Consider the following 220,681-nt stretch of genomic DNA (forward strand, 5'->3'; position numbering starts at 1 on the left):
TCTCTGTATTTCTTCTTCTTCTTCAGATGACATCAAAATGACTCAACTATTGAACAGATCGACTTTTTATTGAAAATATATTATCGAAATCGTGTAAAAGTGAAGAATGAAACGGAACAATTTCTAAAAAAGGAAGGTCATCTACCCAAGTAGCAAACAATGTTTTTAAATATTTTTAAAACATCTGAAAAACATTTTTAAAAACGTAGAAAATAATGGGTTTAATCCCCTTCATTTCATTCAAAAATACGTTTATTTTAATAAAAGGACAATTTTTAACATTTGTAAAATATTTATTTCAATATTAATGTAATTTGCTGCATGAATGGAAGTATAGTCTCGATTTTGAAATAAATAAATCAGTTCCAAATCTGAGTGTCGACGAGAAGTACAGATCGGTCGAACGGAAATATAACGATAAGGAAAATTCCGACGTGACTAAAGGATTACAGCAGATGAACGAGTAGTATGATTCATCGAAATGAGACTCGAAGTCCCACTTAGCGACCAACAATTCCAACTGCGGGAGAAGTGACACGCGACTTATAAAAGCGAAGTCCTTCGTTTTTTCTTTCTTCCACACGCGAACTTTGACCGGCTTCGAAAAGTATCTCTCCCTCTTTTTTTTTCTTTATTTCTGCGCGAAGGCGAACGCGAAGATTGCCGCAGTACGCGACGCCGTCTCCGCACCGACGTCGGCTGCGGCAATGTGTTGCCCCTAACGATACGTGTGTTTAATCGAACTATTTGTTAATTGCCATCGTGTGCTCGTGCACTATTATTATACTTCCTTTACCGCGATGTTTCGGTTTAACGTAATTTGATTCTTCAAGCGCGCGAGTACCAGCACTTAGGAAGAATCGTACGTGAATTTAGCGATTTATAATATAATAGTGCATTTTACACATAAAGTTCATTTCTTAACTACTAAAAAATATATATATCTTTTATATATATATATATATATAAAAGATGTACAATTTTTATTACATTCTTTTGTTAACTCTAAATAAATTTCAATAGATTTTTAATTAAAATAATACGCAATGACAAGTTACATACAAGCAAAGATAATCATAAAAAGGAGGATACGATAAATAATAATCTTGTTTAACATCTTTAATATTACCTCAAAAAAGTTCTATATTCGACAAAAGATCCAGTATAGTGATTCTGGACTCTTTTTAATAAAAGAAATATTATAATATTTGTTTAAACTTGGATTTAAGAAGAAATTTTTTGGACTTCGATTTTTCTTCTTATCGTTAATATCTTTTTTTATCTTATGTAGAATATAAAGAGATATATTTGCGAGGGAAATTAGAAATATGTGTCGAAATGAGCATTAGAATATTTTATGTTTGCTAACGGTGTTCAAAATGTATTGTAATCATTCATCAGAATAACGTAATGCAACGATTAAAATAGAGAATTTAACGAGCAAATTATTATCTGTAGTTAATTTGCAATTAACGGAACTCTCACTTTTTCTCTCCATTACGTTATCTTCATTGTTACGCAAAAGTGATAATGATACGTATGACTCTCGTTATTTAACCGTCCTAAATTCTCTCATGTTCATTTTTATTTCTATATAGATTAACTTTAATCTCGATTTAACTTACTCTTAACCTTTTTCTAATTTATTTTAATCTTAATAATTAATCTTAAAAATTAATAAATGATTTATTTTAATTTTAATCTCGATTTCACTTACTCTTTACCTCTTTTAAATTTATTTTAAGAATTTAGAAGAACCGAGATTAAAATTAATCCATGTTGAAGTACGTTTAAATTCTTTCTCAAGTGTCTTCCAGGTGTTATTTTATCCTTATTGTTTACTAAATGTTAGACAAGAACAAAATAATACCTATTAGGGGACAGGAAGGGAATTTAAACACACTCTTGGTGGAAATGGACATTAAACTGTTGCGATAATAACTGGCAATCTGGAAAAGCTTATGAACTTGGAATTTGAAACATTAAATCTTCCCCTGCGAACATAAATAGAGAATATAGTAGAATATAACTCATTGTTCTTTTGTTCTTTGTGAAAGGACAAAAAAAACGATATTGATAGCGTTACCGAGAAATTATGACAATGACAAAATTAAAAAAATATTTATGAGCGTTCATTTTCTTCTCAAATGAAAAGGATAATTAAATCCTTTTTTTAAATCTAGAAGTATACAATTTTCATTATTAAAATTTCTTTTCCTTTTATGAATGTCTAAATTTTTTCTTCTTTTGTTTCTTTACAATATTACCGAAAAAAGTCTCTGTAGAAATAATTTTGTTTATATCATTCAAACCTAGCAACAATTGTTTTATATGTCTATAATTATACATAAATAATTATATATAATTACATGTTCATATATATTGAAATATATATAAGTATATGTAATTATATGTATGTAATTATATAACAATTTTTTCCCGGGAAAAATTTTAGAAAACAAATATTCATGCAAGAAGAATGTTAAATATGGAAATTTTCCGTATTACAAGTTATTTGTTATCATTTTTAACAACAAATGAGGAATTGTATATTTTTCGGAAAATGAAATTAAAAAAATGAAGCTATATAGGAGATACGCGTTTAGTATCGTTAAATTCTTGAACTTGTATGTCAGAACTTATCAATCAGATTACTTGCAAGATGGAAAGATATTATCATTATGACGCTCCTTCACTATCTGAAAACGAGAATGTTACTGACTGAATATTGCTGATAGAAAATAGGTCAATTGATGGATCTTTTCGTTTTCCCGGACAAAAAAAATTCTTCGCCATAGAATCTCACTTCTTCATTTTTCCTAAATTCGTTTCCTTTCAATTTGTAGGGCCACTCAAAAACAATTCTTTGATATCGTTCTGTGATGCCAGCACGATTTTTATCTTTCATAAAAATAAATAAATAAAAAAAGAAAAATATACAGGAGATTTTCTTCGTTTTTATATCATTAAATTCTGGCATTTTTAAAATTTAATTAAATTCAAGCAAGCTTGTTTCGAAAAAAAAAGAAAAAACGTAAACAACATCGTTAATCAACTTTCCGTACTTATGTCTTTCCTTCTCTAAAAAAAGATCACAATGGAATGAAAAGAACAATAGAATGAAAAGAACTCTTTTTAGAAGAAGCTAAGGAGTGAAGGCTCTATTCGAGAAATTTTTAATGGATAATAAAACTTGATAAAGTAAGAGAAACAAAGAAAAGAAATATTTCTAAAAATTTAAAGAATTTAGAAATACAATGTGGAAATGTAGAAATACAAAAGAAGTCTTTCGCTCCAGCTCTATTCTCTCTTTGTAATGCGAAAAATCTTTGTTGTAAAGTATTAGAGCGACCAAGATTAATTTACCTGTGATAAACAAGGTTATCCTTCTATGTCGAACAATTACTACGTTTACACGTCATGATTAATAGGGGTTTGATAACATCAGTAGTTATAAAACTGACCAATCACAAGTATTTCTCTGAAGAATAGAATGACTGTAATTGGTGCCAGTTTCATAACTACGGATGTTACTAAACCCGATTAATAGTCACGTGTAAACGTAGCAAGATTGTAAGTGACATTGTTCTTTTGTGAAAAATGACAATTTTGTAAAAATCATTTTAATATTCTAAATTAATGTGTGAATGTTTTATTTAAAAATAATTTTTCTCGATAGAAAATAATTTATTTAAAAAGAAATAAATTTGCAGAGCAAAATTAAGGAGACAAATAGCATTAAGTGCGAGCAAGACAACGAAACTCTTGAAGAAAACATTTTTGCATAAAAATTCTTTTCTTGTGATTCACGATTTTTTTATTTGGCCTTTATTAAAAATTACTTATTTTCAAGTGTCTAAATAATTATATTTTTGAAGAGTTTGGAATTTCTGTATTTTTTTTAAACTTTTCTAAATTAAAAATCCTAGAGAGATATTTTTCTTTACATTACGTTTATTATAAAAAGTTACAATTTTTTACAAGTCAAATAATTCTTTTACTCAATTTGTTATGTGTGATTCAGCTTCGTTAATTAAATTATATTACATTTTATTTATTTATATTTTCAAAATAAATGTACAGATATAGTAATTTTAAAAACTTGACAATATGTTCGGGAGATCTATGATGGTACCAAGAAAGTATCTTTTTTCACATAATACTTTATGAATTAAATTAATTATGCTTTAAGAGTTTGATTAAGTTATTTATAGAGAAAAAGGGTAACTGATATTGTTAATTAGCATTCAATATCCTGTGTATATTGCTCTTTTTCATTGAATAAGAGCGATTTTAATTAAACTGTGACTAAATTAATTCAATCTTTCTCCTTATCAAGCAACAAGAAATTAATTTTATTCGCAATAAAAAAAATGACAATCACCGGTTAATTAAGTTAATAGACAGAATTATGTTTTCAACAAAATATTTAATTATAATTCGTTGTCTCTGATTTAATCTTCTCTTCTGTTAATAAATTTTTCTGTCTTTATATTTTCTAATGTAGCGCAATTACACGATAAGTTAATCAGAGTTCGTCGCCCTAACGTCCATTTCTATCAATATAAATTAACTTTAATCTCGCTTTTATCTAATTTTTTATCTTTTTCCAGTTTTAAGAATTAATTAGCGACTACTACAATCAATAATGCTCTCATTATCACAACTAAATAATATTTAATTATATAATTCATTATTTCTAATCTAGTCTTTTCCTCTATATGTTAAATAAAAAATTAATTTGTTTATCGCAAAGCATTACTCAATAAATTAAGTAATTCGTTTTTATGTCCATTTCTACCAATGTGAGTTAATTTTAATTTCGATTTAAGATAAATATTTCAATAATCGGATGTAATGTTGCAGAGCCAAAATTGCTACTTATATTTTTATAAAGATTTATAATGTAAAGCAATGTAATCAACTAAAATATAAAATATAAAACACAATTATAAACATATAAAAAATATGTCTCAAATACTTATCCAAAATAATTATCTGTAATATATTATTTATAAAATAAAAACAAAAAGTATTATTTTAATAAATACATAATGCTCCTTAAAAAATTTAAGCAAACATTATCAAAATATTTTTTTAAAAATAAATAATAAATTGATGTTTTTAACAATAATTTTTATAATATTTAAAATAATTTATCTTACAAATATCTTTAGTATTTTAAAATATTTATAAAATGCATTGTTTTTAAATATTAAAAAAATTAACGTTAAAAAGTAAATTCGTTATTTATTTTATAATTGAAAATTACTTACGACCATGAATACTGGCCTAAGATTAATAATAATAAGTTTTAGCATAAGTGTCCAGACATAAAAGATCACGTTCAATCATTTGGGACATTTATTTTATCTTTTTCTCTTTTTAATAATAGTTTAATAAAAAAAGATAAAAAAAATAAATGAAACGTATAAAAATCTCCTTCATTAAGATTTTTTAAAAGTGGAAGATTTTTTTGAAAAAGAGATTAGAAGTACCCCATTTTGGTAGAAATCAAAGTTGGGCGTTTATGCACTGAAAAAAAAAATTGCTTGAAAAACTAAAATATTTAGTCCGATACGTACAACTAAATATTGAGTTGATTTAATTAATTCTTCGTTAAAATATTGGAATGGTTAATATAAATAAACTACATCTTTTTTCGTGCAACTAAATAATTGTTAAATCAATCCAATATTTAGTTGTATGTATCGGACTAAATATTTTAGCTTTTCAACCAATTTTTTTTCTCAGTGTGCATAAAATACAAATAAATATCGTTATCATTAAATAATTATCGTACTATTTCATATATAATTATATATATTCATATAATTCATATAACTATATGTATATAATTATATATATTCATACATTTGGTATATAATTATACATAAAAAATTTTTCCCAAGGACCTCCTAGGGACGTCCATACATCTTAAGAATGTCCTTGAGATAAAGCACGTATGTCGTGTAAATCATTTCTCGCTCGCTGAATCATTTAGGAATCAGAATATTCTAGTAAAAATGTTTCTTAGAACTTTTTATATAAATTTTCCAGAATTTTTTCTGTATTATTTTATAACTTTTTCAGATTTTTTTATACGAATTAAAACACTTTTCAGAAATACTCAGAAAATCTAAATCTTGAAAAGGTTTCATGTATGTTAATTATAAAACATTCTGAAGATTTCTAAGATTTTTTATTCCATAATTTCTGACGAAATATGTTATAAAACTTGAAAAAGTAAAGTATTTTTTAGAAATTATAAATTGAGAAATCTCAGAATATTTTAGAATTTACATGTATGAAAAATTCTAAGAGATGTAGACTTTCTGCCCAGCGAGAAATGATAATCGATATCGAATCGACATCAAATCGATTCATATCGATTCTATTATCATTTCTCGCAGAGTGAATAATTCTGAAAAATATTCCAATTCGTATAAAAATTATGAGAAATTTTCAGCAAAGTAGAAAAATTATATTCCGTTTTTTTATTTTAATATTATTTGTTTTTATTTTATCAATACTTGAGTCGAAAAATATACTGGGCAATCTTAGCTGGTAGAGAGATGGATGATCGTAAAAGCGTGCAATCTCCCGTTTTCGCGGAAACCGGACGGGGGATGCGCACGCACGGATCCAAAATGTGTGTGTGTGTATGGCCCCGGTTGATCTCGTCGGAGCGAATGGCCGGCTCGCGCGCGTGCAATTAGCGGGATCGGCGGGTGTAACAGGCCGTGCCAACGGCGCCGCGCGTCCTTCAAACGTTCCCTATCGATTCTCGCGGGCCGTATATTACATCGTGGCTCGCGCCGAGGCATGCTAGTCGACGTTATCACGTCGGCATTGTCATCAGCGATGATGCGGTCGTCGTCGGATCGGATAGCGAGAATCCCGTGCAAAGTAAGACTCGTCGCGTGCAAACTGCTCGCGCGCGCGTTCGCCGTTTTCCTTTTTCCCCTTCATTTCTTCCTCTCCCTCCCCTTACCGAATACCTAACCCGCGCGACACAGGTATTTTTTTCTAATCTAGCCATCTAGCGTCGCACATAGCGCATAATGCATATATGTATATAAGCGCGCGTACGTGTGTGTATTGTATATATGTACGCGTGCGTGTAAGATACCCGGTTTGTTTCCGAGATGCAGAAAGTGCAGAAGGTGAGTGCAACTGGAAGCGTGAGCGGAGCTGGGGTGACAGGGAGCGATCGAGAGAGCAGCGGCGAGCAGTACCTCCCGGAGCGAGCGCACGCGAGCGGTCCTCACTTCGAGATGTCAATGGACGACGACGGCGGGACGTGCTGTAACTCGTGGCAGAACGGCATCGTTCAGCCGCTGCTCACAGGTACGCCGAACGAGGAAATGCGGTCGAACTAACCTCAACCCCTGTCCGCGCTTTCACGTCCTCCGCGAGAACGTCCCCTCGCGAGTGAGGTAGTCTTGAGAGATCTGACTCGCCTCACCTTGTCTCGCGCCAGGAGAACGCTCGTCTTTCGAAAGAGACGTACGGAGACGTTCGCCCACGCAAGAAAACGAAAACGCGTTTTCTCCAACGAGCCGAAGGATATCTGTCTTTTCTCTTTCACATCCGAAGAATCGGATCGATTTTTTTTTTCACGTTGTGTTTTCGGCCCTCGCGACGTTCGACGTAGTCACGCGAGGTCGTGAGGGGCGAGAACGCTGACCCGGCTGACCGTGAAATAAATACATACGGAATATCATTGTCGCTCCGGATCGAGCGCGACTGCGTTTCTGCCGCTCGCGAAGGGTCACTCGTACATGAATGATTTGTACAATAGCAGAGCGTGATTATGTTTGTAAATATTTCGACGATGACGTAAGCCGTGCGTAAACATCTCTCGGCCGGTGGTATCTCGCGGCGAGATACGTTTGTCCGCGCGAATCTTGTCTAGAATGTGGCACAGAGTTGCTTTCACATGTAAAGAGACACTCGCGGCGAATCTCTTGTGGTATGCATACTGCAAAACGCAGCCTTGGAGATAAAACATGACATGCAATTTTCTCGCCGGCAAAAAACGCGGTATTACATAGCTGATACCGACTTGATCGCGATTGAATATGAAATGTACAACTTTGTCCTGTAAACAGCATGATTTGCCTCTTATACGACACTTTCCCTTTTATTGACCATGTACTGACCGTGATCTGCACTCTGTAAGATCCTTTTTTAGATAGTGCTGAATTGTTGAAGGTTTTTCATACTCCCAATTTTAGGGCCTAAGCAAAATGGTTGACTTGTAATCTTAAGACAAGTTTTATGATTTCAATCTTTGTACATAAGATAAGCAAGCTTATCTCAGTTACAGTGGTTCTTAGTGCCAAATAATAATTTTTAATTTTTATAATTTCCAACTTATTCCAACTGCGACATATTAAGTCTTTGTCTTTAGTAACACAATAACTATTTTATGACTATGTCTTAAGTATTAAACTAAACAAAAGATTCTATTTGTAAATTAAGATTCGAGATACAAGACAGTTACTGTGCGTTACTAAAGACAAAAACTTAGTCATATAATATTTTCTTAAGATAATGAGTTAACCATTCTGCTTAGGCCCTTGCTTTGTTACTAAAGAATTGTGCTTGTTTTTTTTTTCAGACTTGTATCAAATTACTATGGCTTATGCCTACTGGAAGAGTGGCAAAATGAACGATCATGCTGTGTTCGATTTGTTCTTCCGCAAGAATCCCTTTCAGGGAGAATTCACGATCTTCGCTGGTCTTGAGGAATGCATAAAGTTTTTAAATAAATTTCATTATTCCTCTAGTGGTATGTATTCACTATAGCCTACTCCATACATATATATTTTACTTTTTTGTGAATTATATTATATATCTTTTTTTGATACTGCAGATATCAAGTACCTGAAGTCGACTATGCCTGCTACAGTAGACCAAAGATTCTTTGATTATCTGCAAAGTCTTACTGCAAATAATGTCACGATATATGCTATTGATGAAGGATCTGTTGTTTTTCCAAGGTACGTTCATAAAAAGTCATTCTTAAAAAAAAGAAAAACGTTTATGTATGTTTATATATATAGTACACTCAAAAAATGTGCTGACGTAGATTCCTAGGTGTTACAATAAAAATTTATCACTATTTTTTTTGTATCTACTAAAATATTGGTTGTCATGTATAGAATTTATAGCAGCAACATTTCAGCAATCTTAGAAAATTTTGGCCTCATTGCCAATTACAGTCCAATTTTATAACAAGTATGATTAACCTTGATATGAACAGATGCAACAAAAAAATTTTCTTTCTAAATTTCACAAACAAGATATAGATTTTGTCTGTTATTTAGATTGATTAAATATCAGATATGTGATATTACAATATTTACTAATCATTTATCTACCTCAGTTAATTTTTTGCAGCCAAAAAATTGTGGCTGTACTTGCAAGATCATTTATAAGATATTTAGTAATTTAAAAAGTATTTACTCTAATTTAAATTACTATATCAATGTAATTTTAATTTTCTGTTCACTTGATTGAATAAATTTAAATTATTTAGGTTTAATTGTTGATCTTAATATGTTGTAGAGTTCCTTTGGTAAGAGTAGAAGGGCCATTGATAATAGTGCAGCTGTTAGAAACAACCCTGTTAACGTTAGTCAACTACGCGAGTCTAATGGCGACTAACGCGGCGAGATATCGTATGGTCGCCGGGAAAAATATAACATTACTTGAATTTGGTCTTCGCAGAGCGCAAGGACCTGATGGAGGATTGAGCGCGTCTAAGTACAGCTATGTTGGTAAATACTTTATATATACTTACTCTAGCTATATCGATTTAACTTGACAAAATCTACGAATTATAATCAACTTATCATGTTTAAAATGAAATGATTAATTATTATAAATTTGTTAAATAGAACGATCTAGCATTGGAAAAAAATTTATTGCATAAGAAATTTATGTCAATTGCCACTGATATCCATTTTTATTGCCATTTTTATTGCCATTTTTATTCGCGTTCCACGCGTCAATTATACTAATTGCTGTGCACAGCAATTGTCTAATGTTGCAATGGCTTACATTGTGACATAAAAATATATAATGCAGAAATTTTTGTTGCATATGCATTACATATATTTGATTGCTGATGAAATATATTATTTTTTTATACATGTACTAGTAATTATTTTGTACACATAATATATCTGGAACATTCATTGTCTTTATCTATTAGTGATATATAAAATTTGAAATATTAAAAGTCTTAATAAATATATATTTATACCAATCTGCAAGGTAATATATAAAGAAAATGGAGGTGTCTGGTACCACTCGAGCACCCTTACACTATACTTAACAATTTCACGAAAAGTAAAATCAATACATTGTTCCACTTGGTGTCAGTTGGTACTGCCTAGGTGATGAGTAACAATTTAGGAGGTCAGATTGAAAGGATATAGTTCCGATCTAATATATATGTATATACATATACATACATACAAATATACATATACATATATATATATATATATATATGTATATGTTGTATGTATGTATATATGTAGGATAAAACATAGATCGAATTGCAGTTTAGTTTTCACATATTTTAATACATATAAAAACACGAGTGGATTTAAATTATAAATAATTTAAATAAAATTTAAATTAATTAACTATGTTACAGGCGGGTTTGATGGAACTAGTAATGTCTTGGCTGGAAAGTTGTTCAATATACCTGTATGTGGTACACATGCACATTCATACATTACATCTTTCACCAGCATCAGCGATCTGCACGAGAAAGTAAGTGCATTTAACAAGAACTTTCTCCAGATGTGGGAAGAACAAATTACAACTAATGCCGTTATCATTACTTTTTTATAATTAATAATGATTTGGTAATAATGTTACAATTTTCCATAATAGTAATAATAAATCCTAGGTTGAAATAACTTTTAACAACTCTTTTATGTAACATATAAAAAATAGTTACTTATAATTTTACTCGTTATATAATGCGTTACTTTTGTTTGTTATGTAACGAGTCAACTAATTGTAACGAGTTACTTTTTTCAATGAGTAACGTATAGTGGTAACGAGTTACTTGTCAAAATATATTATTCCAACTTTGGTGTTACCATTACCATTATGAAAAATTGTAATGTTTTTACCAAATTATTATAAACAAATAAAAGTAATGGTGATTTGTTACTTAAGCGTTCCTATCTCTGACTTTCTGTCATTAATAAATAAATAAATAAATGTTGAATTAAATGCAATTCTGTGGGAAATATAATCGAAAAGAGGAAAAAAAAATTAATTCATTTTTATTGCAGACACTGGAGCATAAGCAAACGGGCGACATTTTAGATGTATTGGAACTTGCTTGTAAGCACCGCGAGGCTATTGCTAACGATTTGGAAGCTATAGCTTCGCAGGCGTCTGATGGAGAATTGGCGGCTTTGATCAGTTATGCCGTCGCTTATCCAGAACGATTCACTGCTCTTATAGACACATATGATGTTAAGAGGTACGATGTTAAGGATCGCATGTTTATTTAATGCTTCTTAATTTAAGTAGATAGAGCTCGATATTGGTTTCTAAAGTTTGCAACTTGTGAGCTTTACTTTCCTTTCGTAGTCGTATCAATTTTATATCAGTCTTTTGCATGCAGCTTGCATAAATTTTATTTTCGTTTATTTTTTTATACATTAGTTATCAGTATACTATATGTCTCGTATATGTTTCGCTAATTAGTTTATTATACTTTTATTGATTATTTTACATTTATTTGAGTTATTTTGATAATTATATATAAATTAAAAGTGCAGTATTTTGAAACTAAAAATTTAAAGATTCGAATTTAAAAATGATTCTTTAAAGTAAAAAAAAAATTATTTCAAATGTGTAAGTATGTATTTTGAGACATTATGTATACTATGCACGTTAATTGTCAATGTGTTAGCTTCTTCTATTTTATGTAGAACGATTGTGACGCGTACATCATTAGAACAGTTTTTTTTACATGCATAAATTTATATCTATATAGGTGTGTAATTTATAGTATCGTAATTATGGCTTCAGAAATCAAATATTGTACATTATGACTGTACAAGGTTTCATTTTTTATCTCGTTACATATTCATCTACTTACACAAATAAAAAGTAAATCCATATTTCAATGAAACAAAAGTGTACTCTTAATTCGATCTCACTAGCAATTATATATTATTTAGTTTTATCAGCGCGTCGCGCGAACAGGCATGACGACATGCGTATACACACTTGTAGCCTAACAAAAGTGTGTTTGTAGCATTGAGACGTCGGCCAAGGGGCAGGCACAAGTGGCCAGCCTAAACGTAAAGAATAAACTTCTAAATAAGGGGTCCAATACACACGCCCAAAACCGTGTGAGAAACAACCCATTTATATCAGAATCGACTTCGCAACTTCGCAAGAATGGCTTTTTAAGACGAGGCGAATTGGGTGAGCTCTATGTGAGGTACGATATCGCTCTGTTTGCCTGTTTTGCGGAATGCAATCCCCCTTCTCCTTCTCGTCAGATCTACGCTTTGCAAACTATATTTTAATTTTTTGCCACACTAAAGCCTATCAATATCCTTTCATAAGTAATATTGTAATGATTGAAATTGCATTTAATGGAATATATAAAAAGTTTATTTTTTGGGGGTGTATTTCTATAATTCTACAATTTAAAGTTTCTTTAAATTATTTAATAGTTGATATGATTAATTTAATTTCTTCCCGTATTCCTCGCTCAGAAAATGTTAGGCGAAGAAATATTCTGTAAAATGGGCAAATTGCAAATTATGTTATCTTATCATGTTATAATGTGCCAATTAGGGATAAAACAACCAGAATCTTATTTTTTTATTAGAACTTAGTTGTTAGTTGTAATGTACCTGTGATCTTATATAGTGCCCCTCCCAATTCTGCCCCTTAATTCTTTCGATAATTGATATGGCACGTTCTACATATAACGCAAATATCTTACGTGAATCTTGCCTCTTATTCAAACATATGCAATTTTGTCGCGAACTTTCTTGCAAGAGTTTATACACAAAACCAAAACACTATTAAGTCATCAAAATTACAAAACAGTATACTGTAAAAAAAATATTTGTAAATAAAAGTATAATAAAACGCTAAATTTACTTTAATACTCTCAATACATTGATATAGCACCGATTGATTATTTTTGTATGTTTGCCAGAATATTATAAAATTCTCTTTACTGAATGTAATTGGTTAAAATAGCTATTGCTCTATTCATATTAACAGTGAATGCACAAGTTGAGATAGCTTTAGTTGTTTTATTGTGTGCTTTATCTTTTGTGTGCAATGTTTCTTATCTTAGATCTTAGATTAAACTTGGCAAATTTAAAAAGTAGATTTGATGTTGTAAAAAATATAAAAGTGATAAAAATTCTAAAAAATTATTTTTTAATTTAAATTGAATGAGAATATATTTTTGATAAAATTAATAATTTAAAAATACATTTTTTTTTTAATTTTTTCATATATTAATTAAACATAAGAAATTATTAACAAAAAAACAAGGACGTATTCTCACAGAATACATTGCCAAGTTTAGATTTGATTTTATGTAATGTTACAGAATTACAGCATAAAAAGTGTGTGACTGAATTGCTTTTTATTATTTAACATTTAGTTGTAGTTAATAGAAATGTAAAGTAGTAATGGTTATCCCAGATCTCTTATAGATAAATATTTTACTAATAGGAGCGGTCTGCTAAACTTCTGTGCGGTAGCATTAGCTTTGAACGACTTAGGATACAGAGCCATTGGTATCAGGATCGATAGTGGCGATTTAGCGTATCTCAGTAACGTGGCAAGGGAGATTTTTGAGAAAATTGCTATCAAGTACGACATACCGTGGTTTGCAAAATTGATGATTTGCGCATCCAACGACATCAACGAGGAGACAATAATAAGCTTGAACGAGCAGGTAAAGATTTACGAATAGTGGCTATAGTATGTAGTAGTTATGATGTAAAGGATATGGATGTAAAGGATATTTTTCAGAGTCACAAAATTGATTGCTTCGGAATCGGAACGCATCTCGTGACGTGTCAAAGGCAACCAGCACTGGGCTGCGTTTACAAAATGGTGGAAATCAATAACGAGCCAAGGATCAAACTCAGTCAAGAGGTTGGAAAAGTCACAATACCAGGCAAGAAGGATGCCTATAGACTATACGGATCTGATGGTTACGCATTGATAGATCTCTTGCTGAAAACAACAGAGGAACCACCCCAAGAGATGCAGAAAGTTCTTTGTAGGCATCCGTTTCAACAAACGAAAAGGGCTAATGTTACACCATCCCGAGTAGAGTCTCTACACAAGGTGTGATTAAAACAATAAATTTTCAGTATATAAATCTGGTCTTTTCAGCTAAATTTCTTGCTTTGTTCATCTTTTTTTCTTTTTTTCTATGTTAGAGAGGAAAAACAAAATTGTGCAAAAAGTTCAGCTGAAAACAAACTATATATTATGTATAATAATATGTGAATGTGTAAAAGATATTGTTTTGTAACACAGTTCGAATTCCTTGATCAATTTAAAATTTACTTTTTTCTTCGCAAAAATTTAATTATTCTGTTGTACTTTTTAATATTGAACATTTTCTATATTTTTCTATTAGTTTTTTTATTTTAGTGGTAGTGACACATTGCATATAAGCAGAAATATATATTTCTTTAATTCTTTGTAAAGTATTTTATATGTATCATTATTATAGTTATGTTAATAATATTTATAATTAGACTATAAATAAAACATAAAATACATCTTACAGATATATTGGAAAGATGGCAAACTGTGTCAGCCATTACCTACATTGCAAGAAATTCGCAACAGAGTACAAGAATCCCTCAATACATTGCGTAACGATCATAAAAGGAATTTAAATCCAACACCATATAAGGTAACAATTAATGTTTAGTACTTCGAGAATTGCTAAGGCCATATATATTAAATATAGATTTCTCAAATAGACCTAGAATTGTTTGAAACAAAGAATCGAATAGTCTTTTTAAGATGTCTAATATTTTTTATTTGTGTATCAATAAAATAGATATTTGCATTGTTCATAAAAATCTCGAAAGCATACAAAACGTTATTTAAATGTTATTTTTTTCTGTTTATTACAGGTAGCTGTTAGTGATACTTTATATAGATTTATTGACGAATTGTGGTCTCAAAATGCACCGATTGGAGAATTACGGTGAAGCATACTACTCTTATACAAGAGTATTGTTAAACTAGTCTCTAGCAGTTATAAATGCAGAGTAATAACAGAATTAGGATTCACAGATACTTATACAAACAGAATGCATAATAAATATTTTCTCTAAGAGCAATGACAACGTACTGTCGTCGTGTGTGCACTGTAAACACGATTGCGCCGTAGAACATACTACGAGAGAGAAAGAGGAGAGCGAAGATTCTAAGAGATATTTTTTACATTTTCATTGTTAAAAATATCGAATTATATTATCGTGGCAACAGTATATTTTGGTAAATTTTGCGCAAATTGTATTATAACATATTTATGTATAGTTTTACACGATTAATATAGGCGAGATATTCCGTTACAGAAGTCTATTTACGAACTGTAGCTTTGTCGCGTGCACACATATACATATTCTTATTCCTACTAAAAAAAAGTACAAAATAGTGTACAAAAAAAGTATATGTGTGTGTGTGCGATTTTAGGCGTGCACAACTCAAATTTCCGAATAATAATTAATTTTCTAGAACTAGTCTAGGTTATATATATATATATGTATACATGGTTGAAAAGTACTTCGAAAAATGGCAATATACGGTAGCGTAATTGTTTCACATTTCTTTATCTCGATCACATTATTGTTGCATTACTGGTCTTTCTCTTCTTTTTCTTCTTTTATTTTTTGAATTTTCTTTCCATCTCTTTAAAGATTTGTTCCATTCTATATACATATATATATTTGTAAATTCCAATTGTATTATTATTATTATTTTTATTATTAATTGCTGAAGACTGCTTTAATAATAGTCTTGCATAAGAGTGATACATTCAATATATTTACCGTTGTTATTTACACAAATGTACAAAGAGCGCATGATAATTATACATATTTATAATTTTACATGCACATGTACAATATGTATAAAAGTCTGTATTGATGTATACATATATATTAAGAGAAAAAGAGAGAAAGAAAGGAGGATGTATCATATCTAAAATTAATATTTGATTAATATTTGACAATTAGTGAGCAAAAGATAAAATCGTTTATTTATAGCTGTTTTCATTTCATTTACGGTATGTGTAGACTGATAATATTAGGTTGAGGAAAAAAAATCCATTATTTATGTATATACATATATACATAAATAATGGATTTCTTTTTCCTCAACCTAATATATGTAAATTATATGTCTCGACCGACTTTGTCCGAATATTTTCAGAAAAAAGTGTATTTTACATCGCTCTTCGAGTAATTTTAGAATATTGTGCTACACTTAAGATATTACACAATTAAGCTTTAGTTCTACACCTTGTTTTTAATCGTGGTTTACCATATATCTTCAACGTAAGATCTGTTATTCTTTTGTAATGTTCGTTTACGGTACGTAAGCATAATTGTAAAATATACTCGTGTTTTTTATAGTGAGAATAAATAGCATATAGCTGTTATATATTTGCTTGAATGTCAGTAATTAAATCCTCATCAATCAATCCTTATAAATCCTTACCAATCTATTCTGCTCTCTGCAAAATGTTTCTTGAAGAATCTAATTTTTTTTCCAATTTGAATATAATCTCTCAATCACTGAACAAATAAAAGATTGAACCAGTACATGAACACATTGAAATAATATAATTACATTTTTAAGTAAAAAAAAAAGTGAATTTTATTGAATGATATTATATAAAATACCATTTATATTTTAATCAAATGTATAAAGATTAGAACTAAAAAATATCAATTTGCAATTTGTAGTTACAAGTAATAATTTACCAAATTGTTTACTGATTGTTCAGTGATGTAATAACTCTACACACAAGTGGAGATGTTCTTATTATTCAAACATAAGAGATTTTTCTGATATAATTATCTTTTACATGAATGCGTATGCTCATATTTTATTACCCTGTATAAATACCGATCGTATTACACAATAAATTAATTTTCGATTCGGTTTGACAGATCACAAAACCCTATTGTAGAATAAACATATGCACCAAAAAAAAAAACTTGGATAAGATAGGTTTTATGAAAAAATCGAAAGAAAGACGAAGCCTGAGAGTGTCTATGTCCACGATTTAGATTTTAGCCGATATGATTTTTCGAGACACCATCTCTTAAACGTGGACATACACTACGATACCTGTATGTGCAGTTTAAATCATGGAAAGCACGTCACCCGCGACTGTTGACACACCTGGCGAAGAAAACCTTAGAACGGACTTCAAATTTTTTCTATCCCAACAGCTTTCGCGCGATTCAAAAGATTCGTCTTGTCGCGATTTACGAGAATGCAATACTGAAACGTGGGGGGCGAATAAACAGTAGATACAAATAAATTGACTCACCGTTCGCTGATCGCTCCATCCAGCTCCGTCTCGGGCGCAGCTCTCGAACATTCGAGATCCAAGATCCTTCTTACGACGATTCGTTTTGATTCACACTTGGCGCGAATGCTCGACACGTCGCTTTCGGCACTCCAAGTACTCACGCGCATCGAAAATTCGAGATACGGAGCAACGAAGAAGATATATGCGATTGAACGCGCGACGCGACGTCCCAATCAACCGACCGTTAATCTGAGGGTCACGGAGGATCATCCTCCTCACGACGATTCGTTTCGATCGATTCACATTTGGCACGAACGCGCGATCCTTCGTTATTGGCACTCTCGAAACACTTTCCCGGCACTCATCACGCGCGTCGGAAACTCGAATCGGGATAATACGAGGCAACGGAGAAGATGCGAAACACGTTTGAACGCGACACGACTTTGCACCGTGCATCGTATCCGACGCGAGGGATGTTGGTACGAACGCCCGACATTTCACTTCACTTTCGACACTCCACGGCACTCTCGAAACGCTCGCTCGCGTCAAAAACTCGTACGGGACGACGAGGATGCGAGTTGAAATGCGCCATGACACGTCGCGACTACGCGCCATCCCGCCTGACCGACCGACTGAGCGACCATTGCTGTACTGGCGTACTGCGTAGCGGCGAGAGGCCGCGCGTGCGCGCCGCTGCGCAGTCTCGCTCAGCCGGCAACGGTCGCTCGATCGGAAGGTCAAGCAGGATGGCGCGTAATCGCGACGTGTCGTGGCGCGTTTCAACTCGCATCCTCGTTGTCCCGTACGAGTCTTTGAACGCAGCGAGTGCTTCGAGAGTGCCGTGGAGTGTCGAAAGTGAAGTGAAATGTCGGGCGTTCGTACCAACATCCCTCGCGTCGGATACGATGCACGGTGCAAAGTCGTGTCGCGTTCAATCGTGTTTCGCATCTTCTCCGTTGCCTCGTATCCCAAGTTTTCGACAGGCGTGGAGTACCGAGAGTGTTTCGAGAGTGCCAAAAACGAAGGGTTGTGCGTTTGTGCCAAGACGAATCGTCATGAGAAGGATCTTGGGTCTCGAACGTATGTTCGTTCGACAGCTACGGTCGAGATGGAGTTCGACGGAACGATCAGTGGCGAACGGTGAGTGAATTTGTACTTGTATTCGCTCCTACAATTCGGTATTCACGCCTCATTACGTCCTCATTACGTTTGCGTAAATTAGTGTCGGTACTTACATTGCGACAAGACGAATGAATCGATCGCATGAAAGCGGTTAGGAACAATTGAAGTTGACATATTTATGTACGCGCGCGCTTGGCGTTCTCTTCGCCAGATATGCCAACAATCGCGGGAGACGTGTTTTCCGACGTTATCCTCCTCATTGGCATCGTAGTATATATCCACGTTGTAGAGATGGCGTCTAATACGCAAAATAAGTTTATTGAAAAGGAAAGTAATTAGAAAATATTTTTAAGGTGATGCTAAAGTCGTCCTTTTTTATCGACCGAACGTTAATTTTCGGGCATGCCGTTCTTCTAATTGCATTTACAGATTTAAATAAAGTATAGACAGTAATGTATAATGGACGCTGTATAAGGATAAGGAAAACAAAAAAAATTGAGAATAATAAAGTTGAAGAACTTTTAAATTTGTACGTAATTTATCATTGCAAATTGTTATTATTAATTATTTTTATAATAAGATGTAAACATTAAGCAATATTTTCTTTACAGAGATGAAGTAAAAGTTCCCTGCGTTTTTTTATATTTTCTTAACGATGCCCCAAGACCAGCAGCACTAACAATAAGATATAGTAAAGATTCTCTGGATTATTATTACATTATTACACAGAAAAATGGTCGTTTTCCAGCGATTGAAGAACCTTGCCCTTTTGCACAGGTTATCTATTTTAAAATCAACAAAATGATAAGAAAAATGTAAAGAAAACATAATTATACAATGTGTGCATAGCGACTATCTTGTTTAATCGCATAATATGTTAAAGTGGCGAACCGGTTTTAATTGAATAAATTGAGATTAATCAGCGTTTGGCTGCCAAGTTCGGCCTTAGTCTTGTGTTTTTTTTATGTACTTTTATTCTATAAAAGGATTTTGTAATTTATCAAACAATTCGAAAATTATTTTATAATACGACCGGTATTTAGGATCCTCTTAATGCCTATAGGATGATTCTTAGTTACACGTATATGGCACACACATTAGAATGTGCTAGTGAAAACACGCGTCATTACGGCGAGAAATAAGAACATTTTCAAAGAAATTATGCCGTGACAACCGTCTATCGGTAGTTACAGACGATCGTATTTATTTTGAAAATATAAAACTTTGACCTGTTGAAATAAACTCGACAAACTCGAGAGTTTGAGGTTATAATCAAGGTCGGTGAACGAACTCCATATGCTAAAAATTGATAACCCAATATTTATCGATTATTTCTGATGATGTTAAATTATGTATCTTTAAATATTAAAAAATATTAGATATTTCCTTTGTATTTCTATATATTTCCTTTTAGAATAAAATCGGAATAAGGATTATAATATTGTCAAGAATATTCTCTGATGAACTTATGTTAATATTGTCAAGAATATTTCTCTGATGAACTTATCATCTTTCAGGAAACATATAAATAGAAGAAATTCTGTAAAATCAAAGAAACTCGTACTGAATATAGATGTCTGAAAATTACATGGATTTTTTTACACGTCGCACGCCTGCGAAAATTGTTTCATACTTGTAAATTTTAAATGTAGAGACCGTTTATTGTGAGGTATGCCTCAGTCTCAGCACATAAGAACTTGCGTGAAGACCGTTAAACAGCTATGTCCGTTGGTGACATTGATGAGCACCATATTCGTCATTGTGATTACGATTTATATCAGCGAGAAGGTCTCGCCGGTCTTCGTTTTCCTTTGCATGCAGGTGTATCTGAACTGGTACTCGGTGTACAGCATCAGCTGCAAGTCGAATCCTATGAAGATGAGGGAGGTGCAGAGTAGCCTGTGCAGTGTGGTCACCCAACAGCGCAAGTACGAGCAGCCCAACAACGTGCAGCCCCCGGCCCACAACACAGCCTACAAGTTCTGGCATTGCGAGCGGTGTCAGAGCTACATGTGCAAGCCAACGCAACACTGCGTCTTCTGCCGGAAATGCTTCCACTTCAGGGACCATCACTGCTTCTTCCTGGGTGCCTGCGTGCTTCGCCAGAACATGGGCAACTTTATACTGTTCTGCTTCTACACGTCTCTGACGTGCCTGTATTCCTTATGCGTGCTAGGCCCGTACATGTACGAGAACATCAATCACATAGTGAAGAACGACGCGGATTATCTCAATATATTTCTGAACTTTTGCTTTCCCATCGCCCTAGCGAAATTGCTGCATTCTCGAGATAGCTCGAGTATACTTCTAGTCACAACGTTCGACACGTTGATGTCGATTCTGTGTATCTGTCTGGTGCTTGGTATATGGAAGCTGCACAGTTGTTTGAGCGGTAAACAACGTTACGTCAACGTGACGGGGAAACAAAGTTTAAAGGAGATCTTTGGCAGCTATGGTCTATCAAACATTATCTTTCCATATAACGGTCTCATAGGCACGCGAGATATTAATGGCAAATATGAACTAAAGGAAGTGTGAGAATAGCCGACTAAACGATGGACGCAGATTAAATCTTTAATACACATTTTTTTATTATGTACTTACGTAGCAATAAATACAGTCATATGTACAACATATTTACGCATTCATACATGATAGAGAAGACAGGGAAACGAGCGCATATTACAATTACCAAATATTCTAGGATATTTATAAAAATTTGACAGATAAATATTCTTGAATATTTTTTCCCAAACTTGCAACTTTTGCAATTATAATGGCCCTAGTATTTTTTGTGAATTTCATGATCATAGAAAGTATTATACTATTGATTCACAGAAGTCTAATTGAGCACAGATTATTTGTCAGACTGTGTAATAAATAACGATTAATTCTTGTATTTCTTAATATAATTCTTAATATAAAATTAAAAAACTAATACTTATTGAGCTTAAGCCAACATGTGTATAGACAGATATTTCATATAAAGTATGTTATGTATTTATTTTGTTCCTATTGATAATTGTCGAATTTATAGTCTATTTCATTTAGGTTTATCTGTTTACATTTATGCCCGACAGAAGGATAGATATATTTTCCTAAATGGTAAACTGATTTTAATTTATTAATTTTTAATTTATTAATTAATAACATAATAATCACAAAATTTTAAATATAATACAAAATGTGATAGCAGAACTGAAAATATTGTTAAATTTAAATCCAATGTAATGTTTTATTTACAAATTTTAAGCAACTTGATTCTGTAAATTTTTTCTCAAATAAACTACGACATTAATATTATTAATTGTTAAGGTGCAGCTTCACGATAGATAAATTGCGCTCGAGAAAGGAACATCATTCAATGATATTTGAATCTTTTTGGCAATATAATGATTTACTTTCGCCTAGAATTTGCATTCTCTTCAATGCATACGTACATGCCTTGTAGACTAAAGTTACCATTTATAAAAATTGTCTATAATTCCGTGTGCTGAGAATGTTGTGCTTTGAAGTCACTGGGATGAATAAACAATCCTTCCATCACTGACCATTGTGTGTGAGGGCTGTTTGGAGAATATTCACCTACTACTTCAGTCTGTCCACTGATTGGAGTACCATAAGTTCTGCCAGTGACAGCTAGATACCTGATGTAATGCACAATATAATTTATATATTGTTACTCTAAATGACACTATCTTTTATCTACACAAATCCATAAAGAATATATTTACTTTTCAGTATCTATATGCTTCAGCATGATCGTATCGTCTCTCTCCCAAAAATCATTCTGACATAGCAACATCCAATTATCACCAGAATCACCTTCTCCCTTAGCATCTCCATAGGCGGAGACCTCCTGTTTTCCAGTCAGAGGTGAGCTGACAAGATGTGAATGAAGATTCTTTTTCGTCGCAATATGTTCTAATCTGATAGTATCTCCACATCTAATAGGTTTTCTATTAAAAAGATTAAAAAGAAATTAGCTTGTGTACAAACATTGTGCTAATATATAAGCTTAGACTCACCCTCGCATACACTGCTTCCCTGATTCGTCTTTAACGAGCCAGTAGGAATTACCATCTTCTTTGGCATTGGTACCTGTCACCGATTGCTGTCCACTACCACTGCCATACTTTACTTCGTGGGAGTGTAGCCTCACATTGTAATCTACATTCATTAACTTCAGTACAGAGCCGCAAGTTACATGCTGGGTTCCCCTAGCTGCAAAATGTATCGATAAAATTGAGACATTTAATCAAGATTGCACACACAGTGCTTCTTGCAATAAGATATCGAGATACACTGACTAATTTTCTGACAAAGCACTTGTACGCGATTAAAAATACACGTGGCGTTAATTATAATGCGAATAAAAGTAACAAAAAAAATTAATTGATGACAAGACAGTGGAACGAAAAGCATATGACACGTACGATGATAGAAATAACATAACCCATTAACTTTGCATTTATGGGCAGACGTATTTCTATGAGATAAATGCGAGGAGTACCTTGAATACAGTTTATGTGAAGCAAGAGTATCGCAAGACTTGTAAAAAACACCGTGTAATCCATCACGATCGGTGCTCCCGGCGTCAATTGACAGGAGAATCGAGCGAAAAACCGTCACCGGTGATACATAGGGGCGTAAGTACGTGTTAGCTTTCTATTGGCTACCGTCCACGTGTCCGCGTCCCGATCCGATACGAGCGCGATGCTCCGACTGCTCCAAGTATCGATGCTCGTCCTGCCTTATTAAATTAACAATAAGGTGACGTAATTTAATAAAATATAATATTTGATAAAAGACACAGGAAAAGGCGAAAAATATATAGAAAGAACCTTTTGACATCTTTTTCTCGATAAAAAATTTTTTGTATATCATAATTATCAAATATATGTCCATACATTAAATGTGGTTGTATAAAATTTATATATAATTATAAATGGACACATTTGATATGTCATATATAATGTTATGTATAATTATATACAAAAAATTTTTACCAGGCTAAATTTCTCTTTCATATATAAATTCTTTTTTCAATATCAATGTTTGCTGTATATAGTTTCGGATAGCAATATTTATGTTAAATATTTATAAATACTTATTACTATTTACTTTTTCATATATTATATAAATACAATACATATTTATATATTTTACAAATTTTATATACACGAAGGAAAGAAATCATAAAATCCAAAAAACAGACTACATATTTTATATTTTACAAATAATTTTATGTGATATAAATATTTTAATCATATTTATGATAAACATGATGTGTTCATTATAAGATCACAAACATGTTTATGAAATATTTTTGTAAATATATATTTACTTAAACGCAACTAAACAATCATACTGAAGAAAATCTGTGGATAGTACAATTCTAAGGCGACAGAAAAGGAAGATATAATACACAATACATATTTGTTATATATAACAAATATATTTTCATTGGACCCATATTCATTATTCAAATGCTTTACATGCTAACACTCTCAATTCAATTTATAATTATTAAAACTTATATATAATTATTAAAACGTGTATCTTACAGATATGAACTCTCCTTATGTGTGATGTTTACAGAAGTATTAAAAAAAATAATCAGACAGAACATTTTTTTTGTAGAACCCAAAATTCTGTATATATGTGTACAACTATGAAATTTCAATGACGAAACGAAGCACATGCACGAAAGAAAAAAATCAAGGAAGACGTAAATTAAGGTAAACTCGATACATTACTCAATGTGAATAAATTTTACCGTTTATTAGAAATGCAATATAAATAAACTTTTTTCATGTTTGTAATGTTTTCGTAAAAAACATTGCACCCCCCCCCCTTCTCCACATCTCTTAATGTCGTCTGATAATTATAAATCTGAATATATTACATAAATCCTGGCTTGAAAAATATCCTCTAATCAAATTAAACAATACAGACATTTGCAAAAACGGCATCTTGTTTCCAATATGATTTAGATGTGGTGTCCTCAAAAAAAAAAAAAAAAAAAAAACAACAACAATGGAATGTGCTCCTTTTTAGAAAATATGAAAGAATGTACAAGCGAGGACATTTTCGACGCACATTGTTAAGGTGTCATTCAGATGTGACTCACATCTGAACGAATGGACGACGAGAGAAGTGGCGTATGATCGTTAGTACTCGAGCAGTTTTGGACGGGTTTTAACATAAACATACGCCGCTATTATCACAAACATCGCAGCTACGGTGGGCAACACGACCGTAAACACTCGTTGTTTGTTCTCGAGAAACTCCTTTTTCCGCTCCTTCTTCTGTTTGTTCGTCTCTTTCGTTTTCCCTTTTAACTGCCGCATGTTTCAACAGCTGCAAATCAGCACAATCGCATTAAGACAAGTGTACATTTGTTTTCTCGATTGCATCAACACTCTGTACACATTTTAAGACATTTTGTCCTATGCATTTCTTTTCTTTAAAATATCTTGTCAGCTGCAGTTAGTTAGTTATAATATTTATATAGAATTTTTTTTTTAATATACAATTGTACAGATATTCTCTAAGGATGTAAAATGTATGTAAGTCATTTAATAATTTGTTTATACTTGTAAAAGTTAAATGAAAATTATCAAACAATCCATGATATGCAGTGAGGGTTTGGAAAACAAAAGTGTGTACGGAGTGTTAAGATGAACATTCATTCGTTTTTCAAATAACATTTAATGCGCACTGTTGAAAAGGTATGTGCTAATGAATATTTTAATGAATTCGAATTAACACATCGAATTGCTGAAAAGGGTAAGAATTAAATTTGAAATGGTTTCAAATTTCAGAGCGAATTAAGGTTCGTGTATTTGAAACTTCCAGCAAAAGCATCAGCAGGCAATTGTAATTAACGCGATGACAATCATCGCACGATCGCGCTCGTCACGCATATGTTTCGAAGCACACGTCGACTCCACGAACCTTCGTTCACGCGAACTTTCCAGAATAATAGTCTCGATTCGTAAGCGTCGAGATATTACTACCTTTGAGGACGCGCGAGGCGACCAGTTGCGAGAAAGGAGTACAAAGCCACGTCCGTCAGTTTTTGGTGCAAATCAGATTTACACACATGACACGTAGCAAAATTGTAGCAAACTGTTATTGGCACCGGTTCCTGCTGTCCCCTCCGCTATGGTATGCACCAGTATGCACAGATGATTGCGCTGAATGCGTTCCGAAAACCACTGCGGCGAGGCGCGCGAGAAACTCAAGAGGACGAATTCCTCGAGGGAAGAATCGCCTTTGTTGCATCGAGATTTGCAGAATATCGTTGCGCTGCTTTCTTTACCATACATTATATCTGCGTAACGACGTTATAATAATAACGAAACTATCGTTAAGCGTTACAAGATAGTCTGCACGACAATGTTATTATACATGAGATTAATCGTTTATTCGGCCTACTTGGGAAATTTCAAACAGCATACGATAAATGTTTATATATATTTACTACTATTTATTTTTTAAATATATATAAATATTTTATACATACTTTATACACATGAAGAAAAGTTGAGGAAAAGAAAATAATGTTTCGCGCGAGGGACAGAATCGATGACCATGGGCGAAAATTGACGCTAGTGTAACGTATCACAAAAATTAATTAAAAAATGATAATAAAAGTATATCGTGATGATAACACAAATATGACGTATAATAAATAATAAGAATTGATAAATATATGTTGTTCTAAAACTGTTAAGAAAAGCGTTTGAGAGGTTAAAATTTGAAGAAGAGCATGGAGCATTGCGCTTTCTACCGCTACACCGATATTAAATAAATGATAATAAATTATAATCTGATAATTGATTTTTTTCGATGTTTCATAACATAATCGATTATTTTTTCTGTTAAAATATAATTGTGCATCAACGATTATTTATTTAATCGATTATTTAATAATCGATTATTTGAACACTCGATTATTTAACAATCGATTATTTTCGACATCGCTCATCGCTATAAAGCTGAATGCACACAGGACGCGCTACGCGTGGCGAGGTAGTCAAGCATTTCTTTGTTTTTATGGAAAATAATAAGAAAGCGAAGGAATGATTGGCTACCTCGCTACGCGTCGACGTGTGCATTCAGCCTAAGTCCCAAATTCAAAGCAGCGTTGTATGAGTGGATCCCCACTTATTCAAATACTAGCCAATCATATTCAAACGGTGAGCAGACTTTCGACGCATGATGGAAGGAATAGTAGTTATACTTCCACCATGCTTTCGACGACTTGAAAATTTCTTCATTTTGTTTAGCGCAATCACCGGTACTAGTCACCAGTTAGATGCTCGCAAAAGATTTCAAGAACTGTGTTCTCTTAGGCAGTGTTCTTTTAGTTCAGTGCATGCTTTTATGTATGATCATTTAATCTAATTTATTTTTCGCCTTTTCGCCTTGTGGCCTTGTTGCTTTGCCGCTTTTTTGCCTCTTCATCTTTGTTATCAGGTAAGATAGAATATATATAATATTTTTAATTTTAAAAAATGTTGCGCATATAACAAAAGCAGAATTGGATAATCCAGATAACAAGTTTCCAACATATTAATTACTATCAATTTGATAAATGTGCATTGCCTGAGTCGCTATATTTTTTTAATTTTAAAAAATGTTGCGCATATAACAAAAGCAGAATTGGATAACCCAGATAACAAGTTTCCAGCATATTATTATCAATTATATAAATGTGCATTGCCTGAGTCGCTATATTTTTTTAGGACAATTGCTTTCAATTTATAATGATTATTTATAGCAAGTTATTGGAAATTTTATACTATATGGAATAAATTCCATACGCTATTCTTCTTCTTGGAAATTTCTCGAACAGAGACGCTGTTGTCCTTCAATTATTTGAGAAACTATAAATTCCATACGCTATTGTCCTAGCTTTCTGTTGCCTTCAGGTAGCCAAAACGAAAAATTCCCCCCACTTCATCCAAGTGCAGAGCAGCATTGAAAAGTTAGCACAATTATAAAGTGATTCATTTGAGCCTATATACACATAACGCATTAAAATCATTTATCAGTAAAATCAACTAATCAACTAATGGATTATAACATATTTATTTCGTTTAGATTTTTTGCCAAACTTGTCCTTAATTGTACTATATTTTTATTAAAACTATAATTCCTTAAGTATTACAAATTATTAGAATATTTTAATTACTTTTATCAGCATATATGTTTCTAGCGTGAACGCATACCCTATAAGCGCTACGATATTATTTAATATTAAATAATATTTTTAAAATATTATTTAATATTAATAAAAAGTGATTTATATATATCCGCTCCTAATAATATTATACGAATACTATATGAGAAGTAAAATTATTTACTTCAATATTTTCAGGAATATTATAACTTTTAAATGTAATAATTATATAAAGTTTATAAATATTTTATACATAACAATTCACATTAATAATATTAAATGCAACATTTGATCCTATAATATTAAAAAATGTATTTTTAGAATAATATTCTTGGAATATTATTTTAATATTATTTTAATTTTTAATAATATTCATACATGGTTTATCTTCAAAGTAATGAGAATGACTAGAGAAAAGACTTTTATTGAAATCAAGTTCACATACACTTATTGTTAGTAGTTTTCGAAGTAGTTTCTTTGAGAGTCTATACACTGCGTCCAATGTTGCTACCACTCTTCATAACAGCGCTGGAATTCTTCAACGAAGACACTGTTCAAGGTCCCCGTCACAGTCGGTGACAATTTTCCATTGTCCCAAAATGGTTTCTCTTCAGGTCAGATTTGATGCGAGGGAACAGAAAGAAGTTGCATAGGGCTATGTCTGGGCTGTAAGGTGGTTGTGGAAGCGTTGTAATGTTCTTTGTAGTCCTCCCTTACCGATAATACAGTGTGGCTCGACGCGTTGTCGTGATGAAAGATCCAGGTGTGCTGGATTTTTTAACAAACGCGTGCGACTCTTTTTTCTCAAACGATCGAGTATCCGAACGTAAAATGTTGCGTTTACTGTTTGCCCGATTGGTACAAATTCCTTGTAGACGATTTCTCTGCGACTGTGACGAGGACTTTGAACAGTGTCTCCTTTGAAGAATTCCAGCGCTGTTATAGAGAGCAGCAACGTTGGACGCGGTGTATAAGCTCTCAAGGGGACTACTTTGAAAACTACTAAGTGTATTTGAATCTAATTTCAATAAAAGTATTGCTCCAGAATTATTCTCATTACTTTCCGACAGAGGTGGGCAGTATTTAAAACACATGTATTTGAAATACGTATTTAAATACATTTTGTAGTTTGCATTTTGTATTTATATACATTTTCTTTACAGTATTTTGTATTTTTATTTAAATACTTTTTTCAGAGTATTTTGTATTTAAAATTTTATTTCTAAATACATTATAATTATATAAAAATATTTTTTGATGAAAGTTAAAATCGCACCATTGTTGACTCAACTTGTTGTTATGTATAGGCATATCTCAGCATTTATTTCTTAAAAGATGTAAACACCACTGGTGATAAAATAATTAATGAAGCCGATTGCGTCTTTAGATATTTTGCAAGCCGAAAATAATTGTTTTTATGGTGCACTTATGCCAACTTTATTTAAAAGTGCGGCTCCAACAATTATCAGAAACAAATATGCAATATTCAACAAGTTTGATTATTTATTTAAATGATCAACTGTTAAAAAGATTTTACAAATATTTTACTTTGTCACCTATTCCTATTGTGAATAAAGTAATCGCTGCCTGTGTACATCCACAATTTAAACTTAAGTGGCTACCAAAAGATTTGCCAGAATCTGCAAAACGCAGGATAGAAACTCTGTGCATAAATGCGGTAGATCAATTCGCCACCAAAAATCTACAATCTTCTAATCAATCTTCCAGCGAGGAGAAAGATAGCTTTTTTATCTTAAATCTTAAATAACAGCATGATTGATCAATGTGAATCTTGCTTTAAACTGCAGCTGATATCATTTTTCAATGATAAAAACCAAAGCATGGCAAGTTTAGATAACTATTCAGATGTAAAAAAAAGCATTTATTTGTTACATTTTTATGTTCGTCTAGTCCAGTAGAAAAATTGTTTTTATTTACCACGTTTATTAGCTCTCCAGCGCGCAGTTTTCTCTCAGATACATCTTTTGAGACGTTATTGTTTAAAAGACAATAATAAATACACTAAATTAAACTTTTAATATATATATGTTACACAATTTCTAAGTTTAATTTTGAAATTAAAACGCAATCAAAAGCAAAGTTTTAACAAGAAAAATAAAGTACATATAAAAAAATGATTAACGTTAAATAATTTTAAATAAAATTGAAAAAAGTATTTTGTATTTGAAAAAGTATTTAAATAAATCAAATATTATTTCGTATTTTGTATTTAAATGTTTATTTTAAAAGTATCTTGTATTTTATATTTAAATACATACTTCGAAAGTATTTTATATTTTGTATTTAAATATATTTTATATTTAAATACAATTTTTAACGTATTTTGCCGACTCCTGCTTTCCGGACAAACAATGTATAATATTTTAGGAATATCATAGCGCTTATCAAACGTGAGCGTTACTTCATTAAAGTTTGACGAGTTGAATTTTCAACGTGTCTTCGTTGATACTTGATTCATTTTAGCGAAAATCGATGGAGTGGGGAGGGTCTTGATCTCGAAGCTTTGATGCATAAAATTACCTTTATGCAAATAGATCAGCGTTTCCGTTATGTATTATTAAAATCATTAATAGCAATTTTAATGTGGCCGTAATATTTATACTTTTATACCCGTATTCATAGTCCCTCCTTAAAAAATGAGGATTTCTTGTTTCTGTCTGTCTTTGTTTTGCATAGGGTGAAACGTAGTACGTGAGACAAAGACAGACAATAACAAGGAATCCTTGTTTCTCAAGGAAGAACTATGAATACGATCGTTAAACGTTTATTTATATAACATTTAAGGGGAAACCTCGTGTAAATAGCCGTTTTTTCTCGATTTAAAAAAAATGGAAAAATATATTAAATGTAAACAAAGTATACGATAAAATTCACTATTTAAATTAATTAAAAAAAATTTTTTAATGTTAAAAAATTTCAAAATTTTGGCACAGCAGCTGCTTAAAATAGGCTCCTTGAATTTGCGCCGAGAAACGCCGAGGTCATAAAATTAATGTGAAACAAAAATTTTAAGAAAATTTTTTTAGTTTATGTAAAAACGTACAATATATATCTACATAATTAATAAAATTCATAAAATTGCAAAAACGACGACACAAACAAGAAAAGCACTTTAAACAATTGTTAATAATTATTGTTTAAAGTAAAATATTAATGATTGGATAGGTATATGTTCGAACCAGATAAATGAAAAATAAGCATGTAAAATTTGAAGATAATCGGTCAAGTAGTTTTTGAGTTACATTTCCTGGCGCGCAAAATTTAACATTTTGAGAAAAAGACGTTTAAAGTTGTATACCTAAGCGCTCCGGCCGCTGAAACCGATTCTCCTTTCTTTAAAATTAACACAAAAAGAAGTCTTTTATAATTTTATTATGTTTTTTTTTTTCATATTTTTGAGATAATTTCCTAACAATTTTAGCAAAAAACAGAAAACGTGAAAAAAATCGATTTTACACGAGGTTTCCTCTTTAACGTTATAAATAATGTATCCATACGTTAATCATCGGGAACTAAAAGTACATGATATATTAAAAGATATTAGAACTCAAAAAGGAACTTTATTTTCACTAAAAAATGATATCACATTAGAATTTACTGAATGGTACTTGCCATAATCTATAAATATTCTTATCACATAATATATTATCTTCTAATAAAAATAGACGATAGTAACTTTCCACTTGAAGTAAGCTGCGTACCATTTTTAACATAATTTTATGTAGAACTAGACAAAGTAATTAACGTAAATGTTATATATTTCATAAATACAGGATTACGGAAAAAATGGAGGAATGTGTTTCATCAAACACGCGAATAGCAATAAATGTGACATCATTGAGCGAAAATCAGGACGATACAAAAAATGATACAATAAAGAAGCTTGAACCGGAAATTTCTCTCCGAAAAGGGAAGAAAAAATTGACGAAAAAGAATGTTAAAATCATGCCAATTGAAATAAAGTTTAATCATATAAATAATCAGTCGTGTTTGCATTTCACTAATGAGACACAACGAGACAACGAAACAAAGCAACAAAAGACTAGAGGAGATAGTAATAATAATAATAATAATAATACAACAACGAACAATCAAATATATGAAATCTTTGAGACTGCAAACATAGAAAACAATTCAAATGATAGCGATGATTCATCTCTTTCATATATAGAAAAAGCTTCAAGTGTAGGTTCAGAAGACGCGACAGAACAAGAACATGAAGACCTTTCAGTATCCGTCAGCAACCCGTATCGAGATCTAGAGCGTCCCTATCACCGCGAATATTATTATGAGCATCAGATGATAAAGCATATGCTAATTGACTCATTCAAACTAACTGCACACATCATTATATGGTCATCGCCTACTTTACTGTGGTGTTTCATATGCCAAAAAGAAATCCGTCTTAAAAGGGGAACAGACTCTACAGCAAACAAACTTATTCATCACATCCGTAATTGCTTTACAAATCGTAATCGTTTACATAAAATAATGGAAGAAGAAAAAGAATCATTGATAACTAAGAAAAAATTCAGCTTAGCACAACTAAGACGTGAATATATCATCATGCCTCACAAAAACTACCATTACTGGAATGACAAATTCCAATATAAGATAAAAGAATTTGGAAGGAACTTTGTAATCAACGAATACAGATGTTTATTATGCGAGCAAGGTAATTTTATAGATAACACAAACCACGAAATTGAATTCGACGGTAGCAATTACAAGACAATAATTAGACACATAAATAGTGAAGCACATCAATATTTCAAGGAAAAATTGGAGAGTGTCGAAGAAGTACAAAAGATAGTAAGTGAAATACACGATGCTTTTCGTTCTGAAAAGGGCGAAAATCATAGTTGTGACTTGTGCAACTATGAAAATACATTAGAAGTAGAATTTATCAAGCATTTAAACGACGCCGCTCACATCAACCAATTCACAACATTGTCTGAAAACGATAGAAAAAAATACAATCATTATTTTTGCTACGCCTGTTTACTGCGATGGTACGGGCACAAAGAAACTTACATACAGCACAACAACAATACATATCATAAAGCCGCAATATCTTATTATCCATACATAGAACACTTACCTAAAGACTGCTTAGATCTGTTAAAGTATGTTAAACAAAACAGGAATGTAATTGTTACCGACTCCAATTTGACATTGGAAAATAATAATTTACACAGTTTGCTGCGCCATTTGAAAAGAAATTTGTTGTTAACCTTTCCAAATATAAAAGTCCACCTTTTCGGATCGAGGATTTCCGGACTGGCTTTACCTAATAGCGATGTAGACGTATTTCTGGATTGTGGTAAGTTGATTTTATAATTTAATTTACATAATCAAATTTATTGTACAATATTATAAATACAAATTATTAAAATTTATTATTTGCTACAGAAATATTAATATTTTAATGTAACTATCATTTTAGCTTCAATTTATAGAAATAGATTTCCATTATCCGTTATCTGTTAAGTTATATTATAATTAAATATTTCAATAATTATAATATCGAATCTATAAACGATATAATGATTATATATAACAACCACAAAGTATACATGATAATAATGCAATTTTGGGAGGAAAATATACATAATATAATTAAAAATGAGACTTTGTCTCCAATGCGTAATACAAAGCGTTATGTATAACAACCTAAAGATTACAATTTCTTATTATTTTTATTGATTAATGAGTCTTAATTTTCTTTTGTACATTATACTATTTCTGTTAATATTTAATAACTTTCATATTATAATACAGAATGTACATACGGAGGCAGAATCTCGTACCTACGATCCCAGGAAATTCTCGAATTAATTGAGAAACATCTGGAGGGCCTAGAGACGTGGGAAATTAAAGAAGCGGTGCTAAACTGCAGAACACCGGTTCTAAAAATCCTGCATATTCCTTCGAAACTAAATTGTGATATAGTGGTTACAAATGGTCTAGGAGTACAGAAAACAAAAATGATTAAGTAAGTTTCTGGTCTGTGTGTTTCTGGTAAAGTTTTGGTATAAAAAGAACATATAAAATATAAACAATGATATTTTTTTAGGTGTTTTGTTGAGGCTTTTCCGATGTGTCGAGAATTAATTTTATATGTGAAACGATGGTTACAAACATCTAATCAAGCAGGACGAAATTTTATATCGAGTTATGCTGCCGCCTGGCTCGTCATTTATTATTTGCAACATCTGGAAATATTTCCCAGTGTATCGCACTTAATTGAATTGAAAAATAAATCATGGCGAATCAATGGTAAGTAATAATATTTTGTAAATATAAAATAAACCTTTTATAAGAAATGTATTAAGTAGTGCAACTGAAAAACTGTTGTAATTAGAAAAAGTTTGTTAAAAAAATTGATTTTCCTTGACTTTCGATTTCCTTACAGTCATCTAATTTGATTCATAGTTTGTCATGGTAGAACTAAGATCCTTAAATATTAGGAAAAAAACAAAGTTTAAAAAAGTTGAATCATTTATAAAATACTTTGTAGACGAACAGACAAACGGCAATCTAACAATGTAAAGTTATAAAGTATTTTAAGATGCTACACTACTTTACATATACATATACATATATATAAAATAAATATTTTATAATTTTGAACATTTATATTAAACAATATATTGACAAATGTAAATGTTAAATTTCCAATTAAAAACATTGATTATTTACAAAATCATTATACAAAATGAAAATGGGTACCATGTATCACTTTCTCCTCTATGATAAATAATGCTTTTCAAAATTATCTTTTAATTTAATTTAATAATATTTTTGACTGTATTAAGTTGAGCCGATCTGAGGTCGATTAATGGCAAGAGCTAATTAACTCAATTTTATAAGCCACTAAATTTAACATAATTTTGTTAAAAAAATTAACTTATCTAATTCTGATTAGTGAATTTTAGATATTTATTATACATAGAATATATATTATGGAATATTCGCAATAAATTCAAAATACTTTTTAAACAGTGCTCTAATAGATCTTTAATAAAATTCTATTATTAATCATTTTATATGCTTTCTGGAATCCGAATGTAGGATAGGATAGATTAGGATTATTAGAATGCTTTAAATCAGGTCCCGGCAAAATTGTACATTTCGGCCGATTTTCAGCTATTTATTCCTCTTATTTCACCAATCAGTACGCAGTCCAAATGTTAATCGGCATTTGGATTGCGCAAAAAGTAGCGAGGTAAAGGAAACGCTAAAAATCGCCCGAAATGTATATTTTTTTACCGAGCTCTGTTTTAAATGCATGGAAGAAGTATAATTTAATTAAAATATATTTTGTGACAAAAATATGTTGTAACAAAGAGTATATTTTGTATGGTAACTACGATACATTTAGTACATAAAAACAAAATTGCGTACTGCGTGTTTGCTGCGTGTGGCGAGAAAACCGCACATTATAGCGAGTGTAGTGAAACAGTTGTTTTCAAGGTATCCGCTATCTGTTTCGCGAACTTCCTGTGCTCGTCCGCGTGTAAGAAATCCTCTTTCGCGAATGCGGACTCAATTATTATATATATTTGCGAACCTCTAATAGCTGTCACGGCTCTCATGTTAAAGAATGTTATTTCCTCTAAGAGGAAAAAGTTGTTCAAATACAAATACGATATTAAGTCTGAATGGCGTCAGGGATACTGCTAGCAGTGCTAGCAACACGACAAGCGCCTTTAGCGTCGAAAATATGAAATCAAGCTCAATATTCTTTTCAAATTCATTACAAACAGATATAAAAAATTTCTTTAATTTAATTTCAAAAGAAGTCAAAATGTTATGTACTTTTAAGGAATCCTTTTCTAACTATCAAAAAGGAATTCTTTTTTTAATTCATTTCGAACAGATTATGCACATTCGAAATGAACTTAAGAAATGGAATCCTTTTTGGATCCAAATGGATCAGTTGTGCTGTCTGGGTATTGTATTTAAATTTTAAAAATTTAAGTTATATTGATTACTAAGTTTAAATGATTTTAATCTGATAAAAAAACAAATGACTAAATTAATAAACAAATTATAACAATTAAGAATTGTTTAATTTGTTAATTTATGCTTATATTTTTATTATTATACATGCATTATGTACTTATCATATATTTTTATTTTTTCAGGTTGGGAAGTTGGTGTAACCTACGATTTTCCTGTTGGACAAACAAATCTCTCTTTTACTGAATTGTTATTTGGTTTTTTTAAATATTACTCGGACTTTGATTATTGCTGTTATGTAATCTGCCCATTATTGGGTAGAAAGTTAGAGAAATCTACATTTTGGAGTGATATTGATATGAAAGAATTAACACCTTACGTTGATTATATAAAACGTCGCATAGATCGACATACACAACAAGCACCGAAACATTTTTGTACAACAGCACTAAGTCTACAGGATCCGTTTGATTTATCACACAATATAACACGGGCAATGAATTCAAGCAAATTGAAATATTTTCGAAAAGCGTGTATCTACACAACAAGATTTTTAAAGAAGACCCTAACTGGCATTTCTTCTAAAACTATCGAAAAGTATAATACAAATTGGCACCTATACGATCATTTAGATTAATATTTTTATACTCGTCTTTTTATATGTTTTATACATTTTTATACTTATCTTTTTTTGTACTTATCTTTATACATTTTTATACTTATCTTTTTACATGTTTTATATATGTTGTACTCATCTTTTTATATGCTTTTCAATAATTTTTTTATACTATGACGATGATTGGTAATGTAAATCAAATAAAATCTAGTGTACTTAAATATTCTGATTTATTTTTGATTCAGCTTCCTCCGGTACAATGTCTTGTTTCCATATATATTCTTTTATATATTTATTTTTAGGTACGCAAGATTGTTTGCATGTGAAAACGACCAATATTCCCCAATCGAGACCCTTAGCGACATCTTTTAAGCCAAGAAAATTTAATAGTTGCGGCATTATCTGCAAATCACATTTTTAATTTCAGGCCGTGTAACAATGTATGTTGCCAGTATAAAAAAATTTATAATATATGTTACGTAAACTATAGACTTTTAATACTAGCAATGTATATTGCAACAGAGTCATTAGGAATATGACATCTTGTTGGACAGAAAAGTATAATTTTAGAAAAGTCTATAAAGGTTTACTTTTCAGATTTTTTAAAATTTTATTTAATAAAATTTATATATAGTATAATTGTATAATAAACTAAATCACACTTTTCAATACTTATATATGAATGAACTGTACGTACTTGAAATTCAAACTGTCTCTCACCACCGCATTCCTGACATCTTGGTATGTCCGTTATTTGATTATGTGACGAAATATAAAGAACATTTCCACCCCTTTCATATCTATAAAATAAATATGGATTAATGCTATATATTTAAGGGGCATTACTATTTACATTTTACGAGGCTTAAAAATGTTATTTTTATGTATATTTTTTTCAGAAAGTATGTGGATTAATTAATTTTATTTTGTACATATAATAATACATATATTATCTATAATTAGAAATTTTTGCAAGTAAAAATAATAAAAATCATATTAGTTATACATGTCCGAATGCGCATGATCTTAATATATTTTATATTTCATAGTATATGAAATATAAAATGTAACATAATCAGAAATAAAAAAAAGGGGTAGATAAAATTATTAACAAATATTCGGATACTGTTGAAACTAGAATGATTGAAAAATGAATTATTTTTTCATTATTTTAAGATGCTTTTAAGATGATATTATAAGATGCAATATTATTTTGTAAAAATTGCATTTACAAAATCGCCATAAAAGTTAAACAGTTTTTGTAAAATGAAAAAAATTAATATTATTTTAATTCCATTAAAGACAGTAATTATAGTAATTATAAAAGTTCTTTGGGTAGGAAGTTGTAACAACTATAATTTCTATTATTTTTACTTGCAAAAATTTCTAACTAAAGATAAAATATGTTTTATCTACAAAGTTTAAAATAAAACTGCACAATATTTAAAAAAAAAAAAAAATAAATAAAAATAAAAATAGCCTTTTTCTAGCCCTCAAAATAATAATACTGTCTTAATTCTTCCGTAAAGGGACATACCTCAAAATCTGATCTGGAAAATTGTCTATTTTCATACGAAATTCTGCAAATGTCTCATCTTTTTCGACGTTTGCCACCTGAAGTAAATCATTAACGTCCTCATTCTGAAATACTCCAGCTTCACCATTCTGCATCATCGCATTGTACTTTTCAATCTCCTCTTGTTCACTTTTAGGATCGTTTTGTTCGACACTTTCCTTCGCAGTGTCGTCGCTCTCTATTATGATTTCGTATTCAGGAAACAGCAAACTGTTGCTGTGATTTGCTTCAGTGCCGCATGTACTTTTGTGTCCATCCTTCCAGTCGTATATTTGATGTACACGTGAACAATAATTGACGACCTTACATTTGCCACAATGATTAGGAGCTAAAATTCCACAGACGGAGCACGTCTTTGTCCACTGTGATACGTCTATAAAACAAATAAATTGTTATCAATATATATTTTTATTAAAGCCCATTTTCCTTTATTAGTTTATTATAGAAAAATAACTCTTATTATAATACTATAATCCTAAAGATGCAACAATGTTATATGAATAAAGATTATTATAAAATATTATATAGAAGAATATTAATATATGAAAACACAACTAATTAAAGATAAGCTTTATTCAATTATAGTTGGATCTTAATGCTGATTTTTCTTGTGTAATTTTATATTTAATTTCAATTTTATTAAACTATAACAAATAAATTTTCAGTTTTGAAACACAATTTTAAAAACAATAGTAATATTAAATTTAAAAAAAATAGCAATATTAAATTTATAATTAATTTAACAATAATAAGTAATACTAATAAGCATCTTGAAGTTGATTCTTTACAATATTTGAAAGATGGGATACTTATTGTTATTATTACTATAATAAATGCTTGTTAGCATCTTTACTGTTAAATTGATTATTAATTTAATATTGTATTACTATTCTCATTTAACTTATAATTGTGTTGAAAGATCGAAAATTTATTCGGTGTGCAGTTTGATAAAAATGTATATAAAATCACACAAGAAATTGAGATAAAATAAGGCCAGCTATGACCAATCAAGGCTCATCTGTAATTATTACTGTACCAATATCCGTTCTCCAGTCTTTTTGTTCCACAGGTGGTACGGCTGGATAAAAATCGTTTATTCTATTCAACTGTGATCTAAAAACCTTCAAGTTCTTATTCTGATTTGGCCTGCAGCAATCTGCGTTCTTGCACACAAAGATATATATAGTTCTGTGAAATGCGTTATCGTCCTCCTCGTACGGTGCGTAGATCTGGCAAAGAAACACGCAGGGGTCGCCGCAATTTTCGCACTGTAGATCGCTTTTGCCAGGAATGTTTTTCAGATCCAGCCAGGCCGGCTTGGCGCCCGCTTTGCTGGGGAAAAATCTGCTCTCGAGTCGCCAGGATTCGCACTTTTCTACGAATCCCAAATCGACTGCCATACCTGAGGCGGCCAGGATGATGACAGAACAATCGAAATCGTGCACTGTATAAGCCGCGCAATGTATTGTCGACCTGGAAATAATAATACGGAAATAAATGGAAATAAATTAAACACGCAAATGCACGCATGTTTTGAGGAAATAAATGTTTACCTCAAAAGACGCGTGAAACTGGACGCACGTCAACGCACGTGGTCCTCCACACCACTTCACGCTTTATTTACCGTTTACAACGAGCCGCAATGAGCGTCAAAACGTCAAGTTTACAATTGGCTGCCAACGGAAAAAGGAAGCGAGCGACACTACTGTTCGCGAACTTCAGCACCGCCACCGTCCACGCCTCTCGGTACTACGTTGTGCATGTGTTGTTGTATATGTTTGATATCTGTCATCGCTTATAAGGTTAGCTACCGCGGAGGTCAGCGGAATCCCTGCTTTTTTCGAGATCCTCGGCGAGGATGACGTCCTGTTTCGAAAATGTGCAGGTGCCGTCCTGCGTCTGGTTCGAGGGCGGCGAGAAGAGGAACGCGCTTGTCTCGATACTCGCAGGCACGCTGGTAAATACGTGGGTTTCACGCCCCACAGTATCGAGCGAATTGTTGCGTTATCGATAAGTAAACAATAGTCTTCGGCACGTCTCTCTCACCCTTCTTTGATTATTTGTCGAATTACCGAGTTTCAGTGCCATACAATTTTATGAATATTTATTTACATAATATTATAGATGTTTACCTTATATGTGTGATGAGGATTGCGCGCATTCAGCGACTCGCGTTTCTCACGTCTTCATTTTCCTCACGCAATTGGCGCAAAATCTTATCGAAGCACTGTTTTTTTAGTTTTTCGTAGGATGGTGGTTTATAATAGACGCTCATGCGAAGTATCCAAATGAAATGGCAAATGCGTACCATGTTTGCGGAGTGTTTGGTACCATATCACTCTTTATGTAAGTAACTATATATATATGCAGTAGAATCTTTTATAGTGATATATTACTATTGTAATCAATTTAATAAGCAATTTGATATTCTTACAGGGTCAATTCAGTGACAAATGCACAAATAAGAGGAGAAGCTTACAATGGCGGGTGTTTAGGAGCAAGAGGTGCTCGAAGTTGGTTGTTTATTGGATTTGTTATGGGATTTGCAGCAGTAATAGCAGCCTGTTGGATCTTGTTTGCTAACTTTGTAGCAGCAGGTACTATTAACAATGTAACATTGAACCTCTACAAGATAAGTGACAAATAAGTTGTCCTTGTTAAAAAAAAGAAAAGAAATATGTATTAAAATTTTTTTAAATTAATTATTTACAGTAATGTTAAACAAGTAACTTAGAGCTAATCACAAGTTGCTTGTTTCAAGTTTTCAAATGTAGACATTAATTTTATTATAGTGTTGTGTTAAACCCATAAAAATTATCTGTTTTAATTTATGTCATTTTTCTTGTGTTCATTTTTTTTATTTTTTTATTTGAATTAGAACATAATGATTCTTTTACAAATTTAATAAATATAATTATTTAATTTAATAATTATATAATTAATCAATCAATTATATTTATATTAATTGAATAATTAAATAATTATTAAATTTACAAATTTACAATCAATTGAAAACGCGGAAAACAGGCTTCAAATTAATACTCTGGTTTTAATTATAAATGTTTAAATAAAATATGTATATAAAATGTCTAAGACACAAATTTAGACATTATAATTAGAAAATAAATCTCTATCAAAATTTTGTTGTTCTTAGTTTTGTAATTTTGAATATTTAAATACCATATATATATATATATATATATATATATATATATATACACACATGTATATAAGTGCTTAAAACTTATGAATATTTTAACATTTATAATTACAAAACAAAATTGCAATTTTGCTTTTTGTTCTATTTTTTGTTCTATTATTATCTAGACTCATTCTTTAAATTTTTTTCCATTTGTTATCAAACAACTTCTGTATATGTGTATATGTATCACAAAATTGTAAGAATATATAGTATTATATTTTTAACTTTAATTAATATATTTATTATCTTTTATTCTCTTTCTTATATTTAATATCTTTTATAGGCGCAGACCATCATTGGCCAGGAGTAGGATTGTTCCTGCAAAATGTATTTATTTTCCTGGGCTCGCTCACGTATAAATTTGGTCGATCCGAGGATCAGTGGGGTTAATAGATGCGTGCTGTTGATGGAATATATTTTTATTACCGCATAGTCAAATCAAGCACCACAAGCGGAGTTCGGCTAAGCAAACTTGAGACGTCAACATACCTTGTATCGCTTCAAGCCCGAAATTTATTTCGATTACAGCAAATTATTATTATAAACCGTTCCAATTACACGATTCTTATTTATATTCGAAATTATAAACACAGATAGCAATTACAAGTTACAATTTTATATATATATATGTAAGATTTACTGTAAAGATAAGAAGACTAGATTATCGACTTTTATGTGATAGAATTATACACTATTTACGCTATGTTAATAATTTTAAATTACATCGGTAATTTTGGATTTGTTAGTCATCAAACCCTATATTTATATATCTTTTTCATAATTTTTTTTGATATCTTATATTTGATACTTTTACAAAAAAGATAATCACAAATATCTTATGAATTGAAGTTAAATAGATAAACTATGTCCCAAGAAAGCATAGTTTTTAAAGATTTATTTATCGAGCAGCTTAATTTCATCCAATTAGTAATTTTCTCCAATGCATGGCAATGCTATTAACTTTTTACTTGTTTTTTTTTCTTATAAATTAGTTTGAATAGATGTTAAAGTCTATCCATATATAGAGTCAAATGTAGCAATACAAAATGATGTATGCAAGATAACTATTGATGACTTGGAACTGTTAAGTTCCAGGGTTGGGTAAATTAATATTTTTTTATATTTAAATTAAATTAAAAAAGCTTATAAAATGAATTTAATTACATTAAAAGTATACAAACAAAAATTAGTTAAAAATTACATTAAGATTAAATTTTAAAAGTTAATTTTGAAAATTATTGTTTATATTAAATTAGAAATTTGTAATTTTTAAAAGTTAGATTACTCAAAACAATTATAATATAGATCGTCAAACAAATTCAATATTTTATTATAAAATATTTTTTGTGCGAATATAGTCTCTTATAATTTTTTTCTTTCACATGGATAAATTTTTAACTTGGGTAAATAAATTAAAATTTGTGTTTCGAAAATAATTTGTTAAAATTATGAATTAAATTATATGAAATTAACCAAGTTCAAAGTCATTAACTTTATTATTTAACTTTTAACTTTTTAATTACTTACTACCCAACCCTGTTAAATTCTGATTAACTTCAATTAAGTTATCAAGTTATATTTAATATAGATAGAAGTATTAGATTTTTATCATTGATATGTGAAAAGAAAGATTATAGATAATAAATAAATAATTAAAATTTATGCTTTAAGCAATCCTGCTGATTAAATTAATCGTACATTAAATTAAAAATTTAATCAAGATGCTTAGAGAAATCGATTTATCATACATATATAATGTATGACTCGCGTGAATACATCTTTTTTTTATCTTGTATTCGCAAAGTTCTTACGTGTGAATCTATTATGGGTGCATTCAACAGAACGAGCCGCTTAGTAGCAATCAAATGTGATTGGTTGTTACTTTTAGAATCAATAAATCAACGTCAAGATTTAATGGAAAATCTAATAACGTTACCCAACTGTTGAGTCTACTGAATGAGATCTATGAATCGATCTTAAAGCCCAAAATTAAATCCTGCAATCTAGTGAATTGCTGGAATGCACCAAACAATTCATAAAATTTGTAATAATTTATTAAATCGTAAGCGATCCAGCAGGAAAAATCACGATGTCTGCCGTAAACTTTATTCTTAAGCTCGCGTCAGACATTGGAAATTGAGAATTAAAGACTAAAATTTAACAAATCAGAAAGAAATTAAAATTAAAATTATTAGATTAGTCGAACTCCAAGCTTCAATTTGCGATTAAAATCGCAATTGTCGGTTTTAATGCTAGTTGAATCATCGTACGCCGGACGTGGTATGAATCCTGCATAAGCCTATTTTATCTGCAATGGCTCTCGAGGAAATTGTGTCATCGGCTCGAATCGCGCGACACGATTGGCTCCGATTTGCCAACGCGGACCAACGGCAGGCCGCCGCTCGCACCTCGTTCCGCCAATCGTGATGTGCCACACCAACACATGGTGCTCCGGCGGCACGGAGTTTCGCGGAGTGTGTCGCAGAGGACGGTGTCACGCTCGGCTTTTTGTTGATTTAAATAGGGCTGCGATGCGCGAGCGTGTGTTCTGAATGGTGTACAGCTGAGAGTCGCCCCCTCCGAGTACGTCGTGTGTCGTCGCAAGACTCGAACGCAAGGTGAGCACGCGTTAAATTCGTTCGCTAAACCGCTTTCCCGATCGACGTGTCTCACGCCGCCGGTATTCATAACCAAGTTTGACAGCTACGTGCCGCAGATGGACACGACACCCTTTCAGGCCTCGTGTCTCAATCCGGCGCGATACATGTCGACGTTCATGATTTCTCACGCGAGTTATTCTCTCGCGCCGCGTGTCTCACGTCTATCTCGGTTTCCAGATGGGATTCTCACAGAGAGGCATATCGATGGCGTCGCTCTCCTTGCTCCTAATCGCCACTTTCATCGGCATCAGCGAGGAAATTGCCGTTATGAGCATCGACCTTGGTAGCGAGTGGATGAAGGTCGCTATCGTCTCGGTACGTAACAATCTGTTTGTAGCAAGGTCCAAAGGACTAACGGTTTTGCATTGGAAGATCTCGTTAATCGAACATATCTTGATACATCTTTCTATTTTAAGAAATTGATTTTACGAATTGTTTCTTATGAAATGCCTTTGTCGCTCTTTTGCTCCGCAGCCTGGTGTTCCTATGGAAATAGCTTTAAATAAGGAGTCGAAGAGGAAAACGCCGGTCGTGATTGCGTTCAGGGATGGGGAGAGATCGTTTGGCGAGGACGCCCAAGTGATTGGAGTCAGATTTCCACAGAACACCTTCTTTTACATTCTAGATCTTCTAGGAAAGCCTATAGACAATCCACTAGTACAACTCTACCGAGATAGATTTCCCTATTATGATATCGTTGCGGACGATGAAAGGAAAACTATAGCATTTAGATTAAATGAAAACACGACGTACACTCCGGAGGAATTGATCGCGCAGATATTGCACAAGGGCAAGGAGATGGCGGAGGCCTCCGCCCATCAGAAGATCAATGAAGCCGTCATCACTGTGCCAGGATTCTTTAATCAGGCCGAGAGGCGAGCCTTGATTCAAGCGGCGGAGCTCGCGGGATTGAAAGTGTTACAACTCATAAACGATTATACGGCGGTCGCTCTGAACTACGGCGTGTTCGGCAGAACCGAGATCAACGATTCTGCTCATTACATTATGTTCTACGACATGGGAGCCAGTAGTACCACCGCGACGGTCGTCAGCTATCAAAATGTAAAAACGAAGGAAAGAGGTTTCCTAGAGACCAATCCTCACGTTACCGTGCTGGGCGTGGGGTACGATCGCACGCTAGGCGGATTGGAAATGCAAATCAGATTGCAGCATTACTTGGCGCAAGAGTTTGACGCTCTCAAAAAGACACCGAACTCGGTGTTCAAGAGCCCGAGAGCGATGGCAAAGCTCTTCAAGGAAGCTGGACGCGTCAAAACTGTACTTAGTGCCAACGCGGACCACTTTGCTCAGATAGAAAGTTTAATAGACGATATCGACTTTAAATTGCAAGTCTCGAGAGAGAAACTGGAGGAAATATGCGCCGATTTGTTCAAGCGTGTAGCGAATCCTGTTAAGATTGCTCTGGAAACTTCAGGTGACCTATTTTTTTGTTTAAAAATAAGACACTATTATGGTTTGTGCTAATATGTATTAAACGTTTCTGTATTATACAATGTTTCAGGTTTATCAATGGATATTATATCGCATGTTGTATTGGTGGGAGCAGGTACTCGCATGCCAAAGGTACAAGAGACATTGTCCCAATACGTAAAAACTGAATTATCAAAAAATGTAAATACGGATGAGGCAGCTGCTTTAGGGGCTGCGTACAAGGCGGCTGATCTTAGTCAAGGTTTCAAGGTCAAGAAATTTGTTACAAAAGACGCTTTATTATTGCCGATTCAAATCACTTTTGATAGAACTGTTGATAATAAAGTCAGACAGGTAAAAGATTATACGCTATTTTTTACTTTGATATATTTTAATCCTTTGTATTAATGGGCTATATATATGCTTTTTTCTCTTCAAATTTTATTTTGGTACAGGTGAAGAAGACGTTATTTGGCAGAATGAATCCTTTCCCACAAAAGAAGATTATTACATTTAATAAGAACATGAATGATTTTGATTTTCATGTGAATTATGCCGAATTGGATTATTTGCCTGCTAAGGAGATAAAGTAAGTATCTGTAAGCTTTTATTTATCTGTAATACTAAGAACAAATTAACATGTTATTTTAAATTTTCATATGTCTAAAACAGAGATTGAATTTGTTACAGTTCTATTGGTGATTTACATATATCTACTGTATCGCTGAATGGCGTAGCTGAGGCTTTAGAGAAGCATGCCAACGAAGGCGGCGAGAGTAAAGGAATCAAAGTGCACTTTAATATAGACGAGAGCGGCGTACTGAACTTATTGACTGTAGAATTAGTTTCCGAAAAATCGAGTATTGTTGATGAAGAAGAGGGTACTTTCTCAATACTTGGCTCAACTATTAGTAAATTCTTTGCAGGTTTGTGCCGAAGGCAGTGCAAAAAATGATACCATTGACTTTTTCTTTATTGCATGTTACAAATCACAATTTTGATAATGTTTTTGCACTATACTGATTCTTCTTTATATCCTGTTTGTACATATGTATATACTGAAGAATTATTTTGTTTTGTAAAAAAAAAACACTTGTTTGTTACTTTTATAATTAAAAACAAAATTGTTTTATGTTACGTTTTAATATCATTTTTTGCAAGCATTTTTATCAAGAAATATGTAGATGCCTTTAAACAAAAATAGTACTATCATTGAGTAGGGCTCAGATTTTGTTGCCATTGACAATTAAACACTCTTGTAGCAATATGTGTTTTCAAAACTTCTGAATGAATAGAATAATTTATATTAACAAAACAGCGATATATTTTTACTTTTGTAATGTTCACATTATTATATTATTAGACATTACATAAAGTGAGAAACTTTAAAAGCATAAATTATTGTCAACGACAAAAAATTCTAGGCTCTGATTACAAATTATCCGAATATTATAGAAGGAGATACACATTAAATTGAACTCTTAATCTTTAAGGTTCTTTAGAGAAAGAAACAGAAGAAAAAACGGAAGAGCCGCCAAAAGAGGATATAAAGCCAGTTCATGAAGAATCAGAATTTTCGGAGCAGACAAAAGAGGCAGAGGAAAAGGAGAAGGAGAAAAAGAAAAGCGAGACGAAAGTGAATGAAGATAAGGCTTCAAATAAAACTGAGAAGGCGGAGAAAGAGAAGAAGGCTACGATCGTTCAGATCAAAGAGCCTATCAGTTCGAAAGAGATCAAATTTGGATCGCAAATCTTGTCTGGTGAAAAACTCGTAGAATCTCAAGAAAAGTGAGCAAAAATATATTTGTTAGCAATTTAAAATAGTTAAGAAATTATTTTCATCTTTGATATATATTCTGCTAATTTAAATGTTAAGTTTTAATTTTTTATTGCTTTTCTCTTTGTTTCTTTTCTCTTAACAGGCAAATATATATTTCGCATGTAATAAATATAATTTTTTATACTATTTTAATATAAAACTTTACTTTCTTAAATAAATAATATAAGGCTTTGCGAATAATAATTAAATACATAAAGATTGTCTGAGCCGACGATGTTATTTTTGCGTGAGTTATTGAGTGTATATACCTACACTAATCAACATATATGTGCAAACATTTTAAATCATCTAAATCCTCTTCAGTCTATATTTTATTTTATTTTTTCTTTTCTTCAGGATACATCGTTTGGATGTGCACGATTCGGAGAAAACACGCCGTGAGACTGCGTTAAATAATCTCGAATCATACGTAATTGACGCACAGCAGAATTTTGATTCCAACGAATTTTCGGACGCAGCTACCGAGAAGGAAATCGAGGACATTCGAAAAGCATGCGCCGATATCTCCGAATGGTTGTACGAGGACGGGTTCACCGCAACTGCGGAGGTATACGAAGAAAAGTTGATGGAACTGAAAAAATTAACCAACGACGTGTACGAAAGAGTCTTCGAGTTCAGAGATCGACCGGAAGTTCTAAATGGAATGGTTACTCTACTCCAAGGCAGTAAATTGTTTCTAGAAAATATGCGTAACTTGAGTTTAACTACTGAAGTTATTACGCCTGTTGAAGTCGAGACATTAGAAAAAGTGCTCAATGAAACACAGGTAATGGTTTAACTTTAATAATATCTAAAATAATTTTAAAATAATATTAATTTAAAATAATATTTAAAGTGAATTTAAGATTGACAGTAACACGCTATTATGTTTATAATGCAAAAAAAATGATCTTTTTCTTCAGGACTATCATGAAACAATTAAAAAATATTTTGCGAATGCGCCGCTAAACATACCAGTAAAATACAAGGTTCGCCATATTGCGAATAAAATGGAGTTACTCGATCGAGAGATTAAATACCTTCTGAACAAAGTAAAGATTTGGAAACCAAAACAGGAAGCTGCGGCGAATCAAACGACAGATAAGGCCGAGCGCACGATAGAGGAAAACGAAGATTCTACAACGGATTCCGATAAAGACAAATCTGCAGAAGAACAACCGTCCGATAATTTGGAGAAACAAGAGCAACCGAAATTGGAGACAACGGATACCCCGCAGGATCCGGTACTTCTGCCGGAAAGCGAGAAACCGTTAACTAAAGAGGAAGTGCAAGAAGAAACGCATCAAGAACTATAAGAAATAATTTATTTAAAAAGAGTGTGATTCTCTGTTATTGATCGACGATACCCGTCGATTTAGGCAATTTTTCTGTAGATTACTTTTCGTCAGATGCGCATTTAAAAAGCGGAAATTCACTTATGCGTTGCCGTTGAATAAGTTATTCTACAAATGTGAATATAAAACTGTTCCCATTTAATTAATAATATGTATTTATATACGGGATGTGGTTTTACCGTTCGTTCATTCTATCATTGACGGAAAGTTATTGCAAGAGTGTTAATCTTATCAATGAATGCTCGAGATAATAATTATGTTACACAAGTGCCAAGCAATAGCAAATCTCGACAATTGATTTGTGTTTCATAACGAACGCGTATAAAATAGGCCAGTTCCGTAAGGGATTTATCTTGTGTCTTTACATTATACAAAATTTGTGACTTTACATGTAAAATGCTTCTGCTGCAAGTATATATATACATCTTTTACTTATGAATTATCACGCTAATATAAAGTTGCAGTATAAAGCATATTATTGCTTGTAAAAACACGAATTATAACGTATATAAAATAATGTTTGTTCATAAAGCGATTCTTGCATATCTTTCAGGGAGTGGATCTTTTCATGTAGCAAGGAGTCTTAGCGTTTTCGCAGATGTATATCAGTAGTTTTCGAATGAATTTACATTACATTGATTTGTATATTTTTTTTTTATAAAGGAAGATTCACATAAATCTTTCAATTTTTTTGTCATTTATAATATACTTAAAAAAAAGTGACACACATTTCAGATATTCTAATATACATTTCTTAAAGAAGTTAGATAGAATATATATAGAATATTAGTCATTTTGTAAATATATATTTAACGATTTGCACAATGCGAAATAGATAAAGGTCGGCCCCTTGAGAATTATAAAATAAAATTGTGCTTCTTTTCAGCTAACATTTAGATAAATTCTCTGAAAATCATAAACATATTCTACTGCCAGATAGGCGTTTTAATTCAAGATTTTTATCATTCCAATAAAAATAATTGTAAATTCAAATGTTATTTATATTTATTAATTTGAATGAATAAAAAATATATATAAAAGAGAAACAAATATTGGAATAAAGCAACAAAATGTATTGTCGCCATTATTTTTTTTTATAAAAAATGAAAAAATGATTTAAATATTTAGAACCTTTATTTATGAAAGAAAGAGTCATGTACTGCAGTCAAACCTCCGTATTCTTTCATTTTAATCTAAATATCTGTAACTTTAAATCTCTCTTTTTTTGCATCACTTTCTTCATCAGCTGATTTCTGATTAGTGAGGTTATGTGCATAGGTGTCGTCTGCCTTTTAATGCGCTTTTCGAAATTTCTGGATACTAAGAACTACAACGCGTCTTTATTTACGTTAAACTCCAGGAGGTCTGGATGAAGATTTTAAAGAAAAATTAAGATCAAAAAAATTGCTAGTGACAATGAATTAAAAGAAAAAAAAATTTTGTTTGCCTGTACGCTAATTACATTGTTAGCAAGTATGGCAATGCGTCAAATTCTTAGAAAATTATGGAAAAATATTAGTCCTGCGATGGTAAGAATACAATTCACTCGATATTTTAATTCCTATATTCAATTGCATTGAAACTCTTAAATTATTTGCAGTACACATCAGGTATGTTATTTGCACATTGCACTTCGTTCGACAAACCTAGCGAAAATGACAAGTTAAAACTGGAACCACTGGATATAAAAAAACTAACCCACGAGTATATGATAAAACAATCTGCATTAGACGCTGCTAACAGTGCAACCCAAGCGTTAACCATCACTTACATGGCTATAATAGATCTGAGCGTTGCATACAGGTAAATAAAAATAATAATTATAGGATAATGACTTAATATATATATAATTAATATATATATTATATATATATATATATATATATATATATATAATTACATATATGTAAAATTGGGTCATTACAGGTACCATAATTATTTTTATTTATCTGTATTGAGCTATTTACTTTACAAGTTTATGAAAATAACATGTCTCTGTGATAACATTTATTATGACAATTTTTGTAGAACATTGTTGAATAAGCTTATTTCTCTCCTCGAAGAAACTGTGATGCACAACGTAAGTGACGCACATTGGGATCTGATCGTGGAAGTGCGGAACGAGATGCAAGACAAGAAGGAAAAGATTACGGTAATAAAAAATTTCTTAAGAAACAACTCTTATTTGATGGGATATTTTAAATATTGGAGTCTAAAGAATTAAAAAAATAAAAGTTCTTTTATACTATAAAATATAATATTGTATCACACATTTCTTACTTATCTAAAAATTGTATATAATTATATGAATTAGAACACAAATCTTTTTTCAATTAGCGCTTAATCACCTATATGGATTACGTGCACAAAATGGCAGTAGCTAGCGCAGAACTAAGTTACATGTGTGAAATGGACAGTTTATCCAATACACTTCAACAGAGAATAGAGGATGCATTAAACAGAGTAAAAATGGAAACAGACAGCAATACAGAGCTGGAACGAGCATACTATTGTGTACAGGAGCAATGTATCAAAGGCAGTAAGGAAACAACCGAAAAACAATAAACTTTTATAGAGAACTATGCAACATTCTTAAAGAATATTTTATTTTTCTATTCAAAAAAATTAAAAAAAATTATATATAATTCTATAATAATAAACAATTTTTCTCATCCCCTAATTTATTGTACATCGTTAATCTTTTTCGATCGTTTCATTTTTTTCCTATTGTTAAAAATGCTAGTTTTATTTTTAAAAATTGTTAGATACACTAGATTATTTCATTCTTAAATATTTCTTTTAGTATCTAGAATTTATAACATTTTTATCATAAAAATATAATCAGAGTAAAGCCTCACTGTTCCATTTAATCTAGTCATCTATTCAAAAATCAGATTTTTGCATTAATAATATTTAAAAATTTTCTTTGATAAAATCAATAAGGTGTAATATAAATATGTTCAATATAAGTGTAGAATATACCAATAATTAACAACATGATTTAAACTCTCATTTTTTTCACAAATTTACTTGTATCATATAAAAATCAAGTCTTCAAAATATAAAGACATATATATATATATATATATATATACAATATAATCGTATAATATTTAACACACAGCACACATGTCAATATAATAAATAAACAGTAGAGAGTATTTACAGACTTGCGAGGAAGTAGCGCCTCAAGCATCTAAATGTATCGAAACAATGTGTCGACCAGGCACCATCACCAAGCCTAAAACTCTCGCTTCTGTGTGCTCGGTAGATAGATATTCGGTGCACGAGCCCAGAATAACGTTGGCGTCACGATCTGTGCACAAAAATGCCCCTCTCAACACCCTCCCATCAGTCATCTCAATACGCAGATGTCGGTTCAGCCAGCTCCTTAACTTCTGCTTGGCTGGTGACTCCTCAGAGATAACTGTCTGCTGCAATTATACAAGAGTAAGATATAATTCTCAAAAATATAGTAAATATATACTAGGATTTCATTCCTTAGAAACTTCAGTAATTATATAATAATTAAATTTGCATAGCTTATTGAATTACTCAATGAGTTATTATAAATTTATGTATTGTTTACATTATGTGTACACAAATCTTTGTTGTGTAGACAATACAAGCAATATAAATTATCATAAATTGGATAACATAGTACAGAAGAAAATAATTAAGCTATAAGATCATTAATATATATATACATATGTGGCCTAGTACTGATAAAATAAAAATATGTAATATTAAAAATAAAACAATTTTCACTATTTTCTCTATTAAGTGATTTAATAATTTTTATAATGCAAAAATAATAAAAATTAATGACCTATGGCGAATAATAAGGGTCTGGAAAATAAAGATGTGTATTAGGTATGTAAAACAAGGAAATATGAAAAGAATAATATGTGATGATACAGTTTGTTCTTTTCAACTGCATTTCTTGCAAAGTTGTATTCTTTTTCTCTTCAATAGGAAGAGGAAAAGAAGAAAAGTAAACTGTACAAAAGAACTGTAGAAAGAACAGAAAGGCAATTGTATATCACACAACTTAGTAAAACAACAGTTTTACAAGTTTTACAACTAACAAAAGAGAAAATATTTATAATTTTATTGATCAACCCCTAGCAAATGTGCTCACTTTTTTGCAATTTTCACTACATTCAGATTTCCTCCTGAAGGTCCCTGAGGTATCATTTTATTCTTGTGTAACATTTAATACATAATAAGGATAAAATGACACCTGGAGAATACTCGGGGAATCTGAATGCACCTCAAGTTGTGTGGTATATAATCGATTTCTCAATCTATTATCAATACAGTTAAACAATCTACGAGCATATTTCCAATCAATTTTTATTGTGCACATAAGTTATGTGATACATAACCTGTGTAACTAAAATTGATTAATTGGAAATATTTTAAATTGTTCTTATAAGGAAAATGGAGTTTTAAAGAGTAACGAAACCGGTTGCAAAAAGTTAATAAGATAAGTACAGGGAAAACACTTATAAAGCTTATAAAATTACCTCTTCACTTCCGTGCTCGTTATTCACGACGTTGCTCAAATTGTGCACCGTTTCCTTCATACTCGCACTCATCGCACTCTCGTTTACGAGGATGACAGGGTGAACTTTAGACGAACATCACACTTTGACTGACTTCGACACTGCAGTTGACTGCAATTGACTGCAATTCTGACTGCGTCGTGATCACATACAATTTGTTGTGAGCTTCTCGCTAATGATCTCAATTATATTCTTTTGGTCTGTTCTTTTCAGCTTAACTTCTTAAAGTTCAATTGAAAAGAACAGATTTTTGCATCTAGAATCTTCGCTCCCATAAGCATGAGAGCGCTGGACCAATGAGCATCCAGCATAAAGTTGCCATCTTAATTTACATAAGATTCTCATTGGTTCAGAGGACTTACACTATTAATACATTTTCATGCGCAATGGACTTTACGGATTTCTTTCGGGGATATCCACATGATTCAGTACGGCTTAAGAATTACGTTATCTTGTTATCATTCGCGTCAGCTTCAATAACGAATTGTATGTAGTGGGATAACGGATCTTCTTTGTCTCCACACCCAAGTTGTATCAAGCGTAATTTTCAAGTATTTTGCGTCAAACGAGTACGGAATTTTATTTTCAGCAGGTAAGCACATTAGAAAACTTGTTCGAAGAACAGCCGAAATCAAGCAAACGTGTTCAAACGTGTTTTGTCCGGAAACATTTTTGAGGATTGCTAATTAATTCTGACAACTGACCATCATGGTAGTTCAAGTTCGATTTTACATTCCAATTAAGTTTTAATGTTTTTATATTCCAAGCTTTTGTATTGGCCAACATTTTATTATTCTAAATTTTCGTACTGTCTTCATATTCTTACTAAAAAACGGAAACCAAATCAACCAAACGGAATTCTTAGAAAATGATTGTAAGAATTTTATACTATGTGGCTCATGTGAATCTCATTCCAATATATATACACATATACACACATACATGCATACATACATACATATATATATATACACATATATATATAATTTTACAGTAACGTGTATGCATGTGTAAAACGAGTTTTTTAAATTGATCAATTAATATCGCATCATACACAAATACAATTTTGCTTTTTTTGCTAAGTTGCATTTGCGCATTATATGCAAGCGATCAATCGGTAAATTAAAAAACTCGCTTGTAATCATAAATTACTCAGGGTTAGGTAAATTAAAACATTTTTTAAATTGAAATTACACGAATAAAAGCTCTAGATTGCAAAGTTAAAAGTTACATTAAAATTAAATTAACTCTTCGTAAGCACAATAAGACTTCTTTGTCTCAAGCGAAATTATATATTGTTATATACGTTCTTAAATTTCTCCGAAGGATGGGGGGGGGGAGGAAAGATTCTAATTTCCCCTCCTAAAAAATCTTGTTAATGGTGGGATCTTGCTTTCCAATAGGGATGGGCAGTTATCAAAAATAAACCGGTTATCAGTTAACCGGTTAAATTTTGAATAACTTTAACCTTATAAAATTAACCTTACTACAATAACCGGTTATCAAATAACCGGTTAATAACATAATAAATTATAAAAGTTATTTATACACAATAAATTTTCGTTTAATTAAAATTTTTATTGTAATTTCCAATATGCGAATGAAAATCTTATTACAATCTCCAATAACTATTATCTATCGAGCCTAGAAAAACTAATTGATTAGTATGCTCGGGAGTCAACCGACTTCTATGATCGGAGCAAACATTATTTAAAGTTGAAACTAATCTCTCGGATGGAACAGATGCTCCTAAAATTATTAAAAATTTCATGGCAACTGGAAATGTTGCTGGGAAGGCACTCTTTCTTTCTACCCAATATTGTATTGGATCATGATTTCTATATAAAATGGGTTGATCAAGATAAAGTTTTAATTCTGTAAGTAGGCCTTGATTTTCAAGACTTTGTGGATCTGTTGTATATTTTGCTGCAACTTCTTCATGAATATTCCAAATACTATCTTCTTGATCTTTTTTTTCTAGAGAAGTCTCCATTCTAGGCGGAGTTAATGCCCCTTGACAACGTATTTGCTCTTTTATATATCTAATAGCATTTGCAGCATTTAATGGTGATGCAAAATGAATTCTCTTGAATCTAGGATCTAGAATTGTTGCTACTGATAATAATAAATTTTTTTCATATGAATCCAATCTTTTTTCTGTTTGCTCGTAAAGTTCTTCTTTTAATTTCTGTGTTATTTCATTAGTAACATTGATTCGTTGTAACGAAGTTTTTACACAATGTACGAGAGGAATCACTAAGCTTCCGGATATGTATTTCTCCCCAGAAATATCTTTCGTTGCTGCTTCAAATGGACGTAATAATAATAAACATTCTTCAATTATTGCCAACTCAAGTGGTGTAACCATAGGCGGAGCATTTTTATGAGTTGAACAGGACAAAATTTTGCCCACGTACTTTGACAATAATTGGAATCTTTCTAGGCAGTAAAACGTTGAGTTCCATCTTGTGGCTACTTCTTGTATTAAATACAAATAAGTGCCATCACCTTTACCATCTTTTTTTTGCTCGTTTCGCATGTTATCTTGGGCAACATTACTATGCTTGAAATAAGCAACAATCTGTTTTACTTTGTCAATGATGTTAACAATATCATCAATAGCGCCAAGTGCTTTGCATACCACTAAATTAATATTATGTGCTAGACATGGCACATGGATGTTAGTTTCTGGATTTTCTTTTGCTAATAACATTTTTATTCCAGCGACAATGTTTGCACCATTATCTGTAGTCACAGAAACTATACTTTTTTTTTAAATATTCCAATGTTCGAGCATTTCATTTAAATCTGCACAAATATTAATTGCAGTATGATGAGGAGTGAGATTTTTTACTCCTAGACACATTGCATTCATGCATTTTTTTTCTTCATCTGAAATGTATGAAATATTCACTAATATCTACAAATATTTACAAATATAACAAAAATTATATTTTTTAATCCTTACCGATATAATGAGCTGTTAGTACAATAAAACTTCTAGTTGCGTTCATAACTGTCGCGATATCAGTTGTAATAGAAATTTTATTAACTTCGCTCATTTTATTTCTAACAATGGCCTGTAAGGAAATGTATTTGTTTTCTATGAGGGATGTAATCTGTAAAAAAAAAAAAACACAATTAAATTTGTTGTAAGCATATACACATACATTGACTTAAACAAGAATAATATTAATGCAATATTTAACCGTTTTCCTGCTTGGTGCTTTATATAATGGTATCGCTGTATTTAAGAATTTTTTCATGCCCTCTTTTTCTGTACAGCTTAAGGGAAGGTTATCTTTGCAAATCATATACAATAAACTCTGCGTAATTTCACATTCTCTTGTTCCTCCAGCTAAAATAAATATATACAATATCAGCAACAGATACAAAAAGTTAAATATAAGCTTAGATTTAAAACAAATAAAAACACATTCAGAAATAAAAATGAAAAATAAACAGATAAAATAAGTTCCTTACGCTCATAACTTCTTTGATTTTTAAAACTTTTTTTGATTGATGGTTGTGTTAAATTGGAACTGGAGGAACTTTTAGAATCCGAAGAATCATAGTGAGAGATTTTATTTTTCAGTGAAGCTGGCGTTGAAATATAGTTCACATCAGAATTGTGGACATTATTTTCAACAGTTTCAAATCTGTCTACTAAAAGTCCTGAAATCTCCGAATGAAAGCTTTGACCTTCCTCTATCTATAAAAATAAATACAGTAATGTATTGTATAATTACAACAGTACACTACAAACATAGTATGCATATTAGAAAAATTTAAATATAATGTAATTTAATAAATAACTTGATATATATACTTACTATTTTAAATGAGTCATTATCAACAAAATTTGCTTCATTTTCTATTTCTTCTGTTTCCACTATTTTTGATTTCTTGGCTGAAATTATTATAGCTGTTGGCTTATTTTTATTTTTACTTATAGGAGTTATACATGAAGGATGTTTATGAAGAAGGTGATTTTTTAGGTTTGTAGTACCTCCTCTTTGTAGTACCAGTTTTATAAACTTTTCCACACAAATTACAAATACAGGTATTACTACCGTTTTTGGTGAAAAATTCCCAAATTTCACTTTTCTTTTTGGTTGCAACGGACATATTCTGTATGATATAACACGACGAAATACTATTGAATAAATGTACGGAATACTACTAAAATAAATTATAGTAATTGCTACAAATAGTGATTACGACAATGACTAGTGTGAAATAAATTGTTATAATAATTGGAAAATTTATTTCACAGTAGTCATTGTCGTAATCACTATTTGTAGCAATTACTATAATTTATTTTAGTAGTATTCCGTACATTTATTCAATAATATTTATATTAAAAAATATACGTAGTTGCGTATCCATAAAACATAGCACATCCATGAAACAAACACGACACATGGACATATGACACACAATTATTTTTGCCATCAACTAATTAAAGCTGCGTTCAGAAATCCTACTCATGGATTTCTGAACACAGCTCGCTGAACGCATAAGTTAGGAGAGTTTAGTTGACCAATCAAGACAGAAAGGCAAAAATCTCTTTGATTTGATTGGTCAGTTAAACGCTACTCTACCTCACAGGTAGGATTCCGAACGCAGCCTATTCGAATAAAACATTAATTTGTGAAATAACCGATGCATCCGGTTATCAGATGTTGTAACCGGTTATTCGGTTAACTGAGTGTAAAAAATAAACCGGTTTATAAGCGGTTAAGCGTAAGAAAAACACCGGTTATTGGAATAACCGGTTAAATTTGCCCATCCCATCCCTACTTTCCAACTGTCTCCAAGCGATATACCATCGCTCGGCATTTTGTTTAAGTTCAGCATATAAAGTTAAAGTTTGCGATTGTTCCAAAAAAGACTCAGTGTGCTATAACGGCGTCAATATTTTCGGAAGTAAGTAAATCAAGAAAATTCTCAATATGAGAGAGAGAGAGAGAGAGAGAGAGAGAGAGAGAGAGAGCGAGCGAGCGAGCGAGCAAGCGAGCAAGCAAGCAAGTTACTCAAAGCAGATATGGTAGATTCCAAAAACAAAAAAGGTGCGCGATTTGTCTTTTCGAAGCAACGATGAAAAAAGCTTTTGTGTGAAGTCAATGTTCGATGAGTATCGCGCGCATTTATTATTGTAAAGTATATTATAAATAATATCGCATTTATTACGGTAATGTATATTATAAATAATATATAAATTGTTATAGTGTTATAGAGCGCATAAATGCGTTCTATAACACTTTATAACAATTTATATATTATTTATAATATACATTTTGTAAACGTATTATTATAACAAATATTAAATTAAAAAAAAAATTGATTCTTATATTTATTTCATCTATAAATTATAAAATTTTGTTTCACCTTTGGGTGTTAAAAGAATTATACTTTTTGGAACTGTCGCAAATATATATTTTTTTTAAGTCATGGTTTAAAGTACAAAAGTCTGCACCAATTTAACTTTTTTTATATTTATTTATTGTTAAGATTCTCATTTTTAAACAAATTTACAGTTTTCTTTATTTTGACACAAATTTCATTTTTATTAAGTAATGGCTTTAACGGCTAAATAATGTGTTTTACAACTATTTAGTGATGTAGAACAAACACTGAAAAGTAACTTTAAATTTTTTTAGATTTTTTTGAAAGCCTATACATAAAGTAAAAAAATTGGGCTGAACAAGAAAGGCTCAGTGTGCTTATGAAGTAAAAATATGTGTAAACTTATAAGTTACATGAACAAAAGACGAACTGATTAAAAATTGCTTTAAGAATAAATTAATGAAACTAATTTTAAATTAATTATTTAAAAATTAATTTTGAAAAGCATTGTTTATATTAAATTAGAGCTTTGTAAATTTTTAAATTAAGTTAGATTATTCTAAACAATTATATAATATAGATCATTAAAACTATTCAAACCATTAAATTTACAAATAATATATGGTTGAATATTATTCAACCATAATATTCAACCATATATTATTTGTAAATTTAATTTATACGAAATAATAAAAAAAATATTTTTTGGGAACATATTTTTTTTAATAAGTTTAAATATAGCATATAAATAACTTTTCTTTAAACATTAATATACATTATATATCTAAAAATTTATTGTTTCAATTTTCAATTATATTATTTTTGTAATTATTTTTATCATTCTGAATTCTGAACCATATTCTAATCTGTATAGAAAAAATAAAATTGCATACAGCAAATAATATTTATAAAAGATTTACAAAATATTTTTCATAATTACTTGAATATTTTATAAATATTTACAAAAATATTTTATATATATTTATATTCTTAGAATGAACAGATCATAAATATTTATGAATATCTCTTAAATACTGTGTGCTGACTACAATATAACATATTGAAAAGTATATATATGTTATTCATCTTGTATAATGAAATTAATAAAATAGTTTACAAATGTGTGCCTTGCTTACATAAATTTCAGTTAACATATTTTCAATTTTTTTGTTGCTTTCAGTAACAAAAAATATTTCAGAGAAGATATAGACTAATGTTAATAACTTTTGTTTTTGTTTTCAGATGTACAGTTATTTCTAGACTTATAAAAAAATTTTGCTAAACTTTTTTTTATTAAATTTAAATATATAAACTTTTATCTTTTAAAAAAATGTTAGCATATTTTATTAATTTTACAGAGAAAATTAAATATAACGTAATTTATCCATTTAAGCATCCTTCAAAAGTCTGTTGTAAATCTGCATGTGAAAAGTGCAAACGTAGCAGTTAATAAACTTGATACTGTTCTTGTAACGAAAGAAGTATGACCATACATTTTTTTAATAACGAAAAAAGCGCTTTTTGATATTTAAGTAGATAAGCATTTTATAGCGGTTTAAAAATTTAAGTTTTAAGTTAATTAAAAAAGGCATTTAGTTTAAATATTAAATAATTTGAATGTTTAAATTTTTTTTTCTTTTATCTATGTAAGGACACTACTATTTAAGCCATAATCATTAAAATCTTATGCTAAAATTGATAAAAATTTAACACTAAGATTTCACAATGTCTCTGTTTCTAAAGATTTCGTAGACAGATCTGGATAGACAAATGAAAACAACATGTTGTCATTTTGGTTTCATACATGCCGCATTCAATTTCGATATTCTAAGGACAAGATGTTTCCACAAATTGTCGATTTTGTTTTGCAATCGTGTAAAGTCTTCATTAACTGATGATGACTTTGAACTTAGTATTGCACTTTTATATGGGTTCTGATATAAGTTAACAGTTACGACGTTCATCAGCCCTCAGAATTTATTTCTCTTTTGTAGCTTATTTAAAGGCTCTCACATTTTATGTAAGATGGAATAATCTTATGAAGATTATATTTTGTATTTTCATTGTTTTGTATAATCTGATTTGAATTTGAAAAAAAACTGAAAATTAAGATTTTGAAATATTTACTTTGTCCTGTTTTAGTTTTTTAGTTTTAATTTTGAAAAAAGAGATTAATCTTTTTTTAATATTAAAATCTCGTTATCTTTTAGTTTTGCATTCATCATGGAAGAACACGTGCGTAGTCCAGATCCTTTAATAAAAGGTGATGACATGGCTAAGAACTGGCAAATCTGGAAAGAAGATTTTATTTCATTTATGAATGTAACTGGATACATCAAAAAATCCACTGAAATGCGTGCGAATCTTTTAAAAAATCAAATTGGAAGAGTTGGTATTGAAGCAATGCAAAACATATCTTTTGATCAAATAGAAGATAAAGATGATATGGATATACTGATTAAAAAACTTGATGAATATTTTAATCCTCCGAAAAACGAAGTGATGGAACGATATTTCTTTTTTACAACAGTAAAAAAGCAAAATATATCCATTGAACAGTATATCAATATTTTAAAAGTACGTTACTGGTGATATATGTTTTTGTTGTAAATTTAATACATATATACTTATCTATTGAAATTTTTGTTATTTATAGGAAAAAGCTAAAACTTGCAATTTTGAACACACCATGATAGATAATATTATACGAGACAAAATCGTCTTTGAGACTCATGATAAAATATTGCGTCAAAAATTTTTTGAAATAGGCAATAATTTAAATCTAACGAAATTAATAGCAATTTATAATGATCACAACATTAATACTGAGAAGATGAAACAATTCACGAAATATTGCTGTTGGAGATGTGGCATTCAGCATCCAGTACAACGATGTCCTGCTTGGGGATCAAAGTGCGAGAAGTGCGGTGACTTACATCACTATACTGGACGTTGCAGAGATCTTAAATCTAAAATAAATGATAATAAGGTAATGAATTTATTTCTTTATACGTTACTTTAATTTAAATTAAAATTGATTAAAAATATTCAAAAACATTTAACTTGATCGGTAAGTGTATTAAATATACATATATTTATTTATATTATGATTCTGTAACATGTGTGTTGTAGATAAACAAAAATGTACTGGATCAAACGCAACAAATATTCACTTCAAAGGTACAAAAATAAAATTTGCAACTTTATTTTCGTCCATATATATGTGCACGCGCACGTATATACACACACCCTCGCATAATGCATTCAATGTCAAAAATTTATACGTTATATAATTTTTTTTACTATGTAGTGCAGATAATGCCTTATTGATATAAAATGTGATTTTATTTTATTTACTAGATGTTTGATTTTATTAGAAATAGAAATATCTTGAATAGTCTAAACTAAAGGGAAACGGATAAAATCAATTTTCAAAAAAATCCGTTTTTCAAGATCAGGTTTTGAAGATTATTGCTACTTTTTATAATTGAATTGTATGATTTTTGTATAATTAATATTTCTCTAATTATTTTATGGAATTATATTATGTAAAAGAGCATCTAAAATGTTTTCAAAATTGACACTAACTGATAAGAAGACATTGTTTCTATTAAGATGATATATCAATCATTTTATAATGAAAAATAAGGTATTTTTAATGTGTATTTTTTGTATATTATATGTATTTGTATATTGTACATTAAAAATAAAGATTTGAGAAAAGATGACTATTTTGTCATACATTGATTAAAATTTTAAATATTTTAAGACAAAAGGAATAAAATGGAAATAAAGCTCAAAAAAATACAGCTAATGTTTTAAAACATTAAACGTGCTAAATATTAAATGTTTTTCACGCTATTATTTGTGTTATGCTTATATTGGCTTTATTGTCCATCATGCTTACAATATTAATGCATATTATTGCCTATTGATCGTAATTTTTAATTCTGCATTTTGTAGCATTTTTTAACTTTCTATTATATGTATAATATTCTTTTTTTTTTTTTATTAATATGCACAGCAAAGTAATAATAATAATAATTATTATTATTATCATGGAAATAACTTTATGTTGTAGAATAATGACAAATGGAATATTCAAACAGATTCCGCAATTAAAAAGGATTCAACAAATGAAATGGTATTTATTCATAAATCAGCAACATATTAAAATATTATTTGTAATTATATATAAGTAAATTATACAATTTTTCGTAGATAAATTTTCCTGCTGTTCCAACAGCACCTTGCGATATTGTAGATTCATCTGTTCGCAAAGATTCTACTTTTGATTTTCTAATAAATAAATATGATACAAGTTCAAAAATGTACAACGATAATACTGCGAATCAATCAACAAATTTGCTTAAGAATACACGTAAGTATTTTTTGCAATTATCTGTATTCACATAAAAGTAAAACAATGGCTTTTGATTAGCATAAATAATAATAAATGAAACGCTGCGATTATTTATTACAGAGGATGTTGATTATTACAGAGGTAATTCATATACGAAGTTATCAGTCAAACCAAACAAATCACATAATACAAATTCAAAATTACGGACTGATAATACCATGATTCATTCAGCACATTTGTCTAAGAGTATACGTGCGTATTTTGCAATTATTTGTATTCATAAAAGTATAAAAAATAACTTTTAATCGGTATAAGTGATAATAAATGATGGAACATTGCGATTATTTATTATAGAGGACGATAATTCATATTCGAAGTTACCAGGTAAACCAGGCGAACCACATAGTACAAATTCAAAATTACGAAATGATAATACCGCGACTCATTCAGTATATTTTTCTAAGAGTACTCGTGCGTATTTTGCAATTATTTGTATTCATAAAAGTATAAAAAATAACTTTTAATTGGTATAAGTGATAATAAATGATGAAACATTGCGATTATTTATTATAGAGGACGGTAATTCAAATTCAAAGTTACCAGGTAAACCAGGTGAACCACATAGTACAAATTCAAAATTACGGAATGATAATACCGCGACTCATTCAGTATATTTGTCTAAGAGTACTCGTGCGTATTTTGCAATTATTTGTATTCATAAAAGTATAAAAAATAACTTTTAATTGGCATGAATGATAATAAATGAAACATTGCGATTATTTATTACAGAGGATGATAATTCATATACGAAGTTACAATCACTAAATCAATCAAGCATTCCAGCCGAGTTAAAGACTCCGCCAAGCGTTTCAAACATCTCAGTCCAGCCAAACATCCCAGTCCAGCCAAACATCCCAGTCCAGCCAAACATCCCAGTCCAGCCAAACATCCCAGTCAAGCCAAGGATCCCAGTCAAGCCGGACGAGACACCTCTGGTGAAAATTTTTTTTAGAATTTTTCAAAAAATATTTGTATAATTTTATAACTTTCTCACTTTGTATACAAATTAGAACATTTTTCAGAAAAAAACTCAAAAAGTCTCAGAATTTTTCATATATATTATGAAATTCATATATATTAATTATGAATATTCTAAGATATCTAATAAAATTTAACAGGATTTATTCTACGCAGTGATACAAATCATGAAATAAATTTATAGATCTTGTGTAAATATAAAAAATCATTTAACATTTAATGAGCAAACGCACAATATTACAAAATTTGTCTTTCATCAGTAACACGCATCTATGAGACGCGTTATAATATTTTTAGTTTTATATGTTTTAATAGTGTCACAAATCAAAACATATTATCAGTTTTATGCACAAGAAATAATAAATATTAAAATTAACGTATTTAAATCTATTTACATTTTAATATTGCTTTATTAATTGAATATATAAATCTCAAAAGTCTATGAGGTGAACTCACCGAATAGTTGTCACAGAAAAAGGACAATTTTTATTTAAATGTTGCTAATTGATAAAAAAATGCACTATTGTTTCTATTAATTTTTAGTAATATTACTAAAATAAAGTTAATTAAGCTTTCGCAATTAAAACAGATTTACCAACAATTTCTAAGATTTTTTGTTCTATAATTTCTGATGATGTTATAAAATCTAAAAAAGTTAAAAATATTTTTTTAGAAATTATAGGATGAGAAATCTCAGAATATTTTAGAATTCATATATGTGGAAAATTCTGAGGCAAAATGTTGACTTTCTGAGTATTTCTGAAAAATGTTCCAATTCACACAAAATTTTATAAGAAAAATTTTCACTAGGGACATACAAGTTCAAAATTGTGCAACGATAATATCACGAATGATTCAGCAAATTTTATTAAGAGTACACGTACGTATTTTGCAATTGTCTATATCTGTATTTATATAAAAAAAACTTACTAGCGTAAGAATAGCAATAAATGAATATTCTGATTTTATATATATATATATATATATTTTTTTTTTATTTATTCATTTATTTATTTATTACAGAGGCTAATTCATATACGAGATTCCCAGCCAAGCCGAACGATACACATAATGCAAGTTCAAAATTATGCAACGATAATATCACGAATCACTCAGATAATTTATCTAAGAATACACGTATGTATTTTATAACAAAATGTAATTGTATGACAAAAATATTTAAAAAAAACTTGATCAGTAAGTGAATGAATAGCGCGATAATGGCCTAGTTTACACCGAGTACTATCTAGTAATTTTTTATTAAATTATCTTAATTTCGGCAATGAATTTAAAGAATAGTATATTAAGCTGGTACAATATGAATCGAGATAATTAAATATATGTATCATGTATACACGCATCGTCGAAAGCAAGATAATTTAATAGAAAGTTACAAGTTAGTACGCGTATTAAGTAAGCTTGGTGTAAACTAGGCCAAATAAATAATAAAATATTTGTTTATTACAGTGTATTATTCGAGTGCGTATATAGTTAAGCCAGATGGAACAATTGTAGGAAAGAATACAAGGGATACATTATATAATGGAAACAATCAAAAGAGCAAGCCAACCAAAGACTGTGTATTGCAATAAATTCCTTATTATATAAACATATTTTGCAAAATTACAATTAACAGCAAAATCTTTACTTACAAATTAGTTTGTCTTTATTCTACTGATTTAAGGTTGGAAAGTTTGTAATGAGATTTTTATGATATAGCAACAGAGTTTTGTAATGTATACTATGCATTCTTGACAATTAATAAAAATATTAAAAGTAGTGTATGTTGATTGGCTGATTGTATTTATGAAAAACCCAAAGTTATTTTTTTAATACTATATTTATATACATTATTTATATACATAAATTAAAAAATAACTAAAAATTGTGCAAAAAATTATGCCTTTTGAATATGTTTCGAGGTTTGTTCAACATCTTGGTGGTCCTTTGTGGAATCGTCAGCTGTTTTGTCAGTCAATTGCTGAGCTTTGAATAATTCAATAAGCTGTTCTGTTGCTGTAGGACCAAGTTTAATAGCTGCACCAAGTTCCTTCTGCAAATAATAAAATATTGTATTTTTTATTATTTTAAGACATGTATAATATTAATTTCTTTAAAATAAAATAAAATCTTATCCCAAAAAAAACATACATTAGGAAACTGTGCCAAGTTTAACATGGGATTTCTAAACGTATATGGTGTCCACGGTCCCTGGATCGATGGAAATTCTGTGTGCCACATTTTACGTAATCTCAATGAAGGACCATCCCGAAATTGCGTCCGTAACAATTCCATCCATTTTATAACGTCCTCTCGACTATAATTAGCAACTTCCATCCATTGTCTATCGCCATTCACTAGATACAATACAATCTATTAGCATTATGCAAATAAGATTTCAAATAATTGTGATACGTTATTTTTTAGGCTATATACGTACGATACTCTGCGACTATAACCGGATACCTATGTCTTCTTGGTTTGACATATACTACCACTCCTGGATTTTCCCTCGCGTAATGGACTAGATCATGCTCTATAAAGTCTCTAAAAAAAAATAAATAAATATTATTTAAGAAAAAAAAATAAGAAAGAGAATCCACGTGAGTATAGGTTAGACAAATCTCACCTTATTCCTCTACTCGTACCCTTGTTTTTACAAAATTTCAAAGTTACTCTCTGCAACTGACAGACGTAGCGTCCGATCCCGAGACCAAAAGGTGCCCGCGGAAATCCTGATTTCATAAACAAATGTTGATTTGACATGATTTTCTACTGAATCCTAAATGTTTGAAACACAATCTGATGCTTGTGATTTGTGACGGCGTTGCGCTTTGCGCAGTTGCTGGCCTGGCAGTTACCACGGTTTCCCGTCAGTCGGTGTGGCGGAGGCGGAGAGCGAATAATTGACGTTTGTTCACGTCTGTTTGACAAGGTGCAACGAATAGGAATCTCGAGGAATTTTGTAGTCACGTCCATCGTTTAGTCGTGTCGACATGCTGACGTCTTTACGTCGAGCTTGCGGGCTCTTCGTAAGTAATTTGTTGAAAATTTACCATCGCCGTAGTTCTTCCCTTCTCCACCATAACCTCAAATACCTTACATAATCTTCAATTTTTAATTGTACCGATTGACTTTTGTAAAACACTTCGTTCGCGAATGTATAAATCAATTATTTGAAATTTTTATGAAAAAAATCACCATTTGTTTAATGTAAACAACTTGACATTTCTCCACTTTGTAAAGATTTAACATCTGTCACTTGACCTACCGTTTGATCTATCACTTGACTCGTATTTCTGATGAATTCTGTCCTCATCAGGCTCCAAGAAACATTAGAGGAGTGCAAACAACAGCAAATCGTGCATCGGATCAGCTATTTGTTGTATGTATTAATAATAGCAATAATAGTAGTAAATAGTAATAATAATAAATCAAAATCAATAAGGATAATAGTACGAGCAATAATGAGATGTGAAATATTATGAAATGAAATTATAAACTTGGGAAATACACTACTTATTTTATTAATAAGAGCTTGGACTATTATCTTTTTAATACAGGTTTTCTTGTTTGGAATAAGGTTATACTTAAATAGTTAGCAATACAATATTACACCATTTTTCTAGCAGAACTTTATTTAAAAGATATTGAAGGATGCTTAAGAAATATTAGAAATCTGTTTTTTACTCTACCTTTCAAAATTGCTTACAATAACTCTATGATATTTAAGTTGGGTAGTTACATCAGGTAGAAATAGACTAAAAAAAATATTGAAGTTTTGAAGAACAGAAGATGATTTTGGAAAATAGTGTGAGATGAACAAATTTTTTTCCTCCAACATTACTTAATTAATTGAAAATGTTTTACTAATAGGATAGTACAACATTTGTAATTATTCAAGCATTGTATGACTTTATAACACAATTAAAAATGAAATAGGCCTATATATAGGGTCATAGCAGGATCATGATACTGAAATAATATTTTTGTAATTTTTACATACATTTCTATTTTTTTTAACTGTTAATTATTGTACAACTTTATTCCAAAAAATAATCTGTATTAAAAATAAATTATAAACTAATATTTCATTCTTATTAATAGAAAAAAAGTATTTTCTAGTTTATATTATTTTATCCCTCCCCTGTATATAGTGTACAAATGAGACTAAACTGAATCTGCTCTTGCTGTTAATGTATTAAAAAATAATTTTAATTTATAAATAAAATTTCTATAAATAATAATTAATATATCACTCTGTAATGATAAAAGTAAATCAAATAGAAATAGTTCTCTGTTTTTTCATTATAGAGTGATAATCAAAATATTTTGTTTTATTATTGCATATTAATTATATATCATTATAATAATATTTGACATTTTATTATTATTTGTATTATTGATTTTTATCCTTATTCATTTTTAACTTTAATATGAACCTTTACAATTGTTGTTCAATCAGAATATTACATAGTACTTAAATTTTAGCACAGAGACAGTGAGCACGACAATCCCAATATACCATTCGAATTCAATGAGGCGAATAAGAAGCGAATTGAGGCGCTCCTCGCGATTTATCCCGAGGGTCACAAACGCGGTGCAATGATACCTCTGTTGGACTTGGCGCAACGGCAACACGGCTGGTTGCCCATCTCCGCCATGCACAAAGTCGCCGAGATACTAGGCGTACCAAATATGAGAGTGTACGAGGTAGCCACGTTCTACACGATGTTTAATCGTAAACCCATGGGCAAGTATCACATACAGATCTGTACTTGCACACCGTGCTGGCTGAGAGACTCCGACTCGATAGTCAACGCCGTGACGAAGGCTACAAACTGCGAGCTCGGCGGCACCTCCGCGGACAAGATGTTCACCGTCTCCGAGGTGGAGTGTTTGGGCGCTTGTGCTAACGCCCCAATGTTCCAAGTGAACGACGATTATTATGTACGTATATCTATCTTTTTGGGAATAATGTCAGCTTTAAGTGAAAATGCGACATTATATTTATCGCTTATCTCTCTTTTACAGGAGGATTTGACACCGGAGACTACGGCGGCTATAATAAATGCTTTGAAAAAGGGCGAGAGACCACCGCCAGGACCACAGAATGTTTCGAGATTCGCGGCCGATCCTGCCGGTGGACTTACGTCATTAACGACTCCGCCTCCGGGTCCCGGATTTGGAGTTAGGTCGGATTTGTAAAATATGTTTTTGATAGGTCTGTAGTGTACATTAATGAAATGTAAAAAGGTTATTAATAAAATATATCAAAATAGCAGATTATTTCGTTGACACATGTTCATACTAAAATCATGTGCACATACACGTTTAATAATTTTACATTTGTTCTGTATATAAAATAAAGACATGTAATTCGCATGGTAAAATCAAATTTTAAATTTTTATATTAAATTGAATTTCTTCAATTCGAATGTGAATTAAATTCAAATCAAATTTTTCTGGATTTACATACTAATTTGAATAAAGTATTTTTAATGATATTGCAAATTTTTTTTTATTTAATGCACGAGAAAATTATAATCAAGCTTTCAGAAATGTCTTACCAATCATAGGGAAAATGCTATGTTAAGTGTTAAGACATTTAAGATAAATGTCAGACGAGGAGTGTGTAGATTTCAAGCTGATGAATACATAGATGACCGACTTGAAGTCGAGCTGTCGATTAGAGATTATTAAACTATTTCGATAATTTGAACCTATTAGATTTGAAAATGAATTCAAATCCAATCAACTGTAATTACATTTGATTCAAATTCAAATTGGCGTCTGTAGTAATAAAATAATTTTATACATCTAAAGTATTTTTGAATTTAAAATATACATTATTATATACATTATTTTTCCCTTGATTAAATGTAACTATGTTCCTATTAAAACATAGAACTTTAAACTAAACGATTACAAATTATAAGTTAGCTGTTAAAGGAAAAACATTTCTATTTAGTTATTGTAAACTTAAAAAATTTCGTAATATATTTTGTAATAAAATATTTTATGTTATTAGATACATTAATTAGCGTGTGTTAAGAATATTTATCAAAATTGTTATATCAAAAAGACATTAATTTATTAAATTTATTAAATTGAATATAAATACATTATATTTTTTGAATTTTATTTATATTTTATGTGTGTGCAATTACAAAAATTTTTATAAATTTTCTTTTGTTGGAACTTGAAGCGAGCAAACCATGATTAGTCTGTCAACACTGGTCAACACAACACGAAGGTGCGAGCGGGATGCACACGCTTCGAGCGAATTACAGAATAATTAGTGTAATTTTATCGTATTAAGATATTTGTGATGTGAGGCGTATGTGCGAACGAATCAAACAATGGATGAACCTGTTGCAACGACTGAAAAATCGAAAAAGATAGAAGCTATAAACAAAGAAACGATTCATCACATCTGCTCCGGCCAGGTAAGGTTAAGTGTGTAATTAATAAAAAGCGCGTAATTTGTTGCGAAGCAATATCTTTCATAGGAAAAGAATTGCAATTTCATAAAATATATTTGATTAGGTGGTGCTCGATCTTGCGATTGCAGTTAAAGAATTAGTGGAGAACAGTTTGGACAGCGGTGCCACAGTAATCGACGTCAAACTTACCGATTACGGTAAAACGTGCATTAGCGTTAGTGACAACGGTAGTGGTGTTTCGGAACAAGATTTTGAAGGCTTAGGTAAGTTCATCAAGATAACTAACAATAATTAAAATCTGTTTAAAAAATAAAATTTTTTAACCAGAGTTTTAATTATTGTTCATTATCTACTCCTACAAAGAACAGAAATTATATTTTATTTAGAATCAGTCTTCTATTACCCCTGGAATATTATTATATATGTTGTTAGTGAATTTTTACCTGAGTACTAATTCATATTTAGTATAGTTTCTGTTATTAAAATTTGGATATTTTAAAATAACATTTAATAAAATTTTTACATTAAAATAATATTGTTTTAGGTGATATAACTGATATAAAAAAACATAAAAAATTCTTAATTATAAATGTGAATTTTAATCCAAGTGCTAATTCAAATTTAGTACAGCTTGTATTATTAAAATTTTAATAGCTTTAAATAAAATTTAATAAGATTTTGTACATTAGTTTTTAATTATTTTAACAATCTATAAAGTAAGGTGTTAAACATAAAAATAGTGTAAAAAAATTTCTAATAGTATTAATAAATCACCCAAGTGCTAAGTACAATTTTGTTATTAAAATTTGATTTAAAATAATAAGATCCAATTTAAAATAATAATCTTTTACATTAAAATAATGTTAGTTCAGTTATTTTAACAACTTATAAAGTTGCAAGACATTAGATATAAAAAAGTGTAAAAGAATTCTTAATTAAATGGATGAATTTTTACCCATAGTAGTGTTAATGCAAGAAAAATATAACATTTTAGATTTAAAAAGGAATTATAAAATATCTCTAATGTAACATTTTCTCTTTTAATCAGGTTTGAAACACCACACTTCAAAGCTTCGGGAATTCACAGACTTGACTGAAGTGGACTTGACTGAAGTGAACACATTTGGCTTCCGTGGTGAAGCGTTGAGCTCGTTGTGCGCCTTGTCTGAGTTGAGTATCATCACCAGGCATGCCACGAGCGAACACGGTTTCAAATTGGAATTTGACCGGAATGGTATCCTTACGAGGAAGGAACCGTATGCCAGAGAGAAGGGTACCACAGTATATGTGAGGAACATATTCAAAAATTTACCTGTGAGAGCAAAGGAGTTTCAGAAGAATCTAAAGAAAGAGTACGCGCGCGCTGTTCAAGTCTTGTACAGTTACTGCCTGGTCTCCACTAACATTAAGATTACATGTTCCAATTTGCTAGCAGGAAAATCGCCTAATCTCATCGTGACTACGAGAAATGTTGATGACGTACTGAGCAACATCAATTCCGTATTCGGCAAGAAGTCTCTGGATGGAATTGTTAAACTCGAATTACAATCTCCTGATGAGACGGTATTGCAAGAATACAACTTGCCTAGTGATGCTACTGTAGATTTTGATTGGGAGTGTTACGTGAGCACCTGCGACCACGCAATCGGACGTTCTTCGCCCGATCGACAATTTTTTTATGTAAACGGTCGGCCGTGTGATCTCACGAAGATCAGCAAATTGGTCAACAGCGTGTACCACAGGTACAACATTAAACAATATCCGTTTGTCTTTTTCAATATCAAATTGGACCGGCAATGCGCCGATGTTAATGTTACTCCGGATAAAAGGACAATATTTGTTACGCAAGAACGTCTCATATTAGCAACTCTGAAATTCAGTTTAATAACAAAATGGGACAAACTGCAAGGGAATTTTACAGTCAAAACTTTAACGGAATTAAATTTTGGTTTGAAAAGGACAATCTCGCCTAATCACGCGCATTCGCCAGCTAAAAGATTACAACTGTCCCCTTCAGTATCGCATATTGTGAAAGAGAATGATACCACCATCCAGACCAATATCAAATCATTGAAGAAGCCTACAGATGTAAATATGGCGATAAGTATAGTAACAATAAAAGAAAAATTAAATGAAAAACAGAATATTGCTACAGCACTCAGCAGTACAATTAAAAGAATAAAATATAGAGTACAAATGGAAGGTAATCAAAGCGAGGCTGAAAAAGAACTGCAAAAAGAATTGACAAAAGATTCATTTGAAAAGGTAATATATTATATATTACAAATCAAAAATTTTGAAGCTTGTGATTTTCTCACATTTCATGAAAAAGTATAAAAATTTTGAAAATTGTGCGAATTAGACATGTTATAACAAATCTTTTTCTCTTTTAAAGTTAAAAAATATATTTTATAATAAAGTTAAAAAATAAATTTATACACGAAAGATTCGATAATGAGGAACAATTTACCAATATACCAATTTCTTTTTAAAAACAGTCTTTTAAAGCTTAGAAAATCTAATTTATGTTAAATTTTGTTTTATGATGTTTCATCAAGCTACAATATTTTAAAAAACAAAAATATTGAAAAAATATCAATTTTCAGTATTATATAATTTAGAAATAAAATATCGTAGAGACAAAATTAATTTAGATATAGATGTAAAGCTCTGTATTTGTTTTTTAAAATGCATTTTTGGAAATTTTTCTATGATTTTTTCCCACCATAGTATTTAATCTTTTATGAAATAATCTTTTGAAAAAATCGCATTTTCAAACTTTTGGCTTGCAGTGTATAGCATTTATTTTATATATATATATATAAAATAAATATACAGTAAATTATATTTAATACTTGTATATAATAAATAACATTTGTGTGTATATACACACACAAATGTTATTTATTATATACAAGTTTTAAATATAATTTACTGTTATATACACATATGTATTAATATCGAAACATAGATATTAAATTTGGACATCTTTTATAGATGGAGATAATAGGTCAATTTAATCTTGGTTTTATAATAGCTCGCTTGGAAGATGATCTATTTATCATTGACCAACACGCCACCGACGAAAAATTTCGCTTCGAAAAACTCAGTAACGAAACAAAACTGAAAACCCAGAAACTTATTGTACCAAAGTTGTTGAACTTCTCTGCATTGAATGAAACTATACTTATAGACAATCTACAAACATTCGAAAATAACGGGTTTACTTTTAATATTAATGAGCAAGGTATATATACATATGCAATTCTCAGAACTTTTATCACAATTATGATACTATTGCTGTTATTTAAGATATGGAAATATTAGTAAAATGTTAAAACAGAAAAGTACTGTAATTTTTAATGCTGCAATTTTCTATATATTATATTACTATTTTTACAACTTTTAGCTGAGCCTGGTAAAAAAGTAGAATTAATAGGAATGCCTGTCAGTGGTAATTGGCAGTTTGGTCAAGAGGACATTGAGGAATTAATATTTCTCATTAGAGAAGCGGGAAATGAAAACAAACACATGTATCGTCCAAGTCGTGTCAGGCAAATGTTAGCGTCCAGAGCGTGCCGCAGCGCGGTTATGATCGGCACAGCATTAAATACAAGTGAGATGCAGAGGCTAGTAACGCAGATGACACAAATGTACAATCCGTGGAATTGTCCACATGGCAGACCTACCATAAGGCATTTGTTATCCTTATTACTAGTAAACAAATGATCTGTGATGTTTTCATAAAAGTATTTTATAAAGACATTTGTGTTTAAATACAAGCAAATAATTCTTCAGCCACAAGTAAATCTTTTAACAAATTATCAAAATTAAAAAGTTACATAAATAAGAATAAAATGATTTAAAAAACAAAGATTTTGTAGACATTTTACATAATATATTGTATTTCACAGTCTCTTAAATATATTCTTTTACATTATCCTAGAGTGTATGAAATTTTATTACACACTAATCGTACGAAATATATTGAATCCCGAATGCGCAGTCGAGATCATGGTTCCTGGGCATTGCGGGTGCCAGTGCAATTCTTTGATGTCCGACTGACCCTGATGTATGAACAATAGCTGTGGCGGTAACTTGGCTAACACGCCCTGAGGTTCTTCTGTGTGGTCTGCTTCCACCGACAGATCCCATTGAGCGATCTGATCATCAGCCCCGCCAGAAGCGAATACCGTGGCTTCTGTGGGATGCCACTCCACGGTAGTGACTGGCGCAGTATGTTGTTTAAAAGTAGCAACCGGACTTGAGCCGCTAGATCCTAACTGCCGCAGATCCCACACGTGGAGCAATCCATCGTCTCCACCCGATACCATAAACTGACATTCTTTCGGATTCCACGAAATAACGTTGACGTCGGTCGTGTGAACATCAGACGCTGTCAACATGCATGCATTCTGTGGGCTTGCTCGCGTATCCCAAATCTTTATGCTGAAACAAATAAATCTATATAATAATTTGCGAGGCAAATATTCAATTCTCAATTCCAATATAAGAAGACATACACAGAAAAAAATGTGTGTAAAATAAATAATTCTCATATGTATATATGAGATAATATGTATATATGAGATAACAATAAATAAGTCTCATATAAGCATAAATACAAAATCTTTAAAGAATTTGATAATCTTAAATTTCAGTGAAATTTTTATATAGTTTTATTTCAAAATTATAAACTATCTGAATAGTACAATACAATTATTTTTAATAACAATAATAATATTAAACAATTCTAATTTTTGATTTGAAACTTGTTATTCCTTATCTAATATTTTTTTCCCTTTTAATTCATGAAAATAATATTAAATAAAAATGAATATATTTTCCTTGGTGAAAGTATACAAAATTTCTTCATGTAAGCAAGTTATGTCTAAGATTATCAAATTCTTTACAGATTTTATATTCTTAATTATATATAAAACAATAATTGTTAATTCATACTAGGTTTTTTTTTGTGTACATATTTTATAGGGAATACAAACCTTTTGTCTACAGAGCACGATGCCAGAACATTCTTTTCGTTTGGTGACCACTGCAAATCCTCCACACTATGTGGAGCATGCGAATTGTACGATCTTTGATCCACATGCCAGGATGTGCTACTACTGTCAACTCTCCATATATGAATGTTACCTTTGCAATCACCGGATGCTAAAGTGCCCGGCTCTGTGCGGCTCCAATCAAGGCCGAATCCTTCAGATAAATGGCCTTTGAACTCATATAACGGCTTAATGCTTGCACTCGCTTTATCACACTTATTACGATATTGAGCCAATAAGCTGGGATTTTCGACTGCGTTCAACTGTTCTTGTAAGTTCCAGACATTTACACGTCCCAGTTCGCTCCAACTGGCAGCTAAAATTGTTTCGCCAAGTTTCGTACATCTATAAACATTACAAATAAAAATACAAGTCTAGTATAGTAAATACAAATTGGGTGGTAATAATTAGTTAGAAAGTTAAGATTTAAATAATAAAGTTAAAAAGTTAATAACTTTCAACTTAATTTAATTAATTTTTACTGAGTTTGTTTTTAACTTCAACTTATTATTTTTAAAATACAAAACTTATTAATTTTTTTCCTGAGTTAAAAATTTACCTGTGTAAAAGAGAAAAATGTAACAGAAAAAAACAATTCTATATAAAAAAAAACAATATTTCATAAAAACTTGATTTACAAATAAAATAATAAACTTATTTAACAATCCACATTATAATTGTTGTTTCATTTAAAGTAATCTAATTTGAAAAAATTACGACGTTCTAATTTAATATAAATAAAATTTTCAAAATTAACTTTTTATTTAACTTAAGTTAAATTAATTTTAATGCAACTTTAACTAAGTTAATTTTTTGTTCATGTAAATTTAAGTGTAATTATTTTTATAAACCATTATTTTCAACTTAATTTAATTAAAGAAAATGTAACTTATCTAACTTTGAGTAAATACTTATCTAAATAATATAGATTTAGTTGTTAATAGACTATGTCAGATAGATTTAAAAATAATACAAGATTGTATAAGTAATAATGAGTATTATAAAAATTAGGATTCAGTTAGTAAGTTCAAGAAATAAATAAATGTGCAGTTACATTTTTACATTGTAAAAACCCTTCATATATAAAGTGAAATAAATAAAATCTACAAACATAACAAGTAAAAATGTCTGTAAATACATCATTTATAATCATCAATCATTAATGATAAACGTTTCTAAAATGCTTACCTCACTCTATTAATACATCCTTGATGTTTTATAGGAGCGACACTCATAACAGGCTTACGATCGTCGTCCTCGTCCTCAGAATCGCTGGATTCGCTCTCCGAATCTTCAGAATGTTTACTGGCATGCAAATTGGACATTTTCATGACAAGAAGATTATTGACATGCGTCCTGGCAGCTTGCGTCCCGGCGACTATGTACATGCTTAAGGGATAACTCTCTCTAGAGCCACCTAAATCATCTGGTATCACGTCAAAGCTGAGGCATGGTGCTCCGGATTGTGCGTGATGCAACAATCTGTACGCCGACTTATCCACGGTGAGTTCTTCCCCCTCTTGCAAAGCCTGCCCTGGAAGGTACACTTGTGACTCAGCTTTCTCTTGATTCTCGTCCTCGTTCTCACTTTCCATCGACTCGTCGCTGCTCTCACCCTCGTCCGCGATACTCTCCATCGGTTCCTCCTTCATTTCTTCGGATATATCCTTAAAGTGGACAGGCATCGTAAATGCAAGGGTGACTGCGACGATAAATTGTATAATTTTTTATTAAGATACTTAAAAAAATTTTTATTTTCATTCAAATTCTAATGAATGTATAATATGCACGTTAACCTCAAAGATTGTTGATCAAAGTATATTACAGATTAGAAAATTATATAAATTAATTAAACATATTTACAATTTGTACTTACTTGAAAAACTATTACAATTAATTTCTTATTAATTTACGATTATCTTTTCCTCTTTATACACAAGATTAAGTAAACTGACTTTATCCGCACTGCAAAGCCACAGCTACAGCTATGACCACGTGGAATTATTGGAATTATTCACCATCTGCGCATGCTCGCCATGTGTGTGTACGGTGTGCGCGTACACTAATTTGCTCTTCATTTATGCTCCGTTTTGAAGAGAAATTAGAAATAAGTAAAAATATCTCTAAAAAAAAAGAAAACTATTGTTTGTTTTTAATTGTTTTTTCAGCGTTTGAAATAAGATGTATGTACATTCAAGCTTTTTAAAATAAAGATTATTAGATACAAGATGTTTATAAAATAACACGCAAGGATAAAGAGAATTAAATAAAAATATATAATTATCTTTAAATAGTAAAAATTTAATGTCTCATATTAGTCTGCTACAAAAGTTGGTTGTTCGCTTTCTTAATTGTCCAATCCTTCCCTTCTATAAAAATCTCGAGAACCTAAGCTATACAAACTATTTGTCATCACAAAGTATCGCAAGAAAAATAAATAATACAGAAAAATTGACATCTAAAGTCATAACGTCGATTAACTTAAGCTGTAACAACAAAATATCAATAAGCCTATTGTCACGTTGTTTGTAAGAAATTGGAATAGCTTTTTGTTTACCACAAACGAAGGGTATGAAGCGACGCAGCTCTGTCCATAATCTTTCGCATAATTCGCAGAAATCATTACAAAATTTTATTCAAGAAGTTAATATACAAAGTACACAATTTATCGTCTGTATATTAACGAGTTTAACGAGTACAACGCAACTTTTCCCTTGCCTTGACGTAAAATGTAGAAAAAGTTCGCGTAGCTGTATAGCCAAGATATGAGATACGTGGTAAAAGTTCACGTGTGTACGGCATTCTACGTATATTAGGCACAAACACTAAATAATAATGATCGTAAAATAATAGACTTAATCATTCTTCTTGCGCGTTCGATAAAAAGTCATATATTAGAAATGAGAAAATCAGTTACAAAAAAAAGTTCCATCATGAACCAATTTATCAACAACCTAACACTAAACGTAATAGTAATCGTAGTAATTAACCTAGAATATAATGATATAATGATAAAGATAAGCACATGGATAATATCAATTTATATATATAAAACACACAACACAGTAGTTGCATATCGGATTCCCTTACAGGGAGAAAGGAGAACAGCGTGTTTTTCTTGCTCGGAGAGAATCCATGGCGATTGAATTTTGGATTAAAATCGGGGAGTTCGATTTCCGCGACGAGATATTAGCTGTGTTCACTCAAATGGGTATTGTTACTAGAGTTATTCAACAGCTCGATAGATGCCATCGTGGAGTGCGAATGATTGGACAGCTGAGAGGTGGGATTATGTCGTGGATTGCTATGGTGGAGTTTGTCCAGGTAAGAGCGCTGGACGGGCTTGTGTTTATCGAGCTGCAGCAGGGCCTCGGGTATGGTGAACCACTTTCGCTTCCGGCCGATAGCGCGCGAGTCTTCCCACTCCGGCAGCTCCTCGGTCACTCGCATAACCCACACTTCCGTTCGATGTTTGTGCTCCTTGTTCTGTAAAAGGAGACATGTGAAGGGAGAATCTGTCTTGCCGGAATTATCGTTATCTCATTTGGGATCCGTGCGGTCTCGAATGACCAAACCGAACGCGATTAATGTCTATCAATGTACAGTAATTTTGATTGTATTTCGGATTAACTTAATCTTTATCTTTTTCTAGCTCTAAAAATTAGAAATAGATCAAGATTACAAGAGCTACTTTTTAAAAATCGAAAGATTATCGAGTTGAAAAAGTTACTATTACAAATTATTAATTTAAAAAAATGACTTGCTATTGTTATAATTTTTCTTTTCTTCTTTCATAACTGTAACGGTAATGTTATATTTTCTCAATAATGATAACAAATTTAAGTTATTTTCATAGTTACTTTTTATATTTTGAGCCTGTTTGTAATGATTTCCATTATGTATGTGTGTGTTCAATCTTCAGTTTCTAGATATTCATATTCTGTTGTTACATTTAAAACTACCTTCAGTATTTTAAAATATTACAAACTAATCATCTCAGATAACAAGCTGACGTTATTTGTTATTTTAACATCAATATGTCATCAGACATTATTTTGATGTTAAAATGATGACAAAAATAATGTTCAGCGTGCTACTTGGGAGATTGCCACATACATTTTAAGAAAAATTGAGTTTTTATATTAAAATCTTTTAACACAAAACTAAAGATGACAAAAAATACACAAATTTTGTATCTATATTTATAAATATAATAAAAGTTAAATTTTTTATTTCTGTTTTGAATATTTTTAAATCTTTCCTTGTAAATTGAAATAAATATAACTATGTTACCATTACAATTACAAAAAAAGTAAAGTAACATCATTACAAATTCATTATTAAGAAAAAAATAACTGTAACAGTAACGACGTTACAAAGAACTGTTACTTTCCAATTTTGAAAAAGGTGAAAGGCAAACCGAGATCAAAGATAATCTACATTGAGAGAAATGAATGTAAAGCTACGATTACATGATTACAGTCATGTCACCTTTTTCCTGGAGAAACACGAAAAGTGAAAATTTGTTTACCATTGAAGTTAACGCAGAAATGTTTCACTCTTCACGTTTCCATCCTCAGAGAAAAAGTAACATGACCATTACTCGATTATATAAGAAACGCAGCGCATTAATTAAAAAAAAAAAAAAAGAAGAACAGCACAACAATGAAGAAGCATAACATAATATCTGTGTGGCATACATCACGAGTTATAACCTCAAATGTGCCGAGGCAACGGCCTAACTGTCCCAGAACGCCAGCCTCCTCCCGGACCTCGCGAAGAGCCGTGACCGCTGGTTCCTCCTCGGGCTCGACGCCGCCACCTGGTACTATCCAACTGTCGGGTCTTCGGCTGGATGTAACCAGTAGTACCTGCAAGTTACACACGGTACAAGTGAGGAATCGCGGCGAGAGACAGGCAGCCGACTTTGACCTCGACGAGGGAAAGTCCACAATAGCCCGAGCTCGGGCGAGAGAGAAAGAGAGAGCTCGTACTCTCGGGGGAGAGAAATTTAGCCGGCTCGCGCGGAGGCACGCGCGCGGACGACAATCGCGTGCCGGCGCGGATACAGGTAGTTACCATCTGCCAGCTGGCTTACCTCGTCCTCGAGATCGCTCTTGACGCAGATACAGGCGGCCCTGCGTCTGTAGCCCTCCGAGTCGTAGATGCGGATTGAATTCGCCTTCTCCTTTACCATGTTGCTGATGTTGTTGTTACTGTTGTACCGTGGACACCCTCTCCTCAGATCTTTCCGTGGATTCATAAATAATCGTCAAACGGCCCGACGGGCCATCCTGTGCATCCGTGTCGTCCTAACGTTGCTCGTAGCCGACATGTTATCGACATCGAGTCCACTTTGCCGTACGTAAAACGTGTGAGCGGCCGGGTATTCACGTGTGCACGGTGGCTGCGGTTAGATGCGCCGCCACCCGTATCGAGCCCGATGCGCGTCCTTCCGCTCGCAACGACGAACGAAACGCGTCTGTCGTCGACGATCCGTGCCACGCGCGCGCTAACCCACCGACAGAGAGACCCGATCCTCGCCGGACGCCCGCTCGACTCCTTATAACCTCCAAAACGCCCGAGACTCCCGCACCGACCAACCACGACGATCCGCCATGGGACGACCCTCCCCCCTTCCTCGTCCCCCGCGTCACGTTCTTGCGACGAGTAGCCAATGGCAGCCAATCAATCCCGTTCGATCCCGTTCCGCACCTTGCCGCTTCCTCGCATGACGGGGAATTCTCGATTTTCGATATTTCGATCGTGCTAAATAAAGCAGATATCCAATAAAATAATGTGATATTCGTATTACGATTCAATCACGTATTTAGAATCGCTTTCGACACGATCTCGAGACACTTTTACGATTTCATTGATTGAATGGAGACTAAAATCGTTCACAGCTAGAGGCCCATTTCTTAGCTAGACGTACTTCTGTATGGCTCATCTTTCTTCCTTTTCTTTTTCCGTCGTATAGAAAAGATGAATTGTGCAAGAATTCAAATAAAAAGAACAGATTGCAAACGATTTTAAATAGAAGCTATTTAAAATACCGAGAATTACTTAGCAAACAAAAATAAATTGAAATGAATTAATTGAAAGTTGCAATTTATTTTAATTTATCTGATTGTGAGTTCGAGCTTTAGAGTCCCGGAGTATTTTTGAATTCACATAATGGACTTAAATGAAATGAATTACGAAGTGCGCTATTCATCGTTTTAAATTCGAATGGAGTCATGCCCCATTATATTATATTATTTTTGGATTCAAATGACCTGAAATACGAAATGACAAGCTATCTATCATGTTGAATTCGGATGTATAAGTATTCATATTCGTACATTCGTAATTAAATTTGTTTAATAGGTTCTTTTCTACTCTCTTTCTTTTGTGATTCTGCTCGACCTTGAAAATCCGATCTTTTCCTTTATCAATACCTAATTCTTAAATGCGTACTTTCAGTTTTTCTAAAAGACAAATAAACTTGCATTTTGTTACTCTCCTTTCTCTTTTTTGTATGACTCTGCGACCTTGAAAGCCTGTCCCTTTTCTTCATTATTTCATTCTTAATTCTTAGATGTGTATTTTTAGTTTTTCTACTAGATAAATAGTTGAAGGCCTGGTTACTGCATTTTGTTTCTCTCTTTTGTACGATTCAGACATTCAATCTGAATTTACCTCGTAGAAAACTACTGGAAATATACATCTAGGAATTAAGCATTGAAAAAAGCCTGTCCCTTTTTTCAATATCTAATTCCTAGATGTGAATTTCCAATTTTTCTACGAGATAAATTCAGATTGAGTGTCTGAATACACTGCACACACTAAAGGATTGAACCGTAAAAAGACTTTGCCCGAAAAATTATCGTTCAGGGCATGACCCCTAAAAGTGTTAGCTGGAACTCTTGAAGATCATTTCTTCTATTGAAAGTATATCTTATCGCTTTCTATTAGAATGCGATAATAAAATATTTAATCATCAATAAGAAATAGCTTCAAGTTCATTTTTAACGAATTTAAAGATGTGTCACAAATTTAAAAATTTCGCAAACTGTTCTATTATTACGCTCGAGTATATGTGCAAAATTTGACTATGCATCTCTCATTGGTTTAAAAATTATTTAATTTTCTGTGTGCTCTTGATTCTTATGTAAAATCACGGTTTTTGGTACACGGAAAGAACAATTTTGCTAAAATATCTAAAAATTTAGCTAGAGAGATATATAGAGATCTAAAAATAATTTTACTAAATCATTAAGTAAATAATTATAACGATGGCACGTTCAAGCACGATGCGTGCAATGCTACAAAAAGTTTTGATAGTCTACTTAGCAACCAGCTTGAATGTTCTGCATAATTGTTTTGACCGTCTAACAGAATTATTTTCAGATCTGTATCTAGCTAAATTTAACTTCAGCAAAACCGTTCTTTCCGTGTACTTATTTACAAAGGAAAGATTTTATTATGAAAAGAACCGTTTTTGTTGTGCTCGAGGAAAGTAAAACGAGCATCATTTATACTTTCTGGAGCGAGAAATCCGATAATGCTTTAAAGTTAAAATTACGTCAGATGACAGAAAAGAATAGAAAATTGCGTTTAAATCGAAAACACGTCGCGCCGCAGTTCATTCATAAGACAAGACGCTACGCTACATATATCGATGATACACAGTGTGATACATCGTGTTTTGACATTGAAAATACAGAATATCTTATAAAAATGCTATATTTAGTAGCGAAAATATCAGACACAACAATCATGTGTCCGTCTCGGCTTTCCCACTGATCAAATTGGGCCGTGCAAGCGCACGAAAATTTTCTTTTACGCTTGTTATTCAATATAGCATTTTTGTAAAACTATTAACACTCAAACGTAATAAAATAGAATAATCTACAAAATGTTTAAATTTTTGGTAATACTATGAGATGTAACACCTATACACGTGTTTAAATACGTTAAAATTGAAGCTATTTTTTGCAAGTAAAAAATTCATTATTGCATTCTAGTGGAAAGTGATAAAATATACGTTCAATTGAAGTATTTCCCAAGAATATCAGCTGACATTTTAACGACAATTAACGTTTTTCTTTGATGAGAAAGAGAGAGAGTGACATTACAAATTATTTTTTTTTTACAACCTAATTGAGGTGTAAGTTTCATCTCTCCACGCGCGGCACCTCTAACATTACGAATTATAGTTTTTACATATACTAATAAAACTTTAACAAATATTCGTATAAAAGGATATAAGCATTTTTAAGTCAAATTTTTCATTGTGTTTTTCAGCTGATTTCATGGCAAAAATTTGAGTATACGTAATTACATTTTTTTTCCGTTGATTAAGAAGAAAAAGAATAAACCTAAGAAGCCTACAGTTTTAAATTTTGATAACTTTTAGATAGTATTACTGTATTAAATAATGTAAAACATTTTTTAATGTTTGTGATACACGATTAGATCCAATTTCGATAACATATTGATTTGCTGTATCAATATACATATATACATGTAATATTAATACAAAATGTTCACAGATTATCACGTAGATATCAGTTCGTAGATGTCAAGCAAATTTAGATGAGTAACTGCTTGGAAATTTCCGAAAAAAAATATTCTTAAGAAAAAACCTCTGCGAAGCTAGCACTTCTACAATTAAAAAAATTGGGTTTGTGGTAATTTTAACATAATGCCTAGCTTCACAGAGAAAAAAGAATTCTTTTTTGCTTTAAAAACATTTTTATTTTTACTTTATTTAATGTTAAGAAAACATTTTTCACAAAATTAAAATAAATATTTTTTTAATGTTAAAAGAGTATTTTTATTTCATACAATATTAAGAAAACATTTTCAACAATATTGAAATATTTTTTTAATGTAAAAAATGAAACTAATCCATTAACTTTGACGTTTTAAAAATATTCTTTCTTTCATTGCGAAAAATGTTTTTTAAAAAGTTAAAAAAATATTGCTTTGCTCATTGGGAAGATAATTCACTGAACATATATGATACATAACGTATACATATGTAGCGAATAATGCAACCGTTTTTAATTAAACTTAAATAGGTCTTGACAAAAATAACAGAGCATTAGTAATCGAAAACTTTTTCAAGACTTTATCATTGCATTACATTTATGAATCAATGTTTAAAAGTTAATCATGATCAAATCTTAATTTTTTATAAATTATACATAAATTTTGCTCAAACAGAACTTCTTTTCAATCTAACAAACATTAAAATAAAATTGTTTCAGTCTAATATTAAAAGAATATTGAGCTTCATTTTTAATAAGACAAAATCAGGCTAATTAAAAGAATCAACGTATTATCTTGTAAATATAATAATAATCGTTCAGAACATTTACCTATAATCATGTACGACTATACAATCGTACATGAAAAAAACAACTTGTAAAATTAGACATCTTGTAAATCGAACGTAGCTTATAAACTATATATTTAAGTCAATAGTGTCATACATAAAAATGATTTCATTATACAACCTGTGTGTCCACAGTTTACAATCCTGCGAGTTTAGGCTTTCACCCGCCTTTCTTTCGCATCTCTTTATTCTACGGAACTAGATTAGACGCACTTCCTCGGGCTTTCTCAGGTTTTATTTTGGTGACAAATCGTTATTGTTACCCTCAGGTAGAAAAATTCCATACGGCACTGTAATTTTAAAGCAACAAAAAACATCGTTCGCTATTGTGACAGTCCCTCAGGTAGAGGAAAACCGTATGTCTTATTGTTAAAATAACAGAAACTATCGGTAAATAATTGGCGACGAGTTGATATGATTCTATTTCAAAATGTCCCGAGAACCAGTCTCTTTCATTAAATTCTTCACATAATTTCGAATTAATCTTTGTTTAAAAATATTACACAGTGTTCGAGCAAAAATTGTGGTTGTCTGGCAAAGTTTCGGAAAAAAATAAATAACAGAAATGTTTTTTTAATGAAATTAAAGTTTCAATAAAATCTTAACGTAAAGTTTATCAATTAATATTGAAAACTGCATATACGGCGGTTCAGGGACATTCTGTACAATCGGAAAATAAAAGGCATAGACACGACAAACATTAAAAAATAATTATTATCATTGTTTCATGTTTCTTCTTTTGTTTCGAATAAGTGAAACAAGTATCGTTAATTTTGTTTATTATTTTAGTTTCCTGCAAATTGCTATTCTGCTCTCGAATACATCGCCGCCTTTCATTTTTTTTTTATATTTTTTTAATACAGTAAGTGTGAAAAGATACAACTAAGATATAAATACGATAGCGATTATGTAAATTTTTTTCGTTGAAGCGGAAACGTGAAAAGTGAAAAATTTTTCCATTTATACTTTAATAATAAAAATGTTCACTTTTCGCGTTTCCATCTTACGAAAAAATTACATGATCGTTAACCACGATTCGCAATACGGAATACCGCTACCGAGATCGAGAGCGAACGAGACAAGCACGTGCGTGCGTGCGTATGTCGCGGTACGTCGCGCGACACATGCAATGCACGTGCTCGCAGCGCGTCGTAGAATATACGTGTCTATTTGCGTCCCTCCTCGTTACCGCGCGCGCATTACTTTCCGCTTTCTTCCCCGCATTCCATCTTTGTATTAATCGTCGCATACAACGAGCTTTACATTATCGTAAAATCGATAAACGACCGAGCGCCGCGAGACACGATTCTCGCCTCGCATCAGTAACGAAATACAAAGGAAAACCTTTCCCCGCAACGTTGTTGTCGCTATTATCGATGTCGCATCTTTATCTCGATCTTCCTTTACATCCTCTTCTTCCTTTCTCTTTTTTTTTCTTTATTTTTTTTATTTCTTTACGAAATCGAGCTTGTCGTATCTACGGCCACTTACCTCTCGTATAGCTTAAAAAAGGTGCGTATATATATACATACGGGATGTTTTAGGCGTCGCGCACTTTCTCTGGAATAGATACCTTTTTTCTTTGTTTTACATATATTTTTTAATTTACTAATTACGATATCTCTATTATTAAATATTTTCTAAATTCCGAATTATACATTTTTTTTTTAAAGACCGCTTGCAGTCCGAAACAAGCGGCCCTCTTGGCTTATAAAAATTTTTCAATTTATTTCGCTTACCAGTGTTAAAAAAGTGTTTAGTCCGATATACATCTAGATATCTGTCGAAAGAAAGTGCGCGAGAGTATGCATATATATATACACATGTATATGTACATACTTTATGTTTACGCGTTCGGTTTTGTTAACATAATTTATTTCTAGTTCCACCTCCCTCCCGTTTTGCATCGCACCATTTTTCCGTTCCCTTCACATACATCTCATTGCTTTGTAATTCTTTTAAACTTCACGCAAAGACAAGTCCGAGCCGAACATACACGGTTTGCATATATTACTGGAACAATGATAGACTTTGATTGTTCGTATTACAAAAACTACTTCTGCTGGGTTATGTCAATCCTTATTCATATACAAAAGAGATTAATTATACAGTAGGTAATAATCCTCGTATAATCGACAATAGACTGTACATCTCGGTAACACGGAGCGTGTTCAATTCTCTCTAATAACAACAAAAGAGATTATCACATTAGTATGAATCTCAGTAAGGAAGGTTAAATCAGAACCTTTATTGTTACTACAGCATCAACAGTGTTACGTCATCTCCAGCGCTCGAAACTCTTATACATTCTGGCTCTCCCTTTTATGAAAGTATCAAAAATATCCTTTCTAACACTCATTCCCCAACAGACAACGGAAAATTACGATATATACCGTCTCAATACTAAAAATCAATAAAAGTATAACTAACTTATCTAAGGTAGAGCTTACCTGCTCCTATGCAGGCCTCCTTGACTAAGATTCGTCCTGTCCCCCTTTTCCAGAAAAAAAGAACCATAAAAAGAATAAGAAAAAAATCATGATCGATAATAATAAAGATTGTCCAGCTTAAGCGCTAAATCGAGTTCAAGATGTAAAACTAAGTAAAATTTATACGGTACAATTGATATTTAAGCGATAGAGCAATAATAGATTAATTATAGATACGTATAGATAATAGCATTGTATCGTTGAATCCTATGGCGATTTTTTTTGTTATTTAAGTCCTCCGCTTAACAATAGTAGAATTGAAGATTGAATTAAACATTCTGTGTTTCCGTGTGTTCGATTAGATGAGTAAGTCTCGTTCAGTCGAACAATTCACCGCACGCACCAATCACCATTGCGGACTAGCAGCCACCTTGACTAGCTTTTTTTTTAACTTTCCTGCCACCTCAATCCCATCGACGTGAATGTCCTCTGGGCTAGCAACTTGTTCCACTATACTCCATCAAGTTCAGCAAGTACAAATCAATCTCCAGGATGTTCAGGGCAGCTACGATTCACTTGAAACCACTTATCAATACAGCTAAAAAAAAAACACAAAACTTTATATTATCTGTCGTCTCGTAACGTGTATAAATAACTGAAGGTATTTCTTAGTTTGTTATATCTCTAAATAATTAATGATTACTTTAATATTATATTGTTTATTATACTTTAATATTTAAAATTTCAATACTAAAAGTAACATATCAATATTTTTAGTAACTTTCACCAAATATCTTTCTGTACTAATATTTTTCTTATTAAATCTTTTGAGACAATGAAATGTTTTCGTTATCAACATATTTTTTGTTGCCAATATTAAGCAATAAATTTAAAAAATAATAGATAAATCGCATCATCGTGTACATACTTTTTATGATATATACAGAGACAGGGCAAGCGGGCTATAAGATCTCCAGATTGTAACTCCTCCAAGCAAATGACACATTCACCTTTTCCATCTGTCAGCACATCCTCTGTCAAGTAAATAAGCAAAGACATATTTAATTATTCTTCTAACAATTGTCAATTATTAAATCAGATAAGCATTGCTTCAGTGAAGTAACAACTCACTGTCTGATGGATAATATTATTCTACAATAGCATAATTAAAATTATAGTTGTAAGTGGTTGCAATAAATACTGTATGACACAGTTGCATATCCATTTCTATTAATGTTAATCTCATTTGTTATTTTTAGAACAATAAGAACACAAAGCAGAGATTAAACCAAGACTAATCTATAGTGGTAGAAATGGACATTCAACTGTGCCTTACAATCATACACAACTACATTTATTCTATTGTAGAATGGACCAAAGGAATGATATCTACAGATTTGTTTTTTTCCTATAACACTCTAGGAGGCCTGGTCTGTAACTATTATATTGTCTTTGCCCAGGAATTTTAGATGATAAAAAGTTGCACAATGACAATATAAAATATGGAGCTATAGTTAAAAAGTTACTTACTAATTGTAAGATAGACTCTTAGGATTAAACTTTCTGTTCATTTTTCCTCTGTTTCTTCTTATAATGAAAAGAAAAATAGAAAAGATGAACCAAACAAAAAAAGTTCAACTTAAGATATGAAAAAAATAAGCCTTTTCAATTATTAAATAGATACAGGTTCCTCACCAGTCTCCGACCACTTACCATTGTAGCTGAGCCGTGGCTTGGTCAGGCACATGACCAGGTGACACTCGATATCATCCGGTAAAATAAACTTGGAGCATACGGGACACTTTAGACCTTGAACATACAAAGACGAAGAACGTCAGAAAAGAAGGGAAGAGACTGGCGCAGGAAAAGCAGAGGGGGGGAGGGCAGAGCAAGGGTGAAAATCAAGGGGAGAGAAGGAGGTGAGACTTGCAATTCGCAAGGATGCAATACCATAAAAGACTCGTCTGACTCGATCCACCGGGACCACAGCCTCGGCCTCGTGCTCGTTCAGGCACGAGCTCACTATTATTCCCATAATAAACCCGACATAACCTCAGCCGTGAGCCGCGGTCCCGCGCGGCGATCCTCTCCCGATGAGCCTCATCGTCTCTCTCTCCCTCACGCAAAAATTGCTCCCAAGCAAACTGGCCGCGCGCGAGCGACACGCCTCTTCCTCTTCCTCTCGTCGTCCGTTTCTTTTCGCCGCCGATATTTCTCGGTACGATTCAAAAAATTCACCCAGGCCCCGCTGGCGTGTCCTCGGGCTATCATCGATTGTGGTACGCGGTTACCGGGCCAACCACCCCGGCAACACGCGTCAAAACAAACGCCCCCTGTCCCACCCGCGAATCATCGTCGCGCACCAACTCCGTTCCGCGGAGCTCTCTCGCGGTTGCGCGACCTAACCTCGCTTTTTTTGCGGCGCTCGCTCACCCGCCTCGCAATTAGGTTAGAGAGACTCGTCGATTAATGGAGAGACTCGTCGATTAATGCCCCTCGCGCGAGAGCGCGAAAGAGACCCCCACGAGAGATGCATCTCGTGTGCACGGCACACCTCGAAAGAGTGACTCTCGTCGCGCGAACAGGCGCAGACAGGTCGACGAACGCGCGACGAGCATAACCCAATAACCACTGGCGAGGTGGATGTCTAGCGTACGATCCGATGACTCTACCTCGGCGAGGTATTGTTTGCACAGCGCTCTTTCTCTCGAAACAGAATAGAGAATTGTTTAACGATTCACGTATCGCACGATGCAAGGACGATTTGTCGACTTTAAACTCGCCGCGATAAGACTGATGCGTGAGAAATCGAGGCTCGATAACCTAGGGGGGAAGAGCACAGATCTCTCAAACACGCATAGAGACGCGTAGGGCTCACGGACTTACCGTTGAGGGACCAAATGTGCGAAGGCAAGCTGTGAGCGGCATAAACGCGACCACTCTCCTCGTCCGTATCGTCGGAATCGAGCTGTGGCAGACCGAGCGCCTGGCCGACTCCAACTCCGACCGAGGTGGAGAGGCCAGCCTGCTCGGCGGAGGAGAGGTCCGGCACGGAACTCAGTGAGCGTGCACGCTGTCTACTGTCCCCGGACATACGCGAGTTCTGCGACTGACTGGCTTGCTGGTGCTGATGCTGGAGCATGCCCACGCCGCCAGGCAGGGAGCGGAGCATGGAGAAGCCCTGCATCGCGGTCTCGTTGGCCCCAGTGGAGGACTGACCGTTACCACCAGCGGATTGTGCCACGGTGCTCGCCTTGGCTCCCATCCCAGTTACGAGTTGAATTTAAAAAATAGTCGTCCACACCACGTGTCCGTTCCGCTCCCGCACTGTCCAGCACCTCCCCGGCGATCAATTTTCACTTGTCACCCGCCGGCGGTCAGCACACGGCGGCGACGGTGGCGGTGCGAAACCAGGTGCGAAAAACGAAAGAAAGGGGGGAACGCGCGCGACCGTCGCGGGGTCTTCCCGCGGATGTCTCCAGGTCCTGGCAGTGGTACACGCGCACACACATACACTGCGGGCAAGCCACAGTGTCCTCGCACCTTCGTCTCCTCTCGCGCCCTCGCTCACCACCTCGCGTTCTCGCTCACTCCCCCTCGCTCTCTCACACACGTCGGCGGCGTCGGCGTCGGCGACGGCGACAGACACACACGGCTGGAGACGACCTGGCACGGCCCCACCGGCGGCGCGGCGCTCTTACAACACTTTGGGATTTAACTTAGGCCGGAATTTAGCAGACGTGCACCACAACAAGCAAGTCATTTCGTCCGCGAACATACCAGCGGCTCGTCGCACAAAACATTCCCCGACATCTTAAACTTCCTAGATGTCAACACGGTCGGCTCGCGCAGACACTCCACCTCTCGCGCGACGACGACTCTTTGCGCGTGCACGCCACGATGCAACGATCTTCGCGTGCGTGACGTGAACTGGCGTGAAGTTCGCGAAGTTTATGGCTTGAAAGAAAGAAAGATGGAAAAAGGAGGCGGCGATGAATCTGATTCGCAACGCTGTGTTGTGACGACACGATTTTAAAATACCGGCAAAGCGCGAGTGGTTGTTTAAAAAATGACGTAATGTTTTTATATATTTTCTCCTCTTGAGCCCGTTGTTTATATCTATCGGGATCACATACTAGTTCAAACTCGTAATTAAAATTAGAACTTCGGAATCGAATCTTTACAGATCGATTACCGCTAAACTATGCAAGTTCGAACTATGCAAATTATCTGAAATATTCGAAAAGATTGAACATGTATTTTCGAATTTTTCATTTTATACTCTAGACATAAAAAATTGATTTTGGAAATGTCTAATTTTAAAGATAAATACCTGTATTCATGGTTCTTCCTTAAGAAATAAGGATTTCTTGTTTCTGTTTTGTACACGATAAAACGTAGTATGGGAAACGAAGACAGGTTGGTTGAGACAATTCGGTACCCGTCCCGAAATCCGCTACACCGGGAACGTTACGGCCATCCAACAAAAATCTATTGTTAAAATACAATACTCAAAATTGGGACTCAAAAGTCAAAATTAAGAATTCTTATGATAGCCGATTGTGATGCAATTAATGATTTCAAAAATATTTTTAGTAACGGACAAACACGTCCGCGCGCGCTTGAAACTCCAAATAGACTGTTAAAACCCCAAAGACAGTAACAAAGAATTCTCGTTTCTTATGAGCTTTCTACAATAAGCTATTAGTCGGTATCAAATCACAAGCCATAAAAATTGACCAATCACAGTCGAATGTGAAGAAAATATTTGACTGTGATTGATCAATTCTTACGGCTTACGACACCGACTAATAGTTTATTGTAGAAAGCTTATTAAAGAAGGTCTATAAATACAGGCCTTGTGTGTAAATCGCATTAGTCCCGGTCTACAGTAGATGTAATAAACCTGAAACCTTAAGAAATTGACTAATCATAGTTGAATATAAGAAGAATAATCGATCATGATTGGTCAATTTCTTACAACTTAAGGCTTACAATATTAATTGTTGACTTCAATTGGCTGAATTGTTCAAATGCGGTTGATCAATTCTCTCTTTGTCTGAGATCTCAGATTGATTTTTAACATCGTCTATACAAGGCTTTGTATAGACGATGTTAAAAATCAATCTGAGATACACGCGTGTGTGTGTGTGTACATACATACATACACACGTGTGTTTAAAGCTATACAAACGCACGCGCGTGAAACACAAGTATGCAAATACATGTGAATAAACCTTAAGGGCCAGTTTCACACCTAACCTTCGATTAATTTAATCGGCTGATTTTTCTATCGAAATTGACCAATCACATTTGTCGTTAAAATTAAATAGAATTGACCAGAAATAACCAATCATTGTAGACACTTAACCAGTCAGTTAAGTGACAATCGTAATTGGTTAATTCTACTTAATGACAAATACGATTGGTCAATTCCGATAGAAAAATCAGCCAATTAAGTTAATCGTAGGTTGTAAAATTAGTCCTAATGGCTCTTGCATACTAGACGCTGCGCAAGTGTTTCCGCGTCCAGTGTGCACGAGTCATATGATCTAGAAAATAAAAATTTTGAAGGAAAAATTAAAAATAAAATTAAAAATAAAATATACAATGTGTACTCTCGGAACATTCTGTATATTTCAAATATGCAGGATATACTTGAAATATATGTGTATAAACTTTAAGGTTTAGAAGATAGAAATCTTGAAGACAAAATTTGAAATAAAATTACAAATAAAATATACAAGACATACTTTTTTTAAAATTAATTAGATCGTTTTGTCTTAATTAAATGTATAACATATTACATATATTATCATTAAATAAAAAAGCAAGAATTTTTCAAAATATCTTTTTCTTTACTCTCTTAAGATATAAAGAAAATGACACTTCACCTTATCAATATAATCCATTAATCTTTAATGTGAAAATATTCGACAGAAATATTAATCACACAACATATACCAAAAATGTATGTATACATATATTTATATATATATATACCTTTTTTATAAATATGAAGTATATATATGTACAGTTTAATTGATATAAAAATATCTAAAGATGTCTTATAATCTTTATACACGTACAATAGGTTTCAAAACGGCGAAAATGGCACGTAGTTGGTAAAATAATTAATTAGTAGTTTTGACATAGGTTACGAGTATCAGCCTTTGAATCGGGGCTCAAGGAGCTCCAGGGGGTGTCGTGACACTTTTGTAGCTTCGATTCGAACCGAATTTCATCGTCGGCGTAGCATATCTCGTCGATCTTGTAGTGCTCGTATACTAATCTATCCAACCAATCATCAAGGTCCTCACCGATTCTATTCTGACTCTGCGTAATTTGCTCGTTCACTATCACGGATTTCACTAACTTCGACCAATTCTTATTCATCTCCTCTGTAATATGATAGACGGTACTTTGACTGTCTATTATCTCCTTCGCCTTGTCCAAGTCTATCCTCTTGGTCTTCCAGTAGGACAGCGGAATCACTAGGAATTTTAATTTTGCTATCAGTTGAGTGCCAGCAACTAACAATAATCGCCAAGTACCAACGGCTAATTGTTCGCTTAGCTGTGGCTTAACATGTCCCACCTAAAAACATAAAGTTACATAATAATTGAGACCAATAAGAAAAAAAATGTTTAAAGTCCAACTATAAGAATAAAATGGGCCTTTAACCCCTGGAGTGACAAGTAAAAACGGTGTTTTTTTTATATATATTGTTAATTTGTATTCATATATCAATAAATTTTCATTAATACATTAATGAAAATTTAATTATAGTTTTATACCTTCATTAATAGATCGTTTTTATAATAGTTTCTTATACATTTAATAGCTTCATATGCTGATTTCAATATTTTCCCCAACACATTACAATTTTTTGAAGGTCAAAATATGATTCAGCAGCTCAAAAATTACAAAAAAAAATATACGATGTTTACTTTTTACGCCAAAAACCCATTTTACTCATCGTTGTTTAGTGCTACGTATGGCAACTACCAAGTTCATTTCTTCAAGCAGTACATGATTCACGTCGGCGAGGCGACCATACGAATCAATCCATAGGATTGATACATTCTGCGGTATCGTAACACCTGCGTCAAACTCATAAGCCAAGACCGGAGTCGAGTACGGTCCTATGCTGCCCATCAAGTTCCTAAACATCTGCTCCTTTTGATCATAGTCCGTGTTAACCGAGAGATTTCGTATCTTTCCTGACCATAACTTACTAGCGGAAAAGTTATGTCGCATGGAGATTAAAGCTTCCACGCGTCTCGCACGATTGTTAGGCAATACAGGTACGTTAGAGGATTCGTCTTTATCCTCTGTCAGAATTAGTATACCAGCGAAATGATTCTCGCGAAAATACGCGGTGTTTTCTAACAAGCGGACATTCTTGTGATCCATATTCAGTTGGCGGTAAACCAATCTTGCCAGGGAATATGAGAGCGTTAACAACGCATCATCCGGTAGCGGACTCAGATCAGCATGATGATAAAGACTTTGCCAGTACATGTCGTAGCCTCTAGCTGTTTTATTCGTTCGATCGGGATACAGCCATTCCTCCACACGGTCTATAATTCTGTGATCGACGACAGGTTCGAATTTACGGGCAAAAAATATATTGCGGTCCACCGTGTTTCGTAACCGATTAAAATCCTCGAGCTTAAAATCGTTTGGACTGCACCCGCACCAATCCACTACGGCCTTGTATTGACACTTACAACCCAACTTTCTCTTCCAGTTAGTCATGTGCAAATTATTGTCTATATAAGTATTGCAGAATCGCGAGTTTCTCATGACCGTATGAAAAAACGACTCGGCTGGCAGCAAGGTATATTTGAACAATTTTGTCAGCTTGACTATCAATTGATCAGGATTTGGATTGGCAACAAACTCGACGAAGTCTCGGCTCAGAGCGAACCAGTCGCTGCCACCATCAATTTGAATACCTGTAAAATAATGAAAAATAATGTATTATACATAATAATTATATATATATTACTATCGTTCACAATTTCGAGGCAATGCTTGCAATTTTCTTGCATTTCATAAAAAATAAAGTTCTTGATTTTAAAAAATCGAGAATAAAGAAGTTGCAAAAATACATTTTAAAAAGCAAAGATAAAACTTTCTTTTTAACTTTCGTTTCTACAATATTTTGTTCTTAAATTAACAATGTTAAATTAAAATTAAAAACTATATTTTTTAATATTTTTTTCAATATTTTTGCCTTACTTTGAAACATGTAATTATTTCGATGAAATATTTTCGGATAAAAATTAACGAAAAAATATTTTAAAGTAAGCTTTTTAAACTTTAAGATGTTTTTTTTTAATTAGTGTAAAAAGTTTTCGCAATATTTCAAATTTCTTGTGTAAAAACTCATTTTTACAAAATATTTTTAACTTCGAAGTTAAGAGTTTACAAAAAAGAGAGAAAGAGAGAGAGAGAGAGAGAGAGAGAAGAAAGAAAAAATTTTGTTAATTTTCGATAATTTTTTGTGAGAAAATCACAAGTATTCCCAAACTTATAAATGTTAGTGTATGTATTGCAAATAGGTTCGTATCAATTTATATTAGAAAACTTTTTTAAATGTTTAAAAAAATACGTGTATCTATATAAGAAAACTAGAAAATCGTGTATAAAATAAAAATATGACTTTTTAACATACCATCCGGTAATTTTCGATCGCCGATTCGCCACATGCGTGCCTCACATTCAACGAAGGTCTTGTCCAAACCTTGTTTAGCTATGAAACGCTGAACCTCTCTTCCGTGCGACTTTGCGAAGTTCATGCCTTTGTTCCAACTGAGAAACTCAGTCAGCTGATTATTGCTTTTCAAAGGAAAATCGGATTCTGATAAATTTACGAGAAAATCCCAGTGTTGATGATATGCAAGCATCTGTTGCGCAGACTTCAGAAATGTCGTCAAGAGACTTGCGCCACCCCAAATACTCGCGTGTCGCAAGCCTTCTCCTCTCGCCACTTTGATATTGTTTAATTTACATGATTTTTCCAGCTCCAACATTTCGCGATATAAATAATCTTGTCTCTGAAAATGTATACAATTTAATTGAAACAATATTCCTCTATTACTTCAGCATAATAAGTATTATCATAGAAATAATTTAAAGACCAGATTTAAAGGAAGTGTTTTAAACAAAAATATAAATAGCAATAAATTGTAATTAAGAAATTTATATTTCATTATGATATTAATCACCCAATGTTATTTAATAGTGCAACAAATTACTTTATAATTTTACAGTGGTTTGGCATTCCATTTGTCTCTGTTTGATTGTCAGTCTGCTTTTTCAGAAACATAATTTAACATTATTTTTGCTAATAAATACTCAATAACTTCCACCAAAGTAAAATATGAGTTAAATTAATTGATCATAAGATCAAAATCAATAAAATTTTTATATAGTCATAAAACAAATCAAGTAGCATTTTTCCAAATTTTAAAGTAGAATGAAAAATGATTTTTTGCATTATATTTTACATTATATTTAGTTACATCCATTGCGAAGAATTTATTGCCTTATCAAAATTAGAATTATAATGTTCTTTTCCCTTTGTCATACTTACCGCGTCAACATGGATATAAAATAAATGTGAGGGATGATATAAAATACTGATAAGTCGTTTTACTTGTCGACTCGCTCTGCCATTTACCGTCAGCAGATAAGCTATTCGCACAGGTTGCTCGAGTTCATTTTTTAAACTCGAATTTCTCGCCTCTTGAGGCTTGAATTCTGTCGAGATGGAAAGAACTTTTTAATAATCTCATAGACACCTGTGTATATTAATTTGTATTCACGTACTTTGAATACCAGTCCAATATATGTTAATAGTTAAATAACCACCGCACGTCTGTTTTGGATTGCCAGAGCATTTCATGTTGCAACTGGAATCTGGTAACCGCTTCGTCTGCAGCGGCTCTTCCATTCCGCAAAAACATTCCACCCTAAAATCGCACGATACATTTAAAAAGAATCATACAGCACATTAATATTTCAGATCAACTGAGATACTAACGAGTATTCTGTGCCAGCGTATGGAAATCCTGATTGAAGACACATGTAAGCGCAACGCTCGGGTGTATTGTTCCCTTTGAAAACGTGATAATAACCGGAGAGCGCTCTCAGCGTCTTGTCGTCCTTGAAGCAGCCCAAGTTGATCGGCATGCCTGTAAAACCTGGAGAATGGGGACACAAAGATTGTACTCTGTCCGGGTACAACAAACCCTGCTGGCTAAGGCACGTCACATTGACAATGCGTTGCTTGCATGCTTGACTCTGAGCACGTGTTACGGCGCTCACCGCCTCCCGGGTCGTAACCTCGCATGCAGGTGTGAAATTCAATGATTTGCGATCCAGCTTGATTCTAGTGGTGCGATTCCTTGGCAGCTGTGAAAGCGGCTGAGTCTGCTTGTTCGAGTTTGCCTGCTTGTCAGGTGGAAGTTTCAGTTGACGTGATCCCTTTGGCAGGCCCTCATCCTCCTCAGGTTGAGAAGACCCACCCTATAAATTTAATGGAATGTACCAGGTAATAAATTGGCAAATGTTTCTATCTTAGTGTCGTTACTGTCGTCTTTCCAAAGAGGAGGTTAAGCGGTTTACCTCTCCGGACGACAGCCGGGTGGATTTGCCCTTGTCACCGTCTTGACCGAAAAACGTGTGCAGGTAGATCTGGACGCACAGCACGGTGATGCCAAAGGCGAAGATCAACCGATACTTGCGCAGGCAGCTCGATGATCGGCCACCCGGATGGCTCCTGGTGATCGGCATTATTCTACGAGGCTTGCCTCACAATTACCGTCGGTGCGCGATCGAGGAAGCCGGGTCCATCGAGGCTGAACTACTGTCTCTCGTCACGACGGTGGCTTCATCGGCAAGAATTTATCCACGTCACTTGCCTTCCTCAGCGGAGAGACAAACGCGCGTCTCCACTCATGCGCCCCGCGTCGCACCCCATCATACGCATCTCGCACGAATACATCGAACGCGAGCACTGCGACACGACCGCATCAGACAGCATCCTTTGAATGATTAAGCGGAGGAGGCTAGGTCGCCAGCTAGGTTAGGTTAGGTTAGGCTCGTGCGTCACAGCGCGCGTGCCCTGGGGCTGCGTCGATTCGACGGCGGATCGCATAGGTTATGGTCCGCGTCTTAAATAATGCAGTAAACAACTTCAGTCACGCTTTTTATCGGTCTATGCGGTCATTCACGAGGAACGCCCATGGCAGACGAGCGCCGTGAGACAGTCGCGCATCTATCCCAAGCAGATCCGGGGAACGCTGTGACGTAGGTGTGCGCGCCTTTGGCGGGAATACGGTTCTCGGGGATTTAGAATTTAGATGCGACGCCAAAAAATGGCAAATGCGGTGTTCACGCACAAAACCAAGGAGGAGGAGGTCATCGAATGTTTCCTCTACCCCAAGTTCTGTTACGCGTCTGATCCGGACGCGGTGACGGAGGCGAGGTTAAGCGAGGAGATCGTCAAGTACAACGAGGAAATAGCCCAGTTCGTTACCGACCACATCTGGCATTGTGATGACTTAAATTTCCGTCCTAGGACCAAACAGACGATGCTGCTGAACCGAACCCTCGAAGGATCGGCAGTGGAGGAAGGTGAGCCGTTTATTTCGACAACACAGATGTGAGATCACCCTCTGAGATGATTCGCTAATTCACCTTTCAATAATCGATCGTTCTTTGCTAGATTATCATACCTTGCCACATATTTACGCGAGTCTACGTTTTGACGAGGATATAGGGGACGAGTGGCTGACGGTGTTCCTAATATTTAGGCTCACCAAAGTTTTCGACGGATTGATTGCCAGAGTAGTGGACTCGGATGGAGAATTTCTTTTGATAGAAGCTGCTAACGTCCTGCCGCTGTGGGCCAGCCCTGAGACGTGTCAGGACCGAGTGTTTATTCATAACGGTGATATTCATGTGATTAGAGAGAGGGGAACGTCGTTTCCTAATTTACTGAACAACATAAACAGCAAGCCGCATATTTCCAAGATGTCTGAGAAGGTGCAGTTGGTGTTGCAGAAGCGAATTGGCATTTATCCTGATGAGATTCAGAAAAGGAAGCACAAGACTAGAGCATTCCTTCCAGAGAAGGCAGCCTCCATACTTCGTCTAGAACCAAGATTCATAGCTCCAGCGATTAGAACTATCTGCCATTCGGATCCACTCGAACGCAAAGTACAATAGAATTAATTTTTTTAAAAAACTGAAAATGTATTTAAGATTTACATATAAAATAATATTAGATCCAAGATCCAGCCTCAATCGTAGTTGACTTCTTTACTTACGAATATTTGCGTGATTAATTTTTTTAGTTGCTTATTGATTTTGTGTATAACACTTCTTACTATATTATAGGTTTGTCGTGCCATGAGATATTTTCCTCCCGAACAACGTACCATGGTCAATGTTAAAATGACCAGGTGCTTGTACGCGATGGCGACGCACTGTCGTTATACCGGCGATCCAAGAACAGGTTGGAACATGCCACCTGCAACTTGCTCAAAATACAATGCTCATGTTCTCGGAGTTAAAATAGCATGCGGTTTAGAGATGCTAGTAGCTCGGGCCAACGAGGAACGTAGAAAACGTACCAAAGAACAGTCGGACGTTCCCGACGATGCTGAAAAGTTAAAGCTGAACGAATCAGCATTCAACGCTTACCTAGCTCGTTTAGAGGCGAACGGTTACTTTAGAGATCTGTTGGAGGGTAGTCAGGAACGTGATAAACTGTTGTCCACAGCGAAAGAGTATTTCTTGAAGCATGCGACTTTATTTGATAATCTATCGAATTTGTATGAAAGCGATGCTCAAAAAGTCTTAGAAGCATGGGAGAACATTCAGACGAATGACATTGAAATGCATGGTAATTTGTTATTTACGTATTTAAATTACTATTTTAACAAGTAGTATATAATTTCCAAATCGTTAAATTTTACATTTAGCTAGACTTACTTTTTTTTTATATGCAGCTCAAGATGAAATTATGTTGAGTCCTGCGGATACCGATAGTTGGTTACACGTAGACCCGATGCAATTAGAAACATATTTAAACCAACAGTGGGGCAATGTTAAGGATAAGAAATTAGATCAAGAACCCATGAGTCTCCGAGAAAAAATGCAGTCGTTTCTCAATCAAACTAGCGACATTGACGGCGTGCATTTCTTAGGGTATGATTTCTATCTGTCAAAATGGCGTCTAGAGAAAGAAAGAAAGAGAGAGAAACAATGTTGAGGAATATACTAATCGTAATTTATTCGTAAAACAATGGAAAGTAGATAATCATTGATTTCATTTATATTTTGTAGAGAACAATCAATGGACAATGAAATGCAAGACACGGAGGATGGTGCGCGAATAGATTTTGATGCAGACGTATTCGACAGTACATTAAGAGGCATCCTTGACTTAGTCGTTCCGGGAGGAGAGGACGAGTTCGAGGGTAGCTCGGAGGGATCGCTGGGCGGCGACGACGAGGATAAGGGTGGTGACATGGACAAGTACATGCGGCTGTTAGATTCACAGCTGCAATCGCAAATGGTAATGGACGAGAGCTCGGTAGCGGATGATAATAATAGCACGGATCCCGTAGAGGCAAGTTTGCGAGAAAGTATCGAAGCTGAAGCCGGCGGTTCCGGCCCAGCCGGGAACATAATCGGCGGTCCCGTTCGGAGGCTCATGCACTTGCAATTGCAATCACCCACGACGGTACCGCCCGACTTACAAAGTTAATGGCACTACATGTAGTAAACGATTAACATTAGTCGATTCACGTTGACATTCGTAAACATTATTACGATCTTCGCTTCATTCTGCAAGATGCATTTGCCATTTCAAACAAGGAGAAAAGACAATGGACTAAAGCCTCGTTACTATCCAAATTATTACACATTTATTACTTAAAATATATACTTAATGTTATCGATCAAAGCACTTTTATCACGCAGTTAGTACCATTTCATATATGTACTTTTCATCACTCGGCTATATCACTGTTTTTCATACAAATTATATATTAACGAATAAGATGTTATTATCGCGGCCATAAAGTTATACAGTAAGAGTCCTACTATTTATATATGTATCATTTATTTCCACTTTTATAACTAATTTTACCAAATCAGAATCTATTACGTGTAAAGCTTTGTACATTTTAATTAGAATAATGAGAGACACGAACGTTTGTTGTGTACAGATTTGTATATTTTATTAAGACTCGTTAGAGGAATACGTATGACAACATGTATGTATACGCGTTCGTGTACTGGCGTATACATAGATCCTCATAGAAATCTCATATTATTTGTATTAAAATTCAAGGTGTCGGTGATCGATTATTTGAATGCCTGTTTGAACCATTTTGGTGTCTTGTTTTGATTCTGAGCTGATGACGATGATGATTTGCCGCTACCACTCGGTCCTGGAGTGACATGATTGCTCTCGACAACTGTGCCTCTATCACTTTCAGTCGTTAGATCTTGTTCTTTCCGCGTCGTAGCGGTTCTATAGAAGAGTATGTAAAATTTAGATGATTATGACAATCTATATCGAGCGATGTAATTGATCATCTTACCTAGACTTTATAGCTTCGATCCCGGCAACTCTAGGATCTGTCAAATTTGCTTTTACACTCGACTTTAGCGATGATTGCCCGGAATAATAAACGATAGCAGAAGGAACAAGATTTTCGTCTATTAGTCGTGCGTCGGGGTTTAAAGTATGCCTTGGTGGAGTAGTATCTGCATAAAGAAGAATAATAAAATTTTATCAATAATAAAATTATTATGTATTTGTTTTTTGCATAAAATGAATGTGATAATCGCATGCCATTACTCACAGATAGTGAATTCACAATCTGGATTGTCTAAATAGCTTTTGATGAAGTCTTTAACAGTTTGGATGGTCTCCAGTGGTCCAAACAAACCCTGAAGAACGAACTGATCGGGAAATTGTATGCGAATCACGGCGCGACGATACTTATTCAATCGGTCCAGAATGTGCTTGTCACGATCCAACTGACGCTGCGTCTCTGTCAAAAGCGGAGCGTCCTCGAACTGTTCTCGGCGACGTTTAGCATCTCGCAAGAGTGTTTTCGCGTCGTGTAGATCGAGATCGAAAAAACTGTCTGGCAACTCATCCCTTGGCAATGCCTGAGTCCCAGCCTGATTAAACACCAGAGCGTTTCTCTCCCCTAACTGTAACGTGAAATGTTTAATAAGTAAACCCGTCACCTTAATGCGATTGCACATATGCACAATTACACCTTACAAACTTAATTTCATACGCGTTTTCCTGGGCTGCGCATGTTTCTGTGATACTTCGATCTTGTTTGTCATTATGATCTTCATGGCTGGAATGATTTACTTCTATTTTAGATACATCTCTCTCTTGTTTTTTATCATTGAGCGTATTTATTCCCTCATCTTTCGTTTCTACCTTTATCTCATCTCCCGATTCTTCCTGATTTTTCATTATTGATATGCTTTTTGTTGGCACATTAATTGTCTCGTTTATTGTCTTACTACAGTGTGATGTAGATGGCACTCTTTGGTAATCTTTATCGCTCGAGGAAGCATCTGCAAGGACTGACTTTGGAAGCAAAGGCGTAGATACATGTGCCTGTGTTTTTAACTGTTCATGGTCGCGATATATCAGCCTTAATATCGCTCTTCCGCTATTGAGACCTAGCGACTTCAACGTCGTTTTCTCTAACGCTTCTCTACCGCACACCTGAAAAGATTTGAAACATTCCAATTTCTTATTCGTACGTTTATGTTACACATATAATTACGCATCATTATAAAAACGTCAGTTTCTATGTTGCGCAAGTATGCCATACATATATCGCTCATTTACTACAACAATGACAAAACTTACAAAGTTTTTCAATTTAAATGTTTTGAATCATCAATGTTTGATAATATCATTTTTAAGGAGCTTTTTTCTCCAGCTTAAAAAAGTAGAGTGCAGTCATAAGACTTTTCATTCATATATTTAATATTACCAACTTCAAAATAAGAACCAATGAATGAAATCAATAAATGACAATAATTTGTCATTTAAAAATATTTTCTTTATAACAGTGATAAATTATTAATAATTATTAATGTAGAAAAAATTGAAAAAGAATTGTTTATAATAATGATTTAAATGTAATGTATTATGAAATCGGTAGGAGTCATTTTGACCCTCTGTTACCATTATGATACTTTACTGAAGTGTGACCATTAAGGATTAACAGAGGAACTGTTCACTTTTCACGTTTCCACCTTAATAAAAAAGATTACATGACTGCTATGCGAAATTTTCTCTTTTTTGCAGACAAAAAAAAATGACAATTTTCAAATTACATCATTATAGTAAACGAACTATGTGTACATACTTCACGATGCATGTATATCAACACAGCTCTCTCAAGGTCAGAATCGGGATAGATTTCCGTCAACGCCCGAGCCAAAGTCGTGTCCGGCGGGAACTCGCGCAATATTCTTTCCCCGTCCTCCGGCTGAATGCCGATGGTGACGTTCGACGCGGCACGCATCTTCGTACAGGCCACCATCTCCAGCTGTGCGTTATTCGGCAAGCCGGTGAAACGGAATATCGTGTTAGGATCTAGTATCTGCCGATTGTGTCTGTAAAACAGTAGCGCAAGAGATGTAATGTACGGCTTTACGGAAATTATATTTCATTGTGGAAAATCCAAGTCTCAAAGTGTCTCGTGCTCACTTAATGTCATAGTCGTCGGCGTTGTAGCCCTGCTTCTGGCATACCTCCTCCAGAACCTACAAAAAGCCCTCTGTACATATTTCATATTTGTTGCGTCAAGAACGTTGTTCCCCGTTTTTTGTTGTTTTTTTTTTTCGAACACGCGAGGGTGCGCGTCGCGCCCTGTCCTCGCCGCTGGATCCTCACCTGCAGGATCGTCGTGTTGATCGTAACCCGCACATTCTGCCGGCGGCCGTTCGGCGCGAGGACGACCACGGTCTTGTTTGCCGCCATGGTGATCAGCGAAACTTCAAAGAGATGCTGAGTGGCCCAACCATCGCGAGTGGCTAACAGCTGATTCGGAGCGACTTGCTCCGGCAGATATTCCACTCGCCTCTCCCCCTCCCGTGGTCGCGTAAAGTCCCGTGTTCAATGATGTTCAATGTTTGTTGATGTTCGCAGAATGTAGACCGATATCTGCAGCAGAGACAGAATGAGACAGAAGAAGTAAACAGAAGTAAGGGAACCCGATCGTATTTTTCTCGAAGAGATCATTCTATTTTCTTCTTTTAAGCTACATCCCAAAACATCCTCTCCAAAGACAATTTTACTCGATATAACGTACACAGTTATACGTTACGTGTACTATATATTTCGAGTAAAAAGTTTTTCCTCGGAAAAAATGTTTTGGAATCTAACCTTATCGTGAAGACAGTCGTGTTTTTATTGTTTTGGATCCCAGATGACAGCTAGCTGTCACGTCGTCGCAATCCGCGGCGGACTCCGGGTATCATATGCGCCAATCGACTTTGCCGTTGATAGGTTTACGATTACGATAAGTGAGATCGTTGGACAGGTCTTCGTCGACGCTTGCGCGATTTAGATCGTAATCGCGCGTTCGTACGTTGGCAAGGGTCCAGGGGAGCCGTCGCGAGTTCGTGTGGCCGACCTGCACGTGCACGCAAAAGAGGGTCGTTTACACGGGGCAAGGAGGGGGGAGGAGGAGGAGGAGGAGGAGGAGGAGGAGGAGGAGGCTCGAGAAACACAACGAACGCGTGTCATCCAGGTTCGCTCGCTTGTCGGTTGGCCCGCCTCTTGCGCGCTCGCCGCGGGATCGCGTGAACCGACACAACACTAGGGCGAGACGGACGCGAGCAGAGTGGCAGGTGTACCCGCGACGCGCCGTCGTGTGTTTACGAGCGACAGTCGTCGCCTGACGTCTCGCCCGCACCGCTCGCCACCGCAACGACGACGCAAATGACGACCCCCGAGGTGAGAGCGGGTAAGCCTCTGCGGCGCGATGGTCGTGTCCTTTAACCGGTACCTACCGGTGATTTTACCGGAGATCGACGACAGCGAACCCGGCGGCGCCGTCGCCGCGAGCAGCGGCGTCGGCGGGCCGCCCGACGTCAAGCAGCGCGCCCCGTACACCACGGATGAGACCGCCGCGAGGAGCTGCTCAACTGGCAGCACCCTCATCGGCGGCGGCGGCAGCGGCAGCGGTGGTCCGACGACGACGACGACGACAACCTCCGTGACAACGCCTGCGGTTACGGTAACGACGTCGGCGGTCACGGTACCGCTGTGCGTCCTGGGCGAGGTACAGCTGCGTTTCCTCTGCCCCGACGACCTGGAGGAGGTGCGCTCGCTCTGCCAAGACTGGTTCCCTATAGGTGAGCATGGTTCTCGTCTGTCTCAGGAGATGCAGGATTGTAAAAGATTTTTTTTTTAATATACATTCTTTAATATTATCTCTCTATCTCACTTTCTCAAAACCTGCTTCAATTCCGACTAATAAAGGAAATGTAAATAATTAAGAGAAAGTTCTGAGAGGAAGGAAATGTATCTGCGAAGAAAAAGAGCTAACGCACTGAGAACAACACAGAAACTTATATACACATATATCTTGAGTTTTAAAACACAAATATTTATGAAGCAAATCTTCAAGCAGGATATACATGTGTCTATTAATATTGTTCAAACGCTTCTCACACAATAACTGAGATAGCGTTTCATTAAATTTTAGAATTAGATTATATGTATTTATATCTAATAAGAGTTTTGCTGTAAATTTTAAGATTACATCTATATAGATCATTTACGTATTGTTTATACAGGGTTGGATAAGTTAATATATTTTTTTAACTAAATTAAATTAAAGTTAATGGCGTGTGAAATTAATTTAGTTACATTAAAAGTGGCACGAATAAAAAATTTATAAAAACGTTTAATTACGTTACAATTAAATCCATTTATATTAAATTAAAAGTTAATTTTGAAACATTTAAATTGAAAATAGGCTATTGAGAGTCAGTAAAAGTGCGCAATCACAAGTATTAATATTAAACCAGTTATTTATTTATTTTTTAAAATTACAAAAGAACGAACGTTTCGACTCGCTTTGAAGTCATTTTTCAGCGTATTAACAAAAAATATAAAAAAATTCTAGCCGTCATCAGTCATGAAAAACGGGAAGCAGTCGAGTCACCAACGGTTTGCCAAATCCTAGTGGCATTTTTATCCGTGGCAGTGTTACAAGAAATGATATTTAAAAAAATGAATAAATAATAATGGTATAATATTAATACTCGTGATTGCGCACTTTTACCCGCGCTGACTCTCAGTAGCCTATTTTCAATTTAAATGTTTTAAATTTCGAGAGTCCTGAAACAATTACTTTGTTTTCATATTAAATTAGAAATTCGTAAATTTTTAAAGTTAGATTACTCAAAACAATTAGAATACAGACCATTAATTTAATATTTTATTTAAATGAATTAAGTATATATGAAATAACAAAGAAATATTGTTCCTTATATTTGGGAATGTTTTTTTATTTATAATTTTTTTTTTACATAAATAAATTTTAACTTAAGAAAAAGTTATAATATTAAATTAAAATTTATGTGTTTCTGAAAAAAACTAGTTAAAGTTAAAAATTAAATTATTTAAAATTAACTGATTTTAGTTAATTATAAAAGTTATTAACTTTTTAACTTTATTATTTAATTTTTAACTTTTTAACTAGTTACTACCCAACCCTATATTTACAAATCTTTTTCGTGTAAACAATTCAATGTAAATTATTATAAATTATTATAAATAACACTGTACAGAAAAGTAATTAAGTTATAAAATTGTTAATATATCTGCCTTTAGTATAGATACATATGTGTATACACATTATGTATAAAATTATATTTACACATATAAAACTTAGTTTATATTACATACACACATAATGTATATTATACAATATTTTACAAGTAAATGTTCAATCCAATAGAAATATATTTGAATGCAATTTATTAGAAATATATCAAGTGACATCTTTTCTGTTTTTTATTTTTTTGAAAAAAAGTTTGTTAACAATAAATATAATAAAAAAATATTATATTTAAACTGTTAATAATATAATTAATATACTAAATAATATACGATTAATTTCCATCTGTACAGATTATCCTTATTCATGGTATGAAGACATCACGAGCTCGTCGAGATTTTACGCGCTTGCAGCGGTATACGGTGGAGTAATAATAGGACTGATCGTCGCGGAGATAAAGCCTTACGCCAGATTGAACAAGGAGGATCGTGGCATCTTGTGTTCCAGCCTGGGAAAGAATTGTCTAGTGGGTTATATACTTAGTTTAGGGGTACGTCGCGCGTACAGGAGAAACGGCATAGCTTCATTGCTACTGGAACAGCTGCTTGCCCATGTCACCGCACCCGAACGATCCTCCGTGAAGGCAGTCTTCCTACACGTACTCTCAAGCAATGCTCCCGCTATATTATTTTATCAAAGGTGTCACTTTCGATTACACAGTTTTCTTCCGTATTACTACTCGATACGGGGAAAATGTAAGGACGGCTTCACGTATGTTCTTTACGTTAACGGCGGACACGCGCCGTGGGGTATCTGGGACTGGATCCGTCACCTGGCCGGAGCGATGACCAATCTTGTGCCGTGCAGAGTACCGCGATGGATCTGGCAACGTCTTTTATGGGCAACTACCGTTCTTTCTTACCACAGATGATACATTTTGTGATTTGTTATGTTCTATTATATATTTATTTTATTTTTTTTTAATTCTAGAGAGTTATAAGCATATAAAGTGCCATAAGTTGTGCTTGACGTTACGACAGATTCAAAATAAATAGCCATGACGTGGCCATATGATTTTATTATTATGTAGTTCTGTGCTAATGCAAAGTTAGAAATGGACATTGATCTATAATCAATTTGCATGAGGCGAACAAGTATTTAAATTTATTCTAAAGTTTGGGCAGCAAGGCTTCAGAGTATCTTAGCACAGCTTTGTTACAAAAGATTGTTAAACACATACCGTTATTACAATACTGTTGTAATAATTCGAGATATGTAACTGCCAACCAAAAATCATTAAGTTCAAATCATTTGCATATTAATATTTAACATATCTTCCATTGTTTCTAAAGTTTATAGTATTAAATCGTCGTTTATTTTAATGAAAGCACAATCTTTAAGATTTATTTGACTAATAAATTACGTTTGACTATTTTTTTATTCGAAAAACGTACTATAATTTTATCTAATAGAGACATAGTCACAAATTTCTACAATTTTTAGTTTCCAAATTTTTATCGTTATATATAAAAATTTGGAGACCGAAAATCATGATAAGAGCAAATTATGATTTTTTAAGCGAGAATGATTTAAAAGACTGTATCGTTACGATTCATACTTTGTATACCTCTGCTGCCATCGATTGTATAATATATGTATAAACACTGTGTACATATTTTGTATATTAAATAAAAACTTAATATATTAACATGAAATAACGAGAGTAAAAAAATTAGTAATCTATCCTAATTACTTTAGATCTATGAGAAATTCACACATCGAGAGATAATAATATCTCATGAGTGATACATACATATGTACATATGTGAAGCACAACTTTTTAAAAAAATAATTATATAATTCTGAATATACATAATTATGTTTTTTTTATTGAAACGAAGTACTTTTAATAAGGAATTGTTATTAAAAAAAAGTAATCTTTATACAAATTAACAATTTATTTAATTTAGGAACAATCTCAATACATTATTTCAAGCATAGATCTCTCATAATGTAATTTATATATTTACATCATATATAAATTTCATACTGCGCATGCTTTCACAATTCACATTTTTTTTACTTAATTCTCATGCTTATCTTTAATATTTACATGACAAATGATTATATTCTTATATGTGTAAAAAAATAAAGTTTTAAAAGAATCGGTAACAACGAATAACATTATTTTGAAACTATATATACAATATATATGCATACATAGAATAAAAACTGATCAGGTGTGTCACTTATTCCATGATTCATGATTATATAGTTGTTTTTGGATATCGTAAGTAATAATACAACATTATCTAACTTATTTCTAAAATCAGTCTTAAAAAGGATTTGTAATATTGATTGTAAGATTATGTATTTTATGATAACTCTTGTACTTAACTCTTGTAAATTTTATTTCTTTCATGTAATTACTTCTAACGAGAGATAATAAGTCAATGATGTGATTCGATTAATATCTTTAATGTTTAGAGACGGTTATGTAATTTGTACACACACCTAATTCCAATTATTGCTCTAGGAACAAAAATTAATAATTATCAACAGAAAAAAATGAATAATTATTAATTTATTCGAAGGCATTTATCCCTTTCGTTCTATGTACACATACATTTTTTCAATGTATATATGTCAATGTAAAATCTCTACATTAATGACTACATTTATCTGTTATTACGTCGTGTATATTGTTCTTGAAAACGCTTTATACATAAACTATGTACATGTAACTTTACTACTACTTTTGGATGGATTTAGCATTTGAACTAGAGCATCCATATTAAGCGTATTATCATGAGGCCAATTCCAGATAACTCGCTGATCAAACGCTCGGGCGAAATTAGCCTCGGCTTCGCGTGGCCTATTGTTCATTCCATTTCGAATTTCATATTCGGTTTGTTTGGTACCTACATTATAAACGTAAAATTCGCCAGTCCTCTTACTAATGTGACGTGCCCACGGCTGAGCGATACTTCGTATAAATATCACGGTGTTGAATGCCGAGTATATCGGTTCCTGCTTATTAGTCTCGTTCTCGCATTCCATAGAATTTTTGTCGAACTTGAATGCGATAGGTATTTTCACTGATTGTTGCTGTATTACTTGCAATTTCTTCTGTATATCTGGCGCTAGTAAGAATCTTGGTTTTGCACGAATGCAAATGTAATCGTTGGGACTCGGCTTCCACAGTGCGTTGCAAAATTTCTCTGTCAGTTTATATCTGAAACATTCATGTCAAATATCAAAATATTAGTTATAAATAACAATAATCATTCATAGTATTTACATATTCCGTTGGATTTGTACAGGTATCTTTCTACTTATAACTAGTGTTCAGATAAAAGATTCGAATATACTGTATGTTCAGTCTGTGCAAATTGTTCAAAGTAAAAAAAGAGCATCTAGTTCAAATATTTCAAACAATCTTTTTTTAAAAGATTAAAAAGATTTAAAAAATTGTCAAAAAGTAAAAAGTCGGATATGGGCTAAATATGTAATGCATAAACATGTAATATGTGTGAGCAAATCTAATTAATCAGAAACATCTAATTTCATTTGATTGCTATCTCAGAAGGCAATCGCAAACCATCAAGAGTATTTTGCCCTCTGAATTAGACTGTTTGGAAGTGGCATTTAAATTGTAAGTTCAATATATATGTATAAAAAAGTACATCAAATACAAAAGTACCTCACGCGCCGAGGAATAATTACATTCTAACAAAAAGAGTTAACCATTGGGGAGCAAAACATGTTACTGATGTTACAATTAACGAGACAAAAAAGATGAAACAAAAGACTTACCTCTGAGATAAGTACAGCTTGCTTACATCTTCTCCACCGAGCATATAAGCATCCAAAATATGTAACGCGCGTGTTTTTGAGAAGTATTTGCCCATCCACTTTGATTCATACACCAGCTCAGCGTATACGAGAGTATTGGGTGGTAGTTCGATCTTCGCGTCCCCTACAGATTCCCAGCTACCTCTCAGATATCTGTATACCTTTCTTCTTCCTAAGCCTAGGTAAAATGTTGCCTGCTTATCTATCTCGACGTACGGGCTTGAACCGCACGGCATGCAGTACCAATCGTACAGCTGATTGAATATTGTACTCCGTACGTTGTCACTCTTCAATTTCGTCGCTTCACATCTGAGCAGCCGCAGATCCTCACCCAGAATCTCCTGCGCCTTGTCTGTTGGCTTCGACAAGGGAGGCCTCACTCTAGTTTGGATCGGCAGCTTCCAATACTTGAGACACTCCTCCTTCATAATTGCTTGCTGACGTTCGACCAACATTGTGTCTTCACAAAATGCAGCAATTTTTTGAAGACTTATTATCTGTTTTTCTCCTAAAATATTGTTAGAGTTTCTTATGTAATTTATAAACTTCCTGTCCGCCTCTAACACGTCGAGAGGTACTAATTCAATCACGTCGTTGCTATCGTCTCGCGTCAAAAGCAAATCGTTAACGTGAGTGAGATAATCTACTATCCCTTGCGTGTTGAGCCTCTTTCTTTTGCATATTAAGTATCGTTCAGAATTGGCTGGTCTGGAACTATTGGGCTTGAAAATGGAAATACTGTCGAAACACTTGTACATCAGGTAAATGAGCCCGACACTAAAAGGTGTAAACAGATCGAACAGTTTTGTAACGAAATGTCCATCCGGTCTCACAATCATAAGGGCCACTAAACACTGGCATAGGTACAACTGCTTTGACAGAATCTCTTGAATGTTTTCCTGTCCTTCCACCGAGAATCCGCCATCTGACATCATGAAGTGTACACCTTTATTGTCGGTATGTTTCTTAATCAGTGCTTGAAATGCCTCCTGATTCTGCGGATTATATACATCTCCATCGCCCTTGGGTCCATAAAATGGATGAAAAGTTTCACATGGGCCAGCAAAAAACTCATCCAATGTAAAATCATTGCTGCTCTTCAAGGTGAATCCAAATCCCTTGGCATGCCACTTCTTCCTGGATAAAACGTATTCGCTGAAACCACCTGGCCCAGCGCACACATCCGCAAAGAACAGCAATTCGTTAGCGTCCATATTTTTTGGATCAGTGAACATAAAATCGCACGCTCTGTCTATATTCGCCATCTTTACAGCTGCACGATTCAAAAAGTGCCCGTTACGGATCGTTTCAAATGGATTTGCCCGAGTTCTCGCTTTGCGTATTTCCATGTTATCCAATCCATCAAGGATGGACTTAGAAGAAACAACTTGACTCAGAATAGTTGGATTGCAAAACAGGTTCTCATCGTCTATACTGTATTTTTTTTGCCCCAACTTCATCCAGTCCGACATATCTTCAACCAGAGGCGTACCAGAACCTATGTTTTGCAACCATTCGATGTCTTCGATAACTTGTATTTTCTCATCATCAGGATTCCACTTGCAACTCGCTTCCTTAAGACCTGGCACAGTATGTCCAAATCCTCTTCGACCATGTTGCTTAGCTGCTTCTATCGGTTCTGCACGACCCTGGTCATCCTTTCCAAGACCTTTACCCGGCTTGTATCCCATTCTTTTCATCATGTGTTGAACTTTCTGGGACACACTATTTTCGCTGCTGTCAACATCTGCATTGTACACTGCTTCATTTTCTTCGTTATAATTGTCTTCTGGAGATGCAGTAACACCTATTGCCTCTCTACTATTCAGTTTTCTTTTTTTACTCTCGCGTTGGTAAATAAAATCACTTTCGTCAGGATGAGACTCCATTTTATCGAATTCACTCTCCTGATCATAAATAAAAAAACTTTCGTTAGGATCGGGATCCATTTTATCGTATTCACGCTTAGGCTGCTCGTTGCCAAAAGTGATCAAGTTTATATTTTATATCGTTAGTTTCGTCCACATAAATATTTAAGTGAGGATCTAACAAATGAAACAAGACAATCCAATTAGATGCTTGTAGAACCAAAAATGTAAAAAGAAAACAAGAGTACAGACTTTCTAGAGAATACTTACTATATTCACTATCGTAGAGGTTGGACCCATAAACGATGCAAATATCAATCGCACACTTCCTAATATTATGAAAAGTATACTACCCAAGATCGAACTTCCTAACCTATAAAACAAAAAGCGTTCATCAAAATCTAAAGGATGACTATCAAAAGAATTAATATGGACACAATTCTTCGTAATTTTACATTTCAGTCAAATTTGAATATTATTGAGTAAACGAAAATATACATTTTATGAAAAATGATAAAAAAACCGATTGTAAACGTATAGAATTGTTCAATATTTGTTCAAAGTAATCTTAATAAACGTACATCTTGTAGTTGAACGTTTACTTAAACATAAACAATAATAAAATCTATCACAATTTGTTGTTTAACTACAATTTATTTATGTTCAATTCTTTTTTCTTTCATAAATGTTTTCCTCGTTTTAAGTTATAACACCACAAGTTATGTCTAGTGCAAACAGCGGAGGAATATGCAGAGTCCACAATGCGGTCTCAATGATGTTATGACGTTGCAATGGACCAACTAAAGAAGAGAATATATCTCTTCTCTGATTGGTCTGTTGCGGCATCTTATAGGGGAAAGCATTTTGCATATCTTATAATAGGCTTTCTACAATAAGCTATTAATCGGTATCATAAGTCATAAGCCATAAAAATTGATCAATCACAATCAAATATTCTTTTCACATTAATAACTTATAGAAAACCTGTAATACTTAAAACATAAGAGAGTGAACCAATCAGAGGTTTTCATTTCTAGGAACTCTATTCATTTCCGTTCCCACTACTCGTTATGCGGATCTTGTGCGTAAAGCCCAAATCACATTAATAGCGTTTTTCACTGGGCGACACCGAGTGCGCACTGGAAACTCGCCGAGTTCAGGCGACACTGCCCGAGTGCACTGACAGTGCGAGTTTCTTGCACTCTCAGCTAAACACGTCCATTATTTTCCGTGCAGTTTTATGGCGCATTATATTCGATACTTTTTGAACATTAGCATCACAAAAATTTGTAATTTAATATGGAAGGATCGATTAGTTTGTGTATTTCTTTTAGAATAAATACTGAAATATTAACTTTAACCCTTGAGCCGCTTGAAACGGACTTATATAATAAATTAAAGAGTAAGTATATACTTATGATCTTGGTTTTTGAGGTTATTCAATGCACATGTTAGAAAAGAAATTGATAAATTTCTATAAAATTAATAAATAAAAATAATAATAAAATTAATAAAATAATAAAATTAATTGGTAAGTACCACAGACTCCATTAGATTAAAAATAATTAATAATAATAATGTAATATAATAATAATAGTAATAGTAATAGTAGTAATAGTAATAATAGTAATAATAATAATATAATTAATAATACAATTATTAATAATATAATTATTTGCATTAGAGAATAAAACGTAGGAAATACGAATCAAACGCAGTAGTTGGTGCGTCAATATAATAATACATATATTTCGCTATTAATACATAAACGTGAATACAAATAACGGACGCGTTTCAACTTTCCTTGAAGTCATTCTCAACGATAATTTTCAATTAACAAAATCATATATGCTAATTGTTAATTTAAAATTATCGTTGAGAATGACTTCAAAGAAAGTCGAAACGCGTCCGTTATTTGTATTCACATTTATGTACTGATAGCGAAATATATTTACTATTTATATTATTGACGCACCAACTACCGCATTTGATTCACATTTCCTACGTTTTATTCTCTAATTTTAATACTACCAAGTCTATCTTAAATATTTTGATAATTATTTGTAGTATTGTTACTATATATTTATACAATATATATTATTGCTTCACGTGTAATACAATATAATCTGCAGAAACAATGAAAACAGATGTATTTACATCTTTATCCGTTAAGTTATGCACCACCTAAACAAAATTTTTGATTTTCGGAATTTTCCGTGGATTTTTTAATACTTCTTCTTCATCACTGCTAGATGATGATGAAGAAAGCAAATCTAGTAATGCAATTGCTAATCGTGCGTCCCGCGCAGCCATGTTGCACTGAACTGGCACCGTCTCTGGGAGCTCGTGCCGAAATCTTGCACGAAAGGGCAAAAATTCGGCACTAGCCTTCCCAGTGAAACAGCGCGCACCGGTTTCATGCGCACCGAAACGTTCAGTGAAACACGTTGCCCGTAGCGAGTGCGCACTCAGTGCGCACCAGTTCTCCCAGTGAAAAACGCTATAAGATTGCCGATTGTAATTGACGATTAGCGTTTGAAATTTGACCAATTGGAACAAGGAAATTTTAGCTCCTTTTATTTTGATTAGCCAAAACTCAATCTTTAATCTTTAATCTTCAATTTTTAATTGCTAGTGTGATTTGGACTTAAAGCCTTGTTTTCTATTCCTGCACTAGACTGCACTGGAACGTTCCTTCTTGTTTTCACAACTTTCAAATATATATCTATTTCACTTTAAGTGCACACTAATTCAGGGAGTTCAGGAACAGAAAACAAACAGCTTGTATACACTATGCTAGAAATCGAGAGAATTAACCAAACGCATTTAAACAATTCGGCCAATTGGTTAATGTGACTGATCAGTTCTCTCTGTCCGAGATCTCGGACCAATTTCCAGCGTGTATACAAGACTTAAAAGTGAGAAATTCAGAACTAGAAATCTTGAATGAATATATAATTGTAGTGAATTATATATATTTATTCAAATTCTTTTGTTCTGAATTTCTCACTCAGGGCCAGTTTCATAATCATCGATTAACTTAATCTGTTGATTTTTCTATCGGAATTGACTAATCACATTTGTCGTTAAGTAGAATTGACCAAAAATAACCAATTACGGTTGACACTTAACTGGCCAGTTAAGTTAACCGGAGGTTGTGAAACTGGCCCTTATATGCCCATTTTCACCAATGTAGGTTAACTTTGATCTCAGTTTAACTTACTCCTTATCTTTTTCTAATTCTTAGAACTAAAGAAAGATAAAGATTAAGTTAAACTGAGATCAAAGGTAATCTGCGTTGGTGGAAATAGGCAATAGCGTGTTAGATTTGTTAATTCGATCCGACTTCGAGTCAATGGTCTAGTTTACACCGAGCACTTGATACGCGTACTAACTCGTAACTTTCTATTAAATTATCTTACTTTCGACGATGCGTGTATACATGATATATATATATATATATATATATATATATTTAATTATCTCAATTCATATTGTACCAGCTTAGTATACTATTCTTTAAATTTATTGCCGTAATTAAGATAATTTAATAGAAAATTACTAGTTAGTATACATACATTAAATACTCGGTGTAAACTAGGCCAATGGTTTGTTTTTTTAGCTAAAAAAAAGATAAATTATACAAAAAACGCAGCTAAAAAACAAATTATTGACTCAGAGTCGGGTCGAGTCAGCAAATTAAACACGCTATTAATCAAAACTTAATTAAAAATTGTTTTCAGGTAAAATACAAACTTACAAGTACGAGATAGACAAGTATAGACTGGTTAGGTTGCCACGTGGTCCCCAACGGACTGCTTATGGATCAATTTCAGTCAATTTAATTTAAATAGTACTCGTCTCTTTAATGAAATGTGAAGACGATAAGATTATAAATCCTGTATCGCCTCTAATTTTCCACAGGATTTCAAAAGTAATTGTAACTAGAGTACAGTTAAGCCGGTTAAGCCAACTGGTAGTTTCCAATGGTTCCCAAATGGATATTTAAAATGGCGACAACACAATGCTCCGTGCTCCGTATCCGGTTGTAACGCTTCTTTCGTCTACGGCAACGCTATAGACTACGGCGACGCCATAGACGACAGAAGCGCCACATGTGGTATAACACAGTATGCCTTCTTCTTGAATCACGGCAGAAAAGAACTAGAGAGTGGCCATGCCGGTCTTTTTTTTACCCGCTAAAATTCTCGGCGCACATCCATTTAGGCCGGAATATGAACTAAAATTACATCCATTTTGCGACACTGTTGATAAAAATGGTTCAAGTCTGTGCTAAAATGATGTAGTGGGAGTACTCCCACCATATAATTTTAGCACAGACTTGAACCATTTTTATTGACAAAAATGGATGTAATTTTAGTTCATATTCCGACCTAAATGGATGTGGCCCAACACCTCATTAATAAATAAATATTGTATATATGTCAGGTGTTCATATTATTTTGTCCAACTCCTGTATTTTACCATAATATTGATTTGAATTTATTTAAGTAAGGAAAATACTTTGAAAGATAATTCTATAGCTTCTACTGCAAAGATTAAGGAAAAAATGCTTTTATAAAATTATTCTTATAAAAATATATTTAAATTATCATAGAATATACTATGCTATTAAGATTTTGATACCTTTCTATATTCCTATCATTGTATCATACCTGGACAAATTCTTGACTAGGCTGGATATTTCATTTTTTTTTCTCTTCCTGACGGCTAGAAAATTTTAATCGAAGAAAAAAGGGGAAGAAGAGTTTTCATATAACATTGTGTATCGGACGTAAATGCCATCATATGTCAATATTACAAAAATAATGTACATTATTTAATGTGTATAACACTAAGTATCTTGATATTCATAGGTAATCATCAGATAAACTTAATATTATAAAAAGACAAACTTGATTTAATTAGTGAGATGATGTTGAAGTCTGATGTATCACTTGTTTGCACAACGTCAGCTTTTTGTATACATGTTCGAATACACAGATACAGTGTTTGTAGTAGATACGATCCAATATGTACAATATATAATGCATCACACTTGAAATTAATGGTTATCCGAGTGATACGCATTTAAAGGATAAAACACAACGAAAAGGGATGTGGTGAGGAGACAGACACGATCGGGACATCTGGCTTACTCCTCCAAGTCCAGGTCCCCCAATTCTTCTTCCAAACCCTCTAAGTCTTCTTCCACGAAAAGATTTTCGTTGATAGCTACCGCAACCGCACCCTCATCCACAGTCACTGCAATAGAAACTGAGTGTTAATTACCGAACAATATAATTCGGCTATAAATAGCAATAATAATTAATGTTTATTGTCCGCGTCCAGCATGAATAATAATACATAATTTATCAATTCATATAAAAGTCTAAAATAATTTAAATAATTTATATACATGATTCTGAGTTTGAAGTATTTTATCAGCGGATTATATATTAACGTTAATTAATATAATAGTAACCTGTAGTATCTTTATTGTTATCAGTGACATTGCTGGCCTTTAACCGGTCTACAGTTGCCACCGTGATACCGTTGGTATCGATTTCGCTAGCTTCAAAAGCCAGGCGGTCATCGAGTTCCCTGTACTCTACATCTTCAGAGTCGTCTTCTTCGCGAGCATAACTAGATATTGCTTCATCTCCTTCATCAATACCTACAACATTTATAGAAATAATGTTAGAATTTAAATTCTAATTAGATAATTACATTAATGTTAGAGGAATATAACAAGAAAATGCTGTTCTTTTTAATAAAATATAAAAAAAGAATGATAAATTTGATTAAAAAGGATGCATTTCAAAATCCATTGTCAGTACTGAAAATTTATAGTATATGTAACGTAAACTATGTAAATTTTTCTTTCTAAAATGTTCTATTTCCTTTTATTGGTAAACAAAAACAAAAAACGGCCTAATCGTTAAAGGTTAATTTTATCCCTTTAGAGTAAATTCAGAGAGGAAAAAAAATGTTTGTTATATGTCAGAATATTCTCTATGTATTGCCACAGTATCATAAATTTTTGCAGTTTTAAGTTGGGATCTTTTCTTGTTAATAAACTGTAATGAGAACTTACCATCTCCTGCTGCAAGTTCCGGATTAAAGTAAAACATTTCTCTTCCTGATATACCGACTTGGCGACCTGCTTTATAATCGCTTCTCTTCTTCTCTTCATCCTTGATTGCCTGTTCCTGTTTCTCTTTCAACTTTCTTTTCTTCCAAGCCAAAAATGTCTCTAGTGTTATCTTGGTCTATTGACAATCGCATGGGATATGTAATTAGAAAGTGTTTTTATGCATTTTCTTTATGTAAAATTTATTTTTTGTCTAAGAATTATATTTGTCATACTTTCAAGCATAATCAGTGCATGTGTGCATGCACTGGACAAAGTGTATACATACACGTTCCTAAAATAATAGGCTGCAGGATGGAAAATTGTTCAAAATTCGAAAACTTCTTAATCTCATAGCCAATCAACAAGTAAAAAATTTACTGTATAACAAATATAATATTAACTTAAGACTTTTACATGTTCCATGCATATACCTGATTAGGTCCTAAATTGGCTCTTTCTGTTTCTATTAGATCCTCCAAGGAAATTTCATCCTTCTTGTCCTCTTTCTTCTTATCTTTTTTCAGGACAAATCCAGGAGGTAATGCGTGCCTGTAGATGCACTTTTGGCCAGATGGACATTCCCAGAACCAACCATATTTTGACTTCTCTACTGCTTCCAAGAAGTGCTTGCATATCTGGCAAGAAGAGATATCTTGTTTCATATTCTCATAACTTGAGCAAGAGTTTGAGTGATTTTCTATTATTCAAACGCTATTACAAATGTTAGCCAATTATTTGTACAGCTTACAATATCAGTAGTTGGACGATTGCCACTACCGTGTTTCTTTTCCACAACCTCTTTCAGCTTATCCTCGTCCCATTTATCCATTGTATCCATCTCCTTATCATCATCATCTCTCATATCACAATATAAGGATCGTTTCTCAGCTTTTCGCTCAATGCTCAAATCATGTGAGAATTTACATTTATCTCCTTTTGTACATTGTCCCTGTTTAAAAAATGCACATACAACAGATTTTGGGTCTGTGCCTGTAAAAATAATTTTATCACAATACTTTTTTACTATTAAAAATTTGATACTTAGGAGATTCTTTTATAGAAATGTAATACTGGGAATATTAAATTGGTAATTTTTACTTACTTTGAGTAACTTACTAACTAATAGTATTTTTAATGCTCAAAATAATAGTTACTGGTCAATTTAATACTGCCAGTATTACATTTCTGTAAGAACATTGTCAATATACTCAGAACCTTTATCTATCTTCTGCGCTTGAACAGGCTTGAAAATGAGAGCTAATTCTTTCTGTTCCTTGAGCTTCTTCTCCTTCTCCAATTTCTTGGTATTTGGATCTTCGAGTTTGCGAGGATTTACGCCACCTGTTTTCACTTGCTTCTCGACTTGCTGAATAAATTTCTGTTGCTTGGCACCCTTCTTATTTTTTATACCAAACGTTTTGTCCTTAAAAGAGAAGAAAAGGTTCAGATTTTAGAAAGCTCATGCATAAGTTACGCTTTAATTAAAACATGTGGCATAAATTAATTAGTTTTACATATTCATTTAGAAAACATGTGGAATCCCCTGAAGTTTTTGGTTAGAGCCGAAAAGTGTTCCCTACCTCGATAACCTTCTCTTTCTTTTTCTGCTCCGCTTTTTTACTCGGCGCCGGCGCCTTTTTCGGTGGCATTTTGTTAATTCGATTACCTCACCTCGGCAATCGAAAACGCCTAAAACCCTTCGAGAAATCTCTCAACAATAACTCCTCTTTCTTCCAAATATACTGTACTGAACCTAGCTGTGATCATCACGTTCTTTTGGATCAGAATGACAAACTTTGCGCGGCAAAACTTCCTAGAGATACGAAATTAAATAATTATATACAATTGTGATTATTATTTAATTATAATTGTTAGCGTTGTAATAATGCAAATTGTAATTAATATGCAATAAAAAAATGTACATTTTTGTTAGACCTTTTGTAACCCATCAATTATTTCCCTCTGTCAGCGATCAACTTTTCCATTTTTTATATAGACGAATGGCAAACTTGCAGCGATCCTGGCTTGCCATGCGCCAACTGGCGCTAACTTCAGGTTTTATCGCGCCACGTTGCGCGAAGAGATACCCTTTTATTCGGCGCGATTGTGGTGAGCGTGCAGGCGCGGGTTCGGTATTCACTGGTTAATTGACGTTAAACCGAAGACGCCGCGATGGCGAAATTCGACTTAACGTCTCGCATAGGTCAATACCTGGACCGCCACTTGGTGTTTCCTCTGCTGGAGTTTCTGTCGGCGAAACAGGTAAACGGAGCGCGGTAACCGGGCGTCGCAACGTCGCGACATTGCGTTTTGGTTATGTCACATGTGGATGCGTTGCAGATTTATGACGAGGACGAGCTGCTACACGCGAAACTCGACATCCTCAGCAAGACGAACATGATCGACTACACCATCGACATTAGGAAGCAGCTTTATCCTAACGTGGAAGTGCCGGAGGTGCGTTTTCATCTTGTATGCCATCGTTGCGTGGCTGCGAAAATATCATGGACACAGATTGTACTTGTATGACGAGTATGTATTAACGATGTTACTGGTTGCAGGAAATCAAATCCAGACGCGCTGATGTGTTACAAGAGCTTAGCGTACTCCAGAATAATGTCTCTGTAGTCTTGGCTCTTATGAATAATGAGGAAGTTATGAAGAAGATGGAAAACATGCGCGATTCCAAAGCACTTAATAATTACCTCACTCAAGAATCAGATGTAAGTAGAATAGTTATTATTAAGATTAACAATGTCAAATTTCTCATAAAAGTAACACACTATTGTTACTTTTTCTAATAAAAAATAACTTATTAAATTTAAAATTTAAAAAGTAACGCATTATAGTGTTTTAATTTTTAATAACTATTTTTTCATAATTATATATATTTGTGCACTGAAGACATGCATGAATATTGAATAGGTGTAAAGACAATAAAGATTTAAAGTAAAATAAAAATAAAGCCTGAATTCTTTACTGTTACAGTAAAAACATAATGTTATGTACCATTATTACTACAGATAGGTTGCATTCAGAGAATACAATGGTTGAGTGAGTAGTAGTGATTTAGTAATTATTACTTGTGATTAGACTGCATCTTTTGCTCTAATCCTTAATTCTTGTGAGAGTATGGTGATACCTCAGTGCTTCTGTAGTGCCATTCTTTTTTTATACTTCATACAGGATCTATAATTTAAATACCAGTTCTAAACAGCCTAATTAAAAAATGGTAAGTTTCTGGTGGTTTGCCATTGCCTTTTGAGAGGTAGCGATTAAATAAAATCAGATCAGATTTGTTGAGATTCTGATTAGTAGGATAAACATGGATTTTTAGCACAGAAAGCAAATACACAAGTCTCTGTGCCACCATCACTATAGCCTAAACCCATTTAAAAAATCTAGAATAGAAGATTACACTAATAATAGCAAGGGCTCATTTAACAATTGTATTTATTAAATGCAATCATAGAAAAAAGTATTAATTATTAATGAAAAATGTGACGATAACGACATTACAAGTAACATGTTATTTTTCAAATTTGTGTTACTCATAATTTATTATTGTACCGTGTTAGATAAAGGCCATTCTGTAATAGCATAAACGTTATAAGTGATTAGTAAGATGTAGTTGTATATTTAAGTAGTTTTAATCTTAAACAGTTTTTTTATCATCTTTTTTTCTAAGAATGAAAAACAGATTAATTTATGTTGATAGAAATGAATATACAATTGCGCCTTACAATATCTAACAATTTCATTTTTAACTATGTTTACACTATTGTAGAATAGTCTTAATGGAATATTTGATGTCTAATATTCTAACAAGATATTACAAGTAAAATATTTGTATTGATTAATTTGTTTTTACTTACACCTGTGTTACAGTTTAGGGTAGAGATGATGGACAGCTTTGTGAAACTGGCTAAGTACCGCTACGAGTGTGGCAATTATTCTGTTTCTACGTCATATTTATACTTCTATATGCTGATCATGTCCCCTACAGATAAGGTGCTGCCAATTTCCAATAAATTGTGAAAATGAAGTATATGTTTAAAAAAATTACCTATTCTAATATTTATCTATTTAATTTTTAGAATTATTTAAATGTTTTATGGGGAAAATTGGCATCGGAAATTCTTGTACAAAATTGGGAAACAGCATTAGAGGACGTAAATAAGTTGCGAGAATATATCGACAGTAATGTTATCGGCAATTCGCTGCAGGTATTACAACAACGTACATGGCTTATTCACTGGAGTCTATTTGTGTTCTTTAATCATGTAAAAGGAAGAGATCTCATTATCGAGATGTTCCTTTATCGACCGCAGTACGTACATTTTGTTAAGAAAATGTTTAATATTTAGTGAGAGTAGAAAAGCTTAACATGGAATATATTTTTGCAGTTATTTAAATGCTATTCAAACCATGTGTCCGCATATACTTCGTTATCTGGCTGCAGCAGTTATCGTTAATCGTTCCAGGCGGTCTATTCTGAAGGATCTTGTAAAAGTGATACAGCAGGTCAGACCTTGAAATTATTACTTTGAAAGACATACAAATTTATTCAAGTTTTTTTGAGTAAAGTGTATATAATAATTCTAATTTCTAAAATAAAACTTGAAAATGAATATATATTTATAATTAAATTATTAAGAAAAAACAGGTCAAATTGATTAAACTTATAATTTATACAAGAAACAGCAACTTTATTTTTTGTGTAGGTATATTAATAAATTATGCACATAAAATATCTAACTGAAAATATTTTTATGTATATAGGAATCTTACACTTATCGAGATCCCATTACGGAGTTTCTGGAACATTTGTACGTTAATTTTGACTTTGATGGGGCTCGGCAGAAGTTGCAAGAATGCCAGACTGTCGTCTTCAACGACTTCTTCCTAATCGCTTTACTGAATGAATTTGTAGAGAATGCAAGATTGATGATTTTCGAAACATTCTGCAGAATTCATCAATGCATCAGTATCCAGTATGTAATTTTTTTGTGTCATCGTAAAGACATCAGATTGATTAATTATTTGTGCCCAATTGTTCATTATCCAAGTTATTTTTAATTTTTACATTATTTATAGAATGCTTGCGGAGAAACTGAATATGAAGGCGGATGTTGCGGAGTGCTGGATTGTGAACTTGATCCGTAATGCACGTTTGGACGCTAAAATCGACAGCAAGTTGGGACACGTAGTAATGGGAGGACAGCCGGCGTCCCCGTATCAACAACTGGTTGAGAAGATTGAAACTTTGAGTGTACGAAGCGAGGCATTAGAGAACCTTATTGAGAGAAAACTAAAGGCGAAGAATCAAGACCCAGTAAGTATAGTGTGGAACTAACAGAGGTCAGTATCATTCACAATCACATTTGCGCGCATAATATCACATTTGATTTATTTAATGCATACGTTGCGGTATAGACATGAGAAAAGTAAAAGTAAAGTTATGCACATTATAAATACTAATGTCAAATAATTGTACACTGTAAACATAATAGTTCATCTAATTTCTGTCTAATTTGATTTTGGTGTATGTTCTAATATATTTTAATGTGTGTTTGTTGAACTTATTTTTTAATTACGTTAAAGATTAAATTTTTTTTCCTATTGTTTCATTACATGTGTAACCGTTGTAAAAGCGTAACGTTTTAAAAATATATTTTTCTTGCATATAAATATTAAAAACAATTTATTTTCATTTCAGTATCAACACTCGTGGAATTTGGATTTCTGACAACTCGATGCAACCTGGAGAAGTAATGCCCAAAAGAGATATTCCACCTCCGATTATTAACAGTAATCAGACAGATGCAATGTGTACCTTTTAAATGTAAAGAAATAATAGAAATTGCATCGTGTGACATCATGAACACCCTAGATGTATTTTTCGCTGAATATCAGTATCTTGAAATTGTCAAACAATATTATTATAACAAATAATATGCGATCAATAACATTTTATATAATAGAAAATATTGCATTTATTTATTTATTGCACATACTCTCCATATCTCTATAAATTATATTTTTATTTGAAGACTAGAAATCATTATTGACCATTCTGCATACATATTAATATTAAAAATATGTTAACTCTAAAATTAATATTGTTAAAAGCTGTGAAAAATAAAATAGATTTTAAGGATTTAAAAAAAAAAATTCATAGCTTTAATTCGTAAATTGTTAATTTTGTTGTAATAAGCATGTAAAAGAGTTACACTTGTTTACTGTCACACTAACTTTAACATAGAATTACAAGTATAGTTATATTATAAATATAACTATAGTTATATGTCTTAATATGTTAAGTATTTTCTTATTCAGTTACATCACTATTAAAGATATTTACATTTTAATAATTTCTTATACTAGAAGATAAAAAATTACACCCTGTATATACGCCATGATCAATGCAATGTGTCAGAATGCTCCTCCAATATGGATCTAAAATGAGTAATTTCGGATTTCCCAAGATGATAAGTAGAGCACGAGCGCGAGTAATCGCAACGTTGAGTCTTCTGGGCGAAGCGACGAAGCCTAGAGCGTGCTTGACGTCTTCGTCAATTAGATTATTGCATGATCTTACAGTTGAAATAATGATTACTTTTCTTTCTTGGCCTTGAAATCCTTCCACACTACTGATTTTTGGTAATTTAAGATCTAACTCCAACAGCAGCTCTCGGATTTTTTGCACCTTTAATTTATATAAATAGTTTTTGTAGGAAAGCAGAAAAAAAACTGCTTTTTAATAAACTGTAAAACTTTGCTTATAATACATATGTATACCTGTTTCAGATAAGGTGTTACAATTCCTATATCGTCTGGTTCGAGCCCATATTTGTACAACATTAGCAAATAAAGATACACTTGGGTCGCTTCTTCAGGATTATACCAGCTTGGACTGTCGGTATCTTGGTAGTTCTCACCATTGATCCCATGAAAGATTATGGCAGATGGCGATCCATCTCTCTCGGGCAGTTCTGTTCGCAGCATTTCCAATAGCTCAGCTTCCTTACTATTCTTAGACGATATCTAAATGTAAATAATAGTTGCAGTTAGCAAAAATTCGAGCTTAACATAATAACACAATAAAGTTACATACTTGCGGCTGTAATTCCGACTCATAAAACAGAGAGTTCGGTAGATCCAGTATATCTGGTAAGCTCCGATAGTTCATTACGAGCTTGGTAACAAGCCTGGGATCATAGCAGGTCTCGAACCCCTCAGGGTCTCTTTGGTAAGGAAACTGCTGTAAAAGTCTTGATAGGAACGATTCGCCGAATCCGAAAAACAACGCCAGTTTGCTCATTACGACAGGCCCAAGTTGCATTGGATCGCCCGCGAGAATCACTTGACCGTTATCAGAATGAATGAAATTCAGGGGAATCATGATCTCCGGTTCGGTCGCTTGACCCGCTTCGTCAACTAGAATGTGCGAGAAATGACCACGGGGAAAGCCCATGTTGTACAATATTCCCAACGCGCTGCAGGTGCCAATAGTAATTCTATGGCGACCCAGTACGGACATGGTGCAGTTCAATCTCACGCCGTTCTCGTGATGTTGGAAGCGATCGACTGTTCCTTCCGCTGCTAATTCTGCCGTAGCACAGTAAGGTAATAGCCTCTCCGGTATATAATCACTGTCCAAGCAATGATGAGCTATCAGTCGAACCTGCAACATATAATAAACAAATATAATGGAAATGGAGACTACTTAATAATGTGTAATATAGCCTAACTTTTTATGATTTTAAATAATAAATAAATCCTAATTGTAATTTGTTCTGAAATTTCCTTAATTGGTATTTGCGGTTTCAGTGTATCCAAATAAACTTTACATTAATGCATCTTTGTTTAAATTAATGGAATTAAACAATTTTTTTTATTTTGAAGATCAAAATCTAAGTAATAAGATTATGTAACTTAAGATTATGTAAAATTGTGAAAAATATTTATTAAACAATTTTTTATGTAAGATTGTGAAAAATATTTATATAAACAATTTTTTACAATACTATCTGGAGATTTGGCATGTAATTGAAAAAAAATATCTGTAATAACTTGCGAATTATTAATTAGGATTAATACAAATATATAATTTGTTTATATGAAAGTCTTATCAGGTAAATCATAAAAGAATCTATGGAAAAGGAAAACATACCATATCACCTGGCTTAAGTATGTTACTGTCCAACAAGCGTTCCGCTATTAAATTTGCTGAGCTGTTCGACGGCGTTGCGACGAGAAGTCTGCTTTCGGGGATTGTAGTTAAAAGTTGTAAAATTGTCTCACATATAGTCACTGTCTTCCCTGTTCCAGGCGGGCCAAATATAACATAGGGTAGCGGACGCGCCAAGCCCAATATTATATTCTTCACAGCTTCTTTTTGATAATAATTTAATTGTTTGTTAAACCATTTTAATTTTCGTTTTTTTATTTGATTAATATACGGTTTTAATTCATTATTAGTCTGAGTTTCATTTGTTACTGTGTTAGTAACAACGTTGCTTGTACTACTGCTGGTATTTCTTGTCAAATTTGTTTTAAAATTTTGATTTATTCTTGTTTGTGCAGTTGACGTCATTGTTTCTTCAAACGACGATTCCCTAGATTTCATATTTCTTAGTTTTTCCGCTACCGAGATTCTTGAGGACATTTTGACAGTATTGTTAGAGGCTGTATCATTGATAGAAGTGATAGAGGAATTAGAACAATCGGAAGATATAGATTTATTGTGCTCGTCACAAACTCGCTTATAAGTGGGGTTTTCTTCCTCGTACTCTTCCAAATAAAATTGCGGATCTTTTTGCACTACTTTGGTAGGAAATAGAAAATCAGGTCCAAGACGATTAACAGCTAAATTAATAGCATTGTGACTACGTGTAATAGTAGAATATGAGCTTTTAAATGTCACCTGACAATCCTCGCCATAATATTCATGATGAAATGTTTCGTGAAATTTTAAAAAGATTTCCGTGCTTTTGATTTTGTGAATAAAACCCTCATATTGTAGATTTCCTGTTATAAAGTAAATAAAAAAATGAGTTATCAGTATTTCATTATATCAAAGTTAATTTTAAACCCAATCTTTTAATCTTTTAATAATGTGCATATGCGTAAAATATCAAAATGTTTTTTTAAGTTTCTTTCTTATTATTCTTACATTACCTTTAGAAGTATCCCACGGAAAAGATACTATAGCTTTATCGCCGATAAGAAGGGAAGGCCGTTTTTCTGATAATCCTGGCACCTCTAGCACAAGGTAATCACCACATCGTCGCATGACTGCGCTTTTCATGTCGAATTTTTGCAAAAAGAGCGTTAGCGCTATCTCCTCTAGATACAGTAAGGCGTGGAAACGATCTTTATATGTCCTAAAGGAAAGCGATTTTTGAAGAGAAGGTATCTGTTCTTCGAGAGCGATCTCACACTCCTTCTGAGATTTTTTATTTTGTATAGTATCCAAGACTGCGCTCCACATATATCGTGGTATTTTGAACACTCCATTGCGTACTTTAATAAACGCAGGTGATTTAACTGGTTTTATTCCAGGGATGCACGTACTTTCAAGTAACTCATTCAAATCAGGTAGATTCATTTTCTCATGTTTTTGTGTAGTGGAATCAGTCTTTTGTGAAATGTTCTTTGCATTGACAGTTATGCGAAACACTCTAGCTATCTTAAAATCTTTGAAATTAAAAATAAACATCTCTTCAGATGTGCCAACAAATTTCGCTTTGCATTTGAATGTATAAGTAACATTCTCGGAAGGCTTTATCACTGTGCTAATGTCTGTATTTGTCGGTGACACCAGTGATAACTGAGACGGAGTCTTCTGTGACATGAAAGAACAACCTTGCAACAAATGAATATAGCTGCCGTTATTTCGTATCGAAACTATTAAGGTACTTTCCTCTCCTATATCCAAATTAAAGTTCAGTTCATCATCTATGATAATACCATATTTGTTTTTTAGTAAGTCGCTCATACCTATGGAAGGAGCATTGTTTACAGCTGGTAATTGAATAGATTTACAGTCATTTGGAGTCTAAAACAAACATATAAAAATATAAGATAAATATTTAAAAATTATTAGTATCGTAACTTTCTTGTAAAATAATTAAATTCTTGCCTCAAATAATGGAACTACGGTCAACGATCTCCAGGTGTATAGCCCTTGATCACTTTCTATGCTCTCGCTTGCCACTTTGTCACCGACGCAGGGAATGTAACCCATGCCACACGCACGTTTATGAAAAACTACTTTCTTATCAATTACTCCCACTCCAATTTCTGGATTATACTTTGATATTACACCGACGTGTACCATAGATCGTACCGATGTAATCCTATCGACCTCCAAAATTTGGCCACTTAAATCTTTAGAATTTTCGTCTAATTCAACTAGGGATTCTAACTTTAACCAATCGCCAATCAGGGGAACAAAGTCGGATTGCACTTTGGACAGATCAATGCGAATATTATCTGGCTCAACAATGGCAATTCTGCCTTCGCGTTTTGTTACTTTGACAATTTTATTTCTCAATGTCACATGATTGTGGACATCCTCTAATTTGGTATTTGAATCAATCCACTCATCTATTACACCGATAATTTTCCGTACTTTTGGCTCGGTATTCGGGTTCCGTATATACAGCAAGTAATGAATCTTGTCACCTATGTTCAAATTGTTAGTTAAGTCGTCAACCTTTTCATACATATGGCAATCATCTATGATGACGTAATCTGCACTGACGCGAGTGATAGTTCCCATTTTGTAGTAACATCCTTCCTCGTTCTGTGTTTTCTTTTCCTTTACAGTTGCATCTCTGTCAGTCTCCTCTGTGCTCTCTAGACGAGCTATGATTTGATCTATATCTTCCTCTGCGGTTTCATCTGGTGACATATAGTTTAGAGCATACTGAACCCCTTTATAGAGTAACGACAGCATCTTTAATTTCTCTGGCTCCTATCTAAATACCTACAAACATGAAAAAACTTTAGCTATATTGAAGTATAATTTTCTGTAGTAAGTATAATTTTCTATAACAAACTGTGAGAAGACAATTTAGACATAATGAAAAGTAATGCACTTAGAAAATTGTGAAAAAAGAGAGAAAAAAGAGTTGTAAGAAAGGAGTTAGGAGATAAGAATGAAAATGCAAAATAAGAAACTTTTAATAATATTTTAACTAGAATTAGTAACTAGTTAACAAGTTAAATGGTAAAGTTAAAAAGTTAACTTTTAACATAATTAATTTTAAATGAGTTAATTTTTAACTTTAACGAGTTCTTTTTTAAATAAACTTTAACTTAGTAACTTTTTTTCAAGTTAAAAATTTATTTATGTAAAAAACTTATAAAAATTTATATAAAGTGCATTTTTCACGTAAAAAAACAATATTTCTTTGTTATTTTATATAAACGTAATTTATAAATATTAATTTTATATTTTATAATCCATATTAAAATTGTTTTAAATAATCTAACTTTAAAAAAATTATAGCATTCCAATTTATTAAAAATAAAGCTTTTCAAAACTAACTTTTAATTGAGTTAGTCTTTTGTTCATGTAACTTTAACCACAGACATGTGGTCTAGAATAGTGACTTCCAATTTATTTTTGTTGGAGATTTGTTTTAAAAATTTGATAGACTTTCACAATCCAACAAATTTTAACACAGTGATTCCAGATCAAGTCCTAAATTAATTTAAAAACATGATTTTGTTTTCTTTCTTTTTTTTCTTTTAGATATTGTACTTATTTTTACTTCCGTGAGTTGAAATCTTATTATCTTATTTTCTTATTCTCTTTAAGGGAATTTTGGTAATCATTAGATACATATACCAAGATTATTATTGGTAAGAGATAGAGTTTATTTCTGTATTTTCTTTTCTTTTTTCGGTTCTGTATCCATTTTTTTTATCAGTGCTACACCTCTACCACTAAGACCAAACATGCAAATACATACTAGTATTCTTTGGTCGTTATACCTAATTCAAAGCCAAAATTTTCCTTTTATAAAGTTTATCTTCAAAAATGCTGCTTCATATACATGTTGAACCAAACATTGTATATAGTTTTATAGTTTTGAGTTTTGAATATACACTATCTTACATATATTTAATGCAGAATTGTTTATATTAAAGAATATTAGAGACTTCAGTATATTTATTTTTTAAAATAAGGTCTTTTTAGAACTCATTTATTTTTATCTGCAAAGCAAATTTATCATTAGTTAAAGTCTGTAAAAAATATGTATGCAGTCTGGACGTTGACTACAGTCCACTAAGTGATGGCTTAGAAGTACAAATGTCAAAATGTCTATTTGAAATAAGACAATAAAATAAGGAAAGGTAATTGAAAGGACAGTCATGATAGGCAATAGATATTAATTAGTAATTAAGATATGGATGGCTGTATGTGATTAAGAACTATTATAAATCAAGTTCTTTTTTGGGAAAGAAGTAAACTTTATTCCATTCAAAATACTTTCTATCTAAACAATTAATAAGAAATATGGAATAAGTAAAGTTAATGAAGCAACGCAGGAAAAAGAACAGGAACGAAAAATATGACTAATATTTACCGATCTATCGGCTGATAACGCCACTCCGTTGCTTTGAGATAGTCTAGTTCCTTCCGCAAGGATTGTACACGTTTCGCATGTAGCTCCTTCAGAAATCGTTTGCGTTGCTTCTGCTCCTGTAGCTCCGATTTCATCTGATTCAGGATCTTGGATGTTTGGGTCGCGCTAGAGGTTAGCTCCGAATCCTGGGATTCCGGCGTTCTCTGCCCTGTCGAGTGTCCTAGAGTGCTCGTCGACAAGGTAGACGAATTCATAATTCGGTCTGCGCGTCCTAAAACAGCCGGGCGCACATTGCGAAACATCTAACCTAACCTAACTTTCACCTTTAAAACACAGTCCTCGAGAACCCGTTTCGAAAGAGTACTTCGATGATGCAGGAATTTACTGTGATTATTCTGCCACTTTTTTGATAGAAATTTCAAAATTTCTTTATCCTGATCATTCAAAATTACTTTACCCAATGAGTAGAATTTTTAAACTTGTCCCTTGAGAAACTCTATATGAAAGTTATTCGCATATTTTTAAGAATTAAGCCCCTAATTAACTATTTAATATAACATTAGGCCTGTTCGTGTTGCTGCCCTTTTTGAATTAATTTCTTTGTCGTCTCTATCTTTCTTACGATCGAATATATATTTATCTCATCTCGAGTGCAAAAATTTTTGGGGATTTCAAGCAACTCGAACAAACCTATTTTTTCAATGGAAAAATTCCAAACACTGATTACTATGGCGTTTGTTTCCTGATCTTAAACTCCCTAAATTAGTGTATGTATGTATGTATGTATAGTCGTGAGCTAAAAGGTTGCAACACATTTTCTTCGATTGTTTTTAAAATGTAGACTTGCTCATCAAACGGCGAACGTCATTGGTTCTTACCTGTGGATCCGATCAATTAAGCATCAAATCATTTACCATAAAAAAAAATGTGTTGCAACCTTTTAGCTCACGACTATACATACATACATTATACACTTAAAATGAAATAGGTAGATGTTTTAAAGTTAGTGAAAGCAAGAAGAAACGTTCCAGTACAATCTAGTGCAGGAATAGAAAACAATTCTATGAATGACTTTTTATAATGACCGAGTCAAACGGAACGCTTGTTCTGATATCCAATAGGATAATCATATTTTTAGGGAAATTAGAGAATTTATTTCCCCAAAAATTTGTATATTTATCACTAGTCCTTTTTCCTCGAAGATGGCTCGATTGTATATTTAAATTTAAATTGAAGATCCTTCAATGAAAAAAGATTTTGTAATTGTAACAAGCAATTTTTGAATCGGTGAATATGATTTCTCGAAACGAAAAGTATATTCCTTAAATTCGCGACGTATGTACAATTGACTGAAAAATTACGACATGAGGAAGGTGCCGAGCAAACGAAATCTCACGAAATTACCACGCTTGCAAAAGTTACCGCAGAAACCGTACGGATTCTGTTGCGAGGAGAAGGATCAGGATTCCGAGAAACGCTACGACATGCGAAACCCGCCGTTCGCGTCATCCTTGACGAATGTCGTTCTCGGCAGCGGCGGCCCCGGGATGAAATTTCGTGTACAGGACATTGGTCCGCCACCATATCCCATTCAACGCAGAATTCTCGAAGCCAAAGGCAGAGCGTACCTGGGACAGTGCAGAAGATGCCGGGGTCCTCTGCGATGGTACATAGAGGATGAAGTCGCGCTCGCGCGCGAATTTCTTGCCAAGGAGAAACGAGATAATTACAATGCTAGTATAAAAAGGAATTTGAGGCTCGCCAAACAAAAGGGTGACACTCTACACCTTCAAAATAAAATGAATTTTTTTTATTAAGGAAAAATAAATACATAAATAAAATATAAAAATATAATTTATTCTTTGATAAATACATGATAAAAATTGGGCTTAAAGCCCGTTTGCAACATATTAATTTTAATTCTAAAAATGCAAACGCAATATGAGGAGTAAAGAACAGTTTAGTGTATTAATTAAAAAACATTTTTTTTTTATTCAACATGTCAAACTGTTCTTCATTCCTTTCATTGTGTCTACATCCTTATTTTGAAAAAAATTAAATTGAGTTTGAAGTCAATTTACATTTATGCAAACGGGCCTTAATTACTATTTTTATCATGTATTTATTGAAGAGGATCTTACACTTTTATAATTTTTTTTTATATATTTATTTTTAACCCTTAACTACACTGACGGAGTATATATTTGTAATTTAAAAACAAGCAAAATAGTATTCCATCCTCTTCCTTTCTCTATAAAATATACAATCCTTAATATTATATGTGGAAATAGTGACATGGTTAATGATACTGATTATGCAATTAAAAAAGTATTTTTAATGTACAACTGAAAATTAATATAAGATTTCTCTATATATTAAAGCCAAACAGCGCAGCAGTCGTATCAGAAAAAGAAATTTGAAGATTACTTCTGAAACTACATGGAACAATCGGCAGTTTGAAAATTAATGTATGTAAGATATGACCATGAAGAAATCCGTATACTATAGCACTGTAACAAAGTTCTACAAGGGTTCAAATAAATATAAATAACGAAATTTTACATTTATAATTTCCGAGTTAAAAATGTAGATAATTACGAACGTGATAAGATATCTTTACATGTTTATTAGAAAAATATATTTTAGCAGAATACAAATACAAATTTATACAGCTTTGCCAGCTACTATGTTATACATGTTAAGAAAGAAATGAAGGAACTGCGTAACATATGGCATAGAATTCGAAATAAATTCACAATTCACATTAGATTTAATATGTATGTGTGTGTGTGTGTGTATATATATATATATATATATATATATATATGTATGTATATATAGATAGTTTCAATATATGTATATGAAAAATGTACATAACATCAACGACACAAAAAGCAACCTTTCTTTCTCTTATGATACGTTTTAGATATAAATTATTTTACTATCTTTTCTTATGAAGTTCAATGTAACTTCAAATTGCATACAATCACGTTTTGGACCATTTCATATGCTGTATTATCATATGTTGCAAAAATAATGGTTTATGTTATTTGTTTTTAGAATAGTGTATGTTAAAAATAAAAAATCTGCATATTTTATTTTTTAAGAAGGAACATTGGCAGCCATAGCAAAAAATACAGCTTTGCAATTGTTGAGTTTTTTTTTATAATTAGTTCTTGTTTTGCCTTGTAGAGTTTAGCATAAATTACATACTTTCAACTTGACGTTTTCCCCTTATTTTACTATTCCATGCACATTCCAAATGCTAATTCACACTCTGACTATGCGCACTTTAGTAAGATTTAAAGAGAATAGCGTTAGCTAAAAATTGACCGAAATATACAATTTGTACTAAGCTTTGTTGTAGAATATAAATTCACAGAAAGAACAGTTGCTAAAGTATCTAAAATTTTAGAAGGATACAGATCTGAAAATAATTTTGTTAGGCTATCAAAATAATGATGGTGGATTCTCAAACTGATTGTTGAAAAATGTTACAATTTTTTGAACATCTGACATGATTATTTTAATGGCCTAATAAAATTATTTTCAAACATATAACCAGCTAAAAGTTTAGATAAAAGTAAAATTATTCTTTTCATATTTATAAATCAATCATAATAAAGAATCTTGTAATAATTGCCTTTTCTGCTGCCATTAAAAGCTATTTCAAACATTTGATTACATTATATGTATGTCAAACAAGTAAAATTTCAGTTGACTTATTATATTTGTCAAAAAGCAGTTGTATGAATAATGAATAACAAAGTTGCATGAATAATGTAATAAAGTTATCTTAAAAGAGAAAATTATGTCAAATTGAAAGAGAAAACTGAAAAGTATTGAATTAATCAGATTAACTTTAAAGAATTATGAACTGTAAAGAGTAATAATTATTCAATATCATAAGCAAGTTAATTAGCATTATATGTAAAAACATAAATAATGCAGCTTTCGATTAAGTACAGCAGTCTTTGGTTGTATGTTTGGCGTGATGTGTATTGTAGTAGCAATATGTAGTACCTTTATAAGAAACGCAGCATATTTGTGTCGCTTGTAAAAAAAGAAAAAAAACAGAAAAAATTGAATAATCGCCGTACATCATTAAGTGCACAGCAATATTCTTTTTCTTTCTTAAATATATTTATGTAAATGTAATAGGAAAACGCAAATAAAAATGATCTTTTGGAAAAACTAAGTTTTACATATATATAAGTTTGAATTCTTATACTATAAATTTATAACTATTACACATAATGCGTATGTGCATATAAATTTGCAATACGTATCCGCTGTTATAAAATTATACGAATTTCGGAATGTCATTTTCTATTGAGATACTAAGTACCTCGTCATTTTCGCTGCCGAGGTCTGACTGTACATAGGGATTCACGACAGCGGCTACAATTTTCTCTGAATGTGAAGTTTTTGGTGTCATAGTACATTTCGGTTCCGATTTCGGAGATGGCACGTCTTCGGAGCCACGATCAAACACATTCTTATCCTCCGATCGTTTTTCCAAATAACTATGTACCTCAGTCTTAATTGGGGTCGATGATTCTACTATAGCGGTGAATTCCGAGGAAGAATCGTTACTTGTATTTGTATTCAAACCGTTATTGTTTCTACTTTCAGGAATAATTTCTTTTTTTATTGGACTTCGCTTTTGAATTTGCTCGAGATTTATTTGTTCTTTCGGCGAACACAATACCATTTCTATCGTTTTAGATGTTGACTTTGCGTCAGGTTCCATCTCGCGTATTTCTTCGTCCTTGGCTTGACTATTATCAAGTTGCATGACGTCTTGAGATTCAATCATTACAGATGAAGTTTCCTCCGATGAAATTTTTAAATCTTTAATGTCTTTTAAAATCTGCACATCTGAAGATTCATTTATATCTATAGATTGTATTTGAGAAAGTAGTTTTTGTTCATTCACATTCGTTTGAGCAATATTCTGCTGTATTTCATGTACATTTAATAAATTTACATCATCAATTTTTTGCGATTCTACCTCATCGGCGGCGTTAATTATCATGCTTTTAATTATGTCTTCAACGCTAAGTTCCGGTACAGCAGATGCTTTATGAGCTGATGCAATGGAAGTACTTGCATTAGGAATAATTTTATTTGTGGAGTCATCTAAAACTTTAGCTATTGCAGCTGCGACATTTTCTGTCAATTTTGAAATACATTCAGCTACTACATTTTCAAAATTGCCTTCTGTTTTCTCTTCGATTTCGCTGGAGCTCGCGACTTGTCGATTTTCGCTACATTTTTCGTTTATGTCAGAATCTTCATTAATTGCTTTATTAAACATTGTTTCAACTTCAAGCTTAATCATTTGATTAACACATTCCAGATTATTTGTTTGGTTGACAGGTTCTTGTTCAATTTCTTTATTTAAATTTGCGATTTCTTCATTATTTACTAATTGATGCTCATGAAATACTGTTTCTTGTTGATTAACACATTCCAGATTATTCGTTTGGTTAACCGGTTCTTGTTTAATTTCCTTATTTAAATTTGAGATTTCTTCATTATTTACTAGTTGATGCTCATGAAATACTGTTTTTTGTTGTTCGTCGATGTCAAAAGTAATATTTTCAACTTTTATTTCAGTTTCTTTTTTAACTTCTGGAATGTTTTCGCATTCAGATAACAAGTCAATAACATTTGTCCCGTTTAGACTCAATCGAACGTGCATCGGGTCGTTTTCGTCGAGAGTTTCAAACTGGAACATCGTGGCTCCTTCGGCGGCGAGTTCCTTGAACTTGTCACAAGCCTTCTCACTCCATGCAACGATGTTATTCGGTTTCCCTAACGTGCATCGTTTCGATAAAATAGGAATATTCACGATATCCTCCGGCAGCACTTTTAATTCCTCCGTAATTGCGGAATTGCCGTAATCTATGTACAAAACCTCTGTTCCCTCTTCACAATGGGTGACAATCTTCGCTCTGTACCAATAACCGTCCTCGGGATATTGAGCGGCGCAGACTGTACCCACGTCGGGGCTATTTAACGTGAGAAAACTTTTTGCATCTCGCAGGCGATCCGACATTACTTCTAGTTCGCTTATACTACTTTCGGCTTGAATCCAAAACTCGGTCGGGTTGTTGATGTGACTGACCATTACATTTGGTGAATTCTCTTCACCGAGAGGTGGCAATCTTTCTTCGATAATTGGCAAATTTCGCTCACACATATTACCAAGAACATCAGCGACATTCTGGCCATCTAACATCAGCTTTACCAACGAAGTCTCTTGCTCTTTCAGAACGTCCAGAAGGAAAATTGTCGCACCGTCTGCGGCTAATTTGACGAACTCCTTGCGTGCTTGTTCCGACCATTCTTCGACTTGTGACGGTAATTCTAAGCAGCACTTTCGCGATAAAGGCGGTATGCTCGCTAGGTCTTCCGGAATAGCACGAATCTCGGTGGATATCGCGGAATTTCCATAATCGATGTAAATAACTTGCGTGCCGTTCTCGTTATGAGAGATAATGCGCGCTCTGTACCATTGATCGTCTTCGGGATACTTAGCGACGCATAGCAAGCCCTCTTTCATATCCTCGATTTTCGAGAACATGTGGGCGACCATGAATCTATCGGCCATCACTTCTAAATCGGCAACTGATTTTTCCTCTTGAACCCAAAATTCGCTCGGCGAATTTACGTGAGACACAAAGGCGGAATGCGGATCCAGTTCAAGATCGACTATCTCGTCCACGGGCTCCTGTTCGGTATTAATTATAATGGCGTGTTTCTCCTCGACTAATATCTCGCTGACGCTCTTATCGTTTATAAACAGCTCTACACGTTTAGGTACGGTATCTGCTACTATCTCAGCCTGAAAATTCTTCGTTGCTAGATCTCTGAATCTCTCGCAAGTCAACTCGCTCCAATCCTCCGTGTCTATGGGAATAACATCGAGTCTGCATTTAAATGCAAATATTTCCCAGCTTTTCCAGGGGTCTGGTAATTGCCGAATGTGACTCGCTTTGTTATCAATGACATCGGTATTGCCATAATCTATGAATCGGACAGTAATAATATCTTCGTCCGCGTCCAGTACTTCTGCGCGGTACCAGAGACCATCAATCGAATAAACGGCAACACATAACGTACCTTCTTCTGGTATACCGTCTATCGGCAAAAAGTTAGAAACTTCTCGTTGAAATTGATCTTGTCTTTCAATGAGAGTAGTTATTTTATCTACAGGCAATAACCAAAACTGACTTGGAGAATCCACATGAGTTACGCTCACGTCAAATCTGTCGGGTGTTGCAGTTTCGTGTATCTCAGGTACCACTTCAGATGCTGGTTCAGACACTATTTGTTCCATTTGTTCCGTTTGTTCTATCACTAAATTCATTAAACCGAATTTATCGCTGATTTTTTCTCCATTTTCCGTTAGATCAACAACCCACTTCTTGTGTACATTATAAAATACAGCTACAAATGCTTTATTCAGCAAATGAGTTTGCAATAAGTTTTTCTGTTCATCCTCGGTGCCAGTAAGAGATACGGATAACGATACATTTATGGCTAATTGATGGGGTTCGTAAAATTGTGGTTCCAAAATCATAATCGAGTCTCGAGCAACTTCCTCAGTATTACCGTAATCAATGTAATTTACGTAGGCCGTCGTTTCAGTGACACTAATAATTTTCCCTCTGTACCATTGATCGTCCTCTGAATACTTTGTCACACACAATAGATTGACCTCTGGTTCGAGTCTTTGTCCAGAATTATTGTAATAGTTTTGAAGATCTTCCGCCAACTTAGTCTCCATTTCCTCATTAGAGTATCGTTGCAACCAAATGTTAGTAGAATGATCCGTATAAGATACAGATACCTTATGAGTTGAACTGAGAATAGGCAAAGTACATACGGGTGATATCTTTTCTTTGGTATTCATTATCCCATTACCAAATAAATCGTATAACTTTACGATAAGTCTATATAAACAAAAAATATTAATACTGATTAGAAAAACTTGCTTGTGACAATTATAAAATGCAGCGTATAATTTACAAACCTGTTATTATTGACTTCTTCTATTTGGATCAACACTTCTTTGCCTTCAAATTCCTTCAATCGTTTATCTGCGTTGGAAGACGCTGGCACATTTTGTAGGGAGCATTGTAATGCTTGATTTTGCATGATTGCGAGCTCTCCAGGTAAAGCCAACGCCTAAATCATTACGTTATATTAATGATAAAAATTATAATGTAAACATAAAAACTTTGTCAATTTTTTTTATTTATAATTATGTAATTTCAACCTGTTTTAATATGTCGTAATCTCATATTGCAACATGATGTATGGTATTAACTTACATCGTGGAATAAAATTTGTAGAAGTTTTTGTAAATATCTATTGTAAACTCACGTTATCCAAGATCTCATAGCACTTCCCGGTATCAATAAACTTTATGTCAAACCCAATGGACCGTGTACAGTTAATTACTACAGCTCGCCTCCATGTTCCACTTGTATTGACTAAACAACCCGCGTCAAGACACAACTCGCGGGTTGATAATCGCGGCATCACCTGACATTATTGTAACTTCTCCTTATCAATAAAATTCGATTGAATTCATGCGATCAATCATTAGACTGAATGAGAAGTCATAAGCTATTTCAATGTTAAATTGTTATTTTAGGAAGTTTGCGAATATTATGATGAAACATTCAAATAAGGATACTATGTTACAACTGATTTTTAATTATAACTTGATTTTAGCTGTTAATACCATACATCGTGCAATGATGTTTAAGACACTTTATAGGATCAAAATTAAATATTATTAAATTTTTTATAAGTATGATTCAATTCATTTATGAATGTTGGCTTAGATATTATAAATTTTGATATACAACCAATGTTCATGATGTTAGTAGTCATTTATATGTTAACAGGATATTAAATTTTTTAATATATGAATTAAGGGAATCACAAATTAGGCCAGAAAAAAAAAACAAAATGGAAAACGACTTAATAAATTTTGATAAAATTTACAAGGTTGTTCACGGGAAAAGGAGAAATTTGACAATGGTGATTTGATTGCCATAGTTCCTGAGTAATGACGCCCGAAACTGGGTTCGAATCTATGGCAATATATTATTGTTAAATTTAACTGCAGCTTGTTAGTCTATTAGTTTCGGGCAATTTAGAAAAATCTTGTGATTGTGTGATGACTCTAATATTGCGAATATTGTTTTCTATCAGTGATAACTGCAAAGAGATCGAGATAGCTCTTTCATGAAGCTCTATGTCTTTATACAACTAATACAGTCTGTAAGTTACTAATCAATATTAAATTGCTGCGTAAAATAAATATAATATGGATTAAGAGCACGATTATCGTCTTTTGGTCAAATCATTGCAATATAACACCAAAACAAATTGCAGTTAAATCCAGCAATAATAATATTGTCATAAGTAAGAGCTAAGTTCCGAGTGTCATTAACTTAGGAATTATGGTACCAGAGTGAAATCGTCATTGGTTTTTTTTCATCTTAATCTTTTCGGCAAACCTTATCAAAATTCATTAAGCTGTTTTACATTTTTTCCTAATTTGTGGTAACTTTTCTTTTCTAATCATCCTAATATACATTTAAGAACCACAAAATTCAAGAAATAATAAAAATAATTTTCAATTTAATTTTTAAAATTTTTGAAATTGAAGAAATTTGTTATAAATACATAGAGATGTTGCTTATTATTAAGTAAATGACAAGATATAGCTTGTTATTAAGACAAGCTGTTAGTTCATGTTTGTTAGAAAATGGGAAATTACTTTTTTAATTTTCTATAAAAGTTTATAAGCAATATATAACAACATGATTTACGTTCGGTTGAAATACATTTATGTTAAATAATACCTTTGTATCTTTATTGGCCATATATTGATCAACTATGGTTTCACATTTTGTAGCTGATGGAAGCTGGACATAAAACTGAATTGTGCTTTCTACACTAGAAATTCTCATTTTGAGCGTTTGGCCACTCAAGAGACTTATGTCCATTCTTTCTACATCACTGAGCTCTTTTACTTCTCTATTAGATGTTTCTGCAACTAAAATATAAAAAATTCCAATGTTAAACTGTTATATGATCCTAGGCACAGTGGATAATTTAGGTAATAAAACATTAAGAATATGAATTAGAATTTGAGAATCAATTTCCTAAATAAACATTATATATAAATAATAAAGTTTTATATGACATACATTGATGTCTTATATCTTATTTGTATCCAATGTGCATTACGTTTAATTGATTAATTGTAACACTAAAATTTCAGTTTCCATTCTTATATTTGATATTTGTCTAGTCTGCACAAGACACTAACATTTAAGATCTAATATAAAATATACAACTTTTGTTAAATGATGTAATGTGCGTTGGAATATAAATGAATTTTGAAATAATTCTTACCACTCGAGAGACTCATGTCTACTCTTTCTACTTTTTCAGTGAGCTTTTTTACTTTCCTATTAGATGTTTCTGCAACTACAATATAAAAAAATTTAATGTTAAACTGTTATATGTTCCTATTAGACATAGTGGACAATTTAGTTAATTAGATATTAAGAATATGAATTAAAATTTTAGAATTAATTTCCTTAATAAACATTATAGATAAACAATACAGTTATGCTCTGTCTTATACGACATACATTGATGTTCTACATCTTATTCGTATCCAATGTGCATTACGTTTAATTGATTAATTGTGACACTAAAATTTCAGTTTCCATTTTTATATTTGATATTTGTCTAGTCTGCACAGGACACTAACATTTAAGATCTAATATTAAAATATACAACTTTTGTTAAATGATGTAATGTGCGTTGGAATATAAATGAATTTTGAAATAATTCTTACCACTGATTGCTTCAATTGAAGTTTTTGTAGCAAATGCCGCAAAATTTTGTTGTACTAACATATTACCCACATCTTGTCCATCATGATTTAATGAAATTATATACTGATCGTCACTAAAATCATGGAATATGCATTCGTTTTTATCAGCCGTGAAGTAATCGATTACCTTGTCATTCATGTAACGCCAATTTCTATAATGGGGTATGATGTCTTTTAAAGAACATTGTATTGCTAATTTGGGCAACTGCATAAATTTCTTCTCGACGGGATAGATTTGACATTTCTTTAGAGTCTTGCAATTTCCAAAATCTATGTATTGAACATCATATACTTTCTCTTCGCTCAATAAAAGGCGCCCTTTCGTTTCCACGACTTCTGCTCGATAAAAAGCTCCATCTTCAGGAAATATAGCTATGACTGCTGAGCCAATCTAAAAAAAAAAGTAAGTTTTATTTATTTGATTTATATAATATTACTTTTCATAAATACATTTTATGGATCTATTTTTAGAACAAAAACAGTAAATTTTTATAGAATATAAGAATATAGTATTTAAATTATAAATTAAAAACGTAAATAGTAAATTTGGATGAAAAAGAATGTAAGAATATAGTACATAATGCAATTACCTCCAAATCATGTGTCACAGGTTCTCTATCAACATATGTTCTTTGAATTTTAATCATCATTTTTTTAAATTCTGCTTTCATAGACAACGGTAAACAATAGAATTTGTTAGGATTTATAAACCATGTCACGAAAACATCCTGTCTAGATTCAGGCTCAAATAACATTGTCTGCCATTTTTCATCAGAAGGAGCAGAACCTATAACTGTAGCTATTCTATTCTCTGTCATAATTTTTATATTCGTTGTGTTTTGTTTAGTTTTTGTTAAATCTGCTTTTGTGCACCATTCCTCATTTATGTAATTAGTATTTGGTACACCGGCAACAACTTCACACAACAGTACTTCGTACATTTCATTTTTTTCAGAGACAAACTCTACTTGTAAAGGTTTTCCATTGACTTTGTCCGCGAAAATCGCATATTGATCATCCTTATTGCCTGTATCTGTTAATCCAAGTAGTTTACAATGTACCGCTTGTATCGGTAGTTTTAGAAATTTTTCTGAAATGACTTTAATATTTGTAAAGTCAACTGACTCTGTATTTCCATAGTCGACGAATTCCACAGTTGCAGTGTTCTCTTTTATAGATTTGATTACCGCTCTGTACCATTTAAAATCCTCGGAGTATTGAGCGACACAATATGTACCACTTTGTATTTCAAAAGCTTGCATAGGTTCTCCACCGCTCTCGTAAGTTGCAGCAATACTTTCCATAATAGTATCTAATTCCAAGCAATCAGGATTTAACTGAATAAAAAAATCCCATGGACCGTTCATAAATACAACTTCACAGTTTTTCACAGAATTAAGAGCAATATCTATTTTCATTAATGAAAGTCGAGATGTTCCGCCAACAGTAATTTTGTCTTTGTTAATGTTGTTTGTATCCCATGATTCACCATCAGTTGTCTGTAAATGCGTATTTTATAAAATGATGGAATCTATTAAACGTAAATATACAATTTATATTTTATAATATTAAAAATTATAATTAGTATTTTTCCTACCTGATTATATGAAGCATTATTTGTATCTTCTTGATTTCTAAACTTATTGTTACTGCTGTTGTAGTCATCTATATTCAACAAAATATATTATAAACATTTTATATATTATACTAAACATTAAGTAACATGTTTATAAATATTAAGTACCATTAAATTTCTCGTTTTTATAATTTGCTTTATAAGCTGGCTTTTTGTCATTCCACTTCGAGTTTTGCCACTTGCCTGGCGTTCCACTACTGTCGCGGTTTCCCCCTCGATTGTCATTAAAATCATTACGTTTAAAACTATCTTTCCCTCGTCTATCATTACCTTTGGAAGAAGTATCTGAATCTTTGTCGCCATTTGCTTTGTCAGAATTGTAACGGTTGTATTTTCTTTCATTACCACCAAATTTATTTCCACCGTCACGTGGGGTTCCTCTGTTAAATGAATTTGCATCATTCTCTCTCTCATCATATTTGTTGAACGACTTCTCTCTATCAAATCTATTGTTCATTGTCTTATCTTTAATAAACCGATCGTTTTGTGGACTGTTACGATAAGAACCGCCAGTTCTCTCGTGTCTATTATCGTATTGTTTCTCTGGAGACCATTCCTCTCTCCAATTCGGTTTATTGTCTTGGCTAAACTTAGTGTTTTGATTATGATTCTCAGAATCCATGTTATTTTTATTATATTTATCCTTATCTTTTCTGTAAAAGAAATATAGCCATTAGAAGTGTTATCTTAGAAAAGTAACATTGTTATTTTTTTGTGAAAAGTACAGTTACTTGAAAAATTTATATACATTGTAGGTCAATTCAGGACATTTATCGAGATGTAGATAATTTCATAAATATTGTAACAAGCAAAATATACCAGATACTTTTATTAATGAATTTTATTTTATTAAGTGAATATTATTTTCCTAATTACAGGCAAGTTCTTAAATTCATCGATCGATTAATTGCATTATGCGCAAATGCAGCTTTTACAGAATAAAATTGCATTTGCACATAATGCGATTGATCGATCGATGAATTAAAAAACTTGTATATTACTTATACAAAATTTTATTAACTTGACGGCTGTACAAAGAACAGTAGCAAAACGTTTAGAAAATAGATATTTTAAACAAATAAGTGATAAAATATTTACTTAATCAAATAAAATTTACTAATAAAAATCATAAATTTCAGATATTTTCGCCTGTTATGATATACATGAAATTATCTTTAATAATTGAGCTGAATTAATGTATCTAAAATTTTCATGTCATTTTTGTGTTTTGAATTTCTGAAGATATAACCACATGTTAAAATACTTTGTATGTGTTATAAATACACAGTCTAGTATTTTTACACAAGACTTGTAATGCAACAAATTGTAACATTAAATTTTAATAATATTACTAAATGTTAAGATGAATATGTCACAATAATTTGTTAAGAAACATTTAATTTAATTATATATATATAATATTGATAACAGGTTTCAGATCGAGAATCGCTATCAATTTATAATTTCTATTACCTTTGGAACTCATTCATTGGTTTTACAGGATGAATTTCTTCATTTCGTGAGTTTGTAGAATTGTCGGTTTTATCGCAAAACATGTTATTCAGTAACTGAGGATGAACGCTCCTCTTTGAGTCAAATTCGAATAAATCGACTAATAGGCCATTGGGTTGCGCGGCGACTACTTTCATGATAAAACTTTTCTCAAGCGTCAATCTTTCAAAATGATTAGCCACTTCTTGATCTAATGAGAGCACTTCATACCCATTCAGTGCACACTGTATAGCTTGAGCAGGTAACTTTGTTACCAAATCGTCATGAATAGCGCGAAGAGATACAACAGACAATAACTCCTCGTTTCCATAATCAACATATACTACTTTAATTTGGTCTTCAACAATGGCAAGGATTTGTGCACGGTACCTAAACAAAAAAAATGCGACACAATAATGGCAATTATTACAAAGAAAAAAAATAGAGAAACATTGCGCTGTCTTAAAACTTACCATTGCGAATCATATAGAGCGGCACAGGGTATTCCTGCTTTTAGTTGCGTTATATTTAAACTAGGCGCGGTTTTTACATACTGCGCCAGACCTGCCATTATTGACTGAAGAGGCTTTATTCCACTGTCAAGTTGCACAAAGAATTTTTTACACGACTCCACGTAAGAGACGTGCACAACTTCCTGGTAGTCTTTCGTCAATCGTCGTAATTGCGGGTAAGAATACGTTATCGGTATCATCGTAGCTGGTGCTGGAAATACTTTCTTCAGCATATCCTTTACGTTGACACCATTGTCGTACAAGTCACCATACTGAATCAACGGTGGTCCTTCCGGTGGACGGACATGTAAAATAAGTAATCGTCTGTGCACTAGTTGCGTAAAATACTCTTTCATTTCAGGTGAGATAATCAGTTCCTTCAAGCCGCTTAATGCGAATCGAATGGAAAGCACCTTGGGGTTAATGTATTCAGGTGGCAATTGGAAAATGTCCGAATATGGTAAAACTTCTGTATGGCCGAAATCAACGTAGTATAATTTGCATTTATGTTCCATCACAGACATGACAACCGCTCGACACAGCACCCTGTCGCCTCCGTCATTGTAGCGTCCCAAGCAAACAGATCCCGGCAATGGTGGTTCCTGCAGTGGTTGCTTTGGATAATTGTTTATCTCGTTCATAAGACGAGTCAATATATCCCTCTGTTCTTCAACCTGTACAGAAAACTTTTGTGGGCCATCCTCTACGTACGATATAAAGACTTCGTGTTTTGAGTCTTCCTCTAATACTCGTGATTTGAACATGAGTGCTTCTTGAACAGGCGGTGGCGGAGGATGCTGCGGTGGCAGAGGGTGCTGCAGTGGCGGTGGATGCTGCGGTGGCGGAGGATGCTGTGGTGGCAGGGAATGCTGTGGTGGCAGGGAATGCTGTGGCATTGGTTGAGCAGCATGTTTATGTTGATTTACATCAGGAAAATAATTCTTATAATACATCCCTTGTATAATGGCATTATGATTCATATTAGGACTTTGCATCGACATTGTTGTAAAGTTATTCATATTTCCCTTATTCTGTGGCTGATGATAAGGGATTTGCTGAAGCTGCATTCGAGATTGCAGTGTATGCTTTGGTCTATAAATAATTAATATAAATAATTATTTAAATAAGAAAATTAGAGTGAACAAGAATAAAAGAAAAGCCTTAAAAAAACAAATATTAAATCCAAGCTTGAGCAAGTTAATATTTAAAAAAAAATGAAATTACGTTAAAATTAATATTGTATCAAATAAATTTATTTAATTTTCTAAAGATAAAAAATTAAACAAAAAACTAATAGCTCCTGCATACAGAATGTAAAGCTTGCCACACTAGGTGTAGCTAAACTACAGTGTGGAAGAAATTGAACTCCAACTTTGATATGTTATCACCACAATTTTGTTGCGTAGCAAACTTTGACCCATCCTATGTGCAGGAGTTATTTTTTTTTATATAAAATGTATTTTTTACAATGGTAAATTTTTAACTTAGGAAAAAAGTTAATCAGTTAAAGTTGTGTTTTAAAAATAACTAGTTGATTGACTTATTTAAAAATAACTTAGTTAAAAGTTACTATCTTTTTAACTTTAGTTCTCAAGTTAAAGAAAAAAAAAAAACTTGTACAGAATATCTCTCTTATATAAAATTAAGAAAATTATAAAATTTACTTATAAAATTATTAAATTTTGTAATGTTCTTATTTTATATATAAAACATTTTATACCTGAACATGTCTTGCAAAGGAGCTGGCATAGCCAAACGTTCCTTTACCAACAGGTCGCTGAAATCTCCATTATTATACCACAGTTTAATCAGGCAACGATTATCATTCACCACTGCTCTGTATTCATTGTAACATAAAATCTTTTTAATTGTCTCAATCGTCTTTTCTTCCCAAACACCGTTTACAGGTAATACATTACGCAATGTAAAATCGACTGCTATCGGTGGGTAAGTTAGCAGACGTTCAGCTCCATGAATGTTATCCAGGAAATGGATTTCATTCCACATTACAATCTCCATATTGCCATAGTCAATAAATTGCACGAGATACCTGTTGCCAGGATGCACGTCCAGTATTTTCGCCCGATAAAAACCATCGTTTTGAAATCTGGCACAGCACACTGTGCCGATCATTGATCTATTAATTTTAGGAAGGCAGCCATATCCTTGATTAAACTGTTCCGTAAGAGGACGTATATAATGCTCGACTTCGGTAGCTGCCTGCTTGTCCACCTGGCCCCATATCTTCAGGTATACGTTCTCAGGTTCCACGTGGGTGACGAAAAAAATCATCTCTGAAGACGTCGGCGGCTGCTGCTGATTCATGTTGGCTCGTGCTGATAAATTTTTTAGGTCGAACTATTTCGTATACGTGTAACGGTCCTCTGTCTCATTCAGAATACTTCTGCAACATGTGATGGATACAGTTAGCTTACAAAGAATCATATATATTTATATATATATATATATTTTTTTCTCTCTCTCTCTCTCTCTCTCTCTCTCCCCCATCGATAATGGCACAGCGCGAGGGAAGTGTTTTGAGATACAACGGTTATGGCGTTTACATACATACGATACGCGTTATCGGAGGACGGCGCGACGGCCGGGTATTACCCTCGCCTTGATTTGGGCTGACAATCGTCGATAATCTCTCGTTCGTCGTTCCCAGTTTGTCACGGCGGCACATTCCCAACCGTTACCCGGATCACACCGTTTTTATGCCTACTTCTAAGCAATTTCGCGAGCGCGTTCTACTTTATTGAGCCTTCTTTTTTTTTTGTCACCCTCTTCTCGCCTGCTTTCGTCTTCGAGTCGCGCGATACGATCACCGAAACAATCAATTCGTGCCCTTGCTGTCGACCCTTCGCCGTAGAGACGAAAACACGTTATATCCGTTATATACAACGCGCACACTTCCGTCGACGCTGCGCACACGTAATTTATAACGACGAGGGAGGGGAGGAGAAAAACATTCGCGAGCGAATGGAATGCGAAACGGTTGGACGTTGCACAGTTACTCAAGATACGATTCCTCTCTCACGTCACCTTTTCTCGATTAACCTACAACGAGCAACCTCTGTTTAATCCGTTTACCAACAAATCTGCCAATGCTGCATGCAACTGCACGGCTACCGGGTTTTAGGTCACGCTTCAAAAAACGTATCACTTTTGGCGCTTGTCTTTTGTTTGCCGAGACTATACACAAATGGAAATTCCTACGTATCGAAAGGGCGCTAAATTCAAACGGTTCTATCTCTAATATAATGTTATATAATATAATAATAAATAAAAAAATAAATAAATAATATATAGATGAGTATCCTTGTATCAAAGACATGAAATAATCTTAGTGGATAAACTTCGCTGATAAAAATGTGTGAGGAAATTCTTGGAAAGCAAGCTAATGAAAGGCAACATTATTTTTATTTTGAACAGTAAATTTGTCGAGTTTTTCTCTGCTATTATATTAATATCTTATAATCAGGATTGGGTGAGTTTATATGTTTTTTTTAACTAATTAACTTAAACTCAATAATTAATAAAACTAATTCAATTATGTTAAAAGTATGAACAAAAAATCAATTAGTTAAAAGCAACATTAAGACATAAAATTAATTTAAGTTAAATTAAAAGGTAATTTTGAAAAACATTATTTATATTAATTTTTAAGTAGATAAGTGGAGTAGTCGTAACACTTCCGAGGTAATGTAGAAATGCAGGATTAGAAATTTTGTCCTGGAAAATAAAAATAAAAAGCAGATCACAAGTTTTGAAGTTAATTTTTTTACATTTTCTTATCTTCCAAGAGTTTATCGCAGAGGAACGCATGTCGCCGTCACCGCTTCCGGTATGTGCGCGCATCAGTATGCGAGGATGACTTTCACAACTGCGTATATCCGTTACATTTAAAATTCGCGCCGTCAAGGAATCGGATGATTGCCACTTCCAAATTTACCTCTTGTCGAGATATGCGATCCCGGTCTTTTACGAAAAGGAATTATTGCCGGCCGTGTGATTATTACACACGGCTGTGTGATTATTACTGATGGCTCTGTAACTATCAAGGCGATTATTATTGTCTCTATAATAATTATTAGCAACGGAATACAGACGGATATTACTCGCCTGTTGGGTATCATTAGAAAGACCACTGCATATGTAACAACTACTGAGGATACAAATTATACGCAGATATTACTGGATGTCGCTCATGATTAAGTCTATTATACAGGGTGATTATTAATGACTGTTTCCACGTTTTACCATAGGAGCATGATTTACTGACGGATACGTATTTCTAATATATTATTATATTAAAAATTATAATCCATACAGCACAAAACTTGCAACAATATTGTTGCAACGTTGCAGCAATGTTACAACGTTGCAGCAATATTTCTGCAGCCTTCTGTCCTGTATGGGAAATGCGTGCTCCTATGGTAAAAAGTGGGAACAGTCATTAATAATCACCCTGTATATATATAATAGACAATAGTTCTTTTTTGTAAGGGGTAATATCGACGAGATGTTTCGAGAGGTTTGAGAGCACAACCCTTATAAAAAAGTATTATTGCTAAAAACATTAAAACAAAAAATTACACACAAAATCTACTATTTAGTAATACGGCAATAATCGTATTACTGTCAATCTAAGGAAATCACAGAAAATGGCAGATACTGTGTGTGATATTTTATGTGTAATTTTTTCAGCAGTAATACTTTTTCATAAGGGTAACTAATATAAATTTATACATTTTCGCGATTTGCGAAAAGGGAATATTTTCATCATTTATTATTTGATTAGTGTCAATATAATTTTATAATTGTAACATGCAATTTTTAATCGGCGAATATGATTTCTCGAAACGTACAGTATATTTCTCAAATCCGCGACGTACAATTGACTAAAAAATCACGACATGAGAATGGTGCCGAGCAAACAAAGTCTCATAAAATTGCGCTCGCAGAAGCGCGGTACGAATTCTGTACGGATTCTGCTGCGAGGAGAAGAATCAGGATCCCGAAAAACGCTGACATGCGGAATTCGCCGTTCGCGTCATCCTTGACGAACGTCGTTCTCGGCAGCGGCGACCCCGGGATGAAATTTCGCGTACAGGACATTGGTCTGCCACTATATCCCATTCAACGTAAAATTCTCGAAGCGAAAAGTAGAGCTTATCTAGGGCGGTGCAGAGGATACCGGGGTCCTTTGCGATGATACGTAGAGGACGAAGCCGCACTCGCGTGCAAATTTCTCACCAAGAAGAAACGAGAGAATTACAATGCTAGTATGAAAAAGAATCTGAGGCTCGTCAAACAAAAGGGTGACACTCTATGCCTTCAAAATAAAAGAAATTTATTAAGGAAAAATAAATATATAAATAAAATATAATTTATTCGTCGATAAATACAAGAGAAAAATTGGGTTTAAAGCCCGTTTGCAATATACTAATCTTTAATGTTTAAAGATGCAGATACAATATAAGAAATAAGAAATAGAAAATAAAAATCAGTTTAATGTATAAATTAAAAAACGTTTTGTTTTCTTTATTCAACATATTTAACTGTTCCTTATTCCTTTCATTAGGTCTGCATTCTTATTTTGGAAAAAGAAAGTTAAATTGAGTTTAAAAAGTCAATTTACATTTACGCAAACTGGCCTTAAGTGCCATGTATTTATTGAAGAGAATCTTATACTTTTATAAATTTTTTTATATGTTTATTTTTAACCCCTAATTACATTGACGGAGTACGTAATATTTACTGTTGTTTAAAAAAGCAAAACAGTACTCCTGAATCTTCCTTTCTCTGTAAAATATACAATCCTTATCATTATGTGGAAATAGTGACATTTTCAATGATACTGATTATGTAATAAACAAGTACTTTTAACGTTCAACTAAAAATTAATATAAAATTTCTCTATATATTAAAGCCAAATAGCGCAGCAGTCGTATCAAAAAAAAGAAATTTAATGATTACTTATGAAATTACATAAAACAATTGGCAGTTCAAAAATTAATGTATGAAAGATATGACCATGAAAAATTTTCATATATTATAGCACTGTAACAAAATCCTACAAGGGTTCAAATAAATATGATGAAATTTTACATTTATTATTTGCGAATTAAAAATGCAGATAATTATGAAACGCAGCAAGATATCTTTAAATGTTTATTAAAAAAATATATTTTAGCAACTATAACTATAAATATAACGTTATACATAACGTTAATAAATTGTAGAAACACATAAAGAAAGTACATAACATATGGCATGAGATTCGAAAAAAATTTACAATTCACATTCGATTTAGTATGTATATATATATATATATATATATATATATATATATATATATATATATATATATATATATATATAAATGTGTGTATATTTGTGTATATTTAGTATATATATGTATATATAGATAGTTTCAATATATGTATATGAAAAATGTACATAACATATTAACGACACAAAAAGCAACCTTTCTTTTACGATACGTTTTAGATATAATTATTTTACTACTTTCTCTTATGAAGTTCAATGTATTAAGCAAAACAAAAATCAATCATAAAAAAACTCACAACAATTGCAAAATTATATTTTTTGCTCTAGCTGTCAATGTTTCTTCTTAATAAGTAAAATAATACACAGGTTATTTTTTACTTTCAACATACACAATTTTAGAAACAAATAACATAAATCATTATTTTTGCACCATATGCTTATACAGTATAGCGCGGTTTGGTAAAGTTTAAAAAGAATAGCGTTAGCTAAAAATTGGCCAAAATGTGCAATTCGTACTAAGCTCTGTTGTAAGATATAAATTCGCAGAAAGAACAGTTTTGCTAAAGTATCTAAACTTGTAGTGAAATACAGATCTGAAAATAATTTTGTATAATTCAAGTTGCATACAATTACGTTTTGAACCATTTTATATAAAATAATCCAAAATGTGATTGTATAGAACTTGAATTATACAGCATATGCTATATAATCATATGTTGCAAAAATAATGATTTATGTTATTTGTTTCTAAAATTGTGTATGTCGAAAGTAAAAGATAACCAATGTATTATTTTACTTATTAAGAAGGAACATTGGCAGCTAGAGCAAAAAATATAACTTCGCAATTGTTGTGAGTTTTTTTATGATTAATTCTTATTTTACTTTCTTGTAGATTAGAGTTTAGCACAAATTACATATTTTCAATGTGACGTTTTCCCTTTATTTTACTATTCCATGCACATTTCAAATGCTAATTGACACTCTAACTATGCACGGTTTAGTAAGGTTTAAAGAGAATAGCGTTAGCTAAAAATTGGCCGAAATGTGCAATTCGTATTAAGCTCTGTTGTAAGATATAAATTCACAGAAAGAACAGTTTTGCTGAAGTATCTAAAATTGTAATAAAATACAGATCTGAAAATAATTTTGTTAGGCCATCAAAATAAATTATGATAGATTCTCAAACTGCAGATTGTTAAAATGTTACAATTTTTTGAACATGTGTCATAATTATTTTGATGGTCCAATAAAATTATTTTTATATATGTAACCAGTTAAATGTTTAGATAAAAGTAAAATTATTCTTTTTGTGTGTATAAATCAATCATAATAAAGAATCTTGTAATAGTAGTTTTTTCTGCTGCCATTAAAAATTATTCCAAACATATGATTACATTATAATTCGTAATGATTGATAATATGGATGTCAAACAAGTAAAATTTCAGTTGACTTATTATACTTGTCAAAAGCAGTTGTATGAATAATGAATAATAAAGTTGTATGAATAATGTAAGTAAATTATCATAAAATAGAAAATGATTTTAAATTGAAAAAGAAAACTGAAAAAATATTGAATTAATCAGATTAACTTGAAAGAATTACGAATCGTAAAGAATAGCAATTATTCAACATTCTAAACAAGTTAATTAGCATTATATATAAAAACATATAAAATAAAAATAAAACCGCTATCGATTAAGTAAAGCAATCTTTGGTTGCATGTTTGGCGTGTCGTGTATTGTAGCAGCAAGATGTAGTACGTTTATAAGAAACGTGGCATATTTGTGTCGCTTGTAAAAAAAACAGAAAAACTGAACAATTGCCGTATATTATTATGCGCACAGCAATATTCTTTTTCTTTCTCAAATATATTTATGTAAATGTAATGAGAAAACGCAAACAAAAATAATCTTTTGGAAAAATTATGTTATATATATATAAATTTGCTTTTTTCCAATCAGAGAACAAAAAAAAATATAAGTTTGCATTCTTATACTATAAATTTATATGTACACACATATAATGTGTATGTGCATATAAATTTGCGCTGCAATACGTATCCGCTATGCTATAAAATTATACGTATTTCGGAATGCTATTTTCTACTGAAATACTACTAAGTACCTCATCATTTTCGCTGCCAAGTTCTGGCTGTATGTACATAGGAATCTACAACAGTGACTACGATTGTCTCTGAATGTGAAGTCTTTGGTGTCATAGTACGTTTCGCTTCCGACTTCGGAGATGGCACGCCTTCGGAGAAACATTCAAACACTTTCTTGTCTTCTGATCGTTTTTCTAAATGACTATGTACCTCAGTCTTAATTGGGGTCGATGATTCTACTACAGCGGTAAATTCCGAGAAATCGTTACTCGTATTTGTATTCAAACCATTATTGTTTCTACTTTTAGAAATGATTTCTTTCTTTTATTGGACTTTGCTTTTAAATTTGCTCGAGATTTATTTGTTTTTTCGGTAAACACGATCATTTCTATCATTTTGGATGTTGAAGACTTTGCACTAGGTTCCATCTCGCGTATTTCTTCCTCCTTGGCTTGACTAGCATCAAGTTGCATGACGTCATGGAATTCAGTCATTACAAACAAAATTTCCTCTGGTAAAATTTTTAAATCTTTAATGTCTTTTAAAATCTGCACATCTAAAGATTTATTTATATCTATAGATTGTATTTGAGAAAGTAGTTCTTAGTGTTCATTCGCATCGGTTTCGTTCTTCCGTTACAACGGATGCTTTATGAGCTGATGCAATGGAAGTACTTGCATTAGGAATAATTTTATTTGTAGAGTCATCTAAAACTTTAGCTATTGCACCTGTGACATTTTCTTTCAATTTTGAAATACATTCAGCCACTACATATTCAGACATTTTCTCCAATAAAATTTTGAAATCTTCAATGATTTTTGAAATCTGTACATTTGAAGATTTATTTATATTTATAGATTGTATTTGAGAAAGTAGTTCTTGCCGATCATTTGCATTGGTTTGAACAACATTTTGCTGTATTTTATGTACATTTAATAAAATTATATCATCGATTTTTTGCGATTCTATCTCATCGGTGACGTCATTTATCGTGCTTTTAATTTTTTCTTCGACGCTAAGGTTCGTTACAACGGATGCTTTAGGAACTGATGCAATGGAAGTACTTGCATTAGGAATAATTTTATTTGTGGAGTCATCTAAATCTTTAGCCATTGCAGCTGCAAACTTTCCTTCCAATTTTGAAAAATATTCAGCTACTACATCTTCAGAAATTTTCCCGGATAAATCTTCAAAGACTTTTAAAATCTGCCCATTTGAAGATTCATTTATATCTATAGATTGTATTTGAGAAAGTAGTTCTTGCCGATCATTCGCATCGGTTTGAGCAACATTCTGCTGTATTTCATGTACATTTAATAAAATTATATCATCGACTTTTTGCGATTCTATCTCATCGGTGACGTCATTTATCGTGCTTTTAATTTTTTCTTCGACGCTAAGGTTCGTTACAACGGATGCTTTAGGAACTGATGCAATGGAAGTACTTGCATTAGGAATAATTTTATTTGTGGAGTCATCTAAATCTTTAGCCATTGCAGCTGCAAACTTTCCTTCCAATTTTGAAAAATATTCAGCTACTACATCTTCAGAAATTTTCCCGGATAAATCTTCAAAGACTTTTAAAATCTGCCCATTTGAAGATTCATTTATATCTATAGATTGTATGTGAGAAAGTAGTTCTTGCCGATTATTTGCATTGGTTTGAGCAATATTCTGCTGTATTTCACGTACATTTAATAAATTTACATCATCGACTTTTTGCGATTCTATCTCGTCGGTGACGTCACTTATGGTGCTTTTAATTTTTTCTTCAACGCTAAGTTCCATTACAACAGATGCTTTAGGAGTTGATGCAATGGAAGTATTTACATTAGGAATAATTTTATTTGTGGAGTTATGTAAAACTTTAGCCATTGCAGCTGCAAACGTTTCTTCTAATTTTAAATAACATTCAACTGCTACATCTTCAGAAATTTTCTCCGATATAATTTTTAAATCTTCAATGATTTTTGAAATCTGCATATCTGAAGATTCATTTATATCTATAGATTGTATTTGAGAAAGTACTTTTTGCGCTTTATCCGTATCGGTTTGAGCAACATTTTGCTGTATTTCATGTACATTTAATGAATTTACATCATAGTTTTTTTGTGATTTTACCTCGTCGGCGACGTCACATATCATGCTTTTAATTATTTCTTCAACGCTAAGTTCCGTTACAACGGATGCTTGATGAGCTGATACTGTGGAAGTACTTGCATTAGGAATAATTTTATTTGTGGAGTTATCTAAATCTTTAGCCATTCCAGCTGCAAACTTTCCTTCCAATTTTGAAATACATTCAGCTACTACATCTTCAGAAATTTCTCCCGATACAATTTTTAAATTTTCAATGACTTTTAAAATCTGCACATCTGAAGATTTATTTACATCTATAGATTGTATTTGAGAAAGTAGTTCTTGCCGATTATTTGCATTGGTTTGAGCAATATTCTGCTGTATTTCACGTACATTTAATAAATTTACCTCATCGACTTTTTGCGATTCTATCTCGTCGGTGACATCACTTATGGTGTTTTTAATTTTTTCTTCAACGCTAAGTTTCGTTACAACAGATGCTTTAGGAGTTGATGCAATGGAAGTATTTACATTAGGAATAATTTTATTTGTGGAGTTATGTAAAACTTTAACCATTGCAGCTGCAAACTTTTTTTCTAATTTTAAATAACATTCAACTGCTACGTCTTCAGAAATTTTCTCCGATATAATTTTTAAATCTTCAATGATTTTTGAAATCTGCGTATCTGAAGATTCATTTATATCTATAGATTGTATTTGAGAAAGTACTTTTTGCACTTTATCCGCATCGGTTTGAGCAACATTTTGCTGTATTTCATGTACATTTAATGAATTTACATCATAGTTTTTTTGTGATTTTACCTCGTCGGCGACGTCACATATCATGCTTTTAATTATTTCTTCAACGCTAAGTTCCGTTACAACGGATGCTTGATGAGCTGATGCTGTGGAAGTACTTGCATTAGGAATAATTTTATTTGTGGAGTTATCTAAATCTTTAGCCATTCCAGCTGCAAACTTTCCTTCCAATTTTGAAATACATTCAGCTACTACATCTTCAGAAATTTCCCCCGATACAATTTTTAAATCTTCAATGACTTTTAAGATCTGCACATCTGAAGATTTATTTACATCTATAGATTGTATTTGAGAAAGTAGAAAAAGTAATTCTTGTTGTTTATTTGCATCCGTTTGAGCAACATTCTGCTGTACTTCATGTACATTTAATAAATTTACATCATCGACTTTTTGCGATTCTATTTCGTCGGTGACGTCACTTATCGTGCTTTTAATTTTTTCTTTAACGCTAAGTTCCATTGCAACAGATGCTTTAGGAGTTGATGCAATGGAAGTATTTACATTAGGAATAATTTTAATTGTGGAATTATCTAAATCTTTAGCCATTGCAGCTGCGCCATTTTCTTCCAATTTTGAAATACTTTCAGCTACTACACCTTTAAAATTGCCTTCTGTTTTCTCTTCGATTTCGCTGGAGCTCGCGATTTGTCGATTTTTGCTAGAGTTTTTGTTTATATCAGAGTCTTCATTAATTGCTTTATTAAACATTGTTTCAACTTCATGCTCAATTATTTGATTAACACATTTCAGATTATTCGTTTGGTTGATCGGTTCTTGTTCAACTTCTGGAATGTTTTCGCATTTAGATAATAAGTTAATACCATGGTTTAGACTTGATCGAACAAGCATTGAGTCGTTTTCGTTGAGAGTTTCTTCTTCACACTGGAATATTGTGGTTCCTCCGGTGGCAAGTTCTTTGAACTTGACACAAGCTTTGTCACTCCATGCAACGATGTTATTCGGTTTCTCCAACGTGCATCGTTTCAAAGCCAACGCCTAAATCATTACATTGTATTAAAAATAAAAATAATAATCTAAGTATAAATTTTTATCAAATTTTTTATTTATAATTATGTAATTTTTACTTGTTTTAATATGTCGGAATCTCTATATTGCAACATAATGTATGGTATTAACTTATATTGTGGAATAAAATTTGTAGAAATTTTTGTAAATATCTATGTAAACTTGTAAACTCACGTTATCCAGAATTTCATTGCACTTCCCGGTATTAATATGTCAATCCCAAAGGACCGTGTACAGTTAATTACTACAGCTCGCCTTCACGTTCCATTTGTATTGACTAAACAAGCCGCGCCAAGACACAACTCGCGGGTTGATAAACGCGGTATCATCCGATTATTATAACTTCTCCTTATTAATTTCATTTGCTTAAATTCATGCGATCGATTATTACATTGAATGAGAAGTCATAAGTTATTACAATGTTAAAGTGTTATTTTAGGAAGTTCGCGAATATTACAATAAAACATTCAAATAAGTATAATAAGTTACAATTGATTGTTAATTATAACTGGCTTTTATCTGTTAATACCATACATCGTGCACTGATGTTTAAAACATTTTAACGGATCAAAATTAAATATTATTAAATTTTTGATAAATATAATTTGATTCATTTATGAATGTCGGCTTAGATATTGCAAATTTTGATATACAAGTAACCAATATTCATGATGTTAGTTATTTATATGTTAACAAGATATTAAATTTTTAAATATATGAATTAAGGGGATCACAAATTAGGCCAGAAAAAAATAAAATAAAAAGCGACTTAATGAATTTTGATAAAATTTGCAAGGAAGGTTGTTCAGAGTAAAAGAAATTTGACTATGGTGAATTGATTGCCATAGTTCCTGAGTAATAATGCCCGAAACTGGGTTTGAATTTATGATACTGCATTACTGTTGGTTTTAACTGCAGTTTGTTAGTCTATTAGTTTCGGGCAATTTAGGAAAATCTTGTGATTGTGTGATGACTCTAATATTACTAATATTATTTTCTATCATTGATAACTGCAAAGAGATTGAGATAGCTCTTTAATAAAGCTCTATGTCTTTATACAGCTAATACAGTCTGTAAGTTATTAATCGATATTAAATTCCTGCGTAAAATACATATAATATAGATTAAAAGTGAGATTGTCGTCGTTTGGCCACATCATTGCAATATAATATCAAAACAGATTGCAGCTGAATCCAGCAGTAATAATATTGTCATAAATAAGAGCCCGGTTCCAAGTGTCATTACTTAGAAATTATGGCACAGTGAAACCACTATTAGTTTTTCTTCATCCTAATCTTTTCGGCAAACATCAAAATCTATTAAACTGTTTTACATTTTTCCCTAATTTGTGATCAGCTTTTTTTTCCATCACCCCAGTGTACATTTAAAAACCACAAAATTCAAGAAGTAATAAAAGTAATTTTTGATTTAAATTTTTAAATCTTAAAATTTCTTCAATCTTTTAAGAAATTGAAGAAATTTGTTAGTACATAGGGATGTTGCTCATTATTAAGTAAATGACAGATATAGTTTGTTATTAAGACAAGCTGTTAGTTCATGTTTGTTAGAAAATGGGAAGTTACTTTTGTAATTTTTCTTAAAAGTTTATAAGCAATATATGACAACATGATTTATAATCGGTTGAAATACATTTGTGCTAAGTAATACCTTCGTATCTTTATTGGCCATATATTGATCAACTACGGTTTTACATTTTGTAGCAGATAGAAGCTGGACATAAAACGGAATTGTGCTTTCTGCACTAGAATTTCTCATTTTGAGAGTTTGGCTATTCGAGAGACTCATGTCTACTCTTTCTACTTTTTCACTGAGCTTTTTTACTTCTTTATTAGATGTTTCTGCAACTACAATATAAAAAAATTTAATATTAAACTGTTCTTATTAGACATAGTGGACAATTTAGTTAATTAGATATTAGGAATATGAATTAAAATTTTAGAATTAATTTCCTTAATGAACATTATAGATAAACAATACAGTTATGCTCTGTCTTATACGACATACATTGATGTCCTACATCTTATTCGTATCCAATGTACATTACGTTTAATTGATTAATTGTGACCCTAAAATTTCAGTTTCTATTCTCAATATCTGATATTTCTCCAGTGTGCACAGAACACTAACATTTAATATTTAATATTAAAATATACAACTTTTGTTAAATGACGCAATGTGCGTTGAAATATAAATAAATTTTAAAATAATTATTCTTACCACTGGTTGCTTTAATTAAAGTTTTTGTAGCCAAAGCTGCAAGATTTTGTTGTACTAACTTATTACCCACATTTTGTCCATCACAATTTAATGAAATTGTATACTGATTGTCACTAAAATCATGGAATATGCATTCGCTTTTATAAGCTGTGAAACAATCGATTATCTTTTTATCCATTTCAGGCCAATTTAAATTATTATAGGGTATGATGTTTTTTAAGGAACATTGTATTGCTAATTTGGGCAACTGCATAAATTTTTTCTCGACGGGATAGAGATGACCTTGCTTTACAATCGCGCAATTCCCAAAATCTATGTATTGAACTACATATGCTTCCTTCTTCGTTTCTACGACTTCTGCTCGATAAAAAATTTCATCTTCAGAAAATATAGCTATGACTGCTGAGCCAATCTAAAAAAAGTAACTGTTTTATACTTTTATTTATTTGATTTATATAATATTGCTTTTTATATATACATTTTATGAATTTATTTTTAGAACAAAAACAGTAAATTTTTATGGAATAATATAAGAATACAGTATTCAAATTATAAATTAAAAATATAAATAGTAAATTTGAATGAAAAAGAATGTAAGAATATAGTACATAATGCAATTACCTTCAATTTATGTGTCACAGGTTCTCTATCAGCATATGCTCTTTGAATTTCACTCATCATTTTTTTATATTCTGTTTCCAAAGACAACAGTGAGCAATATAATTTGTTAGGATTTACAAACCATGTCACAAGAACATCCTGTCTAGATTCAGACTCAAATAACATTGTTCGCCATTTTTGATCAGGAGGAGCATAATCTACAACTGTAGCTATTCCACTACTGTCGTGGTTTCCCGCTCGATTGTTATTAAAATCATTACGTTTAATACCACTTTTGCCTTGTCTATCATTACCTTTGGATGAAGTATCCAAATCTTTGTTGCTATTTGCTTTATAAGGAATGTAACGGTTGTATTTTCTTTCATTACCTATGAATTTATTTCCATGATCACGTGGGGTTTCTCTGTTAAATGTATCATTCTCTCTCTCATCATGTTTGGTGAACGACTTTTCTCTATCAAATCTATTGTTTATTGGCTTATCTTTGATAAATCGATCGTTTTGTGGATAAGAACCACGATAAGAATCACTAGTTCTCTCGCGTCTATTATCGTATTGTTTCTCTAGAGACCATTCGTCTCTCCAATTTGGTTTATTGTTTTGATATTTTTTCTCTTGGTGGTCTTTAAACTTAATGTTTTGATTACGATTCCCAGAATCCATGCTATTTTTATTATATTTATCCTTATCTTTCCTGCAAAAGAAATATAGCCATTAGAAATGTTATCTTAGAAAAATCGTTATCTTTACTCGAAAAGTTCATATACACTGTAGGTCAATTCAGGACAAATATCAAGATATAAATAATTTCATAAATATTATTACAAGCAAAAAATACCAGATACTTTCATTAATGATTATTTTATTAAGTGAATATTATTTTCCTAATTATAGGCGAGTTTTTTAATTCATTGATCAATTAATTGCATTATGCCCAAATGCAGCTTTTACAGAACAAAGCTGCATTTGCGCATTGATCAATCGATGAATTAAAAAACTCGACGTATATTACTCGACTATACAAAATTTTATTAACTTGACAGCTGTACAAAGAACAGTAGCAATACGTTTAAGAAATGGATATTTTAAACAAAAAATAAGTGGTAAAATATTTATCTAATCAAATAAACTTTACTAATAAAAATCATAAATGTCAGATATTTTCGCCTGTTATAATATACATGAAATTGTCTTTAATAGCTGAGCTGAATTAATGTATCTATAATTTTCATGTTATTTTTGAATTTCTGAAGGTATAACCACATATTAAAATTGTACACGTTATAAATACATATTCTGGTATTTTTACACGAAACTTGTGATGCATTAAATTGTAATATAAAATTTTAATAATATTACTAAATGTTAAGATGAATATATCACAATAATTTGTTAAGAAACAGTTGCTTTAATTTAATTTTGTATATAACATTGATAACATTGATAATGTATTCAAATCAAGAATCGCTATTAATTTATAATTTCTATTACCTTTGGAATTCATTTATTGGCTTTACAAGCTGAATTTCTTCATTTCGTGTGCTGGTAAAATTGTCGGTTTTATCGCAGAACATGTTATTCAGTAACTGAAGATGAATGCTCTTCTTTGAATCAAATTCGAATAAATCGACTAATAGGCCATTGGGTTGCGCGGCGACTACTTTCATGATACAATTTTTCTCAAGCGTCAATCTTTCAAAATGATTAGCCACTTCTTGATCTAATGAGAGCACTTCATAGCCATTCAGTGCACACTGTATAGCTTGAGCAGGTAACTTCGTTACCAAATCGTCATGAATAGTGCGAAGAGATACAACAGACAATAACTCCTCGTTTCCATAATCAACATATACTACTTTAATTTGGTCTTCAACAATGGCAAGGATTTGTGCACGGTACCTATAAAAAAAAAACAATGCGACACAATAATAGCAATTATTATATATAAAAAGAAACAATAGTAAAGAAACATTGCGCCATCTTAAAACTTACCATTGCGAATCGTATAGAGCGGCACAGGGTCTTCCTGCTTTTAATTGCGTTATATTTAAACTAGACGCAGTTTTTGCATACTGCGCCAGGCCGTCCATTATTGACTCAAGAGGCTTTATCCCACTGTCAAGTTGCACAAAGAATTTTTTACACGACTCCACGTAAGAGACGTGCACAACTTCCTGATAGTCTTTTATCAATTGTCGTAATTGCGGGTAGGAACACGTTATCGGTATCATCGTAGCTGGTGCTTGAAATACTTTCTTCAGCATATCCTTTACGTTGACACCATTGTCGTACAAGTCACAATACTGAATCAACTGTGGTTTTTCCGGTGGACGGACATGTAAAGTAAGTAATTTTTTGTGCACTAGTTGCGTAAAATACTTTTTTATTTCAGGTAAAATAATCAGTTCCTTTAAGCCGCTTAATGTGAATCGCATGGAGAATACTTTAGGATTGATGTATTCAGGTGGCAATTTGAAAATATCCGTGTGCGGCAAAACTTCCGTACGGCCAAAATCAACGTAATATAATTTGCATTTATGTTCCATCACAGACATGACAACCGCTCGACACAGCACCCTGTGGTCTCCGTCATTGTAGCGTCCCAGGCAAACCGATCCTGGCAACGGTGGTTCCTGCAGCGGTTGCTTTGGACGACTGTTTATTTCGTTCATAAGACGAGTCAATGTATCTCTTTGCTTTTCAAGCTGTACAGAAAACTTTTGCGGGCCGTCCTCCACGTACGATATAAATACTTCGTGTTTTGAGTCCTCCTCTAATACTCGTGATTTAAACACAAGCATTTCTTGAACAGGCGGTGGTGAGGGATGCTGCGATGGCGAAGAATGCTGCGATGGCGAAGGATGCTGCGGTGGCGAAGGATGCTGCGGTGGCGAAGGATGCTGCGGTGGCGAAGGATGCTGCGATGGCGAAGGATGCTGCGGTGGCGAAGGATGCTGAGGTGGCTGGGGATGCTGCTGCATTGGTTGAGCAGTAGGTTTATGTTGATTAAAATCAGGAGAACAAGTCTTACACATCTCTTCTGTAATGGCATTATGATTCATGTTAGGGCTTTGCATCGACATTGCCGCGAAGTTATTCATATTGCCGATATTCTGTGGCTGATACGGGATTTGTTGAATCAGCATTCGAGATTGCAGCGTATGCTTCTGTCTATAAATAATTAATATAAATAATTATTTGAATAAGAAAATTACATTAAATAATGATAAAAAAAGAAAAACTTTAATAAAATAAATATTAAATCCAAGTTTGAGCAAGTTAATATTTAAGAAAAATTAAATTAATTTATAATTAATTTTGTATCAAATAAATTTAGTTAATTTTCGAAAAAATTGGACAAAAAACTAATAGTTCATGCATACAGAATGTAAAGCTTGCTACACTAGAAGTTGGCGCTGTAGCTAAACTACAGTGTGGAAGAAATTGAACTCCAACTTTGTTATGTTATCACCCCAATTTCTTCGCGCAGCAAACTGTGAGCCATCCTATGTGCAGGAGTTGTAACTTCTTATTTTTTTTATATAAAATATATTTTTTTACAATGGTAAATTTTTAACTTAGGGAAAAAAGTTAATCAGTTGAAATTGTGTGTTTTAAAAATAACTAGTTGATTAACTTATTGAAAAATAACTTAGTTAAAAGTTACTATCTTTTTAACTTTAGTTCTTAATTTTAAAAAAAAACTTGCACAGAATATCTCTCTTATATAAAATTAAGAAAATTATAAAATTTACTTATAAAATTAAATTTTATAATGTTCATATTTCATATATAAAACATGTTATACCTGAACACGTTTTGCAAAGGAGCTCGTATAGCCATACGTTCCTTTACCAACAGGTCGCTGAAATCTCTATTATTATACCACAGTTTAATCAAGCAACAATTATCGTTCACCACTGCTCTGTATTTATTGTAACATAAAATCTTTTTAATTGTCTCGATCGTCTTTTGTTCCCAAACACCGTTTACAGGAAATACATTGCACAATTTAAATTTTACTGCCATCGGCGGATAAGTTAGCAGACGTTCGGCTCCATTAATATTATGCAGGAAATAGATATCTCTCAATAACACAATATTCGTATTGCCAAAGTCAATAAATTTCACGAGAAACAGGTGATTAGGATACACTTCGAGTATTTTCGCTCGAAAGATACCATAGTTTTGAAATCTGGCACAGCACAGCGTGCCGATTATTGGTTTAGGTACAGGGAAGCAGTTATTTCTTTGATTAAATTGTTCCTTGAGAAGACAAATGTCATTCTTGATTTTGGTAACAGCCTTCTTGTCCACCTGGGCCCATATCTTTAGGTGTGCGTTGTCGGGTTCCACGTGAGTGACGAAAATATTCATCTCTAAAAGCCACGGCGGCTGCGGCTGCGGGTGCTGATGATTCATGTTGGTTGTCGTTGATAAATTTTTTTAGGTCGAACTATTTCGTATGCGTGTAACGGTCTTCCGTTTCGTTCAAAATGCTCCTGCGACACGTGACGGATACGTGAAGACGTTAGAAGAATGTTGTTAGAAGAATTTGAGATGCAACGAGTATTGGATTATGCCGCTTACGTACACACGATAAGCGTTATCAAAGAACGGCGCGAGGGCCGGGTATTATCCTTCCCTCGATTTGAACTGACAACTGTCGAATCGTTGGTAATCTCTCGTTATTCCTACTTCGCTACGACGGTACATTCCCAACCGTTATCCGGTTCACACCGTTTAATGTCTACTTCTAAACAATTTCGCGAGCGCGTTCTACTTTATTGAGCCTTCTCCTCTCCCCACCTGCTTTCGTCAACAAGAGTCGTGCGATACAATTACCAAAATAATTCGTGTCCTTGCTGTCGACCCTTCGTCGTAGAGACGAGAAAACGCGTTGTATACAACGCGCATACTTCAGTCGACCATGCGCACTTGTAACTTATGACAAAGGGAGGAAAGAAAAATATTCGCGAGCGGATGGAACGCGAAACGGTTGGATGTTGTACAGTTACCTGAGACACGATTCCTCTCTCACGTCGCCTTTTCTCGATTAACCTACAGCGAGCAACCTCTGATCCTGTTCGTTTGCCAACAGATCGCCAATGCTTCATCGCTGCCGAGTTTCAAGCCACGCGCCACGTTTCGAAAAACGTACCACTTTGGCGCTTGTCCTTCGTTTGACGCGACTATTGGCTGCGTTCAGCTGACTCAACATGTCAGATATTCTTCCAGATCGTCCAATCAGACTTTCAGATTTAGAAGAATGCACCAATAACAGCGTGCGCTCTCTAAACTGTTGAGTCTGCTGAACTCAGCCACAGAGTCCCGGGACACGTCATATAAACAAGCAACATGGCTGACCGTCGCGAGTATTGACAAGACGCGTGCTCCTGTTTACAAACCAGTAGACGGAGAGATCGGTTTCGTCAATGATACACTCACCTCGTTGGTAGTCCCGTGATTCGCCCTGTCATGGCGCAAGCGAAGCTGGACGTGCCGGAGAAATCCGGTGGCGGCATCAAGGAAAAGGACAAGGACTCCGAAGAAAAGGAAGGTGCGTGTTTATCATTGCCACTCTCCGCCGCGCATATCGTTGCGTTATAATCCGGGAAATAGTGCTCCGTAAAGTGCTATAATATGTTATATAATACTACATGAGAAAAATCTGACGCGAGTACTCATATTAGATAATATATGATAAATCGTAAAATTATAATAATGTTGATATAACGGTGAACACGGAATATAGTCGTGTATAAACAATTTTTTTTTATTGTTTACAAAACAAGAATTGTTAATACGCACGGCTACCTTGGCTCTTGTGGGCATCATTGTAATAATTTATTTTTTTCAGAGCCTCACCTTGGTCTTATTAATAATATACATATGATATAGTTTAATACATAGGATGTTTCTCTTGAGCAAGTACAGAGAATCGATGTGCCATAGCTTGTTTTAGAAAAAAATGACCTATGAACATGCGACCTAAACTACTTTGTTTTCAAAACAGAGCATCACCTAACAACTTAGAAAGATCTAGAAAGGTTTTATCGATATTTAAAAACAGTTCTTAATACTATTGTATAGGTACACATATTAAATTTGAATAAAATATTTCTAAATATTCTCTAGATTAAAAAAATTTTTTTTCTCAAATTTAATGCCCTGTATTTTGAAAACAAAGCAGTTTAAAGCATATACTTATTCTCTTATTTTCTAAAATAAACTAAGGAATTTTTTTCAATTTTTTGAACTCAAGGTTTATTTTTTTCCTTCCATAAAGTCAAGGACTGTACTTCTTATATGATTTATCTCTCCTCTTTATCTTTCACATTGGAAAGAAAAAGTGAAAAGGTGAACCACATAAGAAGTCCTAAGTGAAAAAAATCAACTTTTAGGAATCATCCTGTGTAATAATATATAATTATTGTTATAAAAAAATATTAACATAACATATGCTGCAATAAAATTTCATTATACTACATTATGTATTACAATATATAATAGTAAACATATTAAATCTTTCTTACATAGTACTCCATAATATATTCAGTAGTTATGCCTCATATGTTTTGAAATATCTAATATTAAAATCTGGTGTTATTTGTCTATTTTTCCAAATAAATTTTTTTTATCTACATATAAATTTTTAACTTTGTATTGCTTTATCTTAGGTCCCACTGTCGTACCAGAATGTGCAGTGTGCTTACAGCCTTGCATTCATCCAGCGCGATTACCCTGCAGTCATATATACTGCTATCTGTGCGTAAAAGGTGTCGCTAATCAGAGCAAACGATGCCCGATGTGTCGTCAAGAGATCCCGCCGGATTTTCTAGAGAGACCTCAGCTAGTGGAAGTGGAGGAATCCCAGAAGGAGTCGGAACATCCCGAGGAAGAGTACCAATGGTTTTACGAAGGTCGAAATGGTAAAATGTCAATTTAATTGATGATTATGTTTTGGTCAGCACTTAAAATCTGCAATTTTGTTGTTCTTTCATGGGAAATTCTTATAAATATCTCATTCAACGTTATATTTGTATATGACTAGCTTGCAAACTTTTTTAAAGCATTTATACATGAGCGCACAAAATTTGATATCCTACCCCCTCCTTAGGTTGGTGGAAATATGATCCGAGGACAAGCAATGATCTGGAGACTATTTACAAACTAAGGGAAGCGCAATGCGAACTTTTGATCTGTGGCATGCTTTATGTAATTGATTTTGTAAACAACTGCCAGTATAGAAAAAACAACCCACGTTACAAACGTAATATCAAACGTGACAGAAAAGATGCTCCGTGCAAGGGTGTCTCGGGTGTACGATAACACTTGTAACATAAAGTGGATTATTTGCCCATTAAGATAGAAGGTTCAATTCCAAACCTTATTTAACCATATTTAACTGCATACTAAACTACGTTTATACATTGGTTTCATACAGCATTGTACAAAGATTATATACTGCACTTTATCACAATGAAGCATTGCATAAGTAAAAAAACAGTTGGATTTGTTTGTTCACATTGTCGTGAATTCTCATGGAGATTAGGCTATACGAAAAAAAACTTGGATATAAAATGGAATGTGTGCTTGACAATTATGTATATATGCTAATTTACAAATATGCTACTTTATAAAATATGCTAGTTTACAAAGTATCTTATGTAAAAATACAATTTTTAGACTTAAAAGCGAGCAGATATAATATTCTACAACTAAAACGCTTAATATAAAAGAAATCTATATTTCTTTTGTTTAATAAAAACTATATTTTACTAAATACATCTTTCTTTTTACATTTTATATTTTCCCAATTAGTTTTTGACATGTTGTTTAATTCATTTGCAAATCAGTGACGCAATATCTGTTACTCCTTTGTAACATAGAGATCAAATAGCTTTTAAGCAAATTCTTACAGGTTGGTGGCAATATGATCAGCGTACGAGTATTGAATTAGAAACGGCATATAAACAGGGTAAAAGGACTTGCGAGTTGTTGATCGCAGGATTTCTTTACATCGCCGATTTCGGTTCGATGCTTCAACTGCGTAGGAATGATCCTTCCAGACGGAGAAGGATTAAGAGAGATCTGTATAATGTTCCAAGAAAAGGAGTTGCCGGATTACGACTTAATGTGCAAGACGAGGAGATTGTGAGGGAAATAAGGGGTGCCGAGCGGCCAGCTAGTCCTGCGAGTGATAGTATGGGTAGGATGCAATAAAATAATAAAATTATTTATTTTCAATATATAGAGAGTGAAAATTAGAATTTAATCAATCAAATAATTTTAATTTTAATCCGTTTCATTCTAATTGGTTGAATTTGAATCTCCAATTCGCAATCCTGATACCATCCTCAGATGGTACGCACTAGAGATTAAGAATTATGAATTGGAGATTAAAATTCAACCAATTAGAACAAAACGATTAAAATAATTTGAGTGATTAAATTTTAATCTTCATTCTTCAATAAGTAGTCTGATACGGGCCTTATTATACGGGCTTAAAAATATCTTTGATCCAATGTGTACTGTATTTACAGGTACAGGAGATGGCACAAATACCCCTATACCGCCTAGTAATACGCCACAAACGCCCGCAGGTGGGACAGCGAGTGGCGACGCTACGCCTTTAAATGATAGAATAGATCAGAGGTCAGATTCTCTGCATCAAGTCCTAGAACAAATGCGTTCTCTAGTTTTAAGGGAACACCTGTCCTTAAATAGCGATAACGAATTTGAAGAAGATACGGAGGACGCGTCGATTTCGGATCATCCCACTCTTTCATAGCTACAATCAAATTCGTATTTGGTAGAAATCGTGGTAATCTTATTTTGGAATCTTCAATTTGTTTCTAGACTCTTTGCGTTGCTATCCAGCTCAATAAGATAGTATTCTACACAAATACACATTACATCTGCTAGAAGTACAGTGTTATAAACTTTATTGATCTAGAAAATTACATTGCTCAACTACAACATACGGAAATTGATATATGATTAAGTATTTCGAGATAGGTAGCCATCTTTATTCAATAAGTACTCTTCTTTCCTTGGTCTTAAAAACTGTTTAATGTAATATAATCAATAGGATTAGAAAAGTATCAATTAAGTTATTGAAGATAAGAGTTTGCGAAAAAGATTTACAATTTATGATATAACTACTTGTTGATGAATAATGTACTTAAAAGTTTAACTTTGAGAATTACTTGTTGTTTAGCATTATTATAAAATTGCTGACAACAATTAGTCGTATAAAAAATAAGATACATAGTTATAACTATTCTAAAATAAAAGTTTCTATAATAAAAATGTGTTCATGCCTTAGAAAGGCGCATAGTAAGAGAATATATAATGAAAAAAAAAACTTATTAAGTTATTAAATAAAGTGCAACGCTAATCGATAATCACTAGTTTTGAATAAAATCTGTAATCTTCGATGTTTAGAAATTATTGAATTAATTTTTCTTGTATTACACATAGAAATAAAAGATGCATTTTCTTCTCGAGAAGTTTCTTCTTCTTTTGTAGCTTATTCTCCGAGTAAAACAAAAAGACCAAATAGAAAAATATTATATAAGAATATTTCATAGATGTTTGTAAATGGATTTAAATAGGGTTGAAAATGTTACTTTATAAAAGTAACTCATTATTGTTGTGTTTTGCAAAATGTAACTCGGTATACATATACTGTTACTTGTTACTGCTTTAAAAAGTAATGCATTACTTCCCAATCCTGGATTTACATACGTAAATAAAAATGTTTGAAAATAATTTGCGCAAGATGATATTAACGAATTGTGATAAATGCAGAATTTTACAATATTATAAACAGGATTAGATAATAATTAGTTAAAAAGCTAAAAGTTAAATAGTCAATTACCTTTGATTTTAGTTAGTTTTAAATGATTTATTTTTTAACTTTAACTAATTATTTTTAAAATACATAAACTTTGATTAACTTTTTTCCTAAGTTAAAAATGTAAAACAAAGAAATTATAAAAGAAAGAAGACATTCGTTCATAAAAAGCAATATTTGTTATTTTATGTAGATTTAATTTACAAATAAAATATTAAATTTCTTTGGTGATCTATATTATAATTGTTTTAAATAATTTAACTTTAAAAACGAATTTGATAATTTAACCTTTAAGTATAATAAGTAGGTAATTAATAATGACAGTAATAAATAGCCAATAAATAGGTAAGTGGAGTGCTGATTACAAGAAATGTTATCATTATTTTTTTGTTACTTTTATTATTGTTATACTTTTTATTAGAATAGTATACGTTTATAATTATTATTATTATATTTTTTATTAGTACAGTATGTTATTTAAATTTATATTAGTTAAACCCTTAGGAGATAAGAAAATATAAAAAAAATCAACTTCATGTAATTGAGTAATTGCTAGTAATTATTATAGAGACAATAATATTCTCTTTGATAATTACAGAGCCATTAGTAATAATCACACGACCGGCAATAATTTCTTTTTCGTAAGGGACCGGGATCGCATATCTCGACAAGAGGTAAATTTGGAAGTGGCAATCATCGGATTCCTTGACCGCGCGAATTTTAAATGTGACAGATATACGCAGTTGTGAAAGTCATCCCTGCATACCAATGCGCGCACATCCCGGAAGCGGCAACGGCGACGTGGGTTCCTCTGCGATAAACTCTTGGGAGATAAGAAAATGTAAAAAAATTAACTTCAGTACTTGTGAACTGCTTTTTATTTTTCTTTTCCAGGACAAAATTTCTAATCCTGCATTTCTACATTACCTCGGAAGTGTTACGACCACTCCACTTATCTACTTAAAAATTAATATGAACAATGTTTTTCAAAATTAACTTTTAATTTAACTTAAATTAATTTTATATCTTAATGTTACTTTTAACTAATTGATTTTTTGTTCATGTATACTTTTAACATAATTAAATTAATTTTATTAACTACTGAGTTTAAGTTAATTAGTTAAAAAAAAATCTATAAACTCACTCAACCTTGATTATAAGATATTAATACAGTAGTAGAGAAAAACTCGACAAATTTACTGTTTAAAATAAAAATAATGTTGCCTTTTATTATCTTGCTTTCCAAGAATTTCCTCACACATTTTTATCAGCGAATTTTATTCACTAAGATTATTTCATGTCTTTGATACAAGAATACTCATCTATACATTATTTATTTATTTTTTATTTATTATTATATTATACTGCCCGATTATGCCAGCAACGAGGAGGATTACAGGTAAGAAATTTAATAACAAAAGAAATTTTACAGACACAACCTTTTGTGCTAGAAGTAACAGTTAAAGATAGTATTAGTGTTCGGTGATTTTTATATTTTGTGCTTTATCGTAAAATCGAAAATTTAATGGTAACTTTCAGCTGTATGCGAAATTAATTAAAATCCGACTATTATTTCGGAAATTACGAAAATAGAACAGAAAAGCTTGTTCAACAATAAGTTTAATATTATCTTTAAAAAAGTTATATTCGTTTTTATATAAAATAAAATCAAACATTTAATACATCGAGAAGATAAACGTGCTTTCTGTTATACAGATATTTAATACATTTATTTTATAAAAACAAAAGCGTCTTCACCATTAATCTCGAAATACTAAAAGGATTATTCGATCTCTGTTAGTTCGCGCGGGCAATTAACATATATGATTAAGCCGATAGTACCGGTAACCGGAAGTCATGCATATCGTTTAGGCGAATCCTTCGGCGTAGAGTGGTACGCCTTGTTACACACCGGATAATATGTTATTGATAATATATCGATAATTTATCGATAAATTTATGTTTATCGATGATTTCGGAGTAACTTTGACAAATTCTAAATAACTCAATCAGTGATTATTTTGTCAAGCTATACCCATATTATTTTTTTAATGAATAAAATTATTAATTTTTTATTCTTTATTACATGGAAAAAATTAGTATCAGATTATATAATTAAAACTTTTCTTTAAAACGATTCTATCTAAACTTGAATTAAGTTAATATGAATCGAAATTACCTGCAGCTTGGAACTCATTTGCCATAATAATCCATGACTGCATAAAATTCTGCGGAGATGAAGGATAAAAAAAAAAGAGTGGACTTTTCTTTATACTTTTGAGATTCTTCAAGATTGGAGAAACTGTTTTATGAGCTCGCTCTTTACAATAATAGAGATAAGAAATTATTATCCTACAGACTTACAAGATATTTTTTACAAGCACCTTCATGAGATTGTATAGAACGATATATTTGAGCACGACAGCTTTTCATCAGCTGCAAAGAGAACGTATCGCGTCCGTCACGATCACTAGTCACTATTGTTAAGCTCGTTATCACGTTTCAAATCTTTATTGTAGCAACTATAACGTCTTGTCACGAGTAAAATTCGCCGATCGTAATATTGGTCCGAGCGAATCTCTTTTGATGAAACTATTTTTAGCTTATAGCTCAGTGTGATGAGCTATTAACACGAGCCTTTTTGAGAAGCGGATAACTCTGCGATAATGAATGATGAACCAAAAATGGAAAATGTCAAATGTGTTAAGTGCATTCTTTAACATTCATTAAGTTAATTAATCGACAGACATTTCTTGTAGCAATTATTATAGCGAACGATTAATTGTTCAAAAGTCTAAAAGATGTCTGTTATTTGTTTCAAATGTACAAGCGTCTTTTTGACGTATTTTAGACTTTCTGTACTGTTCGAATAATCTAAACACGACTCTCTTTCTTTTTTTTCTCTTAATCTATTTGATATAATAACGTGTATATTAAAAAACATGTACAAGTGATATTTATGATTTTGGCACTCAACACGTTCGAGACTTTCCGATTTGATTGAGGAATACGATTTCGTTGTTCCTGTGGATGTTCACAATAGTCCTTTAGAGCAAAGTACGGACGATCCACGATCAGTCCAGTGATAACACTGATTCGATAGAGGATCTATTCCTCGATGGTAATTTTGGACCACCGAGATAGCTCAATGGATTGCCGAAAGTTCGTTGGCCGTCCGGCAAGAAGATAGGAGACGTATTGAAAGTTATCGGCCTGCCTGGTGCTAAAATAAAATAGTCTTCGTAATTATTTCTGGGCAGCTCTCTCGTAGAATTGCGCATATGAATCTTTCACGTTTCTATTTAAAGTGTAATAAAAAATATATTTTTCATTTCCGCAGTGAAAATTAAATTAACGAGACACAACAAAAAAATGTTATAAAAATGAGATATAATTAGATCTCGTAATTTTTATTACATTTTTATTACATGAAATTATTAAAATAATATAAGAAATAATTTGAATATTTTTTCAGATTATGATGAGTAAAAATTATTAATTTATTTTAAACTTTATTATGCAGTATTGCATTTGATTTTCTGAGAAAAAAAAGTTGTTAACTTGGCTAAATTTTTCAACTCGATTAAATTTCTTTAGCTCAAATATTTATGTATTATTTAAGTGCAATATATAAATGCTTAAACTCAAGTTCAAGCATTTTATGTATTTAAGTCAACTGCATAAATACTTGGATTGAAAAAATTTAATCGCGTTGAAAAATTTAGTCAAGTTAACAACTTTTTTTTCTCAGCGCGAAATCAAAGTTGCTTCATTAATGTACTGACCTAGGTAGTTTCCTTGCATCTTCGATTGTCTTCCAATGTCTCCGTCCACAGGCGCCTAAACGAAGCGAAAATTTGCTTTAAAGTACTCAATTTGTCGCCGTATGGTAGCGGCGAAATAATAAGATACTTAAATTCATACGGCTTTTGTTTTCTTCAGTCTTTCTGGTTAGTGCATGTATGTAGCAAACACGCTCAGACACTTTGAAGGCTCGCCTCGTAGAGCTTCAAGAAGTTTCTGTAGCTCAAAGCGTGCATGCGATGAAGTGAATGTTTTCTCACGTGCCCGCGAATCAACCCGTTTCGACATCAGGCAATTCGGGTTAATTGCTGTCTATGCACTCGTGCAGGTTTGCGATAAGAGGCTTCGTCGATGTCTTCGTGGAACGTTCTTAAATCGATGATTAGTTTAACCTGGGAATGGCTGGTTGTAATTTACATCAAGCATGTTGGCATCATTGATGTGCTCAGATCTCGATTCGAAAGCGTGAAAATAATTTTGTTCGTTTGAAACAAATTGCGATGATTATATTTCTTTGTGACATCTAAAACTAATGTCAAATTACTTAGAGAGTTCTCTGAATTTTATATTCTCTCCAGATTCTTAAAAAATCCAGGAGATCGAAGAGAATCTTCGATCATGTTTCCCGTATCTTCAATAAATTTCTTTCAAATATAGTGAAAAGAATTGAATTATTATATTGGATCGTCATGCACATGCTTACCTAGTAGCGGGAGAAAAAGTGATTTATCATACAAAATGCGATGTTTACAAAGCATAATTCATAAGTAACGTGTAAAATACAACCTGTCGAATAGTCTGTTCATTCCCGGGTTAAGAGACTTCGTCGTGAGAAAAGACGGCGAACTTGCGAGAAGAAGCTTTGGCGGTGTGGGAGAGGCGTGAGAGAGAGAGAGAGAGAGAGATGGTTACAGCGATGCAACAAACTCGAGTTAAATGGAAAAAATCGTATATTTCCTCTGTCATTTTCGTCCGTATATAACATGCTATAAAATGTATCTCAAGATTCATGGATTGAGAATTGCTGATTGCTTCAGAAGAATATAAATCTTTCTTCGTCATTCCGAATAGGAGATGCATCGTAACAATTTGTATCGAGAGCAGGAAGAGGAAGAGAAGGAGGTACATTCGAACACGCAACATATCTCTTTCGTTCGCCAGCTGTGAACTTATGAACTGTTAATACAGAGTTGATGAAGTATTTTAAAAACGGCAAAAATACATGGAAAGAATAATTTTACTGCAGTATCTAAAAATTTAGCTACGCTGTTAAAAATGCCATAAAATTCAATGTATTTTTAAGTCACATATTAAATTTAATGTATGTATAATTGAAAAGCGTGTGCATAAAATTTAGTGCACTTTTGATAATATTAAATTTATATTAAATGTTTTTAATGAACCTGCTTGAAATTTGTTTTCGTTGTATTACATGAAATTCTAGTGCTGGTTTTTAATAATAGCGTAGATACAAATTAGAAAATAATTTTACGTTGGGTCATCAAAATAATTATGTAGGATGCTCAAGCATTAATATTGCTGCAAACAGTTTTGACATTCTAGCAACCAAACATCCTATACAATTTTTTAAATGGTTCAACATGATTATTTTCAGATCTGTATTTCAGCAAAATTATTCTTTTCGTGTAAAAGTTGCACGGAATTGCCAGAAGTTGAAATCGTAAAGTACAAAGCGCCAACAGCCCATCAATTAAAGTTTTTGGATAATAAATTTTTCGTATTGACTTCAGTCGTAGCAAAATACTTTTTTTTTCTAGTATACAAGTAAATTATAATCTTTGGTGTGTGGTTTATATTTTATCTGTAGCCATAAAATAATCGCAGCGATATATTAATCGTAGAACTGCGATTATTTTACAATTACACGTAATACATAATTCACAATAATATCATCCCAAAGAATTTTTTGGTAATTGCTAATTTGGGAAAAATTTTGATGTAACATGTTGTAAATAATATAGTATATTAGATCCTGCAATTCAAAGAGAAATGAGGGCTGCGATGAATGCAAGTCAAGATGCGATTATCGAGTTAACATTCGTACAGATTATCATCGACGTGCATGGTGGACACATCGTACCTCTATAATTCGCACGATGTTTTCGTTTCGTCGGGTTTTAAAATGGAGTCTAACGGTATAACGCTCTCCTCAACATTAGACCAATCCCTGTGCTGAAAGTACGTCTGATGTATTAAAGTTCGAGGTACTAGATCGGTTTTTTCTTTTTGGATGATTTCGATCTTCGCGTTATGCTTTGTGAATTTTATCGCATGATTATTTTGTGTGATCGCCACCAAAAGCACACAAACGCCACATTTTGTACGATTGCACGAAGCAGCGAAATCAAACTAAACAGCCTCGCGGATGTACACGCAAAGCAAACTATCAGAATTATTATAATAGAATTATTGTACGTACTGAAAATAATATAAAGTATTCTCGAAGGTTTCAAATTCACGATGCTTATTCGGTATAATTTTAATATCTTAATAGTTTGTTTTTTGTGTACAACGCGGACATCGATGACAGTAACATAAATATATGCTGTGGTGACCTTTTTTTAGTAGAAAATAGTATTTTGTTTCAAATTTTTTTAAAAATAAAATTACATGATTTTTTTTTCATAAATTTCTCAAAGTTATAGGTGTTCTTATCTTGATATATTCGTTGTAAATTTATTCTCAATGTTATTTTGATCTCGTTATCATTAAGTTATTTATATATAGGCACTAGGGTCTTAAAATAGTCTTTTGCTCGAGCTAAGTACGTATGGCTTCGTCTACAGCTAATCAATACTGGAAAAATACTGACGACGTGCTACGTAAGAAACATAAACAGGTGCTTGACTACGACGCTAAACTTTACATTACTCGAATGTCTTTCTCTCTCCGAATGTGGCTGCGAGCCAAACTTTCAATCAAACGTATACACTGATTTACGTGTAGCTAACTCATAAAATTAAATAAGTGAAACGCGTAGTTTGCGATAGGAAATTAGCGTTTACGTTGAAAAGTAAAGAATACGCGACGATTTCAAAGCACTTTATCGGATTTATATTGATCGGTTGACATTTTTTATCGTTAGAAAAACGTGTTATTTTACTATCACTTAACAATAAACTTCTATTCGCGTAAAATGTGATTTTGAGCGGATAGTTATGCGTGCTAGAGCTAATTGTGAATGGCTAAACGCTATAGGCACCTAACTCATAAATTTCTTGTTTAAATAAACTTTATAAACGCTACAATAGTATTTAATATTAAATAATATTTTTAAAATATTATTTAATATTAATAAAAAGTGATTATATGTTCACTCCCGATAACATAAATATTATATTAATATTATGTAAAAATTAAATAATATTACTTACTTCGATAATTTAAATTATCAAAAATATTATGATTTTTAAATATAAGAATTATAAAGTTTACGAATATTTTATGCATAATAATTTACATTAATTTTTGAAAAATTTAGTACATTAATTTGAACAAAAATAATATTCGTAAAACATTTTTATAATACTCCACGGATATTAAAATAATATATCACAAAAATGATATAAAAGTAGACGTATACTAATGCAATATTCCTACAATGTTAAAATAATATTAAAAATATTGAATAATATTTTTGGAATATTTTAATTTTTAATAATATTCATATAATATTTAAGAAATATTGTAGCATTTATAGCATTTATAGGGACATCAAAAATTTTGAGTTAAGCTCCTTTGGCAATTAGCCATGTCACATTTCAATCGCACACAGCGATCTTGTTACGTACTCGTAGCTAAATTGTATCGTAAAATTTACATCTGTACGTGATTGTCATTTAAGAACGATCGCTTTATGCGATATTTACAATAGTTGAAATGCGCGATTGCTCTTGAACGTTTTTAATTATTGTCGTCAGTCAATTTAATCAATTATTCTGAGCGCGATGCGCGGACGCGACGCCGACGTTGCCTTTGCCTCGAGACTGGCAACTCACTTCGTCACCATTGATCAACTTTACCGTGACCTTTTCGGGTCGAGGTCCTGCTCCGCGCAGTTTTCTGAATTTGATCGGCGCGTTGAGGTCGAGACTCATCGGTCTCTTCGGCATGGTGTTATTTGCATTTTTCGTGGCGTTATTTGTCGTCGGTACTATGCGCTCGGTTTTGATCTCATTCAAACCCGTCACGGAAAAGTTTGTCTCGAGGAGGGCCTGCGTTTCGTCCGAATCCAATTCGTCGGTCAAGGAAGCTTTCCTTGCCGACTTGTTTCTTACCGGCATAACGAGAAGCTCGCCGTCTTGATCATTACTCGCGTCCTTTTGCTCCTCTTGCTGATATTCCTGAGGTTCATCTTTGTTTTCGTCTACCTCCTGCTCTTGGGTGTCCTCTTCCTCTTCCTCTTCCTCCTCCTCTTCCTCGCGTTCTTCCAGTTCGGGTTCTTCCCTTAGGTCCTCCATTGACTGTTGGAGAAAAATAAGATGCTTAATGATTACTTGAATTATAACGATACAGAAAATAATATGCTACGTTTATCGGGCGTTGCGAAGAAAGCGTGGATTTGTGAATAAAACGAAAGAGAAAATTGTATTTGAAACTTGGGTTGAAAATGATGGTCGAAAGTATCTCTGATATCTTGATTTAATGCTTTTAACGTTCCTTCATAATGCAATATATAGTATGTCGACAGATTTTGTGAATTTAGTGCAAAGTCAGATGCAACAACGATACTTATGCGCTCACTTTAAAGAAGAAGCAATTCAATTTCATTTTTACTTTGTGCGTTTAATGTGTGTGTCGTAGAAATGCCTCACATGAGTAAATGCAAGTACGATAAATCAACCACAATTTCGACAAATGCATGCAAAGCCCTTTTGCAAGCCTGACGAAGCCAAATATGCATTTTTTTTTAAAAAAAAGAAAAAATCTTTACGAATGGGTTCGGTTTCACAGGTTTAATGACGATGCCTGTATTTACCCCTAGGAGCTCCTTTTTCTCTGGTTCTTCGTCTGCTGCAATGCACACAAAAAAAAATACCAATTAAATCTCAGTAAATAAAATTTTGTATATATTAGCCATTTTTATCTTTTTACAGTTTTCATTTGAAAAAATTTTAAATAATTATTTCCATTTTTTTTTAACAAACTGCATGCAATATTTGTATAAATAATGTTTCAAATATTTTGTAAATGAGGTAGAATTGAATTGAGTTTAATTTATAAATTTTTGCTCTTAAATTTTATTCAATCTAAAGGAGAAAAAAAATGTTCTATTTTCTTATACATTTTTTCCCCACGTTTTCCGTCTGTGAATTAAAACAGAGAGCGAAGTACCTTTAATGTGAACTTTCTTGTCGTTCATTAAGTCCTTTGGTTCCGAATTCGGCAGTGGTTTGTATTCTTTGGCATTGGGCACTTTCACATGAGTTCCATTCGGCCTCTTGTCGTCGTCCATCACGTTCTTGAAGCCGATTGCTTTCACGCCGGTCGCGGTGACCAGGGATTCCGTGTACTGTTGCGGTTGCCACCTCTGCGAACCACCGGAGGCGGCGGTCGCGACCGCTCCCGAGGCCGCGTCGCGACGTCGTCGGCGATCCTTGCGCGCACTTCGCCACACCTCGTAAATACATCCGATCACCGCGGCTACGAAGACGCAGCACAGGGCTATAAAGATGTACGTTCCTGCACCCTGCTCTTCCTGAGTGGCGCCCGAATATTGCGATTTATATAGGATCCTTTCCGGTGGATCCTCGACCCACGCTTTATCACGGCCCTTTAATGAGATATTTTGCAATTTGATATATTTGTTAATATTTTTGTATCGATACGATAATCGAGAGAAGACCTTAATGTGATTTGATATAATTAAAATCTAAAGAGGGCCAATGAATGCTCGTAGGATGTTAGAGAGTTCAATAATATTTTGCTTGTAATTTTTTAATTCTTCAAATTGGGCACCAAATTGCTTTCGGTTTTGAAACGTAGTTTTTGAGTTAGAATAGAATTTTTGAACCAGAATAGAAGTGTTAAATCGCGCGCAGTGTTAAATTGATGAACAATTTAATAATATTAACAAGCATTTATTAATGCAATGATGCTAATAAAATTGATTATCAATTTAATATTGTGACATTACTATTCTGGTTCAATTGAAGAACTGCGTTTTAAGGCTGAAAGTAACGGTGGATACAGTTTGATCTTGAACAATTAGAAAATGTGTATAAAATCATGTAAGACATCATTGAGCAATAAGATTCTGCTATGACCGTTTGTCGATCTTCTCAAGAATTTAATTTTTGCACCGAATAAACATTTATGACATTGTTTTTAAGCTATTGTAACATTAAAATTATTTCACAAGAAAATTTGAATTTAAATATGGAAAGCATAATAATAATACATAATATCAATTAAGAAACAAATATTACTTAAAAATGTACTAATGCTTAAAGATTACACATTATTTTAAATCCACCAAATCTTTGATACGCAATAATAATAATAAGATCATGAATACAAAATTATGTGAAACTGATTAATGAAATATTTGATTCCGAGTTTCTCACCACGCTGTCGTTCTTGGGTGGTTCAAGACCACCTGGTTGAACATGGAAAACCGCACATTGAGCGCTTCTAACGCCGGCAGGTATCGTAGCCCGCACAGTTTCACTGCCCTGCTTCGTAAAGAGCATATATTCCTCTAACGGTTTCATGTCGGCGCCTCCATTGATCGATATCACGACGTCTAAAGAAAAATCACAATTTGCAACTTGCTACATAACTAGCTACATTTTTTTTTGTCTAACATAAATGGCGCAAAGTGATGTATAAATTTAGACACTGAGAGATTTGAGAAAATACTTACTGCTGAGACAGCCGGTGTATCCCTTGTAGGCGCTAAATCGCGAATCGGTGGTGTTCAATCCACCAAGCTGTATCTCCGTGGCACCCGGTGTTTCGTCCTCATCTGGTATCGGTATTCCTGGAATCGGTAGCAATTGGACGGGCTCACGGTCAATCTAAAATATTTATACAAATTATAAAATGTAAGAATAATAAATAAAACTCCTAAAAATTATAAGAAATAAAAAATATATAAAATTATAAAAAGCAAATTATTTTGGCGCGCCGTCTTGTGAGCTTGAAAAGTTATATAAAATTGCATAATAAATATTATAGTACTTACAAGTAAATCTACGGATGTGTTACTCACCGATTTTAATGAAATTTTGCATATTTTTAGAATTTTGAAAAATATTTGGGACGTATTTTTTTTATCTGCAATGATCCACTCTAAAAGATGAAAACTACCCCTTAAAGGTAAGGGATAGATTTAACATATCCGGTTTCAAGGCTTCCGGTTTTAAGATTTCCAGTTTCAAGACTTTCAATTTCAAGACTTATTTCACCTAATATATGTTAGATCTATCCCTTACCTTTAAGAGGTACTTTTCACCCTTTAGAGTGGACCATTGCAGATAAAAAAAAATACGTCTCAAATATTTTTCAAAGTTCTACAAATATGCAAAGTTTTATTAAAATCGGTGAGTGACCTCCATAGATTTACTTGTTAGATCTATCTATGGCTGATTGGTAGATGTTTCGATCATTTATATTATAAAAAAAATAACTTACTAAGAGAACAGCCGTGTTGTTATCGCGAACATAGTAGACGCTGTGACGTGCACCGTTCAGGAAATTCCGATCGCTTAGGCGTACTCCGGCCGCCGAGCCGTCCCTGTCCTCTTCGAAGATGAGCTGTCCCTCGGACGTCAAGGCCACCAACAAGTAGTAGCTCCTTCTGGAAAAAAGTTCTTCGAAAGACATCCAGGACTCCAGGCGTCGGTGACTGGTGTCGGTACGGTCGAGTATTACACGAGGGTTAAGAATTAATATTAAGAGCGATGCTTTACTTGTTGTCAGTCTGTACCAGCAGCAACGCGGTGGTTCGCTGTCGTAGTTCGTTCGTTGAGAATGCCAGCTGTACTTTCACCTGATTCACCTCGCCCTCGAGTTCGAATTCGCGCTGCAGTACACTTTCCCCGCTGAAATCGGCGCCCTTTTCTAAAAACAGGAAAAGACAATTTCCGTATATTAGAGATATTAGAGCTTTCGTTCTTCTTTGACAGCTTTTCTGTAGAATAAAGTTATCTATTTTATGGAAATGTTATTCCGATGTTAACGAACGTTTGTTTCTTCAGAAAAGGTAATTTTTTTAGTTTTGAAATGTATCAAAGAATACCTTCACAAATCTATTGTGCAAGTTTTAGATTTTTAACTCTCTAAGATTTTTTTATTTATACATTTTTGTAAATCGCGTTTATCCTTTTAAAAGAGTGTCAGAGCTTAAAAAAATACAGTAAATAATAACAAATAGCTTACCATCGGCACAATGTTCGCCGAAATAGGACGTCAACTCGCAATTGCAAGAAGATTCTTGCCTGCCGAAATCCTCCGTGCAGATTCCTAAATTTTTACAGGGCATCGTGTCGCATTTCATTTGACAATTAGGCAGAACACCTTTACTCCCTTCGTGATTCGCTTCGCTAGCTAAGCTCGGTAGATCGACGAGATATTTGCCGATCATGAGTCCTCGCAAACAACCAACGTAACCTTGAATTAAGGCGCCTTCTTTTCCGACTCTGAGCAGATTATCAGGATCAAATCCTCCTAAATTTACCTAAATGAATATTCATTAATTTATTTAATAATGTATGCACGCGCATTTCCTTTCTCTTTTTTCTAGCTTTTATATATTTATTGATAATTTTATGTATTATGAATAAAAAAATAGTCCTAAAAAAGTCATTTTTCACGTTATAATATCCTGGGGCTTAAAAATGTCTCATAATTTTTTATATTGCTTTTAGACACCTTGGTGAAAATTTTTCTCATAACTTTTATACAAATTGGAACATTTTTAAAAAATATTCAGAAAGTCTGCATTTCTTCTCTTAATAATTTTTATATATGAATTCTGAAATATTTAGAGATTTTTCATAATTTCTAAAAAATTTAACTTTTAACTTTTTTTTAGATTTTATAACATTTTGTCAGAAATTATAGAAAAAAAAATCTTAGAAATTTTAGAATATTTCCTTATTACCTTATTTCCTTATACATCTAATTTCCTTATATATAATTATAAAAAATTCTGAGAGAAGTTATAGATTTTCTGAATATTTCTGATAAGTATTCCAATTCATATAAAAAATCTGAGAATGTTATAAAATTATAAAGAAATTTTGAAAAATTCTGAGAAAAATGTTTATCGGGATATTTTTTAAATATCTGTCAAATTTTCTGTGAAGATTTTCTATTAAGATTTTTAGTTTGAGACAAAAGATCAGTATTTATTCAAAAACTTACTTGGAAATAATCAGTGGGAGGTGCTGGCGGTCGCTGCGGTGCAAGAACTTCTTTCTCTGGATTCGTCCAAGGCTTATTCGAGTACGAGTCTAGGAGTATCGGTGTCGCGTTTAACGTGACATTATATTCATTCACGAACAACGTGGTCCAATTCTCGCCTCGAATTATAGCAATCTGCATGGAGATTCCCGTGTTGACATCTGGAAAAAAAAAGGATTATTCCTCTATAATTTTTAATACACACTTTGCGTACATCAATTTGCATGACATATAGTAAAATTTTATCTTACTCGGATTTTCCACAGTGATATTCTTGATTTCGTTGCCAGCGTTGAAAAGGTACACGATGTTGGTGCCGTTCGAAATGTACAGGTGTACGAAATTGTTTAAATGATCGTTCGCATAAAGTATCAGAGAATGGGTATCGTAAGTTCTTAAATTAATTAAAATATTTTCCAGTAGCATGCTTTTTAGCTGCAACCTTTCTTCGTTGTCGTCCGATCCGAAGTAATTCTTCTTCAAGAACGCTCCGGGTGAGGTAAATGTTAAAGCTTTATTGTTGATGTCTGAATTAAAAAATATTATTTTAACACCAATTGAACTTAAAACTAAATAAATATTTCAAATTCGCCTTAAATCAATATTTAAAAATATAGAAAAGGCGTACATATATATTCTTTTATAAGTTTAATTTTTAAAAAGTATTTGAAAATAATTTTTTCGAACAACTGAATAAAGTTACTGACTTGTCTCGCAATAAGTGCCTAAGTGTGCCCATCGATTTTCGCACACGCATTCGAAATTGCTCCACAACTCGACGCACCTAGCGCCGTTTTGACACTTATTAGGCTGGCATGAAGGCTTGCAGTCTTTAATAATTTCCGACAAGTGTACCGACATGTAACTGTGGATGTCTAATATTTCTCCGTTGACAACGAGACCGCGGAAGCAACCGATGAGACCTTGTCGAACGGAAGAAGTCTTCAAGTGCTCTCTAAAAATCGAAAGATGATATAAATAAAGAATTAACAAACCAAATTATTATTTATTATAATAAGTATTGGATTGAAACAACAGCATTATTTAAAGTGAAATTCAAAGATAATGTTTAGATTTATTTAATCACGTATAAGCCGCTATGAACTTTTATTCCAATTCAATATTTATTATGATAATTAATTATAAATTTGCAAAGTTACTCACGCAGTAGCACCGCCGATGAACATAGACCCCTCGAAGGGCCCGAATTCCTCTTCGGAATAGAAATCCACCATTCGAAAGTCAGTGTTGATCATAAATCTCACGTGATAGTCATTGTAGTCGATCCAAATCTTCTGCCACTCGCCATTATTCAGTTTTCGACGGCTTTCCACTTGTAATTCGCGATTGGTACCGGTATTCAGGGTAAAATTAAAGGTCAACCGATATTCCGACGTTAGAGCGACCATGAAAGAAGGATAGTTGCTCCGTATCGGTGGTTGATACAGAAGAATAGCTTTCTCGCCTGTCGTTCGAAAGCTGAAGGCTATATCACCCTTCCTCCAACCAGGCACTTCGATGTACGATTGCGACGTCGTGAACGTTACCACGTATTTTTGTGTATCTAAAAATCATTATTAATTAACCTTGGAAATTTGATATTGCTTCCAAAAAAAGTTCTTTAGATATTACTCGTGATCTACATAAAAGTACGTGTCGGTTAAACGGATATAATTTCTAGCTGTGAATCAGTATGTATTTGCGCACTTGTTTCAACGCATTCCAATGGTCCTAGGGTGATACGTCCCCGAGCATCTTCCTCGAGATCTCTCTGTTGCAAGAATACCATCCCGGTGATGCCCAAGGAATCGGGTGTTTCGTAGTATCCCTCGTCTGACAGCCACTTTCCGGCGGTTCCGGCAGACACGTCGCAGTTGCAGCTCAAGTTAGAGTTCACGCATGTTCTGTTCACTAAAGTCAAATTAATAAATAACAATCCTCACAACGTTAAGTCTTCGTAAGACATCGTAAATATTTTCTTCTTTTTTTTTTAAATTTGTCGTAAGTTGCGTTAGGAATTTGTTTAAGAAAGAACTTACTTCCACAAGGACAGGATCCGCGATTGACGTTGCCGATGTAATCGACGGTGGTACCTTTGGAACCTAAGAACCACGTGGCGCTGTGCAGCTCCAAGGGTGCCTTGTAACAGTCGTACTTTACGTACTGGCTACAATAAAGCGAGTGCGAGATCAGCTCCTGCAGCATTTCGGCGGTGAACTGCCTGTACTTGATGCTGAAGGAGAAGTCGCTCTCGATAATAGATCTGACGTCCACTTGGGAGGGTAAATTGTGCTCGACGATCGTTTTAGTCGAATCTTCAATCGATTGGAATTCACACTTTACCATGGCGGGCGGAAATCGTCCGTTTCCATCGATGTCGATTCTATAAACGTCATCTTGCGTGTATCCCAAAAGAGCCAATTCCTCGCAAGTTTTTCTGTATTGTGCTGAAAAGCAATACAGAATTAAATTTAATAAGAATTAAATTTAAATTATAACAATAATAATGATTTAATGAAATTGTTTTTATTTTTTATTTGTAGTATAGCTTATAATTAATTTATTATATAATAAACAAAAAAGAAAACTACGTAAAAGTATTATCTACTTTTAGAAAGAACAGAATTTTTGCTATAATTTTAATTAAAAATTCTAATTTAATTTATAATATGCATTGTAATCAGAATTGGTAAAAATCATGTTTTAGACAAATAATATAACACATGTTTAAAACGTGATTCTTACCACCTCGATCGTAATTATCTTCAAAATTGTACAATTAATAAAATTGGTTAAGAGTTAAGAAGATTAGTCTTCTTAGAGAATTTTATAAAAATTATTTTTTTATTTTTAGTTTTATGTATCGATATTGAATTAATTATTTATCTTACCAAAGTGACAGTTCTTTCCAATATATCCAGTGTCTGCACAATCGCACGTGATCCTGTCCTCTTTGACCGAACATTTACCGCCATGTTCGCAAGTGTTCGGCCTCTTGCACGGATCCACAAATTGACAATTGTCTAAAGCGACTTCTCCGACCACTCTCTCGGTGTTAATTACGTATCTAGGTTCGATTCTTTCACCGTTCACTCGTATCTCGCGCATACATCCTACTAGACCTAAATTATCGATATAAAAATGTTTTCCGTATTAAATGTTGGACATTTTTATCTCCCAAATTTAATATCAAATCTACTTACCCGCGTTACTTTTGCCACTTCCTATAATGACTTTATCTCCTAGCTCAAACGTCATAGCGAAAAGTTTATTCTGCTTATTTCTGTAATCAAGGAGGATATTGAGTTCACCCTTTGTATAATTAAGTTCGACCGCGTGCCAAGACGTGTTGTAAGGCGGAAACTTCACCGAAGTTGATACCGTTACATTTTCCGTTAAAACTGGTACCAATTGGAAACGAATTTCGTCGTTGACTTGACGTAACTGTAAGCACAGAGAGAAATATAAATTATTAACACAGCATCTAAAAATTTAACTGGATCAAAAAATCATTGGATGTTGGATTAACAAAGTAATTGTGTCGGATGTTCAAGCATGATAATATTGTATCGAGAAAAAATATTCGTTGAAAAACTAAAATATTTAATTCGAAACGTGCAACTAAATATTAAGTTGATTTAATTAGTTCTTTGTTATAAAATTAGAATGGTTGGCATGAACAAACTATAACTTTTTTGTGCAATTAAATAATTAACCCAATGTTTAATTGATCGCATCTAAATATTTTAGTTTTTTAATAGTTTGTTTTTCTCAGTGTGCAAAAAGTTTTAATACTGTAGCAACATTCAACTTAAACATCTAATATAATATTTCTAATGGCTCAACAATTATTTTCAACAATTAATGGCGATTAGTGGCTTAATAATTATTTTAAGATCTGTATTTTAGCAAATTTGTTCTTACCGTGAAAAGATATGGAAATAAGAAAAAAGAAGAAAAGTATTGTAATCATACCTCCCAGTAACCAATACCGCGATTGCTCTTCACATCTCCGGAAGCGACGATCGCAATCGGCATTGAGCTTTTAAAGTCAAAGTTTAACTTCAGCGAATCGGTTCGCTCGATCGGCCACCAGATATGACTTCCCGCGAAAGGATACGTGATCGGAATGACTTCGACATCGGCTTCGTAGTATTCCGGTTCCAGCACACCGATGTAGTGTACCATAGGGTTGGAGCGCTTCAATTCGTATATAATCGACTTGTCGTTGAAGAACACATACTTCAACGAACCTGCAAAAATAGAGAATCATATCAAATTGGCAGAATTGCCCGATTAATAGCGTTAAATGTTGTTGGTAGTTTTATCAAACCTGCAAAATTATTGTGTGACAAAAGACCCTTCTTCTTGTGGAGCTCCGGACCACCACCGATGTATATCTCCGGATCGATGATCATATCCCAATTTTCTCCCGGTATCTCTAGTATCTTGACCTCGTCGTCTAAGCTGACGAGGACGGAGGATCCATTATGAAATATGGACAAGTTGTTCCAATGGTCGGACGTGACGTAATCGCCCAATGTAGTGGAGATCTTCGAGTTATGCCCGAAATCAAGTTCAACGTGAACTGACTCGTTTACAATGGAAGCTGCAATGTAATGCGGCGTGCCGTCGATTTCGCCGGAAGCGTAAAACAACACGGAATTGTCCCATTTCGTCTGGAATTGATCGAATTTTATTAAAAATTAGATTTCCACGAGCTTTTTAACTGACGTGTTATGCTTAACATTTTTAATATTTTCAATTATGACCCAATAATTTGCATTAATAATTTAATCTTGTCCTCTGTACATCTCTCTTTCTTTCCGCGACGGGAAAAGTATTCAGTAACAATAATTGCACATTCAGCGTACGACAAATTTCATTGTGTCCGCACAATGATCGTGCTACGATACAATTTGAGAAGTGGAACTCGACACCCTCTCGAAAAGTTTTCACGGTGAATTTTTCGTCATGGAGAAAGAGAGAGAGAGAGAGAAAGAGAAAGAGAGTGGTGGATAAAAGCAGCTGCTCGTGAAAATACTAAATGCGACCCTCTCAACTCCGACAAAGAGGAATAGCGTCTCGCTATAATGAATCAATGAGCCCACGACAAGGGAAAGGAGCACGGTCCCATTACAATAAGCATCCGTGGTCAAATACCTTAAAAGCGAGGCTGATCCTGTTGACAGACGAGTGAACACGATCCTTCCAATCGTACACGCGAAAGGACACGTACGAGGAGCCTCTGAGCGTCAGTATAGTCGCGGCTGAAAAATGATGTTACATTTCAAACTCCATTAGACTCGTATTGGAATATCCGGACCCTTTTAGACGCGCATAAAAGCTCTATCTTTTTTTGTGACTAATACAATTTATATAGGATATTTATCGTTTTAATGTGTTGGGCTATTCCTTTGATAATAGCTGAGTTTCGAATTAAATCTGGGGAAAATTAACGATTAAGTACTTAACAATATAAATATCAATATAGGTATATCTTATAAGCGTTATACTATTATTTAGTATTAAGTAATATTTTAAAAATATTATTTAATATTAAAAAAGATGGTTATATGTCTACTACTGATAATATATGAATATATAAAAAGTAAATAATGTTATTTACTTCAATATTTCAAATTATCAAAAATATTATAACTTTTAAATGTAATAATTATAAAGTTTATGAATATTTTATGCATAATAATTCACATTAATTTTTGACCAAAAATAATTTTTGTAAAATATTTTTGTAATAAACCACGAATATTTTATAAAGTGGACATATATTATTAATACAAAGCTTCTAAAATATTAAAAAATATATTCTCCGAATATTATTTTAATATTATTTTAATTTTTAATAATATTTATATAATCTAGGAACATTGTAGCGCTTATAGGATACAGTGGTCGCCAAGAAAATAGAGCCATTGTATATATAAATTGATGCGTTTATATTAATTTATTTCTTTTATTCTAATGCAAGTAGCTACAAAATAAAATTTCATTTTACTCTCTTATGTTTGAAATAAATAATATAATATTAATAAATTTAGTACAAATTTAAAGTTTAGTTGATTTTTATTGATTGTTGTTTTTCTTTCTCAGTGGCTCTATTTTTGTAATGTTTTTGCCACTGTTTATTCTAGTAAAAGGTATTTGTGTATTAAATTTAATTACTTTACGTACTGTACACATCGCAACGTTCACCCTCGTAATTCGTGCCGAAACAATCACACGTCAGACTATTGTAGTGATTCACACATTGATCAGGAACGAAGCACAGGTTCTCTCGTGTCCTGCACCTAAATTGGGATCGAAAATTTGTGTCATCGAATTACTTTATATAGACGCTCCCTTCCTTCTTTTCTAAGAAAGAGACGTACTTATCGATACATCCTTCCTTAACGTTCTCGTGCTTTGTCGCGATTAGTGGTCGAATGGGCAGTAAATCGCTGGCGGATTTTCCGGAACTCAGAACCATATCCCTGATGCAGCCGACGAAAGATTCTATTATGTATTTCACTCCATGCAATCGTTCTTCAGAACTCAGCCCTGTGGAAACGAAATTAAAGCGATAAAGATGCAAAAAAAAAAAAATTCTCCGTGGGGAAAGAGATTTTTCATAAGAAGGCTCACCTCCGATAAGAACGACCGAGGCCAGTTCTTCGGACACACCGTAATTAACGATGCGCTCTAAAACTTTCAGAGTAGTTTCGGCTTGCTTATCATCGACTCTGGCGATTAACTTTGCCCCGTGTACATCTATTCTCACGAGAACGCTGTGCCACTCATCTCTGTTGAGCCCTTGGCCGACTATCAAACTGGTCGACTGTTTGCCGAATACATGAACAACTTTCAACTGACCCTTCTCTACTATTACATAAAGGGCGTAAGGGTCGAGGCTCTCCGGGCGATCTTTGACACTGTGATAAACTAGTAAACCGTGTGGAAGCTTGGTGCGAAACTTGAAGGATATCTCGCGACATAATCTGAATATGTTAAATAAAATGTATAAAAATATTGCTTTTTTTATATTACTAAAATCAATAATTTATACCGCTAAAATTTTTGATATTACTAAACTAATATATAAGATAAAAATTATGACATTTAGGATATTAAAATAATAAATGTATCAAATGCAATGTAAGATATTTTATTTCGCAAATTAAAAGATTTAATATTCAACAGATAATTCAAATTGTCATGCTTACCTCAATTGGAAGGTTTTGATGCCAGGGCCATCGAGCTGGATGAAAGTATTGCTTTGTGCGAACATAAACGTTTTCTCGTGACCAGATTCCATGAAAGTCAATTCCTTCGGCAAAAATATATCATAGAAGTAATTTTCTTGGTTTGCGTAAAACGACATGTATTTGTATAAATTCATAGTATCTCTACCTTTCCTCGTAGGTGCCTCGGTACCGGCGGTTTCGTCGGTTTCGGGGGTGTAAAGGTCGGTCGTGGTGTGCTAGTGGTTGTCGAGGGTGGAGTGCTCATTGTCGTGGTGCTCGTTGCGACAAATACGCTGCCCTTTGTTACAAGATAAGGCGGTAGCGTATCTAAAAATAATTAATAAAAATATAGGTATTTTTCCAATTTTTATTAAATATGATCTACAAAGATTTTTATATAAAATCTCTAATTTTATATTCTTCTATTTTAATTAACAAATAGATACGAGTATGTCAAATGATTTATTAAAAAATGATATATTCTTAAATATACTCTTTTTAAGTCTTCAATTTTTCAAATTTCTGATTATACACTCTTCTATTTTAATGAACAAACAGATATGTCAAATAAATTATTGAAAAAATTATATGTTCTTAAATATGTTCTTCTCAGGTTTTCAATTTTTAAAATTAGTTTTGACTATTTTGTTATGATACTATTTATTTTTTTAATGAAAATATTTATTTAATTATTCTTTTGGATTTTATACCTATATTTTTTCTATTACAACTGTTTAATAATTATTATATTGTACGATCTATTTTGAACTTTTAATAAATTTTGGGGAAAATATCTTACGATCGGCACCACCGATGCAATAATAGAGGCACTCCGCTTCCGAATTAAATCGATTTTCATTTCCCAAACACCCGCCGTAAGGAAAAGTTCGGCACTTTCCTTCGGCCTTGTTGAAAGTCCATTTGTGTACGTAGTGCTTGCAGGGTCCCGGTTCTGTCTTGACAAGACATCTGTCGGGCAGAATCCTTTTGGTTGTAGTAAATTCTTCCGTTTCTTCGATGATATCCGTTTTCGGCGAATCCGTCTGATTCGCCGGCATCTTTGCGATTACGTTGAGCAGGACAAGGATCCCGAGGATCCTTTTGTCGCGGTAGATCATCGTTCCTCATTCGCTGAAAGAGCAATTCAATTTCCTAAAAGATTTAATGAGATTTTCGCAAATATCAATATGGTAGATTCTTATTTTTTAATTTTGTTTGAAATGTGCTTTTAATAGCATACGTACTATTTTATATAGGCAGATAATAATTCTTATGATATTAATAAGTAATCGAATATAGATATTTAATTATTAGCGACACGTGCATATTTATTATCAATTCTCTAATTGTATTCTGTTAATGAATCACAAGCTACTCTCTAATTGCTATAACTCGATGATGAATCGGTCTAACTAGATTACAGTGTATTTCAAGAACATACGCTCTATAAACTTCTACAATATTCTTGGAATATTATACAAATATTATTAAAAATTAAAATAATATTAAAATAATGTTTCAAGAATATTATTCAATATTTTCAATATTTATATTATGGGAATATTGTATTATGGGAATATTATATGTTTGTTTTATCTAATATTCGTGATGTATTATTACAATATCCGTAAATTAATATGCATAAAATATTCATAAACTTTATAATTATTACATTTAAAAGCTATAATATTCTCGATAATTTAAAATATCAAAATAAATAATACTATTTACTTTTCATACAACATTCATATAATATTATCAGGAGTGGACATATAACTACTTTTTATTAATATTTATATTAATTAATATTTCAAAAATATGATTTAATATTAAATAATACTGTAGTGCTTCTATAAACCCTATGGCGGTTCAATCATATTTTTATGTATTTGATACACAGTGATACATACACAGAGAAAAAATCTTCTAAATTTTAATAAATATTTATTCGAATAGTACTAATACAATATTTCCTTGCGGTACACAAATATTTACTCATTACTCTATAAGAAAAAATTATACTTAAATTAGTGTTGAACTCATTAAATATATATTTACATTTTGTAAATATTTAATTACTACAATTCAAATACATATTTATTAAAATTTAGTAATTTTTCTCTCAGTGTAGCGATAAGGAAAAAAAAGTTTCGATTGCAGCTTATTTGATACGCAAAATTCCAAATAATGCAAAATTTCATAGATCAAACCAATTAATTCTATTCTACGCGAATTCTGAATTATTGTTCGAGAGCGCATCCCCTTGCGGAAGTCAAAATACAGGAAACCTTTCGTCGTGTTTATGCCGGATCGTTTCCTCGCTTGAAGCAAGCGATGCAATCGATTGAGTCGGGAGCGGCACAGACCGATTAGGATCAAGCCTGACGCGTTTTCATGCTCGAGAGCTGTTCGCTCACCTCGCGCGCTTAAGAGCGCTTTTACGATTCAGGCCACGTGGACACCCACGCTACCTTCCATAAAGCGCTTGAAACCCGCTCGTCCTTCCGGTGCGTCTCGTTTAAGACTACCACCTCTACACGGGCCTGGCAGATGCAATTTTACGATTGCAGTTGCCGCTTTCAAATTTACGACTTCCCCTCGCGTCGCGACGACGCAGGTATTGAACTGAGGGGGCTCCGTATGAATGATGCAACGAGTACCATTACATCCGACGCGACCGGTTAAGCCGCCGCTACCGTTTCGATACGATCTTTCATTTTTCTTCTCCACGAAAAGTATCTTCCATTTACATCTAACCGAACGGGAGCCCCGGTAGGAGTCAGAGTGCATCGGTGCGCCACGAATCCGGACCCTCGTATGCAACGCGATACGTCGCCCGTCGAACCGATGTGTCTTTGATAACGAAGCGTATCAGCGTACGCGAGACGAAATAAAGCGTTAACTTACGACACAACACGATGCGTAATTGACCGCGGACATCGCCCGTTTCCTCCAACATCATTGGTAGTGTATCGTAAACTCTTGCAATTATCTCTTTCACGGGGTCAATTGGGTTTACGAAAGAAAGATGACACGCGCGTCGCGCTCGTCCGGCATGGATAATAGCTCCGACCCGGCCCTTGGCGCTTCCGGTCGGATTTGCTTCTAATGCCCGACTCCTCGGGAACGCGTTATACGCGTTATACGCGTTATACGCGCGCACCTTGGTGAACGGCGAACGGCGAACGGCGAACGCTCTTCGTTTCTACGCGACGACGCCTTCGCTCGCGCACCGTTCCGACCGCCGCGAAATTGCCTCGTCGTCGCAATTTATCGAGTCAGTAAATAGCGCATCTCCGACTCCAACTTCGACGTCCGTCGGAGCGAAACGCATGCAATGACCTTGACGGGTAACGAGGACCATAGGAAAAGAGCCTCACGGTTACGCTGCACATGACGATTGCGAGATCAGGACGGAGACTTTTATTCGTCGTATCTTGATCGTGACATCCTCATTCGTAATCATCAATGCCGAGAGTTTCTCTCATTCTCTCTTTCTCTCACGGTGCCTCTCTATACGTTTCGCGCAACGCCCCAGTTAATTAGAAGTCCTATCGTACGTCATCTGAAATTTCACGCCGCGGTAGTAAGAATCTCGAGTGCTCATGACCACGAAGACATCGCGACAGCAGTTGATAGCATCTGAAACGGACGCTTTCCATCACGCGCAGTTCGCGCAGCGTCTTCTGCGGAACGTAAAAATACTCGAAAACTTCAATGTCCACGATTGATGCATAGCAATTTGTCGCATCGTATTTTTGTCTTTTTAAAGACGTACATGGTTTACGGAATGTGGTGTACAAAATATTTAAAAAGAATACGTATCTCATAACAAATCTTTTAAAAATTATAAATAATATCGGAGAAATGTTCAATTTTCGATCAATTTGATTTATTATTTGCTAGAGATAAATAAGAATTAATCAGTTTTTCTATTTATAATTTCAAACATTAAAGAGTACGTGATGTTTTTGCACTCTATACGATTTATAACACTTTTGTTAAGGAAAGGACAGCGACGATATTAACGGCTGTTCTTCATTTAGAATCTTTGAATACCTAGCGGGCGTTCGAAAAACGATTCTTAGAATAGACTTAGTAAAACTGAATTTCTCAATCTAATTTTATTCAGCCCATTTTTCTTTTCCATAGATCTTTTGAGAGGGTTAGATAAGATGTTAAGATAGTAAATTAGCCTGTGAGTTTCATCTATAGATACTACTTTGTTGTTAGAATCAATGTCACTATGGCGATCTTGTCTGTTTAAGCTATTAATATCATTATGCATATTGATCGTATTGACAAACGCATATGTGGACTTTGTGTATGATATTTGTTTGGCAATTTTTTTTCAATTGCCTAGCTCGTTATAGTGTTTAGTCGATTTGCTAAATTTGTTTAGCAATGGATATCATAAGTTAACTTTTATTTATAATCATCTTATTCTTTTTCAATTTCTACGGATATAATTAATCAAAAATTTTGAGATTTATTATTGTCTAATATTGAACCTAGCTAATCATTTCCATCTTTTTAGTTTACATAATGCATTGTACTAAAGAACAATGGACATGTAATGTACAAGAATTTTGAAACAATGAACACTTAAAAGTCATTAATAAGTAAACAAATTTGGATGAATAATTAAATAGTTATTATATTTATTTTAATCTTAAAGTATAAACGTAATAATTCTTCAATAACCCTAATTTTTTTCTATCGTTAATGACTTCTAAGTGTTGATTTTTTTTTTTATACAAACAAGTTCAAGTTTATTATTATTTTTAAAATTGATTATTATCTTTGAATTTTGAAATATTCGGGGAATGCACAATAAGAAAAGAGAAAACGTAATTAAAATCAGCATCAATTTAGCGCTGCTTAGCGCAACGGCTCTAAAATTTCGGAGGTTGCATAGAAAAAGAGAGTAAATACGTATCGCAAGTTTTGTTTTTTTCTAAGATGCGATTTCCCATCGAGATGACCTCGAAGCGTTATCGTCTCACGCCATTGGCGCGGGATGATCCCTGAACTCCAAGCGGTACCCGTTTATCCGAGCATTTTAAACTCTAGCGGGCTTTGCGCCGTGCGAACACACGAATCTGCGTACCTTCGTTCGCCGCGGTCCAGATGAGATCGCGGCTCTCGTACAGGCCGCGGGGCAGGATGTGACGTCAGAAGGCCCCCGCCGAGCTGAGCACCGTCCGACGGACGGCGGCTGCGAGTCAATTGTCTTCTTTCACACTGACACACTGGCCAAATCCCCGCGCATCGACACGGCTGGTCACAAGTATTCGCACGCACGCACACCGACGCACACACACACACACACACATACACACACACACACTCGAGGTCCGCGCCTCCTCCTCCTCTTCCACCTCCTCCGTCGCCTCCTCCACCACCTCCTCCTCTTTGTCCTCTTCCTCCTCCGAACTCCTGCTACTGCTGCTGCCGCTGCTGTTGCTTGTAGCAGCAAGTAGACACTAATTTATTAATGCCACTCCGACCACTATACTCTCCGTTACTCATCACGGTTTATTGACTTTCATTGCGATCTCTCGTCTCGCGCGCCACACTCTAGCGTTTCTTCGCTCTTTTCCTCCCCATACGACGACCACCAGCCTTCCGTCGACCAGCAACCACTCCGTTCCCTTTTCCCTTTTCGCGCCGGCGAGTCCCGCGGTTGTATGACCTCTCGTTCAGCCGTTAATCATCCACCAATCGATGTCGACCGTTCTTTTCCGCGAAACATTATTATTATTTTTTTTTTTTTCGTGTGCCTCGTTCCTTGAACTCTTTTCCCAAAGAGAGGACTTTCTACGGCGATCTTCTAATTGCCTGAAATCGAATCGATGCATTAGCAAAATGGAATAGCGATCGTTGTCACGATTTCTCAGCGTTTACTACCGATTACACCGGCAAGTAGAAATTTTATTACCAGGGTAGGTTTTTAGGTGAACCGTTCCAGGTGGGGTTCGATTCTTCCGATAACGGTAAATAGAGAAATTTTTTTACGGGTAGTTTTTACGATCGCCTTCCGGCGATAAGTATCGCAAGTAGTTTTCACAGGGTGGTCTCGGGGCAGCGCGTGCCTCCCGATGTGAGAAAGGGGTCGTTGAGTCGAATCGATAGGGTGTGTGTGTGTGTGTGTGTATTATGAGGCAAATAATAGCACACGGGTGTGCGTTTATAAACGACGCGTGACGGGCCGTGTACGCGGCGGGTAACGAGTTATTATTATCGATATCATCGTATTACAATTCCGTTTCTATTATCGATGGCGTCCCACCGTATTTCGAGAGTCACGAGACGATTCTCGTGTTTTCGTCCAGATGTGCGCTGGCAAAATCGAGGTCGACAGTCCCAATTTTTCATTCAGATCCACGGACAAAGTTCTAAAGATACGGGGAAAATTCGCCAGGGGAGACGTACGGATCATCTTCGTTGACGACCTATAACGTCGTCGTCCCGTTCTGCTTGAACCCTTGGTATTCGTGGCCTAGCGTGTTTATCGCGACCGCTCCTCTTTCTTTCTCCCTTTCTCTCTCAGGTTGTTGGAAGATCGATATATCGAGCAAAACCGGTGACTGGGTCATCATAACGTTCGCGTTTTTGGTTCAAAGTAATATTTTGTAAAAAGTATAATAAGCCTTCGAGTATGCTATCGGAAGAAAAACCCAGTAAGAATAACAGGATCGTTTTATGCATGTTTATTAAACGTAAGTATGTAATAAAACTGTCCGTGCCTCGTTTAACTCCTTGGCTACATTTGACGACTGAGAGGCTCGTCATGCACTTGTTTCTGTAAATCCGTATCCAAGGGATTAATAAACGTATGTAAAACGACCCGGTTCTTAGTGAAAATGTTAAATTTTATTGCTTTTCGATAAAAAAAAAAAGTTAACGAGGTTTGTACGTTCAGTTCGACGTTTTGATACAACTGGAATAAAAAATGTATGACGAAGAAAGCGACGACGATCACCTGTTAGATAATACATGCGCGTACAATGTGGTTAGGGCTTTATAAAGATAGAGAATGTTGATCTATAGACTCTCATTCGCGTTGAAAAGAATATACTTCTGGTTGTACTAGTCACGCACGTAATACAGCAAATGACTCATACCACGTGTCGAGCCTCGTCCCCGGGCTTTTATACGGTTCGGGAGAGACGTTGTCGCGGCATGCGACTCCTCTGTTTGGATAAAAATGACGATTTGCAGGAGGAAGTTGGCCGTGTAACTGCGGAATGGGCTACACGAAAATCGTGGAAGGAATTGATTATGAATGACGGCGAGGTTGATGACTCAGACGCGTGACTGGTTGCCGAAATGTCTTTAAACGCCTTTAAAACGCCTTTTCAATTTGAATAGTTATCTGATTATCTTTTACGGTTGTATGAAATTCATTGTACATACATATTTAAAATCGTTATAAAAATTAAATTGATATTTTTATAAACTCTATCGAGTTTCCTAATTTGTATCGCAAATTTTATTATAAAGAAATTAGTGTATGATATCAATGTAAGACAATAAGAATAAGTAAAAGGCTGATGAGAATACCGCGCGGCTATTTTTGCGCAAAGTGAATTAGCCAGTCATGGACAAAAAATTCCTTTATTCATTTCGATAATGTTCGGAAATGTAATTAAACGTTTCGACTCTCTTTGGAGTCACCATCAGCCCGAGGCAAATTTCAAATAATACGCATAAAAACAAAGGTCATAAGAATAAAGTTGCAAAAAGTTTGACGCATTTTGCAGCCAGCGTGAATTAAAACAACTTAGTAAAAGACTCTTCAAAGATGTCTCCAAAGAGAGCCGAAACGTCTAATTACATTTTCAAACATTATTGGAATGACTAAAGGAATTTTGGTCTACGACTGACTAATTCACTTTGCGCAAAAATAGCCTCGCGGTACTCTCATTATTTTATTAGCCTTTTATTTATTCTTATTGTGTTTATTTTTGAGAGTCTTTTATTAAAGTATTAATGTAAGATTGATAAGTGATAGTAGTACTAAAAACTAGTATTTGCTATGAACAAGAATATGTCAATTATAAAAATAAATTCAAGCTAGTTTTATTTTGGCGTTTTTATCTTTTTATTATGATTATTTATTGATTATTAAATATTTGATCGCTTTTAAAATAAATTATTAATGAAATAAATATTTGTTAATAGTTCCTTATAAATTTTCAATTACTTTAATTCGTAAATTCGATATTTTTGCAGCATGTTATAGAAAAAATTATAACAAATTAATTTGTTATTAATGAAAGGTTTGACAAGTAATAATATAGATGACTGAAACATCGAGCTATAATTTTGAACTTTGATTTGCATCCAAAATAATACCAAATGCAAAATGTAATAAAAAAATAGTTTAAGTGGTACGAATTTGGCAACTCTATCCTATAATATATTATTGGGATTAGCACAATGTTTTGTGTTACTAAACGTCAAAAAATTTTTTCCTATTTGAACGAAAACTTTATCCGTTTATTTTTTTATGTTTTTTGCGAATATTATTTCACGAATATCATGTTTTTGTCAAAATGATTTTAACAGACCATTATTAAAATTTAAATTTTTTAAATCGTATTACACCAAGTTAAAAAGAAAAAAAATCGATTACAAAACGTGTATTAAGTCGATATTGAATGTAACGTATTTAATCGACTTTTGATCGATATTTCGAACATGTTGGAAAAATACAGTTCACGTTTGACGGTTGTCTTCTGATATCATTAGTGAAGTACGTCGTTATCAGGGAAGCGTCATCACCTGTACGCTACGATCGACAAGAGTACTTAAAATTTATGCAAGGTAAATAAAGGCGAGCAGTTGAAACCAGATCCGCGATAATACGAAGAGCGCAACAATTAGCACCACAGGAAGAGCGTGAGCAGTAGTTTCGTTGGCATAAATGTTATAAAAAGTATAACATGTGAAGCGAGCTGATTTTTTTTCCAGCAAACTGCGAATATTCCGCGTTTCTATTGACCAATCTCTTCCACATTTTCCGTGAATTCCGATTTTTTTATGCAGAAAAATTAATTAAAACTTTTTAAAAGTTGCTTTAATTAAACTCTTATTTCAATTCATCTCAAACAAATCGCGTATAAAAATTGTATGCCTTCGAAATCGTTTTATTTTCATCAAATATACTTTGTGAGAATTTAAATTGTCAATCAAGAGGATTTAAATTGATCAAAAAAATAACGAAAACCGATAACGTTACCAATTTATCGTACAAAGACAAGAATGTCAACAGCGCCTTTCGTCGTTCAGCTTATTTTATGTTTGCCGTTTTTATACACTGATGATGATTTAATGCCTGTGTAATACTCTTAATAGGCTCATAATTAAATTGATAGCACTAATGTCTGGCTCGGCTCATAGTCCGTTTCTTGAACATTATATTTTTAATCTTATGAACCCTTGCTATATGTATATTAATTTTTAAATTATATTTCAATGCTGAATTCTAAGTGAATCGTAGAAGCTAATTGTCGCAATTTGACGCTTTGTTACAGATTCCTAGCAATTAAGAGCGTCTCTTATTAAGCTAAAAGATACGAGATTAATCCGAATGTGCCGGGAATATTTTTCCTCTTTACAACGTTGACATATACATGTACTTTCTTGTTGCGAACGAGAAACATGTGAGGAGTCATGCATTCTCGTAAAAAGAGCAAATATAGGTTAAATAAAGTTTCTGAATATAAGTTTAAAGTTACTTTTAAAGCGAAAAGAGAAAATAGAATATATAGAATGATCTGATGGTACACTTTGCATTTAAATTATTAATTACATTGTTTATTCTTACCGGTAATCTCGTCCTCTTGAAAGTATTAACTTGCTCCGAAACCACTCACTCGAAATTGTTTCGCAAAAATTCGCAATGTTCACAACAATCGAAGTCGCGCGTGACGACTGATTGAGAACTTGGGGGAAAATTCATAGAACCGCGGAAGACGACTTTGCCTCTTACAGTTCGACGAAAAGGGAGTTTCTCCGTTCAGTTCCTGCCTTCTGGAATAGGAAGAAGAAGAAGAAGAAGAAAAAGAAGCGGTCTCTCTCGCGGGGAAGATTTGTCTTCCGGTCGCGTTCCCGACAGCGAACGTGGACGGACTGAACGCGCCCCTCGATCCCCACGGGCGAGATAGAGGAGTCCCGGTCTTCTTTTTCAAAGGGGGGAAAGGCTCCCTCTTCCGTCGCGCTTCTTTCAGCCCTCCGTTACGCCGCTTCTTCGCCGCGTGCGGCTCCTCAAGTACGCGGCGCGACAGAATCGCGCTCACGACTGGCACATTAGCTTCACTCTCCCCGTACTCCGGCCGTGCTACCAGGCTTTTCCTCCACCCACGTACCCATGGCAGTTGCGTATCAATCGAGGGTACCGCGAACTCGTTCGACTCGCGTCTCTTCGTGGCACGTCGAGCTCCAACTTTGACACTTGTTGAAAAACTTGGTCGAAAGATTGGGGAAAGTTATTTTGAGTAAAAATTTTGTGAGAGGATTTCTTTGATAAAGTTACGAGGAAAAAGAATGTGAGAGGAGGAAAGAGAGAGGTGGAGTAATCAGTTTGTCAATATCTAGGAACTTGACTGTAGAAAATGCACTTTAGCAAAATTTTCATTGAATGAAACCAAATGAATTTGTAGAAAAAGAGAGAGAGAGAGAGAGATAGAGAGTGCGTCGATCTGCGAGAGCTGGTCACGCAAAGTATGTGTAAGTCGACGACTTTGGAGCGACCACACTGTCGAGAAATCAGAGTTAATTAACTTGCAGCGAGGAATCTCAGACTGGTGGAAGTCTCATGTATGTGCCGCGCCGTGAGAGACGTTAGAAGTGTAATAAATAAAACTGACAACGAGATAATAGACAAATTGGCCCTAAACACATCCGACTCGTTAGCGGAGTATCAGAAGGTCGGGTTTCGCCAGTGTGGAGGGAGGCGGTCACACTTTCCACCGTCTTGCTGCGGGAGAGACGCAACCGGTCAAATCTTTCGTGTAGAAAAGCGTTTCCGTTTAGAAAAAAGAAATATATATTTGTCCCTCCATTTTGCCATTTGTCGCACCGAATAATTCCTGATAACGGGAGTAAATACGGGAGGGTTGTCGACCTGTCATCTTCGTCGCGCTCAGCGTGTGATCGTTGCCAAGCGTATAATTCAGAGTAACCTTCTACGCTAGGACAAGCGAGATTTGAGATAGGTACAATTCCAAACCGGATAAATGTCTTTTATCCGAGAATTAGCTGCCGGCCACCTCGTCGCATTTTATTTTTCTCATTTCGCGTTCCTTCAAGAGAATGAAAGCTTAACCCCTGTTATAGAATAAGTTTGAAACAAATTGGAAGAATAATATTATAATAAAATACCGTATCTTTTTCTTTATTTAATATGTTAATTTCTAGTTTTGTCAGTTAAAAAGTTTAATGCAAGAATAAAATAAATCCTCATCTAACAAAGTTCATAATAAATCTAAAATAAATTTTATTAGTTAAGTTTTTCTTACAATGGACGTTGTCAGCTGCAAATTGACTTTTGTTTTAGTTTAGTTTGACACAAAAAAGTTTTAAAGATAAAAAAAGTAGTATAAATAGTTGTATAAATCCTTCCATTAGTCTTTATCTTACTTTCCTTTGTCATAAATTATATCTGTTAAGTAAACAAAGCAAATAAATAGTAATGTAATTTTCTTATTACGTTAGGAAGTCGTTTAATTACAATGTATTTTAAATAAGGAAATTAAAACGCAAACCTAATTGATAAAATTTTAACATGTTTGTGATAGATAAGTGTACTCCTTACAATGATTGTTATCGTGTAATTACTATGTAGCCGCTATCTACGCTTAAGAACGATTCTTCCATAGCCGTGCAGCCAATTCAAGCGTATCGTGTACCTATATATACCGAACTTCCTTGAAGCCAATTAGACGCAAACTGTTTGCGATTAAACGCATAACGTTCGTGCGTTTCCTCAATGCAAAACGAGTTTTCAAATTAACGATACTCAAAGTCGTTTTTTATAAACATTTCTTGACAATTATATATGCCAATATAATTACGCGTGTAGACTCGATGAGATATGATGATGAGATATAAGAAAAACACTTGAGAGATAAAAAGCGACAAAACTCTTGTCTCTAAGGTGTTCAGTATTTTTTTCAACAATTTTGAAATAGATTTTTCTTTAATAGAAACAAGCACGATTGTCCGTAATAAACAGTTAATAATCCAAGAAATTGTAAAAATTTTATAGATGCGAATAAATGGTAGCACATTAATTGTCTGAATTATTGTAATGCCCATAGTATTTTATTTTGAAATTCAGATCTTATAAGTACTACAAGCACTTTTTGTGTTAAAAATATTTTTGATTGAAATAATAGTTTGATAAGAAGGTAAACTGGTAGATCTGATATGTTCCTAAGGTCAAGGCGTAACCCATTATCACGCACGAAAGTACACAAGCTCTCCACGCGTACCGACCAACTGTACTACTTAACTTTGCATGCTTTCCTCAGAATTGTTATTCATGCATATGTTACATGCCTTCGTCACGCGTAGGTAATTTGACTACAGAATTATCGTATTTACATTGTAAAAGTTATTTGAAAAGACAGAGAAGAGAAGAAGGTCGTAGAATATTATTTTGTTTTGTATTTTTCTCAAAATATTTCAGTAGATATATATTAATTTGACTTATTTTTTACAAATACAAGTTTGTTAGTTATAAAATTTTACCAAATATCCAAAGTAGATAGAAGTTCATCGGGTATACATAGAATGAATATAATTTACAATTTACTAAAGAGAGAAAAAGTCTTTGTGAGAGAAGACAGAGGTGACATACCATCAAATATTATAACGTCATAAAAGACAATTTTATTTGTAAAAAATCATAAATTAATGATTTTTCTTAAATTGTCTCATTTTATAAAATACTTTTATAAAACACTCATTTTATAAAATATATTTTTACTTGCAAAAACTAATTTTTTAAAATAACTTTTTGCTGTGCATTAGTATAATGTGACCATAAAATCGCAAGAGCCATAATGACTCATTATCACAATTTAACTTTATATCAGATTCTCACAATTTGTAACGTAATGTGAGAATCTGATATAAAGTTAAATTGTGATAATGAGTCATTATGGCTCTTGCGATTTTATGGTCACATTATACTAATGCACAGCAAAAAGTTATTTTAAAAAAAGTTATTTTAAAAAATTAGTTTTTGCAAGTAAAAATATATTTTATAAAATGAGTGTTTTATAAAATATATATATATATATATATATATATATATATATATATATACATATATATAAACCGAAGCTAAAGAAAAAAATTAATACCCAACATATTTTTCAAAATCACGTAATGAGTACATTTGTAAAAATCTCTGCTACCTGCAAAATTAAAATTTAACTTTTCTAAAAATGTAGTGAACTCTAGTGACCAGTAATCATTTTACAATGTTTAAATAAACTAATGAAATAATTTCAATGGTTATCCCTAGAATTCAATGTGAACTATACGAGATATCACGATATTTCAGTATTCCACAATTATCTCACGATCGTTCTCTTTCCTCTATATAAAAATTCCACGGCAAATCAAAAGAATGAAAAAAAAAACTAAGGAGAATTTTTGAAAAAAGTCTATGAAAGAAAAGAGCTGAGGTCACATCATCTCATGATAATCGGATGTTTTCAGTAAGAGTGAAATTTTAATTTGAGAGTGAATTTAAATTGTAAGAAATAGCCAAGTTGAAATTTATATTTGTAACATGTAATGTTGTTCAGGTGTACTCACACAATATGTCAGTTATCTGGCGTTCAAACACTCGATAGAATTACATTTCGGGCATTACAAAAACAAAAAAGTAAAATTAATTAATGAAGAGAATAATATAGAATAATATTTCTTCTAACTTCTTTAGTTCTTCCAGCAACAAAAAATTCAAAAAGTAACCTTTTATAAAATATGTTTAAATATTATACAAAGTATAAATATAAATGTGTTTTCAGTATCTTGATATTTGCAGAAGAAATAGGACGATATTTAAAAATTTTTTTCAATTTTATTTTTTCCCCAAGGCCAAGCGAAGACTCTTATCTCTACGTTCATTACATCGTTACATAAAAGCGCGCGCAACATGTATGCAACCACTTGTGTTTGACACACAAATCTTTTGTGCCTATTAATACGCGGATTAGCCGTAGTAAACTGATCGCAAGTGAGAATGACGAATAACATAACTCTATGTGATAACGTTTAATGAAAATGCGAACTTGATTTTTATCAAAGTGAATCTAAATTAAATTGCTATAGCTCAAGGTTTTTGTTTACTCATTTTAAGAAGCTTGCAATGTTTTTCAATACAATTTATACTGGTTGCTCTGAAATGAAAATCTCCCTCAACTTAAAATGAATAAACAATCGAAACATTGTTCTTAATCTTTTAAATACCTTTTAAAAGCAAATTTTTGATTAAATTACCCGATAATTATTATTTTAAAATATTTTTAAAACATTTGAAATTTCTAAATTATGAAGCTTAGAAAAATTATAGAGAAATAAAAAAACAAATTATTCCATATTGTCATTCGTTGCTGCATCTCTTCTAGTTGGTTGAAATGCATTTTGCTTTTAATTCATTGATTAGCTTGATCAAGAAACGATGAGCTTAATTGTCGCTAATCGTGTCGAACTCATTATTGATGCCTAGGTTATTTTATTTAACACTATTAACGGTCGTTTAAGAAATCGAGCGTAAGATCGTTACTGCGCGCGATAATTGTTGCTAAAATATTTGACCCACATGTTACGTCATTGGTTGTTCACATCCTGTTTAGCTCCTTCTTGCTGAATTTTTATTTGCGCTCGCAATATCAGATTGTTTAACAATGACGTGGCTTCTATATCAAACACGTCGTGAAATGATAAGGACTCAAACTATCAGCAAAAACTTTTACGATCATTTAATATTTTAAATTAATTTTAGTTGTATAATTAATTAAAATAAAATTTAACACCTATAAATTTAAAAAATTAGAAATATGTTAAATTTCTTGTATTTAAAAATGTGCGAATAATTACTTTTATAATTGACAGAAATATAAACATATTGCAAACACGTACAAATAGCTTTCAACTTTGAAAAGTGAGACTTCGCTAAGTTGTCTCACCAATAAATTGTTATCAGACAAAAAGTGATTTACTTTGATGCTTATCGTATAATGAAAGCGTTTATTGTGATCTGTACACCTGTTTCCAAATTCTAATCTTTTGACGTAAACTTGCTATCTTTTAAAAAGTAAGTTTTGTGTATGTTGATAAATCTTAAAAAATTTAAATCTAACAACACACACAAATACACACTGCTAAAAAAGTGGGGATATTTATCTTCAGTAAATTTTTGTTTCTTTTTTAACTATAATTTCTCAGTAATTTTAATTAACGTAAAAATAAATTTAAAAAACAGGGCAAACTTTCTACTATACTCAGTTTTATAGTCAAAGACGTAATCAACTTTGAATAAGAACATATTTGAGATATTCAAAATCTCGAAATTTACAGTCTTACGCCGCCTGACAAAAAAATTGATAATCATTGATCAACGTCATTTTCATTGATCAACGTCATTTTTGTGCACATCAAAAAATTTATGTTAGTTGTCAGCAAATCTTTACGGCTTTTTTTTTCATCTGCTGTAATTTTCACGAAAATACAAAAATCTTGTTTGCTAAATATGTATAAAATTTGTATTTTTTTGTTTTAAACAAATATAAATTTCATTGCTGAGCGTAAAAAGGTTGTGCCAACAAAACTGTGTCAATAGAATCTGAATAATTATTAAATAAAAATATTAAATAAAAATAATTCTGTTGTGCCATTTAGATGTAGAGTAAATATCCTCAACATAAGATTAAGGGGTACCAAACTAACAAAGCGTGAGTTAAACACACACACACACACACACACACACACACACACACACACACGTATATTAAGAAAAATTATTTTTAATGTTTATCTGTTGAACAAAAAGTTCTTAATTTTACGTAACAAAAAAATATATTTTATTATTAAACATTATTATTTAATTATGCTATGTGTCGTACGTTTATAGACTCTAATAACAAAAAATTATTATTTAAATTTATTTTAATTCAAATAAATATGGAAAAATATAAGTATTCTTCTATGATTTTATTTTTTAGATTATGATATCAACAAAAGTTTAAATTACAATATTATTACTTTTATGAAGCTTATGAATAGAATATAAATATTTATAATACTAAATTATACATAAGTAACGTGACACACTCTACATTTACAATTGCTGATAATAATATTTTTTTGTTACGAATTAAACTTTAGTTGCTATTACTATTACAGATGGCGTGAATGCTTCAGTAAAGACTGATTTTTCACTCCATTCTCCTTCTACATCTACGTTAGATGGCAGTAGTACACATAATCGGTAGGATTTAAGCACGTCTACAACTTAAGTTTGTCGTAAGTGTTACGACACTTACGACAGACTTAAATTGTGGACGTAATGCACAAGTTTTGGCGTATGACTTATGTACATATGATCATATTTTGTTATCTTTATACATGCTTAAAATTCTAATTTTCTGATGTAACGTTGAAATTTGCTGTCTTCTGCAAGTCACTCGTGTTGATAAATTTAAAAAATTTAAGTCTAACAATACATATGTGTGTGTGTATGTGCGTGTGTGCGCGCGCGCGCATGTGTGTGTGTGTGTGCATTTCTGCCTGATAACAATTTATGTTTGATACAATTATATGGTATATTATCTTTTTGGATTCAATTTATTGGTGGATTGTTCCACCTTTCAAAAAATGGGCGAATGTAACACATAGTCTTATATAAAAGTATAGATTCTCAAAATAACTTAAGTACTATACATAATATACAAATATAAAAATAAAAAACTTAAATCTAAGACTTATAATTAATACCGGTTTATGTTTTCATTCACCATTATATACTTTTTCGTATATTTTCTGAATACGAGAAGTTATTCATGTCTAACTCCATCTAGAGTACGACATTGTATCATATATACATATATATGATACATACATGCTGCCGCCGGAAAGTTTCAGACATCGAGAAATATAGTAAACAACAGTTTCAATAATAATAGAATAATTGTGGCTATTGGTTGTAAAACACAGAAATGAAATAATATTTTATTAACAGAATTAAATAGATAGAAAATATATTAATAGATTTTTTACTTTTTTATATTATATTATCTCTCATTAAAAATCACTTAAAGTAGTATATTATAATTTTGAAAAGAGTATTGTCTTACTTATATAAGAAATTTTCTATTTTTATTACTTAAATAATTAAATCTGCACATAAAATCCAAAACAGCTAATTTAATAGCTAGTTGACGTTTGGAACGTTTCCGCAATTTTTTAAAAATTATTTTTCATGATTCTACTTTGTCAAACAATGACTGTTAAGTACTATAAACTAGAAAACAAAACGCATCGTACGAATACGAACGTCGGAAAGCATCCTTACGCTCGAAAAACTACCCTTCGAAGCAATCTAAAAATTCTCTCGACTCTAAAATCGATTTGTACCATTTGCCCCTCCGCTAAAAGGCACTACTAATTACCAGCTAACGGATAAAAAATACTCGGACCAAATACGTGCGTCGGAAAGCACCCTTATGATGAAAAAATCATCCTTCGAAGCACTCTAAAAATTTTCCCGACTGTAAAATCGATTTGTACTATTTGCCCCTTAACTAAGAGGCGTTACTAACGTAGTTTGTATCAGTTAGTAGTGCCTTTTAGTTGAGGGGCAAATGGTACAAATAGATTTTAAAGTCAGGAGAATTTTTAGAGTGTTTCGAAGGGTGGTTTTTTGATTATAAGGGTACCTTCCAACGCACGTATTCGGTTCGAGTATTTTTTATCCTTTAGCTGCTAGTTAGTAACGCCTCTTAGCTAAGGAGCAAATTGTACAAATCGATTTTACAGTCGGGAAAATTTTTAGAGTGCTTCAAAGGGTGATTTTTTTATCATAAGGGTGCTTTCCAACGCACGTATTCGGTCCGAGTATTTTTTATCCGTTAGCTGGTAATTAGTAGTGCCTCTTAGCGGAGGGGCAAATGGTACAAATCGATTTTAGAGTCGGGAGAATTTTTAGAGTGCTTCGAAGGGTGGTTTTTCGAGCGTAAGGATGCTTTCCGACGTTCGTATTCATACGATGCGTTTTGTTTTCCAGTTTATAGTACTTAACAGTCATTGTTTGACAAAGTAGAATCATGAAAAATAATTTTTAAAAAATCGCTCCAGGAACGTTCCAAACTTCAACTAGCTAATTTAATAAGATTTCTAGTTTAGAATCGGATACAAAAAAAGAAACGTTTTGGAAAAGGCTTATTCTGTAATCACAACTTCAAGTAACTGATCATAAAACAATTGCATATCTCTTTCACAGATAGCGACAAGTGAAAAGAAAATGAAGCAAAAAATAACATTTTCAAACATTTTATGTACACAATGTTGCATATAAAGCAAATGCTTGGGTTTCCGGTGACAGTATATATTGTTTGAATAAAAGTGTATCTTTTACTGATGAAATAATTTATTTTACCAATTACTTTTTACTGATCAATATTTTTTTCATAAACAAGTTTTTGAAATGGAAGAATGTCCTTTTTTGAAAAAAGTGTAAAAATTTTAAAAATTTTAAAAATATTATAAAATAAAAAAATATTATATAAAATCAATATTATATAAAATCAAAAATATTATATAAATAGAAAATTAAGAAGTCTCTTTGCTTCAAAATTTTGGCAATTAAAAGATATAAAAATTATTAGCTTCTAATTTTCCGATTAACACTTGTCAAAAAATTTGTCATATCATTTTAAAAATTATTTAATAAGTCCTTATTTAACACTAATGTAAAAGTGTCTGTTACATAATTAACATTTGAAGAGTGATCTAAAAATTAATTACTATTTTTAAAAATAGACTTTCAAAGCTTATTTCTAATTTCAAATAAAAATGCTTTAACAGTGATGCATTATAAAAAAAGATTTATGGAATATTATAGGATTATTTTTACCTTTCTGTTTGTTCATAAAGGATGTTCACTTTTTTTTTGCTTTTCCCTTTCTCTGTGCGCGCGCGCGCGCACATGTATGTGTATATAAAATCATAATTGCAAAGGCAAAATTATTTATAAGTCAATATTACATGTAATTTTTACATAAAAGGACAAATAAGATACTTATTCTTATCATATAATACTACTTATAGAGTGCGTGTTACTTCTCATTTACGTCTTAATGAATCTCAGATTTTAATTTTGCCGGAACAGGACGTTTGCGCGCATTAATATCCTTGAGAGCCGTTAATTTGCAAATTTTATTTTAATTATTGATGGTCAAGTATGAAGGCGCAGTGAATGTCCGCCGTCGTCAGTATTTCCGCTTGATGAGAAACGATAAATATTTTCTTAAACATTAATATTCGCTCCAACAAGATGAAGCCCATAATTATCACTACTATTCTAATAATGCGTAACAAGTAGACAGATCTAAATTGTGATATTCTGTTTTAAAAAAATCTGAAAAATTATGAAAAGGATTGAATTTAGATTACATTTTAATAGTTTTATAAAGATGTTAAGTGATAAATAATGATAGATATTTTTATTTTACGTACGTCTTTGCCTAAATATTTGCCGGTGCACGAGGGATTAATTTTTTCTTCAAATCATAAAATATTTTATATAATACTCAATTTTATTTCAACCATTAGCCACAACTTTATTATTGAAACTTTTGCTCACTGTATTTCTTAATGTCCAAAACTTTCCTGCAGTAGTGTGTGTATACGAATATACGTACGTATCACTTAAATTGTTTATAAGCATACTGTGATGTCACCTTTCGTACTCTAGGTGGAGCCAGACATAAACAATTTCTCACATGCAAAAAATATACGAAAGAGTATATAATCGTAAATGGAACCATAAACCGGCATTAATTTTAAGACTTAGATTTAATGTTAGATTTAAGTTCTACTTTGAATTTTTTTTTTATAGTTTTATAATTCCTTTACCGTTTCTTTATAAAAAAAAATTCTATAAAAAGTTTTATAAAAAAAATGTAGTTTTATAATTCTCTTATAATGTATGTTAGAACATTAGTATATTCGAAGTAGCAAAGTAACATGCTTTAAAACCAACACCATTCAGCTTAAATTTTTGAAAGGTGGAACAATCCACCAATAAAATGAATCAAACGCAAATTGTTATGAGACAGAAATGCTTACATGTATACACACGTGTGTGTGTGTGTGTGTGTGTGTGTGTGTGTGTATACACACGTGTGTGTGTGTGTATGTATATATAAAATCTTGTCACGTGGGTCAATAGCACGAATTTTTTGAAAGAATCCACTGAAACAATCCACCGATAAATTGAATTAAACACAAATTGTTATTAAGCTTATATATATTGTATATATAAGCATTTCTGCTTAATAACAATTTGTGTTTGATTCAATTTATCGGTGGATTGTTTCACCTTTCAAAAATTCGTGCTATTGACCCACGTGACAAGATTCTCCGTATATTGCATCATTGCTAACTCCAAATATACTAATGTCCTAATACGTACACATCATAAAGTAAGAGAAATTATTTATGTCTAATTTCATCTAGTATACAAAAGGTGACATAACAGTATGTCACCTTTCGTATACTAGATGGAGTTAGACATAAATAATTTCTCATATGCAGAAAATACACAAAAAAATATATAGTCGTGGATGGAAACATAAACCGGCATTAATTTCAAGACTTAGATTTAATGTTAGATTTTAAGCCCTATTTTTAAGTTTAGATTTAATTTTCTTTCATAGTTTTATAATTTTTTCATTTTCTCTTTTTAATTACTTTATGATGTGTATTAGGATATTAGTATACGAGTATTTGAAGTTATAATGTAATATACAGAGAATTATCACGCTGCTTAGAAGCATGAATTTTTGAAAGGTGGAACAATCCACCGATAAATTAAATCAAACACAAATTATTATTAAGTAGAAATGCTTACATATATATATATATATAGATAAATAGATAGATAGATAGATAGATAGATAGATAGTTAAACTTAGATTTTTTAAAATTTAGACATGCTTTAAATATTTTTTAGACAGGCTTTAAATATTTTTTAATCATACCTGAGATATATAAGAAAAATCAAAATTGAATATTTCTGGTAATAAAGGAAGAAAATTTTTTACTCTCTTTAATTTTATTTCTGTTTTACTTAAACGTAAAACGCAAAATTCTTAAAACCTGTTGCTTTGCGAAAAATCTGTCAACAACTTGGAGAGGCTTCATCCGCAGCGTAGGTTTGTTAACGACGCGTCTATCTCATGCGCAACTTCCTGAGAAGTCCAGGCAGCCCTTACGTCTCTCCGCTAATTATTAGCCGAGCGCGTGAATCGCGTGACCAGCGTCGTCCCACACGAGCCGCGAACCCGGAACTATTTCCTACACGCCGGTTTTCTCCGCTCCCCTGCGTCACGCCGGCATTTTTCTTTTCTTTTCTTTTTTTTTTTTTTCATTATTCTATCCCTCGGCCGGTCGTCGCTGGTGAGAGGTACGATGTCGTGGCCGCCGTTCTAGGTTCTCGTGGGCGGAGTCGTTCAGGAACACCGCGGAACAAGTGAAATTGTATCGCGCGCGTTCAGAGTTCCAGATAGAAAGTATCGCCTCTCAGCGGGGCACTCCGTACCTAGTAAACTCGAACGGTCAGATTAATCCTACACAGAACAAAAATAGTATCAAATTAACAATTCATTGTTTCATATATAAGCAAGAATATAAAATTTTCCTGGTAGAATTTATAATCTTAAACAGACATAATTTGTTTACACGAAGAAAAGAATTTTCTGTATGTAAGCAAAATTATGTCTGTTGATTATAAATTCTTCCAAGAAGATTTTATATTCTTGCTTATATATGAAACAATGAATTGTTGATTTAATAATAATTTTTTTCTGTGTAGACACCTGGGTGCTCTTCCGAAGAATGGAGTAAATTTGATCAAAGAAATTTACGAAGAGAATATAGAACTTGGCAATAGAACCAAAATTAATCTGGTAATACGAAATTTACTTAAACAATTAATTTTAGTAAAAGTATTAATTAAGCGATCTGAGATAAAAGCTAATTTGGACTGTATAACTTTGAGTTATTATTTCAATCTAAATTAATTTTAATTTTATTGAAATTATTATTTTTAAAAAATATTATTTTCTTCAATATAATTATTTTTATAATTTGTCGGTATAATTATGTAAGAACTAAATTTCAAAAATTTAGTAGGCGGTGATAGAATTGAAAACAGTAAATTAAGCTGCAATCATATTTCATATTTATTCGCACTTATTACATTTTATATTTATCTTTAACGCACACTTTAGGACATTTGTATCCTGTGCATTATTTTTGCATTGAAATATCTTTTGTCGCCGGTTATAATTAATTATAATATTTATATTTGTTTTTTTTAAATACACTATATAAAAGGAATAAAAAATTGCTTTATTTAACTCTTTTGCAATGTAACTTGCCTACAAAAAAAATTTATTGTAATTTTGACCTTGTACAATGTGTTGACACATAGTACATTTATAAAAACTTGAAATAACGAGAAGAAATATATTACAAAAGAAATTGATGCCATCTTATATCATCGTTCCTCAATCTTTCACAATCGACGGGCCATCGAATCGTCATTGAAAAGGAAATATACGCGGCCGTTCATAATCGATGCATTGCGCAAGGGACGAACTCATTCGCGGTGATGATCCGCAGATCGTTCGGCAGTAAGTTGCTCGTAAAGAAAGATAGTTTTGTGCAGCCTCGAATACGCGTAATTGGCGCGATGGACTTAGTGAAATCGGTGCATTCAACGTTGCAATTACGTACGTGCCCGCTCGCACGGCCGAGTCGGTGAAGGATCGTGACCTTTATCGGCAATGAGGCTCGCCGTTGGCGGTAAAGTACGTTATTCTTACACCTATGCATAGTGCTTATCTATCGGGCAACGGGCGAATTACGTATGAAAATCAACATCTCACCTTTTCGCGCGCATTATGCGCCTCGGTTCGTTAAGTATTACCCAATCGAAAAGCGTTTCTCAGCGTTTGTACTTGCGTTACTCATCGGCATCCGCGCGCCAAATCGCTTGCCCACGCTCGCGCCGATATATCCCGGCGACTGCTCCGTTATGTAAACGAAAAAGTTGCGCTACCGTCTAGTTTTCCTCGCGCGCCCAGATTCATCGCAATTTCTGGCCGGATTACGCAACCGTCTGGTTGCGCTTTCCATCGAACATATTCTCGCGAAAGAATTTCCCGAAAACGGCGGCGCTGCGCGCGCGAGATAGCGCTTTCAAAAGACGCGCGTTTGGTTTCTTTGTTAAAAGCTGTCGCAGAAAGTGTTTCATTATATAAAAATGTTCAGCAGCGTGGGAAAGTTTACGATAGATTATAATCAGAGGCTTGTTAACTTATAAGGAAGGCTACGTAATTTTAGAAATACATTTGCCTGTTTTCATTCGTCGGTGTCCTTTCGATGCAAATTAAAATTCCAGTCACATAATAATATGGGAAGACATAATTCTGTACATGTGTAGTCGCGTGCTTATTTAATATCTCATTGTTGTTATTACTGACGAGTAAACATTTTTATGAATCTCCCTTTTTCAAGAAGAATGAAAATTGTAAAAACAATTCTGCTGAACAGTTGCAATCATAAAGTTTCTGCCTGCTTAAAAAATCTGATAGAATTTTATATAATCCTATATCATGATCAGATGTATGTGATTTGTCATTGTTTTTCATGTTATTCATTTTATTCAGCAATTTAGTCATAATTTAATCATCTTTAGTCAATGTTTATCTGACCGTGTTTTCAAAATTAATGTTATCTTATCATGTTTTCAGTATTAACGTACACAGAACAAAAATTAATATTAAATTAACAATTTTGTTGTTTCATATACAAGCAAAAATATAAAATCTTGAAAGAATTTTAATAACTTTAAACAGACATAATTTTACATGAAGAAACAAAATAAATTTTTTCAAGAAAGTTTTATATTCCTGCTTATATATGAAACAATGAATTATTGATTTCATACACATTTTTTTTTCTTTGTATGTAATTAAATTGGGATGTGTATATACATTCAAATAAATTTAAATACAGAAATAGATAGACATAACGGTTGTGTCAAAGTGTCATAAAAGTCATAATTTTTACACACAGAGCAAATTGTAATTTTCAAATCGAATTAAATAGCTCGACAAGTTGTATAGAAAGGCATACACGAGTTTCGTATTTAATTGTTTAAATAAGATATTCTTTAGACACGATAAAAATAGATAACTTCTCTATCGCAGCTCAAATGTGAGTTCAATTAGAACGATAACGTTACTATAAAATTAGATAAAACGTCAATAAAGTTTAAATGTTTCTGTTTCTATCATTTTTTATCGTCGGGGGGTTTTCTTTTTTTAAAAAAAAAGGTCTTCCTCATTCCTACGAGAATACTTATCTTTTCGGAAAAAGAAGACGAAAGCAAAACCGTGAGAACTCGTATCGCGTGTCGTATTACTAGAAGGTGCGTCTCAGCAAAAACGATCGATCTTACCCCATTATATCAACGAGAGGATATCGCGGCCGGGAGCGCGTCAGGATTTCCCGGCATCATCGCCTTCTCTCTCGCCCTCGCCCTTGGGCTACGTCCGTGTATGAAACGTTGGGCAATCCCGACGTCGGACGTGGGTGGTGGTGCGGCGCGGCTGCGGGGGATACCGTTATACGTTACACCCACCTTTATTCTATAATATAGATCAGAGCCGAACGCGAAAGAGGAGAGAGATCCGCAGCCGCGCGCATAAACCCTCTTATATCATCGTCCGCCGTGCGGCGCATTGAATGTTTCATTACCTATGCTTTACATAAGCCGGCACCGACAACGGGAGAGGAACGCGCCGTTCCTCGGCCGTTCCAGAGAGACTCTCTTAAGGCCCGACAGGACTCTCTTCCTCGCGCCTCCTCGTACAAAACCAGCTTCCAGTGACGGGCTCGAGCCGAGCCTTGGCGCGAGTGACATCACGACACACGCTTTTGAGTTTGACATTTACCGTTCAGAAAGAATCCGAAGTGCATTACTCACGCGTGTTTATTTAGTAAAATGTAGGCCTGGCGTGTTTAGTCGTGATTGATTTATTCGCGAGATGAGCAACAGAATAATTAATCGAGGTCTTAACAGCTGCAATTTTTATTATTATTATTAAGTAATTTAGGAATTTTTTAAATTGTTATGTTTACGATTGAAAGAATCAAAATAAATTTAAGAATGTATCAGACCTACGGTTCTAGAAAAGTAAATAAAATTTAAAAATGTGTTAATATTAATAATTCGAATATACTGTGAAAGTTGTGCGCATAAGATCTCTATTTTTATTTTATAAGATTTCTATTTTTATTTTATATATTTCTATAGTTCATTTACTGTATTTGTAATTAAAAAATATATAATTTTTACAATATTAAGAAAAATCGCATTTTTTTATGTAAGTACTTTAAGTATTTAAAATAATTTACACAAAGTTATATTGTGATTGCCTGTTTAGTTTTTTGTAAATAAATAAATATTGTTTATTTTATAAGTCTAATCTTTGCATTGTAATGAAACTTTACGTAATTATTAAATATTTAAAGTACTAAAAAAATTTAAATTTCGTGTCATTTCATTATTAATTATACTTTCATTAAATCACATGTCTACTTTTTGTTAAAATAATTTTTTATCTAAATAAAAAATCGTCGCTAAATTTGTTCAACTTTCAAATGTAATCAAAAACAATTTGTAATTTTTTTCATAATTTTTTTTGAGAAAAGTCCTACATCTTTAAACAAAATTAAAATCAACTCGAATGAGTAAAGAAATCTTATTTTAAATTTGACGTGTTAAAGCCTCTTTTCAGTAAGGACTTAATTAGTTAATTTATTTAAATATAATTATTGTATAATTGTTTAATTAATATTAATAATAAATTCCAATATTAGAAAGAAATATTAAAAAGAAAATTAAATACAAATTTAAATTTAACTAAAAAGAAAAAAAGAATTATCATGCGCGCGAGCTGTAATGTACGCGTTTCCTCATCTAATCAAGTAGCACATTTGAAATTAAAAACATGGAGAGCGACGACTTCTTTCCCGACATTGCGAGAAGCGAGGGTCGCGCACTACCGGACGGAAGAAATAAATGAGGGGACGATTTGCATAACGTTTGTTCGTCTCGAGGACGCGCGAATCTATCGCTCGTTCGTTCGTTCGCTCGCTCGCTCACTCCGCGTGCTATGCGAGATGCTCGGCCTACGATCGGCCGAGTAGCGCTGAATCATAGGATAAACATAGTCGAGACGTGCTCTCTTCCTGAACTCTGCATGCGTGGTTAAGACGCAACGTCGCGGCAAACGTCCGGCACGGCCGGCGTTTCCAGCGGTTAACGAACGCGTTTCCGCGGGACAATGCCATGAAGCTGCGGCCGATACATCCCGAACTTTTTCTTTCTTTCTCTCTCTGCTTATATCTTCTTTTCTCTGGCCTCCGGCGATGTGCCGCGAACATGCGTATCGCAGGAAGGAAAAGTCGCAAACATCATATAAATTAGGGTCATCTCCCGTTACCGGTTCGACGAAGCTTTCCATTGATTGGCCTTTAAATGTCTGTCCATTTCCTCGTAATCAATTTCTCTTCTAAAGTTCTTCGCAAAATTTTTCTTTATGGACATCATTATCATCTATTTATATTTCTTATTGAGAAATAAATTCAGAAGCTAGAATAAAGTAAACGGAAAGAACGGTTTTGCTAAAGTATAAAAAATTGGATACAGATCTGAAAATAATTTTGTCAGGCCATCAAAATAATTATATTGGTCTCTCAAATTGATTACTAGAATGTAGAAACTTTTTGCAGCATTGCTCATCATGTTTGAACATTCGTCGCAATTACGTTGATAGTTCAATAAAATTATTTTCAGATCTATCCAGCTAAATATTTACATATTTCAACAAAATCGTTCTTTCCGTGTATATAAATAAACTTTAAATATACAACGATGGATATCTCTTATGTTTCACATGCATAGTGTTGGTATAAAACATATTTTATATTCCTTTAAAATTAAAGTTAAATAAATTGAAAGGAATTAGATTAAGAAAAATTAAATTAGAAATATAACGAAATAATGTCAACACTGGATGTTCAAGTATATGTATAATACTTTTATTATTACAATAACATCTTTAAAACACAAATTACATGAAACCCGAATTTGCGATGTAACACGTTAAATTGACGAGAAACTTAATAATTTATGCTAACGAGCATCTACAATAAAATTAAATAGTTGTTATTCAAAATTAAATATTTGTTATTCTTGTTTCAACTTATATTCCTCCCGGGAGCTATACGATTTCATCATTATTGTACTCTCAAGTAAAAGCGAAACATCATTGCGTATCTGTTGAACATGTTAGAAGTAAAAGTAAATAAATGGTCTATATACTTTAGTTCAATATGTCGAACCAACCAATAATATGATAATTTCGAGAAAGCTAGGAAAAGAGCTAGGGAAATATGTGTTTCGGTGGGCACTGTTTCAGGCATGAAAGTATCAGTTGCAGGATGTCAATTTCCATTCATGTGTACGTTACGCTCACACGCGCGAATTTCGCACACCCATGTCCACGTGTAACGCTTGGAGTTTACGTATGCGCGTGTTTTGTTATTTTTTTTTCCTCGCCGCGGGAGAAAGTGTTGAGCGACACCTTTTCCATGCAATTAAGCTCGCGGGAAGCCAAGCGAGGCGCTTGGCAGGCGATAACCGCGTTCAAAAGCTCTATTCGCGACCCATCGTTGAAATCATTCGTGCGCGCGATACGTGTGCTGCGATTTTCATGCAGATGATTCGGAATTCTTAATAACATTTCAATGTACTTATCCTTAATATCGCAATACTAATCTCGAATTCCGAAAATAATTTGTGATTTGTATTAAACTTATTAGACCTATACATTATCTAAAAAGTCTAACAATAAATATATACATTTAGGTTACTTTTGCGTCTGATAACAATTTATGTTTGTTCCAATTTATTGGTGAGTTGGTTCACATCATTTGTCTAAATCTAAATAAATTGGTCAAGTTTTTGTCAAAATATCGACCAAAATTGGACTACTTCTCACCGTTTGGCCGCTACAGATGAATATAGATGTCAGAATTTTTTCCAAGTTTTTTGTTAATTTTGAGGATATTTATCATTTTTGGTCAAGTTTTCTTCAAAAAATTGACCAAAATTGGACACTATTTCTCACCGATTGGATACAGTATGTTTGATAAATGTTATTTTAAAATTAAAGTACATCAGCTAGTCTCGCTATAAAATATTTAATATTATTTGTGTTTTGAATAGTATTTGTATTTTGAATTAATTTCAATAAACAAAGTGTTATATTCATATTTTGTGCTTTATTTTATTAATTTATTAACATCACCTAAAATAATGTTGAATTCCGTTTGATTGAAAGAGCGTTTTAGAATAGAATTATATTTTATTTTTTCTGTTAATGATTGAGACGTAAAGATTGTTATTATTATAGAATTATTTTTTTGTCATTAGAATTTAAGTAGCGACATTTCTATTATCAAATATTCTTTTAATCAAGTTTAATTCATTATTGTCTTAAACAACACTAATAAATTTACGAAGAAAAGCGTCAATTACCGTTGCTAACTCAGTTATCGAAATTAATTTAGAATATAAGAAATAAAATATCTGACATATAATTATTTCATATTTGTTAATTTATAGTTGAAACATTTTGTGACAAAATAAAACTGATTTGCTTGC

At 33.0% G+C, this 220,681-nt stretch overlaps 31 protein-coding genes across 71 annotated transcripts; 14 read left to right on the forward strand and 17 right to left on the reverse strand.

The window, feature by feature from the left end:
• The first annotated feature begins 650 nt into the window (after positions 1 to 650).
• On the forward strand, positions 651 to 16,721 carry LOC105208014 (nicotinate phosphoribosyltransferase). 7 transcript variants are annotated; one of them, XM_039452368.1, is made up of 12 exons: positions 651 to 862; positions 7,155 to 7,350; positions 8,627 to 8,797; positions 8,882 to 9,008; positions 9,577 to 9,788; positions 10,676 to 10,794; positions 11,328 to 11,521; positions 12,305 to 12,493; positions 13,756 to 13,981; positions 14,047 to 14,379; positions 14,831 to 14,959; positions 15,186 to 16,721. In XM_039452368.1, exons 2-12 carry the CDS (start codon positions 7,278 to 7,280, stop codon positions 15,261 to 15,263), a joined length of 1,851 nt encoding a protein of 616 aa, XP_039308302.1. In that variant the 5' UTR covers positions 651 to 862; positions 7,155 to 7,277; the 3' UTR covers positions 15,264 to 16,721. The 7 variants fall into 7 exon arrangements, with proteins under 7 accessions (XP_039308302.1, XP_039308300.1, XP_039308301.1 ...); XM_039452366.1 differs by having other exon boundaries at positions 653 to 862; positions 7,149 to 7,350; XM_039452364.1 differs by lacking the exon at positions 651 to 862 and adding an exon at positions 6,345 to 6,909 and having other exon boundaries at positions 7,149 to 7,350.
• A 2,961-nt stretch (positions 16,722 to 19,682) lies between these two features.
• LOC105208004 (palmitoyltransferase ZDHHC21) lies at positions 19,683 to 21,357 on the forward strand. The gene is made up of 2 exons (XM_011177723.3): positions 19,683 to 19,998; positions 20,239 to 21,357. The coding sequence occupies exon 2, from the start codon at positions 20,393 to 20,395 to the stop codon at positions 21,257 to 21,259; it is 867 nt and encodes a 288-aa protein (XP_011176025.1). The 5' UTR covers positions 19,683 to 19,998; positions 20,239 to 20,392; the 3' UTR covers positions 21,260 to 21,357.
• Positions 21,292 to 23,476, reverse strand: LOC105208005 (stromal cell-derived factor 2). The gene is made up of 4 exons (XM_011177724.3): positions 23,235 to 23,476; positions 22,750 to 22,945; positions 22,456 to 22,680; positions 21,292 to 22,368 (listed from the first exon to the last, which is right to left on the reverse strand). The coding sequence occupies exons 1-4, from the start codon at positions 23,296 to 23,298 to the stop codon at positions 22,200 to 22,202; spliced, it is 654 nt and encodes a 217-aa protein (XP_011176026.1). The 5' UTR covers positions 23,299 to 23,476; the 3' UTR covers positions 21,292 to 22,199.
• A 683-nt stretch (positions 23,477 to 24,159) lies between these two features.
• Positions 24,160 to 25,927, reverse strand: LOC113003945 (single-pass membrane and coiled-coil domain-containing protein 4 homolog). The gene is made up of 2 exons (XM_026135501.2): positions 25,682 to 25,927; positions 24,160 to 25,084 (listed from the first exon to the last, which is right to left on the reverse strand). Exon 2 carries the CDS (start codon positions 25,072 to 25,074, stop codon positions 24,895 to 24,897), a length of 180 nt encoding a protein of 59 aa, XP_025991286.1. The 5' UTR covers positions 25,075 to 25,084; positions 25,682 to 25,927; the 3' UTR covers positions 24,160 to 24,894.
• Positions 25,928 to 26,946: 1,019 nt separating this feature from the next.
• LOC105208031 lies at positions 26,947 to 36,648 on the forward strand. The gene is made up of 5 exons (XM_011177756.3): positions 26,947 to 27,208; positions 31,709 to 33,258; positions 33,717 to 33,930; positions 34,012 to 34,214; positions 36,086 to 36,648. The coding sequence occupies exons 2-5, from the start codon at positions 31,722 to 31,724 to the stop codon at positions 36,535 to 36,537; spliced, it is 2,406 nt and encodes an 801-aa protein (XP_011176058.1). The 5' UTR covers positions 26,947 to 27,208; positions 31,709 to 31,721; the 3' UTR covers positions 36,538 to 36,648.
• A 79-nt stretch (positions 36,649 to 36,727) lies between these two features.
• LOC105197163 (programmed cell death protein 2) lies at positions 36,728 to 39,886 on the reverse strand. Of its 2 annotated transcripts, none has more exons than XM_026140383.2 (5): positions 39,717 to 39,886; positions 39,129 to 39,565; positions 38,054 to 38,465; positions 37,214 to 37,316; positions 36,728 to 36,918 (listed from the first exon to the last, which is right to left on the reverse strand). In XM_026140383.2, exons 2-5 carry the CDS (start codon positions 39,490 to 39,492, stop codon positions 36,733 to 36,735), a joined length of 1,065 nt encoding a protein of 354 aa, XP_025996168.1. In that variant the 5' UTR covers positions 39,493 to 39,565; positions 39,717 to 39,886; the 3' UTR covers positions 36,728 to 36,732. The 2 variants fall into 2 exon arrangements, with proteins under 2 accessions (XP_025996168.1, XP_025996167.1); XM_026140382.2 differs by having other exon boundaries at positions 39,646 to 39,787.
• LOC105197164 (transmembrane protein 50A) lies at positions 39,764 to 42,165 on the forward strand. The gene is made up of 4 exons (XM_026140384.2): positions 39,764 to 40,049; positions 40,332 to 40,438; positions 40,529 to 40,689; positions 41,578 to 42,165. The coding sequence occupies exons 1-4, from the start codon at positions 39,951 to 39,953 to the stop codon at positions 41,682 to 41,684; spliced, it is 474 nt and encodes a 157-aa protein (XP_025996169.1). The 5' UTR covers positions 39,764 to 39,950; the 3' UTR covers positions 41,685 to 42,165.
• A 1,544-nt stretch (positions 42,166 to 43,709) lies between these two features.
• LOC105208003 (hypoxia up-regulated protein 1) lies at positions 43,710 to 49,447 on the forward strand. 2 transcript variants are annotated; one of them, XM_011177720.3, is made up of 9 exons: positions 43,710 to 43,912; positions 44,132 to 44,269; positions 44,429 to 45,389; positions 45,477 to 45,739; positions 45,841 to 45,974; positions 46,076 to 46,311; positions 46,879 to 47,173; positions 47,562 to 47,991; positions 48,128 to 49,447. In XM_011177720.3, the coding sequence occupies exons 2-9, from the start codon at positions 44,132 to 44,134 to the stop codon at positions 48,518 to 48,520; spliced, it is 2,850 nt and encodes a 949-aa protein (XP_011176022.1). In that variant the 5' UTR covers positions 43,710 to 43,912; the 3' UTR covers positions 48,521 to 49,447. The 2 variants fall into 2 exon arrangements, with proteins under 2 accessions (XP_011176022.1, XP_011176023.1); XM_011177721.3 differs by having other exon boundaries at positions 46,076 to 46,266.
• Positions 49,448 to 49,767: 320 nt separating this feature from the next.
• Positions 49,768 to 51,239, forward strand: LOC105208000. The gene is made up of 4 exons (XM_039452533.1): positions 49,768 to 50,088; positions 50,160 to 50,362; positions 50,588 to 50,711; positions 50,897 to 51,239. The coding sequence occupies exons 1-4, from the start codon at positions 50,035 to 50,037 to the stop codon at positions 51,122 to 51,124; spliced, it is 609 nt and encodes a 202-aa protein (XP_039308467.1). The 5' UTR covers positions 49,768 to 50,034; the 3' UTR covers positions 51,125 to 51,239.
• Positions 51,240 to 51,419: 180 nt separating this feature from the next.
• Positions 51,420 to 53,339, reverse strand: LOC105208002 (N-alpha-acetyltransferase 38, NatC auxiliary subunit). Its single transcript, XM_011177719.3, has 2 exons — positions 53,089 to 53,339; positions 51,420 to 51,993 (listed from the first exon to the last, which is right to left on the reverse strand). The coding sequence occupies exons 1-2, from the start codon at positions 53,158 to 53,160 to the stop codon at positions 51,748 to 51,750; spliced, it is 318 nt and encodes a 105-aa protein (XP_011176021.1). The 5' UTR covers positions 53,161 to 53,339; the 3' UTR covers positions 51,420 to 51,747.
• A 175-nt stretch (positions 53,340 to 53,514) lies between these two features.
• Positions 53,515 to 65,656, forward strand: LOC105207999. Of its 6 annotated transcripts, XM_039452525.1 has the most exons (14): positions 53,533 to 53,719; positions 57,083 to 57,125; positions 60,687 to 61,053; positions 61,133 to 61,465; positions 61,609 to 61,656; positions 62,558 to 62,620; positions 62,698 to 62,857; positions 62,960 to 63,091; positions 63,194 to 63,310; positions 63,413 to 63,529; positions 63,629 to 63,834; positions 64,688 to 64,757; positions 64,901 to 65,014; positions 65,345 to 65,656. In XM_039452525.1, the coding sequence occupies exons 3-14, from the start codon at positions 60,700 to 60,702 to the stop codon at positions 65,467 to 65,469; spliced, it is 1,839 nt and encodes a 612-aa protein (XP_039308459.1). In that variant the 5' UTR covers positions 53,533 to 53,719; positions 57,083 to 57,125; positions 60,687 to 60,699; the 3' UTR covers positions 65,470 to 65,656. The 6 variants fall into 6 exon arrangements, with proteins under 6 accessions (XP_039308456.1, XP_039308460.1, XP_039308461.1 ...); XM_039452522.1 differs by lacking the exon at positions 57,083 to 57,125 and having other exon boundaries at positions 53,515 to 53,719; XM_039452523.1 differs by lacking the exons at positions 53,533 to 53,719; positions 57,083 to 57,125 and adding an exon at positions 57,783 to 58,056.
• On the reverse strand, positions 54,685 to 57,632 carry LOC105205083 (E3 SUMO-protein ligase ZBED1). 4 transcript variants are annotated; one of them, XM_039452530.1, is made up of 7 exons: positions 57,501 to 57,549; positions 57,137 to 57,283; positions 56,961 to 57,037; positions 56,611 to 56,839; positions 56,337 to 56,485; positions 56,096 to 56,246; positions 55,646 to 56,019 (listed from the first exon to the last, which is right to left on the reverse strand). In XM_039452530.1, the coding sequence occupies exons 1-7, from the start codon at positions 57,532 to 57,534 to the stop codon at positions 55,901 to 55,903; spliced, it is 906 nt and encodes a 301-aa protein (XP_039308464.1). In that variant the 5' UTR covers positions 57,535 to 57,549; the 3' UTR covers positions 55,646 to 55,900. The 4 variants fall into 4 exon arrangements, with proteins under 4 accessions (XP_039308463.1, XP_039308464.1, XP_039308466.1 ...); XM_039452532.1 differs by having other exon boundaries at positions 55,735 to 56,019; positions 57,137 to 57,258; positions 57,501 to 57,632; XM_039452531.1 differs by having other exon boundaries at positions 55,735 to 56,019; positions 57,137 to 57,309; positions 57,501 to 57,538.
• Positions 65,657 to 65,696: 40 nt separating the features above from the next.
• LOC105207998 (39S ribosomal protein L43, mitochondrial) lies at positions 65,697 to 66,726 on the reverse strand. The gene is made up of 4 exons (XM_011177716.3): positions 66,507 to 66,726; positions 66,318 to 66,424; positions 66,029 to 66,234; positions 65,697 to 65,930 (listed from the first exon to the last, which is right to left on the reverse strand). Exons 1-4 carry the CDS (start codon positions 66,641 to 66,643, stop codon positions 65,775 to 65,777), a joined length of 606 nt encoding a protein of 201 aa, XP_011176018.1. The 5' UTR covers positions 66,644 to 66,726; the 3' UTR covers positions 65,697 to 65,774.
• On the forward strand, positions 66,724 to 69,166 carry LOC105207997 (NADH dehydrogenase [ubiquinone] flavoprotein 2, mitochondrial). The gene is made up of 4 exons (XM_011177715.2): positions 66,724 to 66,909; positions 67,200 to 67,262; positions 68,369 to 68,827; positions 68,912 to 69,166. The coding sequence occupies exons 1-4, from the start codon at positions 66,874 to 66,876 to the stop codon at positions 69,083 to 69,085; spliced, it is 732 nt and encodes a 243-aa protein (XP_011176017.2). The 5' UTR covers positions 66,724 to 66,873; the 3' UTR covers positions 69,086 to 69,166.
• A 184-nt stretch (positions 69,167 to 69,350) lies between these two features.
• LOC105207996 (mismatch repair endonuclease PMS2) lies at positions 69,351 to 74,197 on the forward strand. The gene is made up of 5 exons (XM_011177714.3): positions 69,351 to 70,326; positions 70,427 to 70,586; positions 71,372 to 72,588; positions 73,321 to 73,570; positions 73,733 to 74,197. The coding sequence occupies exons 1-5, from the start codon at positions 70,240 to 70,242 to the stop codon at positions 74,050 to 74,052; spliced, it is 2,034 nt and encodes a 677-aa protein (XP_011176016.2). The 5' UTR covers positions 69,351 to 70,239; the 3' UTR covers positions 74,053 to 74,197.
• On the reverse strand, positions 74,062 to 77,533 carry LOC105207995 (glutamate-rich WD repeat-containing protein 1). Of its 2 annotated transcripts, none has more exons than XM_011177713.3 (4): positions 77,260 to 77,533; positions 76,572 to 77,050; positions 75,327 to 75,728; positions 74,062 to 74,772 (listed from the first exon to the last, which is right to left on the reverse strand). In XM_011177713.3, exons 2-4 carry the CDS (start codon positions 77,033 to 77,035, stop codon positions 74,286 to 74,288), a joined length of 1,353 nt encoding a protein of 450 aa, XP_011176015.1. In that variant the 5' UTR covers positions 77,036 to 77,050; positions 77,260 to 77,533; the 3' UTR covers positions 74,062 to 74,285. The 2 variants fall into 2 exon arrangements, with proteins under 2 accessions (XP_011176015.1, XP_011176014.1); XM_011177712.3 differs by having other exon boundaries at positions 76,572 to 77,085.
• A 130-nt stretch (positions 77,534 to 77,663) lies between these two features.
• LOC105207994 (diphosphoinositol polyphosphate phosphohydrolase 1) lies at positions 77,664 to 80,995 on the reverse strand. 2 transcript variants are annotated; one of them, XM_011177711.3, is made up of 3 exons: positions 80,482 to 80,995; positions 80,099 to 80,254; positions 77,664 to 78,869 (listed from the first exon to the last, which is right to left on the reverse strand). In XM_011177711.3, exons 1-3 carry the CDS (start codon positions 80,644 to 80,646, stop codon positions 78,573 to 78,575), a joined length of 618 nt encoding a protein of 205 aa, XP_011176013.1. In that variant the 5' UTR covers positions 80,647 to 80,995; the 3' UTR covers positions 77,664 to 78,572. The 2 variants fall into 2 exon arrangements, with proteins under 2 accessions (XP_011176013.1, XP_011176011.1); XM_011177709.3 differs by having other exon boundaries at positions 80,084 to 80,254; positions 80,482 to 80,991.
• Positions 80,996 to 84,815: 3,820 nt separating this feature from the next.
• Positions 84,816 to 91,128, reverse strand: LOC105207993 (E3 ubiquitin-protein ligase ZNRF1). Its single transcript, XM_011177708.3, has 4 exons — positions 90,084 to 91,128; positions 88,911 to 89,006; positions 88,126 to 88,231; positions 84,816 to 87,795 (listed from the first exon to the last, which is right to left on the reverse strand). The coding sequence occupies exons 1-4, from the start codon at positions 90,460 to 90,462 to the stop codon at positions 87,738 to 87,740; spliced, it is 639 nt and encodes a 212-aa protein (XP_011176010.1). The 5' UTR covers positions 90,463 to 91,128; the 3' UTR covers positions 84,816 to 87,737.
• A 1,906-nt stretch (positions 91,129 to 93,034) lies between these two features.
• LOC105207992 (xylosyltransferase oxt) lies at positions 93,035 to 98,239 on the reverse strand. The gene is made up of 7 exons (XM_011177707.3): positions 97,836 to 98,239; positions 97,252 to 97,736; positions 97,038 to 97,180; positions 96,802 to 96,968; positions 95,881 to 96,262; positions 94,206 to 95,158; positions 93,035 to 93,794 (listed from the first exon to the last, which is right to left on the reverse strand). The coding sequence occupies exons 1-7, from the start codon at positions 98,001 to 98,003 to the stop codon at positions 93,336 to 93,338; spliced, it is 2,757 nt and encodes a 918-aa protein (XP_011176009.1). The 5' UTR covers positions 98,004 to 98,239; the 3' UTR covers positions 93,035 to 93,335.
• Positions 98,240 to 98,346: 107 nt separating this feature from the next.
• Positions 98,347 to 101,446, forward strand: LOC105207990 (protein ecdysoneless). Its single transcript, XM_011177706.3, has 5 exons — positions 98,347 to 98,846; positions 98,938 to 99,431; positions 99,612 to 100,119; positions 100,226 to 100,424; positions 100,563 to 101,446. The coding sequence occupies exons 1-5, from the start codon at positions 98,573 to 98,575 to the stop codon at positions 100,984 to 100,986; spliced, it is 1,899 nt and encodes a 632-aa protein (XP_011176008.1). The 5' UTR covers positions 98,347 to 98,572; the 3' UTR covers positions 100,987 to 101,446.
• On the reverse strand, positions 101,325 to 104,791 carry LOC105207989 (tether containing UBX domain for GLUT4). Its single transcript, XM_011177705.3, has 8 exons — positions 104,659 to 104,791; positions 104,167 to 104,436; positions 103,981 to 104,036; positions 103,637 to 103,886; positions 102,523 to 102,984; positions 102,092 to 102,449; positions 101,828 to 101,993; positions 101,325 to 101,757 (listed from the first exon to the last, which is right to left on the reverse strand). Exons 2-8 carry the CDS (start codon positions 104,251 to 104,253, stop codon positions 101,589 to 101,591), a joined length of 1,548 nt encoding a protein of 515 aa, XP_011176007.1. The 5' UTR covers positions 104,254 to 104,436; positions 104,659 to 104,791; the 3' UTR covers positions 101,325 to 101,588.
• A 203-nt stretch (positions 104,792 to 104,994) lies between these two features.
• Positions 104,995 to 108,780, forward strand: LOC105207988 (N-alpha-acetyltransferase 60). Its single transcript, XM_011177704.3, has 2 exons — positions 104,995 to 105,632; positions 107,419 to 108,780. The coding sequence occupies exons 1-2, from the start codon at positions 105,260 to 105,262 to the stop codon at positions 107,994 to 107,996; spliced, it is 951 nt and encodes a 316-aa protein (XP_011176006.1). The 5' UTR covers positions 104,995 to 105,259; the 3' UTR covers positions 107,997 to 108,780.
• A 224-nt stretch (positions 108,781 to 109,004) lies between these two features.
• LOC105207987 (cap-specific mRNA (nucleoside-2'-O-)-methyltransferase 1) lies at positions 109,005 to 113,565 on the reverse strand. 2 transcript variants are annotated; one of them, XM_026130189.2, is made up of 4 exons: positions 113,370 to 113,532; positions 113,059 to 113,161; positions 110,882 to 112,827; positions 109,005 to 110,300 (listed from the first exon to the last, which is right to left on the reverse strand). In XM_026130189.2, coding segments are annotated over exons 1-4 (2,556 nt in total). In that variant the 5' UTR covers positions 113,372 to 113,532; the 3' UTR covers positions 109,005 to 109,795. The 2 variants fall into 2 exon arrangements, with proteins under 2 accessions (XP_025985974.1, XP_011176005.1); XM_011177703.3 differs by having other exon boundaries at positions 109,009 to 110,300; positions 110,882 to 112,965; positions 113,370 to 113,565.
• A 3,992-nt stretch (positions 113,566 to 117,557) lies between these two features.
• On the reverse strand, positions 117,558 to 120,694 carry LOC105207986 (zinc finger CCCH domain-containing protein 15 homolog). Its single transcript, XM_011177702.3, has 7 exons — positions 120,505 to 120,694; positions 120,140 to 120,347; positions 119,673 to 119,914; positions 119,356 to 119,559; positions 118,886 to 119,060; positions 118,274 to 118,465; positions 117,558 to 118,053 (listed from the first exon to the last, which is right to left on the reverse strand). The coding sequence occupies exons 1-7, from the start codon at positions 120,571 to 120,573 to the stop codon at positions 117,944 to 117,946; spliced, it is 1,200 nt and encodes a 399-aa protein (XP_011176004.1). The 5' UTR covers positions 120,574 to 120,694; the 3' UTR covers positions 117,558 to 117,943.
• Positions 120,695 to 120,959: 265 nt separating this feature from the next.
• LOC105207985 (eukaryotic translation initiation factor 3 subunit E) lies at positions 120,960 to 124,912 on the forward strand. 2 transcript variants are annotated; one of them, XM_011177701.2, is made up of 9 exons: positions 120,960 to 121,186; positions 121,265 to 121,381; positions 121,486 to 121,647; positions 122,813 to 122,935; positions 123,022 to 123,254; positions 123,331 to 123,448; positions 123,707 to 123,918; positions 124,022 to 124,285; positions 124,644 to 124,912. In XM_011177701.2, the coding sequence occupies exons 1-8, from the start codon at positions 121,097 to 121,099 to the stop codon at positions 124,278 to 124,280; spliced, it is 1,314 nt and encodes a 437-aa protein (XP_011176003.1). In that variant the 5' UTR covers positions 120,960 to 121,096; the 3' UTR covers positions 124,281 to 124,285; positions 124,644 to 124,912. The 2 variants fall into 2 exon arrangements, with proteins under 2 accessions (XP_011176003.1, XP_011176002.1); XM_011177700.2 differs by having other exon boundaries at positions 124,022 to 124,259.
• A 177-nt stretch (positions 124,913 to 125,089) lies between these two features.
• On the reverse strand, positions 125,090 to 132,273 carry LOC105207984 (probable RNA helicase armi). 3 transcript variants are annotated; one of them, XM_039452535.1, is made up of 8 exons: positions 132,257 to 132,273; positions 131,530 to 131,800; positions 129,072 to 129,920; positions 128,108 to 128,987; positions 127,101 to 127,957; positions 126,042 to 126,611; positions 125,726 to 125,971; positions 125,090 to 125,633 (listed from the first exon to the last, which is right to left on the reverse strand). In XM_039452535.1, the coding sequence occupies exons 3-8, from the start codon at positions 129,888 to 129,890 to the stop codon at positions 125,292 to 125,294; spliced, it is 3,714 nt and encodes a 1,237-aa protein (XP_039308469.1). In that variant the 5' UTR covers positions 129,891 to 129,920; positions 131,530 to 131,800; positions 132,257 to 132,273; the 3' UTR covers positions 125,090 to 125,291. The 3 variants fall into 3 exon arrangements, with proteins under 3 accessions (XP_039308469.1, XP_025985976.1, XP_025985975.1); XM_026130191.2 differs by lacking the exon at positions 132,257 to 132,273 and having other exon boundaries at positions 128,108 to 128,857; positions 128,930 to 128,987; positions 131,530 to 132,150; XM_026130190.2 differs by lacking the exon at positions 132,257 to 132,273 and having other exon boundaries at positions 131,530 to 132,149.
• A 223-nt stretch (positions 132,274 to 132,496) lies between these two features.
• Positions 132,497 to 133,482, forward strand: LOC105193875. Its single transcript, XM_011158534.2, has one exon. It carries the CDS (start codon positions 132,894 to 132,896, stop codon positions 133,344 to 133,346), a length of 453 nt encoding a protein of 150 aa, XP_011156836.2. The 5' UTR covers positions 132,497 to 132,893; the 3' UTR covers positions 133,347 to 133,482.
• A 198-nt stretch (positions 133,483 to 133,680) lies between these two features.
• Positions 133,681 to 149,288, reverse strand: LOC105207983 (maternal protein tudor). 8 transcript variants are annotated; one of them, XM_039452541.1, is made up of 13 exons: positions 149,201 to 149,288; positions 147,828 to 148,511; positions 146,069 to 147,199; positions 145,578 to 145,985; positions 144,213 to 144,757; positions 144,066 to 144,133; positions 143,059 to 143,967; positions 142,430 to 142,859; positions 141,979 to 142,053; positions 141,423 to 141,616; positions 139,927 to 140,088; positions 139,574 to 139,728; positions 133,681 to 139,493 (listed from the first exon to the last, which is right to left on the reverse strand). In XM_039452541.1, exons 2-13 carry the CDS (start codon positions 148,430 to 148,432, stop codon positions 135,833 to 135,835), a joined length of 8,343 nt encoding a protein of 2,780 aa, XP_039308475.1. In that variant the 5' UTR covers positions 148,433 to 148,511; positions 149,201 to 149,288; the 3' UTR covers positions 133,681 to 135,832. The 8 variants fall into 8 exon arrangements, with proteins under 8 accessions (XP_039308475.1, XP_039308476.1, XP_039308474.1 ...); XM_039452542.1 differs by lacking the exon at positions 149,201 to 149,288 and adding an exon at positions 149,153 to 149,168; XM_039452540.1 differs by lacking the exon at positions 149,201 to 149,288 and adding an exon at positions 148,727 to 149,045.
• A 4,344-nt stretch (positions 149,289 to 153,632) lies between these two features.
• On the reverse strand, positions 153,633 to 166,497 carry LOC105208029. Its single transcript, XM_039452543.1, has 7 exons — positions 165,101 to 166,497; positions 163,285 to 164,463; positions 162,784 to 163,191; positions 161,293 to 161,986; positions 160,672 to 161,083; positions 160,102 to 160,298; positions 153,633 to 158,403 (listed from the first exon to the last, which is right to left on the reverse strand). The coding sequence occupies exons 1-7, from the start codon at positions 165,712 to 165,714 to the stop codon at positions 155,119 to 155,121; spliced, it is 6,789 nt and encodes a 2,262-aa protein (XP_039308477.1). The 5' UTR covers positions 165,715 to 166,497; the 3' UTR covers positions 153,633 to 155,118.
• Positions 166,498 to 166,595: 98 nt separating this feature from the next.
• Positions 166,596 to 170,807, forward strand: LOC105207982 (E3 ubiquitin-protein ligase RNF146). Its single transcript, XM_011177693.2, has 4 exons — positions 166,596 to 166,852; positions 167,973 to 168,224; positions 169,217 to 169,504; positions 169,839 to 170,807. Exons 1-4 carry the CDS (start codon positions 166,771 to 166,773, stop codon positions 170,084 to 170,086), a joined length of 870 nt encoding a protein of 289 aa, XP_011175995.1. The 5' UTR covers positions 166,596 to 166,770; the 3' UTR covers positions 170,087 to 170,807.
• Positions 170,808 to 172,014: 1,207 nt separating this feature from the next.
• Positions 172,015 to 202,114, reverse strand: LOC105207981. Of its 12 annotated transcripts, XR_003268204.2 has the most exons (29): positions 201,467 to 202,014; positions 196,742 to 197,472; positions 192,431 to 192,762; positions 191,798 to 191,958; positions 191,611 to 191,714; positions 190,780 to 191,385; positions 190,583 to 190,698; positions 189,551 to 189,657; positions 188,721 to 189,066; positions 188,363 to 188,640; positions 187,591 to 187,831; positions 187,279 to 187,509; positions 186,427 to 186,834; positions 186,095 to 186,298; positions 185,552 to 185,951; positions 185,095 to 185,342; positions 184,639 to 184,914; positions 184,349 to 184,548; positions 183,362 to 183,659; positions 182,893 to 183,043; positions 182,615 to 182,780; positions 181,845 to 181,998; positions 181,546 to 181,724; positions 180,314 to 180,752; positions 179,913 to 179,992; positions 179,257 to 179,442; positions 177,060 to 177,151; positions 174,940 to 174,994; positions 172,015 to 174,377 (listed from the first exon to the last, which is right to left on the reverse strand). XR_003268204.2 is itself a non-coding variant. In XM_026130220.2 (28 exons), the coding sequence occupies exons 3-28, from the start codon at positions 192,747 to 192,749 to the stop codon at positions 174,229 to 174,231; spliced, it is 6,102 nt and encodes a 2,033-aa protein (XP_025986005.1). In that variant the 5' UTR covers positions 192,750 to 192,762; positions 196,742 to 197,472; positions 201,467 to 202,014; the 3' UTR covers positions 172,015 to 174,228. The 12 variants fall into 12 exon arrangements, 11 of the variants coding, with proteins under 11 accessions (XP_025986005.1, XP_025986006.1, XP_039308481.1 ...); XM_026130220.2 differs by lacking the exon at positions 177,060 to 177,151; XM_026130221.2 differs by lacking the exons at positions 172,015 to 174,377; positions 174,940 to 174,994 and having other exon boundaries at positions 175,889 to 177,151.
• Between the last annotated feature and the right edge of the window lie 18,567 nt (positions 202,115 to 220,681).

Source organism: Solenopsis invicta, chromosome 8 (assembly GCF_016802725.1).
Source record: "Solenopsis invicta isolate M01_SB chromosome 8, UNIL_Sinv_3.0, whole genome shotgun sequence".
NCBI lineage: Eukaryota > Metazoa > Arthropoda > Insecta > Hymenoptera > Formicidae > Solenopsis > Solenopsis invicta.

Coding starts and splice junctions, on each gene's coding strand:
- LOC105207998 (XM_011177716.3), bottom strand. CDS start 66,643: ATGTCAAATCAACATTTGTTTATGAAATCAGGATTTCCGCGGGCACCT. Junction 66,425..66,506: donor GGTACGAGTAGAGGAATAAG/GTGAGATTTGTC, acceptor ATTTTTTTTTAG/AGACTTTATAGAGCATGATC. Junction 65,931..66,028: donor ACTTGGCACAGTTTCCTAAT/GTATGTTTTTTT, acceptor TATTATTTGCAG/AAGGAACTTGGTGCAGCTAT.
- LOC105208004 (XM_011177723.3), top strand. CDS start 20,393: ATGCCTCAGTCTCAGCACATAAGAACTTGCGTGAAGACCGTTAAACAG.
- LOC105207986 (XM_011177702.3), bottom strand. CDS start 120,573: ATGCCACCGAAAAAGGCGCCGGCGCCGAGTAAAAAAGCGGAGCAGAAA. Junction 119,915..120,139: donor AGCGCAGAAGATAGATAAAG/GTTCTGAGTATA, acceptor TTATTTTTACAG/GCACAGACCCAAAATCTGTT. Junction 119,560..119,672: donor ATCGTCCAACTACTGATATT/GTAAGCTGTACA, acceptor TCTTCTTGCCAG/ATATGCAAGCACTTCTTGGA.
- LOC105207990 (XM_011177706.3), top strand. CDS start 98,573: ATGCGACGCCAAAAAATGGCAAATGCGGTGTTCACGCACAAAACCAAG. Junction 100,120..100,225: donor GAATGACATTGAAATGCATG/GTAATTTGTTAT, acceptor TTTTATATGCAG/CTCAAGATGAAATTATGTTG. Junction 100,425..100,562: donor GACGGCGTGCATTTCTTAGG/GTATGATTTCTA, acceptor TATATTTTGTAG/AGAACAATCAATGGACAATG.
- LOC105207997 (XM_011177715.2), top strand. CDS start 66,874: ATGCTGACGTCTTTACGTCGAGCTTGCGGGCTCTTC. Junction 66,910..67,199: donor GTCGAGCTTGCGGGCTCTTC/GTAAGTAATTTG, acceptor TGTCCTCATCAG/GCTCCAAGAAACATTAGAGG. Junction 67,263..68,368: donor CATCGGATCAGCTATTTGTT/GTATGTATTAAT, acceptor CTTAAATTTTAG/CACAGAGACAGTGAGCACGA.
- LOC105208000 (XM_039452533.1), top strand. CDS start 50,035: ATGGCAATGCGTCAAATTCTTAGAAAATTATGGAAAAATATTAGTCCT. Junction 50,363..50,587: donor GATCTGAGCGTTGCATACAG/GTAAATAAAAAT, acceptor CAATTTTTGTAG/AACATTGTTGAATAAGCTTA. Junction 50,712..50,896: donor ACAAGAAGGAAAAGATTACG/GTAATAAAAAAT, acceptor TTTTTCAATTAG/CGCTTAATCACCTATATGGA.
- LOC105197164 (XM_026140384.2), top strand. CDS start 39,951: ATGACGTCCTGTTTCGAAAATGTGCAGGTGCCGTCCTGCGTCTGGTTC. Junction 40,050..40,331: donor CGATACTCGCAGGCACGCTG/GTAAATACGTGG, acceptor CTGTTTTTTTAG/TTTTTCGTAGGATGGTGGTT. Junction 40,439..40,528: donor GGTACCATATCACTCTTTAT/GTAAGTAACTAT, acceptor ATATTCTTACAG/GGTCAATTCAGTGACAAATG.
- LOC105207982 (XM_011177693.2), top strand. CDS start 166,771: ATGGCGCAAGCGAAGCTGGACGTGCCGGAGAAATCCGGTGGCGGCATC. Junction 166,853..167,972: donor GGACTCCGAAGAAAAGGAAG/GTGCGTGTTTAT, acceptor GCTTTATCTTAG/GTCCCACTGTCGTACCAGAA. Junction 168,225..169,216: donor GTTTTACGAAGGTCGAAATG/GTAAAATGTCAA, acceptor AAATTCTTACAG/GTTGGTGGCAATATGATCAG.
- LOC105207993 (XM_011177708.3), bottom strand. CDS start 90,462: ATGGGAGCCAAGGCGAGCACCGTGGCACAATCCGCTGGTGGTAACGGT. Junction 89,007..90,083: donor GCACATTTGGTCCCTCAACG/GTAAGTCCGTGA, acceptor TGTATGTTCAAG/GTCTAAAGTGTCCCGTATGC. Junction 87,796..88,125: donor CTCTGTATATATCATAAAAA/GTATGTACACGA, acceptor TTTTTTTTTTAG/CTGTATTGATAAGTGGTTTC.
- LOC105208014 (XM_039452364.1), top strand. CDS start 6,826: ATGCTAGTCGACGTTATCACGTCGGCATTGTCATCAGCGATGATGCGG. Junction 12,494..13,755: donor TTGGGTGAGCTCTATGTGAG/GTACGATATCGC, acceptor TTTTACTAATAG/GAGCGGTCTGCTAAACTTCT. Junction 14,380..14,830: donor GAGTAGAGTCTCTACACAAG/GTGTGATTAAAA, acceptor TACATCTTACAG/ATATATTGGAAAGATGGCAA.
- LOC105208029 (XM_039452543.1), bottom strand. CDS start 165,714: ATGAATCATCAGCACCCGCAGCCGCAGCCGCCGTGGCTTTTAGAGATG. Junction 161,084..161,292: donor CTGTGACACATAAATTGAAG/GTAATTGCATTA, acceptor TACTTTTTTTAG/ATTGGCTCAGCAGTCATAGC. Junction 158,404..160,101: donor TGGCCAATAAAGATACGAAG/GTATTACTTAGC, acceptor GTAATGATTTAG/GCGTTGGCTTTGAAACGATG.
- LOC105205083 (XM_039452529.1), bottom strand. CDS start 55,840: ATGTTATTAGCAAAAGAAAATCCAGAAACTAACATCCATGTGCCATGT.
- LOC105207988 (XM_011177704.3), top strand. CDS start 105,260: ATGGTCGTGTCCTTTAACCGGTACCTACCGGTGATTTTACCGGAGATC. Junction 105,633..107,418: donor CCAAGACTGGTTCCCTATAG/GTGAGCATGGTT, acceptor CCATCTGTACAG/ATTATCCTTATTCATGGTAT.
- LOC105208031 (XM_011177756.3), top strand. CDS start 31,722: ATGGAGGAATGTGTTTCATCAAACACGCGAATAGCAATAAATGTGACA. Junction 33,259..33,716: donor AGACGTATTTCTGGATTGTG/GTAAGTTGATTT, acceptor ATTATAATACAG/AATGTACATACGGAGGCAGA. Junction 33,931..34,011: donor CAGAAAACAAAAATGATTAA/GTAAGTTTCTGG, acceptor ATATTTTTTTAG/GTGTTTTGTTGAGGCTTTTC.
- LOC105193875 (XM_011158534.2), top strand. CDS start 132,894: ATGAGGAAGGTGCCGAGCAAACGAAATCTCACGAAATTACCACGCTTG.
- LOC105207995 (XM_011177712.3), bottom strand. CDS start 77,068: ATGCCTGTCCACTTTAAGGATATATCCGAAGAAATGAAGGAGGAACCG. Junction 75,729..76,571: donor GGATGTATTAATAGAGTGAG/GTAAGCATTTTA, acceptor TAATGTTTATAG/ATGTACGAAACTTGGCGAAA. Junction 74,773..75,326: donor TCGTGCTCTGTAGACAAAAG/GTTTGTATTCCC, acceptor TATTTGTTTCAG/CATAAAGATTTGGGATACGC.
- LOC105207989 (XM_011177705.3), bottom strand. CDS start 104,253: ATGGCGGCAAACAAGACCGTGGTCGTCCTCGCGCCGAACGGCCGCCGG. Junction 103,887..103,980: donor GCCGACGACTATGACATTAA/GTGAGCACGAGA, acceptor ACTGTTTTACAG/ACACAATCGGCAGATACTAG. Junction 101,758..101,827: donor ATCGAAGCTATAAAGTCTAG/GTAAGATGATCA, acceptor ACTCTTCTATAG/AACCGCTACGACGCGGAAAG.
- LOC105207992 (XM_011177707.3), bottom strand. CDS start 98,003: ATGCCGATCACCAGGAGCCATCCGGGTGGCCGATCATCGAGCTGCCTG. Junction 96,969..97,037: donor ATATTGGACTGGTATTCAAA/GTACGTGAATAC, acceptor CCATCTCGACAG/AATTCAAGCCTCAAGAGGCG. Junction 95,159..95,880: donor CGATCGAAAATTACCGGATG/GTATGTTAAAAA, acceptor ATTATTTTACAG/GTATTCAAATTGATGGTGGC.
- LOC113003945 (XM_026135501.2), bottom strand. CDS start 25,074: ATGCGGCAGTTAAAAGGGAAAACGAAAGAGACGAACAAACAGAAGAAG.
- LOC105207996 (XM_011177714.3), top strand. CDS start 70,240: ATGGATGAACCTGTTGCAACGACTGAAAAATCGAAAAAGATAGAAGCT. Junction 70,587..71,371: donor ACAAGATTTTGAAGGCTTAG/GTAAGTTCATCA, acceptor TCTTTTAATCAG/GTTTGAAACACCACACTTCA. Junction 73,571..73,732: donor TTTTAATATTAATGAGCAAG/GTATATATACAT, acceptor TACAACTTTTAG/CTGAGCCTGGTAAAAAAGTA.
- LOC105207985 (XM_011177700.2), top strand. CDS start 121,097: ATGGCGAAATTCGACTTAACGTCTCGCATAGGTCAATACCTGGACCGC. Junction 122,936..123,021: donor TCATGTCCCCTACAGATAAG/GTGCTGCCAATT, acceptor TTTAATTTTTAG/AATTATTTAAATGTTTTATG. Junction 123,449..123,706: donor TTGTAAAAGTGATACAGCAG/GTCAGACCTTGA, acceptor TTATGTATATAG/GAATCTTACACTTATCGAGA.
- LOC105207981 (XM_039452545.1), bottom strand. CDS start 192,749: ATGATCTACCGCGACAAAAGGATCCTCGGGATCCTTGTCCTGCTCAAC. Junction 191,959..192,430: donor TTGCATCGGTGGTGCCGATC/GTAAGATATTTT, acceptor AATTATTTTTAG/ATACGCTACCGCCTTATCTT. Junction 179,993..180,313: donor CAAGAAAGTTCACATTAAAG/GTACTTCGCTCT, acceptor TGTGCATTGCAG/CAGACGAAGAACCAGAGAAA.
- LOC105207999 (XM_039452522.1), top strand. CDS start 60,700: ATGGAAGAACACGTGCGTAGTCCAGATCCTTTAATAAAAGGTGATGAC. Junction 62,858..62,959: donor AAATTTGCTTAAGAATACAC/GTAAGTATTTTT, acceptor TATTTATTACAG/AGGATGTTGATTATTACAGA. Junction 63,530..63,628: donor ATATTTGTCTAAGAGTACTC/GTGCGTATTTTG, acceptor TATTTATTACAG/AGGATGATAATTCATATACG.
- LOC105207984 (XM_039452535.1), bottom strand. CDS start 129,890: ATGCTGTCGTTACTCTATAAAGGGGTTCAGTATGCTCTAAACTATATG. Junction 128,988..129,071: donor CCGTAGTTCCATTATTTGAG/GCAAGAATTTAA, acceptor TGTTTGTTTTAG/ACTCCAAATGACTGTAAATC. Junction 125,972..126,041: donor AGTCGGAATTACAGCCGCAA/GTATGTAACTTT, acceptor ATTTACATTTAG/ATATCGTCTAAGAATAGTAA.
- LOC105208005 (XM_011177724.3), bottom strand. CDS start 23,298: ATGGATTACACGGTGTTTTTTACAAGTCTTGCGATACTCTTGCTTCAC. Junction 22,946..23,234: donor TCACATAAACTGTATTCAAG/GTACTCCTCGCA, acceptor TACATTTTGCAG/CTAGGGGAACCCAGCATGTA. Junction 22,681..22,749: donor GGGAAGCAGTGTATGCGAGG/GTGAGTCTAAGC, acceptor TCTTTTTAATAG/AAAACCTATTAGATGTGGAG.
- LOC105208002 (XM_011177719.3), bottom strand. CDS start 53,160: ATGAGTGCGAGTATGAAGGAAACGGTGCACAATTTGAGCAACGTCGTG. Junction 51,994..53,088: donor ACGAGCACGGAAGTGAAGAG/GTAATTTTATAA, acceptor GTATAATTGCAG/CAGACAGTTATCTCTGAGGA.
- LOC105207983 (XM_039452541.1), bottom strand. CDS start 148,432: ATGAATCAGCAGCAGCCGCCGACGTCTTCAGAGATGATTTTTTTCGTC. Junction 147,200..147,827: donor CCTTTGCAAGACATGTTCAG/GTATAAAATGTT, acceptor AATTATTTATAG/ACCAAAGCATACACTGCAAT. Junction 141,617..141,978: donor AGACATGAGTCTCTCGAGTG/GTAAGAATTATT, acceptor TTTATATTTTAG/TTGCAGAAACATCTAATAGA.
- LOC105207987 (XM_026130189.2), bottom strand. Junction 112,828..113,058: donor CCTCTACGATAGTGAATATA/GTAAGTATTCTC, acceptor ATTTATGATCAG/GAGAGTGAATTCGATAAAAT. Junction 110,301..110,881: donor AAGCTGTACTTATCTCAGAG/GTAAGTCTTTTG, acceptor TGAATGTTTCAG/ATATAAACTGACAGAGAAAT.
- LOC105197163 (XM_026140383.2), bottom strand. CDS start 39,492: ATGGCAGTCGATTTGGGATTCGTAGAAAAGTGCGAATCCTGGCGACTC. Junction 38,466..39,128: donor AGACTGGAGAACGGATATTG/GTACAGTAATAA, acceptor TTTGTTTTATAG/ACGTATCACAGTGGACAAAG. Junction 36,919..37,213: donor AGAGACAGTTTGAATTTCAA/GTACGTACAGTT, acceptor TGTGATTTGCAG/ATAATGCCGCAACTATTAAA.
- LOC105207994 (XM_011177709.3), bottom strand. CDS start 80,646: ATGAATCCACGGAAAGATCTGAGGAGAGGGTGTCCACGGTACAACAGT. Junction 80,255..80,481: donor AGAGCGATCTCGAGGACGAG/GTAAGCCAGCTG, acceptor TGTAACTTGCAG/GTACTACTGGTTACATCCAG. Junction 78,870..80,083: donor TTGAGGTTATAACTCGTGAT/GTATGCCACACA, acceptor CTCCTTTTACAG/AACAAGGAGCACAAACATCG.
- LOC105208003 (XM_011177720.3), top strand. CDS start 44,132: ATGGGATTCTCACAGAGAGGCATATCGATGGCGTCGCTCTCCTTGCTC. Junction 44,270..44,428: donor TGAAGGTCGCTATCGTCTCG/GTACGTAACAAT, acceptor TTTGCTCCGCAG/CCTGGTGTTCCTATGGAAAT. Junction 45,975..46,075: donor TTGCCTGCTAAGGAGATAAA/GTAAGTATCTGT, acceptor AATTTGTTACAG/TTCTATTGGTGATTTACATA.